Below are 243,793 nucleotides of genomic sequence, written 5' to 3' on the forward strand. Positions count from 1 at the left end.
GGGACGCATGAAAAACCGTTGGGTGGTTAAGTCAATTGCAGACAAATATACCAGGGATCATAAAAAGCGTTTGGCATTAGATAATATTTACACTTGCTAGGCTTGGTCACTATACGCTAATACTAGCCGATTTTGTTTACCATAACTGCATGGTAACATTGAACTTTGAACTTGCGTATGAAAATGTTCTGTGCAACGTAAAAGGACTACTTTTTTTAAAAGAAACACATGGCTTTGTTTACATTTTGACGCAACATTACGTGTATATTGTTGTTTTTCATAGAATTTTGGAAAAATGTAAACGATATATACATGTTTTATATTTATATATGATTCAAACAATTTTTGAATTAACAATTGTATAAAGAAACAGAAAAATATCCCGACCGGGGCGACGTGCTTTCATTTTTGTTAAAAATGATGGTTGTCAAATGTAAACATTACCTCTATGCCTATGTTCGTCCTACGATCGAGTCTTTGGGATGGACGGGCGTGAGACCCTCTGATAGAGGTCAGTTATAAACATATCCTCTTGTCTTTGTTCTTTGAGAATTTAATCATGTGTATTATAAAACATGCACCGCTAATAATCCACGTGTTGACAGTTACGCGTCACCACAAATACATTGTACATATCCATCGAACACAAGTGAATTTGTTTCATCTATCGATGGCGATATGGATCTAAGCGTAGATTATATAATCACATGGCTCCCAAGGATGTAATATCGTCAAGTCAGACGATATCTCAAACACATTGAGCTACTTGAAAATCGGTATTTTGCCAACTTCGGCAAACTCAAGTGTGTAAGCGTGCGTCAGCTACGCCTCGCTGCACAATAACGGCCACCGAGTTCACACATGTGGCCGTGTACAAATTCTTTATGTTATTACGCTATATATTAACTTTTAGCAAAATTGAATATATATTTAAAGTTCTGATCTGATTAAATAAAATTATCTCTGAAATTTACTTTGTTTGTCATGTTTATTTTACACTAAAATATTGAACTTTTTTGTCTCCGCGGATGAATAATTCTACCTTACGTGAAGCGTCATCATTCGCTGTTCAATTGAGTAAGCTCCTCCCACTTTTGACCGACTTTTATTGAATAATTACGTCACTTTCAAATGACGATTTTATTGCATAAAATATAAATATAAAGTCGTGTGAGTGTAAATATAGGGATTGGATTTCGTTTTTATGTTAACCATGCTTGTATGGAGCAATTCCTCTAAGAATATATTCAATATGGGGCGCTAACGCGCCCCATAGAATATATTCTTAGAGGAATTGCTCCATACAAGCATGGTTAACATAAAAACGAAATCCAATCCCTATTTGGATGGCAGTTTTGGAGATCAGCATCAAAGAAAGCCCGTATAAAAGAAATGGAGTTTAGGTATCAGCTGAAAGAAACAAATCATCTACAACTTTACCTGGAAAGCGCACTGTAAATGCAAAAACCCTTGTACAGAAAGTTATTCTTAAGAACACAGCAAAGCTTCACAAAGAATTCATCGAAAAAAAAGGTAAGAAAGTCCAAAACAGTGTTTGACAGTTTTTAAGATTAAGTTCAACTCCTGCTTATGTGAGTACTGTGCCAACACGGAGCTGAAACTCAGTGTTTTAAAGGATGCTGCAAAACAAGAAAATCTGGCAATAACCGTCAATGACAAATATGACTTGTGTAGTGCCAGTATGTGCACAAAAACACACACTTATAACAACTTGCACTGCGTTCGCAGGAACTGTGACCAGTGTGGTGTGCACATGCTGAAGGAAAAGTTTGCTCCTCTGACAAAAATACACAGACAACTTAAATGGAAAATGGCTCAGATATAGAAAGCACTAGTAATGCTGGAAAGACTGTCCTTTCACCCAGTGGTTGTCTATTACTTTTTGTTTGTTTGATTAATTAACGTCCTATTAACAGATATGGTCATGTAAGGACGGCCTCCCGTGTATGCGGTGTTGGGTGTATGTTGTGCAAGGTGCGTGTTTTGGGAGACTGCGGTATATTCATGTTGTGTCTTCTTGTATAGTGGAACTGTTGCCCTTTTTATAGTGCTATATCACTGAAGCATGCCGCCGAAGACACCAAGCAACACACCCCACCCGGTCACATTATACTGACAACGGGCGAACCAGTTGTCCCACTCCCTGTATGCTAGCAGGAACTACTACTTTTATAGACTTTGGTGTGTCTCGACCAGGGGACAGAACCCAGAGCCTTAGTCACACGGGGCGAACACTCAACGCAATGCCAAAAGTGTGGCGGTGCCAAGGGAGGCATTATGAAGATAAAGTCAGTTAGGAAGCAGAGAAGAGATAAGATCCTAAATTTAGTCTCCTTTTACGATCATATCCCACTTGTAAAAAAGTTCTACAGTAGAGGAGTCTGCAGTATTTATTTCTCCTAATATCAAACATGATGCTTATGCTGTCAACCTGTTTAACTATAAGATGAAACTTCATATCCAGGAACGTGGGCTTTCATTCAACCACGAGGTACAGTTCAGTGATGGCTGTGCTTCGCAGTACAAGTCAAAGATCCCTTTTCAACATCTGGCAGAAAGAGGAGAAGATAGTAACATATTTGAAAGAGGATATTTTTGGCTCTATTTAAGGATTTAAGTATCTTTCTGGTGGTTCTATTGAAGGACAAAGTTAAATAGGGTATCGATATTTGGAATGGCCCGCGAAGCAGTCCATGAAACGATACCCGACTCAAATTTATCCTTCGATAGAACCACCAGAAAGAGACTTTAATCCTTATATTTACAGTCTTAACTATTATTTTCATAGCTTAAAATTTACCCTTAGTAGTGTTTATGGCATTTTTAAGGCTAAAATTGAATTATATCGTTTGGTTCCGACAGGCAATTGGAACAGCCACTCGAAGTGGCAGAAATTCCCGCCAATTTATCAATGAACATACAAATAAAATGAGTTCCGTCTGTTGAAGCATATATCTGGGGTTTTTCCCGGTATGAGACTATAAATTGTTTTATTTATCTGTTGTAAAAAACACCATGGTGCAAAGCAGTTTGGTTTTAATCTTTTGCTTCGTATGATTACACACGTTTACACAATTCATAACGTGGCAGAATATTTAACGTAGTTGTGACGCGGCCTCCGATTCAAACCGCCTGTGTCAATGAGGTATGACAAACAGAGAGATTCTTCAATTTGTGATCACTTGAGTTCTACGTAATCAGTTCACGTTTGAAATTACTTGAATACACGGATGTTTAAAAGGTTACATGTCAATATTTCCGGATTTTGGAGATTTTCAAATGTATCGGACGTCGTTTTGAGGAACATGTACAAACACATGTAGGCCCACTACTGTAAACGTTTACCGCTCTTAAAGTTGTATGGTCTATAACTTTCGCTCTTTTTGTCATAGTGAAAACTGTATAAGTGTTATACATATTTTTCTCCGTCTGCCTGAGGTTTAAACTTTCTAATTTTACCACTTTTTATAAAAAGGCAGCACTGGAAGTATCTTTAATTATAAAAGTAAAAAATCTTTTTAACGTGTACACGTGAAAAATAGGCTCGAAAGATGCCGAATCATTCCGAACTCTTCCGAACATCGCCGCGACAATCTCGAAGTAAAACGAGAGTTGTGAAACCAAGAGAAAATATCAACAATTTTTCATAAACAACATATGTGGTCGACCTCATCAGACTCTACCTACAAAGAAAATAATGCTCGCACATTACAATATTTGATACACACAACATTTTACGGTAATGTGTAAATTGGATGTTTCAAATACTCAATCTGTGGACATATACTAGCATGATTTGCTCATATAGGCCAGAAGGAAAACGTAAACAAACACATGTGTGCTTACGCTAGTTACCTGGCTCACCACGTGCAGGTCGTGTCGAACGTCAGTCACGTGATACGATTAAGAATCCGACAAAACCCGAAGTCACTGAACATGGCGGTGATTGAAGGCGCTTTATTCAAAACCAGGAATATATCAATTCCTAGATTTCGGCTCTCTTGTAGGCCGACATATGCTTTTGGGGAGCTAAATCATCAAGTTACATGTCAATGTTTAAATATCAAATGTTTAAGTTACATATCGATACAGTGAAATTAGCAGCAATACAACTTTAAAATGTTAGCTTATATTTATATTGTTGTTTCACACACTTGAGTAAGAGATACCTATTACAAGTATTGTAAAGCTACAATTGTAGGATTCCGTTTCATTGATATTTCGAAACACCCAAACGTACATTCACAGTAGATAGACTTGTCTGTCCCCCGAGGTGAACAAAAATGCATTGTCGTGCTAGGTCGTTTTGGTTAAACTCAAAGACTGATGTTGTCCAGACATATCTTATCCATTTGCCCACAACCAAAGATGTTAAAAATACAAATAGGATGTAGATCTACATGTTGTAGCGAACAACACAGACTCGGCGACATACAACATGTAAACATTGTGACGTCATCGGAATGTGCAAAACAGTAACATTGTACAACATTGTCTATTTATCATACGCACGGAAGCATTGCTCAAAGAGGTACGGTAGTAACACAAACAATATAACTTTTCTACATTTGTATTTACACACGTACATGTTTATGTGTTCAAACCTATTTTGATACATGATCATCGAACATACGTTCGGTACTGAAAACACCAAAAGTTTCTGATTAAGACCATCATAAATTCATCCACGCGGCTCCAAAAATTGCGCGTGACATACTCAATCTATCGAGAAATAAAGTTGAGCAGCCTTTGGTTGACATCAACGGGGTTTATACTATCAATTCACCACTGACTGTAAATACATGGTAAAGGCCCTTGCGATGCTCTTGGGGGAGTAGTAAAGAAAGCTGCAGAGCTTTATGTTAGAAGTCGGCAAGGCACAAGATTTCTACAACTTCTGAAAGGGAAATATGACGATTGACAACATCGAACAGTGTGAACATAAAAAGAGAGTATTTTTCTTTGAAGAAAGGGTCAAAAGAGAAACCACGCCAGATCTGAGGACAATCAAAGGAACACAACAACTCCATTCCGTAAGGTCAGTGAGACCAGGACTCGTTAAAGTGAGAAAACTAAGCTGCTTCTGCAGAGGATGTTTGAACGATGGGGAATGCCAAAACCAGTTTTTTGTCGACCATTGGGAAACACACAATGTTTTAAAACAGCCATCTACAAAGAAAATGCAAGGAAGAGTTTGTTTGTTTGTTTGTTTGATTTATTAACGTCCTATTAACAGCTATGGTTATGTAAGGACGGCCTCCCATGTATGCGGTGTGTTGCGTGTATGTTGTGCGAGGTGCGTGTTTTGGGAGACTGCGGTATGTTAGTGTTGTGTCTTCTTGTATAGTGGAACTGTTGCCCTTTTTATAGTGCTATATCACTGAAGCATGCCGCCGAAGACACCAAGCAACACACCCCACCCGGTCACATTATACTGACAACGGGCGAACCAGTCGTCCCACTCCCTGTATGCTTAACGCTAAGCAGGAGCAGAAACTACCACTTTTATAGACTTTGGTGTGTCTCGGCCAGGGGACAGAACCCAGAGCCTTCCTCACAGGGGCGAACGCTCAACTCAAGGCCAAAAGTGAGGCGGTGCCAAGGGAGGCATTAGGAAAGATAAAGTCAGTTAGGAAGAAGAGAAAAGATAAGATCCTAAATTTAATCGCCTTTTACGATCATGCAATAGGGGCAGCAGGTACAATTCTAACGCCCTACCTGCAGGCAAGGAAGGGAATCAAAACAAAGTTTGAAAAATTCACGAACAGTAAAACAAGAAGAAAATGGAAACCAAGATGACTCTGTTCCCCAAAAAGAAGATCGAATCAAAACCAAAAGAGGAAGGAAAGTGACAAAGGGAAAGAAATATGCGAAAAGACGAAAACAAGAACGGGATGGAAACCCAGATCAATCCCAGATGCCTCATACAGAAGATGGAATCAATACCAGAAATGAAGAACAGGATGGAAACCCAGATGAATATGTTCTTCAAACAGATGATGAATGAAAGCCAGGAGAAATATTTTAGAAAAAAAAACTGCTTGACTTGCAGACTGCTGAGGACTTTGACATATTACAAATGAAGTGTTATCTTTAAATGAAGAGTTAACCCAAACATATCCATCGTTAGGGGTTGATTCCAATGTGAGTGCTGTAAGCACCTACAAATGAAGCTAAACATCAGCTTAATTCATACACAATGTTCTCCGAAATATACACACACCAGGGGGAAAATAACACCACTTGTAGCAAGAAGATTTTTTTAATTGGAGGCTATGAATGTAAGGGCAGGTGGATCTTACATGGGCATTTGGCAAACATCATCAATGTTGAATGGCAATATTCTTTCTCTGTATCCCAAATGTGGTGCGGCTCTTCCCAGATGCGTACTTAATCGCACAATAATTCCCAGGAAGATTGTAAACAGGGAAAATGGCACCAAAACTGCTCTGTTCTTGTGGACGTCAACACGAAGTGATATGGCGATGGAAAACAAATTATTTTGTCCCACTGGTCTGTACCATGTCTCAATCAGAATCAAGAGACAGTCTTTTTGACGAGGAAGACCTCAGTATATCCTTGGAGGACAGCATGGTTGAACATGTACTGCAATCACTTAATTGAGGACATTCCACAATGTTTTCCATTTTTGCTTATTCCAGTTCTGATATCAAACCAAAATATGAAAGAAAAATGTTAAAAAAAAAAAACTTAATTCAAAGGATATCATACTATCATATTATACAACTCCACTTGACCCATCAAAGTCAGGTAAATTTGTATTTTATTTATGTTATATATATATATGGGACAAGGAAGTCATTCCAACCGTGTGGACAAAATAAAATTGTCAAATTTTCGAGGCGGTCTGCCACTTTATCAAGACATACAAAACGAACACGATTACATAATGGGATACGAAAAGTAATGCGGGACAAAGTAGACAAATATTAAACTATACAGCACAACGGAGCGCAATTTATCCTTCGGCAAGTGGCAGCCGAAGGCCGGATCTACAAAAATGTATCCATGCTGTTCGGCAGAACGCTAAAATATGAGCGATGACTGGAAAGCGTGCCACGTGTGACGTCAAATGTGTGGCGAGATTTATTTATACTGTAGTGCTTATTGGTATAGGATGCAAATTTAGTCGCCTACCTTCTCGGTGTGTTGGCAAAGAAGCAAAGTCTCAAATTTAGTCGCCTTTTGCTGGGCAGCATATGTAAAAGCATATGTAAAGGATCAAAAACGCGTAGAAATGAAAGGGAAAATGCTGGAAGTTGGGATAATTAATTGAAAAGCAAGTGATCAATTGATGTCAATTAGTATATTTAGTTATATTGCTATGCAAATAAGATCACATGGAGCTTATTACTATATCTTTCAAAATGACTGCTGAATGGGTAATTCCATTTTGGGTAGAAGAAGATCTGTAAACATTAAAAGTGTTGGTTGGCTAATTACGTATAATGCCCTTTTCACAGAAAATGTCATTTTTAGAACGGTCTACCCTACATGTGTTGCTTTGTGGGATGCACTTGGTTCGGGTGGCTGTGATATGATCAAGAGTGTCTTTTTAATGGTGGAAACATATTAATGCATTCTCACTGAAACTAGTTGCCTAATACACTGGGAGAACATCACAGTCGGTCATATATACTGACATCGGCTACATGTATAGTAGTCGTCTCGCTCTCTTTCTGTTGAATGCTAAACAAGAGCAGAAACAATGTTCATATGTTCTGTAAAAAAACACTTATTGTAGCGTAAGGCGAACATCTGTAAATTATTATTTATCGGCGCGGATATAAAATAGCGCAGTTCGATGGTTCAATACCGCTAAAATAAGTACGTTTACAGTAAAGAGTCGTGTCTCATGGAAGTAACAGTTCCCAGAGCCTTTCTAAACGATCAACTCAAGGCGGCCAAAAGTGAGGTGGTGTCAAGGAAGACGTTAGGAACAAAAGGGTAGAAAAAGATAGAATTTAAACGCTATAGACACCGAAACTAGCTAAATGTAAAATATTGTCTTGATGAAAATCACACAAAATACCAATCTACATGTAATTACTAATAAAACAAAGCAAATTTTATCATACAATAACCGGTTTGAAGATTATGGTAATTAACTTTTTAATTAATAATTAATTACAAGAGGTAACTTTATTTTATTAAAGGGACAATTCAGTCTAAGAGAACATTAAAATTTGTATATATATCAGATAAAACAACTTCTAATGGAAATTACATCAGTCAGTGTTACTGTGATATGCCTGAAACGCCTATGGTGGTGACACGTGTGTGAAATATTCAAACTTGCTCGCTGTCCGCCATTACACACTGTGGTCGAACTTCTTGTATGCCGAACCCTGTCCCTTGCTCGTAAAGTAGTGCTGGAACGGTTAGTAAAAATGCCAACCGGTTAACCGGATCGGATTAACCGAACCGTAACCGGATAACCGTACAATTTTGTAGCTGTTTCAGTCGTACATCGACGCCATGAATTAGTCATACTTCGTCTGGATTCCATAACAAATATTCATATCTTTCAGGAAACACTCATTCAACACAAAGAATAATTACTTTGAATTAGATTTATTTTGTTTGTTTTTAATAAAACCATGATGGTGAATGAAAATCGATGTAAACACTTACAACATCAAAGTAGGCCTACTTCCTGCACATGTTTTTTTTTGCACACGACACTTGCGCACATCACGCTCACTGGAACGTTTGCATAGAAGCCAAGTGACACCTATAAGCGTTTTAGAGACGATCCAGTTTTCGATAAAAACACTGTTGTCGTAACACTTTTAATTTCATACTTTTGGCTGAACTGCACAAATCGCTCTGACAGTGTGTGTTTAACTTATTAGGTGAATTGTATTTCCTAAAAATCATTTTATCACCTTCTCAGTGGTTATGGAGTTCATTTGTTTAACGTGCGTGACTTTGGCTCGGGTATGGGTACAGAGTTAATATTGTACCTGCTTAATCGTATTGATCAACGATTTGATATTTCAACGATATTAATTAAAATACTTAACAATGTTGTGGAATTTGTAAATGTTTTACGTTATATGTTTCATAAGAAATGTAGAACAATGCATTTATGCTATAGTTTGCTTATTGGTTATGTAAAAGAATTTGCCTGAGTGAATTGTCTCTTTAAGAATTCTGTTCAAGGACGGTATGACGAATATGTACACAAAATTTGATCGAAGTGCATAAATAATTGATGATTTTATAGCATGAATATCAAATTAGGATGAAAATATATCAATGTTGCAGTCGTCAACCATCTTGTCCGCCATCTTGAATATTTCAATTTCCCCAATGATGCCACGGTGGCATCATCCAGTTTCTGATGGAGGACATGTTAAAGAACATTTCTGTGCAAAAACATTTTATGCGAACTATTTTTTAAGGTTAGGTGGAAAATCACAATTTGGCACCTGGACTAAATGGTATTTTTTCACTGTCAAAAACAGGATCAGACGTTTTGGTATTTTTCTTCAATTACACTAGTTACTTACTTTACACCATTACCACCATTGGAAAGTTTGAGCTTCTAATTTTACTTCAAGATAAAAATATTAGAAATAATTAATTGCATCCCGAAAAAATTCTTTGGCACTATGTTCTATATAAAATGGAGTTCTGACTGCGCATGCACCAAAAGCAAAATAAATTATTTTACATTATATTTTATGTTAATGAGATACATATATACACGTTTAAACACCAATTGTTGGGACTAGAGCTATAAGACAAATAATACATTTACCAGCTCTACCAAGTATGTTATGGTGGTTGAGTATCGTGGGTAATAAAATGATAGTAAAGGAACGTATGTTTGAAAGATTAGAAAATTTAAGAACTTTATTCACGAACACCCCATTCATGTGTTGCGTAAAGCCAACATTAGTATCGGACAATAACTGCATTAAAACAAAATTTTCGGAATGTTTCTTTCTAAACTGTAAATCTGAAGTTGATGTCATATCCTCATGCTCTGCCTTGATTGGTTCTACTGTTCTCAGAGTTTGTCTTTGGATGATTGGAATCTCTGCTTTTATTTGAAATATAATTGTCATAGTTTATAGATTGTTCCTGGATAGGGAAAACATGAAAAAAATCACTCTTTACTCTGAATTTGGATGAATTCTAAATGTTCATAATAGGTGTAATTTATGTGTATTATAAAGGTGTGTACTCCTGGAATGACCAGAAATGGAGAAACAGTATTTTATGTACCACAGCAGGTGTAATGTCGACTGTATCTTACTGCTGACGATAGACAGGCTTATTGTTGTTATGTTCCCGCTGTCTCGTCTGTCTCGGGAGAACAAATCCTGGAGGTTAGCTGTGATTGCCTCCATGGCATTGTGTATTGTGTCAATAATTCTTGCCGTAATCCCAATTGTGATAACATAGTCATACTTCAATGGTGAATCCTACTCCCAATCAGGCGTGTGTCTGACACTACCAAATACGGAAAGTGAACGACCAGGTACTGAGTACTCCTTTGCCATATCCGTTTGCATCAACAGTTTCTTGTTTGCAGTTGGCTATAATCCTAGGACAAATTTGAATTTGTAAAAGTTTGAGGAAAAGTGGTCGCAACATCACCTTGTCTCAGAATCATCAAAGAGAGAGAAGCGTATCGACAACTCCATTCTTTGTGGTGATGACAGACTTCTGCTGTTGGTTCCCGATTGCGTTTTTTGTCACGATTGATCATTGTTCAATATGTAGCTAAACATAAAAAGATTATAAAAAAAGATAAACATAAATTAAGTCTGTTATTTGCTTAAATAATATACTAATTGTCGGTTTGTGTAACGGTTCATGAAAATACAGGGGTCGACCTCACAATTTAAGTATAATTTTGAATCTCCACACTTCAAGGATGCTACAATTATCCAAAGGCTAATTTTTGTGTGTGTCCCGGTGGCCTAATGGTTAAGATGTCCCGACATATTACCATAAGCGCTCCATCTCTGAGTTCCAAGTTCGAATACCATGTGTGCATTTGCCAGGTACTGATCGCTGACGGTAGTTTTTCTCCCGGTACTCCGGCTTTCCTCCAACAACAAATCTGGCACTTCCTTATATATAAATGACATTGACTGTTAATAGGACGTTAAACTAATAAAACCAAACCAAACTTAGTTTCAGGGAAGAAGGAGTCATGGAAACAGCCAAATTGACACTTTATATCCCGTCCCTCACAAAGGGACCTGGCTCGAAATTTTTTAACCAACAGTATACATATATAGTATCGACCGACGTTCATACCCTTGATACTATAATATATACATGTATATATGTATACTGTTAGTTTAAAAAATCGTGCCAGGTCCATGTGGTCCCTCAGGCTCCCGTAGGGTGGACGGATGGGCGGACAGTGTTTCAATTCAATTCTTTATTTTCCTTAAGTTTACAACTTATTGGAATGGTGCAAAATACGCACATATACATATATATACACTCACATAGTAATTAGTACAATATCACAGACAAGTTACAATTGTACTATACATTGAAATCAAAAATGTGTATTATATAAAGGCTACATAACTTACAGGTTATGTATACAACACTAAAATAACTATACTGAAATTATTGGAGGCGGGATCGTATTTTCATGGCCTCAAATATAGATTTTGCTGATATACGTAGATCACTTATATTTTCGCAACATAATAATTGTATCAAATTGTACATAGATGGTTTACGCCAATAAAAAGGTTTTGCATATTTCTTTCTTAAAGTTGTATTTCTTGTAATTTTCACTGAAACGATATGTCGTTTTAACATTTGATATTGGAACATGGACATGTATCTTGATGATTTAGCTCCCCAAAACCATATGTCAGCCTATAAGAGAGCCGAAATCTAGGGATCATATATTCCTGGTTTTGAATAAAACGCCTTCAATCACCGCCATGTTCAGTACCTTCGGGTTTTGTCGGATTCCGAATCGTATCACATGACTGACTACCACACGTCCTGCACGTGGTGATCCAGGTAACTAGCGTAAGCGCACATATGTTTGTTTACGTTTTCCTTCTGGCTAATATGAGCAAATCGTGCTGTTATACTGTCCACAGAGCGAGCATTTGAAACATCTAATTCACACGTTGCCGTAATTCAATATTGTGTGTATCAAATATTATAATGTGCGAGCATTAATTTCTTTGTAGATCCAGTCTGCTGCAGAGGTCGACCACATGTTTTGTAAACGAACAATTGTTGACATTTCTCTTGGTTTCACAACTCTCGCGTTACTTCGATATTGTCGCGACGATGTTCGGAAGAGTTCGGAATGATTCGGCCCCTTTCGAGCCTATTTTTCACGTGTACACGTTAAAAAGATTTTTTACTTTTAAAATTTAAAAATACTTCCAGTACTGCAACTATATAAAAAGTGGTAAAATTAGAAAGTTTAAAACTCAGACAAACGGAGAAAAATATGTATAACACTTAAACAGTTTTCACTGTGACAAAAAGAGCGAAAGTGATAGACCATACAACTTTAAATTTTAAATTATGATAATTAATACATATTAAAATAAGATGATATTCGTCTTCCACATCTAAATTGCAACCAGGGCACAATCTTTGTTCTCTAGCAGTATCGACAAATCTGCCTGCTTCGATGGCCAAATTATGAGCAATTCGGTATTTAGGAGGTATATATTTGGTCAAATAGTATTGTATAGTAAAATGATTCACAATATGCTTATATAACATGCATTTTGTTGAGGAATCTAATAAGCCTCTCAAATGTTGCTGACTTTGGTCAAATAGTCGTTGCTTTATCAAACATAATATATGTTTATGGTTATACAGATAGTGATGATTCCATACATTACCAAAACCAATAGAAAAAAGACAATGTTTAACATGGTTTATCCAATTGAAACAATTACCAGTGTTGCTATTACTTAAATATAAAAGAGCAGAATTCAAAATACAGTTATTTGAGACCATTAATTTAAGCCAATACTTTATCATTCTGTACTTCCTTAAACATTCTAATGGATACCGGCATAATTCAAAATATATCATGGCGTTACAAGCTGATCTCTTAACTTTTAGGATCTTCTTACAAAATGATAAGTGATTTTTTTCTATATCACACCCTTTCGATGATCCCCACACCTCGCAGGCATAATGCAAGATGCTAGAAACATACCTGTCAAATAAACGTAACAAGGTTTCAAAATTTAAATATAAATTAGAACACTTAGAAAAAATGCAAACATGGCTATACGACCTTGGTCAGAAAAATGTTTCTGAATTTGATTAAATTTATTATTATACTTCAGCTTTACACCAAGATAGCAAAAATCGTTTACTATTTCAACTTAATTGCCATTATATCTCCACGATTCCTTTTCAAGTACACGTCCTCCATTTCTAAATACGACTATTTTCGTTTTATCAGTATTAACAGACAATTTCCACTATAATATTTCAAAGTTTGATGGTGGATTTGAAGTTGGAGTATGGCTTGAAGTTCATGTCGATGTTGTGTTGTAATTGAAGAAAGGGCTGCAATGTTTTGTCGACGTTTTATTCTGCTGTGGTACATTTTACAGTATAATATTCAGTTCAACTAACAATATACGTTAGCAGAGTAATGCTGTGCTTGGCCCCAAAATGGGACCAGACACAGGGTGTGTCCGCTATCGGTACCGGTCCCGCTACTCTGTATGTATCTCCGTCTGTATGTCTATCTCGATCACTGGCCAGCCAAATATATATACTGATCAGATATATTGCCTACGTGTACAAATGACAAGTTACTCATGTTATTACACCGCTGACAAGTAGACATTTGCCCTAGTTTCTATACACCAGACTGTTACGTCGCTGACAAGTAGACATTTGCCCTAGAGACATAACACGAGTATGTCTCAAATACCGTACATTAAGTCTTGAAGATTTTAATAAATAATAATTAAAGATTCCTAAAATAATACTAATTATACCATAATACGTCCCCTTGTTAATGATTATTTAAAATTAGATATAATTTGAAATAATTAAATAATAGACTTCCTAAAATAATACTAATCATACCATATTAACTTCTTTGTGTAGGTAGCTTGAAAATTATGTAAGTAAAACACGGAGAAAAAAATCTATCCGACTTTGATATATTCATGATAATTATGCTGTTATTAGAATAAAAATAAAAATGAAAGCAAATGTAAAGCGCTAGGTCAACGTCATATCGTTTTAAAACACTAGCATGATGCCTTGTCTTTAATTAGACTAAGACTGGTAAACAATTAATGTAATGATACAATTCACAGGAAGTTCTTTGTTGTTGTGTAAAAATGTAGTGAATTTTGTGTGTTATGTTATTAGATGGTCGGAGCAACAACAATTAAATGCGTGTGTTATATCACATCACTACTCCGCCTCTAACATAAAAAATGGAAAGTTTATAAATACATATTTCTCTCCATGCATTAGCACGTGAGAAAAACTTCCCATAAGTATATAAGATATGTAAATATGTATGAGTGTCAACAAATAGAGTAAGATATAAATTGTTAAAAGAACTTTCATATGAAATATTAAGTATATAACAACAGCATAATCATGAACAAGTCAATATAAAAAATAAATGCTACGCGTATTAATTGTTTAGAAATATAACGTTATAAAACTTTAAACAAAAATTGTACTGTTAATATGAACAGTTAAGCTACCATATTTATCAAATATATATTAATAAGATTAGGTATTATTTGACCTTGGGCACAATGTGTCATAGGGAAGCATATATGTCTTCAAGCAGATACCTGACCAACCATTACAACATGTGTTAACTGAAATGAATAATGTAATTGTTCCAAATTGAAATGTCTTGATTTTGTAAAATATAGGATGATAGAGTTCATAAGTATAGAAATTTCATTTAGTTATTAAATCCAAAAAGGATAGAAAAAATGATTAACCTGAACTAGTACTGTTCAAACTTGTGCTATATAAAAATGAAGTTAATGAAAAGAAAAAAAAATGCTTTTTCCGTCGCGGTGAATATTGAAAAAGACGTGTTCAGAATTATGCCAGCATCAATTTTCAATCATCGTACATCTTCCCGTGTTGTCATCGTGCTGAATTGTTGTTATGACGGTATTTTGTATGTGCTTTCGATATTTCACGATTGTAGCGTACAAAGGGCGCTGCAATTCGTCTATTGTAAACTTGCATCAATTTGGGCGCCCACGTTTTTCATACGTTAGATGCTATCGTTGTTTGCGAATTTTAATTCTTCATTACGACAATCATGAATTACTATTCATAATATATTAAATACATAGTGCAAACCTTTAACGATTGAAACGGAGCAACGTATTTTCGCAAGGCTTTGATTGTGAATCAGACCCGAACACATGCTATGGGTGGATTTAATTGGAGGTCGGGAATTCTCCTGATCATTATCCCGTTTTGCAATGTAAAGCTAATTACTCCTGTTTATGACGTGGGGATCTCTCGTTTAAAATGAGGGTTCCTTATTGTCTTGCGATTAAATGGTAAATTATGTTATAATTTATTTAGCTGATCTCATATTCTGATTTAATTCATAGGTTCAAAAATAAATTGTTAATTATAAAATATATAAGTCATGTAACATAATACGTTCAGGGGCAATTGTACATCATCAAATTTCATTACATCATGATATGCTATTAATTATTTCATTTGTGTTTTTTGAGAACCTACATGTAATGCTGTGATGCCTAGTGCAAAAAGAAAGTCAAACAGTCCATACGCCTGTGCAGTGAGGCGGGGATCTCAGGCCAGGAGTTCAAGTCAGCCCCTGTTGAGCCCATCGTGGAGGAGCAAACTGCTACCCCGAACCCCAGTGTCATGGTCACCGATGCTGTACAGCCCCTACAGGGACCTTCCATGATAGATATGACATTTGCAGGTACTACCCCTTCCCCATTATCCAGTGTCAGTGATCGATACTGTAGGGGCCCATGCATGTCTCCCATCTATTTCGAAAAAAAAATCTGGGGATCAAAGTATGTATACCTGGGTAACGTTTTAGTAACTAATCAGGATTTCTTGTTCTCGGATGGTGATCTTCCTTAATGGGAACTTGGTGTTAAGGCCACCCCCCCCCCCAAAAAAAAAAAATTATATAGATGTATTTTTTATTATATGTCTATCATTAGACTGGCCGCAAAATCTTTTAGAGGTTTAGGCTGAAAAATTTATGATGAACAATTTCGCCTTCGCCAGGCACAACAGCCTGATAGGCCATGGGCCGTTGTTGACGGAGAATTGTGGTTAACATGTCTCACAACCTCAGGGTCAAGGGACACATCACAACAAACAGTAAATATTGGTACAATAAGGGGCGGTCGCTATGAATTTAATTTCAAAGGAGTATGTCAAAGGTCAAATTGTGGATACCTCCATAATTGTATGCGATATAATGTAATGGTGCTCACCCCAAATATCTTGTTTTAGAGATCAAGTTCAGGGTGTTCGAGATCAAGGTAACATGAACAATCAGCGCATGGTTTCTCCAAATAATCAGGCTAACCAAACTCAGACAGGGCAACATAATTTTCGTCTCCAGTTCCAGCGTTTTTTCTAGGAGGTTGTATGGGTTGTTAGCTGGAGTTTCAAGATCACATCATTTTATTCGCTTGACTGCATCAGTGAAAGATGACATTGGTGTATGACTCAAATTCTTAGTAATTTAATGGTACTTTTCAAATTTTTTTTACCAAACTTGAATGTCTAGCAAAGATTTAGAGCTTTTCACAGACAGTGCTGGGAACATGAATTTAGGTTGTGGTGCTTTGTTTGGCAAACATTAGTTTGTATTTCAGTTGCCTTCAAGTTGGCATGGCTTATCTATTTTTAGGGTTACATTCTTAGAATTAGTACCTAGAGTTATGGTTATGTCAGTTTCAGAGCAAATTTGAAGATTTGATATCTACCTCCATCTCATAATACAACGGAAGCGTATAGATCTGGTTTCAAGGTTCGAAAAGGTCCTGAAAAACTACTGGAATTTGCTGTCTCCTTGAAAATCAGCAAAATCAAATAATGTCCTTGAAAAGTCCAGGGTTTTTGGGTATACATCCTTGAATTTACACAAATAATCCTAAAAATTAAGATTATGTTTCATACATATATATATAAAAAAAAATAGCCTACAATGGTGATTTTATTTCAATATTTACTTTTAAGATATATAACGTAGATCTACATAAACCATAATGGTGTGATACCTATGGTTCATTTTTATAGCGATTATCTCCCCTGTTATGAAATCGGCCATATATGTGTACACTGTACAGTACTGTTAGGGTCTTGTAATGCTTGTGTCTTATATGTATATGTGGGATAAACCCTCATGGGAGGGAATGAGATGAAAGATATTATGGGATACATGTAAGGACCTTTCTAAATTGGGTAAAAACATGGATGAATCTGCTCTAAGATTCCTGGTCAAGACTCTAAACGTAATTAAAGACATTTTTCGTGACATCATATGTGACAGGATCGATGTGAAGGCATTATAAACTAGATGTGGTGAAGGCCCAGACAAATGTTCTGAGAATGAATTGTCAAAAATACCATAATCGTCTGTATGTTCTGAATGTAACAAGCCTACTGACATTACCACCCCACCAACACAGTTGCTAATGGTCTCAAACAATAAACAGTCAATCAAAAATATAAAAAGCAAACATTATCATTTTTACTTACACAGGGATAAAATTATTCCTGGTAAAATGAAAATATCCTGGAAAACTCTTTTAATTTTGCATGGCCAAGTCTGTATGAACTTTGTGGTTTAAATCGTTTATTGAGGACACTAACCTGTAAACATTTGGCCCCCTCCCCTGAGTCATATATTTAACTTTATCCTGTACATGGCAGATAAAGGTATGTCCCCTGCCGCTGTGGCCACCTACATAGCAGGCTTGAATTTTTATGTGAAAAGTTCTGTAGGGGTCGAGCGAGGAACTTCTGTCTAATTTCTTGTTAAAAAGCTTATTTCCAGTATGAAAACACAGAAGTCTGTACATGATCTTAGGGCACCTATCACCTCTGATATACTTTCAAAGATCTAAGGGCTGTACCTCTTGTTTGTATTTCTACTAGGTTACGAGTCTAAATTGTTCTAATCGGCTTTCCTAATAGCAATTTTTTGGTTTCTTAGGGTAGGTGAATTAGCTGTTACAAAGAAAGACGTGGTAGATAGGGTCTTCGCCCTAAAGGATATTTCTATAGATCATTCACTAGAAATAAATCTTCGTTACTCAAAAATTGATCAAGCAGGATCAGTTGTACAGTGTGCATTCTTCGAATGGCAGGGAAATATTGCCCTTGCCCAGTATACCATGCATATGAGCAGTATCTTGCTGTTAGGCACAGGAACCCATGTCCAGTCTTCTGTCATTTTGATCATTCTTATTTATCAAGATTATCTGTTTGCAGCAAAAAAAATTAAAAAAAAAAATTAGAATTAGGATTAGAGGAAAATAAATACAAAACACATTCATTTAGGATAGGAGTAGCCACAGAGGCAGTGGGCAGGGGTTTATCTGAGAGAGATATTCAGCTCTTAAGGCGTTGGAGGTCAAATACTTTCAAGCGCTATATCAGGTTACCTGAGTCTTGCATGCATCATATTTGTTTATAAATTTTAATTACTTATCCAGTTACTCTAAATACAGAGCATTGGCTCCCCTTGCTCTTAATTTTATCCTTGTTCTCTTATACTCACTAATGGGCTAATTTTAGCCTTAAGATTTCAGGGAATCCAGTACGTAGAGTTTAGATTGTAGGCTCTTCACTTGTGAAGCGTGCATCATTTCACACCACTAGTCGTATGGGTGGCAGACATCTTGGTCTTCAACACAAGATTTGTTCTATATGGTGGAGAGGTCAAAAGCGGTATGAAAGGGATTCTGTTGTCACACAAGTATTGGTCATGGTCATTGTTTTAGGGGAACCATCTATGCTCTTAATCCATTGTGGGGCTAATGACATCATCGAGGTTGGTCCTCTGGTTCTAGGGGAGCAGATCTATAGGGACATAAGTTATCTTATATAAACACTGCCTAATACACTTATAGTATGGTCTCAGATGTTACCTAGAGGCACTTGGCGAGGTTCTGGGAACGGTTCTGCTGCCAATCGTGCATGTATAAGAGTTAACAGAGCCGTGGCAACTTTTGTGTTGGATTTAATTTAGGTGGTGGCTACATAAAATACCGATATAAAAGTCGATAAAGTCGAACTATTCAACAATGATAAGGTTCATTGAAGTAACATCGGCAATAACATTTTTCTTAAATTGATTCAAGGTGGTATAGAAAATTAAAAAAAAAAAAAAAAAAAAAAAAAACGGTATTCGAGGGGGACAGGGTATAAATAAAAACACGGTTATTGATATTTTGTTAGCTTCGTTCCCCACTGCATATATATGGTATTTATTATTTGTGGCGGTGGCACACATAATTTATTAATTATGTGTGCCATTTGGCAGGACTTCGCTAACATTAAGGAAGAATTAAATTATAATTGATACACATTTAAGTGAAATTCACAAAATCTGTTCATCATTGGTTACTCCTTGATCAGCAAACCTATTTGCATAAGTAAAAAACTCTTGTATTCAATTCTCAGTGAACTTGTATTATTTGATTTGATTAATTGCATTTTATGCTTATTTGATTTGATCTATTGTATTCATGCCAATGGGACAGTTAATGACGCCCCATTTTGATTCTTGTTTTGTATGGGCAGTGATTGACGCCCTCTTGATTACATGGGCAGTTATTGACGCCCTCTTGTCTTGTATGGGCAGTTATTGACGCCCTCTTGTTTGCACGGGCCGTTATTGACGCCCTCTTGTTTGCATGGGCCGTTATTGACGCCCTCTGGCATGGTATGGGCAGTTATTGACGCCCCTTTGAAAATAAACACCGTGGCCAATACCTTCATTTTGTGTTTGTTGTTGTATTTAATAATACAAGTTATTCATGAATATAGAATAACTTGATTTAATGAAAAGAAAAGAAAATGCTTGTGCTGACGTCATACCGTCTTAACAATCAAGCCGTGAAATCTTGCACTCCAATCAGGCTAAGATCTTATAATAAATAAAATGAAATGAAAATCATTTTACAAAGAAAGTTCCATATTGTGTGTTTGTGTATGTAAACGCTGAGAGAAACATAAAAAAACTTGTATGTGCTAGGCATTAAACTGCATCGGGTATTTCTCCCAACGCGAAATAATATATATAAACGTAAATATGTCATTAATATCGAGAAAATGGGCCTTAATGAGATAGCTCACCACCCTATTGTTCTCAGACATACTGGAATGTCAATGAACATTTTAAAATGCATGTAGAAATGACTTAAAATTTACAAAAAATTATTATCGTGTAAATGAAAATAAGATCTAAACAAAAATCTGTTTAGCTGTGAATGACAGGAAAAAAATGAACATATAATAAAATGAAATTTACAAACATTATTATCCAAAGATCTCAAAAATCTGTTAGTCAGAAAAAATATAAAAATGAAATTGATAGTGTAATATTAAATTTAAATTAATTTTACCATATTGAATCAAAAAAATGTATTACATTACTTCATAACATTTCGCTTAGAACAATTATCATCCTGTTATATGTTTGTAAAAAAAAATAATCTTAAATTTACTGATACGTTGTACCTTAAAACATATGATATTTAGATGAAAACAACTTTAAAAAATGTATAATTATATCAGTTTAGAAAACAGTAAAACATTATACATTACCAAAAAGTAAATTCCAATATACAAAAATACACTAATAAAGGTCAAAAAAGAAAATCACAATTTTTCAAAAGAGTTCAGTTCATTTTCTTTCTTCTTTCTTCTGTCTTCGTACTGGTAGATGGATGTTAGTTGTGGTCAATAAGGTCTTGTTGGTGGTCTCTGCGTTTTGGTTCCTCTCGTTTTGTTCTTTGTGTGGTTTGTGATGATGGGTTTGGGAGGCTGTGTTCTTGTGGCACTGATGATCGTATAGTGGTTTCTTGAAGTGTTCCATAGTCCAGTCTGTAACATGGTATTTTCCGTGACAATCCAGGTTCAATCACACGTCAACAGCGCCAGTATAATAAAATGAATCTTTTTATGTAACGTTGTATTGTTGATTGTATAGTTCGTAGCTCGTCAGGTACATGTGGTTGTTGAGATGGAATTGACGAAGGAATGATGACTGGACTCCAATTTCTGTCGACATTTTATTTCATTCTGTGATGCATATTTACATTTCAACTTACAATATACTTGAAAGCATAGTTACAGAGTAATGCTGTGGTTGGCCCCAAAATGGGACCAGACACAGGGTGTGTCCGCTATCCGTCCCTACTGTACATGTCCGTATGTATCACTGGCCAGTCCAATATATATACTGATCAAATATCGCATACGTGTACAAATGACAAGTTACTCATGTTACTACAACATAACACTATAACATTGACAGCTAGGAAGAGCTAGGAAGCGACATTAGACTGACCGGTCTGACTGTTACAGACATCAGGCCTTGGGGCATACATACATGTACATAGCAATATTTCTTCCTGTTTAATTACCGGTCTAGTTTTAGACAATGACAATATTATTATGGATCTCTAAAATAAAACTGATTATGTTATACCACTTAGTTGAGTAACTATAAAGATTATCTGAGAGGCACTGAAGCCCTTCAACAGTTTCAGAGACCATTACCAGGTCATCCGCGTACATTAGGAGAAACAGACTCAATTCGCCGAAATCATAGCCAGAATGTCCATAGACGTATAGACGGACAGACAGGCGGACGGTAGGGTGGACGACAGACATCGCGAATTTGCATAAACTCACCAGGTGAATAAAAATGGTGCAAATTGTTAGACAGCAATAAATATAATTGTCAATTAACGTATTAAAGTTTATCGTTATCTGACAGAAATTGTTTCAATCGCACATAGGGGAGTGATACTCGTCTTAGGTTTACGGGTAGGATAGTACTGGAGATGTCCGTTACTCATTTTATAAAAACAATTTGTTAAAATTAAAACCCCTAGCAACTGATTTTATACCCTATCAACAGAAAACCAATCTTCATTTCGACCACAAAAAAAAAGACTTGTTCAAAAATAAATTTCTTGGAAACGCAGCCATAATTGGTATTGAACATGATCAATGTTTTGTCATATCCCAGCGCTAAAAATCGTAAAAATAAAAATCCGCAGTCAGGCATCCATATTTTGTCAAAATACCAATCAAAATATGTTGTTTCATAACTTTTTAAAAAGGATTTTAGCATGTTTTCCTATTTTAAAATTTCTCATATATATAACGCCAAAATATTAAAAACTAGGTGCCAATTTACAAAAATATACATATGGATGATAGCCCCATTACAGGCGATTTATTTAAAAATTTATCAAAGTCAAACCCCCTAGCAACTGATTTTATACCCTATCAACCGAAAACCAATCTTCATTTCGACCACCGACTTTTTTTCAAAAATAAATTTCTTGGAAACGCAGCCATAGTTGGTATTTATCTGCGCTATAAAATCTGCAGTAAGGAATCCATTTTTGTCAAATTACCATTCAGTATTCGTTACGTAACAGGATTAGTAGGCCATATATATATAAACCGTTCATAATTACCTTAGGTACACTGACCCTGGCTAAATTAATCTTACGGTTAGGCTGTTTTAAGTAGTTTTAACTTACGAGTTGCATTGATGTATTTTTTTGTGATTTTGGTGTTTTTTTCTCTCACTTAATTTTGAATCCTTACAACTATAGAATAATAAAACAATTAATTTTCTCTTTCTTGTGGATTTTGTGGGGTTTCAAAATGAAAAACAATTATAGATTTGATCGCGATCAAAACACGGGATTTCCACCTATGTAATGATATAAGTAATGTTAGCGAACAGACGATTGCTTGAACGAACGGACGATCTCACTCAATATTAATCAGAAAGCGTTTCTTACGAAAGTAGTCTGGTCCAACTGAAAAACAGATTCAGGGGAATCCCCCTTTGGGCAGAAGATTTCATAGAGAGGTGAATATATCGAAGCCTGCTGATTGGATATATTCAAGGGACATCAGTTAATGGTTGATGTGAAGTTTTGATGTGAATTTGTCTGGTTCTGTGGTTTCGAAACTGCCGTGTATTTTCCCAAAATAGGACCGGTTGTGTTTGAACATACGGTGTCACAGGTGACAGCTCTGCCACGCACATAAAAGGGTTTTGAACCTGTCAGTTATTGGGTTTGTGTATTACTTTTGTTGTTTGTTTGTTCAAATGTACGTCCTATTAACAGCTAGGGTCACGTAAGGACGGCCTCCCATGTAAGCGGTGTAGCTACACATGTACGTATATTTACGCAAACATGTGTACATTGTTCATATATACGTGTACATGTAGAACTTAAAACATCCCGAAAAGTATTCAAAACTAAATGAAAAAAGACCTTCGAAACGGCCTGTGTGTATGCCCGTGTGCATACAAGATTGAGCCCAGAATAGAATGTTAACCCGGCCGCTGATTGGCTGGCTATTCTTGATTTTCAAAAGTAAAAATGTTTTCTGACAGGTAATTATTCCAAGATAACCAAAATATGAATTTGGAAATTCAGATTGAGAGTTAGGTTCAAAATATCAATTTTGATAATGAATAGGTAAACACATTAGAATTTCAGGTTTTTTTAAAGTGCAAAAAAATCTCCTTTTCTTATGAAGATCTTGGACTAATGCGGAATAACTCGCACAATTAGAGTTTTAGTATTAGAGGATTATCTCCCTTTGGTCACATCTTGTAATCTCAACTACATGCACATCACCCCACGCACAAAAATGAAATCGCTGAAAGGACAATTGATGTCCTATACCTCCGTCATTTTGAATCATGGAAATCTTGGAAATTTCTTAAATTACGATAAAATTTACGTTAAAAAAGTGAACGAAATGCCATATTCGGAGGGCTGTATTTCCGCCATTTTCTAATTCCTGATTTTGAAATTATAATCCTGTACAAACAATATATCAATGTCTACATTTACATAAAATCAACACTCTAAATTAAATGATAAAGGCCCTACGAACTCACAAATTACGGGAAAAAATAAGGAAATGAAACAAATCGCCATATTCAGAGAGCTATATTTCCGCCATTTTTCTATATAACCCCTTTAAAATCCATAACTTTGGAAGACAAAAATTTATACAACATAGGTACGAAAAATCAACATTGTACATACAGGTTTAAAGGCGCTGAAACTAAAATTTCGATTTTTGATGTCCTATATCTCCGCCATTTTGGATCATGTAATTGGTCATTTTATGTTCCTGAGAGCATGATCTGTCATATGCGCCCTTCAAAACTTTTCTGTGACAAATTTCGTTTTTGACCGTTGTTTGACCTCGTAGCAAACTCTTGGCCTTGACATAATCTCTGATAACATGACATGGGAAAAGCACGCGCAATGTCAATATCTGTCTGAATAACTAAACGTTAACGATGCACAGTGTACTGTAATGAAGTTATGCGCGTTTAAACTTCGTTCCAAAAAAGTTGTTTTTTTTACGTCTGTGACCTTGACCTTGAACATTATCGTACAAAATCGAACGTACGTTTCAAGCACTCATATTCATACATAACGTGTCCAAATTTGAGCGTCATACCTTGTTCCGTTCGTGAGAAAAAGTGTTAAGAAAGTTTCGTGGAAATAATAAGAATAATAAGAAAAAAACAGAACAAAAACAATAGGGTTTTCCATCCTGAATGGAAATTCCTAATTAATTTCCATCCTGAATGGAAATACCTAATTAGCATACATACAGGATAAGTGGAGAATGGACAAACAAATCATTACATTAATGACTTTCTCAAAATAGTTGCATTTTAAATATATTTACTAAGTAGATTTAATTCTTTTATATTTGCAGTACTCAAAGGTTTGGTTAATTTAAATACAGATGGTTTTTCCCAATAATGTCTTTTTATAAATTTCTTTCTAATATCTTGGTAAATTGGACAAATAAGAATAAAATGATATTCGTCCTCAATATCACGATGAGGGTCACAAAACTTACAAACACGCTCACTTCTATCTAAATTTTTGAAAAGCTATATCATTAATTCTTTGTTTGATTACTGGTAAAATATTTGAAGGAACAACTTTATGCTGGTTTACCCAAACATCACCAAAACCATGACTGTACAATATATCTTTAACACATTCTACCTTATTAAATACATTGTTCGATTTTGGTAAATTTAATAAAACATTATAGGCAGTTTTTAAAATACAGTTATAAGAATTTATAATTTCCAACCAGTATTTTATCATTCGATACTTTCTGGTGTAAAAAAGAGGAAAACGCCCAAGTTCAAAATAAACCATTACCTTGCATGTGGATTTTTAGGTCATCTGACCCAAAGGGTCAGGATGACCTATTGTCATCATGCACCGTCCGTTGTCGTCCGCCGTGCGTAAACTTTCATTCAAACAACTTCTTCTCAATAACCGTAAGGCCCAAATTAAAGTACTCATATGTGGCCTGTAGCATACTGAGATGAAGAGCTACAAAAGTTGTGAAAATTTATGACCTTGACCTACTTTCAAGGTCACAGGGGTCAAATAGGCTAAAATCTTTGAACGACTTCTTCTAACTAACCAAAAGGTCCAGGGTACTCATATTTGGCCTGTAGCATGCTGGGATGAAGGGCTACAAAAGTTGTGAAAATCAATGACCTTGACGTACTGTCAAGGTCACCGGGGGTCAAATAGGCTAAAATCTTTAAACGACTTCTTCTAACTAACCGAAAGGTCCAGGGTACTCATATTTGGCCTGTAACATGCTGGGATGAAGGGCTATCAAAGTTGTGAAAATAAATGACCTTGACTTACTTTCAAGGTCACAGGGGTCAAATTGGCTAAAATCTTTGAACGACTTCTTCTAACTTACCAAAAGGTCCAGGGTACTCATATTTGGCCTGTAGCATGCGGGGATGAAGGGCTACAAAAGTTGTGAAAATTAATGACCTTGACGTACTTTTAAGGTCACAGGGGTCAAATAGACTAAAATCTTTGAACGACTTCTTCTAACTAAACAAAAGGTCCAGGGTACTCATATTTGGCCTGTTCTACTAGTGTGATTAAGCTGAAACCTGCATGAAATGATCCTGACATGGTCCCGACCAAGTGTTGTTATATTTTATGTCGATCCAAAATCCAAGATGGCTGCCACAGATGATCCAAGATGGCTGCCACAGATGCCATCTTGAAAACACATTTTGAACTTCTTCTCAAGTTCTACCAGTGCAATTTAACTTAAACTTAACACATGAAATGCGGCTGATATGATCTTGTCAAAGTGTTGTTATGTCTCTGGTTGATCCCAGATTGAAGATGGCTACCATGACACCATATCTAATTATTTTCCTATACAGCTATTGCCAAGATAGTCAGATGACCGTTAAGGCCCTCAGGCCTCTTGTTTAACATGTAATACCTTTTTACAGAATTCAAGCTGTATCTTTTCAATATCTGGAGCTTTACAGCCACCCAAGATTTCCGATGCATAACTTAATACACTGTTAACATATGTATCAAATAAATTTAAAAGAGTAACAAAATTCATTTGCATAGATTTACATTTTCAAAACAAAGCAAAAACAGCCTTTCGCCCTTGTTCTGACATTTTTTTTCTGAAATGCATGAAACTTATTATTAAATCTAAAAACAACTCCTAAATACGTAAATTGGTCTACAACTTCCAACTGTTTGTCATCATAAAACCAACAATCTTCTTTACGTAACTTGTCACTTTTTCTCAAAACCATTTTTTTTCTACATTCACAGTTAGATTCCACGTTTCACAATAATTATGTAGGTTATCCAGCATGTTTTGTAAATCTCTGGCAGATTCCACAAACAAAACTAATTATATAAATCATCAGCATACATCATGAGAAAAAGGCTTAACTCTCCAAATTGGTAATTATTTACTCCATGTTCTATAAAATAGTTTTCATTAACATACAACGAAAACATTATCGGTGACATAATTTCTCCTTGAGCGAGGCCCATATTGTTTACAAAAAAATCTGAACATCTCCCATTTAAAGTTACACAATAAGGTACGTATAGGTGCTGTTAGCTGTGATACACCTGACTGAACATATTGAAGGGGGCACATTGAAGGCCCCAGGCCCCAGTCTGACCAATGTTAGGTCATTTAAATCATCATACCCGGTGTACAATCGATACGTATATATGTAGTTGATGGAACAGTACAGTATGAAGTCCGAGTGGCCATACCAACTGCAGTCCTAGACTAGCGGTCTACCTTTCGAGCAGGCATACTTTACAATATACTGTACATTTACAGTATTACGTAAATGATCAAAATATTTCATTGCACGTACTACATGTCCATGTAAAATGTATGGATCCCACATTTTGTTACCACATTATACACATAAATATTATTGGAACATTTAAGACAAATGCAAAATTCACAATTAATATGGCCAAAGTCAGTGCTTATGTTTCTGACCATTGGACTTTTCTAAATTAAACGAATTCCCTTTTAATAATTAAAAATAAATAAAGCCTTAAAGCATTCACGAAACTGGTTTTAAAAGTATATTCTAAAGAGTATATTTTAACTCGTGCGGTTTGTAAAAGAAGGGGCCGCGGTGGCCGAGTGGTTAAGATGTCCCGACATATTACCACAAGCCCTCCACCTCTGGGATGCGGGTTCGAATCCCATGTGGGGCAGTTGCCAGGTACTGACCGCTGGCCGGTGGTTTTTCTCCGGGTACTCCGGCTTTCCTCCACCAACAAACCTGGCACGTCCTTACATGACCCTGGCTGTTAATAGGACGTAAAACTAAACAAACCAAACCACTTGTAAAAGAAGGTCATAATAAGATAGGTCAGATTGTCAAGAGTTTCTAAAATTAAAATAATGGCGATAAATACATAATCTATCTACAGTTTGAATTGGCAGACGTTGGATTGACTTTGAACTATTGACGGAGACTATGAATTTAAATGAAGAGAGCAATGAATAATGAAACTATAATCATACATTCTAGGAGAGTGAACAAAATCTCTTCCGTATTGGCCATAATAGGTCAAATCTGGGTCAAGATGCAATTTTCAAATGCGATTCAGTTGGTCATAATAGATCCAAGGGTTACATCGAAATACTGAGAATCTGTTATCTCGGGCCACAAAAAGGGTCGATATTTAGTATGTAACACTAAGTTTAAAAGTACATTTGATATATACACCGCGCCGATAATTAAGCACCACCTTATTTTTCATGTGTTGGTAAAACTAAAAGTTGAAGGAAACAAAAACGACATGGTTTTCGTGATATTTGTCTTTTAATATGAATGAATAGATACATAATAATTTTAATTTCATTAAATTTAATTAGCATAATGTTAATTTAGCATATTCTTTCGGTATTAGAAAAAAGTGCGACAAAACTGCAAAAAACGAGAACTGGAAAAGTATTGTCGCCACACGCAAACGGGAAGTTCTATACATCCAAAAGTGTGTCAAAAATGTTAAATGACATCATTAGTTTATGTCCATCCAGTGTCCTTTAATATCGGGTGTATCCACCGTTCACGTTCAGCGTTTCCGCGACACGTCTTCTCATGCTGTGTATCAGGCGTCGTATGCGGATCATCGGGATTCTTCGCCACTCCTCGTGCAGTGCTGCCGCTAATTCTTGGAGTGTTTGTACTGGGGGATCCCTAGCCCTAACTTGACGCCCCAACTGATCCCATAAATGCTCTATAGGGTTAAGATCGGGGCTCTTCGCGGGCCATGGAAGAGTGGCAATGGCGTTGTTGTTCAGGAAGTCGATGACAGCGCGTGCGCGATGCGGCCTCGCGTTGTCGTCCATGAATATAGGGCGAGTTGCTAGTGCGTGATTATCGAAATGAGGCACTACGGCGCCATTGAGGACGACATTTTGGTATTGCTGGCCATTTAATGTCCCTTGCACAGTGATGAGGTCCATCTTACAATCGTACGACACGCAACCCCATATCATTACAGAGCCACCACCGAAGGCAACAGTCGGTTGGATGTTTCCTTGAAGATAAGCAGTCCGGCGCTCACGCCACACCGCGCGCGACCGCCCGTTACGTGTAACATGAACCGACTTTCGTCCGACCAATGCACCCGGCGCCAAGTTCGTAAATTCCAATTTTGTCGAGTGAAACACCAATCTCGTCTTGCTCGCATGTGCTGTCGAGATAACAAGGGTCTTTTAATCGGGCGGTACGCACGGATGCCACGCTCATGAAGTCTCCTACGCACTGTGCTAAGCGACACCCTGTATCGTAGTCCCCATTGGCGACGGAGAATTCCACTATGGGAGTGCGGATTTCGACGGGCATGAAAAACCAGGGCCCTATCGTCCCTTGCAGTTGTTTTCCTGGGACGTCCAGATCGCGGTCTGTCCTTGGTGTCGCCTGTTTGGCGAAATTTCGCTACCAGACGGATCACAACAGAATGAGAAACATTCATTGCCACGCCAATCGCCCTAGATGACATTCCTGCAGTTTTCATACCGATAATCTGCCATCTTTCCGCTTCCGTAAGCCTACGTCTTGCCATGCTTATGACAAAAGTTCGAAACACGACACTAGTATCATGTAAAATGGCTTTCCGTGTCCGGCTATACCTTAGAGTCAAACACGACTTTCGTGAATGTGACCCCACCTGTATTTGACGCACGCGCACGGTGTCGCTCACGCGTAGACAGAAACAAAAGTGCACTGGGTACACTCACAAATCATACACCAATCAGGTAAACCTTCATACGATGGCCTTTAAGCGAAGTTGATAAAATATAGCAAATTTAATTTACTGGTGCTTAACTTTCGACGCTGTGTTTAGTACACATGGGAAAGTAAAACAAACAATAGATTGATAGGTATAGATATATGTGATAGTCAGAAGCAGCAGTGTTGCCTTGCGCGGTATCACGTAGTCTGTCATTTTGGGAGATGATATCCAAGATGAGCAGGCCGCGGAACCTGACTTGCAGTTTACCAAAGCGGTCAGCGATACAGCCAACATGATAAAGCTGCAAAGCGTAAGGTTTAAGTTAGATGGGGATTAGATATTTTGGGACGCACGTGCTTTTTTGATATATGCACAAAGGGGCGTTGAGCAGTAGGTGGTAGGTTGATAAATATACTGGAAATCTAAGAAGTTGAGAGGGAGACTCAAGGATGTAGGCCACAAGTAAACATCCCCCGGACGGATGTCCGAGGGGTTAGAAACTCATGTTGGGGAATACAGACTTAGTAAGATAAATAGCCGCTTACAGATACCGTGTTAGTCAATATACTACATGTTACGTGTTAGTGGCAAGGACAATGTTTTGTTTTAGTTTAAACATATTTTATTTGAACAAAGTCAAAAGGAATTAGGCACAAGTTATACAACTTAGAATTGCCCTCTCCCATACAAATGTATATGATGTTACATAATCAAACATACAATAGCAGCATTAATGATTGTATATCAAATTATATGTAAAAGAAAGAAAGAAAAAAGAAACAAACAAACATTAATAATTATTGGTGGTCATATTTGATTTGTTTAGCCATACCAGCACCCACATTTTATAGCTACATGTAAAATTGTTTCAACATTTGACATTGAAGACATGACTAATTCCATACAATTGAACATGAATTTTGTAAACAATCTAAAATGATATATAAATGATTTTACAATTAATATCTTACAAATACATTTTGGCATTAATGTTCTTTTAGAAAAAATATCATGAAACAAGTTTTGACAATGAAATGCCAGCGATCATCATTTAGCAATCAGTGAATGTTGTTCGATCAAACAAAGCGATTGGTATTTCCTATATATTCTTGAATTGTCAGGCGTATGCTTTCATTATCTTTCGGACTAAGTGTATCAGAATATTCGTATTATACAAAGACAATTTTCTCATAAGTATGACACGGTGGTCATTGAATTGGTCACATTGGAAAAAATAATAATTCTATAGGAAATAAACAACGACAAGATGGTGATAAAACTAAATTATCTTTGAATAAGTCAGCATGTAACGCACTGCAACCATACCTTGTATGCATAATACATGTATCAAGTTTTCTGTTTCCAACTGACCGTTGCTACAGTCTTTTTCCGTTTGATTAGGGTTTTAAGTTTTGTAACAGTTTCTGAAGATCTTACTATCAAATCTAATGAATTCCAAAGCTTCACCGTACTGGGAAGAAACGATTTTTCAAATAGCACTAGGCGACACCTAGGGGATACATAATCATGATTATTTCTTAAGTTATAAACGGTACTTTCATTAACGCTATCAGGTAAAATATCATGTAAATAAGACGGAGCTATATTATGATGAATTTTATAAAATAATAATAACTTTTTCTGCTTCCGTCTTTCCGACAATGTGTCCCAACCAGTTTCCATATATAATGAATTTCTACTTGCGAAAGAGGTTAAACCTGTAACTATTCTGGCAGCTTCTAATTTTATTTTTTCTAGTTTTTCTGAATCTAAATTGGTGCATCCATCCCACACCTCACTCGCGTATTCCAATAAAGGTCTAATAAACACGGTATATAATTTAGACAGCGTTTCCCCTTTTAATGTAAATTTCAACTTACGCAAAACCGACAAATGCCGTGAGGCGGAGTTAGCGATATTAGTAATATGCGTTTCCCATTTCATATTTTCATTATATTCAAGTTATACCCAAGTGTTTGTGTAAACCACCGTTAGTCAAAATTGTGTTATCAAATTGCAAATTAATATCTAATTTTTCAAGAGAACCGTTAAAATGTTGATGTGTACCGACTTCGCTGGGGACTGTTAGCCTTTCAGATCATGATGTCATCGAAAGTCATTCCCTATACACTGAATATTTAATTGTTATGGAGTAGGAGGCAATGATGTGGTTTCTAAGATAACAGATTCACGCCCTTTTTCTGGTAGTTTTCTATCAAAAATGTCTGGTTGCTTGTAAACGATATTTGCTAGTTTGTTCACGGAACCAAATGTCTGTGCTTGAGACCCAAGGCACATCTCAAACTGGGTTTTGGTTAGTTCCGTGTCACACATAAAGGGATGGAATATATGAACTAAATCTGGGTCTATCGTCCGAAAAACTGTTAAATTACTGTCACAGAACTTACAGTAGAGATCATTATCCTCCGTTCCCCATCCCCGGATAGAAGTGTTGAACCCTCCAACAGCAGCCAGATCACTTTTATACACACCTACCATACCATAGCCAAAGCTACGCCAGTACCCTTCATCCGAAGGGAAGTCTCTCGAATTTTCTTCACGTTGTAGGTGCGTGTCATTCCATATCAGGGCGGGGTCGAATTGACTAAACAGTATAGGGTAGTACACTTGGACTCCTCTCTTTGTATTTAGACGAATTCTCAACAACATCGCATGACTTAACTGAATATCCACATCTATAATGAATAGTAAAGAATCATTCTCACATTGGGCTGCTCCAATATCCAACGCTTTGGCGCGAGCGAAAGGACCATCTGCTAAGGTAAGATCCACATAGGATCCTCCGTATTTGTTTTGGTACTTTCTGATTAGTTTAATATGGTCACTAATATCACTATTCTCTGTTTCTTGATTAGATAGAACAATATGTAACCGGCAGCTCTCTTTTGTGAAGAGGCAGGCTTTTTCATAATTGTCCAAAAATCTCATGAATATATGTAGACGACCTGATAAAGGCAATAAAAAATGTATTGTTTCTGTTATTTTATCTCTTGAAGACAGACTGCCGGCACATAAGTTTTTGTAGAGAAATGGTGATTCCAGTTCTGATTCATATGAACGTTTGTGTGCTGTGAATGGATCCTCAATCAGTTCTAGACTGCTGAATCTTTGTTGTATATATATATGTCTACGAAACGGCAATAAATTAAGTATATAATCCGCTCCGTATGACGGACTTAGTCGATGGTAACCGTAAAATAGACAGTCGTTTATCGGGCTTTTCCGGCATGCTGTTTGATGCGTTATTGGCATCGTCTGTATAATAATATCCTCTAATTTTGATCTAATTTGAGATTTTAAAACACGCTCAGGATTAGATTCTCTGTGAGAAATAAGCCTCTTGGAGAGAAATTCCCAAGAAAGAATTTCATCAGCAAATTTTGGTGAAAAATGAACAAACGAAGGTATCGTTCGTTGTTTGTTAATCATACTTTCACCGTTACGTAATTTCTGGTCGACATAAGTTATCTCCCTTTGCAGATTGATCTCCTTTTGGCGGAGATCCTCTATATGAAGGAAATGAAGATAGTTTGCGATTCGGTACTGTTGTTTAGGATCCTTTACAGGGTGAAGAGTCAATGCAACGTCTACAGCTGTGTCCTTTAAAGTTGTATCAAAAGATCCATTTGGTTCTTTGTAATTATGATAAAACAACTGATCCTTCTACAAAAAAAAAGCAAAAAAACATTCATATTGAAAACAACCAATTGATGTATCTAATAATTATAAACAAACGTTCGTATTGGAAATAACATTTAACATCAATTACCACCATTAGAACTTCAGTGGAAAACCATCTTCATTGTATTGATGGCACAGCTGAGACCTTGGGAATTAAATCCAAAACTTATTAAAGCTGCTGCTAAAAATTCTGATGAGAATGAACTGTTAGTACAGAGTGGTATATAGAACGAATATACGTTCCTGGCCTACTATACCTTTCGGCAGGGTACGAATTGGTCCCTATGTGTCGTAGTGGAGCACTGCCTCCGAAAATCAATCGGGCATAGTTTTCTATACTTTTTTGTAGGTTTCCGATTGTTTTATGCGTATACATGCATTTACATATCATTCCCTTCAGAAAGACCTTCATATGTATTATGTGAAAAAAAAATAATGCCTCGATGAGAATTTGATATTTTATGTGGTTCAGTTTTATTGCCTAGTAGGTAAGCGATATCAAACAAGTACGATAAAATTGCAAACAAACCTTTTATAATGGTTTGCATAATCATTACTTTGCTCCATTAGCAGTAATAGGCACCAATTGTAGATCTAAAGACGACATCATTTTTTGTCAAAAAGTCTTTTGAGCTACAAAAGTCTATTGCAGCTAAGTGGTATATAACTCAATCGTCCAGACATCCCGACATTGTAAAACTAGTCCTCCGTCTCTGGGTATTTTTACCATATCGAGGAAGTATACTGTAATATAAAGTCACTGTGATATATGATTGGAAATTAGTGATTGGATAAATAAGGGTATATATTTACATATGCCCCTATATAGTCAATGGGAGGGGAGTTGCGTTCAAATTAGCGTAAACGCAATGACGTATGAATACAAACGCAGTGCAGGTTCGGACTACTTCTAGTTCACGCTTCGATAAGATTTTGCGTCATAAGTTGACGGATTTTAAAATAACAATAAAGGGTTTTTATTAGATCCAATTAAATATGTATTTGACATCAAAACAAAACATGTGTTCAAGCATTGTAACGGTAATAAACTACAAAATGAATCGCTGGTCGGGACTACAACCGGGGGGCTTTCCTCAGGAATGTTCGGGGAATCCCATAGTTACGTCAGATGTACGTGTGTGTACGGTCACTCATCTCACCTAAATATACAGAACATCTGATTGTCGGTGAACAATTCTGGAATCGTCTAAGCGAACAATAGCTTAACAGATCATATACAGGTTTCCAGAAAAAAACCCATTACAGGTAGCCTATCCGAAACAGTATCAACAGCTTAAATGGCCCCGTTTTGGCATTCAAAATAGGCCTACACACACAAACACTTGTCTATCCTCGGTACAATAAAATAAAAATCATGACTATGAAGAATTAAGTCTAAATCGCGTTCCTAGACCGATACATACATGACAAACATTCAGCAGCTCAACGGTCATACCATCAATAGGCTATATCACAGTCACTTTCCTCGGTTGAAAATCAAATATGGCGGCTCGCTCCACTTCGGACCGCATCACTACCACGACAACGATACATACCGGTAGTCGTTCCGCCTTGGCTATCTCAATTTTTATTCGAAATGGACATTATTGATATATTATCAAATTTGAAAAAATATATGTTGAAAATAATTGAAAAGTGTCATTGTTGTATTTCAAACCAAACTGCAGCTATAACTTTCAACAATCGGAACTATATCTTCGGTCATCCTGACTACCGTAGTTACCCAACTTAGCAACCATCACCGTTTTAAATTTTACGCAAAAGTAGATTTGTTTATGTAAATATATAGATTGAACAGTGTTTTGATTGCGTTAAAGGTGGTATGAACGCAATGGGATACAGACATATTCTACATGTAGCGCTAACGCGCTACATTGAATATGTCTGTATCCCATTGCGTTCATACCACCTTTAACGCAATCAAAACACTGTTCAATCTCTATATGTAAACTTTTATCTGAGTCACTACGATAAGAGTACATTGCCAGGACAAAATGACCGACCCAATCGTCATTTTGTGATTTCTTCTATTGCCATGATTCAAATACAGTTTATATTTAGTCTACAGGTATATGTATATATATATTCTTTGTAACACTCTGTCTTGACCATATTACAAAATTTCTAATTTTCTATATATATTGACAAAGAGATGCTAAACGGCAATAAGATTGTTCAGAATTAATATATTTGACTATGAAAAGTCACGACATTAAGAATTAACAAATTGAAAGATAATAATAAGCACGTGTAATTTGTGGATATACTTGTGATTCCTTAGACCAGCTTGTTAAGGTTGTCTTGCCTTATAAACCTTGTTTAGAAAATTTGTCTGAATCCACCATGTCAGTACTTGTGTACTTATTTTGTTTTCCTGGCACTGATTGACTCTCTCAAATTAATCGACCAATCAACGCCAAGAAAACAATGTACTATACTCATACTGACATGGCGGCTTCAGATGCAATGTTTTCAACCTCCAATTAGTAACATACCAGTCAATTTGTTGTCCCATAACTTTCATTCTGATGAAGCTGAAATGTTGACATGCAGTGGTTTTAGAGATACCCATTAAAGCCCTGGCATTTTGGAGATTTTCACCGGGGGACATTACCGTGTCTGTCTGTCGATAGAGTGTATACCCATTGTCATATCGTATATCATCCTCGATACCCCGAGGGTTCTTTTCACTGTCGAGCTCTACAGCCTCGGAATATCTCGTGGCAATACTGGAGGCAGCTCAGGGAAACCAATCACAGGCCTACACATTTTTTTTGCAGACTACAGAGAGAGCAACTTCAATGCCATCCAATTTGCCACAGTGTACCTTTATACGGCTCTTTTGATCAACTAACTAAATTACCTGTTCTGTTGCCTCCAGTTTTACTATGAGATAGTCCAGGTGTGGTCGGAATCCATGGAGTATCGAGGATTGTCTTCCAGTTTGTAAATAATCATACATTTTTCTAAAATTGGGTAGTGGAATATGGCCGACCGAGTTTTATACCTTGCCACAGTAATAGAAATGTAATATAGAGGTGTACGTATATCTGTAGAGCCAAAAGCCTGTGAATGGAAAAGTATGCCCCATATGCATATGGTGTGTGTTTGCCTCAACACGATTATTTAACCAGAAAACTCTATTGATAGGGATGGCCACAGATGATCAGGACGTTCAAACGTCAAAATCATCTTCGAAGAATAAGAATAAATGCAGAATGAATACATAGATAACTTGTTTCTACTTAATACACTTAGTTGCTGCAAACATGTTTAATTTCAGCAGTAAAAACGACGAGTAAAACAATATATCGCTGGTAAGATTGCTCTTTATAATGTTTCATACACTTGAAGCAATGATGGTCGGGATTACATGTAGTAAAGTATTGTCTTAAAGAAGATTATCCTTTTTCTATCCGTGTCTTCATGAAGACCACACGGATTTACACAAAAAATAATAATTTTAATAATAGAGAGTATTTGTTAATTCTAAAGCAACTTTTTAGCGATAATATAATTTACCTTAACTTCTCGTGTGCATGGAATTCCAACGTATTTTCTGACGCATCTCCCTAGCTCTACATCTTCATGGGTGGTCATGACGTTATGGAGACAACTGTTGATGTGGGGCGCCATTTGACGTAGGGTTTCATGACTAAACAGTACACCTGGTCCTCCCATGCAATAGTTATCGTGTTCACCTAAATGTAATTTTACAACTTCATCTTTTCTGCCTATGCCGGCCTGTCCTATATACTGTGGCTTTGAGCTGTCAATAGATCTAAGAAATTTTGCAAGTCTGTCCGTCTTGATAAACGCGTCATCATCAGCACGCATGAACCATTCGAAATTGTCGATATAATTGTCATGCATATATTGTAACATTAAAAATGATTTTTTTTGTGGGGGATATACATCATCAACTCCATATAGGCTTACTAATGGGATTGTGTGGCTTGTTGTTGAATCTTCACTGGAAAAAAATATCACCTTACATGTACCAACACAAGTCTGGGCCCACGTTTGGAAAGCAGCCACTGCTCGAGTGTCCAAATATTTCTTCGCTGTCATAACGCCGATTAGAAGGAAGGCGTTTTCTTCTTTAGCGATGTAAGTTGACAAATCTGATCCTTGATTACCAAAATCATTGTTCATGTGACTGTTACCGTTTTCCATGTGCTGTCGAGTGAAATCCTGTTTGCGCCCAACACCCATATTAACAGGATGATTAAAATGTTCCGTGTAATAAGATCTCGTATAATTTTTGATGCATGGTAATGAAATGAACATCCCAAATGCCAAACCAAAGACGGTACTTGCGAATGTTCTGATGCGAATTAACATTTTCCTACAAGCTAAGAGATATTTCTCGTTACCCTGAATGAAGTAAGGTCCTTCACTGTCAGAATCTGTTTGGACTATGCATTATAATATTGCATTCACCTAAGTGTACTTTAGATTGCTTGCGGCATTTTGTCACTTAGTTGAAACACATCAATTTAGCTTCTATTATCTACATGTACATACAGAAGTGATATTACCAATAACAATAAATATAGACACACGTATATGAATTAAAAGGAAGATTTGCATTAAAAGTCGAGCATGTTATCATCTTTCGCTGAAATCACGCGTTTACTAAAGAAATGACAACAAATGTAGTGGAGTCAAACACAAAGACACACTAGATTTATCGCGATCAAAACACGGGATTTCCACCCAGTTAAGATTAAAGTAATGTTATCGAACTAACGATTGCTTGAATACCCTTTCCCTTCCATTTTTTAAGTCGAGCGAATGAATAACGAGCGAAGGAACAAAAAAAAGAGCAATGAATGAACGAAATAAAGAACGATCGGACGAATAAAATGGTGATTATGCATCTCATTCAGCTGCATATTGAAATCAACGTATCCTTTCTTCCCTCTGCTAATCTGTTTGTGCAACGGTACAAAATCTCGCAATCAAATATATAAGTCAATATGCGGGAGTCTAGTGAGAAAAACATGTTCTGTATTTTAATAGGATTTTAATTGAAAAGTCTTGGAAATGTGTATTGATATTGTCATATTGTCATATCTTATATTTCAAGCTAAAAGAAAGTTCTGATACTGATACAAATGTATATGTTGGAAATAAAAAGACCGCACAGTAAAACTAGCTGTAATATTGTAGCTCAACAGACTTTTAGACAGAAAATGGTGTCGTCTTTAGAGCTACAATTGGTGCCTCTTACTGCTAATGGAGCAAAGTAATGATCATGCAAATCATTATTAAAACATTTAGATGCATTTTATAGTACTTGTTATATATCACCAACGTACAAGGCAATAAAACTAAACCATATATAATATCCAATTCACAGCGAGACAGTAGTATTTTTTACACATACAATAAAGGTCTTTCGGAGGGAATTCATACGGCAAGTCTACATATTTTGGATTCGACGTCTTGTGAGTGGTACGGTAGATAGGGTCGTTATGTAATGATAGTTATTACGAAGGGTTGTTTAAGACAAAAGTAATATATAAATGCACGCATACGCATCAAATAATTGGAAACCTACAAAAATGTATAGAAAATTGTGCCCAAGTGATTTTCGGAGTCAGTGCTCCACTTGGACACAAAGGGACCATTTCGTACCCGCCCGAAATGTATAGTAGGTTACAGTTGTGTTATATACATTTGTAAGTAAAGTTGGATTGGGAAACACAAAAACACATCTGATTGAATAATTATGACAAATCTTAGACAAAGATGCATAACTCGTACAATTAGAGTTAAGATTACTTTATTATCTCCCTCTGACCACATGTAATCTTATCACATTAATACATTGGCTTACACAATTTTAACTATGCATGTTTAAGATTAGAAAGAGCTTCGATGCAGAATAGATAAAAAAGGAAAAAGCTAGAGAAAAGTATTTTGTTTTAAATCGAACTTTAGGATGTTGCTGCCTCCCCGCAATACATGTTGCAGTATCCGAACCCTGTGTGTCACGCAGATGTGTGAAATGGGAGTGACAAAAACTGTAATTTTTGCTAAATAACGTTGATTACGGTGATATTATGATCGCATTACCTACTTAAAACAGCGTGCGCCCAACTGTGCGATCTGCGATACAGTTTATCGCACACAGCGCATTTTGGATTTTTGCGTTAAATATTACGAAATCGTGTCGTATCGTAATTAAATCACCATATACTTTCGCAAATATAGAGTCTAATAAATTGTCCAATATTTAGTCTTCTAATATTTCACACAATATGTAGCTTGTATTATATTAGAATGCTTTTAAGCTACGTATACGATGGTGGACGACCTTTATGTATGCACGCATCCTCGATACTGCAGGGGTTACTATAACTGACGTTATATATATATCCGCTGCCCATTTGTATCATCTGTCTATGCACATATCCTTACGGACAGACAGGACAGACACTGCATATGAAACAAACATACTTTCAGCTAGGCTTTCATTAGGTCAGACAGATAAACACAAGGGCACTAAAAAAACCTCTTTGCCCCCCTGTAAACTTGAATGAAGGTCAAGGTCATTCATTTAAACAAACTTTGTTGCCCTTTACCCCAGCATGCCATAGACCAAATATCAGGTCTCCAGAACTTGGTTATTAAGAAGTCGTTTAAATATGTTTCAACCTATTTGACCCCGTGACCTTATATGAAGGTCAAGGTCATTCCTTTCAACCAACTTGGTAGCCCTTCATCCCAGCATGCCACAACCCTAATACATGGCCTCTAGGCCTCTTAGATATAAAGAAGAAGTCGTTTGAATATAATCCAGCTTATTTGACCCCTGTGACCTTGAATGAAGATCAAGGCCATTTATTTGAACAGACTTATTAGCCTTTCATCCCAGCATGCAACAGCCCTAATATATGGTCTCTAGGCCTCTTGGTTATTAAGTAGATGTCGTTTAAATATATTTCACCCTATTTGACCCCTGTGACATTGAATGTAGATCAAGGTCATTCATTTGAATAAACCTATAAGCCCTTCATCCCAGCATGCCACATGCCCAATATCAGGTCTCTACATCTCTTACTTATAAAGAAGAAGTCGTTTAAATATTTAAAGCTTTTTGACCCATGTGACCTTGAATGAATGTCAAGGTCAATAAAAAAGCATAAGTTCTGTAGACATGCGTCTATGCTATGTCTATACAAAAATTCAAGCATGTATGTTAAGTATTAAAGGCGCTGAAACCTTTAACATTTTGGCGGGAAAACGCCAAAATAGCCTTTTTTCAAAGGCATATATCTCCGCCATTTTGGATCACATGACCTTAAAACTTGTCATTACATATTTCTAAGGGCATGCCCTTTCATATCCAACTTTCAAAACTTTTCTGTGGTGAATTTCGTTTTTGACCTTTGTTTGACCCCGTAGCGCACTCTTGACCTTGACATAATCTCTGATAACATGGCATGGGAAAAGCACGCGCAATGTCAAGATCTGTCTGAATAACAAAACGTGAAGGATGTACAGCGTACGGTAATGAAGTTATAAGCGTTTAAACTTCGTTCCAAAAAAGTTGTTTTTTACTTCTGTGACCTTGACCTTGAACCTTATCGTACAAACTCGAACGTACGTTTCAAGCACTTATATTTACACTTGCTAGGCTTGGTCACTATACGCTTATACTAGCCGATTTTGTTTACCAATATCTGCATGGTAACATTGAAATTTGAACTTGCGTATGAAAATGTTCTGTGCAACGTAAAAGGACTACTTTTTTTAAGAAAAGAAACACATGGCTTTGTTTACATTTTGACGCAACATTACGTGTATATTGTTGTTTTTCATAGAATTTTGGAAAAATGAAAACAATATATACATGTTTTATATTTAGATATGATTCAAGCAATTTTTAAATTAACAATTGTAGAAAGAAACGGAAAAATATCCCGACAGGGGGGACGTGCTTTCATTTTTGTTAAAAATGATGGGTGTCAAATGTAAACATTACCTCTGTGCCTATGTTCGTCCTACGATCGGTCAGTTATAAACATATCCTCTTGTCTTTGTTCTTTGAGAATTTAATCATGTGTATTATAAAACATGCACCGCCAATAATCCACGTGTTGACAGTTACGCGTCACCACAAATACATTATCCATCGATCACAAGTGAATTTGTTTCATCTATCGATGGCGATATGGATCTAAGCGTAGATTACATAACCACATGGCTCCCAAGGATGTAATATCGTCAAGTCAGACGACATCTCAAACACATTGAGCTACTTGAAAATCGGTGTTTTGACAACTTCGGCAAACTCAAATGTGTAAGCGTGCGTCAGCTTCCCCTCGCTGCACAATAACGGTCACCGAGTTCACACATGTGGCCGTGTACAAATTCTTTATGTTATTACGCTATATATTTACTTTTAGCAAAATTGAATATATATTTTAAGCTCTGATCTGATTAAATAAAATTATCTCTGAAATTTACTTTGTTTGTCATGTTTATTTTACACTAAAATATTGAACTTTTTTGTCGTCGCGAATGAATAATTCTACCTTACGTGAAGCGTCATCATTCGCTGTTCAATTGAGTAATCTCCTCCCACTTTTGACCGACTTTTATTGAATAATTACGTCACTTTCAAATGACGATTTTATTGCATAAAATATAAATAAAAAGTCGTGTGAGTGTTAATATAGGGATTGGATTTCGTTTTTATGTTAACCATGCTTGTATGGAGCAATTCCTCTAAGAATATATTCTATGGGGCGCTAGCGCCGAGTTCACACATGTGGCCGTGTACAAATTCTTTATGTTAGCGCCCCATAGAATATATTCCTAGAGGAATTGCTCCATACAAGCATGGTTAACATAAAAACGAAATCCAATCCCTACATGTACTTACATAACGTGTCCAAATTTGAGTGTCGTACTGTACCTTGTTCCTTCGTGAGAAAAGGTGTTAAGAAGGTTTCATGGAAATAATAAGAATAATAATAATAAGAAAAAACAGAACAAAAACAATAGGGAATTCCATCCTGAATGGAAATCCCTAATAATCATTGAGATTATTCCAAAGAAAATTTATTGATTTTATATTTATAATTTTAATCCGGAGTATTTTCACGCTTCCGCGTCCGACTTTAGAATTTCCATAATAGCAAAGATGGCGGACGATCTACAGTCGAATTTGGCGACATACAAACTTCAGCTTCAGCAGGTAGGTTTCGTGTGTATAGGTTCGATTTATCATTCTGGTAATGATAAAATGACTGTTAGTAAAGAGTTTTTACAAAGTAAAACAACACTTTTCAAGGTTTAAAAGCGTTCAAACTTAAGTTTGGTTATACGTGTTCTTGCGATAGTATAAATTGTCCGATTGGGGTAAATACCGAAATGGACCGGAATGGACACGTAATTACCGAAATGGGAAGGAATGGGGGGTAAAGTGGTGTTTTTATGAGAGAATGGACCCTAATATTAGTTCTTCGGTGCATATTGGTTAATCAGGTGAGATATCAAAGGTATATTATACCGGTAAATATTTTAAATATTTTTTTCCAAATATCGCGGTTCACGGCCGGCATGCCGTCAGAGGGGTAGTACCGGAATGGACGAAATGGACGTGAAGTTTATATTTTATCGAGAGAATGGACCCATAATACTTTTCTAAGGTATGTACACTAGTCATCTGTAAGATATTATTGATTTATTCTGCCTAGAAATATTTTTAAACCGTAAGCACATTCCCCATTCACAATAGAAATGTTCGACCGCAAAGCACAACCGAAATGGAGTTTATATTAAATCGTTTTATCATGATTTTATATAATGGACCGACTAGGGTACTCAAAGGTATATATATTAATAACATATATAAAAATGATAATTTTTTATCACTAATTATGGGTTCAATACTTGTCTAGAATGGACCCAAAACAATGTCCTCTTAGGCGAGAGTAAAATATGAACCAATTCCGGATTTATATCTCAATGTCTGAAATCCGGAATACATTTTTCTTTCTTATAAACCAATATAGCTTCTTGAATAAATAAATCGGAGTACATATGTTTTATTTTGAACTACAGTCATGGGACATAAGTATTGATCACTGTTGTTTTTCCCTATTTATTCTATGTATTTTAACTTTTTTCTTTGAATTTCCCTGATCTCATCTATTGATTTTATTCAATTTAATTATATAACAGTTCAATAGTTATTGCAGTATATATTTTGAAATTAACTGTTAAAGTTATAACATTTGGAACATCTATTTATCTTTGCATACTCCAATGTGTTTTGAGTAATATAGAAAAATTTTTTTAACGATATGATAAATTTTGGACAAGAAAAATGGAAATTACCATAAAAAAAAAAAGTTCTCCAGCCGAATTGCGTTACACATATATGTATACATGTGTAGAGGAACAGGGAAAATACACAAATGATTTCTGTCAAGTGCTTTACTATGATAACGGATGATTAATTCTTTAAAGATGCAAAATCCCTTGTTATTTCAACATAAAATTGTTACCAAATGTAGATATATAAGCATGCATTGAACTTCTTTCAATTGGCATTTTATAGCCAAGATGAATGCCACAACTGGACAGAGGCAAATCCAACATGAAGCACTACCGTAGCTATGAATGCCAGCTGAAAGACGTTCAATGCTAAGTGTCTGAGCAAAATAACATTATTTGATAAATACAATCTGTTAGAATTTCTTTTTAAGTACATAAACTATAGATATTTCCAGAACAAAACAAATTGGAACTCCATTGTTAAAAAAATTGTCTCAACCTAAGAGAACACAGAGCTTCAACTTCGATTAAGCAGGGATAAAGACTTTGTAAGGTTTAAATACGTACACAACACATACAAAAAGCATTATGTTATGCTAAATACAATCAGAACAGCTGAACACTTGAATTTCGTGAGACATGTTATGAAAATACTGGTGTTTGTATACAGATGTGTAAAAGAGTGTGTGTATCGTGTGGCGAATCTTATCCGGATGCTGTGCTACGTACATCTAGTAATGCAATGTTCAGCCACTCAAATATTCAGAGATACCTACTTTAGTATTACAGGAAACTTATCACGATTGGTTTGGTTTGGTTTGTTTATTTTTACGTCCTATTAACAGCCAGGGTCATGTAAGGACGTGCCAGGTTTGTTGGTGGAGGAAAGCCGGAGTACCCGGAGAAAAACCACCGACCAGCGGTCAGTACCTGGCAACTGCCCCACATGGGATTCGAACCCGCATCCCAGAGGTGGAGGGCTTGTGGTAATATGTCGAGACATCTTAACCACTCGGCCACCGCGGCCCCATCACTTATCACGAACTCTCTACATACCTCTCAAACTTAAATGAGGAACAGATGTTACATATATTACATGTACTAGGTAGGACGCCTCAGATTTATGAACACCTGGGTATTCCTGAGGAACAATTACATGAACTCCAAGTGTTAGGAACGCGCTTTCTATGCCATTGTATCCCATTGAAAACTGACTTTGATGTTTTAGATCACCGCTATATGTCTATTTACTTTCCTTGTATTTAATCTTTGTATCTCAGTTTTGAGGAATAAAAGAAATGATGCTTTGCAGTAACGTTACACTGCAGATTGGGACAGGCATATATACATATATATATATATATGTTTCTGATTGGGGTAATGAGAGACTGCAGTGCAAAATGTAAATATATTATATGTGTTTTTTACAATTGAAATTGTTTTCTGTTAATTTGAAATGGATCTCATCTTCAACACCATTCAAATTATTCATAATCTCATGAATTAAGATACTAATAGTATGTTAAGTACTATATATGTAGATCTCTGATAGTGATAAACTGCATTTCCAATATTTCAGTTAATTGTGCAAGCTAGGACAAAAGGAGTTTTATCATATTTCTTATTAACTTTAAAGATGCTGATACAAATTACCTGTAGAAGAATTAAGCTATAACGCTCTCTCTCTGCATTACTGTTGATTTATATTTTTATCGTTGAAACATATATCATTGGAAACATATATAAAATTCTTTGTTTTATTGATGATCAAACTGCATATCCACCCAAGTATAAATTATGATTGACACATTAATTGGCCTGTGTTAATTGAGATAAGCTGTACCCTCCTGTGACTGAGGTGGTAACTACCTGTTACACCCTAAGGCTATAACTCACCTGGACAGGTAACACCTGTGCCAGCAGGGGACAGCAACTGGCTTCAATTAGGTCTGTGTGACTGTTGTAGGCTTTGGAGATAATTTTTCTTACTATTATTATTATCTTAATTCCTCCAAAATTGAAGATTACATAAAGAATGACATTCTACATGAAAACAAGAAACAAAGCATGTACAATTTCAAGTCTAATAATTTGTAATTAGTTGAGATTATTCAAAGCAATAAGGATCTAGTTGTAATGATAATGCTATACAATTAATATACACAATATTTATTATATATGAAGTTATAATAAGTCACATTTTTCTACTCTATGAACATTGCATGATTAGTTTTGAAATAAAGATGTTGGTTATAAATTATAGAGGGAAACTTTTTAAAGAAGGGAATCATTCATAGGGATTATGATAATTACTTTATTTATAAGCTTAATACCTGATGATAATAATTATAAGACGTTTTAAATCAATATTTGCAAAAGAAAACTTTAAAAATAATGCATTGGAGATTGAGTACATTTTTGTAAGAAAATATTTACATTTATTGAATTATTTTCTTCAAATATTTTCTATAAAGAATGGTCGTACAATGAATGTAACACTGGTAAGTTGAATATATCAAAAGTCAAAGGTTAAAAAATGTCCCAAGTTTATACATATATTATATATACATATATAGGGCAAAAAATTAATTCAAACAGTGTGGACAAAAGATTGTCGACTTTTTGTGGCGATCTGCCCCTTTGTCAAGACACAAGAAAAACAAATAAAATTACATGCTAAGGACGGTCACGGACGTACACAAAAACATAAACAATGAGAACATATATATATAAAGCTGCCCCACCCGGTTTCTCTAACCATCATCTCTCTTTATAAACACATGCATTTAGGTTTACAAAAAACAAACAAGAAAAAAAACAAAAACAAACAAGAAAAAACACCAGTGTGTTGCTAACGTTATTTATATATACATATATCATTTTAAAATGTGCATACACTATTTTGTGTGTCTGACTCTGAGTGAATAGATAAAATCTTGATATCTTGAAATTATACCGGTACATCGATTTTTCCAAACATCCATACTCGTATGCATTTGACCAGTTGCTGCCATATATGATTTGAATTCAATCAAAATTTTCTTTTTTTACTTAAACAATCAAGCTAAGAACATTCAAACTTTAGTTTCATAGTAAAATATATTACCTACATGTTTGTGATTTTCTATATTTATATTTAAATATTTTTAAATGAATATGTTATATAAATATATTTATTTTGAACTAATTTAAATAATAACATTTCTGGATATGGATATAGCAGAAGCTTATATAAAATATGTTTTTATAGAACAGCTTTTTTATTGACAATATAATAATAAGTTAATGAAGTACTTTTAATGAATATTTTTTATTGATCCATCTACAGAAAAGGACATATGTTGATTTGTTTAACATCGAAAACAATAAAAATCAAACTTAAATTAAACAACTGTCACTATAGTTATGAATGACACTTGTGATTTGAACGGCCCACCTTGGTGCCAGACTGACCAATGTCTATGCCTGATCATTATGATTGTGCCAAGGTCAGTTGCTACCTGTATATTGTCATTAATTATACTGATGCTTTGTTTTTATAACAATTGGGAAGTTGGCTTATAAAAAGTTGTTCCTAGTTTTACATGTTACATTACAAATTCAGCTTGTGTGCCGCATGCACCTCTCTCCAAGATGGATATCAAATATCCATGCTGCTTATGTAATGAGGAATGTAGAAACAATGCTATAGAGTGTTCTATATGTGACAGTTGGATTCATTTTAAGTGTGTGCCTATGACCAAGGATATTATCACTAACTGGTCTGACAATGATTGGAACTTTGTATGCAGAAACTGTGTGTTCATCAACAACAGGACACAGAATTCGAAAAGTGAAGACCTTTTTGACTTCAGATATGCTTTAAACAGGTCAGTAAAATAGTTTGTGATTATATCTTTTAATTTGAAAATACTTACTAAAGATGCTCCACGGCTGACAAATGGTTTTTTTTCACTATTAAAAACAGGAGCAGACGATTTAGTATTTTTCTTCGGTTACAAAAGTTACTTAAATTTACACCATTACCGCCATTGAAAAGTTTGAGCTTCTAATTTTACTTCAAGTTGAAAATATAAAAAATAATTAATTTCATCCAGAAAAAATTCCGTTGCACTATATCCTATATGAATTAAGTTTGATTGCTCATGCACCAAAGGCAAAATAAATTATTTTGTATTATTTTTTGTGTTAATTAGACATATATATATACAATTAAACACCAATTATTGTTCAAATCATGAATATAATTTATGCTCTGTCGGCGGTGGAGCATCTTTAAATATCTTTAATCAAGAATAATTCACTTGTTTCATTTTCAGATGTTTTTCATCTTTGCTTGTATTTAATATTTTTTCAAATATATATACATCATCATCATGTCTTATAAATCTTTAAGTATTAAATCATTTAATTTGAAAAATTGTAAGTCTTATACCAGCATCCGTAATATGGTTTTATTATGTACTCTAGTCTTATTACTAATATTAAAAGGGATCTTTAAAAATGAAAAATATACTTAAAACAAACAAAAAAAACCAATAAAAAATGAAATACACTCAACTGATAAGCTTGACCTGAATTAATAATTAGTTCGGAAATAATGAATTAAGTCTTATAAATCAAATAATTTATTAGGAGCTCAAAGTTATGATCAATATTTAAAAAACTATACATTAAATTATTTTGCTCATGCAATATAACTGTAATGTGCATGCATCATGCATCTTCACACACAGATTTAATCCTAATAAGATTAATTTCTTACATGGGTATTGTAAAAAAGTAATTTATCCATTATAATATTATACAATATATACCAATCAAGTGTTAAAAATTACCTGTTGTTAATCATTATTTTACTGTAATTCAGATATATAAATAATGTCTTTAATTAATTTTTTGTTTGTAAGCTGTTTTTAAGTTCATTTATTTATTAACTACTACTGTCACCAACAGGCTAATTACAGTTGTGATTATACATAAATTTAAGTATTGACTGTTATAAGATGTAGTTTCTTTCCTTTCCTAGTTTAATATAAGCAGTTAATGAGTTTAATATTTTGTTGTTATTGATGTTCAATTACTTTTTTCCTTAATTTGTCAATATTCAGCTAGATCCATTTTTAGGTCACCTGAGATGAAGTCTCAAATGACCTTTTCTAATCGCCTTTTGTCCGTCGTTCGTCGTGTGTTCGTAAACAATTTACATTTTCGACTTCTTCTCCAAAACCACTGAAGCAATTTCAATGAAATTTTGCACAAACCTTCTAAGGCATTTCACAGATTAGATGGAACCAAATAATCTTCATAGATTAAAAAGTGAAATTTATGAAATCACTGACATTGACTGACTTATTGTTTGGTTTTGTTGTTTAACATTGGCAAAGCAAATTGGAATTTTAAGCATAAGGTTTGGTAACATAATACACTATCAAAATGAAAAACAAAAAATAAAAATTCTAAAAGGTTCAACTTTAAAGTTTATTCTAATTCGTTAATATTTTTTACAGATTTGAACCAACTTTGCAATGCTTTTCTGTAGCAGCACACAGGTGACCGTCAAGGCCTCTTGGGCCTCTTGTTATAATGATGACACTCAACACTAAATTTCAAAAATCTTATAAAATTCCAGATATGGTAGAATCAAATACTGTTCGTAAATTGAAAGGTCTTAAGGTCCTTTACAAAAATTGTGAATTAATATATGACCCTGGGGAGATAGGGGGTCAAGTTTACTATAGTTTATATAGGGAAGCATTATTTGGTCATTTGTTATAGGAAATAAATCAAATGTGGTTGGAATCATCAGTATAAGGGTGAAGACTGTTGAACCCTATTAACATTTTTTCCTGACTGACCCCTGGGGCCTGAGGGGCAGGGCCAAAAGGGGTCAAATCAGCTATAACGAAATGATAGAATTAGATATTTTTCTATAGTTTGAAAGGTCTTTAAGTGCATGCTTTACAAGATATGTACATTTTGTGACCCTTGGGTCTCGCATTACCCCCTGGGGAGGTGGTTAAGTTTAAATACTATGTTTAATATACTGTATAAGTCATTCTCAGAAAAGTTCCAAATTGCTGTCTTCTCTATATATTGTCTTTTTAGAAATATTTTAAAATGGAAAGGTTATGTTTGAGGTTAAAAACTGACTATATGGACCAAAGAAAGTAAATTTTAATGCAACTTTAATTTTAATTTTTAGGGGAGTTTTTGAATTAAATCTTAATCAAATCAATGACAAGTTTTGCTATCAGTGAACATTTCAGTGTCCTTGTTGTTACTAATTATTTTGAACCATGACATGTATTTTCACACCACAGACAGTCATAGAAGAAGAATTTATTTTCATATGTTACACTCATTTCTATTGGTTAGATCTTTCAGGTTATTTTTCCATAGACCAAAAGAATTGTACGTTAGTATTATGATGTCATACATACAGAACAGTTTTGCGGGGAATTTTAAAAGTGGCACATTCATTGGCCAAACTGAATTATTGGATAAGATATTATTGTCACTCAATTCCATTTGTTTCATATAATTGTAAAAGTAAGTAAAATCAAGAAAAAGACCTCTTTCACGAACAATGGAAATTTGCCCACAAACTGTTTTTATTAATAGTAAGTGTTATATGTAGCAACATTAATGCCAACCCTTGAAATACATTCAAAAAATTATAAAGGTTCCAGGGGCCTGTGCTGTGGCCAAATTAAAGATGCCTAGTAGAGGTGTATGACAGGGTTCCCTTTTTGATCCAAAAATATATCAAATTAATGTTTTATGTCATCAAATTGTAATATTTTCTTTTATTTAGTAATACTTTGAAGAAAAATCAAGTTTTACATAATCAAAATAACAAAACTTTTGGGGGTTTTAAGACCATAATAAACTGTTTTGCATTTAAAGTAGCTTCACTTACATGTCCTGTTCTAATTTATTTTGTAATTATAAAGCATATTTACTGTGAAGAGAGTGATTGAAATAGGATTTTGCAGCTGTGTGGTTTCTTAAAAAATCAAAATTTAATACATGAAATGATAAACCCTAATCCATTTTGATTAGATGGTTAACTTTTATGGAATTCATGAAAATTCAAAAACTCTAAATCAGACTTCAGTTGATTGATCACTAAATGTTCTGAACAATCTAAATCTTAAACTGCTAAGAAATATTAAATACTTTCAAAATTAATACAACTTTGAAAGAGAAAAACATATATATATCAATTTGTCACTTTTTTTAACACAAAAACTTGAAATGGTGTGATTTGATGCCATTGCTAACACTTTAAAGCACTATATTTTGAAAAACAACAACATTATACATATATGTACTAATAAACTGGATGTGTGAAAATTGTTAAAATCTTGATTCCCTTACATAATAATATTCTCCAACCCATTTCTTTTTCAAATATTATTATTATTTTACTTGATATGCCTTCAGCTGTAATAAAAATATTTCTGAAAATGCAGTTGCAATCATCCTCTAGCTTGAAAAGTGAATGATAATGCCCTAAAATTCTGAAAAACTTTATAACTGTGATTCAATATTTTGATTATTCTACAATATGTAGGTTATAAAATCATATCACCGGATATGTTACTTTATATTTAATGTAACTAATGAGTATTAAATAAGATAAAGAATTACTTTCTTTGTTTTCTCAATTTTATGTTTGAAAATGGCCTCCGATCTCTGATACTAATGTAGGAGATGTCACCCTCCTATCTCTGATACTAATGTTAGGGATGTCACCCACCAATCTCTGATACTAATGTTAGAGATGTCATCCTCCGATCTCTGATACTAATGTTAGAGATGTCACCCACCAATCTCTGATACTAATGTTAAAGATGTCACCCTCCCATCTCTGATACTAATGTTAGAGATGTCACCCTCCCATCTCTGGTACTGATGTTAGAGATGTCACCCTCCCATCTCTGATACTAATGTTAGAGATGTCACCATCCCATCTCTGATACTTATGTTAGAGATGTCATCCTCCGATCTCTGATCCTAATGTTAGAGATGTCACCCTTCCATCTCTGATACTAATGTTAGAGACGTCACCCTTCCATCTCTGATACTAATGTAAGAGATGTCACCCACCAATCTCTGATACTAATGTTAGAGATGTCAACCTCCCATCTCTGATACTAATGTAGGAGATGCCACCCTTTCTTCTCTATGCTTATGTAGGAGATGTCACCCTCCCATCTCTGTGCTTATGTAGGAGATGTCACCCTCCCATCTCTGATACTTATGTAGGAGATGTCACCCTCCCATCTCTGATACTAATGTTATAGAGATGTCACCCTACCATCTCTGATACTAATGTTAGAGATGTCACCCACCAATCTCTTATACTGATGTTAGAGATGTCACCCTCCCATCTCTGATACTAATGTTAGAGATGTCACCCACCAATCTCTGATACTAATGTTAGAGATGTCACCCACCAATCTCTGATACTAATATTAGAGATGTCACCCTCCCATCTGTGATACTAATGTTAGAGATGTCATCCTCCCATCTCTGATACTAATGTAAGAGATGTCACCCACCAATCTCTGATACTGATGTTAGAGATGTCACCCACCAATCTCTGATACTAATGTTAGAGATGTCACCCTCCCATCTCTGATACTAATGTTAGAGATGTCACCCTCCCATCTCTGATACTAATGTTAGAGATGTCACCCTCCCATCTCTGATACTAATGTTAGAGATGTCATCCTCCGATCTCTGATACTAATGTTAGAGATGTCACCCTCCCATCTGTGATACTAATGTTAGAGATGTCATCCTCCGATCTCTGATACTAATGTTAGAGATGTCACCCTCCCATCTCTGGTACTGATGTTAGAGATGTCACCCTCCCATCTCTGATACTAATGTTAGAGATGTCATCCTCCCATCTCTGATACTAATGTTAGAGATGTCACCCACCAATCTCTGATACTGATGTTAGAGATGTCACCCTCCCATCTCTGATACTAATGTTAGAGATGTCACCCACCAATCTCTGATACTGATGTTAGAGATGTCACCCACCAATCTCTGATACTAATGTTAGAGATGTCACCCACCAATATCTGATACTAATGTTAGAGATGTCACCCACCAATCTCTGATACTAATGTTAGAGATGTCACCCTCCCATCTCTGGTACTGATGTTAGAGATGTCACCCTCCCATCTCTGATACTAATGTTAGAGATGTCATCCTCCCATCTCTGATACTAATGTTAGAGATGTCACCCTCCCATCTGTGATACTAATGTTAGAGATGTCATCCTCCGATCTCTGATACTAATGTTAGAGATGTCACCCTCCCATCTCTGGTACTGATGTTAGAGATGTCACCCTCCCATCTCTGATACTAATGTTAGAGATGTCATCCTCCCATCTCTGATACTAATGTTAGAGATGTCACCCACCAATCTCTGATACTGATGTTAGAGATGTCACCCTCCCATCTCTGATACTAATGTTAGAGATGTCACCCACCAATCTCTGATACTGATGTTAGAGATGTCACCCACCAATCTCTGATACTAATGTTAGAGATGTCACCCACCAATATCTGATACTAATGTTAGAGATGTCACCCACCAATCTCTGATACTAATGTTAGAGATGTCACCCTCCCATCTCTGGTACTGATGTTAGAGATGTCACCCTCCCATCTCTGATACTAATGTTAGAGATGTCATCCTCCCATCTCTGATACTAATGTTAGAGATGTCACCCACCAATCTCTGATACTGATGTTAGAGATGTCACCCTCCCATCTCTGATACTAATGTTAGAGATGTCACCCACCAATCTCTGATACTGATGTTAGAGATGTCACCCACCAATCTCTGATACTAATGTTAGAGATGTCACCCACCAATATCTGATACTAATGTTAGAGATGTCACCCACCAATCTCTGATACTAATGTTAGAGATGTCACCCACCAATCTCTGATACTAATGTTAGAGATGTCACCCTCCCATCTCTGGTACTGATGTTAGAGATGTCACCCTCCCATCTGTGATACTAATGTTGGAGATGTCACCCACCAATCTCTGATACTAATGTTAGAGATGTCACCCACCAATCTCTGATACTAATGTTAGAGATGTCACCCACCAATCTCTGATACTAATGTTAGAGATGTCACCCTCCCATCTCTGATACTGATGTTAGAGATGTCACCCACCAATCTCTGATACTAATGTTAGAGATGTCACCCTCCCATCTCTGATACTTTTTAGCACCAGTATATATATGTATATATATATATGTACCTTTACTGTACCACCAGTATATAAAGCAACATAAGGAAATATGACTAATATGATATAAATACATATATTAATGATTAAACACACACAGATCAACATAAAGATAGATATAAATATTTTTTTACAGAATTCTTGGGACACCAGGAATCTCTATTGTTGAACACCAAGAAAGAGCAAAGGAAATAGAGCTACTGATGAGAACCTACAACATCCAACAACCTCCTTTATTGAAAACATCTGCTGGATTACCAGATATTGTATCAAAGCGCCTCCTTCAATTATACAACCCCATCACCTTAGAGAAATTCAACCCAATCCAGACTGTCGGAGATGGAAATTGCTTATACCGAGCTGTTTCAAGACTCTTGTATGGTACTGAAAGGCATCATGTTGAACTTCGCCTCCGGACATCGTTAGAAATTTTGCTCCATCAAGATTACTATGACAACGCTTCAGAGAGCTACAGGAACCAAATCCAGGATGTGTTTGTTGTCACAAGTAACTATCAAGATTTAATTAAGACGGCAACAAAGTATGGCAGTTATGCTGAGCTCCTTCATTTATATGCACTCTCTGCTGCAACTGGATTTGTGATGCATTCTTTCTTTCCGCCTACAGACATCTGTAACAACTACGCAAAGGCATTTACTAGGAAAGTGACTGGAAGAGGTGCCAAACCTTTGCCAACTGGAGATCCTGTCGTCATGTGGACACAAACTTTTGTACCGTCAAGAGCATCAAATTTCAAGCCAAACCACTTCGTGCCATTGCAGCCACTCCCTGAGGAACCCAATTCTATCCATATTCTTTCTGATGATGACTGCGATTCAACTGATGACTCACTCCAAGCGATTCTACAAGAATGTCCATTTAGGTATGATGACGAATTCGACAGGAAGAATATAGAATCCACTGCAGAAGACTCTGATGCCATGATGGCAGAAGATGGTGTGAAACCTGATGACAAGGACCTTGATACCAACGAGACACTTACATGCAAGATAAAAGGACCAGCAATGGGTCATCTCCCTAACAACGCATTTCTAACATCAAAAGACATTATCACATATCTGACCCAGTCTGACGCTTCAGTTTCAAGCATTCCCTTTGGACACAAGAATAATGTCTTTTTCATATTTGACAATTCTGCCAATGTGAAACGAAGAGATGAAGGAGAGCGGAGTCAGTTTTGGGATGACTGTGGTGCATGGACTAGTGAGTCAGGTTCCTCTCCAAAGTCGCATTTTATCAAGAGTGGAAACAAGTTCATAAGTATCCATTGTCGGAACGGTGTATTTTGCAAAGAGCAACAGGTAAAAGGAAAGAGAACCTTTCCACCACTTGATCCGCAACCTGATCAGCAAGATGTGATTGTGCTACAAAGGGCTTATGCAACTCTGAAGGGCTGTCCAAAGTACAAGAGAAGGATCTCATGGCTCGTCGCTTTACCATCAGGGATGACAGCAAGCCGACCCAATCTTGGACTAGCAGAGTATATAGGGGAATATCCAGGAAGAAGCGTGCATGGCAATGCAAAGTCCTCGACAATCGCATATGTACGGAGCACACCAGAACTCCTCACACAGATTGAAGACATGGCTGAGCACCAAGGTCCCAGAAACACTTTTGACAGGTTAATTCACATCAACGAGGATCCATCACTCCATCCAAGGTCCATCGATCAGGTGAAGAATGTCAGAAAAAAGATCAGATCAAAGATGAAAGAAACAGAGACCATTTGCCAAGGAAACTTTGCAGACAACATCGTCAACATCTGCAATATAACACCAACCCACCCCTTCTTACAATCTGTGAACATTTCCAAATCAAGAGTTCCTACTATTATATGTTACACCAAAGAGCAAATCGAAGATATCAGGAGATTTTGTGCCAAGCCATGCGGGGAAATTTGGGGTTTTGACAAGACCTTTAACCTTGGAGATGTCTTTGTTACAACAAGCGTGTTCAAAAACACAAGCGTGACATTGAGAACAACTGGTGATCATCCACTCTTTCTAGGACCTGTCTTTTTACATGGGAATTCTGACTTTGACACCTATTTGACTTTTTTTTCAAAACTGTCTTCAAACTTTACAGATGAAGAGATAGCCAACATCATTATTGGAACTGATGATGAAAAAGCCATGAGAAAGGCCGTCAGTAGAACCTTCTTTACCAGCTACAACACGGTTTGCACTCGCCACCTAAAGAATAACATAAAAGACTACCTGACCAGAAAGGTTCCATCATCACCAGCCACAAAACAACGTGTCATCAACTTGATCTTTGGAGACAACGGTATAACCAGTGCTGAAGATCAAGATGTCCTCAACTACAAAGTGAATCCGCTCTCAGGCATTGGAATGATGATTTACCAGCATTTGTACCCTACTTCAAAGACAGGCTGTTACCAATTCTACTGGAAAATGTGTGTTTCCCACAACAGGTTAGGGACGTTACAAATAACTGGACAAACAACAACACAGAATCCATCAACCATGTCCTAAAGGTCAAGACAGAGTGGAAGCAGCTCAAATTGACAGAGCTCGCCTTGAGGATCTATGAGCATGTGGATGCAAAATACAAAGACCTCAAGCGGGCACTGTACAATGAGGGATCCTTCAGTTTAACTGAACCATTCATACATCACCTTGTGCAAACAGATACATGGTTCATGAAAACACAAGAAGGAAGGAAAACAGCCTTTGAACGATTCATGAGGGACAAGGGAAGGTCAACGAAGAAGAACCAGATAACCTCAAAAAGTGGTGCATTAACTGTTTCAATAAACTCTTCAAAGAGCAAAAAACTCAACCAGATCAAAAGGAGCAGAGCAGAAAAGACAGTTTCTAGGAAGAAATTAAAGAAGCAGTAAAATGACAATTTTCGATGTTAAAAGATGAACTTTGCCACGCGCATGAAATACATGTATTTCTTAAAAAACAACATATCAAATCTTAAGAAATGACAAGTTATACATTTTGTAGCTTTGAGATTAAGAGTGTACTTGATGAATTAATTTGTTTGTCTAACGTTTTCTTTTTGTCTGTATTATTAAGTAAAATATATGTGTATGTACCAAACAGGACCTGAGAAATACCTATAAATTCAGATTCTTTAGTTAACGTTCAATATTTTGGGTGTTTCACTTAATGAGTTAACTTCGAGTAACTTATCTTGTGATATCTTGAGCAAAAGTCCATTGGATAGGTCAATTTGGTATATGTAATAAGCAAATGAATCGTAACCTTCAGTAATCTGTATGCAGCTGACATCTGGCCTCATGTAGGGCGCCATATAATTAATATGGTAAGGAGTTTTCTGTATGTAGATTCAATGGTGACATTTGCAATTTTGTATGTTATAATAATATAAATATGTCTAAAAAAAAAAAAAAAAAAAAAGGGGCTTATGAAAGCAGGGTCCACGTTCCCAAGTCCTGGGTACACATTAGTGTAGCTAATGCTTTCCTTTCATTATGTATTCAGAGAATAATGTATAAAACTATTCTCAAAAAGTGAATATACAATGTACATATTTCTATAAATTTATTTTTCATTTAAGTCAAATGAGTGTACTCTTTTAAAATGTTTTGATGTTTGTATTTCATTACAAATGATATACCAGTACATTTCTATAATTGTACACATTATATTCTCTTTTTTTGGGGTCATCATCATCCGAATCTTTTAAAAAATTATTTACTTTAATTTAATCTATGTGTGCTTTTAAAGGATGATTTTATTTATTAATGTAAATTTAATGTATACATGCAATGAACTTAAGTAAATATATATTTTTTCAGAATTTGTTTACTCATAATGTGATATTTTTGTTTAAGCCAAATGAATGGGCCTTTATTGATTGATATCATATTTTCCTTATAAGTACAATTTACAAGTACATATATATACACATTTGTTATTAAAAGATTTTTTTATTCAAAATGAAGTGCTGGTATCAGGGAATAATTTAATGTTTTATAAAATTTATCCACATTTTGTTAAATTTTTGGGGATTTTTGTATATGTATGTGTCTTTTATTTTCAAATATATAACATTTTTCTTTACATTTGTTATTTTAAGAATGTATTCATTACATCGCAATTTTATTTTTAGGAAGTACCATAGTTCTGTACAAGATATTAATGTTACCATGATTATTATGATAACATTTCATGTGGAGTTAAATAAAATTTGAATTGTGATATTTTATTGTCTTTCCTATATAATGATTTTATTTGAATTTTTGCTAAAACATAGCTCCAGAATATTGTTGTTTTAAATCCTCCTGATTGCATAATGAACAGACAAATTCAACTTATTAATGCATAGATATGTTTTATGTTCTATTTCAATTAACTTTGGAAAAAACATCTACATGTATTTTGATAAATAAACTGGAGGATATAAACAACAATATTGAGGAAAAAAATGAAAATTCAAATAGATTGATTTCTTGCTTTTATAATACCATATGCCTACCGTATGGCAAACTCCTTCTTAACAACATCAACTCTACAAAAAATGGGTAACAAAATGTACTGTACTCTGACGACTAAATCATGAGGTTTTAAGTACCATTCTGGCAAAGAATCACGTAAAATCCAGTGAAACCTATATTCCTTGGTAACAAGCACTTTGTGTCAGAATAAATGCTATTTTTGTCAAAATGTATCCAGTATTTACATAGCAAAAGAAGAAAAAAATCTTATTCTGTAACATGACAAATAATGCTCCCTGAATGATTCTTAGGCAAAATGGTACTTACTACGAGTCAACAGCTAAGGTCATATAAGGATGTCAACAGCTAAGGTTATATAAGGATGTCAACAGCTAAGGTCATATTAGGATGCCAACAGCTAAGGTCATAAAAGGATGTCAACAGCTAAGGTCATAACAGGATGTCAACAGCTAAGGTCATATAAGGATGTCAACAGCTAAGGTCATATAAGGATGTCAACAGCTAAGGTCATATAAGGATGTCAACAGCTAAGGTCATATAGGGATGTCAACAGCTAAGGTCATTTAAGGATGTCAACAGCTAAGGTCATATAAGGATGTCAACAGCTAAGGTCATATAAGGATGTCAACAGCTAAGGTCATATAAGGATGTCAACAGCTAAGGTCATATAAGGATGTCAACAGCTAAGGTCATATAAGGATGTCAACAGCTAAGGTCATCTTCTGATCATCCTGACCCGGCGTAATTACATTCAGAACCTTTCAGTTAACTCCTTGTCATTACACCAAACATAGTCGCCTATACAAAGAGGCCAAGAGGCCCTGTATCGCTCACTTTGTTTTTAAATAAGTTATTATGACAAATATTCCAAAGGAATTCAGGCCTATCTTTAAAACAAGTTTGAATCCCAAACCCATAGGGATGCTCCAGCCAAATATAAGCCATATCAGAGAAGAAGTCGTTTATATGAATATAGCCAATTTGACCCCTTTTGGCCCCGCTCCTCAGGCCCCTGAGGGGTCAGCCCTACCATTTGTACAGTCATATCCCATAAGGATGATTCTAGCCAAATTAAAATTCCGACCAGCGGTTCTGGAGAAGAAGTAGATTGTTGACGGACGGATGGACGCTCGACGCCGTGGTATCTCATAAGCTGTCCTTCGGACCAGATGAACTAATAATTATGTGTTAAATTGATCTAGTTATTTACATTGAATCAAAAGCAGGTATTCCACAGGATAATCAAGGTATAATAGCAACAAACACAATCAGCTGAGCAGCATAAGCAATGACTGGTACAAACATAGCTGTATGTGTACTGATTACTGAAAGTTTCTTTCAATAACTAAAAACAAACAATATGTATCTCAAATTCTAAAAATTAAATATATATTATTATCATGTAGTAATAAAGCAGTAATGCAATAACCATTATTTTTGTATGTTCTACAATATTTGACTCATTACAGGTGACCAAATACATCCAGGTAAGACTAACATCAGACATCTGCTCAGTCATGATGATGCATCTACAAAATAAAATTATCAAACCATTGAATGATAGTGGAGATCTGTGGTGACAAAATCAACAGTTGAAAGGACAATTTTATTAAACTTTGATACAGTTATCTTAATTAATTAGAATGCCTGTAACATAATGTAACTTTGATGCAATCTCAAAAACTATGTAAAATGAGTTCAGTTTGAGTTTCATATACTGCAGTTCATGTATGAATTTATATAACGAGTCAACTCAATATTTCAGAGAAAATGAAAAAATAAATTAGGCATAGGCCTATAAGTATTTGTGGTCAAAATAAAAAACAAATAAATAAAATGCAGTCAATATGAAGTACCGTATTTAAAAAACCCGGTCCGGATTTCCGCTGTGGTCCGATCCATTTTTTACTCACGCCTTTCCACTATCGCGAACCAGGTTGGTTTGTTTTAAAGTTATTTTTTGACAATTTGATACGAAACACGTCCCTAATTTTCTATAAATGGGATAGATATATACCTTCGAGTACTCTAGTCGGTCCATTATATAAAATCATGATAAAACGATTTAATATAAACTCCATTTCGGTTGTGCTTTGCGGTCGAACATTTCTATTATGAATGGGGAAATGTGCTTACGGTTTAAAAATATTTCTAGGCAGAATAAATCAATAATATTTTACAGATGACTAGTGTACATACCTTAGAAAAGTATTATGGGTCCATTCTCTCGATAAAATATAAACTTCACGTCCATTTCGTCCATTCCGGTACTACCCCTCTGACGGCATGCCGGCCGTGAACCGCGTTATTTGGAAAAAAATATTTAAAATATTTACCGGTATAATATACCTTTGATATCTCACTTGATTAACCAATATGCACCGAAGAACTAATATTAGGGTCCATTCTCTCATAAAAACGCCAATTTACCCCCCATTCCTTCCCATTTCGGTAATTACGTGTCCATTCCGGTCCATTTCGGTATTTACCCCGACTCCTGGAACAATGCAGCATCTCTCCCGGTTTTCTACAAAATCCAAAAATACAACATTGCAAAGTTTTTATTCGTATTTTCCGAATCAAATATTGTGTCTAGCCTATATAACATTTTCTGTAATTTCTTTCATATCTTCAAAGAAACCAGCGCTCGTCGACCTAATATATCAGATTTACTGTACTTTGTGAAATTCAGAACAGTCATGACATTATTTTTTAGTCAAACTAAAGCCTGCAATTTCGACATAGGCCTAGCCTATCATATTTAAATCATCTAAGATACATTCATTTTGTAAATGTATGCTTTCCTCACCCAAATTTAGTTGCTGAATGCCAATCATGATTTCTAGATAGGGTTTTCGTTGATGCCGTCTAGAAGTGCTCCACACTCTTGGCGCAAAATGCGAGCTTCATTCACAACTCCCGCATTAATTATTTCAACCAATCAGAGTACCGTTAACTATTTACTCCGTCACTATCATAGTTTCCCTTCCGTTGGTGACGTAGTACACATGATTACACAGTTGGCAAGCACTTGCAAGAGAAATGTCGGACAGGTAATAAGTGAATCGCTAACCTACATGTACCTAAAGCACTTGCACATACATAATGTACACACTATTTTCGAATTATTGTTATTGCCATATACTTAAACAGTACCTGGACAAAAGTATTTGGATGCCTCATATTTTTGTACAACATATATTCAGTACATGCGTAGTACTGATACATGTTAGACTATCTTATCGTTTTTTTCTTTGAATTTTCCTGATCTAATTTCCGGTAGTGTTTTGACCAAATTTGGCATACCTGATAGAAAATTATTTACACTTTCAGCTCATAATATTTTCACAATTTTCCTATGTTTCGTTTTCAAAATAGGCCCATCACTATTTCTGAGCACCGCTTCAAATTTTTGATGTTAATTGTCATTTAAATACCCCGTTTCTGGAATACAACATTAGCTGTGCCTTCAATATGCAGATTCGTACCAGTGGTATCCATACGAATTCGAATCTACTGTATTTGCCTTTTACTAAAACACTTCACCTTCCCTCACCTCCTTCACATCCTCCATGGAGCCTCCTTCACCTCCCCCAGCCACCTTTACCTCCCCCAGCCTCCTTTACCTCCCCCAGCCTCCTTCATCTCCCCCATGGAGCCTCCTTCACCTCCCGCAGCCACCTTCACTTCCCCCGGTACGTGGAGCCTCCTTCACCTCCTCCCAGCCTCCTTCACCTCCCCCCAGCCTCCTTCACCTCTCCCCAAGCCTCCTTCACCTCCCCCAAGCCTCCTTCACCTCCCCCCAGCCTCCTTCACCTCCCCCAGCCTCCTTCACCTCCCCAACCTCCTTCACCTTTCCACAGCCTCCTTCACCTTCCTCAGCCTCCTTAACCTTCCCCAGCCTCCTTCACCTCTCCCAGCTTGTTACCTCATCAACCTCCTTCACCTCCCCCAGTCTCCTTCACCTCCCCCCAGCCTCCTTCACCTCCCCAAGCGTCCTTCACCTTCCCCAGCCTCCTTCACCTTCCCCAGCCTCCTTCATTTCCCCCCAGCCTCCTTCACCCCCCTCCCCCCAGCGTCCTTCACCTTCCCCAGCCTCCTTCATTTCCCCCCAGCCTCCTTCACCTCCCCAAGCGTCCTTCACCTCCCCCAGCGTCCTTCACCTCTCCCCAGTGTCCTTCACCTCCCTCAAGCCTCCTTCACCTCCCCCAGTCTCTTCTACCTCCCCCAGCCTCCTTCACCTCCCCCAGTCTCTTCTACCTCCCCCAGCCTCCTTCACCTCCCCCAGTGTCCTTCACCTCCGAAGCCTCCTTCCACTCCCCTGTTTGGGGGTTGCTATGAACGTGTCTGCTGTCTCCAATTGTTCTAATGCTTTATGTAGTGTGACAGTGTGAAATGCTAAATACCTTTCAACCAATCTGAATGCATACAGGATTCTCACTTGAGGTATAATAATCCAAAATATCACTTAATGTTTAATTAGTAAGCCCAAAATCACCAACATATTTTTTTCATTTTTAATGCTCTGGTTCTTACAACATTAGTAACAAGGTGATTTATGTTGTGTAGTGTGTCCATCAATGCAGAGAGTGCTGTTAGTGGGGACACGGGCAGTAACACCGGGTTATCATCAGCCGGTGTCCCCCTGGCCATCGTCCCTGCGTACAAGCATCTACAGCAACAGAGGAAGTTCCAGGGCCCTACCAATGAACTTCCAGAGGTGTGTATGTAGTAGGATAATGTGTATACTATTGTCATTAAAATTCAAGTTCACAAGGTAATAACCCTTAGCAAAAATAACTGTTTACTGTGAATTTTGTGTTTACTGTTAAAATACTTTTTTCCGGCAACCTTGTTTTAACTGCTGAAAAAATATAGATAACTGGAATTTTTTCACTGTATCAAAATTCAAGTTATTTCAGTTTTATTCTGAAGCAGTTCTTGCAAATAACTGTTTCTAATATTTCTGCTTTGTAACCAGTTATCTTTATTTGTCTTTATTTGCTACCAGTCGTAGCAACAGTACTAGTCTACATAGCCATAGCACAACATAAGTCAAGCCCACAGGAAGAATGTGAAAGGAGTGGGGGATATAGAAGAGGGAGGAAATTTGGACCAAATCTTAATATTCTATATTTGCATATTACCGTATTATCAGCCCTTGCGGGTAGGTATTGATTATGACGTCATGTGCTTGCGAGGGTAACGTCATAAGTTTCGGAGAAAACGACGTGAATCCCACTCACAAAATAATGACGTAACAATTGATACCTACCCGCAAGGGAGCTAACTCTGTAAATTTTAAAGATGGAAAACAACTTTCCCACATTTGAATGTTCGTATGCTGTGGCTGCATGTACATGATGTATGGGACAGTTTCATCTGCAACATATTCATCAGGGAATTGAAATTTGTGTTTCAAGATATATAAGCTGTAAATCTCGATATATTGGTTTGAGAATGAAAAGCTACAGATGACGTAGGTTGAATGTAATAAATAAACGCAATATTGGTAAATATGAAGGGCAAATATTTACATATTAATTTTGAATCTAAATCATATGGAAGAATTCATGCATACTTATATGTATATGAGCTTATGTAATGGGGCGGCGTCCGTTGCCCAGCGTTTGGTGTCTGTTGTCTGTCGTTTGTCAACTTTTCACAAAAATCACTACTAGGCATAAACAGTTGAATGGATTTTCACCAAATTTGGTCTGAAGCTTCCTTGGGTGAAGAGGAACCAATCTTGTATGAACAGTGACCCTGGCCCCCCAGGGGCCTGAGGGGCAGGGCCCAATACGGGAAATATAGCAAATTCTTTAAAATTCTTCTTCTTCTGTAGAAATGAAGGGATTTAGTTCTAATTTGGTCTGAAGCTTCTTTGGGTGAAGGGGAACCAATCTTGTATAAACGGTGATCCTGGCCCTCCAGGGGCCTGAGGGGTGGGGCCCAATATGGGAAATAAAGCAAATTCTTAAAAATCCATCATCTTCTGTAGAAATGAAGGGATTTAGTTCTAATTTTGAAGCTTTTGGTCTGAAGCTTCCTTGGGAGAAAAGAAACCAATCTTGTATAAATGGTGACCCTGGCCATCCATCTGTAGAAATAAATAGATTAAGTTCAATTCTAAAGCCTTCAAGTTGGTAGCTTGTGTTCTTAACCGGAAACAGGTGAGCGATACAAGCCCAATAAGCCTCTAGTTAGTATACTGATAATACCATGCACCATTACTTTTTTGTTCTGTCAGTTTGTTCTTGAAATAGGGTCCATACTTTCATAATTTCTTCTAGGTTCAAAGTTAACAAATAAGTACACATTGATCATTGCATCTGGCTAAAAAACTTATCAAATGTGGTTTTTTTAATTTTCAGCTGCCATCTCATAGGTTCCAGTATTCAGTTTGGCATGATCTTCGTTCGGTCAGCTAAATCAGCTTAAAGGGGACACAACTCAAAGCTCCTCGCGTCAGAGAAGGTAAAAGTGTTGTAAATTGATAAATAAAAATAAATCTTAAAGGGGACACCACATAATTAAGCTCTATTATCGACTGTTAGAGAGATTTGAGGTAATGTTAGGACAAAAACAAATATGGATTTATATATGTAATGTATGTTCCTTAGTACTTATGATAGCAGGTCATAGATATGATTTATGATAAAAAAAAAATCTCAAAAGCACATCAGGATTAATGTTACACCGTCCCCATATCATTTTTAAACACAGAAAATAAAAAGATCCCATTTTACTAAGTCATCTGACCCGAAGGTTCAGGATGACCTATAGTCATGCACCGTCAGCCATTGTCCGCTGTGCGTAAACTTTTCATTCAAACGACTTCTTCTCAATAACCATAAAGCCCAAAGTATTTGGCCTGTGGCATGCTGGAATGAAGGGCTACCAAGGTTGTGAAAATAAACGACATTGACCTACTTTCAAGGTCACCAGTGTCAAATAGGCTAAAATCTTTGAACGAGTTCTTCTCAATAACCGTAAGGCCCTGAGAACATGTACTCATATTTGGCCTGTAGCATGCTGGGATGAAGGGCTACCAAAGGTGTGAAAATGAATGACCTTGGCTTACTTTCAAGGTCACAGGGGACAAATATTCTGAAATCTTGAATTACGAGCTTTTTCTCAACTTTGATTTTTTTTTCTCGTAGAAAAGTGGAAAAAAATAGGGTCGGGGGTAAAAAAATTAGGGCTGGTCGGGTAACCCTATTTTTTTCCACTTTTCTACGAGAAAAAAAAATCAAAGTTGCGATTTCGATCTCGGACTTCAGTTCTGGCCATTATTTTAGAGTGAAAGACACTAAAAAAAAAAAATAAAAAAAAAAACATGCTGACCTACCGACCCCTTTTTTTTTGCCAATGTGACCCTTTTATTTTTTTTGGCCTAATATATATTTTCAATGATCAACATGGATATATTATGGAACAATATTTGTTTTAAGAAGAGCTTTCAGCAATACTAGTATTACAAAAAAATCATAAACTTCATATCAGAATATAACTTTATCAGTTTCACTTTCGATTTCATTAAATACTGTTCTTCCTCAAGTTCTACCAGTGCGATTTAGCTGAAACTTGTTGGGTTGGTTGTCAAATATAATATAGGGGTGCACAGTTTAAAAGATGACACAAATTAGCTTCATGGTTATAGTAATAAGTGATTATTATATACTTTGTCTGCATGCTTAGAGAGATAATTTTGCTGTATGATTTTGAATGTTTTTGATTCCTCTTAGGTCCAGCAGAGAAAGAGAAAGCTTTTTACTTGTTAAAAGATGAAGATAATAAGAATATACAACCATTCCCTACAATGGACGCCAGCGAGTACAACATCGAACAACTCTGGAAGACTGGAATGCAGCTACAGTATGTAACTTCCTGATTATCATCATCTGCAATTGTTCATTTTTCGTAGAAAAGTGGAAAAAAAATTAGGGTCAGGGGTAAAAAATTAGGGTCGGTCGGGTAACCCTAAACAGATTTTTTTTTTTGGCCTGACGTATGGGAGTTAATGCTGCCCACCATTCTGTAGCCATTGGCAAAAGATACAATGTTGTACAATGTTATACATTGTTGAAATCGAACATCCCAATGACATCTGGTCACAGTGTTTAAAGAACCTGGTTGTATTTGTACTGGTTCACACAATGTGTGTGTACATATAAGGCCAAACAAAAAAAAATATGTCTGTTTAGGGTTACCCGACCGGCCCTAATTTTTTACCCCCGACCCTATTTTTTTCCACTTCTCTACGAGAAAAAAAAATCAAAGTTGCGATTTCGATCTTGGACTTCAGTTCTGGCCATTATTTTAGAGTGAAAGACACTAAAAAAAAATAATAAAAAAAAACATGCTGACCTACCGACCCCTTTTTTTTGCCAATGTGACCCTTTAATTTTTTTTGGCCTAATATATATTTTCAATGATCAACATGGATACATTATGGAACAATATTTGTTTTAAGAAGAGCTTTCGGCAATACTAGTATTACAAAAAAATCATAAACTTCATATCAGAATATAACTTTCTCAGTTTCACTTTCGATTTCATTAAATAAGCGGTACATTTCACTGTGAGAGCGGGTAAAGTTTTGTGATTTCAACTGATAGGCAAAAAAGAAGTCATTTCTTTTGATTATTTACGGCATGCAACTTAAAAGCTGAAGTTTAGCTGTAAGATTTTGTGTAAAACAAATGCAGAATTATCTTCAATTTGCCGATTAGACACAGCATTTTATCTGATAATTTGGTTCAAAGTCGCAAACGTGATTTGATCTTGAGTCGGACACCAAAAATGTCCAAAACGATTATAAGTCGGACAGTGAATTTTAACATTATACCAGTGAATATATGTGATATATAGACATAAAGAGGTGCTGTAATTACCCTTTTTTCATCATATAAGTTTGAAACTTTCATCCCTTATTTTTTATACATATTTCTTATCTATTTTTTATTTTCTAATCAGTCTTTTAAGTTTCCTTTCAGGTCACCATTGGTATTCTTCTTTAATTTTTAATCAGAATGTATGGCAGCGCACATTTTAGTAGAAAAACGTGTGTAGCCCAATGAATAAATTTTAAATATATATATACAACAAGATTTCTCATATTTTATTGGTGCCATCCTGTTGATTGTACAGTTACATAATGTACTTTGTAAAGCAAAGAAGTGATATCGAGTACGCAATACACGAATATTTTTACTTGTCCATCAAATAGACAATTTTCTCTGACATATCAATGGTATATATATCAAAACTCATTCTCTGAATCATTTATCTAAAATATCGGCAACACAAGCTACAATGTAGACACAGAAACTTTAATTTGGGATGGCCATGACTCATGATTAGCGCGGGAAAAGGATGTTGTCCATCCAGCCATCCTGGAATTTGGACACAGCACTTTTGGTTGTATAGTTTTCAATTCTTTTTAAGTAATTGGAGCAGGTTCTGCATGTGTTTATTAGGAACACCGGAGTTGCTATTGGCAATCGTCAATTCCTGAAAATGTTTGTGCTTTGCAAAGGACAAAGTCTCCTAGCATCAAAAAAATGTACAGTGTATTTCAGAATGGGTTTAGAGCGACAGGCATTTCTCCTTATTCAACTTATGCAACCACGATAAAACACAAACTCAGATTAGGCAAATACATATGTAGTTGTTTAATGATAAGGCCAGTGTGCTCGCCACGTCTGACCACGTAACATCGATACATAGCGCGTTTGAACTGCAGATCCTTTTCGTGGTTTAGTACGTCATGTTCTAAACTTTTACTAACATTGATAATTTTTCCCTGGAATCTTAGTAATAACTGAATATACTTTCAAGGAACACATTATGTTAAAACATATAACAACCCAATTTCAAGCATTGTATGAAACAAAATCAATATACATTCCCTTATTAAAATTGACCGCAGTTTCTTTCGTTTTTCAGTCCATGAAATATCTACAACTATTTCGTCAGGCTCATTTGTTATACAAGCTATATTTATTGATTTCCCAGGGATACACTGTATGTAAGGTGGAAACATTTTAAAGTGAAGTATATAGCCACATCACGTGCCCGCAAACGCACGTGTATCTATTCAATGTCGGAGCAAATGTAATGTTGTAGCATACACAATACAAAATGCATTTTTAGTCATGTGCAGTTTGCTTGACAACTGGCGATATGTCAATTACCGAAAGTAATATGAACAACAAATTTCTTATTTAATGATAAATGACTAATATTTTTGATTCAGAATTGTATAAAATGTTAACTTAATCCGATTGTCCGACGTAATATCAAAGCGATCTGGACTGTCCGACTCATAGTCAAATGCGTCCGACTCTCGATCGAATTGCAGGTTAGGTACTTTATTTGCTCTGTATTGTATTGTAAGGTAAAAAACGAGAGTATCGAAATGGAAATATGATGCAGAAAGTGTGCTCTCTCGGACGGTACCCATTAGATTAATAGTGGTCTTCATATCTCGACGTACTGCTGTTCTGAACCATAAAGGGTGTCCGACTTACGATCACTTTACCCTACCTTTGATATCTCACTTGATTAACCAATATGCACCGAAGAACTAATATTAGGGTCCATTCTCTCATAAAAACGCCAATTTACCCCCCATTCCTTCCCATTTCGGTAATTACGTGTCCATTCCGGTCCATTTCGGTATTTACCCCGACTCTATTGTCAGGTCGAGGAGAAGTCCTGATTTGGCTATAATAGCCAAATACGGCTATAATAGCCAAATATAGCTATATAAACAGTGGCAAAACGCATTAATTCTTCCAGAAGAGGTCTATGTTGCAAAAAGCGAGAGTTTTTGGCGCTATGTACGTTATCCTTGTCCTAAGTTGACACGATAACAAGGTTAAAATGAAAAACTCATCTGTGCATTTTTCTGTAAAATCATCGTTTTTCTAGCAGGAAATTGCAATTGTTGTCTGCATTTGCTTATTAACCAATTTCTAATCCATCTTAAGGTCACTATAACTTGCACATGTTCTCCCATATTTGTGCCAATCGAGCCAGAGTCGCTTCAACCGGAAGGGGATTTATACGACTTTGTTTTCCCTTTTTGACCGGCGGCCGAAAATGTCAATGGGCCGACTTGGGTATGGTCCGAGTTCTCCTTCAGTTAGAGTTACTCCCCTTTGTTCATTCTGTTATTATGGCGATAAAAACCAGGGATTTTACACAAAATTGCACAGGTGAGTTTTTGGTTTCAACATCGTTTTTGTAATAACTAAGAACATAGATCATATTCCAATTTACTGTAAGACTCGCTTTTTGCTTTAAATACATTTTTCGGCAGATTCCATGTGTTTTGCCACTGTTTATATAGCTATATTTGGCTATTATAGCCGTATTTGGCTATTATAGCCAAATCAGGACTTCTCCCCGACCTGATTGTTGTAATGTGAAGTCGATGGTTCCATAAACGTGGTTGGCTGTAACATCTCTACAGCTTTACAGTACCAGTATTCTTGTAGCGCTAAATAAAAAGTAGCAATTTTATATAACTGAGTGATGCACAGGCGTCTGCATCTTGTTTTGGAAAAAAAATATCCTACCCCTACTATATGAACATATAGGGGTAAGTTATTTTATTTTTATAAAACCAGAAGCAGACGCCTGTGAGTGATGCAACGAAATTGATTTTTACCAGATTGGGAAAACCACTTACATAATTCATTAAAGCATGCTGAAAACGAATCAATTTGGATCAGCATAACTATGACAAATACGCACAACATTGTATTAGGAGCATATAACAGACCACCCTCAGACAAAGGTAAATCCCAAGGACAATTTGAAGTCTCACTAAACAGAATAGGACAAAATGATAACACAATCAAATTAGTCACAGGGACCTGTTCCACATATACATTGTGAAAATAACACCATTGAACCAGCTGGTAAAGGCAAAAAAAATATTATAAGTATGTTTCAGGTACCCCTACCTACCCTAGTTTTTACCTCTGACCCTAGCTATTTTATCACATTTTTCAAAACAAAAACGTAGTGTGTAAAGTTTTTAGCTTAATTAGATTTTTACACTTGCTAAAAATATATCCAGATATTTAAATTACAGCAATGAGAAAGACTTCTAGACAGCCTAAAGCCTGAAAAGACAAATTACTTGGTACTGTAGTATTAAATAAAGCCACTGAACAAAAAAAAAAATGAAAAAAAAAATATCCCGACCGACCTTCCCTATTTTTCCAGTCATGTAAGTATATAACCTGACACATGCATATATATATATTTTTTTGGCCCAATTACAAGCAACACCAACACCTTCTAGACATCTTGGCAGACATATCACACTAGCGCAGATGACAATATATAAATACTACCTGCATTAGAGGGTGACAGTGCCTAGTGTCACCCCGAGGATATCACTGTCACCCGAGTATTTATTTTATTATACCAAAAGTCTAGAAACAAAACTAGTTTTCAAGTATTTGCAATCTATTGAAACATTTAACTGGTTTTAGCAAAAGTCGAACAGTCACCGTCGGCAGTAGAATAGCATATCAGCTTCTACTTAGTAGCGCTAACTATCATTGCATTATAAAAAAAGAATACTCACAATAAGCATTTAGTGAAAAATTCTTGTTGTCTTGTCTCCTGCGTTTGTAAAAATCTCAACGTTTTTGTAAATCTCGTAAATCTCAGGGAATTTTGGTTTCTTCCCGTTGTTTGTTTACAACATTAGCAACGTCACGAAGACGCTTGAAATCGCATGTCTTCCGTTCACCTAATCACCGACGAGTTCATAAAATCCAACATATAGCGCTTTGACGATAAGTAGAAAGGCGTGAACGGAAAGCTCCGTCCTTAATATGAAAAAACAATTATTGACAAATAGACTAATTTGGCAAAACTATTACTAAAAAGCTCCAGATAAATTTAAAAACAAAGATGGCGTCGAAAAAAGAAACGAGTGCACATTTTTTTCGGGCGGTTAATATTTTGCACTGTCAAAAATGCACTAGCGCCCGTTGCTAGGGGGTTGCTACGAACGTGTCTATTGTTTCTTATTGTTCTAATATTACATGCCGTGTGATAGTGACAGTGTAAAATGCCAATTATCTCTCGACCAATCAGAATGCGGGATTCTCACTTGAGGTATAAAAAACATATATCAACCAAAGGTAAACGCACATTAGACCTACTTTTCACAAACAGATCATCTATTGGAAACAAACTAGAAACAGCACTACCCATAGGGAAATAAAGCATACCATGACATATTGTATACACAGAAATTGATGTAAGACTCCAAAAAATGCATGAACCACCACAAAATGTATTCTTATACAACAAAGGAAACTGGGATAACATTAGAAATTACCTCAAAACACTCAATAGCAAAACTAGAAAACACAAACAAAGAGTAAAGACAAAACAGCAAATGATCTTTGTGATGCCTTCAAACAAACACTACTTCAGTATCAAAAACATTCCTCAAAAATTCATCACTCACAAACACAACTTTGTGTTTGATTATGATGTGATGAGAATTATATAAATATTTTTGTGTTCTCTTTTTCCAGGTGGAAGCATCATTAACTAATGATGCTGATAACGAGGATCTTCTGAAACTTAAGAAGGATTTACAGGTAAAATGATTCATAACATTAAACTATTTTCTCAAAGGCACATATTTTTCAAGATTTCATACATTGGAAATCAAACTTGCATTGCCTCCATTTGCATGCTTGGGCTAATTAATTATATTTGAAAAATATTCTTTTGTCGTTATATGTCTTATGAGCCAAAGTACATATGTGAAGAGAAGTGAAAAATATCAAAATTTGGCTTCACGTCCACCATCTCAAAACACTAGCTACTCACTACAAGCAAACTTTTGTGAAAGCAAAATAGGAACGAGATATAATTTGTTCATGTATAATTCATGCTGGCTAGCTATAGCATTCAGAAAACTAAAAGTCAAAGCTGGTGTTATTATTGTAGGAAGTAATTGACTTGACGGCAGAGCTTGTGGGCCAACAGCATGCGATCCTAGGGGGCGCTACACTAGTCGAGGCTGGGCCTAGTGCAGAAGAAACCGAGTCTAAAGTTGAGCTAGTTAAACATGACTGGAAATCAGGAGATGGTTGTTTGGCTATGTACTCTGAGGATGGACAGTAAGTTATTGTACAAGGTGGTGAAATTGGGAGATGGCAGTAGGTATATGGCTATCTAATCTTAACTAATCTTAATATCTTTATCTAATTACCTTCGATTATTAGACTAATCGTTTCAGCCCTACTTTTGAATTTTTTTTCTCGGAAAGGTAGAGTGACTTAAAGTCCCAATATCTGTAACTGTCTTATTTTTCCATGATTTAGAAGAATGTTGGAAAAAAAATCCTGTTGTAAATCATGCAGGACTAAATCGAAGTCAAGATGAGAGATGATGATTCAGAAACTTTTGATAAAAATCAAATAAATATTGGAATCGCTAGGTGGGTCCCATTTAGTCAAACAAGCCGAAGTAAGACAACATTGTAACATCATTGCTGAGAACGTCATGTGACTACCATAACTACGTAACATCAGTCTGAACTATTCTGAGGACAGGTCATGAACTTTCCAACTTTCGTTCGGCAATAATCGTTACTTCTATGGCGACCTGCAGTTTAAAATGAAGACATGTTTACAAGTATCGATTTTCAATAACTGCTGTACAAAAGTTAATAAGAAATAATTATAAATATTCTTTGATATTACTTAATTTCAACTACATCTACAAATAATAACAATATCGGGGTCAAATATAACTTGACTTTTTGTTGATAGTTACGTATAGTGTGGCTTTAAGTGTACTGCTGGAATGGCCTGTCAGTAACCTAGGGTTTACCTTTATACATGCGTCTTGGAAGCAAAACTAATGTTGTGAACACCTAAAAAGAAACGATGGGTGTCCCAGTGACTCGTGTGTAAAACCAGATGTCACCAGGGCCAGGTAATTTAGCCAGTATAACCAGGTTTCCAGACCATACAGATTTTTATTACATAATACAAATGTGTAAAATGAGTAGGAAAATACCATGCAATTATATCACTTGAACTATTCCATTTCTAAATATGGTTGGGATAGTTCATTATAGAATTTCATGGTTGAATGACTTTGGAGTACCAGTAGCCTGAAAAAGGGGGAAAAACAAATCAGAATGGATCCATGGCTAAACATGATCTGTGTAAGGGTGGATGCTGGTCATTTTCATTTTTCAGGCTCAAAATAAGGACCCCATGTAGTCCATATTGTTTCTGTCCAAAGTTGAATTTTCATTAGACATTTTAGATTGCCAAAGCAACCCGTATCAGGGTTAAACTTTAAAAATCATTTCATTTCAATGAATTATATACAGGAATGATTGGGGATAATGAATACCATAGCAATTACTATGTAGATGTCTGGAAATTCAAGTTACTGGTAACTGTAAATGGGTCAAAATTAAAAAAAAAAAAAAAAAAAAAAAAAACTAAGAAAAAGTATCACAATTTCAATGAAGATTGATTTACAGACGTGAACTTGGTCACTGTATCTGCAGAACTTATTCTCATGTTTGAAAAACTCATTTACTGCAGGTTTTATGAAGCCTTTGTGGATGAAGTGTTGGAGGACGGCACATGTACAGTCAAGTTCAAAGACTACGGAAATACAGACGTGACAGAGGTAATGGGTGAATACAGACTAAATTTCCTAACCTGAAATCGACCAGAATTTCTGGTCAATATCAGGTGCATTTCAGGTGAAGATTTCTTGACCTGAAATTCAGCTTAGGAAATATTGCCTATGTAGAACAACTTTCAGTGTTTTATACGATATCAAGCGTACCATTGTCTTAATATCTTTAATATCTTTGTTATAGCTGATTCTAGTGATTGAAAAATGTCCGAACATTTCAAAGACAAAGAAAGTATTAAATTATTGTACCGGGTTTAACTTTTCTATCATATACAAATTAAAAGCAAGTGTCTTGTAACATGATCACTATATAAAATTATGTGGAGGTTTGGTACTGTATTATATTTGTTATGGAAAATGATTAGTAGAAAGTTCGTTGAATACATTGGTTTCTTAGTAAACAAACTAAAGTGGGTAAGGTACGATTACAGTCCATTAGTCCCACCTTCCTGTGATTGTGACATCATATTTTGGCAAAGTTTTTGTGATGCCACTATCACTGAAGGTGGATCTACTCAACAGTAAATCATACTTCACACACATCGTTTTGGAATCTCGAAACCCCGGTATTGATTTGTTAAGTTATAACGGGATCTGTGTGAGTAATAAACATGTAGCAAATCTTGAGATTGCTTTTAAGGTGATTGATATGAGTGATATTTGCTTTGGTATCATAAAGAAACCTTTCATTCAAAACTAGAGTTCAGTGATATCACAAATGTTTTACAATATACTAGACTATAAACAAATATCATAAATAAAATAAATGTTTTTAAAATGTTCAAATTGAATGGTTCACAGGTAAAATTCCTGAAACCCATCGATCCAGAGAAACATTATGCCTCCGGAGAAACAGCAGAAACTAAGAAGCCCCAGTCAAAGTAAGATATCACATTGTTTATTACAGTTACCTCCCTTGTGGAATCATTAATTATGAAGGAAATGTTTTTCTCCCACACTTCACAGGGATATCCCGTGGTTGCTAGGGAAAAGATATCTCTATCTTACACAGGGGGGTGTAAGACAGCTTACACACATTAGACAATAACATGACGTCATCAATATATGCACAGTAGCGGTGTCTTGCATTGTCGATGACGTCATCAATTTCGAAGCATTACGAGGTTCCTGTGATAATTGCGCGATGGAAAGCAAAGAAAATTTTATATTTTCCCTGTTAAGTAAGGGAGAAAAATAATCAAACATGGGCTTGTCAAGTGGACAGGGATATCTCAACCCATGTAAAATTCTTTTAGTCCATGAAAAGTATGACGTAAGCTCGCAAACTCATGACGTCACTGTCAATACCTGCCCAAAAGGGTAGATAACTCTGTGATATGCAAATACAGAATATTAGTACTGAAATGTATTAAATTCAAAGTCAGAGGAAAATTGTTGAAATATGGGTTAATGAATTCAATTGATAATACTTGAACATAAAGTTATCAAATAAGTCATCACAAGATGTACTTTGTAGGAATAAATAACAGTCAAACCTTAGGATCATCCAAGGGAAAAAGGAAAAGTGGACCTTAAAGCCAGGTGGTCTTTCTGCATAAGTCAAATTTTATTATAAATAGCCATTTGGGAACTTAAGAAAGTGGTTAAATAAGGAGGTAGTCTTTATACAAAGGTGGTTTTTATAGAGGTGTCTATACAGAGGTAGTCTTTATACAGGAGTGTCTATACAGAGGTGTCTATACAGAAGTAGTCTTTATACAGAGGTGTCTATACTTGCAGGTAGTCTTTATAGAGGTGTCTATACAGTTTTTATAGAGGTGTCTATACAGAGGTAGTCTTTATACAGGAGTGTCTATACAGAGGTGTCTATACAGAAGTAGTCTTTATACAGAGGTGTCTATACTTGCAGGTAGTCTTTATAGAGGTGTCTATACAAAGGTGTCTATACAGAGGTGTCTATACAGAGGTAGTCTTTATAAAGAGGTGTATATACAGAGGTAGTCTTTATACAGAGGTGTATATACAGAGATAGTCTTTATACAGAGGTGTCTATACAGAGGGGTCTATACAGAGGTAGTCTTTAGTGATCGCTAAGACAGTTTCACCCTAAATATAATCATCAGTATAAATAGAAAGCATTGATATTCTAGTTTAATTTTGTGTAAACAAACTGAACTCAAAAACAGATCCTTGAGCCAAAAACCTTCTCATAAGTTCAGTAAAGAGGTAAATTAAGTTTTGATCAAAGATGCTCCACCACCGACAGAACATAAAAGATACTCTTCACTTGAACAATAAATTGGTGTTTAATTATCTTTGTATATATATGTCTAATTAATACAAAAAATAATATAAAATGATTTGTTTTGCTTTTGGTGCATGCGCAATCAGTACTTCATTCCATATAGGATACAGTGCCACAGGACTTTTTCGGGATGCAATTTATTATTTTTAATATTTTTTATCTTGAAGTAAAATTAGAATCTCAAACATTTCAAAGGTGTTAATGCTGTAAAGTAATATCTCAAAGAATTCAGCATTTTTAAATATGAACATTTTCTCATCTTATCAACTCGAACATTTTATCACTTTATCAACATTGTGCATGAGTTTTCTCATGTGTTTTGCCAAAACTATTTTAATCTATGCAACCTTTTTTAGCTCACCTGGTCCGAAGGACCAAGGTGAGCTTATGCCATACCGTGGCGTCCGGCGTCCGTCGTCCGTCCGTCCGTCCGTCCGTCCGTCAACAATCGACTTCTTCTCCATAACCGCTGGTCGGATTTCAACAAAATTTGACTGGTAGCATCCTTATGGGCTACTAACTGAAAATTGTACAAATGATGGGGCTGACCCCCCAGGGGCCTGAGAGGCGGGCCAAAAGGGGTCAATTTGGCTATTTCCATATAAACGACTTCTTCTCTGAAACCAAGCATGGGATAGCACCCATAATGCAATGGTAGCATCCTTATAGGGTGGGGATTCAAAATTGTACAAATGATGGGGCTGACCCCCCGGGGGCCTGAGGGGCGGGGTCAAATGGGGTCAATTTGGCTATTTCCATATAAACGACTTCTTCTCTGAAACCAAGCATGGGATAGCACCCATAATGCAATGGTAGCATCCTTATAGGGTGGGGATTCAAAATTGTACAAATGATGGGGCTGACCCCCCGGGGGCCTGAGGGGCGGGGTCAAATGGGGTCAATTTGGCTATTTCCATATAAACGACTTCTTCTCTGAAACTAAGCATGAGATAGCACTCATAATGCAATGGTAGTATCGTTATAGGGTAGGGATTAAAAATTGTACAAATGATGTGGCTGACCCCCCGGGGGCCTGAGGGGCGGGGTCAAATGGGGTCAATTTGGCTATTTCCATATAAACGACTTCTTCTCTGAAACCAAGCATTGGATAGCACCCATAATGCAATGGTAGCATCCTTATAGGGTGGGGATTCAAAATTGTACAAATGATGGGGCTGACCCCCCGGGGGCCTGAGGGGCGGTGTCAAATGGGGTCAATTTGGCTATTTCCATATAAACGACTTCTTCTCTGAAACTAAGCATGAGATAGCACTCATAATGCAATGGTAGTATCTTTATAGGTTGGGGATTCAAAATTGTACAAATGATGTGGCTGACCCCCGGGGGGCCTGAGGGGCGGGGTCAAAAGGGTTCAATTTGGCTATTTCCATATAAACGACTTCTTCTCTGAAACCAAGCATGGGATAGCACCCATAATGCAATGATAGCATCCTTATAGGATGGGGATTCAAAATTGTACAAATGATGGGGGCTGACCCCCAGGGGGCCTGAGGGGCGGGGTCAAAAGGGGTCAATTTGGCTATTTCCATATAAACGACTTCTTCTCTGAAACTAAGCATGGTATAGCACCCATAATGCAATGGTAGCATCTTTATAGGGTGGGGATTCAAAATTGTGCAAATGATGGGGCTGACCCCCAGGGGGCCTGAGGGGCGGGGTCGAAAGTGGCCAATTTGGCTCTTTCCATATAAACGACTTCTTCTCTGAAACTAAGCACGGTATAGCACCCATAATACAATGGTAGTATCCTTATAGTGTGGGGATTCAAAATTGTGCAAATGATAGGGCTAACCCCCCGGGGGCCTGAGGGGCGGGGTCAAAAGTGGTCAATTTCCATATAAATGACTTTTTCTCTGCAACTTAACATGGGATTACGCTCATAATGCAATGGTTACATCCTTATAGGGTTTGGATTCAAAATTTTGCAAATGATGGGGCTGACCCCCCGGGGGCCTGAAGGGTGGGGTCAAAAGGGGTCAATTTAGCTATTTCCATATAAACGACTTCTTCTCTGCAACTAAGAATGGAAGAGCACTTATAATGCAATGGTAGCATCCTTATAGGGCTGGGATTTGAAATTGTACAAATGATAGGGCTGACCCCCGGGGCCTTAGACGGCAATAGATGCGAGGTCAAAAGGTCAATTAGGCTACTATTTTCATATAAATTACTTTGTCTCTGAACCTATGTATTGGATAGCATATTTGTATGGTATCAATAGCATCATTGTATGGTTGTGATTCAAAATTAAACTTTGGGAGTCAATTTGCTTATTTTTCTAATTGTCAGAGTCTTGTGATAATTACTAACAAAAAACCAGGTGAGCGATACAGGCCCTCTGGGCCTCTTGTTTTTATAAAATCAACATTTACATCTGTGTTTTATTTCTTACTTGCCTTTTTTCCTATCATGATCTTTTAGATGGAATCATTGTTTATATTCTGTCTGGATCACTGATATAAATGAATGACCTGTAGTTTGGCCCTAAAAGACCTTATTTGTTGATGGGCCCTAAAACTCAATCAAACAAACAAACAAATTGTAACTGAAGAAAAATATTAATTCGTCTGCACCAGTTTTTGACAAAGAAAATATACTGTTTGTCAGCGATGGAGCATCTTTAAAGGTCAAGGTTATTTTGAAAATTCTGGGTCAGATTATCACCACTGATTTCTGTTGTTTACTAGAAAGGACCTCATAGCTTCACAGCGAGAATACAAAAGAAAGAAGTCTCAGAAAAAAGCACAGCGTCTCAAACAAATGGAGGAGGAGCGAGAATCAGAGAAAAATAAATGGCTGGATTTCAACTCCAAGGTATAAAGGCTGGAATGATATAATTTCTTCAATTTGCTTAACATTTTCTGATGCCTTAACATTAAGTTCTACAATATCTGAAAAAGGTTGCTAAGATTTGTTTAACAAATGTTGAAAATTGGACAGATTTTGTTCAAGGTACATTAAACATATATCTTGGATCTTAGATGACTCTTCATTTTATGTGAGATTTTATGAAACTTAAAGTTTAAATTTTCACTAACCTACAAATCTAAGATACTTTTTATCACATAACTACAACAATTTACATAATCCAGCGGAGGCCACTATTTTGTCCCACCATCCTCAAAAAATCCTGATGTCACATTGTTTTTCCTGCCCGACACAGCCAACAATAATAGCTTCAGGTCATATTACAGTAGTGACATACGCAAATCATGAATTTTTCACTGGATATCAGGTGGATTATGTGATAAATATGTATATTTTAATTATCCCTCTCTATAAATCATATTTCTATTAGAAATCATGCTTTTCTGTAAATATGGAATCTTTTTATAAGATTGATTTTGTAATTTCTACCTATTATAAATGAATGTTTTGACAACTGTAAATGGTTCAGATCCATCTCCATTTCAATAAAATATAAAAAATATAATATTTTCAACTCTTAATAGGTTTTAAGCATATTACAATAATCTTGCATGACTATTGTGTGAATTATTCTCAGTCACCATTCACGTAGATTAACATTTCACATCTGTGTACATTTCAATGGTTACCATCATACTGTAATTACTCTGAAAGTCTGAATACTATTACAGACATCCTACCCTGTGTACATTACCATGGTAACCATTAAACTATAATTATTATGAATTCTATTACAGACATTTTCCAAGACAAACAAGGGGAAAGTAAAAAAGAGTATATTTGCGACGACAGAACACGTAAATGGCCGTGTGGGTGTTGGTACGTGTGGAGTCAGTGGTCGACCGATGACGTCCTTCACTCAACAGGAGAAGTGGAAAAAATAGTCTTAAATTTTATTTTTATGTAAATCCACAATAACAGTCACTTTATAGCATTTAAGAATGTATCTGGATGCAAAGTTAACTTGGTATTTACAAATGTTGAGGTAATTCCTTTTCAGCAAATGGTTTATATACCAAACCAAGTTGGTAACTTCAGCAGAACTTCTTCTGTCAGTCTATTGGAGATGTTGAGTTGTATAAAGTAATTTACTGACCAGCCATATTTTGGATGCTACAACAGGCAGAGCTGTGCTAATCTCAGCTGCAGTAAAACTATGAGCCATCTTGTGTTAATTGTTAACTGTCCATTTTGTTGTCTATAATCTTCTTTTAATAGGTTAAAACACAAAATTGGACTAGACAGTCGTAAAGATAAAGTTGTAAAGTTAGCTATCACTATTTACCATACCAATAGTTATTTACTGGAGTCAAAATTTCTACGTGACTGAGTTAAAACAAGAAAATAAAATTTTAGTGGTTTTAAATTTTAGCTGTCTGGCTTTTAAGGTATATATGAGTCAACCATTTCTCATTATTTTTGAAGATAAAATTTCTGTAATCATGAAAAAAAATATTGCAAAAATACCATCTCTAAAAAAAAAAAAAGCGGCTCTACAATTTCTGGCAGTGATCTTATATGGCTAGCTGAAGTGAATTCCCCACAGCTGTACTTCTGTATTAGAGTTATCTGCCTTTGTGGGTAGGTATGGATTGTGATGCCTTGTGTTTATAAGTGTAACATCTTACTGTTAGAGGAAATGATGCTAGTTCTGCTCACAAAACAATGACATCGCAATAGATACCTATCCTAATGGGAGGTAACTATATATCTGTAATATTCAAAAATGTAATTACAAAGTTGTGACTGATATTTTGGTGTCAGCGATGTGTAGCTTAGAATATCCCTAGAAGGCCCTAGGGAAGGTTGAGGGATTATTTCTCTCCAAATCAGGTTCAGACTCATTTTTACATTGCAATATTAAGATATTTTGTTCCAAATCATGTGTTGTTTTTAAAACAAACTTTGTGTCAAATATTGATAGCGTCCATGGTGACTCCATTTAATGATTTTCAGTAATTTGACCTTTGAACACTATTTGTTCAAAATATTGTATATTTGTAACACTAAGGTAACGAAAAGATATTTTGATGAAAATAGTGAGTTTTTTTTTTTTAGGTACATTTTGGGCTGAATAAAGGCCCTTCCCATAAAGAAATTTTGCTGTATTTTTTCAATTTTATGTAAATATATTTCTAAATAAAGAAAAACTATCTAAAATGTATATGTTCCAAGAAAGATCAATGTAGCGTTTTTCCAATTGAAAAGGTACAGGCCCCTAAATCTATTCGGTGAGAAAATAACCGCAATATTTATAGGAAATTCAGAAAAACAAAAAAAGTCTAAACAGATATTCTAAAAGAAAAGTTAGAATTTTTTGGAGGGGAGATTTAAAGCGTTCGATATGCTTTGAAAGAGGTTTATCATGAATTTTTGAATTGCCCAATATTTATTGTGCATTAGCTGTGTTTATAAATGTATTGTATGTGATTTAGCAGATTTTTGAAAGTTTTGAGAGATTATTTTGTGTTAGAGAAAGAGTTTAGAGTGATATTTGAGAGAATGAGATATCATTTACAATGTTTTGTACATAAATAAACTACAGTAAGAAGTATACCTACCTGTCAAGTGTTTTCCTTTGCTTAATTTTTGGCGAGGATCACCTCGCCATTGTGATCGTGGTTGCAAAATTCTCTTTCAGTCAATTTCCTCAATATGATTGGCTTAGAACTTGCTCGCAGATACTAGCGCTCCTAACGGCAGTGTATTCAACAACTTTGATTTTACCGGGAATTTTAAATAGCAAATTTTGAATATGAAAGTTACTGAAATAAGCGTATCTGTAATGTTGAAATAGGAGAAGTAGATAACTGCTTTCATATCCTTACCATATACACTATCCAAATGATCTTAGGTTGGAAAATTTTCACTTGAATTGTTTACAATGTATTTAGACTTTCCGTCCCGAAAATGTTGTTAACAATGCATGAAGACGTTTCGTCCCGAAAATGCTTCGCTTCGCCCCACGCGTTTTGTCCCTACTAGTGACAATTATCCCGCAACGGAAAAAATGAAATCAATGTTTCACCTCAAACATCAAAATTTTTACAATAATGATTTTTGTAATTTGAATCATATTAGTTCGGGAGCAAATAAATCTCAGGACGAAATGGAGATTTGTTTATCACGGCTGCGTTATGCCACATGTACGTGTAAATCCACAATGGAAGAAAGACAACTCTAAGAAAATTTAGGATAAACTTTGTAAACTGATCAAATAGCGCGTGAGAGACGATGAACATTTTCTAAATGTCCGAGCTGGCGTAATCTTCCAACTTACGGCAGTTAATAAGGTATGAATATTTACCACATCCATAATTATCGATAATTTTATAAGCACATGTATACATTATCAGATTATATATACATATTAAAGCACGTATAGAGGTTGTCACTAAAAACATTTTAGCCACTTTCATCACATGTAGGCCTACAGGAGCTTGACGTTCTGATAATATATATAACGTATTCAGTAAACTACGTAATTAACGAAGTATTTTTGGTCCGAATGACAAAAATCATACATAAAATGTTCGTATAACTCGAAGTGAGATTTTTTTGGACTACTTCATTTGTAAATCGATGAAAATGCCGATTTCTTTTTCATAATTCTTCCGTAGAACGGCACTTAAAAAGCTGTTTCAATCTACAACAAACGTGGAGAAAACGGTTAAATGTTTAGCAATTATCCTGAGTTATATTTTATCAACAATCATCAGAGATTAGTAATTAAAACTTACATAAACATACTCCCGATTCTCACTTGCATTGTGTGATCACTCGAGCGGAACTAATCTCTACCACCTGGCACAGTCTTACAAAGGGGTGTTCTCTTAACGCCAACATATTTATCAACAACAGGTAGGTGTTGTTTTAGGAAACAATCGGAAGGCAATTATATACTGTTTCATATAAGCTGTCTTTATTTTCACCTGTAAAGTCACTTGAGATTTACCTGTATTTCAATCAGTATCATAGGTAACATTGGTGGGTTTTGGATAAAAATTCCTTCAATATATTCCGTATTATATACAACGTAAATTATTAATCATTGATAATCAGTGCTTTAATATGCTAAGAATTAATATGGAGCTACATGTGGATTATTAAGAACGATGCATTTTGAGTTCCAGGTGAAATATTTTTTTACAAATCATATCTCAATTTTATCAGAAAAACAGGTTTCTTGATCAGTGTATATTCTAATGTAACAGTATTCTGTTTTGACATAGGAGTTCCAGTAGGGCTACATTCTTAGCCAACTTTCATTTCTTGTGACCGTGCATAGTTGCGCATGATTTCTCTTATCGCATAGACGTACACCGTGAAGTATTTGGTTAGAAAATGAGTGGAGAAAAACAATATCACAAAAGTTTAAATTAATATTGTCGGAAATTTTGACCTGTTGATTATAGTTTAAGTTGGTAATCTATTGAAGCCGACACAAACACACATTATGATGTTTTATAAACATTGGTAATAATATATCATTGGGGTTTAATGCTCTATATGTATTTTTGATACAAAATATTTTTAGAAGTCACTTAATAATGTAAAAATACTAAATGAAATGAGATTGAAGACTGTTACTTAGGGTCTTAACCATATTCATTTTAATACACATTATAGATGTTAATGTTGCAACACTGGCAAAATTATTTCAAGTCGAAATGTTGTAGGTCTTGTAATTCTCAAAATGTTGCAAACTTTTAGTGCTCAGAATACCAAATTAACAGTTTTCTATTTTTTTCTGTTTAAAGATTATATTACATATACCAATTTGTATCTAGTAACAATGTTTGACCGAAATTCAACCATAGGAAAGAAATTTATATGTTATTTCTAACATGCACAAAAATATATAATTTTACTGTGCTGTTAACGGACAACAGTTTAATTATTGGGTGCTCTTTTGTTATAATGATATACAAATGTACATGTACATTTCCATTATAATGTAACATCACGCTGATCTAGAAATACCATCTTAGGATAAGAAAGCAGGAAAATTATATAATTATGATAAATGATGCATCCTAATGCAACTTTCAAAATATATTGTATGTTCTGTTAACTTAAAAAGGTCAGTCAAGTACAAGTAAAATTTGGAAATCATATTTGACATAAATTCACTTACTCTTTGGTAGGTTATTAACGCAGATGTTACATGTACATGTACTAGATATGTATATAAGGTCACTTAACAGACATATATGGAAGACCTTGTGGAAATATATCACTTTTCAACAGGCAAAAGGCTTATATTATTTCAAACTTTTAATCAAATTAGTGTTACACTAAGTTGAAACTGGATAATTCCTTTTTGGATTTTTTCTTTGATATTACTGAATGGTAAAGTTACTTCCATGTGAAATAAGTTTCAAAGAATTTTGCTTGATTTTAGTATCAATCTATTGAAAATCTAATGAGATTTATACCAGAGATTTTAGATATATCAAGGAAATCTTTAAAATTCTTGAAATAAAATCATTGTGAATTTAATTTAATTTCATTCATAGATTCTATTGTTATATTTTCATAGATATTAACAGAAACATATATTATGTATATATGTATCTGATATTAAATATGAACACTTATTGAAATGAAAATTAATCAATATACACTTAGATAAGTATCAACACAGGTAACTTTTACAGGTAAATTTACCTGTGGCATTGGGTCTGCCTTTAGGAAAAAGACTATAACCACTGTCACAACAAACTACCCTACAGCTAAATCCAAAATGTTGGCGTTCAGAGATACACCCCTTACAAATGCAATCACACAAAAGCCTACACGATCACTGTTTTTAGTGCGATTACATCTTTGAGTATGAACAATACTAGTTCTTTGAACTTTTTACTCGGCAAAATAAACTTATCACCGTGCCCATGCACACATGCATATGCATATACTTATACTACTGTGTGCACATTATCAGATACATTATATGACAACTGCTGTATTACAATCAATTTATGAAGGACAAAACTCCAAAGAACAGAAAATAAATTTCAATAATATTTACTCTAAACTGGTATTGTTATTTATAAAAAAAATGTTTAATTATATGATATTAGCCTTTTCGGGAATTACTCTGTTAATACATTTATTGTTTTCTTATGTTTTACAGAATGTCTACATGCAAGTATCATTTCAATTGGAACCAGTCCAGGAGAAAAAATGTGTGAACAAAATGAAAGAAATCATTTTCAACTGTGGTAGCTTAATACTGTAATAGTTTTTGATATGAAAATAATTACTATCATCATATTCAAATTCCATATATATAATACATTTAATGTTGTAAACATATTTGATCCAAATAATTACCATCATCATCTTCATTCCATATATACAATACACATTAGTGTTGTGATTTGTGAATTTTACTTTAATATGCATATACTTGGTATTTGTTTATTTTCTATGACATCTACATGCTTGAAATAAAAAGAATAAATAAAACATTAAATTTATAACACAATATGACATTAGTTGTTAATATTTTTAGAAAACATATTAAGATTATTGTTAATAATACACTTATCATCATCTTCGGCATACTTTATTCAAAATAAATTAGATATTAATTTGCATAACACAGGTTGTCTTATGTTTTCCCTCCTTGACTATCAATCTTCTCTGATCACTCTGAAAATGGTGATTTTACCTTTTTCGGTCGCCACATGAACTGCCTTAAATCAATAATATCCAATGCAATGAGACAACTGCATTTATTATAACGCTGTAAGGCAATTCTGCAAGATCAGCTTACATTGTTAATTTACATTGAACATATACATGCACAGTATGGTACCTTATTTATATCTCCTTTCCTATTTTCAATATACCTTGATGACTTGGAATCTTATCTGGCGGAAAAAGAATGTTAATTGTCTGTCAACTACTGACAAATTATTTACAGATAATATTGAAATGTATCCCAAACTCTTATCATTTTATATGGCGATGATACTGTTCTACAACAAATGTTAAACGGATTTGAAATAATATTGCATTACATTATTGCATTATATGGAAATTATAGTCTAATATATCAGAAAGATAAAAGTTGTAATATTCTCAAAACGTAAATTGGCCCAACAACACCAGTTTACGTTATGGGATATAGAATTATTTTGATAAAAAGGGTATACATATCTATGTATATTTTTTAACATTAATGGTAGCGTTTTTAAAGAAAAGGAAAAAACTGCTGAACAAACAATTAAATCAGTGTCTACTATTTTTAAGAAACAAAGGAATGTATCCCTTCCTGTTGATTTTAAACTGAAAATATTTTAGTCACTTGTAATGCCAGTTTTATTATACTCATCAGAAGTATGGGGATTTGAAAATACAAATATTGTAGAAAAAAATCATTTGTAATTTCCTCAAGTTAAAAAAGTGTATAAAACAATTCATGGTTTATGGCGAGCTAACAAGATACCCAATTGATATTGGAATAAAATGTAGAATGATTACTTTTTGGCATAATGTATACTTAACATGAAAATAGACCAGACGTTTTTAGCTCGCCTATTCGAAGAATAGGGGGAGCTAATGTTGTCACCCCGGCGTCGCGCGTCAGCGTTGGCATCCCATTTCACGTTAAAGTTTTTGAGCAAGCTTCTGTTTCGTCAATTGTTTAAGCTTAAGTCATCATAAATGTTTCTGATTTTATTTTCCTAATGTGTATGGATGCTGAACGTGATAATACAACCAATTTTGGGCCCTTTAGGTTTTTTTTTTTTTTGAGTCTGTTAATTTGTCATATTTCACGTTAAAGTTTTTGAGCAAGTTTCTATTTTGTCTATTGTTTAAGCTTAAGTCATCATAAATGTTTATGATTTTATTTTCCTAATGTGTATGGATGCTGAACGTGATAATACAACCAATTTGGGGCCCTTTAGGTTTTTTTTAGTCTGTTAATTTGTCATATTTCCATGTTTAAATAGTAAATACTTGAACAACAACTTTTTCTGAATAGGCGAGATTTGCTGTTCTGCGACAGCTCGTGTTTAAATGGCTGTAAGATGTTTAAGATATTTTATCAGAGCTAGTTTAAATCATGTTTGGATATATCAATCAACTTGCTGTTTTACAAAAGACTAATTACAAAAACTTGTTAAAAGTAGACCAATTGACCAGTTTATTCAGAAATGGTATGACTATATTGATAAGTCTTCTTGAGGACTGACATATTCTATATTTAAGACATTTTGGCATAGAAAAATATGCCTCTTGTCTGTCTCTGCTGCAAAACAATACTTGTTAACTGATACTTTGGTCCCAGGAACTTAATGAGAATAGCAATTGAGAATGGACATTTTAATTGACATCAAATTAACAAGGAAAAGGTTAAAGATGCTATAAAGTCAGTTGGCATATAACACCATAGGAAATATTAGAATGGGCTCCTAAGAGTTTAGTACATGTTTCTTATTTAACACCTTGGTGTCCAAGGAATCCTCAAAAGTCCAAACTGGAAGGAACACTAGCAAACTTTATTTCTTATTGTCCAAAAAAATGTTGACTTTAGAAATATATCCTCCAATCATTGAGACCGAGCCATTTAGTACTTTAAGTACTTTGATTCAATTCCATCTTTACATTTTAAAGGGTTATCTGCGCTTGTTGTTAGTTATGTTTGCGAACACAACACATTTTACAGAGAAAATAGCTGGAGTTTTAAATATATCACTTTTGATACCTTCCCACAAGAATACCCCAACCAATGTGATGTGACAATTCATGGATATGGGCATTGCACTTGCCCGGTTCAGTAACTAGCTTTAGTGACTATGTGTAGTCGAGTGAAATCTCTGTTTGGTAGTTAAAAACAACATCAAGCGTGCCCTCTGCCCATTATGTACAGCCTTCCGTCAAATGATCTTTTACTGAGTATGCTTGCTCGATAGATCTCTGTTTGTGTTTTTGATGAGACATGTAAGTAAACTCATCGTCCCCTCCGCTACCTAGTAGTGAGTACCAGATTGGTTTGACTACATGTATAGAACAAGCTATTCTCAAGACAAAGAACACTGCATGTTGTATACAATACAGTGACTGATCCAGAGGGATTTTCGGGCTTCCCCACCACCCATCCTGGGAAAAAAAAAAATTCATTAAAAACTTTGCAATTTTATACCCCTGCAACATAGCTAGGGGAGTGGGGTATACTGTAATCAGGTTTTCCGTCTGTCTGTAGACACAACTTTGTCCAGTGAACTCCTCCTAAACTACAAGACAGATTTTGATCAAATGGTACACAGAGCCTTGAAATAAAGGGGAGTTGAGTAAAGATAGAGTGCTCTATTATCCCCTATTAATGGAGTTATTACTATTTGTGCAGCGGGGAGTATTAGTTGTCCACTCTGGCGACAGTTCTAGTTTTCACAATTTTCCTCAATTCCTACACTTTTGGAAACCCCCAACATAGCTCTCTGGGTCCGCCACTGACATGTTACAGTAATACTAATGTTGAGCCTTGGAACATAAACTCCTCAGATGTTTGTCGGACTCAAAGGGCCATTCTGATCTTCCAGAGTTACTTCCCTTCAGTATTGACGGACTTAAACGAAGGGAAGTAACACTATATAAGAATGCTGAAGGGCTAGACAGATTATGCCAAAGTGTGGCATCTATCAATATATCATATAAATAACTACTATATATGAATGACAAGAGTGGATTGCTATTGAATTTATGGAGTAAGGAAAGCATGATGATTGTGAAGTCATAAATGATCATCTCAGTTATGCCTATATCGGCCCCCTCCTGAGGGTCAGGGCTCAATAAGTAAATTTGTTCTCTACTAGTAAAGAACAAATTTACTTATTGAGCCCTGAAGTAGTGGAAATCTTACAAATTCTTCAGTCTGTAGTAAGAATAATGAAGGTTTAAGTTTATTTAGTATAATAAAAATTGAGAGGGGAATACTTTTGTATTGATTAACTTGGTCTGTGCCCCAGCGGACAGGAGGACTAATTTCATTAATTGTTGGTATGTACCCTGGCTAACTGTCAGTCTTACTGTTGATATGTAATCTGTGAAGCTGCTTGTAAATTTCAGTAAAATAAGAGAAAAATGTATATTTCTGGAGAAGAAATAGAACTCGTGTGAATTGCATTGATGGAACCAAATAATCATGCCATCGTGTTCAGTTGTGACTATGCCAGGTACTCCAACAGTTTGTTTGGCAAAATCGGACCAGCAAATAGCGCAGGAGCCTATTGTTGTAAATGCAAATGGCTGCTATAAATGGCAGATCACAAATATCGCATATAAGAAGCCATCTCAATTGATATAAATGTTCTTATAGACACCATAAGGTACTCTGAACATGACAAGAAGACTCTTCACGAAAAAAATAGTTCAACCGATATGTTTGGGGCGAAAAATGCAAATTTCCAGAAAGAGCCTCAGAGTCCACATTTCAACTATTTTTTTTTTCGTAAATAGTCTTCTTGTCATGTTCAGAGTACCTTATAGTGTATATAGGAGCACTTGTATCAATTAAAATGTCTTCTTATATGCTATATTTGTGATCCGCCATTTAAAGCAGCCATTTGCATTTACAACAATAGGCTCCTGCGCTATTCGCTGGTCCGATTTTGCCAAACAAACTGTTGGAGTACCTGGCATAGTCACTACTGAACACGATAGCATGCTTATTTGGTGCCATCAATGCAATTCACACGAGTTCTATGTCTTCTCCAGAAATATACATTTTTCTCTTATTTTACTGAAATTTACAAGCAGCTTCACAAAATACATATCCACAGTAAGACTGACAGTTAGCCAGGGTATATACCAACAATTAATGAAGTTAGTTTTGTTCAATTGCAGCACAGTAATGAGTTATAGGCTTGCAAAATATCACTGGTTAAAGCCTTTACATGAACCTTAAAGATACTTTCATGCAGAACTGAATGACTAATAGCAATTGAAAGTAAATCTTAATGGGCAATGGATGATGTACCATGCCATTCTATATAGCCAAGTGCTGAGTTTAAAATGCTGCAGACTAAAAATGCTGTAGTGTACAATAAAATACATGTATCACATACAATATAATATTCATAAAAACTAATCTCATTTTAATGATCTTCTCACTCCTGGTAGCTAGCTTGACATTAAGGATAGAAATACAGACAAAAGACCTACCTTAATGTTTAGTTGTTTATTCATGTAAAGTAAAGACGACTGTCCAACATCTCATTGTACATTCTATACAAATATCAAAGTCCCCGACCTGTTTACTTTCCATAACTTATTAATTATTATTGAACCAGTCAATTTTGTCTTGAAAGACCCCTTCGATCAGTGCTAATGAGTTTTGTAGCAGCAATAACAATGTATGTACTGTCAAATTTTCCACCAATGTTGATGTTGATCGGAGAGAGTTCTTTAGAAATCTCTTTATTGAGTGAACAATCCATACTGTATTGGATTTACTGAAGATGTTGTCAACAATACACAAGTTATTAAAGCTCCAACCCTTCCCAATACACAGGTTATTAAATCTCCGACCCTTCCCAATACACAGGTTATTAAATCTCCAACCCTTCCCAATACACAAGTTATTAAATCTCCGACCCTTCCCAATACACAGGTCATTAAATCTCCAACCCTTCCCAATACACATAACAGTACATAACAAATCTACTTTTTTTTTTTAAATCCAGCAGTCCGTAAATTTTGTAATCCGACAGTTTGGCTGGCGATGTATATGTCCTTATCATGCATGTTTGACAACTGGACAGTGGACTCCTGATAATCTGGAAATTTTGGAGTCTGAACAGAAATGTCAGGGAACTGATAACCATAATGTTACATACCAACACATAGAAACAAATTCGGCAGCCTGGAAAACTTGTAATCCGGACGGATTAGGCTGGGATCAAAGGTGTCCAGATTATCGAAGGTTCACTGAACATGGTCTCTATGAATACACCATCAGTGTTAACCTTCAGAAGATCACTTTAAATCTAATTTTGAAAATAAGACGATAATTAATAATCAACAAATCTTACATCTAGCTGCCTGGTTTGATGGTAAAGATTAGAAATTACGTCAATATTTTAACAGAATAGCCAAAAATGTAGCCATTACGCTACATTGTGACTGATTCTGAAGCTCAAATGTGTTATGGACCATAATGTGGTAAAAATGTACATGTATATAACATAATATGTGACACATACTCTTCTAAAAATGCATGACAGGCTCAATCATTAAACCATCCTCGATACTCAAGGGTTTCATACTACATCCTCAATACTCCAGTGGTTACTATCACTGTTGATATATCCAATCCTCGACTATGTCGGGGTAACGCTGAAGGCATTTCAGTAAAAAAAAGCTGACAATCACAGGCCTACAAAATCTCCCTTTGACTTTTAACAGAGAGCGACACCAGACTTCAAAGCCATGGAGTGGCTATTATTTGGTTCTTTTGGTGTACATCAAAGCACCAAACTACTGGTATCATCTGTTGCCACACACAGCCTTCAGTAGCTCTGGGCTGGATATGACGACAGTTATAGTAATTCTTCAGGATGTCATTCAACATACACCTCTTATTTACAATGTTTGTACACACATTCTCCAAATCTATCAACCTTTTAAAATTTCCTTGTTCATTCTAACACACGACGTCCACCTCACAGACACAAGCTCTTATTCTATCTCCCCCAGATATATCTTCTTGTCACTCGAACAGGATGCAACTGAAACAGAAAAATACACAAAAATAGGTATTTATATTATAGTCATGTGATCACAACAATGTAATTAACATAATTATGTGATTATAAAAAACATGTGATCACAGATCTAGAAGTCATGTGATTAACATTGTAATGTGATTATTGAAATCATGTGATCACAAATCTAGAAGTCATGTGATTACAGAAATCATGTGACCACAGATCTAGAAGTCATGTGCTTAACATTGTAATGTGATTATAGAAATCATGTGATCACATATCTATAGAAGTCATGTGATTAACGTTGTAATGTGATTACAGAAAACATGCAATTACTGCAGTCATGATAAAAGTTAACAAATAAACACTGTTCTCTATGAAGACATACAGGATATTCCTTGTTACTTGATGAATACCAGTTATATTTCATCGAGAGAGGTGGAAACTTTCGCACAAGTGAAAAATATGAAAGATAAGATATAACTAGTATTCATCAAGAAACAAGGGATATTCTTATTATATTTATTTTCTCGCTTTCATTTACAGAAGACCATCACTACTAGTTCCGCCAAAAGTTATTCTGCCATTGTATTTTTCAGAGATATTTGCCCTTGCGATTATAACGTCATATTTTTGTGAGCATAACTTTATATTTCTAATCAAAAATATGTCATCACTTCTGTGAATTACTAAATCAAGCTGGACTTTTAACATTTAAATGTTGTAGTTGCAGAAAGATGATGTAGAATCTGAACACAGAACACATTTGATAAACTGGATACTTATTTTGTGGTAAAATGTGTTATTTTCCTAGTCAGTTTTGCTTTTAAGGTGAAATATCAACCTTGTACTGAACTTACTGATGGGTTCTGTGGGATGAAAGTCCACTTCGTTCACAGATCCTGCATGTCCCGGGAGCTTGTAGAGGATTCGACGGGACGTCGTGTCCCAGACGTAGACGTAGCGGTCACCTGACCCAGCCGAGACTTTGCTGCCGTCTGGGGACCAAGAGCACCTCAGGAGATTCTGTAACAGATACATTGTACTCAGGAGATTATATATCAGATACATTGTACTCAGGAGATTCTGTAACAGATACATTGTGCTCAGGAGATTCTGCAACAGATACATTGTGCTCAGGAGATTCTGTAACAGATACATTGTACTCAGGAGATTCTGTTACAGATACATTGTACTCAAGAGATTCTGTAACAGATACATTGTACTCAGGAGATTCTGTAACAGATACATTGTACTCGGGAGATTCTGTAACAGATACATTGTACTCAGGAGATTCTGTAACAGATACATTGTACTCAGGAGATTCTGTAACAGATACATTGTACTCAGGAGATTCTGTAACAGATACATTGTATTCAGGAGATTCTGTATTAGATACATTGTGATCTTTTACCCGTGTGACGTCATTAACACATGCAGCAGCCAAACTGCAACTACAATTGTCATTGATATTGACATTATCACTTTTGATGTCAAATGTTCAATGTCTATTGTCATTTATATTGACAATTATCACTTTTGATGTCAAACGTTCAACATCTATTGTCATTGATATTGACATTATCACTTTTGATGTCAAACGTTCAATGTCTATTGTCATTGATATTGACATTATCACTTTTGATGTCAAACGTTCAACATCTATTGTCATTGATATTGACATTATCACTTTTGATGTCAACATTCAACATCTATTGTCATTGATATTGACATTATCACTTTTGATGTCAAACGTTTGATGTCTATTGTCATTGAAATTGACATTATCACTTTTGATGCCAAACGTTCAATGTCTATTGACATTGATATTGACATTATCACTTTTGATGTCAAACGTTCAATGTCTATTGTCATTGATATTGACATTATCACTTTTGATGTAAAACGTTCAACATGTATTGTCATTGATATTTACATTATCACTTTTGATGTCAAACGTTTGATGTCTATTGTCATTGAAATTGACATTATCACTTTTGATGCCAAATGTTCAATGTCTACTGACATTGATATTGACATTATCACTTTTGATGTCAACATTCAACATCTATTGTCATTGATATTGACATTATCACTTTTGATGTCAAACGTTCAACATCTATTGTCATTGATATTGACATTATCACTTTTGATGTCAAATGTTCAACATCTATTGTCATTGATATTGACATTATCACTTTTGATGTCAACATTCAATCATCTATTGTCATTGATATTGACATTATCACTTTTGATGTCAACATTCATCATCTATTGTCATTGATATTGACATTATCACTTTTGATGTCAAACGTTCAACATGTATTGTCATTGATATTGACATTATCACTTTTGATGTCAAAGTTCAATCTATTGTCATTGATATTGACATTATCACTTTTGATGTCAAACGTTCAACATCTATTGTCATTGATATTGACATTATCACTTTTGATGTCAAATGTTCAATGTCTATTGTCATTGATATTGACATTATCACTTTTGATATCAAACGTTCAATGTCTATTGTCATTGATATTGACATTATCACTTTTGATGTCAAACGTTCAACATCTATTGTCATTGATATTGACATTATCACTTTTGATGTCAACATTCAACATATACCTATTGTCATTGATATTGACATTATCACTTTTGATGTCAACATTCAACATCTATTGTCATTGATATTGACATTATCACTTTTGATGTCAAACGTTCAATGTCTATTGTCATTGATATTGACATTATCACTTTTGATGTCAAACGTTCAACATGTCTATTGTCATTGATTTGATATTATCACTTTTGATGTCAAATGTTCAATGTCCATTGTCATTGATATTGACATTATCACTTTTGATGTCAAACGTTCAATGTCTATTGTCATTGATATTGACATTATCACTTTTGATGTCAAACATTCATCATCTATTGTCATTGATATTGACATTATCACTTTTGATGTCAACATTCAACATCTATTGTCATTGATATTGACATTATCACTTTTGATGTCAACATTCAACATCTATTGTCATTGATATTGACATTATCACTTTTGATGTCAACATTCAACATCTATTGTCATTGATATTGACATTATCACTTTTGATGTCAACATTCTTCATCTATTGTCATTGATATTGACATTATCACTGTTTGATGTCAACTTTGATGTTCAAATGTCTATTGTCATTGATATTGACATTATCACTTTTGATGTCAAACGTTCAATGTCTATTGTCATTGATATTGACATTATCACTTTTGATGTCAACATTCAACATCTATTGTCATTGATATTGACATTATCACTTTTGATGTCAAATTTAATGCTATTGTCATTGATATTGACATTATCACTTTTGATGTCAACATTCAACATCTATTGTCATTGATATTGACATTATCACTTTTGATGTCAAATTTCATCATCTATTGTCATTGATATTGACATTATCACTTTGATGTTTGATTGTCAACATTCAACATCTATTGTCATTGATATTGACATTATCACTTTTGATGTCAAACATTCAACATCTATTGTCATTGATATTGACATTATCACTTTTGATGTCAAACGTTCAATGTCTATTGTCATTGATATTGACATTATCACTTTTGATGTCAACATTCAACATCTATTGTCATTGATATTGACATTATCACTTTTGATGTCAAACGTTCAACATCTATTGTCATTGATATTGACATTATCACTTTTGATGTCAAACGTTCAATGTCTATTGTCATTGATATTGACATTATCACTTTTGATGTCAACATTCAACATCTATTGTCATTGATATTGACATTATCACTTTTGATGTCAAATGTTCAATGTCTATTGTCATTGATATTGACATTATCACTTTTGATGTCAAACGTTCAATGTCTATTGTCATTGATATTGACATTATCACTTTTGATGTCAACATTCAACATCTATTGTCATTGATATTGACATTATCACTTTTGATGTCAACATTCAACATCTATTGTCATTGATATTGACATTATCACTTTTGATGTCAAACGTTCGATGTCTATTGTCATTCATATTGACATTATCACTTTTGATGCAAAATGTTCAACATTTATTGTCATTGATAATGACATTATCACTTTTGATGCAAAATGTTCAACATCTATTGTCATTGATATTGACATTATCACATTTGATGTCAAACGTTCAACATCTATTGTCATTGATATTGACATTATCACTTTTGATGTCAACATTCATCATCTATTGTCATTGATGTTTACATTATCACTTTTGATGTCAAACGTTCAACATGTATTGTCATTGATATTGACATTATCACTTTTGATGTCAACATTCATCATCTATTGTCATTGATATTGACATTATCACTTTTGATGTCAACATTCATCATCTATTGTCATTGATATTGACATTATCACTTTTGATGTCAAACGTTCAACATGTATTGTTACTGAAATTGACATTATCACTTTTGATGTCAAACGTTCAACATCTATTGTCATTGATATTGACATTATCACTTTTGATGTCAACATTTAACATCTATTGTCATTGATATTGACATTATCTCTTTTGATGTCAAACGTTCAACATGTATTGTCATTGATATTGACATTATCACTTTTGATGTCAAATGTTCAATGTCTATTGTCATTGATATTGACATTATCACTTTTGATGGCAAATGTTCAACGTCTATTAATTGTCGTTGATATTGACATTATTACTTTTGATGTCAAACATTGCTGTGATTAAGGCACAATCAAATTCCCTATTAATACCACTGAAACTCCATCATTGATATGAGTGTGTCAAGTGGACAGAGATATCTCAACCCAAGTGTAAGATTTTAGCTGTAAATACTTGGAAAACCTCTTGTTGACTATCCAATACCTTACACTGGGGATGAGATTAATGTAATATTACATTGGTCTGCCAATTGGACAGTGATATGTCAACCCGAGTGAAAGATTTTGGCTGGTCAACCCGTTGTTTGCCGAGGGTTGGCTGTCAAAATATTTCACTTGGGTCCAGATATCCCTGTCCATTTTGCAGACCCATGTTTGATTATTTTCTTTCATACTTTAAAGATAAATTCAGTTAATTGTTCAGAATGATTTTCTCAACGACAGTCTCCACATGTATTGATGACGGTTATGTCAAGGGTGTGCGAGATGTCTTTTTTCTAACCCTGTAACTAATAAGCAGTTTCTCCTACCCTGGACAGGGATATGCACAATTTCACTGATGTGAGATTTTTCTATCTCACCCTAGGGTAAAGACAAGCTACAGAAGATCTTTGTTCATGCTCATATTGGGTAAGAGAAAAAGAAGTATTCACCCTCTTTGGGGTGAGACAAGTATCTGAACCCTTGGGATAAGATTCATAAGCTGTCAAATGCTTGGCAAAGCCTTGTGTTTGACAACTTAAGAATCTAACCCCTCGGTTTGAGATTTTCCTGTCTCACCCCAAATGGGTGAAATATTCTAGTAATCTTTTCCTAGCAACTGCCCCAAAACCCTGTCAAGTATGGGAGAAATCCCAGTCCACGCCCTGTATGAGTCTATTAATGTGATACTGAACAGACATGACCTCATCACGTACCTTTTCAAATGTATGTTGGTGTCCTTGTAATACTTTGACACATCGTTCTTGTGGAGCGAACGGCCTGATGTCCCAGACTCTCACTGAAAATGACAGAAAAGATACAGTAAACCCCGTCTAAGTGACCTTGTGACTTTGGCATCCATCTTGATTTTTGGACAGAGTGGATCTAAAAATAACAACTTTTTTTGGGCTGTCCGCTTTTCTTTAAATTCATATAAATTTTATGTGGAACTGAAGAAGAACCTGACATAGAAAATGTGTTGTTCATGGCAACACTTGTTTGGGACCATGTCTGGATTAAGTCAAGGTTGAGCTTAACCACTCTGGTACAACAAGAAGTTCAAAATGTGTTTTCAAAATATGGCAGCAAAGGAGGTCGTCTAAAGATTTTGGATTGACCTAAAAAAGAATGACACCTCGTTTGGGACCATGTCTGGATTATTTCAGGTAAGTTTCAGGTACATTATACTTTTAAATAGACATTTAAGTTCAGAATGTGTTTTCAAGATAGTGGCTAAAGTGGCCATCTTGGATTTTCGATCGAACCAAAAAAATAACAATCCATTGGCAAAATAACACTTCGTTGGGATCATGTCGAGATCAATGCAGGTAAGTTTTTGATAAATTGCAGTAGAAGAACTGGAGATGTTTAAAATATTTTTGTCAAGTTGGCGGCTGTGTTGGCCATATAAGAATTGGTCAGGACCATATCAGGATCATTTCAGGCAAGTTTCAGCTCAATGCCATATAGGTGAAATTCAATTGAAAGCTTACATAGAACAGTGCATGGCAACCGACGGGGCATGATAGCTATAGGTCATCCATTCTGATCCTACTAGTTACATCTTATATTACTACTCCCATCCCTTACCTGTGTTATCCATGGAATTAGAGAGTAGATAGGAGCCGTCAGGACTGAGTTCCATCCCTGTTACCGTGTCCGCATGGCCCCGTAGTCGGTACAACATGTCATTCTTTCTTAGATCCCAAACCTGTCAAAGATATGTACTATTCATAAGATTCTATGTTTCAACCATATAATCCATCTTAATTGATAGTGTGATAATATAAATTTATTGTCCTGGTTGTTGGGAGACATGATGGTTTGTGATACAAAGTATGACATAGCAAGATATATTCTCTTAGGTCAAAAATTTGCAACTTTGAAAGAATTCCATGAAATTTAATTTTCACAAATTTAAATTTTTGATCTTGAGATAATGGTATTTAATTCCATGTTTTCGTGCCTAATAATATTTTTACATTGATTGAATATTGCGGTTAACAGTAAAACTAAGGTATAATTGTACAGTGGAACCTCCCGAAACCGAACATTCTCAAAACCGATCACCTCTAGAAACCGAACATGGATGTCATGTACGGAATGAATTCCTCTTTATTAATAGTATATAAAACTTCCCAAAACCGATCCCTCCCAATTCCGAATACCGGACCGATTTTGAGATCGGAATAGTCAAATAACACTAAAATACACTTCTGAAAACCGGCCTTACCTGAGCGACACCGATAGATTGCAATGAGGTCTGACCAACCGACCGTGAAATACACACGTACCTGTTCCATAGTTGTCGCATGCCATGTCCTGGGGCATGTATACAGATGTGAAGGCTACAGGTACACGGTAATTATACCCGAGATAGTGATGAAATTATTTAATCATGTCTATTGTTTAGATATTTAACGAAAGTCTACCACGTGCACGCGGTTTGTTTACTGTATGAAAACAAGCAGAGCTAGTAATAAAGAGATAGTTTCGTATTCAAATCACACGGGTTTTTTTTTATTTACATATGTCGTATATTATCTGATGAAGAAGCCGAAGCCATGTATTGTTTTAGAAAATGACTATGTCATATAATGACCGGCATCGACTGATCATCGTGTAATTAGACCATATAATTTGATTCTTGACGTAACCGGAAGCGATCGGCCGTATGTAGGTTAGTGCAGACGAGAACATCCATAAGAACATTCACGCAACTAACTAACTAAACTACGTTTATAAGCGGTAACAGAATCAAGATTGTTGTAATCCATTCCTTTTAAACGTATGATTCTCTCTTTTGTGATAACATTCACATTAACAATCAATATCGGTCGGTTTTAACGAACACTAGGCATACATGCGGTACACTAGTGTAAAAAACGACTTCCGATCGATTAAATTCGGATCGTAATGAACGGTATTCGGTTCACTTCTCCAAACCGAACTCTCTCTAAACCGGCCGAAATTATGTGCACCGACCATGATCGGTTTCGGGAGGTTCCACTGTAGTTGAGACTTCCACAACAAATTCTTATCGCTTGCGTAATACGTGAAATTAATTCGCACATGAAACAGTACAGGAAGTACCAGGACACAGACCTTGATGTCATTGTCGATTCCTCCGGAGATGATCTGTTCTGCTGTATCATTGAAGGTACAGGCTGTAACCTGGTATGTACTCTGGAACGTCTGTAATACGCCACGCTTTCTAGAGTCCCACAACTGTAAAACAACAAGAGCTATAAGAGAACAGCAAAGCTCTCCTCTGGAAGCCGTTAGAGACCTAAGGGCCTAATCACACATTTTTGAAACATCCAACATTTCTTCCTTTATAAAATTATTGAACATCCCAACACTTACAATCTTTATTCTGTGTTTATATATTACAGAGTTATCTGCCCTTGCAGCTGGGTATTGGTTGTTATGTCATGTTTTGATTGTTGCAATGTCATATTTTTCAGGGAAAATGACATAATTTGTGCTCACAATATAATGACATCACAATCGATAACTTCCCACAAACTCTGCAATATCTAAAGATGTAATATTAATGCAGAAATCAATGCTAGTTGTTGCAGATAACAGTATTTCAACACTTGCACCAAAATAACATAGTTTTCCGATGGCGACGCCAAGGTAATTCCATAAGTCACTTTCTCATCGAGAGGCACAATGTCAAAATTCAACAAAATGGCTGTCTGGATTTTTACAGCACATTTTGAGAAACTCGTTTAAGACACTACTGGTATATATTATTATCTAAAATCTCTGACGCTATATTCACCTTGATTGTACCATCATCACTGCCACTGCAGATGAGTTGAGGTCCTCGCCTAGCAACGTTTACAGAGTTCACAAAACTCTGGTGACCTTTACATTTCTTTATACGCTCACCAACCTCTACATCCCATAATGCTATAGTTTTATCTGTGGCTGCGGTAAACACAGTACTGTAAAATAATGCATATATCACATATAAACGGATATGTATATTTGTAAAAAGGAACATGCATAATCTTACTTTTTATTTCGTCATTTTTCAAAATCATGATTTCAATATACCGTATTCGCCGTAATTAGTGCCCAGGACTTTTAAAAATTGTAACAACCCTGGGTGCTTATTAGTGAACCAAAATTTAAGTTGTGGACAAAAATGATCAGCCATTTTTTCTGTACTCATACCACATTAATTTGTTACAGTAAACATGCATATGCCATTTAGCCTTTGAAATGCATTATTATGTTGTGATTCACATGTAAAGGACTCACAATTCTATGTAATATACTTATATGAGTTACATTTTTCATGTTAGAAGCATCACCTATTGTTATAGACTCTTACTTTCCATCTGTAGAGAACTGGAGCTCCATTACAGCTCCTGTGTGACCTTTGAGGACTGCGATATTTTCACACTCTCCGTACACGAGCCAGAAATCTGGGTCCAGAAGAAACAGATATTATCTTATATTTACATATAACTATAAACTAGCCAAAGAAACAGCTGGTATTAACTAGTAATTGTGGGTTTTTTTAAATTTTTTTTTTTATTTTTGCAAGTACCATTTCAAAAGTAATGAATCAATTCTGTCCTTTAACAAAAGTCAAAGAGAGCCTGTATTGATCACTCTAGTCTGCATAAATGAATGTCATGTAGATATAATGCCTTCTAACAAAGATAGATAACTCTGTACAACCAAAAGACAGGCTAGACTGCTTATCTGGGTATATATTAATTGTATAATTGTAAATTAACAAATAAATAACAACAAAAGAACATTCTGAACCTTTTGAAAATTGAACTTCCTACTTAAATCCTAACTATATCATTTCTGTACTTACAAATCAGTCTGTCAAACCCAGATGAGGCGAGGAGTTGTCCATCCGGTGAAAATTTGGTGGTAAATATGTCTCCCTCGTGTCCTGAGAGCAACATGATGGGAGCCTCTAGGTTAGACAATCTTGGTGGGCCCTGTAAAAATAATACATTGTACAGTAGAACATGTTTATAATGAACACACTAACAACAAATTCATGGTTATAACATAGTCATAAGTGATTTTCGTTCCCCAATCCCCACCAAGGTTAATATAAGATGTATCTAATAAGTGTATAATCAACTTCATAATGAAGTGACTTTGTTGATCCCCAGAGTTTGTTATAACCATGTTTTATTATTATTATGAACAAGTGTATACCATTGATAATTTCCCCAAAATGATGAAAATTTAAGATCTGCAATAAGCCAATAACTAAATCAAAGCACTCCCTGTAGATCCAAACTTGGGATAAAATCCTAAGGCTTGAAACAAGCACATGGATTGGCAATCATGCCAATTTTGCAAAATGTAAGGATTTATGAAAATGAAGCAACAAGAGTGAGCCAGTAGATTTAAACCTTGAACCGTCCAAAAGCTTGTCAACCAATTCAGTATAGCTATATATATATAACTTAAATATAAATACATGAGACCAAAACTAAAATATTGTTTGTTTGCTTAAACCCTATACTACCTACCCATTTGAACCCCCCTACTCAAATTATTTTATTGAAGTTTCAAAACTTCAATTTTATTTTATTGACATATTTTTAAAACTTGTTTTCATTGATGTCAGAATCAGATCTTTATATCTTTTACATTGGTATTTGCTTGTCTTGCTACTTATCCTTGACACTCATTGGATATGTAGTGAATCATAATATGTGATGTATATAAATTTGGCTTTAAAAGAAATAGAGAAAGCAATTAGAATTAACTTTGTAAATAAATAAAATAATTTTCCTACCTACCTACCCGGTCATAAAGTCTTGGGTAGGGTTTAGGCAAACACATAATTTATTAATTCTGGCCTGATTATGTGCAACCAGACTTGAAAGGGGGTATATAAATGTAGCAGGACTTGCATTGACTGCCATGGTTGAGCGCTGACCAGCAGGTACAATGTAATTGAATCAGTAAACAGTATTACTAAGTGCTCCAGATTTTATGATTGGTAATTGTACTTGTACTTTTGAAAGAGAGGAATACAACTTGGTCTTCTATGCGAACCCAAAACTTAACAGAGATATTTCCATAAAAAATTTTATGGTTATACTATAAAGTAATCAATGATAAACAAGCAATTGTGCAAATTTGCACAGTCAAAAAATAACTGGACTTAATTTGATTTTACTAAATTTCCTCCGATTCTATTTCTGGATGTATGCGCTCAAACTAATTGGGTTTATTAATAATAAGTATTGTATGAGTAATTTGTACACAGTCATACAATTTTTAGAGGTAATAGACAGGTTTTCAATGGGTATTTTACATGTGTACGCATCTTAACTGGAGCACTGAGTAAAGCATCCAACCAGTGTTCAGAAGTCCCAAGTTTGAATCTCAGTCTGATGGCATGGCTACAATTCTCTTCTAAGAACTGCCCGAGTGGCGGGATTGGACTGAGTGGATCATCGGTGACCAGGTAGCTCAGCGGTAGAGAATTCGGCTAGTGTTCCAAGATCCCAGGTTCGAATCCTGGTTTGGCCACTACATTTTCTTCTCTTCTGTTACATATTTAAAGGCGTAGATTTTGGAAAAGGAAGGAATTAATGCGAAGGTTGTAGCTGAACTGGACTTGGTCGATCATCGTTGACATGAACATGTGTAACTCAATGGTAGAGCGTTCGGCTAATGATTGCAGATCTCTGATTTCAACATCAATCATGTTGCTACTTTGATCTCTGATTCCAACACCAGCCATGTCTCTACATTGGTCTCTGACTGCAACACCTGTCATGCTTCTACATTGATCTCCGATTTCCAACACCAGTCATGCTGCTACATTAGCCTCTGATTCCAACACCAGCCATGTCTCTACATTGGTCTCTGACTGCAACACCTGTCATGCTTCTACATTGATCTCTGATTTCCAACACCAGTCATGCTGCTACATTAGCCTCTGATTCCAACACCAGCCATGTCTCTACATTGGTCTCTGACTGCAACACCTGTCATGCTTCTACATTGATCTCTGATTTCCAACACCAGTCATGCTGCTACATTAGCCTCTGATTCCAACACCAGCCATGTCTCTACATTTGTCTCCGATTCCAACACCAGTCATGTCTCTACATGTACATTGATTTCTGATTCCAACACCAGTCATGCTGCTACATTAGCCTGTGATTCCAACACCAGTCATGTCTCTACATTTGTCTCCGATTCCAACACCAGTCATGCCGCTACATTGATTTCTGATTCCAACACCAGTCATGCTGCTACATTAGCCTGTGATTCCAACACCAGTCATGTCTCTACATTCGTCTCCTGATTCCAACACCTGTCATGTTTCTACTGCCATTGGTCTCTGATTCCAACACCAGTCATGCCGCTACATTGATCTCTGATTCCAACACCAGTCATGCTGCTCCATTGGTCTCTTTATATGGTCAAGTGCCCTAAATTTGTCAGGGACTTGTTTTCGTCATGTTTACAATTTTGCTTATATCTCATGAACTATCGTGTGATTTCATAAAGAGTGTCGTCTGCCAAAGCAGATTTGATCAAGGAAGATTGGTCTTGCTTAAAAGGGAGTGTGTGTTATAACCAAGTGATTTTATAAAAATGATGTAGCAATATACCCCAAAACGAAGGTATTTTATTAAGTCCATTATAAATGAAACTTTAAAACCCTACCGTCAGCGTTTGACTGTCCATGTGCACTGATCAGTAGTATGTCAACAAAGTATCCACAGTCACATGTCTGTTCATAGTCTAGATTTTGGGTTATTACAAATTATTTCAGCAATTCAACTTACCCGAAATTTTTGGTGCGGTACTGTTGGAAACATAATGTTGTTCTATGTAAACAGAGGTTTTCGCCACTTTCCATTACCAATAGGTTTAAAGATTTAAACACGATGTAAGTACAAGAAATTTTCAGCTTAAACACGATCTCACAAGCGCCTACTGTTCATCATTCATTTGGAATTATCTCAATTTTCGTAATAAGCAAAACAGCCCCCCCCGTAATAAGCGAAACAGCCCCCCCCCCCCCCCGACGAAAATAGGTCCCTATTGTGTTGGCCATCACCCAGTGACCGGCGGTTAGAAATCTTCCGTACCACGATAATTAACGAATTGATAGACAACTTGTTGTACAAGTAAGACAAAATGTTATATATTTGTGTTGATAAAACTGGTACATTTTTATATACTCGAACACCAGCTTCATTTCATTTTCAACTTTCAATTTGTAATTGTTCTGTTACAAATGTAGCCATTTTAGGACTATCTCAAAATACAGTATCATACCCTACTTTTGATTACATGAATACATCATTTAATTATGCGATAGCATTAATGGTTATACATCAATCATTCAAACAATAATGAATATTGAATATAATATATGACGTTTGCCTACTGGCTTAGGAGACTAATAAAACTTTCTTACTGTCTGCAGCAACGCATTATTTTCTTGATTCGTCAAATCAACTATCATGTCATTTCTTGGCTTTTTACTCGGCACCAAGGCACCCTCTGTGAGCTTTCTTTTGTAATCCATTGAAATAAAAACAATAACATTCAGAAAACTTCGAAGCGTGTACGACCGGCGCCGGAAACACAATTATTTTGAAGTCTGGGTCAGTCAGTGTTTCAACAATGCTTTATCCATGTTAAGCATACTGGGGACCCTGATGAAGTTAGAAGTTATCTCCCTTTAAATTCAGCAGACATCACCTTGCTGTTTTGTAGACAAATGTGGTAAGTTGGAAAATAAATAATTTCTGTATAATCTTTGCCACCGTCTCTTTGCATTCATGGAGTCTGGAATTATCACAGGACGATGGAAAATGCGTTTATAATGTGACCATGATTTTGGGACTAAATTATATGAGTTAGGCCTAGGCCGAATACGGGAATTTTCGTACCGGAGAATTTTCGTACCGGGAATTTTCGTACCGGAGAATTTTCGTACCGGGGAAATTTCGTACCGCAAAACTATTGATATACTTACATGATATAATGTTGTGTTATTAATGCTGTGGATGTATTGAGTTACTCTATGAATTACAATGGACGATTTCTTTTGCGTACAGTATTTTAGCTTTTCAGACATCGCGGCAGTCAGTGCTTGGTAGTAACATATATTACATGACGTATCTAACAGTACTTAGTTTGACACAAATTCAAGTCGTAGATTATCTGCTGAACCAAGTAGATTTTCTGGTGAACCATGATTTAAAAATCATACAAAATGCCATTTTATTTTAGAAACATGTCTTAAAGAAAAGGTAGCTGAGTCACCGGTCGGTTGAGGAGACCGCCTTGTCAATCACCTGTAATAATATATTGACTGACACGTGTGGTGAGAGCTCGCCAGCCAATGATATTCAATGGGGGAGGAGTCATACACTTCACGTGCCTGTCAATTATACCTGACTGACTGATTGATCAAAGGAACAGCCACGTGCACGGGAGCACGTCAATATCAAACTGTGTTCTACAATCGTTACACATATATGTATGTTGAATTTATATATTGCTAGGGTCATCCTGTTTTACAGTACCTCGCAAGTTGAAATATGCGCCAGTAAATTATATTTTTTCTAATGTGTAAATTGACGCAATCCGTTTATTCTCAATCTTCATTGTCTCTCTATTGAACTTCTGTTCGAAAGTTACTTTCTAGGGGTTACAGACCTGTTTTACAAAAAGTAGAAAGGCTTTGGCACAAGCAACCGGTTACTACTAAGAAATTAATTTTGTGATACATACATCTTCATTATGTATAGGGTTTTCGGTTATTCAAGGATTTACAAGTCCTTGGTTTATTTAACATCCTCCTTTAATTAAAAATGACGATCTATTCTTTTTACAAGACAGTCCAAAACAAAAAAGGAAAATCAGCTTTTAAAATGATTACACGTGTACACTATATTTATCATACATTTGTATTTGATTACATTGTATATGATTTACTTTTGATAAAACAAAAATTACAGTAAAAATTGGTGCAAGCAATCAGTTACTAATGAAGATCATTTTGTGTGATACCTATGTCTATACATCCTATGTCTGTAAAAACGAAATACTTTTCAAATACATTAAAAGTGTAAGTGCCCTGTAAGATCATAAACAGACTCAAACATGTTTCATAATAAATTTTTACACAAAATTATTAAGCTGTTAAACCCTGTAAAATATATCAAAGGTCAATTTTATTTAGGCATTAGCTAGGCCTGTAAATATACCCTAATACTTGATTAAGAGTTGTGTGAGGTTTTTCAGTAAAACTACTAGATTAGTGAAAAATAAAGAATATGCGTATACATTGTTTCAAGAAGCGTTTGACAGATAATTTTATTCATGCAGGTAAGAATACATATTTTACGCAGTGTCACCAGCCCAGTTCTTCCGAATTTATAGACATGTATAATGTATATTGATATAATGAAAATGGCAAAGTGCTGAACAATAAAAAAAATAACAGTTAAAATTTAAATAGTAAGCAATGATTGAGGTTTATGTTGCCATAACTAAGGACAGGCAAACATTTTCAACAATTTCTAGTGCTGTACTGTAACGATAATGACATGCATAGAAAGAATAGTATTCATTGTAAAGATTAGATAGACTTCTTTAAACATTTTTCTGATTAATGTGTGCTATATTGGTTCAAGTATTTGAAGAAATAACTCAATAACCATTATATTATTCAATGTGAGAAATTGATACATACGTGTACGTTTTGGACATTTGACAGGGACATGTTTTCTTCAAAATCGTTTAATAGATCTAACTTTTATTATTATTTTGCTTAATTTAAAACTAGAAACTATTCTTTATGCTGTCCTAAATAGACTTATTACTTGCCGAAATTTATGTCTCTGTTTCGTGCATTATATTTGATTAAGAGATAAACATCAAGGACGAAAATTGTCTGCTATTGAGATATTGACCCATGTCCATCTTTAGCTAATCATGATAACATTTTCATCAGTTTCATTTTGTTCTATATATGTACTTGTAATTCATTAAACAAGCACCCAATTAAACCCCAAGGGCTCTAGATGACAACGTAATTACTACAACGACGCTGACACGTGCCAGCAAGTTAAACAACACATGTACGTAGAGACTACGTAGTTTCGTAAACTGAATAATATGTACAGGTCTGTAATCGCCTAAAATAATCAAAATAATGTTGTTGACAAGACTAATCATCAATAGAATTAAATGGAACACTAAAAACGAAATAAAAATTTTCGGTACGAAAATACCCGGACGAAAATTCCCCGGTACGAAAATGTCTCCGGTACGAAAATGTTTCGGTACGAAAATTCCCGACACCCCTAGGCCTACAGGTGCTTGTGGACATGATTAGTAATGTTTATGTTTTTTTGTTTTGTTGTTGTTTTCCCACCAAATATATTTGAAATAGATTAGTAAAATAGTTCATCCTCGAATGCAGGGGTTTCTATCGCTGACATTAGAAGAGTTATTTTTTCATGTGTTATCATTTCATCTCAATTATAAAGACATTTATCATTGATGTTTTTTTATGACGACATATGGACCACCGTAATCCCTATTGAGATTCCTCCTCTAGACTCTTTTATATTCGGACGTCTGATAGATGTCTCTCGTCGGAATCCCTACTCAGACGTCCGAATATAAAAGAGTCTAGAGGAGGAATCTCAATAGGGATTAGGACCACCGTAGCCAATATTGACACATTTATATGACCGTCGAATTCTGATGACGTAGTATGCATAAACAGAAGGTAAGCAATCCGCACGTTTACTGATACCAGAGATTTAAATAGTAGGGATAAGAAGATACCTCATAGCCTTACTTAACGACGCCCGCAGCGGAAGCTATCCCAGAGTGCATCGCGTGTCTAAATTACAGTCGAGTACAGTCTAACGACGCCATATTGAAACTACGCTTCGTCCGATGAAGCAATCTAGGCTATAATTCAGGAGATGAACAGAAAAAAAACAAGAACTTAAAGTGTGTTCTTTATTGAAAGAATAATCCATCAAATTTTCATAATTGTAATTGGTGTTAAAGTAATTATATAAATAAACGTAATGTTAACTGTGAATTTCCTGATCCCTGCATGGTTACACTTCCTCGATCGTACAATCGATCGCCCCGTGAAATATTAATATAATAAAACCCACGTACTCTGATTTCAATAATTGACCGATTTCCATGTAGCTTTCAAATATTTGTTGCTTGGTAAATTTTACATGATAAAATATTAAATTGATTGAATTTGAACATATTGAACCTTTTGAATTTTCGGTGGTAAAAATGTACACAAATCATCGAAGCTACCCTAAATTTATAATGGCGATGATACTGTTCCAATAGGGTCGTAAAAGATAGCACAATTAAAATCACATACTCTGATTTCAATAATTGACTGATTTCCATTTAGTTTTCAAATATTAATTTTCTATTGATTGAGTTTGTACATATGGAAACTTTTAAAGCTCCAGTACAAGTGTTGACAAATTATTGAAGGTAATAACCGTATCCAATATATCATGGCGGAGAGGTACAGTGCCGATCGTGCTGTGATAGATAGTATAATTTGATATCTAATTAACGGAAGTGATTTGTAACTGCTATAATCACAGGTGTCATACTGTCAGCAGGTGAACCGTCGACCAGAACACCTGGCCACCGCCCCAGGTCATCGCCTCACTTAACTCAACGGGGGTCCATTTACCTGTGTCTGAGTCTCAAAGGCTATAAAGTAAATTTGTATTTCCCAAACAGCTTTATATATAATGCATAGAATCATATTGAAATAAAAGTCAATTCTAAGTGAAATGTAAATATTCTGCTTTACCAGAGATTTGAATATAATTTATATAAATACCTTGCTTTACCAAGCATTTTTTTTTTCTAAAGCCGAATTGAATTTCCAGGGTTTAACTCATTAAATTTATATGTGTCGTATTCTAACAAATCAAGAAAAGCTTTTATAATATGTCATTAATCACCAAAATTTACCAAAATTTTGATAATTACTTACAGAATTTTCAATGCATAGGTTTTAATTTTACAATTTTTCATAAAAAACAACACAGAAATATATATATACATATGCATGAGATGAGTGTCTCCAATGCAACAGTAAAAAAAGCTATGAGATACTTTTCGATGTGTATTGGTTTGTATATAGTCAAATATGCGGCATACAGCTTTGTTGGCTAACACTATGATAACTCGCCTCCAGCTATTAGTGCACAGACACACAGCTTGGTCTCGCGGTAACCGTTCATCCGTTTACGATAACAATAGGTGGGTACATGATAAATCTCTGCTGATACAATGCTTCGTTTAGTTGAAATTTATGAAAAATAACATGTTTATAAAGCATTTAATAATTAATTATTTGAAATGAATATGTTTGACATTATGTGTAAAAATCGATTTTGGTATTCCACCATCGTAAACCGATAACACCCGGGCACGTAATCTAGCTGCACTCATATATTCATATACAGAACATCCCTGCCCACAAAATAAAATTAGGTTTACACAATTTTACCATGGGTGTAGTAGATTACAATAGAAAATGTATATGTTAAAACTGTGATTGACAGGTTGATAATACTGTATACTGGGGAAACTCACTACAATTTTGTCAGAGAAACGACAAGACATCATGTATGTATACAGTAAATAGTTATAATTATCTCCCTTATGCCATACTATACATAATCTAACTGCACAATGCACCCATATATCCATACACAAAACAGTGCCCACCTTTGGATTATCTAATAGTAAAACTGAATTAAGGCAGTAAGGAGACACAGGTAATTTCATTCTTTGATGTAAATCAAAGGAATTGAGTAACAGTGAACTGCATGCACAATTGACTTGTGTTTTGCTTTGAAATTGGGTGTGTCTCTCTCTATGTTATCTTCAAAGAAAGTCTCTGCAGGCATGGGATTGGTCAGATTTTTTCTTCTGAACTGTCTTCAGTTTTACTATGAGATACAGGGGTGGATATAGTGTAGTGATAGTAACCCCTGGAATATTGAGGATGACAACAGCAGAACAATGTACCATTATGTACATGTGAACAGAAGAATTGTGAAATTGGTAATAAGTCATCATCAGCTTTGAAATCAGTTGTGTTGAATTAATATTGGTGTAACATCTAATTATGCCTCAAATCTCAAGGTGCTAGAATTTCATACCTGGCACATTACTATGCAGGTATACCTATTGATAAACAGTACTGAAACTAGGTAACTGTGACCTACCACAAGCAGTTTGTGTTATACTGAAACTAGGTAACTGTGACCTATATTTTGACCTTTGACTTCCATTGTGGAGTACTTAACTGACCATTTTACATCTGTTGTAGCTTCTCCATAGCATCAGCACTATAAACAATGGTGGATAATAACCGAGTCACAAAGCTCTGAGAGAAATCATGGACTTCCTAAAGAACACACCGACCAGATGTTTCATATTTTGTTTTTTGTTCCTGGTGACAAACTTTGTTAACAAGGTAATAAGTGCTTCATTAAATTTGCTGTTGTTCAGTTGGCATTCATCTTCCCATAAATGCCAACTGATAACAGTTCAACGCTTACATTAAGTGGGAGGGATGGTTGCAATGAAGATCCATAAAAGCTAGACATCATCAGCAATACATAGAGAAGTTGAATGGGTAAAGGAAATATTGATACCAATGCCTACATTTCTTTTAGATATTGTTAATATACAGTGATTTTTCTCCTTATATAACTGGGGTTGGTAAATGACCCCATTCCCAATGCCAAACCCCCCTAATTTTTTTCCCAATTATGATGAAAAATTCCCAAATCAAATCTCTGAAATACAAACAAAACTGAAAAGCTCTCCCCTCGTTTAATCTAAAACAAACTACTCTGAAACTGTAGTTATGGCTGTCACCTTTTGATAAAATGAAACCGTTTACTGTTTTACAATATATATGTAATCACTTATTTTACCATTTTCAGAAATGGATAACTTTTTTCCAAAACTGGTCTTTTTGTGATTAAAAATTCCCAATTTGTTACAAAAACTTTTTTCCCAAAATACCCCGAAAAATCACTGATATATTTACATATGGGAAAAATTGTCAAAACAGGCCCTTGTCTAATCCAGATGCCTGTAGATTTCAAGTCTACTTGTATGGCAGTTTCCTTCTTAATTTATAGACATGTAAAAAGTTATGCAAATACACTGAGTAGAAAAACAAAGATGGAGAAGGAAACAATCGGGACCACATAACTTTATGTAAATAACCAAATTATTCTTATAACTGTTATGTGAGTAGGTGGAATCAACAGTAATCAAAACCTATATAAACTGAAAACCTGGCTATTCCGACCAAATATGGTATTCCCTGTGGCTTCAGGTTTAGATAAGTTACTATGTAGATTAAGAGCATAAAAATGAGATACATTGTATTTCATAAATTGACTTCCATCTTGTTTCAGTATGTCTTGTCTGTTTTGGAATTCAAGTATCCAACTATTTTCCAAGGGTAAGTGCATAGTGTATGTGTGTATTATAATATACCTGGTATATATTCTGGCTAACAAGTTTTATTGACATAGAAATTAATCATAATTTCAAACAAAACATCGTTCTATTAAATCTCCAAATAACTACAATAAAAGTATATTGATGTAATATAGCTAGACATTCTTTGAAAAAGGACGAAAATGACAATAGCCTGTAGGGCTGAAACGATTAGTCGAATAATCGGTGGCGATTAGATTAATGAAGCTAATTGCTGATAATCGATTAAAGATTTTATTAATCGTTAATCGTAACATTCATAGCCAGTGCATTGTAAGCTGACTAAACACGTTGACAGATCATGGATTTCTGAGTAAGCCATTCCGACTGGAGTTTCATCTCTGTATGTACATGTTTTGAACTCAACAAAGCATATATGATGTGAGAAATACTTGTTAAATTATGTCTCTGTGGAAGTTAAAGTCATTAATCAATGAAAAAGTGGATGTCATGAGAAAGCTTGCATCACGCTGTTCGCCAATTTTCATTAGCGATCGACTCCATGTTGTTACGTCACGGAGGCCTAATCGCTGCCGGGACGCTCGGGAGCGGAGGGAGCAGTAATCTTGAACATTTAAATTTTACTATTGCATGTGTTTATCATATAAAAAAGAATGTTTTTGTTCATTTTCTAATTGAATATAAGAGTTGTTGATTTATTTTATTTTTTTGATCAAGGAAATAAAAAAGTTCATTGACGAAAATTTGGTCATGTCGCTCTGTGGCGATCCAGATTTGGTTGATTAGACGTACGTGTGAAGGTCACGTCAAAACAGCGGGTTAGCAGACTTGATTTAAACGATGTTACGGAAGACAATACAGGAACGGAATTCAGAGCTTATTTGGGATAAAATACATTTGTTTTGTCAATAAATCTATTCTTATTTGTTGGTAGGCTTATATTATATAAGGCATGTCCTCTGTCATATTATACGGTAGGTGTTATTATTAGTTGATAACAAAACAAGGCGGACGTTGCCTTCAATTCAAACGATTAATCGATTAGTAATCGATTACATGTGACCGATTAATCGAATACAAAAATTACTAATCGTTTCAGCCCTAATAGCCTGTAAAGAAGATAATGTAGTTGTTTCTGCATCAAGCATAAAAAATGTTACTTTAGGAGTTTCTCTCATCTTGTTTATTTCATGCTTTGAATTTTGTTCAGAACTTCAATGTCTTTTTTATGGGTACAATAAGATATACTAGATCTCATTTAACATGCTATTCATGCAAGGCAACAACTTGAACAGCTAGTGCTTTCGTTTTGAAAATTTAATCCACAGATTTTTGAGAAATTAGGTAATGAAATACAGTGTATGTGTACCCTATTAGAAATCACAAATTTGTCAAATTTTCCAAGACCACTGAAATCTGTGAAAATTTTTACCTGTACATATAGCCGACAATATAGTAATTTTAATGTTTTAAGTTGTTATCAGTGGAGCTTCCACCATTTCCATTCTATATGCAATACAATAAAACCTGTCCAGTGGGGAAAATTCCAGAATGTAGTGAATCAGGATGGGCGTGATATAATTAATATGGTTGATGTTTTAGATGGTAGACATTTGTCAGGTTTCTAGTTATCAGAATGAGTGTGGTATAATCAATATGGTGGATGTTTTAGATAAGATGGCAGACATTTGTAGGGTTCCTAGTTATCAGGATGGGTGGTTACAATTAATATGGTGGATGTTTTAAATGGCAGACATTTGTAGGGTTCCTAGTTATCAGGATGGGTGTGGTATAATTAATATGGTGGATGTTTTAGATGGCAGACATTTGTCGGGTTCCTAGTTATCAGGATGGGTGTGGTATAATTAATATGGTGGATGTTTTAGATGGCAGACATTTGTTGGGTTCCTAGTTATCAGGATGGGTGTGGTATAATTAATATGGTGGATGTTTTAGATAAGATGGCAGACATTTGTTGGGTTCCTAGTTATCAGGATGGGTGTGGTATAATTAATATGGTGGATGTTTTAGATGGCAGACATTTGTCTGGTTCCTAGTTATCAGAATGAGTGTGGTATAATCAATATGGTGGATGTTTTAGATAAGATGGCAGACATTTGTCTGGTTCCTAGTTATCAGGATGGGTGTGGTATAATTAATATGATGGATGTTTAAGATGGCAGACATTTGTTGGGTTCCTAGTTATCAGGATGGGTGGGTATAATTAATATGGTGGATATTTTAGATGGCAGACATTTGTCTGGTTTCTAGTTATCAGAATGAGTGTGGTATAATCAATATGGTGGATGTTTTAGATAAGATGGCAGACATTTGTCTGGTTCCTAGTTATCAGGATGGGTGTGGTATAATTAATATGATGGATGTTTAAGATGGCAGACATTTGTCTGGTTCCTAGTTATCAGGATGGATGTGGTATAATTAATATGGTGGATGTTTTAGATAAGATGGCAGACATTTGTTGGGTTCCTAGTTATCAGGATGGGTGGGTATAATTAATATGGTGGATATTTTAGATGGCAGACATTTGTCGGGTTCCTAGTTATCATGATGGTTGGGTACAATTAATATGGTGGATATTTTAGATGGCAGATGTTTGTCGGGTTCCTAGGTATCAGGATGGGTGGGTATAATTAATATGGTGGATGTTTTAGATGGCAGACATTTGTCAGGTTCCTAGTTATCAGAATGAGTGTGGTATAATCAATATGGTGGATAATTTAGATAAGATGGCAGACATTTGTTGGGTTCCTGGTTATCAGGATGGGCGTGGTATAATTAATATGGTGGATGTTTAAGATGGCAGACATTTGTTGGGTTCCTAGTTATCAGGATGGGCGTGGTATAATTAATATGGTGGATGTTTTAGATAAGATGGCAGACATTTGTTGGGTTCCTAGTTATCAGGATGGGTGGGTACAATTAATATGGTGGATGTTTTAGATGGCAGACATTTGTCGGGTTCCTAGTTATCAGAATGAGTGTGGTATAATTAATATGGTGGATGTTTTAGATAAGATGGCAGACATTTGTTGGGTTCCTAGTTTATCAGGATGGGTGTGGTACAATTAATATGGTGGATATTTTAGATGGCAGACATTTGTCAGGTTCCAAGTTATCAGAATGAGTGTGGTATAATTAATATGATGGATGTTTTAGATAAGATGGCAGACATTTGTTGGGTTCCTAGTTATCAGGATGGGTGGGTACAATTAATATGGTGGATAATTTAGATGGCAGACATTTGTCGGGTTCCTAGTTATCAGGATGGGTGGGTATAATTAATATGGTGGATGTTTTAGATGGCAGACATTTGTCAGGTTCCTAGTTATCAGAATGAGTGTGATATAATCAATGTGGTGGATGTTTTAGATGGCAGACATTTGTAGGGTTCCTGGTTATCAGAATGGGTGGGTATAATTAATATGGTGGATGTTTTAGAAGGCAGACATTTGTCTGGTTTCCTAGTTATCAGGATGGGTGGGTATAATTAATATGTTGGATGTTTTAGATGGCAGACATTTGTTGGGTTCCTAGTTATCAGGATGGGTGTGGTATAATTAATATGGTGGATATTTTAGATGGCAGACATTTGTTGGGTTCCTAGTTATCAGAATGGGTGTGGTATAATTAATATGGTGGATGTTTTAGATGGCAGACATTTGTCGGGTTCCTAGTTATCAGGATGGGCGTGGTCACCAGACATTTACCCTCGATGTTGACAGAGAAGGAGTCGATCAGGTCTGTATCCATTTTATATCTGCATTATGACTTGATGTGTTGTTGTAAACCTGGTGCAAAATTGATTATGATCGTGATTAGTTATATTTTAGCCCAAATTTTTTATGTTGAAATCACTATATAACTGGTTAAGTATGATTATCAGTATAATATGTATATTTAAAGCCTTTTATCTTATCCTTTGCTTTTTGGGGATTTTGATTTACTTTATATGCGGTACATGAATCTTGAAGTCAGCCTAAGCCATGCCCTTTATACAAAGTTACTCCATACCACACAAGAGATATGACAAACTCAATTTATTCCAAAATGTTCAGTTCTTAGAGGTGCCAAGAACTCATTCCTCAAGTGGACTTTGGGCTATAAATTCCTACATAGATGTAACTGTAGTCCAAAACAAAGCATGTTGATGTTTCTAAATAAATTGGCCACTGGTGGCAATATAGATTGGACATTCATTATCTTAAAACAGAATTATACCAGTCTTGAAAGAGATAAGTCTGTCAGTAAAATACATATACCACTTAATTTTTTAACAACAAGTTTCAAATGAAGGGATGTTCCTGTTCTGTCTTTGCACATTACAGAGTTATCTGCCCTTGCAAATAATTGTTTATTGTGACATCATTATTTTGTGAGCTAGAGTCGTGTCAATTTCTCTGAAAAATATGTACTTTTACTCAACATATACACATGTCATCACAATCAATACCTACCTGTAACGACAGATAACTCTTTGATGTAGAAATGATTGACCATTGCCCTTCTGTACAATGATGTTTTTGATGTCCAGGCACCGTGCCGTGATGTGGATTCCTGGTATGATATTGTTTGTGTCTGTGATATACTCAGGGTCCAAAGCTCTAGCCAATCTGGTAAGTTGTAGAAAGTCTGATCATGACAGCATATACTGAAATTGTGTTAATATTAGAACTATGGTATTGTCATTAATAATTGAATCAATTAATTAGGGAGACCTTAAGATCTTTTTGATTTATATAGTTTAAACTTCCTAAGGTGATAATGTTCATTTCTCCCTTCTCAACATGAATGTTTTTCTTCCTTTATCGCAGAAGTTATTTAAAATTGTTAAATTTAGTCATTTGAAAAGTCATTCCAGTAATTTAAAAAGTGTGCATTGCTTCGTTTTTTTCCTTCTTCACGTGAGAAAATCTTTTTCATCATTTTCCATGTGAGAAAATTCTTTTCTTACTTCTGATCATTATCCTTAATTTTTCTTTGTTTCACGACTTGAGAAATAGCTGCAGAACATGTTCAGGCAGCCTCTTTCATGTTTATGTTTAAATATTTCACTTGTACTTAATTATTGTGTTCAAAAGGGGTATGCACCTCTGGCAAATCACAAAAAGAATTTTTTTTTTGACAGACCCTACCTGTGTTCCTGTCTCTACAGAATCTAGTCACAGTTATTAACTGTACAACACAAATGGCCATCTCTCGCAAGGTACCCTGTGATGTTACAATGCATTTGATTGGTCGTTGTATATGTTACAATGTATTTGATTGGTCGTTGTATAGTTTACAGTATATTTTATTTGGTTGTAACATCTAATGTTCAGTGCTCCAGTTAAGATACGTTAACGTACATGAGTAAAATACCCATTGAAAACCTATTGATTACCCCTAAAAATTGTGTGAACATGTACAAATTACCCCAACAATACTTGTTATTACTCAACCCAATTAGTATGAGCACTTACATCCAGAAATAAAATCAGAAGAATTTTAAAATCAGGTTAATTCCAGTTATTTTTAAGAGTTTACATAATCTGTGCCCTTGATTTAGAAAAATATTTGCACAGTTGCTAGCTTATCATCGATTACTTTACATACCAACATAACTTTTATTTTATAACAGAAGTCAAATTTGTACCCATCTCTTTCAAAAGTGCAAGTACAATACGCTGTTTCTGGAATACAATGTTCAGACAGTTTAGTCATGTGACTTTCATCACTACGTGACTTAATTTAAGACACATTTGAAACAAAATGGCGGCATTTGTAACAATTGTACACGGTTAGAAAATTACATCTTATGACAGAACACTTCACATTAATTATTTCAAAACATATTGTATTAAATATAATCTAAATATACATAAAAAATGAATTTAGACAATGACAATTCACACGAAAATGACATGTAAGTTACAGCATCGAATGGAACCGTCGCCTAACTGTTGAAAAGCAATGGTATCTGACATCTCACTCACAAATATTTCATAACTTTCCTGTCTAATTTTTTCCAAAAATCAATAACAAATAAGAAATTCAAAACAAAACAGTTTATCTTAGTTCTGTTATCTCGCAAGTATTACAGACTAGACCTATACTCGGACATTGGCATTCTCTGCCTGTAAGTATTACCGCCATGACAGAAAAATGTGCCCTAAAATTTTTGTGGTCACATGACCAAATCAATGTTTTCTATCTTCTTTCCAGAAGTGTTCCTTGTATCCTTGAATCAGGGTATTACCGGCCCCTCAAAAAATTATCTGGAGCACTGAATGTTACCGGTTATCTTCAGAGGTCAAAATGTTTGCGATTTTAAAATACTAAAAATGAGAAAATCTAACTATATCTGTTTTAAATTTTGTTTTTAGCTCACCTGACCCGAAGGGCCGGTGAGCATATGTCATGGCGCGGCGTCCGTCGTCCATTCGTCGTCCATTCATCAACATTTCCTTTAAATCCCTACTAGTCATAGAGTTCTACATGGATTGTAACCAAATTTGGCCACAAATATCCTTGGGGGAGGGGGAACAGAACTTTAATAAATTTTGTCTCTTACCCCCCGGGTGCAGGAGGGGCAGGGCCCAATAGGGGAAATAGAGGTAGTTCTATAAATTGCTACTTGTCCAAGAGTTCTGCATGGATTTTAACCAAATTTGGTCAAAAACATCCTTGGGGGAAGGTGAATAGAACTTGTATAAATTTTGGCAGGGTGTATCTGACCCCCCAGGGACAAGAGGGGCGGGGCCCAATAGGGGAAATAGAGGTAAATCCTATAAATCACTACTTGTCCTAGAGTTATGCATGGATTGTAACCAAATTTGGCCACAAACATCCTGGGGAGAAGGAGAACAGAACTTGTATAAATTTTGCCTTTGACCTGCTGGGGGCAGGAGGGGCGAGGCCCAATAGGGGAATTAGAGGTAAATATTAAAATTCCTTCAGAAAAGAAACAATGAACCTGTATTCAGAACATTACTTGGCATTACAAACCAGGTGAGCGATACAGGCCCTCTGGGCCTCTTGTTGCAATATGGCTTGCAGGGTGTATAGGATTCAGTCATTACTGAATAATATGTGGATCACAAATTTTCTTGTTCATAGCCATATGCATGTTCTAGAAATTTGCAAAAATTATGAGCTATATATGCATTGAACACTTATTGAAATCGATGTGCATAAGACCTCCAAATTTGAAAAACAAGTTTTTTTATAATAGGAAGATGGGGTAAGTAAGAATTAAAACTTGATATCTATGAGATAATTGTTTATTTCAGTTGATGAGTTTATTTAGCTACCTAATGTTGATGCTGGTCATCACCTCGTCCATAGGAATCGTGAACTCTGACCCACAGGTATGTGTTCTGTGTGAACTCTGACCCACAGGTATGTGTTCTGTGTGAACTCTGACCCACAGGTATGTGTTCTGTGTGAACTCTGACCCACAGGTATGTGTTCTGTGTGAACTCTGACCCACAGGCATGTGTTCTGTGTGAACTCTGACCCACAGGCATGTGTTCTGTGTGAACTCTGACCCACAGGTATGTGTTCTGTGTGAACTCTGACCCACAAGTATGTATTCTGTGTGAACTCTGACCTCATGTATGTATTTTATTTTAACTCTGACCCCTAGATATGTATTCTATTTGTAATCTGACCTTGTGTTTGTATTCGGTGTGAACATCTAGGTGTGTATTGTCTGTGAACTTTGACCCTTAGCTGTATATTTTGTTTGAACTCTGACCTTGTGTTTGTATTAAGTGTGAACTCTGGGGCCGCGAGGGCGGAGTGTTTATGATGTCTCGACATTATACCACAAGCCCTCCACCTCTGGTCACGAGTTCGAATCCCATGTGGGGCAGTTGCCAGGTACTGACTGCTGGTTGGTGGTTTTTCTCTGGGTTCTTTGGATTTCCTCCATCAACAAACCTGGCATGTCCTTACATGACCCTGGCTATTAATAGGACGTTAAACTAATAAAACCTGTGAACTCTGACCTCTAGATGTGTATTGTCTTTGAACTCTGACCCTTAGGTGTGCATTCTATTTCAACTGTGACCTTGTGTACCCTGGTATGTATTTGTGTGAACTCTGATCCCTACCTTTCTTTGTATAGTATGATATTTGTATCATGCATACTTTTTTGGTTAAAACCTACTGAAAATGTGTTATAGCCCTATAATGAGTCTGTTCGAAGTTCTAATCCGATGACATTTTACTCTGAATAAAGTCTTTGATGAGTTTGAATGGAAACCAAGAATAAAGTGGGTCTAGCATAATTTTACTCAAGTTTAAAAAAAAAAAAAAAAATCATTTGATTTTTCAGTTCAGTGCGGAGGGATATTTCTGGATGTGTATTCATATTGTCTGTACAGGTACGTATATAGAGGCCTTTCATAAGTGTTTGTTTGTAAGGGCATATATATAGAGAGAGGATCTTACGCAAGTGGCTATGTAATATGAAATTTGTTCAACATGTTCAATAATTTAATGTATATGCCACAAACCTTTTGGCAAGTGCAATATCAAAATATATAAAGAGTTTGATAATTTTCATATTACGTAGTTACGAGTTAAGATATAAGTATTTATGGAAATATAGAAAAAAAAATCCATTTTTGTCTTATATTAGCGTAACGAAATCTGGCTCAGACTCAGTGTTTCTGTCTACAGAGACAGTCATGTGATGTCATACTTTGATTGTGACGTCATGTGATGTTACAATAGTGTTATTACATGTGTGTCTTACCATTTTTATGACATGGACATGAGTGGTTATTTCATATGAGATTTTATGAAATGAGTCTAAGAAGTTTTTATTTTTGCGAGCCTTAGTGAGCAAAAATTAATACTTCGAGACGAGTTTCATAAAATCTCATGTGAAATGAGCACAAAGTTAAAGTGAACAGTCGGGCAAGGATGGCTAAAGTCGGTAAAAATGGTGTGAATGTATCCAGTATAATTTCTTATGAAATGGAAAAATAAAATCTCTCGTCAAAATCTGTCTGTGTACGAAGAAATTAATTTAAAGTATGGAAATTCTAAAATGTCCTCCCGGCTCACTATGTCCGTGGTTACATTTCCACGCAGCCTCGCTTTCAATGTTTTCTTTGCCCGACTATTCACTTTAAGATACTTTTATCACATATCTACAAATACCAATTACCTAATAACAAAGAATGTCACGTCAAAATGTATTCCGAAATGTAGCAGAGGCTGCCATTTTGTCCCGCTGTCCTCATAATCCTGACGTCACATAATTTTTCTTGACGTCATTTTATTGTTTCTATCTAACGTCATAATGAATGTCTAGCCAATGAAAATCGCTCCAGGTCATAGTACACTAGTGACTTATGCAATAACAGTACACAGGCAAAATCACTGGATATCAGGCGGATAATGTGATAAAATCTCATATGAAATTAACACAAATCTTAGATACTTTTTATCACATATCTACACCACAAAGAATGTCACGTCAAAATGTATTCCGAAAATCCAGCAAAGGCCGCCATTTTGTTTCGCCGTCCTCGTAATCCTGACGTCATTTTATTGTTTCTGTCTGACGTCACAATGAATTTCTAGCCAATGAAGATCAATCCAGGTCATATTACACTAGTGACATATGCAAAAACAGAACACAGGCGAAATCACTGGATATCAGGCGGATTGTGTAATAAAAATAATTATTTAACTGAATTATCTATGTATATTGCATTTGTTTCCCTTTACTTTATTAATTCCAAATTATATGCAAGCCTTAGGCTATGGTAGCCTAGTGGTCAAGGTGTCTGATGTTCCACCAGTAGCTGAAGATAAGAGTGTCATTTCCTCTGTAACAAACCAGCTCTAGGCCAGGTTGATGTGACCGTTAGAATGTCTCCATTACTGTAAAGTTGTTTTTTTCAGATAAGACATTTTGTGACACTTTTAGCTTGTTAAATAAAACTCATTGATTCTCAAAGGATAAAAAATGAATAGATTTATAGGCTGAATGATCTCTAGTTAACAAAGTTGGACTTTAGTAATTTCTTGATTTTCTTTATGCCTGGATGATTGTTTCATCACGTTTTTCAGGTGTCTTTCAGATTTATACAAAACTGACTAAAAGCAGGCTAAAAATCAGGTAGGTACATGCTATATTTACCTATATGCTTACTACAATTACTATACTTGAAACAGTGACAGGATGCCAAATCACAAACACAACAACAAGTGTATACTGTCACAATTAGTTTTAAAATTTACTGAAAAAAGAAAAACTAAAACCTATAACACATATGCTAATTAGGGCCCCGCATCAAGATGCGGGATGCGGGTGCCCTATAGTAATCAGGTTGTCCGTCTGTCTGTCCGTCCGTCCGTCTGTCCGTTTTTTTTCTTTTACACATTAATGATGGAAGGGAGTGGAGTATTTTCCCCATATTTTACATGATGATTCCCCATCCATCCTAGATCTGCTTGGTAATTTTTCAGGCTGAAATTAAATTAAAAAATCGGCCATCTTGGATTTTAACATTTTAAAAAATCACAATGTTGTTGCTCTTAACTGATAAACATTTTGTTATAACATTATGATGCAAAGTTGTTCAGAATTAAACAAGGAGTTGACTGTCCAAAGGTAAGGTCATGGGCCAAGGTTACTAAGTCAAAGGTCAAGGTCAAATTTATTTGAGTTAATTGTATGCTCTTAATGTAATGTTAGCTTGGAATCAGGATTCAAGTTAAATACTTGGAAGACTTTTTCCAAAGAATTATAATAATGTACCATCATCGGTTTCCCAATTAATGTTGACATTAATTATTTATTAGCAACATATAGCTAACACGGAAGAATTCGTTGTCAAAATACTACTTTTCCACTTAAGCACGTCAGACACATAGCGGGGCCCTTTCTGACGTGTCAGTGTTCTAGTTACATGTAATGTAAAGAGAAAAATAATTCAAAGAAAATTATTTTGTTTTAACTTTGATTTCAGTTCACATGAGAAACTTTACTGCAACTATATCTACAGGTAAGAATCTAAGATAGTAAAAGTATGTATGATTACTTGTCATTTATCATAACATATCTAAAAGAACCTACACAAACCTGTGGGCCACACTACTGTAAACCAACTTTCATTCATGTGCGATTTTACTTTCACGGATTTCACAATCCAATTAAATTAGCGAAAGTTTCTCTTCGCAAATTAATATGTACATAATCTATATTGATAGGACTGATCATTCAATTGTTAAATCTGTGATTATTGATCTCCAAGAACTTGTTTTGAAATGGATATTGAGTAAATAGCCGCGAAAGAAAGTTGGGTCACAGTAATGTTTAGGGAATGCTATGATGATGTGGATAGGTGATTTTCTACACTCAATACTCTACGTCTGAATCACAGTGACAAAAATATTAAGTTCTTAACATGAATACCAAAATGACTTAAACTTTAAGATTAAACGGTAATTAAAATGACATTTTTTCCCAGTATGATCCTTCTGGCACCGTGTAGTTACCTGATAGGAGACGCTTTGGCTGCCATTAAATTTCCTTACCTGTACTTCTCCAAGTTCTACATCGGCTGTATATTCAGGTAAGACATTGGTACCAAGTACATGTAGATAGTTCTACCTCTAATGAAGTAGTATATACATGTACAGTATAACTTGTTTAACCAGCATATTTGACATCCTAGTTAGAACTAGTGTCCTAATGTGACTATTTATAATATATCTTGACCCATGTTCCCTTATGTTCACCCGGATAGTTTCCTAATATGAATATTACACTGTTACAGTGGTGTGTTTGGAGTTGTCCTAATATGAATATTACACTGTTACAGTGGTGTGTTTGGAGTTGTCCTAATATAAATATTACACTGTTACAGTGGTGTGTTTGGAGTTGTCCTAATATGAATATTACACTGTTACAGTGGTGTGTTTGGAGTTGTCCTAATATGAATATTACACTGTTACAGTGGTGTGTTTGGAGTTGTCCTAATATGAATATTACACTGTTACAGAGGTGTGTTTGGAGTTGTCCTAATATGAATATTACACAGTAACAGTGGTGTGTTTGGAGTTGTCCTAATATGAATATTACACTGTTACAGAGGTGTGTTTGGAGTTGTCCTAATATGAATATAACACAGTAACAGTGGTGTGTTTGGAGTTGTCCTAATATGAATATTACACTGTTACAGAGGTGTGTTTGGAGTTGTCCTAATATGAATATTACACAGTAACAGTGGTGTTTGGAGTTTGTCCTAATATAAATATTACACTGTTACAGTTTTGTATTTGGAGTTGTACTAATATAAATATTACACTGTTACAGTTGTGTATTTGGAGTTGTCCTAATATAAATATTACACTGTTACAGTGGTGTGTTTGGAGTTGTCCTAATATAAATATTACACTGTTACAGTGGTGTTTGGAGTTGTCCCAATATAAATATTACACTGTTACAGTTGTGTATTTGGAGTTGTCCTAATATAAATATTACACTGTTACAGTGGTGTGTTTGGAGTTGTCCTAATATAAATATTACACTGTTACAGTAGTGTTTAGAGTTTTTCTAATATAAATATTACACTGTTACAGTGGTGTGTTTGGAGTTGTACTAATATAAATATTACACTGTTACAGTAGTGTTTAGGGTTTTTCTAATATAAATATTACACTGTTACAGTGGTGTGTTTGGAGTTGTCCTAATATGAATATTACACTGTTAATGTGGTGTGTTTGGAGTTGTCCTAATATAAATATTACACTGTAACAGTGGTGTTTGGAGTTGTCCTAATATGAATATTACACAGTAACAGTGGAGTGTTTGGAGTTGTCCTAAATTAATATTACGCTGTTACAGTGGTGTGTTTGGTGTTTTACTTAACCTCTACACAATACGACTACAGGAGGCCTACCTGGAGTCTATAGAGTTTGTCAGGATCCAGGGGTTTGCCAAAGTAAGTATATATATATAACCATATTTTCTCCCTGTGACCTTAGGTTAAGGTTAGGTGCTCAAATAAATAAACTTGGTACAGATGTAGTTCTTTATCTCAGCATGCTACAGGTCCAATACCAGGTTTCTAGGACTCTTATTATTGACAAAAAACTTCTAAAGAGTTTACCATATTTGACCCCAGTGACCTCAAGAAAGGATTAAGATCATTCATTTCAATAAAGGCAGTAACCCTTGATCTCAGCATGCTTCTGACCCAAATTCAAATCTCTTGTATGAAGGTCAAGGTCATTCATTTCAACAAACTTAGTAGCCCTTGATGTCAGCATGCTGCAGGTCCAACATCTTACTCCAAGATCATGAAACAGTCCTTAGTTTAGAATAAGCCAATCACAGATGACGTTACAAAAAGTTACGTCAATTTTGATTGGCTAAGCAAAAACTTAAGTCTACTATATAGAGATTTGAAGACATTGTGATTTTCCTCTACAGATGGTCTGTTCCATGTTTTCCCTCCAGTTTTTTGACATGACAGTGACAGCACCCCATGCTGTTTGGTAAGTATCCAGGAAGTTTTTAATGGCTTAAAGGATGAGTATGTTTTGCTGATAAAGATGTATAGCAAGATATTCTTGTAGTAAATTTGAATTCATTACAAAACTATAGAAGCTAGCTTTATAATGTCTTATATCATAAATATAACGAAAGGAACGTACCTTAACCAAAATGGCTTTTATAATGTAATTTTTATAATGGAAATCAAAAATACATTTGATAATTTTGTGAAGTCACAAAAGTTTTCAGCTTACGTTAATAATACATGTAAACTTATCATCACCTTCTGAACAAATTAATTAGAATAAGTTAAATGACAATATTTCTTAATGTGGGTCGTCTTATGTTTACCACTGTCATTCTAATTACCGTGTTTAATTGTTTATCACTACACCAGATGGCAAAAGAACAACATGTATTTTCATTCTTTCCACAAGAAATGTTTCATTTGCTTGGTGTTGTAACCTCATCTTAGGCCATCAATATAGATTTTCTTTGGTATTGTTTGTAAGAAACTTTTAAAGTTTGTTTCTGGAAGGTATTGGGCCTTTATCTGAAAGGCTGACAGAACACTAACAGTAGTCAGTAAGACAAAGCCTTGTAACAGGCAGAGTCATGTAGGTGATAAAGCTGAACTTACAATATCATCAGTATAGAACATTAGAAATAAAGATATGCTGTCTACAACCAACCTTAGCACATCAATCTCATGATATTATTATCTCATGGCTTTGTTTGCCCTGTAGGATATCAGCCAATCAGCTGGCTGGATTTGTCTGTGAGGATCCAATGCTTCCTTCAACAACATCAACTGTCATTGGCTCAGAGTCCTCAACCAATCAGAACTACGACACAGAAGCGACATCGTCCAATCGACAAACATCCTACAGTAGGGAGGATACATCTTCTAGTGGCATGGCATCTTACACCATGGAATATAACTCACCAGCCAATCACCAGTCATCTAAAAATACTCAGTATTCTTCATCAACCAATCATATGCCATCAAACAAAACAGAGTTTTCTTCACTATCCAATCATATGTCGTCTAACAAACGAGATTATCCTTTGCCGACCAATCATATGTCTCCACACAGGGAAGAATTTTCCTCCCCAGCCAATAGTATGGCGTCTTCTTTCCATGAACAGTATTATCAGCCGAGAACAACACCCGGATTAGGGACCAAACACAATGTGTTGTATGATGATTTTTTGAAAGACGACCAGCAATGACATTGTCATCTTGTTTTTGCATTGTTATGATGACCATAATTTTATTTATTAATTTTTAATGAAATTAAAAGGTGCAATATTTACATATTAAAAATTGTTTAAGATTTGTTTTTGTTAACACCAAATCTTATTTAAATACAGTTCCTTATTCTAACTTTGTAACAACATCCCGTCAGAGGTCATATTATGGTGACCTTTTGGATTGGTCAGTCATATCACAGGCTCCAAAATATTGAAAGTATATTTCTGAGGAAGTAATTGTTTGTATCTTGCATGCAGAATCATCCTTTGCCTGTTTGTAGTCATTTGAAAGTGATTTTAACAATATTTTGCAGTGGTTTGGTATAAAAACTTGTGGGTCATGAAACATCAGACTTATTCTGGTATATTTCAGTGATTAATTTTACAAAAAGCCTAGTAGATTTCACCCACATTTAAAAATTATATACACAGTCAAACCTGTCTATAAAAGCCTTGTAGATTTCACTCCATGTTTAGAAATTATATACATTGCACACAGTCAAACCTGTCTATAAAAGCCACCCAATGGACAGATGAAAATGGTCTTTACGAACAAGTGGTCTTTATACACAGGTTGAATTCTGTTAAAATTGGTCATTTGGGACCTTAGATAAGTGGTCATATTAAGCAGGTGGTCTTTATACAGAGGTGGTCGTTAGAGCAGGTTTTACTGTATGTATACAAATATTTATTGGCATGATACAGACCAAAGAAATGTGACAAATGTCACAGTTCGACAGATTTACGTCTAAAATATTCTAACAGATGTTGATGCATTTTAAGGAATCATAAACATAGGATAGAACAATCTATATCTGACTGAATCATTTTACAATGGGTAAATTATTCTGATAAGATGTTATAAAGGAGGAAACCGCTTAAAATATCAGTGTCTTGGTGTAATGGGATGTTGTCAGAGCCTGTATATAGAACGAATAGTGGGATGTTGTTAGAGCATGTATATAGAATGAATAGTGGTATGTTGTCAGAGCCTGTATATAGAACGAATAGTGGTATGTTGTCAAGAGCCTGTATATAGAACGAATAGTGGTATGTTGTAAGAGCCTGTATATAGAACGAATAGTGGTATGTTGTCAGGGCCTGTATATAGAACGAATAGTGAGATGTTGTCAGAGCCTGTATATAGAACGAATAGTGGTATGTTGTCAGAGCCTGTATATAGAACAAATAGTGGGATGTTGTCAGGGCCTGTATATAGAACAAATAGTGAGATGTTGTCAGGGCCTGTATATAGAACGAATAGTGGTATGTTGTCAGGGCCTGTATATAGAACGAATAGTGGTATGTTGTCGGGGCCTGTATATAGAACGAATAGTGAGATGTTGTCAGAGCCTGTATATAGAACGAATAGTGGTATGTTGTCAGAGCCTGTATATAGAACAAATAGTGGGATGTTGTCAGAGCCTGTATATAAAACGAATAGTGGTATGTTGTCAGGGCCTGTATATAGAACGAATAGTGAGATGTTGTCAGAGCCTGTATATAGAACGAATAGTGGTATGTTGTCAGGGCCTGTATATAGAACGAATAGTGGGATGTTGTCAGAGCCTGTATATAGAACGAATAGTGGGATGTTGTCAGGGCCTGTATATAGAACAAATAGTGAGATGTTGTCAGAGCCTGTATATAGAACAAATAGTGAGATGTTGTCAGAGCCTGTATATAGAACGAATAGTGGTATGTTGTCAGGGCCTGTATATAGAACGAATAGTGAGATGTTGTCGGAGCCTGTATATAGAACGAATAGTGGGATGTTGTCAGGGCCTGTATCTAGAACGAATAGTGGGATGTTGTCAGAGCCTGTATATAGAACGAATAGTGGGATGTTGTCAGAGCCTGTATATAGAACGAATAGTGGGATGTTGTCAGGGCCTGTATATAGAACGAATAGTGGGATGTTGTCAGGGCCTGTATATAGAACAAATAGTGAGATGTTGTCAGAGCCTGTATATAGAACAAATAGTGAGATGTTGTCAGAGCCTGTATATAGAACGAATAGTGGGATGTTGTCAGGGCCTGTATCTAGAACGAATAGTGAGATGTTGTCAGAGCCTGTATATAGAACGAATAGTGGGATGTTGTCAGAGCCTGTATATAGAACGAATAGTGGGATGTTGTCAGGGCCTGTATCTAGAACGAATAGTGGGATGTTGTCAGAGCCTGTATCTAGAACGAATAGTGAGATGTTGTCAGAGCCTGTATATAGAACGAATAGTGGGATGTTGTCAGGGCCTGTATCTAGAACGAATAGTGGGATGTTGTCAGAGCCTGTGTATAGAATGAATAGTGGGATGTTGTCAGGGCCTGTATATAGAACGAATAGTGGGATGTTGTCAGAGCCTGTATATAGAACGAATAGTGGGATGTTGTTCAGAGCCTGTATATAGAACGAATAGTGGGATGTTGTCAGAGCCTGTATATAGAACGAATAGTGGTATGTTGTCAGGGCCTGTATATAGAACGAATAGTGGGATGTTGTCAGAGCCTGTATATAGAACGAATAGTGGGATGTTGTCAGGGCCTGTATATAGAACAAATAGTGAGATGTTGTCAGAGCCTGTATATAGAACAAATAGTGAGATGTTGTCAGAGCCTGTATATAGAACGAATAGTGGTATGTTGTCAGGGCCTGTATATAGAACGAATAGTGAGATGTTGTCGGAGCCTGTATATAGAACGAATAGTGGGATGTTGTCAGGGCCTGTGTATATAGAACGAATAGTGGGATGTTGTCAGAGCCTGTATATAGAACGAATAGTGGGATGTTGTCAGAGCCTGTATATAGAACGAATAGTGGGATGTTGTCAGGGCCTGTATATAGAACGAATAGTGGGATGTTGTCAGGGCCTGTATATAGAACAAATAGTGAGATGTTGTCAGAGCCTGTATATAGAACAAATAGTGAGATGTTGTCAGAGCCTGTATATAGAACGAATAGTGGGATGTTGTCAGGGCCTGTATCTAGAACGAATAGTGAGATGTTGTCAGAGCCTGTATATAGAACGAATAGTGGGATGTTGTCAGAGCCTGTATATAGAACGAATAGTGGGATGTTGTCAGGGCCTGTATCTAGAACGAATAGTGGGATGTTGTCAGAGCCTGTATCTAGAACGAATAGTGAGATGTTGTCAGAGCCTGTATATAGAACGAATAGTGGGATGTTGTCAGGGCCTGTATCTAGAACGAATAGTGGGATGTTGTCAGAGCCTGTGTATAGAATGAATAGTGGGATGTTGTCAGAGCCTGTATATAGAACGAATAGTGGGATGTTGTCAGAGCCTGTATATAGAACGAATAGTGGGATGTTGTCAGAGCCTGTATATAGAACGAATAGTGGGATGTTGTCAGAGCCTGTATATAGAACGAATAGTGGGATGTTGTCAGAGCCTGTATATAGAACGAATAGTGGGATGTTGTCAGAGCCTGTATATAGAACGAATAGTGGGATGTTGTCAAGAGCCTGTATATAGAACGAATAGTGGGATGTTGTCAGAGCCTGTATATAGAACGAATAGTGGGATGTTGTCAAGAGCCTGTATATAGAACAAATAGTGAGATGTTGTCAGAGCCTGTATATAGAACAAATAGTGAGATGTTGTCAAGAGCCTGTATATAGAACGAATAGTGGGATGTTGTCAGAGCCTGTATATAGAACGAATAGTGGGATGTTGTCAAGAGCCTGTATATAGAACGAATAGTGGTATGTTGTCAGAGCCTGTATATAGAACAAATAGTGAGATGTTGTCAAGAGCCTGTATATAGAACGAATAGTGGGATGTTGTCAGAGCCTGTATATAGAACGAATAGTGGGATGTTGTCAAGAGCCTGTATATAGAACGAATAGTGGGATGTTGTCAGGGCCTGTATATAGAACGAATAGTGGGATGTTGTCAGAGCCTGTATATAGAACAAATAGTGAGATGTTGTCAGGGCCTGTATATAGAACGAATAGTGGGATGTTGTCAAGAGCCTGTATATAGAACGAATAGTGGTATGTTGTCAGAGCCTGTATATAGAACGAATAGTGGGATGTTGTCAGAGCCTGTATATAGAACGAATAGTGGGATGTTGTCAGAGCCTGTATATAGAACGAATAGTGAGATGTTGTCAGAGCCTGTATATAGAACGAATAGTGGGATGTTGTCAGAGCCTGTATATAGAACAAATAGTGAGATGTTGTCAAGAGCCTGTATATAGAACGAATAGTGGGATGTTGTCAGGGCCTGTATATAGAACGAATAGTGGTATGTTGTCAGAGCCTGTATATAGAACGAATAGTGGGATGTTGTCAGAGCCTGTATATAGAACGAATAGTGGTATGTTGTCAGAGCCTGTATATAGAACGAATAGTGGGATGTTGTCAGAGCCTGTATATAGAACGAATAGTGGGATGTTGTCAGGGCCTGTATATAGAACGAATAGTGGTATGTTGTCAGAGCCTGTATATAGAACAAATAGTGAGATGTTGTCAGGGCCTGTATATAGAATGAATAGTGGGATGTTGTCAGGGCCTGTATATAGAACGAATAGTGGGATGTTGTCAGGGCCTGTATATAGAACGAATAGTGGGATGTTGTCAGGGCCTGTATATAGAACGAATAGTGGGATGTTGTCAGAGCCTTATATAGAACGAATAGTGGGATGTTGTCAGGGCCTGTATATAGAACGAATAGTGGGATGTTGTCAGGGCCTGTATATAGAACGAATAGTGGGATGTTGTCAGAGCCTGTATATAGAATGAATAGTGGCATGTTGTCAGAGCCTGTATATAGAACGAATAGTGGGATGTTGTCAGAGCCTTATATAGAATGTTGTCAGAGCCTGTATATAGAATGTTGTCAGAGCCTGTATATAGAATGTTGTCAGAGCCTGTATATAGAACGTTATCGCACCTCGGACAGAAATGTCACCAAATGATTGGCGGAGAGCCGTCACGTGGTGACCCCCTATCACTTTATAGGGGGTCAGTAAATTTTATTATGGTGCAATATGGCGGCTCTCGCCCTCGCTTCAAAATTTAAACACATTATCTTCAACTAAATATACCACGTCATTATCGTTAAACTATATGTTACTTGTTAATTTTTGTGTAAAAAATAATTTTAATCGTTTTAATACTTCAAATCACATGAAATGTATTTTTTAAATACGAGTTGCTTCCCCTACGCCAGTTTGAAAGTTGATGACGCGGCGAAAGTCAAACGTAACAATTCAAGCGTTTTCTAGACTGTGATTATAAACAAATGGAGGTGTTCGTACCTACAGATCAATCTTCACTCTACAATCAATTTATCGGCATAACTTTTAAGTGATTATCTCAGCGAGAATGCACAGATGATCAAGGAGATTGTGTTTAAAGTGTTAGATGGATGTTTGTGTCACTCTTGTTTGTGATGCTTTCAAGATACAGACGGTCTGGTGTCGTATTGAGGTAGGCCTATTGTGCACATAGGAATGTCGAAATTATTGTTGATTCATGAATTATTCATTATTATTCTGCAGGTTCCTTATACAGTATATTTGAAAATTCTTGAAAGAAATACAAAGATAAATATTTAGCCTAGGCCAATTATTTTAAAAGCGATTGTTTGTTATCATTCGTGCCAGTATGATTTAAGTTTGATTTCAGATTCTTGACCAAACAAATAGGAAACAAAGAATTAATAAAACAAATAAATGGTCCTCGATGCGATAAATTCGTTATATAGTCAGTTACTGACCCCCTATAAAGGCATAGAGGGTCAGTAAGAAGTATAGGAGGCTCAGGCTACGCCCTCGCCCCCTATAAATCTTACTGACCCTCTATGCCTTTATAGGGGGTCAGTAACTGACTATATAACTAATATTGTCAGAGCCTGTATATAGAATGTTGTCAGAGCCTGTATATAGAAGGAAGTGAGAACAAAGATCCCTAGGTTAATCTAATTATATTTTGACATGTTCATCACTTGTTTGAGGCAGTGCTGGAGGTATTTGTGATGAAGAAAGGCAGCAGATTTTATTATTTACTGTTTAGTATTAACTACACATGACCACAGGTTGTTATTGCCAGGTATTATTCCGTCTTTGCATATTACAGAGTTAACTCCCTTGCGGCCAGGTATTCATTGTGACGTCATCATTTTGTGAATGAAATTCACATCGTTTTCTCTGAAAAGTATAACGTTATGCTCGCAAACACATGACGTCACAATAAATACCTAACAACAATAGCAGATAACTCTGTAATATGCAAATACACGTACAGAATAGGAGGACAAGTCAATACCTATAATATCACAAAATTTGTTTTTCTTCATCAACATCATAAAGAAGGACTTTAGCATATCAATATTCACATATTTATTTACAATTATACAAATATTCTTCAATTCATGATTTTCACATAAATTCGCTGATCATAAATAGTACATATATACATTTTATATATCACAGTTATCACAGTCTGTAGCCTCTGGGGACCTGCCAACCTCCAGGAAATAGGTATAACACATGCTTCATTTCTGTGTACAAGTTTTTGCCACTTAGCACAAGTTGTGAAACATGCATCTCATCAACACTAGGTAAAAGTTGATTGGTATTATTACAGATTCCACAGAGCCATAGGTAATAATTTCGACTTATTGAGAGACTTTTTTGTTCATTTTCCATTAGTGCAGATCTTGTTTGAATTTCCAATTTTCTGAGACGGATGATGAAGTCTGAGTTCCAGTCTACCAGCTGTGTGATGGTACGTATCAATGATGATAGGTTGTCTTGGTTACAATATCTATTTTTGCATTGACGGGTTCATCTCTAACTGAAGAACTCGCGTGGGTGGAATTTCTAGTTCAGCATTTACCTGTTGAAATAGGAAAATGAGGTCAGCAAATGTTCAAATTATCCTATTAACACATCAAAAAGTTGACTAAGGGTAACATGTATTTTCTCATTACTTATATATGAACTTTCTGTATTATATTCTAAAAGCTATCTGTTCATAGGAATATTTCAAACAAAAACCTGATAATAAGTTTATTAAACTAATTTTCCTTCAAGGTAAGTTAACAAAGGTTTATCTCCATGAATTGATATCATCCCACAATTTTGCTTTTCAGTTTGACTTTAATCCATAGCCAGTTATTTTCGCAGTGATGATACTGTTGTGATTTCACCTGCAAATTTGATCTGCGAAATATTGAAAAATGGTTGAAAAAAACGTGAAAATTTTGGTCCACAAAAATGACAGGCTATACAGTACTTTGAAATGTAAATCTAAAAATGCGAAAAAAAGTTGGTGTACAGCATTTAACAAATTCGGTAATACTTTGCTCCTTATGATCTGTAATAGGCATCAATTTTTTACCTTAGAGTTTACATATTGGTGGAGTAACATCCTTAGCTCGGCGTTTTGTTGGCGCAGGGCGTCAGTCTCGTTGATGAGGTTAGACCGACTTGTCAACGTGTCGCTGAAAATAAAAAGGGAGATCACTAAGTTGTTTAATAGATAGATTCTGTGAGACTCGACTATTTTCATAATGAAAGAAGAAACATATATGTCAATTTCTTGATACTTAAAAGCAGTAGGTAAAATACAATTCATCATGGATTAATACTCCCATCCGGTGACAACTAGATCATATTTTGACGTGATTTCATGATATCACAATATCACTGGAAGATGTGACTAATTATATGTGGTCAGATATTAAAGAGATACAGGCCCTCTGGGCCCCATGTTGTTTTAGTATCTCAAAACTGATCGTTAGTCACACTAATTATGTATTCCACTCATTAAATTACAAAGTTAAAAAAAATCTCCAGTATGAAAATGAATTCTGCATCCAGAATTTGCTTAAACTGGAAGACAATACTGTGTCTGTGTGAGAAAAAAACTTTTATTGTCTCACAAACTGATGAAATTATGTACTCAATGACAAGAAATGCCAGCAGGGGTGTCAAGAATACTGAACAATTGACATAACTATCAAACCTGTCCACAAGAGCAGATAACTCTGTAATGAGACACCTAGAACACCTGGGTCCTTACCACAAGTGTCCTTACACCTGTGTCTTCCTTACCTGTATTCTTACTACCGTATTTGACCCAATAAGCGCCCAGGGCGTTTGAAAAATTGAAAAATGAAAAGGTGTTAATAAGACGAAATTATTGCAAATCTATACAGTTTTGTGTAGTTTTGGTCTTTGTTTATGCATGGACAATTGAAATCGAGGCCTCAAAAAGGGGGATGGGCGCTTATAGGGACATGGGCGTTTATTGGGTCGAATATGGTACCTGTGTTGTTACCTGTATTCTTACTACCTGTGTTGTTACCTGTATTCTTACTACCTGTGTTCTTACCTGTATTTTTCCAGACCCTCCAGTAAGGCGTCCCAGAGTCGTTCCTTGTTTGATGAGATAAGAGATGGGTACTTGGCCCAGTAGTCCGAGTCGTCGGAGCTGTCACGCTCTTCAAGGGAGACAATCTTAAACTGGGACTGTTTCCCTTTCTCCCTGTAAACCGATGTTTTATCAGTATACATGTACATTGGAACAATTTACTTCAGTTTATCTAGATCTTATTAAATAAAAGTAAACAATGAATAATAACACCAAATCTTTTTAACATAACCATGCAATAACCATGCAAGTTCAATTGATCTTTAGCTACTATCTACCCCCTCCCATCTAACTTCAGTTATCTTACTATCTATCTGCTCCCATCTTTCCATCTAACTTCACATTTCTCCTTTTACAAAGTTACAAAAATATTAGAAATGGTGTGTGCACTACCAGTATACATTAAAACTACGGTAAAGTCATTAGCAGATGACTGAATGATAGAAATTCTATGATATTCATAAGAGGGGTAAGTTTTTTTTTATCTCTTTCCAAATCAGTTTCTTTCATTGCTTGCTTGACTGATTGTTTTAAAAAGAACAGTTTATGTAGATATGAGTAAGTTGTCTTACTTTGCTGGTTGTCTGTTTTCCTCCACGAATGCCCGCAGCGCCTTCAGTACTTCGTTAGGGTGGATCAGCTCCACTGTCTCACTCTTGGTCGATTCTAGGTCACCCTCCTTCCCGGTCAACTTCCGAATCTCTTCATCAATATCGTCCAGCTGAAGACAATGGAAATAGAACAATTTACTCATTTAACCCTAAAGACACATTTAGACTCTTCTTAATAAAGGCTAGATCAGTCCATTATGAAATTACAGAGGGGTTAATGAGTATGTTTTGAAAAAGACTGAATAAGTTTGGAAATATAAAATACCAAACCTACATCTTTTTGTATGAATTTGATGTGAAACACCACAAGTTCATATTTAAAGATTTAATAATTGTGATTTAAATATTATGACATATTTCTGAAATCTCCTCGAGGGTTAATAACTTAAAATATCATACCTATGACATAATTTAAAGTGGAGTTCATATATTAGAGATTTAATAATTGTGATCTAACAAATGATGCCTGATTTCTCCTGTGCCATGCTTACCTCGCCACTCATTTCAGTTTGGGACGGCTCATCTACAACAGTGTCCTTCTGAAAATACAAAGTTTCTCAATCTATATTATGGGAAATAACAAACGTATGAGCATGCTGGAATGACATTCTGTGGTATACTATACTGTAGACTGGGAGAAGACTTTTAATTATATTACAACAGTTTTACAATTTCACCGTTCGCTGTCGTTTGAAATCCAGAGATTGTAAACCAACTAACTTTTGTGTAGGACTATATTTTGTGAAATTAGCGATCAATGTAAATTCACAAAATTTGATCTTTTATATAAAAAAAAAAAAATGTGTCAAAAAAGTTTATCTCTGCAAACTTATTTTGATACAGATATCGCAACATTTAGAAGCCACATAAGAGAGTTCGTTTACAGCAAGTAAAAGTTTGCCAGGTGAATAGTGTTCTATAACTTTTTTTACTGCGTTATAATGGAGAACTGATGTCTAGTAGAAGTATTGAATGTGGTAACCATACTCGCACACAATCAGTTAACTAGGTATTCATTACATTTCTGCTGCTAATGTTTATTACCTCCTCGTCCTGCGGCTGTTTTCTGCCTTTGATGTGCATGAAGTAACTGGCCAAAAGGTGGACATCTTCCTCTGTGTCTATTCCTAGAGCCTGCAAATAAATATATCATAGTGGTCGCTATTATGTCTGAAATTATTCACTACAGCAACATTAGTTGTTCGTATAGAAGGTTATTTTAGGGGGTAAACAATTGTTGATTTTCACCAAAAATAACATTCATGGTCTGATTATCAAAGAGAGCAAACCAGGTATGACCCATTACTAATTACATTCCAGGATCGAATTTTCGCGACCACAACAATGTCTAACATCACGAAAACTTCTTCTTTACACAATAAAACCTTTTCTCTAATATAATTGAATTTTTATCTAACTATACAGGCAATATGCCTTCAGCTCAATTTGACCTGAAAAAATCTAGACCTGAAATTGACTTGAAGACATGATGCCTGTGTAACTCATACTTACACTAAAGATGGCGTCCAATTTCATCAGTGACCTCTCATCTTTTTCCAGGGGAGCTAGCAGTTTGTTTAGCTTGGATTCTACCAAAAATCCCTATTAAACAGAAAAACAAATGAAGCTTAGGAACAACACTTTACATTTATGTCAACATTTGACTTTTGTGATCTAGATCTTCTATGAAGACATATTGAATTGTGACCTTTCACAAAAGGTCTATTGTAGGTATGTGAACAATTAAGTTTTTAACATTGAACTTAGAAAAGAATTGTGCAAGCCTTTGGCCTTAAATATTGTATGTATATACTAGCTGCTGATTGACTTAAAATGTTAAAACATTCTGTATTGTATCAGCTTCAGTTAAACAGACTGTACAAGTATCTTAGCCTACACACACTCCATGAAACAAGACTTTCAATAATAGGTACAGTAATTGACCTTGGACCTAATCAAAATTATCACCTTTGATAATTAGGCTTTAAATGACCTTGACATAAGAAATTTTATCTGATTACAGACCTTGTGGTCTGTATATCAATGACCTTAAATGTTTTTTATGGCATTAAATGTACATGTTCTGTAACTTTTCATGACCTTTGACCTCCAAGACATATATCTGTATAAATGACCTTGAGATGTACATATGTTCCTAATAACTTACAGACTCATCACAAAGAAGTTCGAGGATAAGTTTGATGGTGTTGGCGTTGATTTTCGACAAGAGAGTGCTCTTGACGGGTTGATGATCTGGAGGAAGACTGCCATCAGCGTTTTCATCTGTTTCCTCTTCTTCCTCTTCCTCACCTCCTCCAGTGTTGTGGCTCCCTTTAGTAAAATAACAACAAAATAATTCATCAACAAATCTAGAAATGAACGCCTTTTAAAAGCAGAAATTTTATTTTTAACAAGTCAAAATTTTGTAAATTGGACATAAGAGTATACAGTATAGTTTAAAACTAATATTTGCGGGATATCATCAATGAATTTGATATCTTGTGAAATTGATCAAAATCATGCTTTTACATATTACATTGTATGAATGATGCTTTCAAACGCTATTGATATAATCCCTGCAAATAAATTTCAAATAGTAAATACAACTACATTGTATAAAACGTGTTACAGATAAATGTTTGTGATTGAGCCAAAGTTGAGGAAAATCATGAAATTATCCAAGAAAAATTTAGTTGCTATACAGTATGTACTGTATACATGCTTATTACAGCGCAAATGCAGGAAAAGGTAAATTATGATTAATTAGCCTGGATACAAATTAATAAGGCAATTAATTCACTGGCTCAATACAGGTAATACCGTTTTACAAAACTTAGTGCTGCATGTACATGAATGGCACTTGAAAGACAACAAAAATAAGTAGGTTTACAGTAGATATTTCTTGATTAACTGACACATAATTTTGTCATCAGATTTCAAATCCCTCACCTGTCTGTGACATCACTTCCTGTATGATCTGCTGAGCAGACACACCCTTCCTCTTTGTGGCTTCACTGACAATGGGACCAGCATTCTCCAGAAAATTCCTAAGAGATAAAATTAAAATATATTCAATTACCTGTGGGTTTATTAACTTTCATTTAATTCATTAAAAGTGAAGATTTACAAATTCTACAAAACTCTTATTTTTTAATCATATTCATGGATACAGATCAAATTCCTTTTCTCTTCTTAATGTTGTAGCAAATGAAAATGAGCTATAATGTAACTTAACTTTGTCTTTAGAAGAACTTGAGGGAGGTTTAATTGTTTTGCTAAGAGGCTAAAAAATAATATTGATGTGGTGGTTTCCTTAGTTAATTTCTTAATTACTTTGAATTACGAGTATCAGGTCAAATAATAATTTTATGCAGCTACCTACCAGCTACTACAGGGCAACTAGAATTCAAAATAATGGAATGTTTCTGTAGTGACCAACCAAACATGGAGGAGATACACTAATATAGGCGGGACAGTTACTTAGGTTAGGTAACTGCTCGTGCCCCGAAACGTTATATATAGCGTCACGGTACGTAAAACTCTTCACATCGTTAGGTTTGGGCTTATTTTGTTTTATGTTGGACTTACAGCCTGAGTGACATTTATTCAAGGATGGAGATATAGCCTGAGTACCGGGAGACAAATCACCCCCTTACATTTTCACAAACAGACCTACATGGGTTTCAAACTCAGAACCTAGAGATGTAAGAAAACCATTACAAATTGGTCAATCTGGCCCATTACTTACAGGTCTAGTGTCTCAGGTACACTAAGACCAGCTAGTGTTGGTGAATTATTCTGTGGGGATCGTATTGGAGGAAATATTGATACATAACTTCCTTATAGACTCGACAGATACTTACAAGTCTGGTGTCTGGTACACTAGGCCCAGCTGATGTTGGTGAATTATTCTGTGGGGATCGTATTGGAGGAAATATTGATACATAACTTCCTTATAGACTCGACAGATACTTACAAGTCTGGTGTCTGGTACACCAGGCCCAGCTGGTGTTGGTGAATAATTCTGTCCGCCTCGAGGATCGCGTTCACAAGCTCCTTGCACTCCTCCTCATTCATACACCACACATCGTGAAACTTCTTGTGGTCGGCCGCCATAAAGTGTCTGATGATGAAATAAAGATCATTTGTACACTCTATGTAGGACAAGTTGTATCGTAACTGCTCAAGACTCCTTCCATTCCTTTTTTTAATTTTCTGTTATCCAGGATAGCAAACATTACATTTGCATTTTTCATATGTGGAAGATATTATATATAACATATGTTCTGTCCTTTTTCAAAAATGTATTTTGTACTATGTTTAAAAATTCCTGTTAAAAATTTCTAAACAAAACCTCTTAACATTTCTATGCTTCTCAAACTAATATCAATATTCATCTCTATGCCTAACTATGATTTCATTTAGAGATCTGATCATCTCTAAATTTCTATTTCATTTAGAGGTCTCTAAATTTCTCTTTAAGGCTAAAACAATCTAGACTCAACCGTTTACAGTTTACAAATGATGTCATTTACAATTAGTAAACATTTGTGACCCAAGTTGAGAAAGTAATACCTGAGATTTGTGTAAGAACATCAGGTATGCTCTACCTCAATCAATCAATGTTCTCTGGAGATCTCTAAACATGTTTTAAATTCTGATACTATATATATATGGCTTGTTTATTGTACTTGGACTTCCTCTGAAGATCTCTGAATTCTGATACTATATATATATGGCTTGTTTACCTGGACTTCCTCTGGAGATCTCTGAATTCTGATACTATATATATATGGCTTATTTACCTGGACTTCCTCTGGAGATCTCTGAATTGTTCTGATACTATATACATGTATATATATGGCTTGTTTATTGAACCTGGACTTCCTCTAGAGATCTCTGAATTCTGATACTATATTATTAGTTATATAGTCAGTTACTGACCCCCTATAAAGGCATAGAGGGTCAGTAAGAAGTATAGGAGGCTCGGGCTACGCCCTCGCCCCCTATAAATCTTACTGACCCTCTATGCCTTTATAGGGGGTCAGTAACTGACTATATAACGAATTTATCGCATCGAGGACCATTTATTTGTTTTATTAATTCTTTGTTTCCTATTTTTTGGGTCAAGAATCTGAAATCAAACTTAAATCATACTGGCACGAATGATAACAAACAATCGCCACTTTTAAAATAACTTGCCTAGGCTAAATATTTATCTATGTATTTCTTTCAAGAATTTTCAAATATTCTGTATAAGGAACCTGTAGAATAATGATGAATAATTCATACATCAACAATAATTTCGACATTCCTATGTGCACAGTAGGCCTACCTCAATACGACACCAGACCGTCTGTATATTGAAAGCATCACAAACAAGAGTGACACAAACATCCATCTAACATTTTAAGCACAATCTCCTTGATCATCTGTGCATTCTCGCTGAGATAATCACTTAAACGTTATGCCGATAAATTGATTGTAGAGTGAAAATTGATCTGTAGGTACGAACACCTCCATTTGTTTATAATCACAGTTTGGAAAACGCTTGAATTGTTACGTTTGATTTTCGCCGCGTCATCAACTTTCAAACTGGCGTAGGGGAAGCAACTCGTATTTAAAAAAAGGCATTTCATGTAATTTTAAGTATTAAAACGATTAAAGTTATTTTTACACAAAAATTAACAAGTAATATATAGTTTTACGGTAATGAAGTGGTATATTTAGTTCAAGATAATGTGTTTAAATTTTGAAGCGAGGGCGAGAGCCGCCATATTGCACCATAATAAAATCTACTGACCCCCTATAAAGTGATAGGGGGTCACCACGTGACGGCTCTCCGCCAATCATTTGGGGACATTTCGGTCCGAGGTGTGATAAATATATATATATGGCTTGTTTACCTGGACTTCCTCTGGAGATCTCTGAATTGTTCTGATACTATAAACATGTATATATATGACTTGTTTACCTGGACTTCCTCTGGAGATCTCTGAATTGTTCTGATACTATATACATATATATATATGGCTTGTTAACCTGGACTTCCTCTGGAGATCTCTGAATTGTTCTGACACTATATATATATATATATGGCTTGTTTACCTGGACTTCCTCTGGAGATCTCTGAATTGTTCTGACACTATATATATATATATGGCTTGTTTACCTGGACTTCCTCTGGAGATCTCTGAATTGTTCTGACCTATACTATATATATATATGGCTTGTTTACCTGGACTTCCTCTGGAGATCTTTAAACATGTTTAAATTCTGATACTATATATATATGGCTTGTTTATTGTACCTGGACTTCCTCTGGAGATCTCTGAATTCTGATACTATATATATATGGCTTGTTTACCTGGACTTCCTCTGGAGATCTCTGAATTGTTCTGACACTATATATATATATGGCTTGTTTACCTGGACTTCCTCTGGAGATCTCTGAATTGTTCTGACACTATATATATATATATGGCTTGTTTACCTGGACTTCCTCTGGAGATCTCTGAATTGTTCTGACACTATATATATATATGGCTTGTTTACCTGGTCTTCCTCTGGAGATCTCTGAATTGTTCTGATACTATATACATGTATATATATGGCTTGTTTACCTGGTCTTCCTCTGGAGATCTCTGAATTGTTCTGACACTATATATATATATGGCTTGTTTACCTGGACTTCCTCTGGAGATCTCTGAATTGTTCTGTGATTCTCTTGTAATCCTCTGTGAGTTGTTGGTTCTCATCTCTACAGCAAACAAAATATAAACTGTGTAACATAAAGCTGATACAACTTAGGTTTACTTTCATGGTTTTTCTATAACCATTGAATACAGCTAGTAAAACTGAACATTTCACAAGAAACTGTATTGTATTATTTTAATACCTTACTCACGAGAAGTCCTCACTAAACAAAGCTATCAAGCTATATTTTTATAGAAAATAGATGTTAGAAATATGTAGTTGTTTCATTTCCAGGACAATATTGTATTTCCTTGTCTAACACTATGTAATACACTTATTTATATAATATCAGAAGAAACGTAAGTTTGCCTGTAAAATTTTTATTTATTTGTTAAAATTTCTCTTTTTTTTTATTAATTCTACACTCATTTTATACATTAATTTAACCTCATAAAACTTGACTTAATTGTCTCTATATTTTCTAAACCATTTACATGCGATAGTTTTATCTGTAATTTATTTATTTTGCAGTACATCTATGTTGTATTTATCACTTTGTAAATAACTTGTAAACCTTACTTGAATTGTTTCTCCTGTTTTGCCAGTTTGATGCGGAGGCTGTTCAACACGTCCTGTAATCTGTAAAGATCAGAATTCTGATGATGTCATTCACTCTAACATTCCAAACATTGTTGTTATCAGATCTTTGAATATTAATTTTCCTAAATGATTGAATTATTCATTGGTATCAAAATGATCAGCTATTATAATGCAATGATTGGAATACATGTTTGCTTTATAATGCAAAAATTATCTTGATAAATCTTTGATAAAACTTCAGTACAGAATAAATATAAATATATGAAATATGTATTAAAAAGACTTTGGAGTACCAGATCATTCTACGAAATCTAATTTTGTTTAGAATGCTGACCTTGTAATTTTTCGTTTCTGCTGAGATCTTGTGATTGTATTTTCGTCATCTCTTTTCTTCAGAACCTGAAAGTTGTACTCGAGTTTTTCCTGGTTAAGCTGATATGTGGCCTTCATCTGCTGTAACTGCTGCTCAAGAATCTGAAATGATCAATTTTATCTCACTCTACTTCATATTTTATCAGATCTGCAAAGCCTTAACAGTATATAGCAAGATACCTGGAAGCTACAAGTAGAAATATAAATTAATCAAATGCTGAGTTATCTCCCCTGCATACAATTTCATTGTGTATAATATTTGAAAAAGAAGTGAAAATAATATTTGATGGAGCAAACACACATATAGCTAAAGAAAGGAAATACTAAGGTCATAGAAACTTTATTTTTAATGAAAAAAAAAAATTCTAAAGCATGAATTATATTTTCAAATTCGAAATTTCCAATCATTCTGGCAAAAATATATTATACAGTGTAGTAAATTCATTAAACTATTTTCTAGTTTATGATAATGAATCTAATTGAACTTCTAAAATGTTTGAAATTTATCTTGTGAAAGTAGCCTAGTTTAGTACCACTGACACCATTCTTGTCATTTTATTAACAATTTGAAAACCTATTTTGTCATAACCATAACTGGACTCGGTAAACTTCATTTTCTGTTAGCATTCAGTACTGATAAGACCAGGATTGTATCATCTTTCAGGCAGTTAACCAAAACTACATCGTACCTGTACATCTGTTTCAAGTCGAATTTTGATCATATTGTACTCCTCGGCATCCTGAACTCTTATCGTGTGGATTTGCTGTTCGTAATCCTCTACGCGTTTCTCGCGTGCCTTCATGTAATCAATCTCCTTCTGACGCCGATGCTCCATCCTCTCCTCCCATTTCTTTTTGTGAGAATCCAGTAATTCATTTCTCTCTGAATTGAATGCCATCTAAAACACAAAATAAAAGAATTTAAAAAGACAATTAAAAAACAAAATATGTGATGTTTTTGTGGTAATTCTATTTTAGTTTTCTACACTACAGAATCATTGCTCTAAATAATCATTTACAATGGAAATAACTCATATACTAGGTAGATAATATGTATAATGTGAACCTTGACATGAAACCTTAATCATTTTTAAGTTTTGTGAGTTAAATTACATATTAATGCTAAATACATGCTAAATACATGCTTTTGTAAAGAAAACAACAATTAAACCTCATACTTCCTTGTGCTCTCAAAAAATCCATTTAGAAGCTAAATACCAGGTAAGTATAAATCAAAGAGGCAAACAAAGAGAATTAAAACATTTATATTACCTAATCGTGTTTGATTATTAGTAATAACATTATATACTATGTCATTATCAATAATTACATGTCTTCAGTCAAAAACCAATACTGATTTTACTACAGATTCCAAAACTATGTGTACTATGGACATACAAGTTAGATGAAAAACATTTTAACATTGCACCAACCTCTCAACTTTGTTATTATATATTTTAACAGAACCCCTCACCTCTGTCTCGTTGAGCTGTTTTCTTGCAGCTTTTGTGACTTTCTTCATCTGTTCCTCCATTCTCTCGATCATCAGGTCCACATCCTCCGCTTGTTTTTTCAAGTCCTTCACATATTGATCATCCTTGATCTTCAACTCCTGGTGATTAATAAACATTCAATATATAACAATGTAAACCATGAAAACATCCCATGTAAAGATAAGATTTAAACATACATAAAAACATCCAATATAAACATACAATGTAAAAATATAATGTAAACATTCAATGGAAATATCTCATGTAAACATCCAATGTAAACATACAATGTAAACATCTAATGTAAACATCCCATGTAAAAGTATAATGTAAAAAATATAATGTAAACGTAAACATCTAATGTAAAAGTATAATGTAAACGTACAGTGTAAACATCTAATGTAAAAATATAATGTAAACATACAATGCAAACATACAATATAAACATCTACTGTAAACATCCCATGTAAAAATATCATGTAAACATCTAATGTAAACATCTAATGTAAACATCTAATGTAAACATCCCATGTAAAATTATCATGTAAACATCCAATGTAAACATCCCATGTAAACATCTAATGTAAATATCCAATGTAAACATCTCGTGTAAACATCTAATGTAAAAAAATCCCATGTAAAGCAAGAGTTTTATCATTCCTTCAGATTTGCATAGTTATTGTTAATGTCTGTTTCAAACAAATACCAAATAACATACTGTGTAACACAAATTTTTTGTGGGTACTTTCTTTTTTATATTTTGGAACCTTCAACAAGAAACTAAGTTACATTTCTGTTATTACAAACTCTGTCTTTCAGTGAGTTACCCCCTAGCTACATCAAAGTATCTGTCTCTCTCTGAAAATTGTCTGAAAACAAAGTGAACAAGCCAACACCTGACATGTAGAGATTTCACCTGGAGACAAACACAGACTTACCTGCTGGAAGTCGTTGATCAGCTTGTTTTTATCCCCAACAATGGTGTCACAGTTCTGTTTCTGTTGACGTAGCATCTAAATGATACAAGATACAGGATATTAAACTACATAAAATCTATGACTGTGCTACATTACTTAGGTGTATCAGGTTCAGTTTTAACAATAATATTGCAAATGGTTTGAGAAAAAAAAATTCAAAGATCAGGTACTGGCAACTTAAAGCTTTAATATTTCCATTTCTGCAACCAAGCACATATATACAGTATAGCTTAAAAGAGGATTTTTAAAAAGTCTAACAGATTTAAGACATGGCACATCTGATTGAAAATATACTTTTCAGTTTTTTTCCCAAGAATCAAGTTTACCTGATGTAAAGCCTGTGGAATTTCCTTCTGTAGTGCGGATTCCCATTTCTTTGTGATCTGTATTCAAACCAAGATTTAATTAACTAAAGCACTGACATGTTCTCATTGAGTAACATTCCATCAACAATGTAATGGGAAATGACAATTTGTGAAAACTATAAACAGTCACATCAAATCTATGTCACATTAATCCTAGCTTGATCTATGATATCAGAACTTATTTTTTCTATGCATATAGATGAATCAAAGTTATAACTCTAGACAGAGGATGTTAGATCAATTATTTTAAAAGAGTAGAATGGAATCACAATGTCAGCTTCAGTAGGTTATAAATATACATCTGTATTGTAAAGATGTCTACTAAAATAATTTATGTGTACTAGCTCTTTTACAAAGACCAAACTCACCTCTTCAAACTTCTCAGCTCCTGTTTTAGCCTCTTGTTCAAGTCTCTCCTTTCTTTAAAGCAAGAAAAAATATATACCAAAATATATACAATATTTCACCTTCTTAACACTTAACAAACAATTAAGTCTTCAATCTAAAATCGTGACAATCATCACAAAGTCTGTTTCAAACCTATTTGGTTGAATCAATCACAAGTAATGCCATTGTATATACTTTGGTACATACCAACTATAATTTTCTCACATAATCTACCTGATATCCAGTAATTTTGCCCATGTAATATTTTTGCATATGTCACAATTGAAATTACTCCTACACGTGTATGAGGTCTTATTCCACCTGATTACATTGGGTGGATATGCATCATACGGTGCAATGTTAAAAAGAATCTTGTCGTATTAACCTCTAACATTGTTGGAGTAAAGTGTAATATAACCTGGACCTGAAGCTATTCTCACCAAGGCTCACAAAAACAAAAACTTCTCACACTTGTTTCATAAAACATCATATGAAGAATGTATATTAGATTTGATGAAAACAATTCTAACCTCAGCCTCTTAGCCTCTTCCTCTTCTGTTCTCCTTGCTGCTTCTCTGGCATCCCCAGCCACACGGATGTTGGTCACAAGCTCAAATGCATCTTGGTTTAATTTGGAGAGCAGTAGTCGACTCTGTTCAATCTGTTTCCTGCTTTTACTGAGCTCCTCCTTCACTTCTTTTTTCTCGTTTGGATCTTCACCAAGCTCAGCTCTGGTTGATGAAAAAAAATATTTGAAATAAATCATGACTTTTAAATCAGAAGCTTCTTCTATTTAAAAAGGGCCTGGTTATCTTCCAAAAATCTTGCTATAGTAGTTCTGTACAGACATATACAGTCCCAACCAGATGTTAAGCCTTATGTAACAGAACACTGACTACGTAATTAACGAAACATTGGTTTGTTAAGTTGAGTGTCCTATTAACAGCCAGGGTCATATAAGAAGGTGTCAGGTATGATGGAGGAGGAAAACCAGAGTACCCGGAGAACCAGACATTCGGTCAATACTTAGCAACTGCCTCACATATCAATGTGATTCAATCTCACAACCCAGAGATGGAGGGTTTGTGGTAATAGATTTTAGCCACTTGGTCACTGTGACCTCGTTAGTGAGACAAAGCCTAGTAATGTAGATTTAGCATCAAAATACCCCACTGCCCTACAATGTACCTCAATAGAAATTGAAAGCTTGGAAGAGTTTATAGGGCTGACAGCTATATCACTTTGTTTGTTTGTTTGTTTGATTAAATAACGTCCTATTAACAGCTATGGTCATGTATGGACGGCCTCCCATGTATGCGGTGCGTTGCGTGTATGTTGTGCGGGATGCGTTTTTTGGGAGACTGTGGTATATTCATGTTGTGTCTTCTTGTATAGTGGGAACTTTTGCCCTTTTTATAGTGCTATATCACTGACGCATGCCGCCGAAGACACCAAGCAACACACCCCACCCGGTCACATTATACTGACAACGGGCGAACCAGTCGTCCCGCTCCCTGTATGCTGAGCGCTAAGCAGGAGCAGAAACTACCACTTTTATAGACTTTGGTGTGTCTCGGCCAGGGGACAGAACCCAGAGCCTTCCTCACAGGGGCAAACGCTCAACTTAAGGCCAAAAGTGAGGCGGTGCCAAGGGAGGCATTAGGAAAGATAAAGTCAGTTAGGAAGAAGAGAAAAGATAAGATCCTAAATTTAGTCGCCTTTTACGATCATGCAATAGGGGCAGCAGGTACAATTCTAATGCCCTCCCTGCTATATCACTACCTGTAGAAGAGAAAGTATGATTCACTGATTGACATAAAACTAAGGAGTTCAGATACAGAATCACTGCACTGTAATGTCACTTATAGAACAACTAACGTTAATTATTTATACCCTCTTTACACAATGTTCATGTCATAACTCATAGTTCATTCGATTTCGGATTTTCCATATCAACTATTTTAAAATGCATGTGGATCCACCAGTCTCCAGATACATGTACATGGCACAACATTAAATTATAGGCGTAAAAAATAAATATATCAATATTCTACTTATTGGCAAAATATTAGGCCTAGTTGGGTGACATTGATTAGGCCTATGGTGTGGCAATTCTCAAACATTACCGTTTTGCTGCTTCAACACGCCTTGTAATACGGATTCTTCGAGCTGCAATACGCTCATCTGGATCATTAGAATCTACATTAGGCCCTGTGTCTTCCTCTTCCCCACTTGAACTCATCTTTATTATCCTTTTCGTGAAGATAGGGAGACGACAGATAGACAGGAAGTTGTGTTAGTTGCTATGCGGAGGCCTTCGGGTCACGTGACAATATTTTATTAACTTCCGGTTAACAAAGATAGAGTAAAAATAATAATTTCTTTTCATGCTTAAAACGTCATATATATGTATTGCATCTTTATTCTGCTGGTTTACGATGGTATATATATTAGTTCTGTAAAAGATGATAATTCAAAATTAACAGACTCCAAAGATACCGACTTCCTTTTCCGGTAAAAACCCAACATGGCGGTCAGTGTCATTTTGTTCACATGATGAAAATTGAAACTGAATCGACTATCATCTCATAACCTACATTAAAAATAAAATGTTTAGATGCACATATAAACTCCATAGTTACTGCTCATCACTCAACACCAATTATTTTTGTGTTCGTAGCATTGAATAAAGTAGTAATTCGGTGGTTTTATCGACTGGTTCTACATGTTTACGTCGGATAATATCCATTTTACATTAAAATGTCTTGATGATAAAGCACGTGTTCAATCTAGATTAAATCTAATGCACTTTCTTAACATGTTACATTTCATAATGCGCATTTATGAACCTTGGTTGACGAGGATCTCTTAAAAAATAACGAATTACAATCTAACGGTTCACGGTATCCTCGCATTCGATGGTGGGGGTATTGGGATTTGAAGTAAATGACATGACCATTATCATATTCTACTTGAAAAAGCGAACGTATAGTATAGTTTCAGTTTTATCCGTTTCATTAACTGTTTCATATGTTTTGATAAACCAAGCTAACAGTAACAACACTATATCGTGCTTTCATCTATCATCCTTCTGTATAAACCGGCACGTGTAAACGTGTTGCCTATCTCATGGTCTTTTTACATGCTCATTGCTGTATATTAGCATTTATACTGTTTCTACCTTAGTTTCAAAACAAGTGTCTGTGTAAGCAAACCATTTATTTTCGCAGTTTGATACTCCGAATGGCTATAAAATAAACAAGAGTTTAAAGCTACCATCAATATATATGGATGTTTTTGAGACACCTAAATGGGTAAATAAAGTATGATTTAGTGTCGATTAGTCCCATATTCTGGTAATTTTGATGTCCCAAATATCGCGTCAAAATAAGGCATGGGGTATAAACTGGCAGGTTGGACTAATAAACGGTAACTCATTGTTTACTCACAATTATTTTGGTATCTCAAATGCGATATATTGCTTTACAGTAATAAACTCAACATTCATAACCTTCCAGGACATCAGTAATTTATAATTTAAAAAACGTTATTGTCAACTTAAAATTGTTCGAGAATCAGTTACTACAATCAGTAACTAGATTCTACATGCATAATTTTTCTCTTAATTTTGATTGTTTTTTTACAGGCCGAGTCTGACAAAAGGAAGAACAATGTTATGCGCCAGTTGCGCATTGTCAAACTCTGTTTGAACATCTGTGTTGGTGAATCTGGTGACAGATTGACTAGGGCAGCCAAGGTGTTGGAACAGCTGACTGGTCAGCAGCCTGTTTTCTCTAAGGGTATGTATTTAGAAGAACCATGTATACTTTCTTATATAAGGCAGTGGTCCAGATAGTGAGGGTACAAGCATAATTTACTCTGTAAGAATACCTAGAAACTCTTGGAGAAAAATTAGGCCATACATGAAAATGGCAATATATGTGTCTTAGACCTCAAAATAAAATGTTTAAAGTTTATTTTCTGGAAACACTTATATTCTGTATCATTAATAATACTTAGTTATGCACAGAATCATTGATATCAAGAAATAGTACCTAGCCAGGGTTTCTTTCTATGGGCTTTGTGGGGTAGATAATGGGCCCCTTTCCCTATGGAAAGTATTTCCAAATTTATGCAAAATACACCAAAAAGATAGTTCACACCTGGAGTTTTCCTTCCTAATTTGCAAATTTCTTTCCCATAATTAGGTAAAAAGGCCCATTCCCAATTAAATGGGGGAAAGTCCTGCTAGCATACATTTGTATATGCTTGAGTACGTAGTTGGTTCTTTTTGGTTACAAAAAAAATCCTGCATGGTCTGAATTCACCGAGTTATAATCATAGTTCATTATACATATGTTTCAGGCATCTTATAGGAATATTGACTGGGAATGAAAATTACTATGTTATAACTAAGATTTCGTACGCATGTTCGGGGTTCTTAATAAACATGTTATACTGTAAAGCATCATGAATTATTTGGTCGGTTTCAGCCCGTTACACTGTGCGTTCTTTTGGAATCAGAAGGAATGAAACCATCGCTGTGCACTGTACAGTCCGTGGAGCCAAGGCAGAGGAGATCCTGGAACGTGGACTGAAGGTAAGTTTGTGTAAACAAGATGGAATCAATTGTAGGTTGCTGTTTGGTTAAGAAGATGGTATCAATTGTACATGGTATAAGAGCTGAAACGATTGGTAATTTTTATAATCGATTAATTGGTCATGTTTAATCCATTACTAATCGATAAACCACTTTAATTGAAGGCATTGAAATTAAAAAGTAACCATATTGTCTAACTACACTAAACGTCAACATTTTTTGTCCGTCATCTTTTGGTATCAACTAAAACATTACGACATGACAGAGCACCTCCCTTATCTATAATATAGACTATACTGGTGCCTACCAATAAATAAAATAATTACAGGGCTAAATTTTTAGAGGTTTTGCCAAAGGGAATGGGGCCTAAAATCAGCCCCAATTTTCGGCCCCAAATCATGCTGGGGGGAAAAGCCCTTATTTCCGTCCCTGTATCTTTCATCTTGTGTAACATTGTTTAAATCCAGTCTGCTATTTTGACACGTCTAGAGAGAAGTATCAGTTGAACATTAGACTAGTAATCCAGAGGTCCCGAGTTAGATCCCTGAAAAAGGCATTGATTATGTTAATTATAAAACCTGTATTCCTGCATCCTGTTACACCTCCCTGTGATTTGGACATTGTACATTTTGTTTACAGGTGAGAGAATACGAGTTGAGGAAGAACAACTTCTCAGCCACAGGAAACTTTGGTTTTGGAATCCAGGAACACATTGATTTAGGAATCAAGTATGATCCCTCCATTGGAATCTACGGCATGGACTTCTACGTTGTTCTAGGAAGGCCAGGTATGTAAACATCTTTATTTAGCGTGATGGGAATTAGTGACGCTACTGTGAACATACTTAATTTGACACTGTCTTTGAAGCTAATTCATGAATATACAGTGCTAAATTAAGTAAAACAGTTTGGACACAACCCTGCATATGGGTAACAGTTACCTGTTTGAGTAACAGTTACCTGTTTGAGTTATCAATAAGATACCCAAATGAGGAATTCTGTGAAAGAAAAATGCAGGAAGTTGTTTTAAAACTTTTTTTATCAAAAAAGGGCGTAATAAATTTAACATGGCACCATTACTAACATAACTTGTACATTATTAATCAAAATGGTGAAAAGCACAAACTTAACCATCTCCATTGCTTACTATGGTGCAAAAAATAGAACACAGGTAAAAGTCATTCAACCATGTCGTTACACAGAATTTCCCTAATCACTGTAGTGCAACTAGTACGGCAACGATGTTTTGATCCGTTTCCGGTATCGCTTCGATATACGAGTACCGAGCAGGTAGGTTCCAACTTGAAGAGTTTAAATACATTGCGCATGGTGTTGCAGACCGATATTTAGCTCAAGTGTTAATTAGATATCCTACCTTGTATTAAGATCGTGATTTCACGCAAAGTACTCCTATTTATCATACAATTGTGACACTTACATACAGCTTGATGCGAGTTCCTAGCAAAAACTTCAAGTTTTCATCTGAATCTTGCTTATTATCCAAGATATTCACAAGATTTGACTGAGAAACAAATTATTAGGATCATATGCATCAATCTGATATGCACTTTGCTAAATTTGATGAAGAATAAAGAGTGTTTGACCCATTGTTTACATCGTTGTGTCAGTCTTTGCGCAACGGTTTTGATCGATGATATTGCGAAAAAGTGTACGGTTTGGAGTTTGAGATTGCAACGGTTTGGTATTTATATGATGGCATCTCCATGCGTAATAGAATCCAACCGTAACGTATTAAGCACAGGGATCTGAGAATTAGTTACAGTTTCTATAATTATGGCCCCACCAGAATGCCCATAGACTATTTTTAGATGTTTTAGGGACGTAAATTAAAAAAAACCAGTAAAAATCCTATTCTACATTAAACACACAGAGTACAATGTAGAATAGGATATAGACCCTTTAAACGTCTAAAATGGTCTTTGGGTACTCTTGTGGGTCCACGATTACATCATAATTAATGTGCATAAATCTATAAACTGTAAATAATTATCAGATCCCTAGCTGTGGCATTAATTACATTTGTCCAGTTCACCTTTAAAACAATAGTTTGCAGCTGTCCACTCGGTCACACTGACCAATGCATATATACTATTATACTAATTAGGTACATTTTTATTATACGAATGAGATGTGTGTACCTGCATCTGATATGTACATGATTTCGTATACTGTTTTTATGCCCATAATTACAATGCCTATAGGTCTCTCCAATCCTTTGATGTGGGATTAAAGAGTTTTTACTCTTTAAAACTTTTGAATTTATGAATTTTTTATTGCATACCAACAAAAACTATTTTGGGAGAATTTGCCATAGAGTCGGACATCTTGTACCGCCGTCCTCAATTCCTAGCGTAACCACAAGGATAATTGAATAAGTTACAGTTCATTTCAATATGGACCAACCAAAGAACCCATAGACCATGTTTACACGTTTAAGGGGTCTAGATAAAAATCGGTTAAATCACATTCTACTAAGTATACGTATATATTGCGAAAGGTGGAAAGCTCCCCGACACACACAAAAAAAAAAAAAAAAAAAAAAAAAAAAATCTACCACACCTGCGCTTTAGCGGCCAAAAATCATATTTCTAGGAAGTCTAAAGAAACAGATTACTAACGTTGGAAATAGCGATACCTTTTCCTTTTAAAATCGTATAAAATGGTCCATGGGCAATGTGTTGGGTGTACATTGATACAACTTTATCTAATTATCAGACTCTTGTGGGCGTAACATCTTGGTTTCTTGATGTCCCTTCATCGTTATTGAAATTACGTCAGATTTAATTTCGTGCCCGTTAATAACTGATATTTATATTGTCACTGTACACATGTACAGTACCTATGTCTGGCTAATGGCTATAAAACCCAATGTATGATAATTCTCTATCAACATTGGCAGTTACATGTAGATTTTGGTGTGCTAATAATTTCTTCAGAGTTCAAGAGGTCACAAAAACACTGAGTTTAAGTCAATGTGAGAATTCATTATCTGGTTTATCGGTAGTCAGATACTGTCATTGTTTAATCGGTTGCTCATGACAACACACCAGAAGAAATCGAACCAAGTTTCCCCAAAAATCATCAACTGTTTATCAAATGATATTCTTATTCTATGCAGACGTATACGAACGCGTTTTATAATTTAACTTTAGCTTTTTTTTCTATATAACTGGAACGACTAGTGATTTTGCCCGTGTAATATTTTTGCATGTATCATTAGTGTAATTAAGCATTCGTTGTCATATTTTGACATGCATTGGTGTGTGACATAAACTGGTTGTTTTCGCATATCTATCATGGCGCGGATAAGTTAAAACACAGTCATATGATATATATATTTCTATTATCGCACCAAGTATTTATAAGTATATTTGAGTCATTGTGCGTGCTATTTGATACGGGGTTTTTTAATTACAATAGCCAATGTATGCAAAAATATGACATGAACAAGGTTACTTTATATCAAGCGCATTACGGGATAAACTAGTATACCCATTTCTAGTCTACTACAAAATTAAGAAAACATTACTTACTTTACTTGAAGCTTTCCTAAGTCGTCTAACCGCGTACACGTTAAATATTATGTCTGATGAATTTAATTCTAATAATAGTACACAAATTGGTCTATTTTCATGTCATTATCTGAAAGAAAGAAATCCAAACCGTACACTTACTTTTGTTTTTAACTTGTGTCTCAACCGTACACTATTGAAATTCAAAACCGTTGCGACACTAGTCTGATATCGAACACAAATTGTTGAATTTCATAAGTATATTCAACATTATTGTAAACAAATTATATACCAATGGAAACGGGAAAGTCTAAAGATTTCCAATATTGAATCACAGTAAAACTATACCTCAATATAAGTCGGCAAATCGAAGCTGAACGAAAAATTTTGCTGTGTTTTCTGTCATGTGTGATATTCAAATGCATTTTTTGAAATATAAGAAAACAGATAATAATACATTTTTTTGGTTTGGTTGAAACTTATCATACTCTTCAGCAATCACTACATACCATGAATCATGGTATCATCCGTAACACCAGCAAATTAGTGATACAAAGCACAGTACCGTGGTCTTCATGTCGCCGAAGCGATACCGGAAACGGATCAAAACATCGTTGCCGTACTAGTTGCACTACAGTGCTAATGGCTATACACTGTAGTCAATGGAGAGAATCTAAATTGTCATCTTACAACAAAGTTACACAACAGAATTTGATATTTCACCCACAGAAACATAGTCTTAGATCAATTGTAAGACATTCTGAAAATTATGACGCCATTTTTTGACAATAATTTTTAAAAGAAAGTTGTGTTTTTCTTTCACAGAATTCCTCATTAGGGTAACTTATTGATTACTTAAAACAGATGGGTAACTATTACCCATATGCAGGTAACTTACCCATATGCAGGGTTGTGTCCAACCTGTAAAAAGGTGTTTTTGGTATGGAACCACCAAATTGTGAATGAGCCACACTAATAAATCAACAGTTTTAATGTTAGTAACTCCATGTGGGCACATTGGCACGGACCGAGGTTTTTGCTGTAATGCCTCTGACCGCTATTATCTTTGTGCAAAATTAAGGTCAACATCTTTGCAACACTAACACATATATATTGTGTTGTTGGTTACACGATGGTGATACACAACTTAATAAAGAAATGAATTGATTAATATGCATGAACTTTCACACTGCTGATGATGGTGCTGGTACAAATTGTGGATTTATTAGAATAGCAAGGCAATCAAGATATGATTTTAATCAGATTTAATCCTTAATCGATGAGCATTTCATTAGAATGTATATCGATCGTTGTTTTGTTATTTTGTATATAGTGGTGCCAGTGATTTTTCTCCTTATATAACTGGGGTCGGTAAACGACCCCATTTCCAATGCCAAACCCCCTAATTTTTTCCCAACTAGTTTACTGTTTTACAATATCTAATCACCTATAATACCATGTTTAGTTAAGGATTAACTTTAATAGATTTTTTATGTTATGGAGATATAACACAAAAATCTGAGTGTACTCTAAATAAACCGCGAAGCGGTTTATGATGAGAGTACACTCAGATTTTTGTGTTATATCTCCATAACATAAAAAATCTATTCAAATTAATCCTTATAATTCAATTTACTAAAGATAATCTCTTCAACATTTAAAATTCATTTTGGGACTCTTTTGTCTATGAAATTATTACGCCGTCATCTCAGCCAATCAGAAGCGACGTTACAAACGGCGACGCCATTTTTTCCTCTATGGGCTGATAAAGTAAATTGTTAAGCCAATGAAAATGCTCGTAACAAGCAAAATTGAATTATTAATGGGTAAAGTTTTTCCCAAAACTACTCTTTTTGCGATTAAAAATTCCCAATTTGTTACAAAAACTTTTTTCCAAAATACCCTGAAAAATCACTGGGTCCTCTATTCATAGCAGTCTGCAACTTTAAGCACAGCTCATAGGCAAGGTGTTGGGGATTTTAAGAACAATGAGGCAATTTAAAATAAGGCCGCTAGAAGGGGAATGGGGCCGTTTAGCGGTCTTAAAATGATAGTAGAATCAGCCTTGTAAAATGAATTGTGATAAATCAAACCAAAAGGAATTGTTTCACTAATTATCATAAATGAAATAGGGGAAGGGGCACATGCTTATATATTTAATTTGTCAGGAAATTGTCTACAGGCATCCTTATTGACCAATTCAAATGATCAAATATGTTTGTCTCAGATTTGAAGATGATTTTATCTGTGTTCACAGGTTTCAACATTTCACAGAGAAGGAGGAGGAAGAGCAAGATTGGCTGTCAACACAAGGTCAATAAGGAGGAATCCATGAAGTGGTTCCAACAGAAGGTAGGATACTTGATAAAAATGCTTTGCCTTAAAACAGAGGTATTGTGAAAAAGAATTGTATTTGTTTATATTGAACACTTCTATTGGTTTTTTAGCTCACAAATCGTGTATTTGTAAAGGATGTGTTCTATTTTGTGTGCACATTGGCACGGACCGAGGTTTTTGCTGTAATGCCTCCGACCGCTATTATCTTTGTGCAAAATTAAGGTCAACATCTTTGCAACACTAACACATATATATTGTGTTGTTGGTTACACGATGGTGATACACAAAAATTTTTGGTAGATTGTACATCAGTTTTAGTTTCATCCTAATTTGATTGTGGGTGCTTGCTATATGGTGAATCATTGTCCTATATTGTCAGTACATTCATGTCCCTCTTTTCATTATATCAGGCCATACCTATCAGATCTTGCTTATGACAATACAAGAATTCCACGAAAGTGGATGTGTCGCCTGCACAGCGTCACCATAAAATAGTTATTTACAGTTGAAAATATTGTTAATAATTAGGTGAAGTTATCAAGCTCGTAACTCTTGCAAATATTGGCAGATTTTGACTATTATTGAAATCATCCTAGATCTCATTAATATAAAATAACTATAAATATTTGGTTGAAAATGGGCTATACATTTTTAAGTTATCGAGTGGAAACCATGGATTTATCTGTTTTGACGATTTTAAAGTCCTGTAAGTCTTGCAAATATTGACGGATTTTGACCATTGATATAAAGTAATATACCTAATTTGGTTCAAATCGGACGATAAATACTTAAAATAAATATTACACACATCTCATAGGAATGGGGAGTGAGTAGTATCATGCTATAATTTGTTGTAAGCATATTTTACTGTATACAGATTATAGAATGCACAAAAACAGTCCTTTGAATGTGTAAATTCGTCTTAGAAACAATTTTAGCTTGATGTTTTATACCTTTAAAATCCTGTCTTATAATTTGCCTTGTTTGTATTTTTCAGTATGATGGTATCATTCTTCCTGGGAAGTAAACAGACTGACCTTAAAAAAAAAAGAAAAAAAAGACAATGCTTCTCTGTATCGGCATTAAACTGGCTGTGACGAGAATATCAAGTGTTCTTCATTTGTAGTTTCACCTATGTATAATGGAAAGGTCAAATGGTCCTCGGTGAAAAAGGATGTTTATATCACCTGTCTAAACTATACAATGTGGGCTTATGTTGTATGCGAGATGCCAACTTCCATGTTAAGATCACCTTACTTAGCGGCATCTTCTAGTTTATGTACAGGGTCAAGCGTATCCATAAATTGCCATTGATAAATCTTCTAGTTCATGTTAAGGGTCAAGCGTATTTATAAATTGCCATAATTGATAAATGTATTTTTTTTCAGTAAATATAAACAACATTGATGTTTGACCCTGGTAGGCAAATGATGATTCAATTATATCAATATGGTACTTATATTTTAAAGCGGGGAACAACAAGATATATATTAAGCTGCAATACATACAAATCATTGATCTAGTTCTGTTAAACTGTACTAGACATGTTATTTACATACTAGCAAGCTATCGCTAAACTTACTAAGGAAACTTCACATTAAACACTATGGAGAAGGTACATTACATGCAAGCTCTCACAAAATTCTTGTGAAAGATTTTGTCCCAAGAAATTTTGAAGTGGTAATGTGATTGATCAATTTGAAATGTCATGAGAACATGACCCCTAAAGGATGTTTGATCTTATATGAAATGGAGTGAGAATATAGATCAGGATTTTAATCGGATAATTGTTTTAAATATCAAAATGATTGCTACTCTCTGAATCCTTTACAGTATCTAAATGCACAATGTATAGTACCGACATACGTAGATGATCCCTTGGCCTCTTGACGGCACAATCAGAGCGCCGTTCCAAATCAACAGCATTGGCTGTCTGAAAGTGAAAGTAGAAGTAGTGCTAAAATTAGCGATCTTCAAGACGGAAACGAGCCCTCTGATAGGTCAGAATTTAGATCATCGACCAGAAATGGGACTGTAGTGGAAATATTTGCCACCACATGACAGCAGTAGTAAAGCACCGTAAAAGCCGCGGATTCTGTCAAGGCCAACAAAGACTCTAGGAGTGTAATATATTATCTTGCCTTGACATGTGAAGATGAGAATTACGTGGTACATGATTTAGAGAGACATCATTCGCCTTGAGAGTTAATTAAGAAAACATTATTACAGTGATTGTCAGATTCTGCATGAGGTGTATATTTGGGGATCGGAAGGCTTCTTACAGAATTCGATGGAGCATTCCTAGATGGTGTGTATTCCTTAGTGTCTACAACAGGTGACCAGAAGAAAACTGCTGTTGATGGTAACCCAGGCGATATATACACTAACGTTAATAAGTGTAGCGTAGTGTAGTGCGATCACCCGTGGGTCTCCGACGATGTAACCCAATCAGCACTGTAATTTCAAAGTGGACCGTTCCAGTCATTGAGTAGAAGGGTCCAAACATGTCTCCTGGATTGAATGAGTTACCGTATAAGACTCAATAAGGGCCAAGGGTGTTTAAAGAATTGAAAAAGTGCTAATACGGCAAAATTATTGCAAATATTCATACAGTTTTTGGTCTTTATTTATGCCTAAGCAATTGAAATCAAGGCCACAAAAATGGGGAGGAGCGCTTATTTGGTCAATCTCTATCGCAGGGCATGGTAACGGTTTGTCTTTTTCTCCATTCCAGGGCATGGTACAGTCTGCCCTTACCGCCATCCCAGGGTGTGGTACCTGGCTGTCCTTACCTCTATCAAAGGACATGGTAACGGACTGTCCTTACCTCCATCCCAGGGCATAGAACAGATTGGCTGAAATGACTCGTGCATATTTTGAGATCAGGACATGGTACAGTTCTTGCCTGTCCATACATCAGTTATCGATGAATGGAAAGTCTAAGAAGAGACAAAAATCTTACCAGTGAATGAGATTGTTATCTGTGCATCCCTATACACCTGTGTCGGGTGGGAAGATGTAGTAGGGGTTGAACTTTTGACCTCTAAACACTAGCCAGATACACTACTGATTTAGCTACCCAAACCAATCCTGCTATCTTTGTCCTCTGTACACAATATAAACAATCTTGCACTTAGTAAGCCCTTACACAACGGGCAGCAATTTCGTAGTGAAAAGACAGGACAGTGCTACTGTAATCTATCCAATAAGAGAGGGGGTGCTTCATAGGACCAAATTTGGGCTAAATTTTCACAATTACTGAACAGATTAAAGCCATTCATCAATATACAAAAGAAATCAATAGAGATACCTACTTTTGATTCTGGGTAATGTGTAAGTGAAATGAAATTGAATCCTCAAGTCAAAAAAGGGGGAGGGATGTTTATTGGATGGAATATGGTCATCTTCATCCTCGATACTGCAGGGGTTCCGATCACTTACGATCTCTACACCCCTGGACTATCTCAAAATAAAAATGAAGGCAGCTGAGGGGAAAAATTTCTGAACTAATCACAGGCCAGCCAAAATTCCTTTGAACAAAGTCACACAGTGAACCACAGTGTACCGTTATACGGTTCTTTTAATGTACGTCAAGCGACCAAATTACCTGTCCTGTTCTGTTACCTCCAGTTTTACGATGAGATAGTTCAGGGCATCCTCGATACTCCAGGGGTTCCGATCACTTACAATCTCTACACCCCTGGACTATCTCATAGTGAAATTGACAGCAGCTCAGCGGAAAACATTTGACCAATCACAGGCCAGCAAAGATTTCCTTTAAAGACTACAGAGAGAGCGATGCCTAACATCAAAGCCACACAGTCAACCACAGTGTACCGTTATACGGCTCTTTTGATGTACATCAAATAACTAAATTACCTGTTCTATTCTGTTGCCTCCAGTTTTACTATGAGATAGTCCTGGGGTGTAGAGATCGTAAGTGTTTGGAACCCCTGGAATATCGGGGATGAGTTCAGAGGTGTAGAAATCGTAAGTGATAGGAACCCCTGGAGTATTGAAGATGGGTAATCTTTGACTGGTTGGTAACTTACTAGTGAAACTACATGAAGCTATCTTTAACAACATAATCCTTGCTTGGTCATACTTGTTCAGGGGCGGGTGACCGTTCTTAGGGTGTCTGGAAACTGGAATCCGAGAAATGTTCAAATATTAGATAGTTGTCTTGTTAACATTTTAACCACTGCTGTGGTCGACTTTCGGAAGTAATTCCAGCAACATTGATATTGTTTAATGTCTGTCGAAATCCATGAAACACACATACACCAAACTGCTCGCTATTATATAGTCGATCATTGGGAATGAAGATCATTTCAATCACATTTGGAACTGGTTTTGGGTATGGTTTCGGAAGATGACCAGGCGTGCTGATTGACCCATTTATAGCACTATAACAAGGACAAGAGTCCCACTGTTACAGACAAAGACAACACAAAAATACCGCAGCTTCCCAAAACTTGGGCAATCCACACACGCGACGCATTTCATATAGCGGAGGTCATCTTTAGATGGCATCAGCTAACCAACCAACCAATACAACACTGACTAACAATTCCTTGGGACTGATCCTGTACAACATTATGAAAGATGAAATGATCAAATTATCACAATAGACAGCTAGTACAACCACGGGCGTTTGTCTCTAGTTATAGACATTTTTCTATATATTTATATATATATATGTAATACTGACACAGTATTACATACATAAAGAGAGAAAAATGTCCATAGAGCCAAACGCCTGTGGTACAACTGAATGGTCAAAATGAACGAAACGTGAAGACTAATTCACAACCAGTTATCCCATATTGGAAAATGTATTGCGTCGGTAGCAGACCATTGACCAAGCGAAATGATACCTCGTTTTCTAGTTCACGTACGTCACGTCATCCTCGATACCCCAGGGGTTCCGATCACTTACGATCTCTACACCCCTGGACTATCTCATAGTGAAATTGAAGGCAGCTCAGCTGAAAACATTTGACCAATCACAGGCTAGCAAATATTTCCTTTGAAGATTACAGAGAGAGCGACGCCTAACATTAAAGCCACACAGTCAACCACAATGTACCGTTATACGGCTCTTTTGATGTACATCAAAGGACTAAATTACCTGTTCTATTCTGTTGCCTCCAGTTTCACTATGAGATAGTCCAGGGATGTAGAGATCGTAAGTGATCGAAACCCCTGGAATATCGAGGATGACGTCACGTACATGAAAGCAAAATTGACTTCATCCTATGTTGGAGGGAAAGTTAAATATGTTTGCTATAAACAGTTGTTAGTAAATACCATCTAATCAAATGTATTGATATGTCGTACACATTCCACACTACCATGGCAAACTCCATCCTCGATTTCCAGGGATTACGATGTCTACACCTCTAGAATATGTCATAGCAAAACTGAAGGCTCTGTGTTAGACATTGTATGGGCAGGAAGCTTGGTCATTGGCCAGGCGCGGATCCAAGGGGGGGCGGACCCGGCGTACGCCCCCCCTAAAATAGGAGAGAGAAAAAAAAAGAAAAAGGAAAAAGAAGGGAAAAAGAAAGAGGGGAAGGAAGGAAAAGAAGGAAGAAAGAAAAAAAAAGAGAGAGAAAGGGAAAAAAATAAGGAATTAGATAAAGAGTGAGAATTAGACAGAAAGCTCCATTTCCTACCTTTACCGTTTGATGTTATCATTTTAAAATCTAAATGTATTCGACTTTGTGGTACATACATGCATGAACATACTTGTATCCAGGCATAATGGAATAATTATATATTTTTTTTCGTGTAAGTTAAGGTTTTATCTCCATCGCTTAAAAGGTACAATGTAAATCCCTTCAAGTATTTACTTTTTCCAAAAAAAAAAAAAACCCGATAAAATCCCAATATATTAGATAATTTATTGTCATTAATATTCAATATTGACAGGTTATATCTCGATATCCTTAGCAATAAAAGAAAAGGGGGAGGGGGTGGGTGGAAGGAATTGTAGCTGGCCATGAGTCTTCGCTGGTTGACTATATGTCATGCCCTTCGTTTTCCAGGTTGTAAATGATATATTACACATTTTTGAATCAGCATTAAAGTCCTGTATTAAATCCGACTATCAATTCACAAATGTGTGCGTACTTTCAAAACGCCAGTTACAAGATCAATACTGACGCCGAATGCTTCTATAAGCCTTTTATTTGTCCTAAGAAAATGTGTGTAAAGAAAAAAGTGGAATGCGACAGAAAATGAGAGCTTTTAGGGTCTGGGTGCACCCCATGGCCAGATGCCTTCCTTTTTTGTTTCAATAAAAACATATCTTAACGATAATGTTATAAGATAGGCAAACGATGTTGAAAAATTAATGCACATGACAAAAGTCTCCCTATTAGAAAAAAGGGTGATAGCAATGGTTCCTGGCACCGTATGGCCATAGACAAGACCAATAGCATTCTTTTCTTTCGTTGTCCAATACACGAATTATGAAGATTGTGTAAGTTAGGGAAATGAATTATCTAATCTGACAGATAATGTATAAAAGTAAAAGCTTATATCGTTAAAAAAGTTCACATACACTTTCATTAGTCCTATAAAAACCTTCAATAGGCGATTAGACTGAAAATGGTGTCTTCTTTAGATCTACAATTGTTCTCTATTACTTCAAAACCTCCAAAAAAGTATGAAAAACTGTACCCGAGTGATTTTCGGAGGCAGTGCTCCACTACGATACATAGGGACCAATTCGTACCCGGCCTAAAGGCATAGTAGGCCGGGTACGTATATTCGTTCTAGGCGGCCCCCAGACCCCCATCCTTTTCTTTGCTTCGTGCCTCTATGAATAGATATTCAGACTTTAGGCAGTGCAATTCTGTAACTTTATATTCAAAATATGACATTAGACGTCAAAAATAATAAACGAACATTTTTACACGGCTTCAATTATTTTTTGGAAAAAGTGTACATTTATTCGAGGGCTTCTGGGGGCCTAGGCGGCCCCCACCCAGACCCCCGCTCTTCTTTGCTTTATGTCCATATATAAATATTAAGATTTTGATATTGCAATTCTGTAAGTAAAAAAAAAATAAATCAAAACTTCAAATAAAAAAATATGACACTTGACACGAAAACCATAAAAACATCCTTAAATGGCTTCAATTATTTTCTGGAAAATGTGTTCATGAAATCCTCAGAATGCAGGATTTTGCATCATTTATTCGAGAGCTTCTGGGGGCCTAGGCGGCCCCCAGACCCCTCGCCTGATTTGCTTTGTCCCACGCCCCCTCTAACCTCAAAACCTAAATCCGCCCCTGTTGGCGTACTTTAAAAAACCGTACATAACAGTACGGCATAAGGGGTCATGTTCGGATGACCTTTTACCATGCTACGTCAATTGATGACGCAATTTCGTCCCAGTATACATATACATTTAGCTGCAGCGTACATGAAAGTAATTCGTAGACATGTTGGCCCCCCCCGTCCTGGGGAACGGGGGGGGGGGCAGTTGCCCCCCACCCCCCGCTTCCTACGCCCCTGGTTAGCCATGAGGAAATACCTATAAACCCGAGGTCCCTCTAACTATATGTAGTTAGTCTTGGGGAAATACCCATCAACCCGAGGTCCCTCTATCTATATGTAGTTAGCCAAGGGGAAATACCTATAAACCCGAGGTCCCTCTATCTATATGTAGTTAGTCATGGGGAAATACCCATAAACCCGAGGTCCCTCTATCTATATGTAGTTAGCCAAGGGGAAATACCTATAAACCCGAGGTCCATCTATCTATATGTAGTTAGTCTTGGGGAAATACCTATAAACCCGAGGTCCCTCTATCTATATGTAGTTAGTCATGGGGAAATACCTATAAACCCGAGGCCCCTCTATTTATATGTAGTTAGTCATGGGGAAATACCTATAAACCCGAGGTCCTTGTATCTATATGTAGTTAGCCATGGAGAAATACCTATAAACCCGAGGTCCCTCTATCTATATGTAGTTAGCCATGGGGAAATACCTATAAACCCGAGGTCCCTCTATCTATATGTAGTTAGCCATGGGGAAATACCTATAAACCCGAGGTCCCTCTATCTATATGTAGTTAGCCATGGGGAAATACCTATAAACCCGAGGTCCCTCTATCTGTATGTAGTTAGCCATGGGGAAATACCTATAAACCCGAGGTCCCTCTATCTAGGCCTATATGTAGTTAGTCATGGTGAAATACCAATAAACCCGAGGTCTCTCTATCTATATGTAGTTAGCCATGGGGAAATACCTATAAACCCGAGGTCCCTCAATCTATGTGTAGTTAGCCATGGGGAAATACCTATAAACCCGAGGTCCCTCTATCTTTATGTAGTAAGCCATGGAGAAATACCTATAAACCCGAGGTCCCTCTATCTATATGTAGTTAGCCATGGAGAAATACCTATAAACACGAGGTCCCTCTATCTATATGTAGTTAGCCATGGAGAAATGCCTATAAACCCGAGGTCCCTCTATCTGTATGTAGTTAGCGATGGGGGAATACCTATAAACCCGAAATCCCTCTATCTATATGTAGTTAGTCATGGGGAAATACCTATAAACCCGAGGTCCCTCTATCTATATGTAGTTAGTCATGGGGAAATACCTATAAACCCGAGGTCCCTCTATCTATATGTAGTTAGCCATGGAGAAATACCTATAAACACGAGGTCCCTCTATCTATATGTAGTTAGCCATGGGGAAATACCTATCAACCCGAGGTCCCTCTATCTATATGTAGTTAGTCATGGGGAAATACCTATACACACGAGGTCCCTCTATCTATATGTAGTTAGTCATGGGGAAATACCTATAAACCCGAGGTCCCTCTATATATATGTAGTTAACCATGGGGAAATACCTATAAACACGAGGTCCCTCTATCTATATGTAGTTAACCATGGGGAAATACCTATAAACACGAGGTCCCTCTATCTATATGTAGTTAGCCATGGAGAAATACCTATAAACCCGAGGTCCCTCTATCTGAATGTAGTTAGCCATGGGGGAATACCTATAAACCCGAGGTCCCTCTATCTATATGTAGTTAGTCATGGGGAAATACCTATAAACACGAGGTCCCTCTATCTATATGTAGTTAGTCATGGGGAAATACCTATACACACGAGGTCCCTCTATCTATATGTAGTTAGTCATGGGTAAATACCTATACACACGAGGTCCCTCTATCTATATGTAGTTAGTCATGGGGAAATACCTATAAACCCGAGGTCCCTCTATATATATGTAGTTAGCCAAGGGGAAATACCTATAAACCCGAGGTCCCTATTTCTATATGTAGTTAGCCATGGGGAAATACCTATAAACCCGAGGTCCCTCTATCTATATGTAGTTAGCCATGGGGAAATACCTATAAACCCGAGGTCCCTCTATCTATATGTAGTTAGCCACGGAGAAGTACCTATAAACCCGAGGTCCCTCTATCTTTATGTAGTTAGTCATGTGGAAATACCTATAAACCCGAGGTCCCTCTATCTATATGTAGTTAGCCATGGGGAAATACCTATAAACACGATGTCCCTCTATCTATATGTAGTCATGGGGAAATACCTATAAACCCGAGGTCCCTCTATCTATATGTAGTTAGCCATGGAGAAGTACCTATAAACCCGAGGTCCCTCAATCTATATGTAGTTAGCCATGGAGAAGTACCTATAAACCCGAGGTCCCTCTATCTATATGTAGTTAGTCATGGGGAAATACCTATAAACCCGAGGTCCCTCTATCTATATGTAGTTAGCCACGGAGAAGTACCTATAAACCCGAGGTCCCTCTATCTTTATGTAGTTAGTCATGTGGAAATACCTATAAACCCGAGGTCCCTCTATCTATATGTAGTTAGCCATGGGGAAATACCTATAAACACGAGGTCCCTCTATCTATATGTAGTTAGCCATGGGGAAATACCTATAAACCCGAGGTCCCTCTATCTATATGTAGTTAGCCATGGAGAAGTACCTATAAACCCGAGGTCCCTCTATCTATATGTAGTTAGTCATGGGGAAATACCTATAAACCCGAGGTCCCTCTATCTATATGTAGTTAGTCATGGAGAAATACCTATAAACACGAGGTCCCTCTATCTATATGTAGATAGTCATGGGGAAATACCTATAAACCCGAGGTCCCTCTATCTATATGTAGTTAGCCATGGGGAAATACCTATAAACCCGAGGTCCTTGTATCTATATGTAGTTAGCCATGGAGAAATACCTATAAACCCGAGGTCCCTCTATCTATATGTAGTTAGCCATGGAGAAATACCTATAAACACGAGGTCCCTCTATCTATATGTAGATAGTCATGGGGAAATACCTATAAACCCGAGGTCCCTCTATCTATATGTAGTTAGCCATGGGGAAATACCTATAAACCCGAGGTCCTTGTATCTATATGTAGTTAGCCATGGAGAAATACCTGTAAACCCGAGGTCCCTCTATCTATATGTAGTTAGCCATGGGGAAATACCTATAAACACGAGGTCCCTCTATCTATATGTAGTTAGCCATGGGGAAATACCTATAAACCCGAGGTCCCTCTATCTATATGTAGTTAGCCATGGAGAAATACCTATAAACCCGAGGTCCCTCTATCTATATGTAGTTAGACATGGAGAAATACCTATAAACACGAGGTCCCTCTATCTATATGTAGATAGTCATGGAGAAATACCTATAAACCCGAGGTCCCTCTATCTATATGTAGTTAGCCATGGGGAAATACCTATAAACCCGAGGTCCTTGTATCTATATGTAGTTAGCCATGGAGAAATACCTATAAACCCGAGGTCCCTCTATCTATATGTAGTTAGCCATGGAGAAAATACCTATAAACACGAGGTCCCTCTATCTATATGTAGATAGTCATGGGGAAATACCTATAAACCCGAGGTCCCTCTATCTATATGTAGTTAGCCATGGGGAAATACCTATAAACCCGAGGTCCTTGTATCTATATGTAGTTAGCCATGGAGAAATACCTGTAAACCCGAGGTCCCTCTATCTATATGTAGTTAGCCATGGGGAAATACCTATAAACACGAGGTCCCTCTATCTATATGTAGTTAGCCATGGAGAAATACCTGTAAACCCGAGGTCCCTCTATCTATATGTAGTTAGCCATGGAGAAATACCTATAAACCCGAGGTCCCTCTATTTATATGTAGTTAGCCATGGGGAAATACCTATAAACCCGCTGTCCCTCTATCTATATGTAGTTAGCCATGGAGAAATACCTGTAAACCCGAGGTCCCTCTATCTATATGTAGTTAGCCATGGAGAAATACCTATAAACCCGAGGTCCCTCTATCTATATGTAGTTAGTCATGGGGAAATACCTATAAACCCGAGGTCCCTCTATCTATATGTAGTTAGTCATGGGGAAATACCTATAAACCCGAGGTCCCTCTATCTATATGTAGTTAGTCATGGGGAAATACCTATAAACCCGAGGTCCCTCTATCTATATGTAGTTAGTCATGGGGAAATACCTATAAACCCGAGGTCCCTCTATCTATATGTAGTTAGCCATGGGGAAATACCTATAAACCCGAGGTCCCTCTATCTATATGTAGTTAGCCATGGGGAAATACCTATAAACCCGAGGTCCCTCTATCTATATGTAGTTAGCCATGGGGAAATACCTATAAACCCGAGGTCCTCTATCTATATGTAGTTAGCCATGGGGAAATACCTATAAACCCGAGGCCCCTCTATTTATATGTAGTTAGCCATGGGGAAATACCTATAAACACGAGGTCCCTATATCTATATGTAGTTAGCCATGGGGGAAATACCTATAAACACGAGGTCCCTCTATCTATATGTAGTTAGTCATGGGGGAATATCTATAAACCAAGGTTCCTGTATTTATATGTAGTTAGCAATTTGGGAATACCTATAAACTCGCGGTCCCTCTATCTATATGTAGTTAGTCATGGGGGAATATCTATAAACCAAGGTTCCTGTATTTATATGTAGTTAGCAATTTGGGAATACCTATAAACACGAGGTCCCTCTATCTATATGTAGTTAGTCATGGGGGAATATCTATAAACCAAGGTTCCTGTATTTATATGTAGTTAGCAATTTGGGAATACCTATAAACTCGCGGTCCCTCTTTCGTCAGTAACGACAAAGATTAATGAAGAGCGAGTCGATGTGGTATCCTTCTTTTGGATGTCGCTCAGTCGGTAGAGCTGTAATTTTTCACACCGGAGAGCTGGATTCGATTCCTAATAGGAGTCATCCTCGGTTCTCCAGGGGTTCCGATCATCTGCGATTCCTACACCCCTGGACTGTCTCATAGTAAAACATGTTATGTACACCTAAAGAGTCGTATAACGGTACACCGTAGTTGATTATGTGGCTTTTAAGTTAAGCGTACTGTTTGTAGTGCTCAATGAAAATATTTACAAGCCTGTGATTGGTTCAGATTGTTCCTCTGAACTATCTTAATTCAGGTTTATTATGAGATAGTCCAGGGTTGTAGAGATCGTAGGTGATCGGAACCCCTGGAGTATCGGGGTTGGGACGGAGCACTCCACACCGATCCGCTACTTCATCCACTACACATGCTACAATGAGAATGTACAATGCTATCCGTCTCTTTGTACAGTGATTTAGCGCCATTTTTGTTGGGTTTATTTTAGTGAATTAATAGACACGATGGAGTCAGGCCGAGGGCGAAACACATGTGTAGCAGATCATGCGTGACGTATTTGTCACACCGTGGTGAACAATGGTGATCACCTGTTGATAGATCCGCCAGTTTTTACGTATGTCAACGCCACGGGGGCGGAAATGACTACTATATATAGATATATAGGGGGACTTTTATTTGGAGCATTTTGAACAGAATAAGTTATCAAATCTTTTCCATGGATTTTGTTCATCAGAAATACAATGTTGTTATACTAAAAACATAAAAGTATCGTGTTTAAGTTTGTACAAGAACAAACATATAATATGTTTCTGGCATAAGAACATTGTATAACAAACAATATGTTTCTGGTATAAGACCATTATGTTTCTGGTATAAGACCATTATATAGCAAACATAATATGTTTCTGGTATAAAAAAAAACGTTGTATAAAAACAATATGTTTCTGGTATAAGAGCATATACCATATAATAATTGTGGTGCTTTATAAACAAAATGTAGCAGGAAATTTGGAGAGAGAAACTACAACGGGCTTTTATGTCTAAACGAGAGCATTAACAGATATATCAAAAGTGCGCTAAACATATGACAGAGATGATATAGATATTTCTACACTTTGTAATTTGTATAAAATGAACGTAAGCTGACAAATCTGTTGGTGGGCATGCAAGCCAGCGTCCGGCTAATGAAATACATTGTCGTACACTGTATACACGTGTATTTAAAATGGTTTGTTAGCTTGATTTTTCTAATTAGCTACTGAAAAGAATAGCGGCCTTATGGATTGATGATTGAGTCAATATTTGGTGTCAGTAACTATTATTTCGCAGCCAATATTGGACACTATACACAAGGTATGTACATTTATATGTATACTAATATGTTAATTTATATACTAATTTACCAAGCAACATTATATTAATTTTATTCCTGAACTACCCGACTTCCCTATTCCATACACTTGCTTTCCTATTAGTGGATTTTGTTATAATTTTAATAGTTTTTGTAAAATATTAAATCCAGTGTGAACTTTATAATATCCATGTAGACTATCGCTGAAGTAGTTTACATTAAAATCGCGCCGTGAAGTCTTCCCTTCTCAGTGTATATGTCCGTACCGCCGGAGTTGTCTGTATACACCATCCATCGATCACTCAGCCTCAGCAACCGCTATCGTAGAACCTCTCCGCGGATTTTCTCGGAGCCTCGTTCCCGAACACTTTCCCTCATTTCCGCATATGACAGATTCGGCAAATGGTCGTGATGTATCATAGTGTCGGAGAAGATACGATGGTTTCGTCAGCTGTGCTTGCTACCGTCTGTCCATCTCCTCGCAGTGTTTGTTGTGAATATGTCGGTTTTCGTTCGAGTGTAATGGCAGAGGTGAAGTAGAGCGAGCACGCGACAGGAAAACTTCATCCCCACTGACAGATCAGCCTCCATGGAGAACTCGAGCCTAGCGGATAACAACATGTTACATTGTGGTGTAGACCCGGACGAACATGGCCATGGACATTTCTTTATCAAGAAAACATTTCACAAGCCAACATACTGTCATCATTGCACGGACATGCTGTGGGGACTGATCGGCCAAGGCTTTGTATGTGAAGGTAAGATGGTTCACAGTCTCGCCCTATATTCGCCAGTCGCTAATTTATGGTGAAAATGAAATGTGTGCTTAGGTGTATGTGTCTGTGTTTTGCTCGGCCTTCACGCGTTCGCCCGGGGGTCGGGACAGGGGAAAGTGTTATGGGTGGAAGGGGTAGGGTGCATTGTAGGGTTGGTCTAATTAATGCAGGCGTACACAGCCAGGGATGACGAAAGGCGTTCTCCACATCGATCACAGATACACGGCCATGTTAGCTGCGGCACTGAATGGCTGCGAGTATCGATCGACTCAATACCGGGAACTAGTCTCCTCTCCATCTACACAGGCACAATGTCATACTGCTCCTAAACATTTACTGTCATACCTACATATCTACTGTCATACCTACATATCTACTGTGATAACTACATATCTACTGTCATACCTACATATCTACTGTCATATCTACATATCTACTGTGATAACTACATATCTACTGTCATACCTAGATATTTTCTGTCATATTTACATATCTACTGTCATACCTACATATCTACTGTCATACCTACATATCTACTGTCATATCTACATATCTACTGTCATATCTACATATCTACTGTCATACCTACATATCTACTGTCATACCTACATATATACTGTCATATCTACATATCTACTGTCATATCATATCTACATATCTACTGTCACACCTACATATCTACTGTCATATCGTCATATCTACTGTCATATCTACTGTCATATCTACTGTCATATCTACTATCATACTGTCATATCTACTGTCATACCTACATATCTACTGTCATACCTACATATATACTGTCATATCTACATATCTACTGTCATATCATATCTACATATCTACATATCTACTACATATCTATGTCACATACCTACATATTATCTACTGTCATATCGTCATATCTACTGTCATATATCTACTATACTGTCATACTACATATCTACTGTCATACCTACATATCTACTGTCATACCTACATATCTACTGTCATATCTAGATCTACATATCTACTGTCATATCTACATATCTACTGTCATATAATATCTACATATCTACTGTCACACCTACATATCTACTGTCATATCTACATATCTACTGTCATATCTACATATCTACTGTCATACCTACATATCTACTGTCATACCTACATATCTACTGTGATAACTACATATCTACTGTCATACCTACATATCTACTGTCATATCTACTACATATCTACTGTGATAACTACATATCTACTGTCATACCTAGATATTTTCTGTCATATTTACATATCTACTGTCATACCTACATATCTACTGTCATACCTACATATCTACTGTCATATCTACATATCTACTGTCATATCTACATATCTACTGTCATACCTACATATCTACTGTCATACCTACATATATCTACTGTCATATCTACATATCTACTTACATATCTACTGTCATCTACATATCTACTGCTGTCACCTACATATCTACTGTCATATCGTAACATATCTACTGTCATATCTACTACTGTCATTCTACATATCTACATATCTACTGTCATACCTACATATCTACTGTCATACCTACATATATACTGTCATATCTACATATCTACTGTCATATCATATCTACATATCTACTGTCACACCTACATATCTACTGTCATATCGTCATATCTACTGTCATATCTACTGTCATACCTACATATCTACTGTCATACCTACATATCTACTGTCATATCTAGATCTACATATCTACTGTCATATCTACATATCTACTGTCATATAATATCTACATATCTACTGTCACACCTACATATCTACTGTCATATCTACATATCTACTGTATATCTACATATCTACTGTCATACTACATATCTACTGTCATACCTACATATCTACTGTCATATCTACATATCTACTGTCATATCTAAATATCTACTGTCATATCTACATATCTACTGTCATACCTACATATCTACTGTCATATCTACATATCTACTGTCATATCTACATATCTACTGTCATAACCTACATATCTACTGTCATATCTACATATTTACTGTCATACCTAGATATTTTCTGTCATATTTACATATCTACTGTCATACCTACATATCTACTGTGATAACTACATATCTACTGTCATATCTACATATCTACTGTCATACCTACATATCTACTGTCATACTACATATCTACTGTCATACCTACATTATCTAATGTCATATCTACATATCTACTGTCATATCTACATATCTACTGTCATACCTACATATCTACTGTCATATCCTACATATCTACTGTCATATCTACTGTCATATCTACATATCTACTGTCATATCTACATATCTACTGTCATACCTACATATCTACTGTCATATCTAACATATCTACTGTCATATACATATCTACATATCTACATATCTACTGTCATACCTACATATACTGTACTCATACTATCATATGTACATATCTACTGTCATATCATATCTACTGTCATACTACATATCTACTGTCATACCTACATATTTACTGTCATATCTACATCTACATATCTACTGTCTACCATATCTAATCTAATTCATATCTACTGTCATATCTACATATCTACTGTCATATACATATACTGTCTACATATCTACTGTCATACCTACATATCTACTGTCATATCTACATATCTACTGTCATATCTACATATCTACTGTCATACCTACATATCTACTGTCATATCTACATATCTACTGTCATATCTACATATCTACTGTCAACCTGATATCTATTGTCATATCTACATATTTACTGTCATACCTAGATATTTTCTGTCATATTACATATCTACATATCTACTGTCATACCTACATATCTACTGTCATATCTACATATCTACTGTCATACCTACATATCTATTGTCATACCTACATATCTCTGTCATATCTACATATCTACTGTCATACCTACAAATCTACTGTGATAACTACATATCTACTGTCATACCTACATATCAACTGTCATATCTACATATATCTACTGTCATATTATATATTCTACTGTCATACCTACATATCTTACTGTCATATCTACATATCTACTGTCATATCTACATATCTACTGTCATACCTACATATCTACTGTCATATCTACATATCTACTGTCATATACCTACATAATCTACTGTCATACCTAACATATCTACTACCTACATATTACTGTCCTGTCATACCTACATATCTACTGTCATATCTACATATCTACTGTCATATATCCTGTCATACACATATATCATTCATATTACTGTATAACTTATCTACTGTCATACTACACATCTTACATATCTACTGTCATACTACATATCTACTGTCATACTACATTATCTACTGTCATATATTACATATCTCATATTACTGTTCAACTTTGGCTGATATGACGTCATCTGATTGTTCGGCAATTGTACTGTCACAGCTATATAAGATACTTTTATCTTACATAGCTGTCTTTCATGGGACATACTCTCTCTTCATGGCTAGCTATGTGAGAAAACTACATATCTACTGTCATACCTAGATATTTTCTGTCATATTTACATATCTACTGTCATACCTACATATCTATGTCATACCTACATATCTACTGTCATATCTACATAGCTACTGTCATACCTACATATCTACTGTCATATCTACATATCTACTGTCATACCTACATATCTACTGTCATATCTACATATCTATTGTCATACCTACATATCTACTTTCATATCTACATATCTACTGTCATACCTACATATCTACTGTCTACCTACTACCTACATCTATGTCATATTACATATCTACTGTCATATCTACATATCTACTGTCATAATACCTACATATCTACTGTCATATCTACATATCTACTGTCATATCTACATATCTACTGTCATACTACATATCTACTGTCATACCTACATATCTACTGTCATATCTACATATCTACTGTCATACCTACATATCTACTGTCATATCTACATATCTACTGTCATACCTACATATCTACTGTCATATCTACATATCTACTGTCATACCTACATATCTACTGTCATACCTACATATCTACTGTCATATCTACATATCTACTGTCATACCTACATATCTACTGTCATATCTACATATCTACTGTCATACCTACATATCTACTGTCATATCTACATATCTACTGTCATACCTACATATCTACTGTCATACCTACATATCTACTGTCATACCTACATATCTACTGTCATACCTACATATCTACTGTCATACCTACATATCTACTGTCATATCTACATATCTACTGTCATATCATATCTACATATCTACTGTCATACCTACATATCTACTGTCATATCTACATATCTACTGTCACACCTACATATCTACTGTCATATCGTCATATCTACTGTCATATCTACTGTCATATCTACATATCTACTGTCATACCTACATATCTACTGTCATACCTACATATCTACTGTCATATCTACATATCTACTGTCATACCTACATATCTACTGTCATATCTACATATCTACTGTCATATCTACATATCTACTGTCATATCTGCTGTCATACCTACATATCTACTGTCATATCTACATATCTACTGTCATATCTACATATCTACTGTCATATCTACTGTCATATCATACCTACATATCTACTGTCATATCTACATATCTACTGTCATACCTACATATCTACTGTCATACCTACATATAAACTGTCATATCTACATATCTACTGTCATACCTACATATCAACTGTCATACCTACATATCTACTGTCATATCTACATATCTACTGTCATACCTACATATCTACTGTCATACATACATATCTACTGTCATATCTACATATCTGCTGTCATATCCTACATATCTACTGTCATATCTACATATCTACTGTCATACTACATATCTACTGTCATACCTACATATCTACTGTCATATCTACATATCTACTGTCATACCTACATATCTACTGTCATATCTACATATCTACTGTCATACCTACATATCTACTGTCATACCTACATATCTACTGTCATATCTACATATCTATTGTCATACCTACATATCTACTGTCATATCTACATATCTACTGTCATACTACATATCTACTGTCATACCTACATATCTACTGTCATACCTACATATCTACGTCATACATATCTACTGTCATACCTACAAACATACTGCTGTCATACCTACATATCTACTGTCATACTACATATCTACTGTCATACCTACATATCTACTGTCATACACCTACATATCTACTGTCATACCTACATATCTACTGTCATATTTACATATCTACTGTCATATACACTATCTACTGTCATATCTCTATCTACTGTCATACTACATATCTATTGATATCTACATATCTACTGTCATACCTACATATCTACTGTCATACCATATATTTCCTTCTGTCATACTACTACTGTCATATACTACATATCTACTGTCATACCTACATATCTACTGTCATACCTACATATCTACATGTCATATCTACTGTCATATACCTACATATCTACTGTCATACCTACATATCTACTGTCATACCTACATATCTACTGTCATATCTACATATCTACTGTCATATCTACATATCTACTGTCATACCTACATATCTACTGTCATATCTACATATCTACTGTCATACCTACATATCTACTGTCATACCTACATATCTACTGTCATATCTACATATCTACTGTCATATCATATCTACATATCTACTGTCATACCTACATATCTACTGTCATATCTACATATCTACTGTCATATCTACATATCTACTGTCATATCTACATATCTACTGTCATACCTACATATCTACTGTCATACCTACATATCTACTGTCATACCTACATATCTACTGTCATACCTACATATCTACTGTCATATCTACATATCTACTGTCATACCTACATATCTACTGTCATACCTACATATCTACTGTCATATCTACATATCTACTGTCATACCTACATATCTACTGTCATATCTACATATCTACTGTCATATCTACATATCTACTGTCATACCTACATATCTACTGTCATATCTACATATCTACTGTCATACCTACATATCTACTGTCATATCTACATATCTACTGTCATACCTACATATCTACTGTCATATCTACATATCTACTGTCATATCTACATATCTACTGTCATACCTACATATCTACTGTCATACCTACATATCTACTGTCATACCTACATATCTACTGTCATACCTACATATCTACTGTCATACCTATATATCTATTGTAATACCTACATATCTACTGTCATACCTACATATCTACTGTCATACCTACATATCTACTGTCATATCTACTGTCATATCTACATATCTACTGTCATACCTACATATCTACTGTCATACCTACATATCTACTGTCATACCTACATATCTACTGTCATATCTACATATTTACTGTCATATCTACATATCTACTGTCATATCTACATATCTACTGTCATATCTACATATCTACTATCATACCTACATATCTACTGTCATACCTACATATCTATTTTTATACCTACATATCTACTGTCATATATACATAACTACTGTCATATCTGCTGTCATACCTACATATCTACTGTCATACCTACATTTCTTACTGTCATATTTACTGTCATATCTACATATCTACTGTCATATATACATATCTACTGTGATATCTGCTGTCATACCTACATATCTACTGTCATATCTACATATCTACTGTCATATATACCATATCTACTGTCATATATACATATCTACTGTCATATCTGCTGTCATACCTACATATCTACTGTCATATCTACATATCTATTGTCATATCTACATATCTACTGTCATACCTACATATCTACTGTCATACCTACATATCTACTGTCATTTCTACATATTTACTGTCATATCTACATACCTACTGTCATATCTACATATCTACTGTCATACCTACATATCTACTGTCATTTCTACATATTTACTGTCATATCTACATACCTACTGTCATATCTACATATCTACTGTCATACCTAGATATCTACTGTCATACCTACATATCTACTGTCATACCTACATATCTACTGTCATACCTACATATCTACTGTCATACCTACATTTCTATATAGATTTTCCGGGTAGTGTAGGTCAGTTCTATCTAAATATTCCGCACGCATGAGCCCTTAAGCTTGGTACGTCAGTTTTTAGCCCACCATCATCAGATGGTTGGCTATTCATATCGCCCTGCGTCCGTGGTCCGTCGTCTGTCTTCCGTCGTCCATCTTCCGTCGTCGGTCTTCCGTCCGTACACAATGCTTGTTATCACTATTTCTTAAAAACTACAGCAGGGATTTTGTTCAAACTTCGCATGGAGCGTCCCCTTGGTCCATAGTTGTGCCATACATATTTTTTGGCTGATCGGAAAACAAGATGGCCACCAGGCAGCCATCTTTGATTTTGGCAGTTGAAGTTTGTTATCAATATTTCTTGAGATCTACTTAAGGGATTTTGTTCAAACTTCACATGGAGGGTACCCTTGGTCCCTAGTTGTGCTATACTGATTTTGAGGCTGATCGGAAAGACAAGATGGCTGCCTAGCAGCCATCTTGAATTTTGGGGATTTTGTTCAAATTTCTCATGGAGGATCCCATTGGTCTCTAGTTGTGCCATACAAATTTTGAGGCTGATCGGAAAAACAAGATTTAGCAGTTGAAGTTTGTTATCCATATTTCTTGAGATCTACTTAAGGGATTTTGTTCAAACTTCACATGGAGGGTACCCTTGGTCCCTAGTTGTGCCATACAGATTTTGAGGCTGATCAGAAACATCTTGAATTTTGGCTGTTGAAATTTGTTATCAATATTTCTTGAGAATTACCAAAGGGATTTTGTTCAAATTTCACCTGGAGGATCCCATTGGTCTCTAGTTGTGCCAAACAAATTTTGAGGCTGATCGGAAAAACAAGATGGCAGCCATGCAGCCATGAAGTCTGTTATCAATATATACCTTAAGAACTACTGAAGGGATTTTGTTAAAACTTCACATGAAGGGTTCTCTTGGTCCATTTGTGCCATACAGATTTTGAGGCTGATCGGAAAAACAAGATGGCTGCCAGTCAGCCTTCTTTGAATTTGGCAGTTGAAGTTTGTTATCGCTATTTCTTTAGAACTACTGAAGGGTTTTTCTTCAAACTTCCCATGGATGGGTTCCTTTGGTCCTGCGTGTGCCATACAGATTTTGTGGCTGATTCGAAAAACAAGATGGCCACAAGGCAGCCATCTTGGATTTTGGCTGTTGAAGATTGTTATCGATATTTCTTGAGAATTACGGAAGGGATCTTGTTCAAATTTCACATGGAGGATCCCATTTGTCCCTAGTTGTGCCATACAAATTTTGAGGCCGATCGGAAAAACAAGATGGCCACCAGGCAGCCATCTTGGATTTTGGCTGTTGAAGTTTGTTATTCAGAACTACTAAAGAGATTTTGTTCAAACTTCACATGGATGGTTCCCTTGGTCCCTTGTTGTGCCATATAGATTTTGACTCTGAAACTTATATCGTTACAATAATGAATTGTGAATCCTGAAGTTTTATATTGCAATTTTCAAGATTAACGTATCAAGTTTTATTTTGCACTTTCTTGACAAATGCTTCAAATATAATCCACACACATCAAATGAACGGTAACGACTTTGTCCATATTTATATCTGATTGTTTGAATGATAATGCAACTAGAATGAAGAGAGAAAGAAGAGAAAAGAACAAAAAAATCTATCATTCATTTGACTAACATAGAACATACAATGGTGGGCGTCAAGATCCCTCTGGGATCTCTTGTATATAGATGTTTAGCCTGCCTGAGCCCAGTGAAAGTCAGTTCTATATATGGATGTTCTGCGCGCATGAGCGGAGTGAAAGTCAGTTCTATTTAGATGCTACGCATGCTTGAGCCCTGAGTAGGTCAGTTCTATACAGATGTTCCACCCGTGTGAGCTATGGGTAAGTCAGTTTTATTCAGATGCTCCGTGTGCGTGAGCCCAGTGTAGGTCAGTTCTATATATAGATGTTTTGCTTTCGTGAGCCCTGGGTTGGTCAGTTCTATTTAGATGCTACGCACATATGAGCCTTTGGAAGGTCAGTTCTATATTATATAGATGTTCTGCTTGCGTGAGCCCTGGGTAGGTCAGTTCTATATAGACACTATGCACATGTGAGCCTTGGAAAAGTCAGTTCTATATAGCTATATAGATGTTCTGTGTGTGTTAGCCCTGGATAGGTCAGTTCTATATAGACGCTATGCACACGTGAGCCTTAGGTAGGTCAGTTCTATATAGATGTTCTGTGTGTGTTAGCCCTGGGTAGGTCAGTTCTATATAGATGTTCTGTGTGTGTGAGCCCTGGGTAGGTCAGTTCTATATAGACGCTATGCACACGTGAGCCTTAGGTAGGTCAGTTCTATATAGATGTTCTGTGTGTGTTAGCCCTGGGTAGGTCAGTTCTATATAGATGTTCTGTGTGTGTGAGCCCTGGGTAAGTCAGTTCTATATAGACACTATGCATATGTGAGCCTTGAGAAAGTCAGTTCTATATAGATGTTCTGTGTGTGTTAGCCCTGGGTAGGTCAGTTCTATATAGATGTTCTGTGTGTGTGAGCCCTGAGTAGGTCAGTTCTATATAGACACTATGCATATGTGAGCCTTGGGAAAGTCAGTTCTATATAGATGTTCTGTGTGTGTTAGCCCTGGGTAGGTCAGTTCTATATAGATGTTCTGTGTGTGTGAGCCCTGGGTAGGTCAATTCTATATAGACACTATGCACATGTGAGCCTTGGAAAAGTCAGTTCTATATAGCTATATAGATGTTCTGTGTGTGTTAGCCCTGGACAGGTCAGTTCTATATAGACGCTATGCACACGTGAGCCTTGGGAAGGTCAGTTCTATATATATAGATGTTCTGCGGGCGTGAGATCTGGGTAGGTCAGTTCTATATAGATGTTCTGCGGGCGTGAGATCTGGGTAGGTCAGTTCTATATATATAGATGTTCTGCGGGCGTGAGATCTGGGTAGGTCAGTTCTATATAGATGTTCTGCTTGCGTGAGCCCTGGGTAGGTCAGTTCTATATAGACACTATGCACATGTGAGCCTTGGAAAAGTCAGTTCTATATATATAGATGTTCTGCGGGCGTGAGATCTGGGTAGGTCAGTTCTATATAGATGTTCTGCGGGCGTGAGATCTGGGTAGGTCAGTTCTATATATATAGATGTTCTGCGGGCGTGAGATCTGGGTAGGTCAGTTCTATATAGATGTTCTGCTTGCGTGAGCCCTGGGTAGGTCAGTTCTATATAGACACTATGCACATGTGAGCCTTGGAAAAGTCAGTTCTATATAGCTATATAGATGTTCTGTGTGTGTTAGCCCTGGATAGGTCAGTTCTATATAGACGCTATGCACATGTGAGCCTTGGGAAGGTCAGTTCTAAATATATAGATGTTCTGCAGGCGTGAGATCTGGGTAGGTCAGTTCTATATAGATGTTCTGCAGGCGTGAGATCTGGGTAGGTCAGTTCTATATAGATGTTCCGCGGGCGTGAGATCTTGGTATGTCAGTTCTATATAGATGTTCCACGGGCGTGAGATCTGGGTAGGTCAGTTCTATATAGATGTTCTGTGTGTGTGAGCCCTGGGTAGGTCAATTCTATATAGACACTATGCACATGTGAGCCTTGGAAAAGTCAGTTCTATATATATAGATGTTCTGCGGGCGTGAGATCTGGGTAGGTCAGTTCTATATAGATGTTCTGCGGGCGTGAGATCTGGGTAGGTCAGTTCTATATATATAGATGTTCTGCGGGCGTGAGATCTGGGTAGGTCAGTTCTATATAGATGTTCTGCTTGCGTGAGCCCTGGGTAGGTCAGTTCTATATAGACACTATGCACATGTGAGCCTTGGAAAAGTCAGTTCTATATATATAGATGTTCTGCGGGCGTGAGATCTGGGTAGGTCAGTTCTATATAGATGTTCTGCGGGCGTGAGATCTGGGTAGGTCAGTTCTATATATATAGATGTTCTGCGGGCGTGAGATCTGGGTAGGTCAGTTCTATATAGATGTTCTGCTTGCGTGAGCCCTGGGTAGGTCAGTTCTATATAGACACTATGCACATGTGAGCCTTGGAAAAGTCAGTTCTATATAGCTATATAGATGTTCTGTGTGTGTTAGCCCTGGATAGGTCAGTTCTATATAGACGCTATGCACATGTGAGCCTTGGGAAGGTCAGTTCTAAATATATAGATGTTCCACGGGCGTGAGATCTGGGTAGGTCAGTTCTATATAGATGTTCCGCGGACGTGAGATCTGGGTAGGTCAGTTCTATATAGATGTTCCGCAGGCGTGAGATCTGGGTAGGTCAGTTCTATATAGATGTTCCGCGGGCGTGAGATCTGGGTAGGTCAGTTCTATATAGATGTTCCGCGGGCGTGAGATCTGGGTAGGTCAGTTCTATATAGATGTTCTGCGGGTGTGAGATCTGGGTAGGTCAGTTCTATATAGATGTTCTGCGGGCGTGAGATCTGGGTAGGTCAGTTCTATATAGATGTTCCGCGGGCGTGAGATCTGGGTAGGTCAGTTCTATATAGATGTTCTGCGGCGTGAGATCTGGGTAGGTCAGTTCTATATAGATGTTCTGCGGGCGTGAGATCTGGGTAGGTCAGTTCTATATAGATGTTCTGCGGGCGTGAGATCTGGGTAGGTCAGTTCTATATATATAGATGTTCTGCGGGCGTGAGATCTGGGTAGGTCATGATCAGTTCTATATAGACGCTATGCACACGTGAGCTTTGGAGAAGTCAGTTCTATATAGCTATATAGATGTTCTGTGTGTGTTAGCCCTGGATAGGTCAGTTCTATATAGACGCTATGCACACGTGAGCCTTGGGAAGGTCAGTTCTATATATATAGATGTTCTGCGGGCGTGAGATCTGGTTAGGTCAGTTCTATATAGATGTTCCGCGGGCGTGAGATCTGGGTAGGTCAGTTCTATATAGATGTTCTGCGGGCGTGAGATCTGGTTAGGTCAGTTCTATATAGATGTTCTGCGGGCGTGAGATCTGGGTAGGTCATGATCAGTTCTATTAAGATGCTACACACATGTGAGCCTTGGAGAAGTCAGTTCTATATAGATGTTCCGCGGGCGTGAGATCTGGGTAGGTCATGATCAGTTCTATTAAGATGCTACACACATGTGAGCCTTGGAGAAGTCAGTTCTATATAGATGTTCCGCACGCATGTTCTTCATCCACAGCAATGCACTTGTTTGTATGTAATCGGAACACCTTGCCTACTTCTGCGAACGTAGTTTTGAAGAAAAAAGACGAGGTGATCAGATTGGCTCATATGCTTGTCCACGAATGTCACCAAACCCTCGAAATCTTTTCGTAGCTCAAGATTTATGGTTTCTGCTTTACTTTTGGTTTAACATCCTGTCAACAGCAAGCTAGGGTAATTTTTAAACATCAGGCCAGGTTTAGGGGGTACAAGCTTAAGAAAGCCAGAGTACCTGGAGAAAGAACCACTGATCTATGGTCAGAACCTGCAAAATACTGTTTTATCAGGGTTTTGAACTCCTAATATGGAGATAAAGAGCTGGTGGCCATGGTGATATGTTGGAACTCCATAACCATTTATAAGTGTACATGTACTAAATGAACGGAGATATATATAGCATTGATTTTAAAGTATCAACAGTTTATTACCCATGGGACCCTGGAGAGGTGATAATTAGCTATCAATATTCAAAAAAGAAAAAGGCGACATTGGAAACACCACAACTGTTTTCTATTTTTAGCTTGAGATGATTGTCAAGTGTCATGTTTCTGTATCAATTTTAAATGAAGAATCCAATATCAATTATTTATATATTGGTTACGATGTCGCAAGGGAATGTTATACATGTATATGCTTTGGAATGGATACCATATTCGACCCAATAAGCGCTAAAAATTTTAAGACATGAAAAGGTCCTTAATAGGACTAACATTTCACAATATCATCACACTGAGTAGGTCATTATATATATAAATCAATTTGCAAAAGTAATGATATAGAGACGGCTACACATAATATCAATCTGTATTTGGTTCAAGATAGTGAGGAAGAGTAAATGGTGCTTATGCAAACTATTTATATACAACAAACACTCAAGAGAACAGTTTACCTGTTTATTACACTACAGTTAAAAACTACAATTTGGCGTATCAGGGGCTACTCACTCATATCCATATAATTAACTTACAATCTAAATATTTAAACGATGAATTACGAGGCTCTGAGGTGTCAGAGCCGGGACTTGAGCAAGACTCCAAGGATACAGAGAAGCCACTAGACCCTGAACGGCTCCAGAGAAGTAGCTAGACTCTGTAGCGACCTGGAGATGCTAAAAAAAAAAGGAAATAGAATATATACAAGACTAGCTAGACCCCCAACGATGTGAGAGAAGCTGTATATGCTAGCTAGACCCCCAACGATATGAGAGAAGCTGGAACATACTGTCATAAATATATATTCTATTGAATTATATTGGGGGAAAATTCCCCAAGAATTTAATGCCAACCGAATTAAATCTTAATATTAATAAAAGTACTAAAGACAGAGTGAGTAACCCAATTAACAGAAGAGGAAGAATATATGAATAAATCTGAAATCATGACAAGAAAAAGAAATGCAAATAAAACAAGCAATTGATGATGTAAGCAAAGACAATCCGATAGTAATAAAAGAAAATGCCATGGTGCTGAAGGGGATGATGGGTGGGTTAGCCTACACATTCGCCATTTTGCAACGAAAACTATGCTATGGGGTTCCAACAACCCCAACAAGGGATCCCCCAAATGAACGCTGATTGGTCAATCAGCGCATCCCTAATTTACATGTAACATATGTGAAACATTTGATCTACATATACATATGCCCGTAAGCAATGATACATAAGCCACCTAAACAAACTAAAAAACAATTATAAATAAACAAACAAAACAATTGCACAAAATGTTAATAAAATAATTGAAGCAGAAGTTCATGTTGTATATAAACTATAATTTAATATAAATATAAAATTATCATGTAAACTGCATCACCAGGCTTCCATGAGGAAAGTATACAATGTTCAATACAAACATTGTTGCAACATCTGTCAAGTGTATGCACCATCTCAATGGCACTTTTTGAAGTTTTCAGTCTGGATTGATAATACGTTTTTAAAGTTGGATTTATTTACTTTCATGATTATTTTTGAGAAATGTTTTGGTAATAAAGTTGATTCAAAATGAATCAAACTACACAGTGATGCTATCATTTTCAAATATTATTCGATATGAGGACTTCAAAAATTATTAAAAACATCTACAGGTCAGAAAATGGTTGATTTTCTCTGTCGGAAATACTCAAAAAATTGCCGATTTTTTATAAATTTTAGAAAAAAATATTGCACAAATTACTTGAAATATCGTAAACAAACTAATATATATCTGAATCATGGCTCAGTCAATATATTTGCTCTGAAAAACACTGTTATTTCTGCTTTGTGCGTACCGGTTCACGACCCGTTCACCGCTACTTTCACTTTCTATCGTTCCGAGTAGCGTGTTTGTTGTGGGATGTTTGTACATTATTTGCTGTTGAAAAATGCACGAAAATAGTCTATCAACTTTAAATGAAGTATACTAAAGGTTTATTGAAGTTTTGACAACAAGTTTCTAACAAAATTATCAACACTCACGTCTGTAAACTCGCCAGTCCATTCCAACACAGCGTCAGGTAATGCGATAGTATGGGACCTCGCCGTTCTTCATGACTGTCAGATTTTCGATCGGTCAAATTGAATAAAACATCGTTTAAATCATTGTCAGATTATATGCTTTTAGGCCTGTGATATTTAAATATCATGACATTGTACTTATAATTCCAAATATCTGCCGTAATATCAACAACAGAAGCCATGATAGCGCCGGTAACATGAATGAAGCAGTTAACACATGTGTGATTTTCTCGGTTAATTTATTCAGAGTTTTATATAGTAACACTGTGCCGATTTTTGATTGGTTAGAAATTTGGTCACGTCTATAATTAGATTGTAAAGTCTGAACACAGGTGGCACTTTTATCACGTGATACGAAGCTAGCAAAACATTGATAGTCAAAATGGCGTCCAGAGTCGCTTGCATTGAGATGGTGCGGGGGCGTCCAAAGTCGCTTACAGGTGGTAAAGGGTTATTGGGTGATATACAATAATAGTCTTTTGATCTGATTAAAACATGGTCCAATATCATTTTACAAAGATATGATGTACAATTATAATCTTTTGATCTGATTAAAATATGGTCCAATATCATTTTACGAAGATATGATATACAAAATCTTTTGATCTGATTAAAATATGGTCCAATATCATTTTACGAAGATATGATATACAATAATATTCTTTGGATCCGATTAAAATATGGTCCAATATCATTTTACGAAGATATGATATACAATAATATTCTTTGGATCCGATTAAAATATGGTCCAATATCATTTTACGAAAATATGATATACAATAATGATCCTTGGATCCGATTAAAATATGGTCCAATATCATTTTACGAAGATATGATATACAATAATATTCTTTGGATCCGATTAAAGTATGGTCCAATATCATTTTACGAAGACATGATATACAATAACAATCTTGTGATCCGATTAAAATATGGTCCAATATCATTTTACGAAGATATGATATACAATAACAATCTTATGATCCGATTAAAATATGGTCCTATATCATTTTACGATGATAAGATATATAATGATAATCTTTTGATCTGATTAAAATATGGTCCAATATCATTTTACGAAGATATGATATACAATAACAATCTTATGATCCGATTAAAATATGGTCCAATATCATTTTACGAAGATTTGATATATAATGATAATCTTTTGATCTGATTAAAATATGGTCCAATATCATTTTACGAAAATATGATATACAATAATGATCCGATTAAAATATGGTCCAATATCATTTTACGATGATAAGATATATAATGATAATCTTTTGATCTGATTAAAATATGGTCCAATATCATTTTACGAAGATATGATATACAATAATATTCTTTGGATCCGATTAAAATATGGTCCAATATCATTTTACGAAGATATGATATACAATAATAATCTTTGGATCCGATTAAAATATGGTCCAATATCATTTTACGAAGACATGATATACAATAACAATCTTATGATCCGATTAAAATATGGTCCAATATCATTTTACGAAGATATGATATACAATAACAATCTTGTGATCCGATTAAAATATGGTCCAATATCATTTTACGATGATAAGATATATAATGATAATCTTTTGATCTGATTAAAATATGGTCCAATATCATTTTACGAAGATATGATATACAATAATATTCTTTGGATCCGATTAAAATACGGTCCAATATCATTTTACGAAGATATGATATACAATAATATTCTTTGGATCCGATTAAAATATGGTCCAATATCATTTTACGATGATAAGATATATAATGATAATCTTTTGATCTGATTAAAATATGGTCCAATATCATTTTACGAAGATATGATATACAATAATAATCTTTGGATCCGATTAAAATATGGTCCAATATCATTTTACGAAGATATGATATACAATAACAATCTTATGATCCGATTAAAATATGGTCCAATATCATTTTACGAAGATATGATATACAATAATATTCTTTGGATCCGATTAAAATATGGTCCAATATCATTTTACGAAGATATGATATACAATAATGATCCGATTAAAATATGGTCCTATATCATTTTACGAAGATATGATATACAAAATCTTTTGATCTGATTAAAACATGGTCCAATATCATTTTACGAAGATATGATATACAATAATAATCTTTTGATCTGATTAAAATATGGTCCAATATCATTTTACGAAGATATGATATACAATAATATTCTTTGGATCCGATTAAAATATGGTCCAATATCATTTTACGAAGATATGATATACAATAATGATCCGATTAAAATATGGTCCTATATCATTTTACGAAGATATGATATACAAAATCTTTTGATCTGATTAAAACATGGTCCAATATCATTTTACGAAGATAAGATATATAATGATAATCTTTTGATCTGATTAAAACATGGTCCAATATCATTTTACGAAGATATGATATACAATAATAATCTTTTGATCTGATTAAAACATGGTCCAATATCATTTTACGAAGATATGATATACAATAATAATCTTTTGATCTGATTAAAATATGGTCCAATATCATTTTATGAAGATAAGATATTTAATGATAATCTTTTGATCTGATTAAAATATGGTCCAATATCATTTTACGAAGATATGATATACAATAATAATCTTTGGAGCCGATTAAAATATGGTCCAATATCATTTTACGAAGATATGATATACAAAATCTTTTGATCTGATTAAAACATGGTCCAATATCATTTTACGAAGATATGATATACAATAATAATCTTTTGATCTGATTAAAACATGGTCCAATATCATTTTACGAAGATATGATATACAATAATAATCTTTTGATCTGATTAAAATATGGTCCAATATCATTTTATGAAGATAAGATATATAATGATAATCTTTTGATCTGATTAAAATATGGTCCAATATCATTTTACGAAGATATGATATACAATAATAATATTTTGATCTGATTAAAATATGGTCCAATATCATTTTACCAAGATATGATATACAAAATCTTTTGATCTGATTAAAATATGGTCCAATATCATTTATGAAGATAAGATATATAATGATAATCTTTTGATCTGATTAAATATGGTCCAATATCAGTTTACGAAGATATGATATACAATAATGAATTAAATATAATCTTTTGATCTGACTACAATATGGTCCAATATCATTTTACGAAAATATGATATACAATAATAAATTAAATTATCTTTTGATCTGATTAAAATATGGTCCAATATCATTTTACAAAGATATGATATACAATAATAATCTTTGGATCCGATTAAAATATGGTCCAATATCATTTTACGAAGATATGATATACAATAACAATCTTATGATCCGATTAAAATATGGTCCAATATCATTTTACGAAGATATGATATACAATAACAATCTTATGATCCGATTAAAATATGGTCCAATATCATTTTACGAAGATATGATATACAATAATATTCTTTGGATCCGATTAAAATATGGTCCAATATCATTTTACGAAGATATGATATACAATAATGATCCGATTAAAATATGGTCCTATATCATTTTACGAAGATATGATATACAAAATCTTTTGATCTGATTAAAACATGGTCCAATATCATTTTACGAAGATATGATATACAATATTAATCTTTTGATCTGATTAAAATATGGTCCAATATCATTTTACGAAGATATGATATACAATAATATTCTTTGGATCCGATTAAAATATGGTCCAATATCATTTTACGAAGATATGATATACAATAATGATCCGATTAAAATATGGTCCTATATCATTTTACGAAGATATGATATACAAAATCTTTTGATCTGATTAAAACATGGTCCAATATCATTTTACGAAGATATGATATACAATAATAATCTTTTGATCTGATTAAAATATGGTCCAATATCATTTTACGAAGATATGATATACAATAATTATCTTTTGATCTGATTAAAATATGGTCCAATATCATTTTATGAAGATAAGATATTTAATGATAATCTTTTGATCTGATTAAAATATGGTCCAATATCATTTTACGAAGATATGATATACAATAATAATCTTTGGAGCCGATTAAAATATGGTCCAATATCATTTTACGAAGATATGATATACAAAATCTTTTGATCTGATTAAAACATGGTCCAATATCATTTTACGAAGATATGATATACAATAATAATCTTTTGATCTGATTAAAACATGGTCCAATATCATTTTACGAAGATATGATATACAATAATAATCTTTTGATCTGATTAAAATATGGTCCAATATCATTTTATGAAGATAAGATATATAATGATAATCTTTTGATCTGATTAAAATATGGTCCAATATCATTTTACGAAGATATGATATACAATAATAATATTTTGATCTGATTAAAATATGGTCCAATATCATTTTACCAAGATATGATATACAAAATCTTTTGATCTGATTAAAATATGGTCCAATATCATTTTATGAAGATAAGATATATAATGATAATCTTTTGATCTGATTAAATATGGTCCAATATCAGTTTACGAAGATATGATATACAATAATGAATTAAATAATCTTTTGATCTGACTACAATATGGTCCAATATCATTTTACGAAAATATGATATACAATAATAAATTAAATTATCTTTTGATCTGATTAAAATATGGTCCAATATCATTTTACAAAGATATGATATACAATAATAATCTTTTGATCTGATTAAAATATGGTCCAATATCATTTTACGAAGATATGATATACAATAATAATCTTTTGATCTGATTAAAATATGGTCCAATATCATTTTACGAAGATATGATATACAATAATATTCTTTTGATCTGATTAAAATATGGTCCAATATCATTTTACAAAGATATGATATACAATTATAATCTTTTGATCTGACTAAAATATGGTCTAATATCATTTTACGAAGATATGATATACAAAATCTTTTGATCTGATTAAAATATGGTCCAATATCATTTTACAAAGATATACAATAATAATCTTTTGATCTGATTAAAATATGGTCCAATAAAATATGGACGAAAAAAAGTCAGCTGTATTTACGTAGGTCACCTGAGACAAAGTTTCAACTGACCTATTCCTATCGCCTTTTGTCCGTCCAAATGCGTCGTCCGTCGTGTGTGCGTAAACAATTTACATTGTCGACTTCTCAAAAATCACTGAAGAAATTTCAATGAAATTTTGCACAAACCTAAGACATAAGGCCAATCAAAATTGTGAATTATATGATCCCCCAGGGGGCTGTGGTAGGGGCAAAAAGGGGTACAATTGACTAGAATTTCAAAAATCTTCTTCTCTACTCACAGATGTGGTAGAGTAAAATACTCTTCATAGATAGAAAGGTCTCAAGGCCCTCTACAAAAATTGTGAATTATATGACCCTGGGGTCTCAAGTTTCACCCTAGATTTTGTAGCATTCTTTGGTCATTTATAGTAGAAAATTAGTCAAATGTTGTCAGAATTATCCCTATGAAATGGCCATTGAGTCCTATTAACAAATTTTTCCATAACTGACTCCCAGGGGCCTTAGGGGCGGGGCCAAAAGGGGTCAAATTGGCTAAAACTTCAAAAATCTTCTTCTGAATCCTGGAACTGGTAGAAATATTCTTCATAGATGGAAAGGTCTTAAGGGCCTTTACAAAAATTGTTGGCAAAGCAAATTGGAATTTTAAGCAAAGGTTTGGTAACATAATACAATAACTATCAAAATGAAAAACAAAAAATAAAAATTCTAATACGAAGGTTCCACTTTAAAATTTATTCAAATTTGTAAATACTTTTGACAGAGTTCAACCGACTTTGCAATGCTCTTTCTGTAGCAGCACTCAGGTGACCGTCAAGGCCTCTTGGGCCTCTTGTTAATCTTTCTGTACTCATGGTACATTGACTGTTACAGTTAACATGCATTTGGCCTATTATGTTGTGATTCACATAAAAAAAGACTCGCAATTTCATGTAATATGGGATACAATGCTGATGTTGGAGACATAACATCTTCTAAAACATTGTTAAATACATGGCACTTATAGGGGGAGGGGCGCTAATTATGGTTATGGTGAATATGGTAGTTGAAGCATGAAAAACAGAGAAATTGTCCCAACATTGATCACTCTTTGGTGGATGCCAAGATCCCTCTGGGATCTGTTGTTATGGGATACAATGATGATGTAATAAATATCCATGAGATGGGGGCCGGGGAGTGAGTATATATAACTTCAACTCCTTCCCATAAGAGAGGAGGGGTGCTTATTAGGGGGATGATTGATGATTATAAATACAGGAAATCAATTAATATAAATTATTGTATTAACAGTTTAGGGGTTATGTTCTGAAACATATCTATTTATAGCTAGTTTTATTGTAACTACTATAATTTGTTATGGACCATATTCTGATTGATTGTAGCAGTGTACTGTACGCATCCAGTGTATCTTCTAAATACAAGATGTGTTGTCTTCTTTGTAAAATGTAATTCTATTTAATTATAGTCGATAAAATGGTTTAGAGTTACTTCCCTTAACCTGTTAGCATCAGTTGAAATTCATACACACTGACAATTGTGATTAAGAACAGAGTCTGTTTTTGTTTTTGATTGAATAGCTATGATGAAAAAGTGACATTTTATCATAACTTTTATCTGTTATGTCAATCCTCTTAGAATACCTTGTTTTAGACACAGAAAAAAATCTGACTATTGAAACTATCGATTGCTTGTCATACTATCGACGATTGTTAATTGATCATGACTTGTTAAATTTACCATCACTTGATCAAATTGAAAGGTATGCATTCGTCAGTAGTCAGATGTATTGTTACACCCCTAGTATATGGCCAATGTTTGGAGGTCAGTGTACATTTTTCCTCCCCAACTGCACATTTAAATGCTCTGTTACAGGTAGTAAGATTTCCCTGAAAGGATAAACTTCCTGCTGTAATGATTTTTAGCTCACCTGGCCCGAAGGGCCGGTGAGCTTATGTCATGGCGCGGCGTCCGTCGTCCGTCGTCTCGTCCGTCGTCCGTCCGTCCGTCCGTCAACATTTCCTTTAAATCGCTACTAGTCATAGAGTTCTGCATGGATTGTAACCAAATTTGGCCACAATCATCCTTGGGGGAGGGCGAACAGAACTTGTATAAATTTTGGCTCTGACCCCCCTGGGGCAGGAGGGGCGGGGCCCAATAGGGGAAATAGAGGTAAATCCTATAAATCGCTACTTGTCCTAGAGTTCTGCATGGATTGTAACCAAATTTGGCCACAAACATCCTTGGGGGAGGGGAACAGAACTTGTATAAATTTTGGCTCTGATCCCCCTGGGGCAGGAGGGGCGGGGCCCAATAGGGGAAATAGAGGTAAATCCTTTAAATCGCTACTAGTCATAGAGTTCTACATGGATTGTAACCAAAATTAGCCACAAACATCCTTGGGGGAAGGGGAACAGAACTTGTATAAATTTTGGCGCTGATCCCCCGGGGGCAGGAGGGGCGGGGCCCAATAGGGGAAATAGACTCTGAGGTAAATCCTTTAAATCGCTACTAGTCATAGAGTTCTACATGGATTGTAACCAAAATTGGCCACAAACATCCTTGGGGGAAGGGGAACAGAACTTGTATAAATTTTGGCTCTGGCCCCCCGGGGGCTGGAGGGGTGGGGCCCAATAGGGAAATAGAGATAAATTCTATAAATCGCTACTTGTCCTAGAGTTTTGCATGGATTGTAACCAAATTTTGGCCACAAACATCCTTAGGGGAAGAGAACATAATAAATTTTGGCTCTGATCCCCCGGAGGCAGGAGGGGCGGGGCCCAATAGGGGAAATAGAGGTAAATCCTATAAATCACTACTTGTCCTAGAGTTTTACTTGGATTGTGACCAAATTTGGCCATAAACATCCTTGGGGGAAGGCGAACAGAACTTGTATAAATTTTGGCTCTGACCCCCTGGGGGCAGGAGGGGTGGGGCCCAATAGGGGATTTAGAGGTTAATATTAAAATTCCTTCAGAAAAGAAACAATGAACCTGTATTCAGAACATTACTTGGCATTACAAACCAGGTGAGCGATACAGGCCCTCTGGGCCTCTTGTTTTTTATCTGATTTGTCATGTGATCTTTGTCTGAACTTTATTGTTCTTTATTTCAGTCTGTAACTTTGTGGTACATGAACGCTGTCTGAAGACGGTTGTCTCCCCTTGTTCCAGCATTGCCACCAACTTAATCAAGGTATGTAAGAATTTGTGTAATATAAACTCATTCACCCCTGAATATACATGTAGGCTCTTTTAAATATCAAAGATCAGACCAGTCCATTATGAAATTTCAGGGGTGAATAAGTTAAAAGAATTAAGGTAATGTGCATGAAGGGGCTACGAGGTGGATATGAGGTTCTTGCACTCATCAGCTGGATAACAAACAGTTGGCAGGGGACTGGGTAATAATGACAATCAAGTTAAGCTATATATCTGCATCTGTCAATCACATCAGCCTCAGAGTTGAAGTTTTTAACATATATTCAGTTACTGCTGACTAGTTTCACACTTTCTTGCTTCATAGGAAAACAAATGCAATTTTTTCTGTCGTTTTAGTGCTAGAAATCTTGCGCACTTATATATATGTATATAACACATCTCTGTTTCAGTCTTCTCTCTCTCATATATTCTCATGAATGATAGTACTGTACTAGAAATATGATAAACAGAATATTTTACTCCTATCTACAAGGGATGAAAGCTATTGAATTCATTATGAAGTTTGATTTGTAATTTACTTTAGATAGATGGACTCGCTCAAATTAGTTTTACATCAAATTGCTGTCCTGAAATGTCATCTACTTGGGATACAATCTAACTTGAATGACTCCACTTTTAATTTACAAGTTTTAGGCCTACATTTACTAACAAGCCAGTTACCACAGCATTTAACTTCTACTTTCCAGAACCCTGTAGCCCACTGCTGGACGGAGCCGAGTCACTTCAAACGCAAGTTTTGTAATGTGTGTCGCAAACGCCTAGAAGACAGTCTTGCCATTCGGTGTGAATGTGAGTACCATCTTCTTGAGTTCATTGTCATGGTGTTTCTCAATCTACAATGGATTAGTACATTGAGGATGTCTCTCCTTCAGCCTTTCTTTTATGGAATAATGTCTTTAGGTTATACCAGCTTTCCATGATGCTGCAAAGAAAAGATTCTGGAGTTTGTACTACATTCATTATTGCATATAATGTGAAACTTTCTTAACATAGTTTTAAACAAAGATATTTTGTTTGTTCCTAATTTCATGACTGGACCATACAACAACAGTGTAACTTAATACAGGGGTTTTGAGATCCTAAAACAATGTGGTTAAAGTACACTTTACCATTGATTAGTCCCACCATCTGGTGATTATGACATCATCATTTGACGTGAGTTTTGTGACTTCATAATCACCGTAAGGTGGGACTTATCGACTGTACAGTAAAACCCACATAATTCTTTTGATTGGCTGTGTTTGTATTCATGTTAACAACACAAAAATAAGGCAAATTGTAAGCAATTATTTTAATTTCAATTGTTATTCCATTTCCTTATTCAAGAGTGGGTCCTAGAGTACTCACAGTACTTTGATCATGATTGTCATTGCCTTCACAAATGCTTCTTTGAGTACTTTCAGTACTTTGATCATAATTGTTGTTGCCTTTACAGTGTGTGAGTATTATGCCCATTTGGACTGCCAAGACTTCGTGGTCAGTGACTGTAAGGAATGTGCTACCTATGTTCCACACAAGGAGCTGGTGAGTAAGGTCAAGGTCGTATTTGTGTCTCAAGGTTAAAGTGATGATTACTGATAGATTATCAAGGTCATCTTTTATTTCATGTGCAAGTCCCAAATATATGTCTTTATTGATGTTTATGAGATGAATTTTGTTTCAAGGTTGAATCTCAAATAATGTAAGAACGTAAAGATTCTGCAACTAACCTCAACTTAGACTCAAATTACATGATATTAGTGAATATTTAGTGTCAGTGGTTTAGCAAAGTTGTATTTATATTTATGCATGTGGAACAGCAATGAGGTTATTTTCTGTCCATACCGTCTTGCCTGACCTCGATAGCAATGCTCCAAGTTTGATTTGATTGATTGCCCAGTAACACCAGAGTATTTTACAGGTTAACGTTGTCCAGTACCATCAGTGGAGGGAGGGAAACCTACCAGCCAACTCCAAATGTGTGGCATGCAAGAAAACCTGCTGGTCAGCTGAATGTTTGGCAGGCATGCGCTGTGAATGGTGTGGGGTCACGGTAAGTGTAAGGGGGCAAGGTTCATTTGAGGTCAAAATAAGTGGGAAGGGTCAAGGTTAATTATATGTCACAAGAGGGAATGCTCAAGGTTAAAGGTTCACAATGAGTGAAAAGCGTTAAGGTTAATTTAATGTTGCAATAAGTAGAAAGGGTCAAGGTTAATTTGAGGTCACAGTAAATGGGAAGGGTCAAGACCAATTTGTGGTCACAATAAGTGGGAAGGGTCAAGACCAATTTGAGGTCACAATAAGTAGAAAGGGTCAAGGTTAATTTGAGGTCACAGTAAATGGGAAGGGTCAAGACCAATTTGAGGTCACAATAAGTGGGAAGGGTAAAGGTTAATTTGAGGTCACAGTAAATGGGAAGGGTCAGGACCAATTTGAGGTCACAGTAAATGTGAAGGGTCAAGGTTAGTTTGAGGTGTGTAGTTGTTGGGGTGTTATCTATACTGGATACAGTTTAGTTATGAATTTAAAACTTTTAACAGAAACTGTAGACTTCGGTTTCATATTAAAAGAGTTTAATGTTAGTAGAAAATGATGCTTTCCAACAACCTCAAAAAATATTTGAAAAAAGCTTATTGCACAAATCAATAAATCATAATTAATAAATCTTATATTTTCAAAGGCACGTTACTTTACAATTGTACACATGATATAAACAAAACATTTACAGGTTTCTGTAGCGTTATTTTGGGATGTTATCGGTTGTAAGTGTCCTATATACCCTGATACATTACAGGCCCACGGTGGATGCTACAAGAGCCTACCTGTGGAGTGTAACTTTGGGAGCCTGAGGAAGATCATGCTTCCTCCCAGCTGTCTGACAATCCCTAGGATGGACATCAGTATGGAGACTATACTCGGTTTCAACAAGAAGGGCGATTGTGAGTAGAATCTGTTATTGTTACTCAGGATTTGTTGTATTCATGTTATAGAGCCTACCTTTGTTTTTGTACAATTAGGGGAGGAATAGTTGCTTGTGTGACCAAATAAGGGGAGATAATTCATAATATGTCTTATGATTAGATCAGATACTCCTAAGATTTAGAGATAATCAGAAGCATAGTGTAATATAGGATGTACCCTTAATTTGATTAATTACCCAGTTAATTGTTATGTTTCTGTGTTTGTGTAAGGGGAGATAATCTAAAGTATACATAGTATGATATAGGATATACCTTTAACTTGATTAATTACCCAGTAATTGTTATGTTTCTGTGTTTGTGTAAGGGGAGATAATCTAAAGTATACATAGTATGATATAGGATATACCTTTAACTTGATTAATTACCCAGTAATTGTTATGTTTCTGTGTTTGTGTAAGGGGAGATAATCTAAAGTATACATAGTATGATATAGGATATACCTTTAACTTGATTGATTACTAAGTAATTGTTATGTTTCTGTGTTTGTGTAGGGGAGATAATCTAAAGTATACATAGTATGATATAGGATATACCTTTAACTTGATTGAATTACTAAGTAATTGTTATGTTTCTGTGTTTGTGTAAGGGGAGATAATCTAAAGTATACATAGTATGATATAGGATATACCTTTAACTTGATTAATTACCCGGTAATTGTTTGTTTCTGTGTTTGTGTAAGGGGAGATAATCTAAAGTATACATAGTATGATATAGGATATACCTTTAACTTGATTAATTACCCAGTAATTGTTATGTTTCTGTGTTTGTGTAAGGGGAGATAATCTAAAGTATACATAGTATGATATAGGATATACCTTTAACTTGATTAATTACCCAGTTAATTGTTATGTTTCTGTGTTTGTGTAAGGGGAGATAATCTATAGTATACATAGTATGATATAGGATATACCTTTAACTTGATTGATTACTAAGTAATTGTTATGTTTCTGTGTTTGTGTAAGGGGAGATAATCTAAAGTATACATAGTATGATATAGGATATACCTTTAACTTGATTGATTACCCAGTAATTGTTATGTTTCTGTGTTTGTGTAAGGGGAGATAATCTAAAGTATACATAGTATGATATAGGATATACCTTTAACTTGATTAATTACCCAGTTAATTGTTATGTTTCTGTGTTTGTTTAAGGGGAGATAATCTATAGTATACATAGTATGATATAGGATATACCTTTAACTTGATTGATTACCCAGTAATTGTTATGTTTCTGTGTTTGTGTAAGGGGAGATAATCTATAGTATACATAGTATGATATAGGATATACCTTTAACTTGATTAATTACCCAGTAATTGTTATGTTTCTGTGTTTGTGTAAGGGGAGATAATCTATAGTATACATAGTATGATATAGGATATACCTTTAACTTGATTAATTACCCAGTAATTGTTATGTTTCTGTGTTTGTGTAAGGGGAGATAATCTATAGTATACATAGTATGATATAGGATATACCTTTAACTTGATTAATTACCCAGTTAATTGTTATGTTTCTGTGTTTGTTTAAGGGGAGATAATCTATAGTATACATAGTATGATATAGGATATACCTTTAACTTGATTAATTACCCAGTAATTGTTATGTTTCTGTGTTTGTGTAAGGGGAGATAATCTATAGTATACATAGTATGATATAGGATATACCTTTAACTTGATTAATTACCCAGTTAATTGTTATGTTTCTGTGTTTGTTTAAGGGGAGATAATCTATAGTATACATAGTATGATATAGGATATACCTTTAACTTGATTGATTACCCAGTAATTGTTATGTTTCTGTGTTTGTGTAAGGGGAGATAATCTATAGTATACATAGTATGATATAGGATATACCTTTAACTTGATTAATTACCCAGTAATTGTTATGTTTCTGTGTTTGTGTAAGGGGAGATAATCTATAGTATACATAGTATGATATAGGATATACCTTTAACTTGATTAATTACCCAGTAATTGTTATGTTTCTGTGTTTGTGTAAGGGGAGATAATCTATAGTATACATAGTATGATATAGGATATACCTTTAACTTGATTGATTACTAAGTAATTGTTATGTTTCTGTGTTTGTGTAAGGGGAGATAATCTAAAGTATACATAGTATGATATAGGATATAACTTTACTTGATTAATTACCCAGTAATTGTTATGTTTCTGTGTTTGTGTAAGGGGAGATAATCTATAGTATACATAGTATGATATAGGATATACCTTTAACTTGATTAATTACCCAGTAATTGTTATGTTTCTGTGTTTGTGTAAGGGGAGATAATCTATAGTATACATAGTATGATATAGGATATACCTTTAACTTGATTGATTACTAAGTAATTGTTATGTTTCTGTGTTTGTGTAAGGGGAGATAATCTAAAGTATACATAGTATGATATAGGATATACCTTTAACTTGATTAATTACCCAGTAATTGTTATGTTTCTGTGTTTGTGTAAGGGGAGATAATCTAAAGTATACATAGTATGATATAGGATATACCTTTAACTTGATTAATTACCCAGTAATTGTTATGTTTCTGTGTTTGTGTAAGGGGAGATAATCTAAAGTATACATAGTATGATATAGGATATACCTTTAACTTGATTAATTACCCGGTAATTGTTATGTTTCTGTGTTTGTGTAAGGGGAGATAATCTATAGTATACATAGTATGATATAGGATATACCTTTAACTTGATTGATTACCCAGTAATTGTTATGTTTCTGTGTTTGTGTAAGGGGAGATAATCTAAAGTATACATAGTATGATATAGGATATACCTTTAACTTGATTAATTACCCAGTAATTGTTATGTTTCTGTATTTGTGTAAGGGGAGATAATCTAAAGTATACATAGTATGATATAGGATATACCTTTAACTTGATTGATTACCCAGTAATTGTTATGTTTCTGTGTTTGTGTAAGGGGAGATAATCTAAAGTATTTAACTTCATTAATTACCCAGTAATTGTTATGTTTCTGTCTGTGTGTACCTGGGTCAAGGGAGATAAGCAGAAGCATGTACTATAATATAGTATATACCCTTATAATTACCCAGTAATTGTTATGTTTCTGTCTGTGTGTGCCTGGGTCAAGGGAGATAAGCAGAAGCATATAATATAATATAGTATATACCCTTATAATTACCCAGTAATTGTTATGTTTCTGTCTGTGTGTACCTGGATCAAGGGAGATAAGCAGAAGCATATAATATAATATAGTATATACCCTTATAATTACCCAGTAATTGTTATGTTTCTGTCTGTGTACCTGGGTCAAGGGAGATAAGCAGAAACATATAATATGATATAGTAGATAACCTTATCTTGATGAATTACCCAGTAATTGTTATGCTTCTGTGTTTGTGCTGCCCATGGACCAGCTGTACCAGGTAAGTGGGATGTATTGCTATCTTATTGTATTTTTCTTTCTTTGGCTGATTTTGTCTTTGCTGCAAACATGACTTCTGAAAGTTGCACAAACAATTGGATAATGGTTTTTGTTCATCCTTTTACAAATAAATATTTTGCTTGATACTTGACACCAGAAATAAAACAATGAAAATTCTACAATATCTAGATATTAGCTGCTTCTTTCTTATTGAAAAATAAATATTGGATACAATTTATTATATTTTACATACTGTTTTAAAGTTGCTCCATAGCTGACAAATTGATATTTTTTCACTTTTTAAAACAGGAGCAGACAATTTAGTATTTTTCTTCAGTTACAAAAGTTACTTACTTTACACCATTACGACCTTTGAAAGTTTGAGCTACTAATTTTAATTCAAGTTAAAAGTATGAAAAATAATTAATTGCATCCCGAAAAAATGCCGTGGCGCTATATCCTATATGGAATGAAGTAATGATTACGCATGCACCAAAGGTAAAATAAATTATTTTATGTTATTTTTCGATATTAATAACACATCCATATACATGATTAAATACCAATTATTGTTCAAATGGTGTATATCATTTATGCCCTGTCAGCGGTGGAGCATCTTTAATCATACTTATTTTAAGGCAGTGAAATTTTAGTGCAAATGCACAAAAATTGTAAAGTATGATTTAGTAGTGTGGATGTAAACTACACAATTAGCTGGTTCAATAATGGAAAATCCTTTTTACAAAATTTAGTGCTGTACACGAATCACTGTTTCAAAGACAGCATGAACTGCGCTAAAATAAGTACGTGTACAGTAGTTTGACAAGCTGATCTTGTTTTCAGTGAGAACTGTATCTGAGGAATGGCCGTCTAGTGGAGAGTCCAAAAATGACGATGAGGACAAGGAACGCCGCTCACCGAGGGAGAAGGAAAGTCGTGACAAGGAGAGGGACCCAGAATGTAAGTTCTTATAGATTTACTATAGGAGATTTCAATAAATTTCAGTGATATCGCACTATAATATCAGTATAATGTGTCTAGGTAAGTGATGTTTGGTGTCGTCAGTACATTTCAGTGATATAACACTATATTATCAGTACAATGTGTCTAGGTGAGTGATGTTTGGTGTCGTCAGTACATTTCAGTGATATAGCCCTATAATATCAGTATAATGTGTCTAGGTGAGTGATGTTTGGTGTCGTCAGTACATTTCAGTGATATAGCACTATGATATCAGTATAATGTGTCTAGGTGAGTGATGTTTGGTGTCGTCAGTACATTTCAGTGATATAGCACTATAATATCAGTATAATGTGTCTAGGTGAGTGATGTTTGGTGTCGTCAGTACATTTCAGTGATATAGCACTATAATATCAGTATAATGTGTCTAGGTGAGTGATGTTTGGTGTCGTCAGTACATTTCAGTGATATAGCACTATAATATCAGTATAATGTGTCTAGGTGAGTGATGTTTGATGTCCTCAGTACATTTCAGTGATATAGCACTATGATATCAGTATAATGTGTCTAGGTGAGTGATGTTTGGTGTGTCAGTACATTTCAGTGATATAGCACTATAATATCAGTATAATATGTCTAGGTGAGTGATGTTTGGTGTCCTCAGTACATTTCAGTGATATAGCACTATAATATCAGTATAATATGTCTAGATGAGTGATGTTTGGTGTCGTCAGTACATTTCAGTGATATAGCACTATATTATCAGTACAATGTGTCTAGGTGAGTGATGTTTGGTGTCGTCAGTAAATTTCAGTGATATCGCACTATAATATCAGTATAATGTGTCTAGGTAAGTGATGTTTGGTGTCGTCAGTACATTTCAGTGATATAACACTATATTATCAGTACAATGTGTCTAGGTGAGTGATGTTTGGTGTCGTCAGTACATTTCAGTGATATAGCACTATGATATCAGTATCATGTGTCTAGGTGAGTGATGTTTGGTGTCGTCAGTACATTTCAGTGATATAGCACTATATTATCAGTATAATGTGTCTAGGTGAGTGATGTTTGGTGTCGTCAGTACATTTCAGTGATATAGCACTATAATATCAGTATAATGTATCTAGGTGAGTGATGTTTGGTGTCGTCAGTACATTTCAGTGATATAGCACTATAATATCAGTACAATGTGTCTAGGTGAGTGATGTTTGGTGTCGTCAGTACATTTCAGTGATATAGCACTATAATATCAGTATAATATGTCTAGGTGAGTGATGTTTGGTGTCGTCAGTACATTTCAGTGATATAACACTATAATATCAGTATAATGTGTCTAGGTGAGTGATGTTTGGTGTCGTCAGTACATTTCAGTGATATAGCACTATGATATCAGTATAATGTGTCTAGGTGAGTGATGTTTGGTGTCGTCAGTACATTTCAGTGATATAGCACTATGATATCAGTATAATGTGTCTAGGTGAGTGATGTTTGGTGTCAGTACATTTCAGTGATATAGCACTATAGTATCAGTATAATGTGTCTAGGTGAGTGATGTTTGGTGTCGTCAGTACATTTCAGTGATATAGCACTATATTATCAGTATAATGTGTCTAGGTGAGTGATGTTTGGTGTCGTCAGTACATTTCAGTGATATAGCACTATAATATCAGTATAATGTGTCTAGGTGAGTGATGTTTGGTGTCGTCAGTACATTTCAGTGATATAGCACTATAATATCAGTATAATGTGTCTAGGTGAGTGATGTTTGGTGTCGTCAGTACATTTCAGTGATATAGCACTATAATATCAGTATAATATGTCTAGGTGAGTGATGTTTGGTGCCGTCAGTACATTTCAGTGATATAGCACTATAATATCAGTATAATATGTCTAGGTGAGTGATGTTTGGTGTCGTCAGTACATTTCAGTGATATAGCACTATAATATCAGTATAATGTGTCAAGGTGAGTGATGTTTGGTGTCGTCAGTACATTTCAGTGATATAGCACTATAATATCAGTATAATGTGTCTAGGTGAGTGATGTTTGGTGTCGTCAGTACATTTCAGTGATATAGCACTATAATATCAGTATAATATCTAGGTGAGTGATGTTTGTCGTCAGTACATTTCAGTGATATGCACTATGATATCAGTATAATGTGTCTAGGTGAGTGATGTTGTGTTCAGTACATTTCAGTGATATAGCACTATAATATCAGATATAATATGTCTAGGTGAGTGATGTTTGGTGTCGTCAGTACATTTCAGTGATATAACACTATATTATCAGTACAATGTGTCTAGGTGAGTGATGTTTGGTGCCGTCAGTACATTTCAGTGATATAGCACTATATTATCAGTATAATATGTCTAGGTGAGTGATGTTTGGTGTCGTCAGTACATTTCAGTGTTATAGCTCTATAATATCAGTATCATGTGTCTAGGTGAGTGATGTTTGGTGTTGTCAGTACATTTCAGTGATATAGCTCTATGATATCAGTATAATGTGTCTAGGTGAGTGATGTTTGGTGTCGTCAGTACATTTCAGTGATATAGCACTATGATATCAGTATAATGTGTCTAGGTGAGTGATGTTTGGTGTCGTCAGTACATTTCAGAGATATAGCACTATAATATCAGTATAATATGTCTAGGTGAGTGATGTTTGGTGTCGTCAGTACGTTTCAGTGATATTATACAATTATCAACCTATTTTCAGGTGGATACGGTGAGTTATCAACCCGAGTAAGATATATATCCTGAGGCCGGAGGCTGAGGGTTATATCATTTTCGAGGGTTGATAACTCACCGTATCCACCTGAAAATAGGTCGATAACTGTTTTATTATATGACACTTACATGATATTAAGCCGGCTCTTCAAAAAGACTTTTAAATCTACAAAAAAAAAGATGATATTTGCAAACTTTCTGTTTACAAAAGCAATTACATGTAGTATATGGTAAATATCCATATGCTTCTTGCTAACGGTTTTAGACTGGTAGAACTGGAATATTGTATCAACTGCAGCCCGTCTGGCATTTTTTGAACGTTTTCCATAAATTGAAGTTTGCAGTTGTCACCGTTGATCATAGTAAACTTGCTGCCTTCCGCCATATATGTTGCCGACTATAATATTGACGTCACAATAGATTATCCCAACGTCATTGAATGAGGGAAACTCCTGTTACGCTATATTTGGGTACGACTTGACGTCAAAAGTGATTATGACGTCACATTTCAAGGGAGTTTTCCTCGATCTATTTTTGACACAGGTTACTGGACTCGCGAGAGGTATCTGGACTGAGTCCAGTAACCTCGCATGCTTTTTGCCGCCGATTTCGGGGTTGATATCACAGTTGATGAATACTTCTGAGAAACTTATTGGCCAATCAAAATACAGCATAAGCACCAGTCATATAATAAAGCACTATAATATCAGTATAATGTGTCTAGGTGAGTGATATTTGGTGTCCTCGGTACATTTCAGTGATATAGCACTTTAATATCAGTATAATGTGTCTAGGTGAGTGATATTTGGTGTCTTCATTGAGATAATGTTGTTAGTACACTGGACGAGTTTGATGTCAAGCTTATCTCTAGGGAGTCTGACCTTATTGTGTCTTACATCTAGGGAAAGTGATTTGAGGAAGTCGAAAACTTCAGTTTATACCTAGCTAGCTGTGCTTGTATCTGAACATATGAACCTATACATGTGTGATTGTAGACTATGATTGTCATTAATGGCACTCTACATACAGAACACTTTATATATATATATATGACAGTATGATGTATGCTTTTTAGCCAAGAATATCTGAGTATTTGACGTGTGACAGTATGATATTTGGTTTTTTTAGCGGAGATTATCCGAGTACTTGACGAATGAGAGTATGAAACATTTGTTTTGTAGCTGAGATTATCTGAGTATCTGATGGATGACAGTATGATGATTGTTTTGTAGCTGAGATTATCCGAGTATTTGACATGTGACAGTATGATGTTTGTTTTGTAGCTGAGATTATCCGAGTATTTGACATGTGACAGTATGATGTTTGTTTTGTAGCTGAGATTATCCGAGTATTTGACGACTAACAGTATGATGTTTGTTTCTTAGCTGAGATTATCCGAGTATTTGACGAGTGACAGTATGAAGGTTGTTTTGTAGCTGAGATTATCCGAGTATTTAACATGTGACAGTATGATGTTTGTTTTGTATCTGAGATTATTCGAGTATTTACAGTACCTGAACCGTTTAACGTTCCCAAATTTGCGTTTCGTTTGCGTTTGCGTTATTTCCGTTAGCAATCGTTAGCGTTAGCAATCGTTTATCGTTAATCGTTATCGTTTGCGTTAGCAATCGTTAATCGTTAGTTGCGTTTATAATCGTTTGCGTTAGAAATCGTTTGCGTTAATCGTTAGCAGGATCCACTTCCGCTAACGTTAACCACTAAAAATAGAACCAAATGCCGGTGAGACGCTTTGACGATCCGGATTTAATGTTCATTACTTTTCTCCTAAGATATTACGTTTACCGCTTCGTGTAGAAGCGATCATTATAACATCTATGAAATAACAAATAAAGTGTATTGTATTGAATTTTATATCTCTTTTGGTTGTATATATATTTGTTAGAGGTGGTTGAAATAAAAATATGTACAGTAACAAGATCGTATACATGGCGCTCCGATCTGTTAAAACGTTCTGAAATACTTCGTATTTAAATCATTCATCAGTCAATTTACAGAAATAATAAATGTATTAATTATCAAAACTTAATGTGATTTTCCCTTTTTATATTATTATTATCAGAAACATATATCATATATGTTTCTAGCTGTTATTATTATTTCTGCGAAAGCAATTCAAATATTAATGAACATGTCTTACAGAACATTAATGTCAAAAGCATTATTTTAGAAAAAATCCACGACAACTGAAAGATTATGCAAGAAAATAGCTAAAACAGATAATAAAAATATAAAAACGTTATTACAGACACGCTGCATAATATTGTTCTTGTTATATTAAATATTATCAATGTACGAAGAACGCAAAAAAAGAAAAAAGACTCGGGAGATTTGTAAATAAATTCGTGAAGTTTAAAATTCATTAACGTGACGAGTTTGAACACGGGAAGAGGTGAGATTTGGCATCTACATGTACATATTATTTAAACGCAATTAATAAGTACTCGTATTTATATGAAAATGGAAAAGGGAATAAAAAGATGTACACGTTCGCATTTCTTTACATACAATAATGTTCGTAATGTACGAGTATACCTACTCGAACTGTGCAGGTACGTTACATTGTAAGCCTTCACATGTATTATGACCCTGGCTAATTAACCCTTTAAGCGCTTGTCACCGCAAATGTCGTTCCGCTAGTATCGGTCTCGTAATGTTGGTCACCGCAAATGTCGTTCTGTTGACAAAATTTTTCACACGGCTCGTAGGTATTTCCCATCCACATGTTTATAAATAAAAACGACTCTGATTGGTTGTTTAGGCCCCAAACTAGCATAACAGCGTGTGTGTACTGATAAACTCGGCAGGAGTACTACGATATGCTCTGTTGAACAGGCCCCGATATCGAACGTAAACAAATAGTAAATTCAATCATGGCGGCCGCTTTTGACTCGGACTGGGACAGTGACGAAGACGATAATATTGAAAATATCTTCAATGAAAATAGTGACAGTGAACCTGATTTTGAAGGTTTTGGACCTGAGGACATTGTAAGGAATGGAGCGGTAATTGCTCACATTGATATGGATGATTTCTCGCCCGAGAATGACGACGAAGACAACTCGGACAAAGCGGAGGGTTGGACGAAATCATCGGGGCCACCTTTATGTGCACCGTTTACAGGGGAATCAAAACTTAATGTCAATATGGAAAATCAAGAGCCTATAGATTTTTTTCAATTATTTCTAAATGACGATTTTTTAAATATTGTTGTCCAACAAACAAATTTATATGCTGACCGCAAAAAAAATCAAGGTCGTCAGGGAAATCACTCGCGTATCTCAAAGTGGAAACCAGTGTCACTCGAGGAGATCAAAGTATTTTTTGGTCTGGTAATAGCGATGGGATTGGTCCATAAGTCCGATATAGATACTTACTGGGCAACTGAGGACGTTATTTTTACTCCATTTTTCGGAGACAAGATGTCTAAAGATCGCTTCCAAAATATTCTCTCAAACTTACACCTGTGTGATAACGATACCTTCATACCACCTGGGCAACCTGGCTACGATCCTTTGCATAAAATAAGACCCATGATTCAACAAACATTAAATGCATTTATAGATGTGTATTCTCCTGCAGAAAATTTATCTTTTGATGAGGCAACATGTCCCTGGAAAGGGAGACTTAGGTTTAAAGTTTACAACCCTGCTAAACCCTGTAAATTTGGGATAAAACTTTACCAGGTATGTGAGGCTGACAGTGGTTATTGTGTCGGATATGATGTGTATGTAGGTAAAAACAACAGAGCAACAAGTGTTTATTGTGAGGAACTTGGGCTTGATGAAGAATTATCTGAAACCACTAAAACGGTGATAGGTTTATTGGCCAGGTGTGGTTGTTTAGACAAAGGTCACAGGGTTTACCTGGACAACTACTATAATTCGCCAGAATTATTTGATGAACTAGAACACATGAACACATACGCATGTGGGACACTTCGCACAAATAGGAAAGGCGTACCCGTTGCTATAAAACGTAAAAACAGAAAACTCTTACAAGGACAGTGTATCTTTCGTCAAAAAGACAATCTTCTTGTCATAAAATTTCATGATAAACGAGACGTACACATGTTATCAAATTTTCATGAGCCGCAGGTAGCAGTCTTGAATAAAACTGATCCGAAAACCAATACACCTATTACAAAACCAACATGTGTTGTAGACTACATAAAACATATGGGAGGTGTAGATCTCAGTGACCAGCTCAACAATTATAACTCAATTCTTCGTAAAACAAAAAAATGGTGGAGAAAGTTGTTTTTTCACCTGGTAAACGTTTGCATTGTAAATGCCTATCAATTGTATAAAAAATTTTCACCTGATGTAAAAAAGAAATCACACTTTGACTTCCGACTGTCTACTGTACGTTCCCTTGTGGAAGCAGGTGGAGTAGCTGCCAGGCCAGCCAAGAGAGGAAGGAAAGTTCTTGGGGAGCTACCAGCTCGTCTTGTTGGACAACACCTACCTGAGTACGTACCTGCAACTCCAGGTGCTAAACGTGCACGCCCTCTACGGGAATGTAAGGCATGCAATGTAAAGAAAAAGGACAGAGAAAGAACTAAAAGAAAACAAACTTCTTTCCAGTGTAACACCTGCCAGGTGGCATTGTGCGTTCCAGATTGCTTCAAAGCTTTCCATACCTATGTAAATTATCGCCAGGTATTATTACCTGCTGCTAACGAGGACTCTGATTAAATATCTACCTCCTGTATCAGTCCTTCAGAACAGGTAAACTCACAAGAAATGTGTGAAATAATAATCACAAAGTCAGAATTTACAACATAATTAGTTTTATTTCATAATTCAATGACAATGTTTACCTGTCAATTAGAGCTATGATTTACCTGTTCACACCTGAAATTTGAATCAATTAATCACCAAAACTAATGAATTGTATTCCTTGGTATAGAACAGGAATAAAGAATGATAGTAAGGTGATTTACATTGTAAATATTCCTACTTTATGGAATTTTGAAGGAAATATATTTATTTACCTGTAATTTTTACCTGTAAATCCTTACCTGAAAAATTTTTAGAGACAATTTTACCATCTATGTAAACCTAAACATCTACTGAACAAAATTTGTATATATGTCTATTATTGAAAATGGCAAGGAAAAAATGTTATTAAACATTAAATAAAGGTATTCATAATTTCTGTATTTCCTCAAATTAATTCAACAGTAAGGCCCCTTATATAGTAAGAGTATATAGCGCTTAAAGGGTTAAGGTATACAAATAATATATCAATAAAAATTGGACAGTCACCTTCTCACATGTGCTCGTTGTTATTTGTACCTGGAATCTCTTCAATTCCCAGCGTGACGAGCACGGATATTTTACCTGTACATGTATTTAGGTCACGACAGGTGTTACCTTGTGTCGACCCCCTGTCGCTGGCCACGGGCGGAGTTCACCTGTAATTAACACCTTCTTGGGAGGGAGATTAACTTAATACCCAACTTACCTGTGCCCCGTACAATGTGACAGTACATTTCACGTACTGTCTTATTTCAAAGTTTTGATGTTTACAATATGCTTTTCTATAGATTACGTTGGAATGAATTAGCTTATTACACTTATACATTGTACGAATAAATAATTTGTGAAATTTGTAACGGTTAATTGCAGAGTTGCTTCATGTGAAATGTGATCAAATAACATTATTTCTTACACCGGTTACAAATACAATTTTTCTACGTAAACGTAATCTTCGGTATACGTGTATATATAAATGTACATATATGCATATGCATCACTATCTTCACCGTCGTTGTCATCAATGATATGCATAATTGACTTAATTTGAATATAGATAACTGGAAGTGAAATATTTTCATTCTTTATATCTTTATTATATGCATGAACTATAAAATGAGAGAACTGCAAATGACGAAACACGAATTCAAATGTTCAATCTTGTACGTACATTTGTAAATGTACATGTGCGACCCTAAAATCGATACCTAGTCAATTGTAAGCAATAAGCTTTTATGTACATATATACTGTATATATATGATCATGAATGCACACCCTAGTAATATAATCCCGTCATGAAAAAATATTCCGAGAATACATTTTCCATGGTAACCGGAAGAGCCTTTCGACAATCTGAAAAATAAAACAAATTTAAACTTGTGATTGATGCGGGAAACACTATAAAATGTTACTTATTACAATCGTTGAGTAATGAAATATCGATAATAGAAATCAAGCATATAAATGGAAATTTGATGTAATGAGTTTTAAATGTGTTTATGTTAAAATCTTTTTATTCGTCATTTCAATGCCATGATACTATTTAAAGTACCGGTATACGCCTGATCGCTTCACTAAAATTATGACATTGTGACGGTAATATTGTCAATAAAGTGTTGTTACAATTTGTTTGTAATTTCTTAAAAATATCGGATAAATATGACACTTACAATAATACAATTCTCTCTTAATACATACTATTGTACACGTAATTTGAAAACTTACTTGTAAAGTGGAAACTTTGTATCGAATACAGTCGTGTTTGACTTCATTGTGTTATTATCAGTAAAGAGATGTTGTAATAATTTGTTATTTCTTAAAATACCGGGTAAATGAGACACTTTAGAATAATACTGTTCTTTCTTACATACAGTTGCACATGTAATTCATTTTGTAAACGTACATTTTGTAACTGTAAAGTGGAAACTTCGTATTGAGAACTGTCGTCTTTGACCTCATCGTGTCCATATGGTATACAGAAACTTCTTATACTTTCGTTTGTATTTCAGAACGTCAAGATCCGTAATTTATTTACCGTCAAGCCGTTTCCGTGATTATAACAATGGTATTTCCGGTGTATGCTAGCCGTTTCGTTTTGCGTTAACCGTTAATCGGTAGCCGGTATTGCGTTAATCGTTAATCGTTAATCGTTAGTGTTAGCAATCGTTAGCGTTAGCTAACGGACAGATTTTTTGCGTTGCGTTTGCGTTAGCCGGGAACGTTAAACAGTTCAGGTACTGTAACATGTGACAGTATGATGTTTGTTTTGTAGCTGAGATTATCCGAGTATTTGACGAGTGACAGTATGATGTTTGTTTTGTATCTGAGATTATCCGAGTATTTAACATGTGACAGTATGATATTTGTTTTGTAGCTGAGATTATCCGAGTATTTAACCAGTGACAGTATGATGTTTGTTTTGTATCTGAGATTATCCGAGTATTTGACGAGTGACAGTATGATGTTTGTTTTGTAGCTGAGATTATCCGAGTATTTAACATGTGACAGTATGATGTTTGTTTTGTAGCTGAGATTATCCGAGTATTTGACGAGTGACAGTATGATGTTTGTTTTGTAGCTGAGATTATCCGAGTATTTGACGAGTGACAGTATGATGTTTGTTTTGTAGCTGAGATTATCCGAGTATTTAACATGTGACAGTATGATGTTTGTTTTGTAGCTGAGATTATCCGAGTATTTGACGAGTGACAGTATGATGTTTGTTTTGTAGCTGAGATTATCCGAGTATTTAACATGTGACAGTATGATGTTTGTTTTGTAGCTGAGATTATCCGAGTATTTGACGAGTGACAGTATGATGTTTGTTTTGTAGCTGAGATTATCCGAGTATTTGACGAGTGACAGTATGATGTTTGTTTTGTAGCTGAGATTATCCGAGTATTTGACGAGTGACAGTATGATGTTTGTTTTGTAGCTGAGATTATCCGAGTATTTGACGAGTGACAGTATGATGTTTGTTTTGTAGCTGAGATTATCCGAGTATTTGACGAGTGACAGTATGATGTTTGTTTTGTACTGAGATTATCCGAGTATTTGAGAGTGATGATGTTTTTTTTACTGAGATTATCCGAGTGTTTTGACAAGTGATAGTATGATGTTTGTTTTGTAGCTGAGATTATCCGAGTATTTGACGAATGACAGTATGATGTTTGTTTTGTAGCTGAGATTATCCGAGTATTTGATGGGAACTCGTCCATGAGGAAGAGAATGTACCGTACAATATCTGTAGCGAAGAATGCCCCAGCTCAGGCCATCCTGGAAGCTGCCCTCAAAACATTCCATATATCTGATGATCCCAAGAATTACTACGTGTCGGAGGCTTCCGAGTTTGGTAAGTCTATATGTGATGTTAAATCTATATGTGATGATATGAAGTGAAATTTTATGAAATGAATACAGTAGTGATAAAAATATGTTACATAGTTTCTTGTTTCTGGATGAATCACACTTATATTTCATCGGCGAGGGTTGAAACTTTTTTCATCAGAGCAAAGCAGGAGTGAAAAATATTAAAGTTTCCACCTCACAAGATGAAACATAATTGTTTTTCATCAAGAAACAAGGAATATTCTATGTATTTCATGTTTATGTCTGTGCTCTAGGTCTACACTAGGCCAACTGATACCAATATATTTATTTCAATTACCTAGCCAAGAATTCCCCGCTCACTAATTTTATAGTTCCACTTAAGGAACACAAATTTTGAAGAAACTACAATAGATAAACTAATGTAGGTTATTTATGATCCAGCAACTACACCGAAACTAAAAAAATTAATAGCAAAGATTCACATAATATTATATTTTTGGTTTGAAATTTCAAAAAAATATTTTCACACCAAAACCATATCTTCACAGTAAATGCTGTGTTCTGATTGGTCAATTTTGTGTGACACTCATGTGAAAAATATTACACAATTTTTTTTACCATAGAACTGTATATTTAAAACTAAAAAATGTAATGAAAAAGAGTAATTATTACACAATTTACAGTCATTAAGCTTGGTGGTTCAATACTGGAAATACCCTTTTACAAGATCTTGTGCTGTATATGTATTAGCACTTCAAAGACAGCGCATAAAAGGCTAAATAAACTACCGTTAAAATAACTACATTTACAGTATCGAGAATATAAAGTTTGTTTACATTACAACTTTGCGAAATCTATGATAAGATTCAAATGGTGAGTAGCCCTGAATGTTTCAGGTGAGCGGGAACTCGAGGAAAACAGTCCCATCCGACAACAACTCAAAACACCGGACGGCAAACGCCCCTCCATCTTCCTCCGGTACAAGGATCGCGACCCAGAGAAGGGCCACCTCAAGATCTACCCCGGGGGATTACGGTGAGTGTGGGAAACTAAAGAGTTTCAATCTGATTTCAGGTCTTGTAGCTTGTGGAATATCTAAAGTACTATCCTCATATCTACATATGACCGTCTTATCATGTGGTATGAGAGTCCTATCCTCATATCTACATATGTATGACTTACCATATAGTATGAGAGTCTTATCCTCACATATCTACATATGAATGTCTTACCATATGGTATGAGTGTCTTATCCTCACATATCTACATATAAATGTCTTCTGCATGAGAAAAATATTGTACCGACTAATCTGTTTCAGGGTGTCTGCTCCGTATAAGGTTATTGAAGTTACAAAAGATACCACATCTGAGGAAGTTATCAAAATTGCTCTCAGAAAATTTGGGTTACATGTAAGTAAAATATAGTTTTGGTTTTTAGGTCATCTGACCCAAAGGGTCAGGATGACCTGTTGTTATCATGCACCGTCCGTCGTCATGCGCCGTCCGCCATCCGTAAACGTTTCATTCAGTACTGATATTTGGCCTGTAGCATGCTGGGATGAAGGGCTACCAAGTTTGTTCAAATGAATGACCTTGATCATCATTTAAGATCACAGGGGTTAAAAAGGCTAAAATCTTAAAACTACTTCTTATCAAGAACCAGAAGGCCCAGGATACTGATATTGGGCATGTAGCATGCTGGGATGAAGGGCTACCAAGTTTGCTCAAATGAATGACCTTGACCATCATGCAAGTTCAAAGGGGTCAAATCGGCTAAAATCTTTTAACAACTGCTTGAGAATAACTAGGAGACCTAGAGACCTGGTATTAGGCCTTTGACATGCTGGGAGGAATGGCTACATAATTTGTTCAAATGAATGACCTTGACCTTCATTCAAGTTCACAGGGGTCAAATTGGCTAAAATCTTTAAACAAATTCTTGTGAATAACTAAGAGGCCTTGAGTACTAATCTTGGGCATGTAGCATAAATAAGGGGTCTGCTGTATTGCCTTAATTGTTAGCCACCATTGTATACTGTGACTATATTTGTTTTGTGCCAATAGTCAGATGTCTGTTAAGGTCCATGGGCCTCTTGTTGTTATACCTCCTGCAACAAAGTTAAGGGAAGGGGGGAGGAATACTGGAATTGGATTGTCAATCTGTCCGTCTGCCTGTCCGTCCGTCTGTCTAACACAAATTTGTCCAGCGTACTCCTCCTTATAAACTTAAGGTTTTTGTTGTTGATAGAGGTGAAGTTTATGTATAATATCCCATCATATAAACTTTTAGTCAAATAGATAATATTATTTTATATTGAATGCTTTGTCATTTACTGTAATCTATAATCCATAAATGATTTCAAATGCATAAGAAAAATATTTTGTATCAAAAACCGTTTCAAATATGAATTTTGTTGCAGAATCAGTAAATCAGAATCAGGAATTCATTTCTGTATTTGTTTTGATTTATTAGGATGTGTATCCTGAAAACTTTAGTCTGATTGAGGTTCTCTTGGACAAAGGTGTCTCTGAGAAACACCTGGAAAAGTCAGAAAAACCATGGCAACTCATACAACAGAGTAGGAAGGTAAGTCCGATGTATATCCCCTGGAAATGTTTGAAAATCATGGCAACTTATAAAGTAGGAAGTCAGAGGTATGTCCCCTAGAAATGTCTGAAAATCATGGCAACTTATAAAGTAGGAAGTCAGAGTTATGTCCCCTGGAAATGTCTGAAAATCATGGCAACTTATAAAGTAGGAAGTCAGAGTTATGTCCCCTGGAAATGTCTGAAAATCATGGCAACTCATAGAGTAGGAAGTCAGTGTTATGTCCCCTGGAAATGTCTGAAAATCATGGCAACTCATAGAGTAGGAAGTCAGTGTTATGTCCCCTGGAAATGTCTGAAAATCATGGCAACTCATAGAGTAGGAAGTCAGTGTTATGTCCCCTGGAAATGTCTAAAAATCATGGCAACTTATAAAGTAGGAAGTCAGAGTTATGTCCCCTGGAAATGTCTGAAAATCATGGCAACTCATAAAGTAGGAAGTCAGAATTATGTCCCCTGGAAATGTCTGAAAATCATGGCAACTCATAGAGTAGGAAGTCAGTGTTATGTCCCCTGGAAATGTCTGAAAATCATGGCAACTCATAGAGTAGGAAGTCAGAGTTATGTCCCCTGGAAATGTCTGAAAAATCATGGCAACTCATAGAGTAGGAAGTCAGAGTTATGTCCCCTGGAAATGTCTAAAAATCATGGCAACTCATTGAGTAGGAAGTCAGAGTTATGTCCCCTGGAAATGTCTGAAAACAATGTGGCAACTCATAGAGTAGGAAGTCAGAGTTATGTCCCCTGGAAATGTCTGGAAAATCATGGCAACTCATAGAGTATGTCCCCTGGAAGGTAGGAAGTCAGTCAGTGTTATGTCCCACTGGAAATGTCTAGGAGTAGGAAAAATCTAAAATCATGGCAACTCATAGAGTAGGAAAGTCAGTGTTATGTCCCTGGAAATGTCTGGAAAAATTCATCATGGCAACTCATATGTCTAAAAATCAGTAGTAGGTAAGTCTAAAGATCATGAACTAAGCTCCATAGAGTAGGAAGTCAGAGATATGTACCCTGGAAATGTCTAAAAAATCATGGCAACTCATAGAGTAGGAAGTCAGAGGTTTATGTCCCCTGGGAAATGTCTAAAAATCATGGCAACTCATAGAGTAGGAAGTCAGTGTTATGTCCCCTGGAAATGTCTAAAAATCATGGGCAACTCATAGAGTAAGATGTCAGTGGTTATGTACCCCTGGAATATGTCTACAAAATCATGCCAACTATAGAGTAGATCGAAGTCAGTGTATATTGTCCCCTGGAAATGCAACTCTAAAAAATCATGTTATGATCCCCCAACTCATGGCAAACTAGAGTAGGAAGTCAGTGTTATGTCCCATGGAAATGGATGTCTGAAAATCATGGCAACTCATAGAGTAAAGTGAATGTCAGTGTTATGTCCCCTGGAAATGTCTAACAGAGCAAATCATGAAAGCATTTCTCAACTCATAGAGTAGGAAGTCAGAGGTTATATGTCTACCCTGGAAATGTCTAAAAATCATGGCAACTCATAGTGTTAGAGTAGGAAGTCAGAGTTATGTCCCCTGAAAATGCTAAAAATCTGTGGCAACCCTGGAAAGAGTAGGAAGTGTCATGAGTTATTGTCCCCCCGGAAATTCTGAAAATCATGGCAAACCTCATAGAGTAGGAAGTCAGAGTTATGTCCCCCTGGAAATGTCTGAAAATCATGAGCCAACTCATAGAGTAGGAAGTCAGTAGTTATCTCCCCCGGAAATGTCTGAAAATCATAGGCAACTCATAGAGTAGGGGAAGTCAGAGTTATGTCCCCCTGGAAATGTCTAAAAATCATGGCAACTCATAGAGTAGGAAGTCAGTGTTATGTCCCCTGGAAATGTCTATAAAATCATGGCAACTCATAGAGTAGGAAGTCAGTGTTATTTGTCCCCTGGGAAATGTCTGAAAATCTGGGCAACTCAATAGAGTAGGAAGTCAGTGTTATGTCCCCTGGAAATGTCTAAAAAATCATGGCAACTCATAGAGTGAGAAGGAAGTCAGATGTTATGTCCCACTGGAAATGTCTAAAAATCATGGCAAAACTCAAAGAGTAGGAGAGTCAGTGTTAATGTCCACCTGGAAATGTTCTAAAAAATCAATTGGGCAACGATCATAGAGTAGTGAAGTCAGTGTTATGTCCCCTGGAAATGTCTAAAAATCATGGCAACTCAGCTAGAGTAGGAAGTCAGTGTTATGTCCCCGGAAATGTCCTGAAAATCATGGCAACTCATAGAGTAGGAATGTCAGTGTTTATGTCATCCCCTGGAAATCCGTCTATAAAATCATGGCACTCATAGAGTAGGAAGTCAGTGTTATGTCCACCTGGAAATGTCCTAAAAATACATGGCAACTCATAGAGTAGGAAGTCAGTGTTATGTCCCCGGAAATGTCTGTATGAAATCATGGCAAACTCATACAGTAGGAAGGTAGTCAGTGTTATGTCCCCTGGGAAATGTATAAAAATCATGGCAAATTTCATAAAGTAGGAAGTCAGGTGTTATGTCCCCTGGAAATGTCTGAAAATCATGGCAAACTTCTAAAGTAGGAAGTCAGAGTTATGTCCCCTGGGAAATGTCTGAAAAATCATGGCAACTCAATTAGAGTAGGAAGTCAGTGTTATGTCCCCTGGAAATGTCTGAAAATCATGGCAAGCTCATTAGAGTATGGAAGTCAGTGTAATGTCCCCTGGAAAATGTCAAAAATCATGGCAACTCATAGATTATGAATGTCCTGGAAAAGTCAGAAAAACCATGGCAACTCATACAACAGAGTAGGAAGGTAAGTCCGAGGTATATCCCCTGGAAATGTCTGAAAATCATGGCAACTTATAAAAGTAGGAAGTCAGAGTTATGTCCCCTGGAAATGTCTGAAAATCATGGCAACTCATAGAGTAGGAAGTCAGTGTTATGTCCCCTGGAAATGTCTGAAAATCATGGCAACTCATAGAGTAGGAAGTCAGTGTTATGTCCCCTGGAAATGTCTAAAAATCATGGCAACTCATAGAGTAGGAAGTCAGTGTTATGTCCCCTGGAAATGTCTGAAAATCATGGCAACTCATAAAGTAGGAAGTCAGAGTTATGTCCCCTGGAAATGTCTGAAAATCATGGCAACTTATAAAGTAGGAAGTCAGTGTTATGTCCCCTGGAAATGTCTGAAAATCATGGCAACTCATAGAGTAGGAAGTCAGTGTTATGTCCCCTGGAAATGTCTAAAAATCATGGCAACTCATAGAGTAGGAAGTCAGTGTTATGTCCCCTGGAAATGTCTAAAAATCATGGCAACTCATAGAGTAGGAAGTCAGTGTTATGTCCCCTGGAAATGTCTAAAAATCATGGCAACTCATAGAGTAGGAAGTCAGTGTTATGTCCCCTGGAAATGTCTAAAAATCATGGCAACTCATAGAGTAGGAAGTCAGTGTTATGTCCCCTGGAAATGTCTAAAAATCATGGCAACTCATAGAGTAGGAAGTCAGTGTTATGTCCCCTGGAAATGTCTGAAAATCATGGCAACTCATAGAGTAGGAAGTCAGTGTTATGTCCACTGGAAATGTCTGAAAATCATGGCAATTCATAGAGTAGGAAGGTAAGTCAGAGTTATACCCCCTTGTAGCTTGGTGTACCTGTATCTTAAATATTAAAAAATCACCTTTTTAATGTCTTTCATGAAAGTTCCAAACACAAGGGTATCAATAATCCAATAATTCACCGTTGAATGTTTTGATGATGTGAATGATGAATTTTTTAGGCAGATAAAACAGAATGAATGACAAATACAATAAATATGGTCTCATTCAAAAAACATTAACAAAATGAAACCAGTGTTTTACTACCAAATTGACAGTTGTTTCCCTTTATGGAGTTAATGTTGTTTTGATTTCAGGATTCGCTGCGACAGAACCGTATGACGCGGTTTTACCTCCAACAAAGAGAGGACCCCCATGGGCCTGCTATCTCCATGTTTGTGGGTAACCTCCCCACGGGACTGTCTCAACGACAGTATGAAAAAATCCTTCTCGACATCGTGGGCAAGGGTGAGTTTACTCTTCACTATCTTAACTCATTCATCCCTGAACACACATTTTAGGCCCTTCTACATCAAAGACTAGGCCAGTCCATTATGATATTTCAGGGATGAATTAGTTAATGCTTGTCATAAGGTGAAACCTGTCTACAAAGCCCAACCATTGGACAAATAAAGGTCTATAATGGACAAATGACTTTTGCAGGTATGTCTGTATTTTAGTACCCAGAAAATTTAGAGCTCGCTGTTGAAACCTTGATCTGGTTGAACCCTCAAGTTTCTGCATTTTTCCTAATTAGCAAGGTAATGAGGATTGATTAAAAGATGTCCTTATGAATTCATTTGTTTTTGATTTTGATGCCCATGCTTTCTAGTTTTCCAAGATTTCTGGGGGAACACAGATATTACATCTGTAATCAGATTTAATCACATTCTTCAAGATTTCACGACAGGAATACAAGATATTAAGGAGACTAAAATATAAATTATTGACTTTTGTTCAGGAAATAAATGGAACCAGTTTGATGTAATCTACTACGAATACGGAGCCCTGGTTCTAGTCTACACAAACTCGGAAAAGGCTTCCCGTGTGTTCAATATCTTACAGGACTCGGTGTTCGATGAAAAACCACTACTTGTTCTATTACTTCCTAACATTCAGGTAACAATTGTCCTAAAATCTTGTTGGTTCTATTAAATCCTTACATTTACGGTAATATTTTAGGTAGATTTATGAAATCTTTACATTTACGGTAATATTTTGGGTAGATCTATGAAATCCTATTTTTGGTAACTTTTCTTTTGGTAACTTTTCTAATTGTATATATTATTTTCGGTTTAGTCATATGATCCTAGAAAGTTTTCTAATTGTATATATTATTTTCGGTTTCAGTCACATATGATCCCAGAAAGTTTTCTAATTGTATATATTATTTTCGGTTTCAGTCACATATGGTCCCAGAAAGTTTTCTAATTGTATTTATTATTTTCGGTTTTTATTCATATGATCCCGGAGAAGTTTTCTAATTGTAGATATTATTTTCAGTTTCAGTCACATATGATCCCAGAGAAGTTTTCTAATTGTATATATTATTTTCGGTTTCGGTCACATATGATCCCAGAAAGTTTTCTAATTGTATATATTATTTTCGGTTTCAGTCACATATGATCCCAGAAAGTTTTCTAATTGTATATATTATTTTCGGTTTCAGTCACATATGATCCCAGAAAGTTTTCTAATTGTATATATTATTTTCGGTTTCAGTCACATATGATCCCAGAGAACTTTAACCCACTACTCGTCTTTGTCAATGTAAAGAGTGGCGGTTGTCAGGGCCTAGAACTCATAACTTCCTTTCGCAAACTTCTAAATCCTCACCAAGTGTTTAATCTAGAGACTGGCGGCCCCCTGCCAGGGTAAGTAGAGCAGGACTAATAGAATCTTACAAGGGTCTGTAAAGTGGACAGGGAAATCTCAACCCGAGTGAAAGATTTTGGCTGGTCAACCCGAGGCTTGCCGAGGGTTGACGGCCAATATCTTTCACGAGGTTGAGACATCCCTGTCCACTTGATAGACCCATGTTTGATTCTTTTTCTCCCATACTTTGTAGAAAAAACACGAAATTCCTGTTTGTTTCCAGCTGTTTCATTGCGCCATTATGCAGAAACAATGTTATGGGTCAAAATTGATGACGTCATCTACAATGCACGCCGCGGTTATGCCGCATTTATTGATGATGTAACATAATTGTCTAGTGCGTGTGAGCTTACTTATACCCCTCTGTGTAAGATAGAGTTACCTAGCAACCACGGGATATCCCTGTGAAGTATGGGAGAAATGGAATATCTATTGAATGATGCAGTGTTCATGATAACCTCCACAGCAAAGTTAAGGGAAATAAACTGGAATCCAGTAGTCTGTTCCTCCGTCTTTCTGTCTGTCTGTAGACAACTTTGTCTGGCAAACTCCTCCTAAACTACTTGACAGATTTTGATAAACTTTCATACACAGAACTCTTGACATAAAGGGTTGTTCAGTAAACTATAAAGGGTTCTGCAGTGCCCCCTGTTGATAGAGTTTTAACTAAATTTGTACAGCAGGATGTATTAGTTGTCCACTCTGGCGACAGTTCTAGTTTGTATATCTCCTAATAAAATGTACAACCAAAATAAAAACTTTACTTGAATTATGTTATAAAGTGTGCAAAAATTCTATGAACGTGTTCAATTTGTGTTTGCAAATTCCTGTAGGTTCCAAAATGCATCTACAAATTCTGGCCAATAAATAAGTATTGTTAGTGTTTTTTCAGGCTGTATTTGTTCCGTAATATAACTACAAACCTAGCCTAAGAACAGTTACTATTTGTGTTTTTTCAGGCTGTATTTGTTCCGAAATATAACTACAAACCTAGCCTAAGAACAGTTACTATTTGTGTTTTTTCAGGCTGTATGTGTTCTGTAATATAACTACAAACCTAGCCTAAGAACAGTTACTATTTGTGTTTTTTCAGGCTGTATGTTTTCCATAATATAACTACAAACCTAGCCTAAGAACAGTTACTATTTGTGTTTTTCAGGCTGTATGTGTTCCGTAATATACCTTACTACAAAATCCTGGCCTGTGGGGGTGACGGTACGGTGGGCTGGGCCCTGTCGTGTCTGGATAATGTCGGACAGGATGCTGTGTGTCAGTCACCACCCCTAGCCATTGTACCCCTGGGTACAGGTAATGACCTAGCGCGTGTGCTACGGTGGGGGCCCGGCTACACCGGCGGCGAGGACCCACTCAATCTCCTTAGGGATGTTATAGATGCAGAGGAGATCAAGTTAGATCGGTGAGTACTCTCTACACAGAATTTACCCCTGATAATTCATAATGAACTGTTCCAGTCTTTGAATCAGAAGGATTCAAATGTGTCTGCAGGGTTGGAATGAATAAATGCAGGGACATTTCTTATAACTTTTCATTCAATAATAAGTTAAGACTCGCTGAATTTGTGAACATCCAAGCAAATTATTCTGTCTTCGCATATTACAGAGTTGTCTGTCTTTACGGGTAGGTATATATAAATAATCATCTTTTGAGCAAAAAGTATGTCTTTGACAATTGTGACGTTACACTAACATCAAGTGTATGGATACTTAGCTTCAAGGGCAGATAACTCTGTAGAAATCTAGGAAATGTAGACTAGATGACTTTCTACCTATAAAATATCCAGCATATCACAGATGGTATAACATCTAATGTGATTTCTTTTGCGTGCAAATTTGTTTATGTCATGAAATCACAAAATGTTAATCTTGGGCCTTAGTCAGCACAACCAGGTCATAAGGTCATAGGTCATGACATATATGTTGTGATGTAGCACTTCTTGTGTGCTACATCACTCAGTTCTTGTCTGGTGCGTTGTCCACCCCGACATATCTACATCTTTTACATTGATAGGAATTCTATTCAATGTTTGAATCCACAAATATTTTTCTTATATTATTATAGACATGTAATGAGTCTCAAAAAAGAATGACTGCTCCTCTAGCCAGGATGCTATAGTTGCAATATTGTAGCTCAAAAGACTTTTAGACAGAAAATGTTGTCGTCTTTAGAGCTACAATTGGTGCCTATTACTGCTAATGGAGCAAAGAAATGATTATGCAAACCATTATTAAAGGTTTGTTTGCATTTTATCGTACTTGTTTGATATCGCTTACCTACTAGGCAATAAAACTGAAACACATTAAATATAAAATTCTCATCAAAGCATTATATTTTTACATAATACATATGAAGGTCTTTATGAAGGGAATTTATACGACAAGTCCACAAATTGTGAATTTGACGTTGTGTGAGCGGTACGGTAGATATTAAGAATGGTAGTTATGTTTGTTTTGGACAAAAATGATATGTAAATGCATGTATACGCATAAAATAGTTGGAAACCTACAAAAAAGTATAGAAAACTGTGCCCGAGTGATTTTCGGAGGCAGTGCTCCACTACGACACATAGGGACCAATTTGTACCCGGCCGAAAGGTATAGTAGGCTGGGTACGTATATTCATTCTAAGGATGCTATTTTTAGCTTGTGTACTTATTAATGCCCCTGTTTTCACACAGATGGACAGTTATTTTCCACCCCAATGAGAAGGAACAGAACGACACGAGAGTAGCCATCGCCAATGACACCAACTCTGCCAATACTAATGAAGACACAACCACTATCTTTGTGATGAACAATTACTTCGGTATTGGTATCGACGCCGACCTCTGTCTCGACTTCCATATCGCACGCGAGGAAAAACCAGACAAATTCAATAGCAGGTACTGCTAGTTTATAGCAAGTTATAGTCAAACCTGCCTATAAAGACCACCAAATAGGTAGAAAAATGTTAGTAAAAACCTGTCTATATAGACCACCAAATAGGACGAAAAATGTTATAGTCAAACCTGCCTATAAAGACCACCCAATAGGACGAAAAATGTTAGTAAAAACCTGTCTATAAAGACCACCCAATAGGACGAAAAATGTTATAGTCAAACCTGCCTATAAAGACCACCCAATAGGACGAAAAATGTTATAGTCAAACCTGTCTATAAAGACCACCCAATAGGACGAAAAATGTTAGTAAAAACCTGTCTATAAAGACCACCCAATAGGTCAAAAAATGTTATAGTCAAACCTGTCTATAAAGACCACCAAATAGGTCAAAAAATGTTAGTAAAAACCTGTCTATAAAGACCACCCAATTGGACGAATAATGTTTTAGTCAAATCTCCCTATAAAGACGACCAAATAGGTCGTAAAATGTTAGTAAAAACCTGTCTATAAATACCACCCAATAGGACGAATAATGTTATAGTCAAATCTCCCTATAAAGACCACCAAATAGGTCGTAAAATGTTAGTAAAAAACCTGTCTATAAAGACCACCCAATAGGTCAAAAAATGTTAGTAAAAACCTGTCTATAAAGACCACCCAATAGAATGAAAATTGTTAGTAAAAACCTGTCTATAAAGACCACCCAATAGGTCAAAAAATGTTATAGTCAAACCTGCCTATAAAGACCACCCAATAGGACGAAATTTTTTAGTAAAAACCTGTCTATAAATACCACCCAATAGGTCGAAAAATGTTAGTAAAAACCTGTCTATAAAGACCACCCAATAGGACGAATAATGTTATAGTCAAACCTGTCTATAAAGACCACCAAATAGGTAGAAAAATGTTAGTAAAAACCTGTCTATATAGACCACCAAATAGGACGAAAAATGTTATAGTCAAACCTGCCTATAAAGACCACCCAATAGGACGAAAAATGTTAGTAAAAACCTGTCTATAAAGACCACCCAATAGGTCAAAAAATGTTAGTAAAAACCTGTCTATAAAGACCACCCAAAATGACTAAGAAGAGGTCTTTAAACATAGCATATTGTGTTGAAATTTGTCATTTGGACCTTACAAAGCTGTCTTATTAAGCAGGTAGTCTTCGTACAGAGTTGGTCGCTAAGACAGGTTGTACTGTTGTTTCACTTTCATTTCTATTTAAGAACTCATTGGTGTCCATCTGATGATGGTGAGCTATTCAAATCATCTTTCGTCCTTGGTCTGTCTACTTTCTGTCCATTAACAATTCTTGTTACCACTATCTTTCTCAAATTTCATATTAAGGTTCCCAATGGCAGCCATCTTGTATTTTATTAGTTGAAGTTTGTTATGGCTATTTCTCAGAAAGTACTGAAGGGATCTTTCTAAAATTTTCATATGTAGGTTAAGACCCTAGTTGTTCATATGGCATTTTGGAACTGTTCCATCAACCAGATGGCTGAAAGTCAGCCATTTTTATTTTATTTTTTTTGGACATTTTAAAGTAGAGTAGGATTTTTTAAATGTATAAGTAAGCACAGCACAGAGTTCATGATAAGGGAATATCTTTGGTATTTTCAGATTACATAATAAGTGAATATCGTTGATGATTTTCAGATTACATAATAAGGGAATGTATTTGAAAATTGGTTTACGGAAGATGGTAAACAGAAAAGCATGTAAAGATTTACATCGTCATATGAGACTGGAGGTGGATGGGAAACCAGTGGAACTTCCTCCAGTCGAGGGAATTATTATACTCAATATACTCAGGTAAGTCTCACCTGTCGTTATACTTATATACTCACGTAAGTCTCACCAGTTGTTATACTTATATACTCAGGTAAGTCTCACCAATCGTTATACTTATATACTCAGGTAAGTCTCACCAATCGTTATACTTATATACTCAGGTAAGTCTGTATCACCTGTCGTTATACTTATATACTCAGGTAAGTCTGTATCTCACCTGTCGTTATAATGTCATTATACTCACGTAAGTCTCACCATTTGTTATACTTATATACTCAGGTAAGTCTCACCAATCGTTATACTTATATACTCAGGTAAGTCTGTATCTCACCTGTCGTTATACTGTCATTATACTTATACTATATCTCACCTGTAAAACTTATTATCATTAGGATAAATATACTTTTGGTAGGATTAATTTCACATACTTTTAACAGCCAGGGTCATATAAGGATGTGCTACCTTTGTTGGTGGAGGACGGCTGGAGTACCAGAAGAAAAACCACTGACCTGCGGTCAGTAGGTTGCAACTGCCCCACATTGGATTTAAACAATTGACCAGAGGTGGAAAATCGAAATCATGAAATTTAGTTGCCACAAAAGAAAAAAGTTTTGCAGTAACTTCTTGAGGACCCAAGCTGTATAAAAATAAATGTTTAGATTGTTATCTTTGTAAACTTAATACCAAAGATGTTGTATTTACATGACCTTCTTTGTTTTACACAGTTGGGGGTCTGGATCCAATCCATGGGGCCCAGAGAGAGAGGATCATTTTTCTAAGCCAAACCATTATGATGGTAATCTTGAAGTGGTGGGAGTGACAGGTGTGGTGCACATGGGACAGATACAGGGAGGCCTACGCTCGGGGATACGAATAGCACAGGGGGGACATGTAAGTATGAGATACCGGGAGGCCTACACTTGGGGAAATTAATAGCACAGGGGGACATGTAAGTATGAGATACAGGGAGGCCTACACTTGGGGATACAAATAGTACAGGGGGGACATGTAAGTATGAGATACAGGGAGGCCTACACTTGGGGATACCAATAACACAGGGGGGACATGTAAGTATGAGATACAGGGAGGCCTACACTTGGGGATACCAATAGTACAGGGGGGACATGTAAGTATGAGATACAGGGAGGCCTACGCTCGGGGATACGAATAGCACAGGGGGGACATGTAAGTATGAGATACAGGGAGGCCTATATGAAATAATAACACAGGGGGGTCATGTAAGGATACAGGAGGCAACGCTTGGGGATACAATAACAGGGGGACATAAGATGAATACAGGGAGGCCTACACTTGGGAATTAATAACACAGGGGGGTCATGTAAGTATGAGATACAGGGAGGCCTACGCTTGGGGATACCAATAACACAGGGGGGACATGTAAGTATGAGATACAGGGAGGCCTACACTTGGGGATACCAATAACACAGGGGGGACATGTAAGTATGAGATACAGGGAGGCCTACACTTGGGGATACCAATAGTACAGGGGGGACATGTAAGTATGAGATACAGGGAGGCCTACACTTGGAGATACCAATAGTACAGGGGGGACATGTAAGTATGAGATACAGGGAGGCCTACGCTTGGGGATACCAATAACACAGGGGGGACATGTAAGTATGAGATACAGGGAGGCCTACACTTGGAGATACCAATAGTACAGGGGGGACATGTAAGTATGAGATACAGGGAGGCCTACACTTGGGGATACCAATAACACAGGGGGGACATGTAAGTATGAGATACAGGGAGGCCTACACTTGGTGATAGGAATAGTACAGGGGGGACATGTAAGTATGAGATACAGGGAGGCCTACACTTGGTGATAGGAATAGTACAGGGGGGACATGTAAGTATGAGATACAGGGAGGCCTACACTTGGGGATACCAATAGTACAGGGGGGACATGTAAGTATGAGATACAGGGAGGCCTACACTTGGGGATAGGAATAGTACAGGGGGGACATGTAAGTATGAGATACAGGGAGGCCTACACTTGGGGATACAAATAGTACAGGGGGGACATGTAAGTATGAGATACAGGGAGGCCTACACTTGGGGATACAAATAGTACAGGGGGGACATGTAAGTATGAGATACAGGGAGGCCTACACTTGGGGATACAAATAGTACAGGGGGGACATGTAAGTATGAGATACAGGGAGGCCTACACTTGGGGATACAATATACAGGGGGGACATGTAAGTATGAGATACAGGGAGGCCTACACTTGGGGATAGGAATAGTACAGGGGGGACATGTAAGTATGAGATACAGGGAGGCCTACACTTGGGGATACCAATAGTACAGGGGGGACATGTAAGTATGAGATACAGGGAGGCCTACACTTGGGGGGAATAGTACAGGGGGACATGTAAGTATGAGATACAGGGAGGCCTACACTTGGGGATACCAATAGTACAGGGGGGACATGTAAGTATGAGATACAGGGAGGCCTACACTTGGGGATAGGAATAGTACAGGGGGACATGTAAGTATGAGATACAGGGAGGCCTACACTACGCTCGGCCTACCTTGGGATACCAATAGTACAGAGGGAACATGTAAGGATGAGATACAGGGATATGCTTGGGGATAAAAAAAATGTCCATGAAACTTTTAAGTTTCGTCAAGATTTACAGATTTCTTTGAAGCTAATTATAGCTGGTGTATTTACTGATGATAATTGATGATATTCTGATCTATTGTCGGCTCTATTTCTCAATAATTGATCACAGATGAATGGAAGCTTTTAATAGCTACAGATCTAATTGTGATGATGGTTTGTTTACGATTACATTGCTGACATGACATTTTGTTTTAATTATGGATATCTTATGATTGACAATATTTTGTTTTAGTTACGGATAACGTTGCTAGCAGACATACCTGTCCAGGTAGACGGTGAGCCTTGGGTACAGCCAGCGGGACAAGTGGTAGTACTTCGATCAGCATTAAAGGTAGGACAAGTGGTAGTACTTAAATCAGCATTAAAGGTAGGACAAGTGGTAGTACTTCGATCAGCATTAAAGGTAGAACTTCGATCAGATTTAAAGGTAGGACAAGTGGTAGAACTTTAATCAGCATTTAAGGTAGGACAAGTGGTAGAACTTCGATCAGCATTTAAGGTAGGACAAGTGGTAGAACTTCGATTAGCATTAAAGGTAGGACAAGTGGTAGAACTTTAATCAGCATTTAACGTAGTTTAAGTTGTAGAACTTTGATCAGCATTAAAGGTGCAGTTTAGTGAGCAATGAATCTTTTAAAGACAAAATAAAAAATGGGTGAATAACCAATTTTGTCAGCGTACCTTTTAGTGCTGGATTTCTGTATAAAGCTGAATGGAGTAGATCATTTTACAACAGAGTCTAATACAGTATGGAAACGATAAAACAATGTGGCACTTCATTATAAGCATATCGGGTAGTATTACAGACATCTTAAAGGAATCTTGACATAGAACGCCAATTCATGTTATAACCATGTATTGTAAGCATGTTTGCTATAAACAAGTTTTACTGTGCTATAATATGAATTTTGTTTCAATTTCAGGCAACAATGTTGAAAAAAAGCAAAAATAAGATAAAGCGTCGAAACACAGAACCAAGTATATTTTTCCCTGATAATGAGCAACTTCGGTTACAATCCCCGACAGAGGAGAATGAACCACTCTAATTCAAGTAGGTATCAACATGTACCTACACATTTTCATGGTAACTAGGTCCCTATATACAGGTTTCTATAAAATGGTGATAGAACTTGTTTGTTTTGAAATTCATTTTGTTTCTATACTTTTTTACTTGCTGTAAGAGATGGTTATCTGTGAATTGACACATCCTTAGTTAATGCTTAAATAATGGTTACCATTGAAATAAAATGGAGGAACATTTGGTTGCAATGGTCTCAGATAAAAGGTTATTTTTTGTTGTTTTTTACGGGTGTTGTTTAACCCTGTATAGACACAAGACTAGTGATAGACAGTAGATTTGTACTGACACTGTGTTGTTTATTACAGGTGTTGTTTAACCCTATATAGACAACAGGCTAGTGATAGACAGTAGATTTGTACTGACGCTGTGTTGTTTATTACAGGTGTTGTTTAACCCTATATAGACAACAGGCTAGTGATAGACAGTAGATTTGTACTGACACTGTGTTGTTTATTACAGGTGTTGTTTAACCCTATATAGACAACAGGCTAGTGATAGACAGTAGATTAGTACTGACACTGTGTTGTTTATTACAGGTGTTGTTTAACCCTATATAGACAACAGGCTAGTGATAGACAGTAGATTTGTACTGACACTGTGTTGTTTATTACAGGTGTTGTTTAACCCTGTATAGACACAAGACTAGTGATAGACAGTAGATTTGTACTGACGCTGTGTTGTTTTATTACAGGTGTTGTTTAACCCTATATAGACATGAGGCTAGTGATAGACAGTAGATTTGTACTGACACTGTGTTGTTTATTACAGGTGTTGTTTAACCCTATATAGACAACAGGCTAGTGATAGACAGTAGATTAGTACTGACACTGTGTTGTTTATTACAGGTGTTGTTTAACCCTATATAGACAACAGGCTAGTGATAGACAGTAGATTTGTACTGACACTGTGTTGTTTATTACAGGTGTTGTTTAACCCTATATAGACAACAGGCTAGTGATAGACAGTAGATTTGTACTGACACTGTGTTGTTTATTACAGGTGTTGTTTAACCCTATATAGACAACAGGCTAGTGATAGACAGTAGATTTGTACTGACACTGTGTTGTTTATTACAGGTGTTGTTTAACCCTATATAGACAACAGGCTAGTGATAGACAGTAGATTAGTACTGACACTGTGTTGTTTATTACAGGTGTTGTTTAACCCTATATAGACATGAGGCTAGTGAGTAGAGACAGTAGATTTGTACTGACGCTAGTGATGATTTGTCTGACTGTGTTGTTATTACAGGTGTTGTTTAACCCTATATAGACAACAGGCTAGTGATAGACAGTAGATTTGTACTGACACTGTGTTGTTTATTACAGGTGTTGTTTAACCCTATATAGACAACGAGGCTAGTGATAGACAGTAGATTTGTACTGACACTGTGTTGTTTATTACAGGTGTTGTTTAACCCTATATAGACAACAGGCTAGTGATAGACAGTAGATTTGTACTGACGCTGTGTTGTTTATTACAGGTGTTGTGTTTAACCCTATATAGACACGAGGCTAGTGATAGACAGTAGATTTGTACTGACGCTGTGTTGTTTATTACAGGTGTTGTTTAACCCTATATAGACACGAGGCTAGTGATAGACAGTAGATTTAGTACTGACACTGTGTTGTTTATTACAGGTGTTGTTTAACCCTATATAGACCTGAGGCTAGTGATAGACAGTAGATTTGTACTGACACTGTGTTGTTTATTACAGGTGTTGTTTAACCCTATATAGACACGACAGGCTAGTGATAGACAGTAGACAGATTTGTACTGACACTGTGTTGTTTATTACAGGTGTTGTTTAACCCTATATAGACACGAGGCTAGTGATAGACAGTAGATTTGTACCGACACTGTGTTGTTTATTACAGGTGTTGTTTAACCCTATATAGACAACAGGCTAGTGATAGACAGTAGATTTGTACTGACACTGTGTTGTTTATTACAGGTGTTGTTTAACCCTATATAGACACGAGGCTAGTGATAGACAGTAGATTTGTACTGACACTGTGTTGTTTATTACAGGTGTTGTTTAACCCTATATAGACAACAGGCTAGTGATAGACAGTAGATTTGTACTGACACTGTGTTGTTTATTACAGGTGTTGTTTAACCCTATATAGACACGAGGCTAGTGATAGACAGTAGATTTGTACTGACGCTGTGTTGTTTATTACAGGTGTTGTTTAACCCTATATAGACACGAGGCTAGTGATAGACAGTAGATTTGTACTGACACTGTGTTGTTTATTACAGGTGTTGTTTAACCCTATATAGACACGAGGCTAGTGATAGACAGTAGATTTGTACTGACACTGTGTTGTTTATTACAGGTGTTGTTTAACCCTATATAGACACGAGGCTAGTGATAGACAGTAGATTTGTACTGACACTGTGTTGTTTATTACAGGTGTTGTTTAACCCTATATAGACACGAGGCTAGTGATAGACAGTAGATTTGTACTGACACTGTGTTGTTTATTACAGGTGTTGTTTAACCCTATATAGACACGAGGCTAGTGATAGACAGTAGATTTGTACTGACACTGTGTTGTTTATTACAGGTGTTGTTTAACCCTATATAGACACGAGGCTAGTGATAGACAGGGGGAATTGAGGACCAACACTGTGTTGTTTATTACAGGTGTTGTTTAACCCTATATAGACACGAGGCTAGTGATAGACAGTAGATTTGTACTGACACTGTGTTGTTTATTACAGGTGTTGTTTAACCCTATATAGACACGAGGCTAGTGATAGACAGTAGATTTGTACCGACACTGTGTTGTTTATTACAGGTGTTGTTTAACCCTATATAGACAACAGGCTAGTGATAGACAGTAGATTTGTACTGACACTGTGTTGTTTATTACAGGTGTTGTTTAACCCTATATAGACACGAGGCTAGTGATAGACAGTAGATTTGTACTGACACTGTGTTGTTTATTACAGGTGTTGTTTAACCCTATATAGACACGAGGCTAGTGATAGACAGTAGATTTGTACTGACACTGTGTTGTTTATTACAGGTGTTGTTTAACCCTATATAGACACGAGGCTAGTGATAGACAGTAGATTTGTACTGACTGTGTTGTTTATTACAGGTGTTGTTTAACCCTATTAACACGAGGCTAGTGATAGACAGTAGATTTGTACTGGGTGTTGTTTATTACAGTGTGTTTTATTACACCATACTAATAGACACGAGGCTAGTGATAGACAGGGGGAATTGAGGACCAACTCTGGGGAGTGTTCATGTCTTGATGTTACACACTGCTGTCGGTCATTACTGTTGGTGGTCCCCTGGATACAGACATTGTGCCGTCGCCAAGGACATGGATATAGCTATTATGGTCCCCATGGATACAGAAATCTTTGTTATTGATGGCCAGGGATACAGATTTTTGCTGTTACCACGATTACAGATATTACCGTGATGGTGACCACATTACAGATTTGTTATTACCGTGATGATTTTTGCTGTGACCACGATTACAGATATTACCGTGATGGTGAACCATGATTACAGGTGATGGTATCAGGTGATAGGGGTAATCACTGTTATTGGTTTCCAGGGAATAGACTATATATGGTTGTTATGGATATGAAAATCTTTATCACTGGTTGCTATGGATACCAATACCAGTGATATTTGTCACCAGAAATGTGTACCTTTTGTGTCCCTAGATACAGAAGTTCATTTATTTCAAGAAATACCAGACCTAACGTGGTTGTTATAGATACAGATAATACTGTTGCTCATAACCAGTGAAACATAATTTATCTGGTCGTTATGGTTACAAATACTACTGTTGCTGGTAACCAGGGAAACAGAATTTATGTGGTTGTTATGGATACAGAAACTACTGTTGCTGGTCACAAATATAAGAAATTTAATTATAGTACAGTGATAGAAAGACTTGGTCAGTGATGTCCTAGTGTCTAGTCAATGATGTTCAAGTGTCTGGTTAGTGATGTCCTAGTGTCTGGATCAGTGATGTTCTTGTGTCTGGGTCAGGGTTGTCCTAGTGTCTGGGTCAGTGATGTCCTAGTGTCTGGGTCAGAGTTGTCCTAGTGTCTGGGTCAGTGATGTCCTAGTATCTGGGTCAGGGTTGTCCTAGTGTCTGGGTCAGTGATGTCCTAGTGTCTGGGTCAGGGTTGTCCTAGTGTCTGGGTCAGTGATGTCCTAGTGTCTGGGTCAGAGTTGTCCTAGTGTCTGGGTCAGTGATGTCCTAGTATCTGGGTCAGGGTTGTCCTAGTGTCTGGGTCAGTGATGTCCTAGTGTCTGGGTCAGGGTTGTCCTAGTGTCTGGGTCAGGGTTGTCCTAGTGTCTGGGTCAGTGATGTCCTAGTGTCTGGGTCAGTGATGTCCTAGTGTCTGGGTCAGTGATGTCCTAGTGTCTGGGTCAGTGATGTCCTAGTGTCTGGGTCAGTGATGTCCTAGTGTCTGGGTCAGTGATGTCCTAGTGTCTGGGTCAGTGATGTTCTAGTGTCTGGGTCAGTGATGTCCTAGTGTCTGGGTCAGTGATGTCCTAGTGTCTGGGTCAGTGATGTCCTAGTGTCTGGGTCAGTGATGTCCTAGTGTCTGGGTCAGTGATGTCCTAGTGTCTGGGTCAGTGATGTCCTAGTGTCTGGGTCAGTGATGTCCTAGTGTCTGGGTCAGGGTTGTCCTAGTGTCTGGGTCAGTGATGTCCTAGTGTCTGGGTCAGTGATGTCCTAGTGTCTGGGTCAGTGATGTCCTAGTGTCTGGGTCAGGGTTGTCCTAGTGTCTGGGTCAGTGATGTCCTAGTGTCTGGGTCAGTGTTGTCCTAGTGTCTGGGTCAGTGATGTCCTAGTGTCTGGGTCAGTGATGTCCTAGTGTCTGGGTCAGTGATGTCCTAGTGTCTGGGTCAGTGATGTCCTAGTGTCTGGGTCAGTGATGTCCTAGTGTCTGGGTCAGTGATGTCCTAGTGTCTGGGTCAGTGATGTCCTAGTGTCTGGGTCAGTGATGTCCTAGTGTCTGGGTCAGTGATGTCCTAGTGTCTGGGTCAGTGATGTCCTAGTGTCTGGGTCAGTGATGTCCTAGTGTCTGGGTCAGTGATGTCCTAGTGTCTGGGTCAGTGATGTCCTAGTGTCTGGGTCAGTGATGTCCTAGTGTCTGGGTCAGTGATGTCCTAGTGTCTGGGTCAGTGATGTCCTAGTGTCTGGGTCAGTGATGTCCTAGTGTCTGGGTCAGTGATGTCCTAGTGTCTGGGTCAGTGATGTCCTAGTGTCTGGGTCAGTGATGTCCTAGTGTCTGGGTCAGTGATGTCCTAGTGTCTGGGTCAGTGATGTCCTAGTGTCTGGGTCAGTGATGTCCTAGTGTCTGGGTCAGTGATGTCCTAGTGTCTGGGTCAGTGATGTCCCTGGGTCAGTGATGTCCTAGTGTCTGGGTCAGTGATGTCCTAGTTCTGTGTCAGATGTCCTAGTGTCTGTCAGTGATGTCCTAGTGTCCTGGTCAGTGATGTCCTAGTGTCTGGGTCAGTGATGTCCTAGTATCTGGGTCAGTGATGTCCTAGTGTCTGGGTCAGTGATGTCCTAGTGTCTGCTGCAGTGATGTCCTAGTGTCTGCTGCAGTGATGTCCTATTGAACCTTTTAATGATGTTCTACTGTCATTTGCTTTAGCACTTAATCTGTTTCCCTGTTTACCACAGTACACATTGCCAGTTGTTTACCACAATCACATTGTTGCCCATAGTAACCTTTACCACACAGCTGTCTGTGGTTACCACAACCACAGTGTTGCCCATAGTAACCTTTACCACACAGTTGTCTACGGTTTCCACAACCACAGTGTTGCCCATAGTAACCTTTACCACACAGTTGTCTGTGGTTACCACAACCACAGTGTTGCCCATAGTAACCTTTACCACACAGTTGTCTATGGTTACCACAACCACAGTGTTGCCCATAGTAACCTTTACCACACAGTTGTCTGTGGTTACCACAACCACAGTGTTGCCCATAGTAACCTTTACCACACAGTTGTCTATGGTTACCACAACCACAGTGTTGCCCATAGTAACCTTTACCACACAGTTGTCTATAGTTACCACAACCAAGTGTTGCCCCATAGTAAACCTTTACCACACAGTTGTCTGTGGTTACCACAAGCACAGTGTTTGCCCATAGTAACTTCTGCACAACCCAATAACTATCATCACAGGGTATCTGATGAGTTAATGTTGATGGCAACAATAGATTGAAGATTAGCAAGGACTGGTTGTAGATAGCAAAGAGTAATGACATCACTAGGTTTTGGGTAAGTGAGGACTGATGACATCACTAGGTTTTTAGTAGGTGAGGACTGATGACATCACTAGGTTTTGGGTAAGTAAGGACTGATGACATCTCTAGGTTTTGGGTAATCGAGGACTGATGACATCACTAGGTTTTGGGTAAGTGAGGACCGATGACATCACTAGGTTTTTGGTAAGTGAGGACTGATGACATCACTAGGTTTTGGGTAAGTAAGGACTGATGACATCTCTAGGTTTTGGGTAAGCGAGGACTGATGACATCACTAGGTTTTGGGTAAGTGAGGACTGATGACATCAGGCTGTGATAAATCACGGTTACACCCTGATAACAGGGTGATACTGTGATACAATGGTAGGTTATAGGTCCCTAGCACAACCCTGACAGATTGTGTTCCAATCGTGGCAGGTAGTGACTGCTGTGGTCCCCATGGTGGCTGATTGTGACCGCCGTGGTCCTCGATGAGGTAGGTTGTGACTGCTGTGGTCCCCATTGTGGCAGGTTGTGAATTCTGTTGTCCATAATGTGGCAAGTTGTGACCGCTGTGGTCCCCGCGGGTAGGTTGTGACTGCTGTGGTCCCCAATGTGGCAGGTTGTGACTGCTGTGGTCCCTAATGTGGCAGGTTGTGACTGCTGTGGTCCCCGATGAGGTAGGTTGTGACTGCTGTGGACCCCATGGTGGCAGGTTGTGACCACTGTGGTCCCCAATGTGGCAGGTTGTGACTGCTGTGGTCCCCAATGTGGCAGGTTGTGACTGCTGTGGTCCCCGATGAGGTAGGTTGTGACTGCTGTGGTCCCCATTGTGGTAGGTTGTGACCGCTGTGGTCCCCAATATGGCAGGGTTGTGCTGTAGAGCACCACCTGGTGGCTGTTTATGTTATACCAGATAGAAAGTAGTATTCTGTAACACTGTACACGTGGAAGTGATTGGCCTCCCCATCTCAAGGCATGACAGAACCCTGGGTAGTTGATATTTTGTATATTTTGATGGCGGGGATATTCGCCTGTGACTAGGATTAGTGTGTGCGTTGAGTGCATGTGTGTATGGTTGTACGTAGGTGAGTGCGCATGCAAGTAGATGTTTGTGTATATACAGGATTGAGAGAGTCCGAGAGTTGATTTGTAGTGATGTATATTATATACATAATTATATATGTTTCAAACATTTCCTCTTTTCAGTCTTTAAAATAAGTTTTAAGACTGGCTGCTATCAAAATACTGTATATTTTCTTTTCAAAAAAGGAAGCAGAAAGGCATGTGAAACTGTTTGCAATTTTTATTTTTTGTTTTTGTTTTGGTTTTGTTTATTATTACAAAGAAACATACACTGATAATGATATGACCATGTATGTTTTAATGCTGAGCTGGTCACAGTGCTAGGTCAGCTTATAAGTACGAATCCACAGTGGAACTTAATCTAATTTAATATATCACACCAAATATAGGAGTCATAACCAAAATAGGAAACATTGAAACCTCTCTTATTAAGACCTGAACTTCATAATGTAGACATTACCAGAAAATGCTGGAAACATTGATACCTCTCGCATTAGTTGCAGAGTTGTATACTGAAGTCATTACCAAAAATGTCTGGAAAAACCATTGAAAGCTCTCACATTTAAGCTATAAACTTCCTGGTTCAATTTTAATTTGGATTAAAGTTAATTTATGACTCAAAACTGTATTAATACACACTCGTGCTTTAGCCTTGCTTTCTGTAGAAAATGGTAATCACCGATAGGAGTCACTGGGAATTCATAAACAATTGATAAACATTGTGGAAAATTAACAATAGAATAAAAATGATATACAGAAAAAGAAAGCATACAAGGAACAAAAATACCAGTAAATTATATGATATTACAAAGAATATGATGTTAACAGAACTATGATATTAAAAGAAAAAATCTTATTAACAGAAATGTGATTTTAAACGGGAGAATGATATTAAAAAGGAGTTCAATGACCTATTAATTGTACCTTTTCCTAACAAGTATTGCAGGTCATTGTGTACTGAGTTTGTAAAGGTCACGATACAATCAAGGTCAAATAAGGTCAAAGTTCACATTGAATCTTCATGTGTTAATTTCATTACACTTCCTTGAACACATTGACTGGCTGCACATTTTGACTGCCTATGCTAATTGAGCTTATATATATTACATGACAAGGTCCCACAGTAACATATCTCTTTATATAGCCAATCTTGTGATATTAATATCTTATAACTTTACATCAGCAGGGTCCCCCTAGATATAATTTTACATCAGGGTTCCCCTAGATATAACTTTACATCAGGGTTCCCCTAGATATAACTTTACATCCGGGTCCCCTAGATATAATTTTACATCAGGGTCCCTCTAGTTATAATTTTACATCAGGGTTCCCCCTAGATATAACTTTACATCAGGGTCCCCCTAGATATAATTTTACATCAGGGTTCCCTCTAGTTATAACTTTACATCAGGGTCCCCCTAGCTATAACTTTACATCAGGGTTCCTCCTAGATATAATTTTACATCAGGATTCCCTCTAGTTATAATTTTACATCAGGGTCCCCTAGCTATAACTTTACATCAGGGTTCCCCCTAGCTATAACTTTACATCAGGGTTCCTCCTAGATATAATTTTACATCAGGATTCCCTCTAGTTATAACTTTACATCAGGGTTCCCCCTTGATATAACTTTACATCAGGGTTTCCCCTAGATAAAACTTTACATCAGAGTCCCCCTAGATATAACTTTACATCAGGGTCCCCCTAGATATAACTTTACATCAGGGTCCCCCTAGATATAACTTTACATCAGGGTCCCCCTAGATATAACTTTACATAAGGGTCCCCCTAGATATATCTTTACATCAGGGTCCACCTGAGTTATAACTTTAAATCAGGGTTCCCCTAGTTATAACTTTACGTCAGGGTTCCCCTAGTTAAACTTTACATCGGGGTTCTCTCTGAGTTATAACTTTACATCACGGTGCACCTGAGTTATAACTTTACATCAGGGTCCACCTGAGTTATAACTTTACATTAGGGTTCCTCTTAGATATAACTTTACATCAGGGTCACCTCTACTTAGATTAATATTATCTATCTAGTTTTCTATGATTTCAGGCTGAATAATAAGCATATTTAGTTGTTATTAGACTTGAAGGGTTGTGCAATTACTTTTTACTCTTTAATGTTTTTTTCTCAGTTGACTTTACACAGACTGAAAATTTAGTCATTTTATTATTTATAAGATATCTATATATTATATATATATTACTGGTTGTTTTTTGTTTTGGTTTTTTTCTTTTTTTTTTTGTGCTCTTAACATTTTAATGAATCTCAACAATTTACATGAACCTGCTATAGTTACCCACTAAAAGCTGTTACCGCGGTGTATTATAGATATCAAAACATTTTCACTCAATCAAAACAGACGAGAAATCGTTGAATTCTGTGAAGTTTATGTTTGAAAGTATGGCATTTTTTTCATTTACATTGGCATGATTTCATAATTTTATTTTTCTTATCTGTAACTAATTTTACATTGGTATGAAAAACAGAAAAGCTACTTTTAAAAGATTTAAAAATGGTGGACCATATTTGCTGTCAATATATTTTAGTAGGACATTTGTTTGAAAACTCTGTTGTTTACAATAGACAGGTGTAAACATCTCTCATAAGAATCTCATTTTGTTTTTATTTTTAAGATATATTTTACTTTTTATATAGATTTTGCTTGAATTAGCGGGAATATCTCATCACAGTGCCCACAGGGTGCCCCTCATATTATACAGCTCTGTGTACTGAGACACAGTCTATATTACAGATAATATGGTGTTACCTCTTCGGCCATGAAGTTAGTTGTGATATATTTTTATCATGGTAATGTTTACCACTGCGTTGTCATAGTAACGCTTATCCAGTGTTACTGTGGTGACATTTACCATTGCATCGCCATGGTGATGTTTACAACTTGTTGTCATGGTAACATCTTACCACTGCGTTGTCATGGTAACCACTACATTGTCGTGGTTAATGCCAGTTGTTGGTTTCCTTACGTGGTGTCAGATTTCATGGCTTATATGATAAATAGATTATTGTTAAGGAATCAGAAGAATAAAGATAAAAGTTTTCAATTGTATTCTAGTTGCTTATTTCTTTGATAGAGTAGACACATTGTTGTTCACAGGCTTTCATTTTAGTCCAAGATGTGTTGTTTTATCATAATTTGAGATATGAAGACATTTTAACTTATTGCCTACCATAGTTTTCCCTACTCTCTGTTAGGCTAAATCTTATATACATAAATACATCAACTGTCTGGATATTGTAACTGAAGTTGGGAAGTCTGTGGTTACCCATACAATTAAAAAGAGAGAACGTCAACATCACAAAGAGAGAATGTCAACATCACAAAGAGAGAATGTCAACATCAAAAACAGAAAGGGTCAGCTTCACATAGAGAGAGCATCAACATCACAAAGAGAGAACGTCAACATCACAAAGAGAGAATATCAACATCAAAAAGAGAGAACGTCACATAGAGAGAACGTCAACATCACAAAGAGAGAATGTCAACATCAAAAAGAGAAAGGGTCAGCTTCACATAGAGAGAGTGTCAACATCACAAAGAGAGAACATCAACATCACAAAGAGAGAATATTAGCATCACAAAGAGAGAACGTCAACATCACCAAGAGAGAACGTCAACATCACAAAGAGAGAACGTCAACATCAAAAAGAGAAAGGGTCAGCTTCACATAGAGAGAGTGTCAGCTTCACATAGAGAGAGTGTCAACATCACAAAGAGAGAACATCAACATCACAAAGAGAGAATATTAGCATCACAAAGAGAGAACGTCAACATCACCAAGAGAGAACGTCAACATCACAAAGAGAGAACGTCAACATCAAAAAGAGAAAGGGTCAGCTTCACATAGAGAGAGTGTCAACATCACAAAGAGAGAACATCAACATCACAAAGAGAGAATATTAACATCACAAAGAGAGAACGTCAACATCACAAAGAGAGTACCTCAACATCACAAAGGGAGAACGTCAACATCACAAGAAGATAATGTCAACGTCACAAAGAGGGAATGTCAATGCCACAAAGAAAGAATGTCAACAGTACAAAGAGAGAGCATCAGCATCAAAAAGAGAGAATATCAACGTCACAAAGAGGGAATGTCAATGCCACAAAGAGAGAATAAAAACATTACAAAGAGAGAGCATCAGCAAAAAAAGAGAACATAAACATCACAAAGAGAGAATGTCAATTCACAAAGAGAAAATGTCAACATCACAAAGAGAGAATGTCAACATTACAAAGAGAGAGCGTCAGCATCAAAAAGAGAGAATGTCGACATCAAAAGAGAGAATGTCATGCCACAAAGAGAGAATGTCAATGCCACAAAAAAAAAAGAACATAAACATCACAAAGAGAGAATGTCAATTCACAAAGAGAAAATGTCACTATCACAAAGAGAATTTCAATATTACTAAGAGAGAATGTCAACGCATCAAAAAGACATAACATCAACATCATAGGGAGAGAACTTCAACATCACAAAGAGAACCATCAACATCAAAAAGACAGAACGTCGACATCATAAAGAGAAAACATTCACATAGAGAGAGCGTCAACATCCCCAAGAAAGAATGTCAATGTCATAAAGACAACATCAACATCACAAAAAGAAAAGGTTAGCTTCACATAAAGAGAGCGTCAACATCACAAAGAGAGAGAGGGTCAACAAAACAAAGAGAGAACATCAACATCACAAAGAGAACTGACAAAATCACAACGAGAGAGAGCGTCAACATCAAAAAGACAGAACGTCAACATAACAGAGAATATCAGCTACACGTAGAGAGAGCGTCAACATCACAAAGAGAAAGCGTCAACTTCACATAGAGAGAGCATCAACATCACAAAGAGAGAAATGATTTCACAAAGACAGAAACTCAACATAACAAAGAGAGAATGTCATTGTCACAGAGAGAGCAGTCAACATCACAAAGAGAGAGAAAGAGAGAATGTCAACGTCACAAAGAGAGAATTTCAACATCACAAAGAGAGAATGTCATCGCCACAAATAGAGAATGCCAACATCACAAAGGGCGAGCGTCAACATCACCGAGAGAGTGTCAGCTTCACATAGAGAGAATGTCAACATCAAAAAGAGAAAATGTCAACGTCACAAAGAGAGAATGTCAGCATCACAAAGAGAAAGGGTCTGCTTCACATAGAGAGAGCGTCAACATTGCAAAGACAGACCGTCAACAGCACAAAGAGAGAATGTCAACGTCGCAAAAAGAGAACGTTAATGCCACAAAGAGAAAACTTCAATGTCACAAAGAGATAATGTCAACATCATAATTAGAGATTGTCAATATTACTAAGAGAGAATGTCAACGCTACAAAGAGAGAACATCAACATCACAAATAGAGAGCGTCAACATCATAAAGAGAGAGCGTCAACATCACAAAAATAGAGTGTCAGCATCACAAAGAGAGAACCGTCAACATTACACAGAGACAATGTCACCTTCACATAGACAGAGCGGCAACATCAGAAAGAGAGCACAGCAACGTCACAAAGAGAGAACGTCAACATAACAAAGAGAAAATGTCAACATTACAAAGAGAGAGCATCAACATCACATAGGGAGAACGCAAACATAACAAAAAGAGAGCGTCAGCTTCACATAGAGAGAGAATCAACATCACAAAGAGAGAATGTCAATGTCAAAAAGACAAAACGTCAACATCACAACGAGAGAATGTAAACATCACAAAGAGAGAGCGTCAACATCACAAAGAGAGAGGGTCATCTTCACATAGAGAGAGCATCAACATCACATAGAGGGAACGTAAACATAACAAAAAGAGAGCGTCAGCTTCACATAGAGAGAGAATCAACATCACAAAGAGAGAATGTCAATGTCAAAAAGACAAAACGTCAACATCACAACGAGAGAATGTAAACATCACAAAGAGAGAACGTCAACATCACAAAGACAGAATATAAACATCACAAAAATAAAACGTCAGCTTCACATAGAGTGAGCATCAACATCATAAAGAGAGAGCGTCAGCTTCACATAGAGAGCACCAACATCACAATGACAGAACGTCAACATCAAAAAGAGAGAATGTCAACGTCACAAAGAGAGAGCGTCAACGTCACAAAGACAGAATGTCAACGTCACAAAGAGAGAATATTAACATCATAAAGAGAGAACGTCAACATCACAAAGAGAGAGCGTCAACATCACAAAGAGAGAGGGTCATCTTCACATAACATAGAGAGAATGTCAACATTACAAAGAGAGAATGTCAATGTCACAAAAAAGAATGTCAAGATTACTTAGAGTGAATGTCAACATCACAAAGAGAGAATTTCAACGTCTCAAAAAGAGAACGTCAACATCACAAAAAGAGAACGTCAACGTCACAAAGACAAAGTAAACATCA

General features: G+C 35.9%; 9 protein-coding genes, 1 long non-coding RNA gene and 2 pseudogenes across 14 annotated transcripts; 9 read left to right on the forward strand and 3 right to left on the reverse strand.

The window, feature by feature from the left end:
• Nucleotides 1–9,924: 9,924 nt before the first annotated feature.
• Nucleotides 9,925–10,783, forward strand: LOC138308722 (G-protein coupled receptor GRL101-like; annotated as a pseudogene).
• Nucleotides 10,784–30,351: 19,568 nt separating this feature from the next.
• Nucleotides 30,352–37,847, reverse strand: LOC138308728 (chondroitin sulfate synthase 1-like). Its single transcript, XM_069249754.1, has 2 exons — nucleotides 37,155–37,847; nucleotides 30,352–33,593 (listed from the first exon to the last, which is right to left on the reverse strand). Exons 1-2 carry the CDS (start codon nucleotides 37,845–37,847, stop codon nucleotides 32,055–32,057), a joined length of 2,232 nt encoding a protein of 743 aa, XP_069105855.1. The 3' UTR covers nucleotides 30,352–32,054.
• Nucleotides 37,848–42,749: 4,902 nt separating this feature from the next.
• LOC138309365 (survival of motor neuron-related-splicing factor 30-like) lies at nucleotides 42,750–82,184 on the forward strand. The gene is made up of 7 exons (XM_069250544.1): nucleotides 42,750–42,846; nucleotides 72,274–72,339; nucleotides 72,695–72,867; nucleotides 74,314–74,401; nucleotides 75,215–75,294; nucleotides 79,388–79,514; nucleotides 80,366–82,184. Exons 1-7 carry the CDS (start codon nucleotides 42,793–42,795, stop codon nucleotides 80,510–80,512), a joined length of 735 nt encoding a protein of 244 aa, XP_069106645.1. The 5' UTR covers nucleotides 42,750–42,792; the 3' UTR covers nucleotides 80,513–82,184.
• On the forward strand, nucleotides 63,255–67,719 carry LOC138309565 (uncharacterized; annotated as a pseudogene).
• An 8,620-nt stretch (nucleotides 82,185–90,804) lies between the features above and the next one.
• On the reverse strand, nucleotides 90,805–105,870 carry LOC138309362 (U5 small nuclear ribonucleoprotein 40 kDa protein-like). Its single transcript, XM_069250542.1, has 9 exons — nucleotides 105,699–105,870; nucleotides 102,102–102,231; nucleotides 101,604–101,697; nucleotides 101,046–101,211; nucleotides 100,361–100,483; nucleotides 98,846–98,966; nucleotides 97,972–98,054; nucleotides 93,208–93,373; nucleotides 90,805–92,368 (listed from the first exon to the last, which is right to left on the reverse strand). Exons 1-9 carry the CDS (start codon nucleotides 105,807–105,809, stop codon nucleotides 92,319–92,321), a joined length of 1,044 nt encoding a protein of 347 aa, XP_069106643.1. The 5' UTR covers nucleotides 105,810–105,870; the 3' UTR covers nucleotides 90,805–92,318.
• A 13-nt stretch (nucleotides 105,871–105,883) lies between these two features.
• LOC138309361 (UDP-N-acetylglucosamine transporter TMEM241 homolog) lies at nucleotides 105,884–127,644 on the forward strand. Its single transcript, XM_069250541.1, has 14 exons — nucleotides 105,884–106,009; nucleotides 111,645–111,791; nucleotides 112,750–112,796; nucleotides 116,465–116,554; nucleotides 117,348–117,429; nucleotides 117,942–118,019; nucleotides 120,085–120,162; nucleotides 121,134–121,182; nucleotides 122,885–122,933; nucleotides 123,787–123,822; nucleotides 124,288–124,392; nucleotides 125,667–125,763; nucleotides 126,255–126,319; nucleotides 127,064–127,644. Exons 2-14 carry the CDS (start codon nucleotides 111,714–111,716, stop codon nucleotides 127,548–127,550), a joined length of 1,341 nt encoding a protein of 446 aa, XP_069106642.1. The 5' UTR covers nucleotides 105,884–106,009; nucleotides 111,645–111,713; the 3' UTR covers nucleotides 127,551–127,644.
• Nucleotides 127,645–133,919: 6,275 nt separating this feature from the next.
• LOC138309360 (dynein regulatory complex protein 1-like) lies at nucleotides 133,920–149,789 on the reverse strand. Its single transcript, XM_069250540.1, has 20 exons — nucleotides 149,600–149,789; nucleotides 148,004–148,204; nucleotides 147,455–147,506; nucleotides 147,048–147,104; nucleotides 146,683–146,757; nucleotides 145,726–145,863; nucleotides 144,941–145,150; nucleotides 144,214–144,353; nucleotides 143,859–143,918; nucleotides 143,269–143,343; nucleotides 140,560–140,706; nucleotides 139,533–139,630; nucleotides 138,751–138,914; nucleotides 138,096–138,185; nucleotides 137,628–137,717; nucleotides 137,075–137,122; nucleotides 136,545–136,693; nucleotides 135,934–136,086; nucleotides 134,938–135,040; nucleotides 133,920–134,433 (listed from the first exon to the last, which is right to left on the reverse strand). Exons 1-20 carry the CDS (start codon nucleotides 149,713–149,715, stop codon nucleotides 134,362–134,364), a joined length of 2,238 nt encoding a protein of 745 aa, XP_069106641.1. The 5' UTR covers nucleotides 149,716–149,789; the 3' UTR covers nucleotides 133,920–134,361.
• Nucleotides 149,790–149,873: 84 nt separating this feature from the next.
• On the forward strand, nucleotides 149,874–159,045 carry LOC138309366 (large ribosomal subunit protein uL5-like). The gene is made up of 6 exons (XM_069250545.1): nucleotides 149,874–150,006; nucleotides 151,120–151,273; nucleotides 151,967–152,073; nucleotides 152,713–152,860; nucleotides 157,863–157,957; nucleotides 158,940–159,045. The coding sequence occupies exons 1-6, from the start codon at nucleotides 150,001–150,003 to the stop codon at nucleotides 158,967–158,969; spliced, it is 540 nt and encodes a 179-aa protein (XP_069106646.1). The 5' UTR covers nucleotides 149,874–150,000; the 3' UTR covers nucleotides 158,970–159,045.
• Nucleotides 159,046–171,856: 12,811 nt separating this feature from the next.
• On the forward strand, nucleotides 171,857–233,296 carry LOC138308559 (diacylglycerol kinase theta-like). 5 transcript variants are annotated; one of them, XM_069249604.1, is made up of 22 exons: nucleotides 171,857–172,252; nucleotides 195,288–195,367; nucleotides 196,080–196,182; nucleotides 196,829–196,917; nucleotides 197,294–197,425; nucleotides 198,167–198,311; nucleotides 202,600–202,716; nucleotides 213,411–213,581; nucleotides 214,441–214,594; nucleotides 214,879–214,969; nucleotides 216,033–216,146; nucleotides 220,055–220,205; nucleotides 220,699–220,856; nucleotides 221,460–221,611; nucleotides 222,772–223,029; nucleotides 224,308–224,511; nucleotides 226,172–226,327; nucleotides 227,032–227,197; nucleotides 229,189–229,287; nucleotides 229,880–230,007; nucleotides 232,223–232,250; nucleotides 233,252–233,296. In XM_069249604.1, exons 1-20 carry the CDS (start codon nucleotides 172,084–172,086, stop codon nucleotides 230,000–230,002), a joined length of 2,832 nt encoding a protein of 943 aa, XP_069105705.1. In that variant the 5' UTR covers nucleotides 171,857–172,083; the 3' UTR covers nucleotides 230,003–230,007; nucleotides 232,223–232,250; nucleotides 233,252–233,296. The 5 variants fall into 5 exon arrangements, with proteins under 5 accessions (XP_069105705.1, XP_069105704.1, XP_069105708.1 ...); XM_069249603.1 differs by lacking the exons at nucleotides 232,223–232,250; nucleotides 233,252–233,296 and adding an exon at nucleotides 232,608–232,672; XM_069249607.1 differs by lacking the exons at nucleotides 232,223–232,250; nucleotides 233,252–233,296 and adding an exon at nucleotides 232,608–232,672 and having other exon boundaries at nucleotides 214,456–214,594.
• LOC138308561 (piggyBac transposable element-derived protein 4-like) lies at nucleotides 208,072–210,693 on the forward strand. The gene has a single exon (XM_069249608.1). It carries the CDS (start codon nucleotides 208,342–208,344, stop codon nucleotides 210,163–210,165), a length of 1,824 nt encoding a protein of 607 aa, XP_069105709.1. The 5' UTR covers nucleotides 208,072–208,341; the 3' UTR covers nucleotides 210,166–210,693.
• A 2,849-nt stretch (nucleotides 233,297–236,145) lies between the features above and the next one.
• LOC138308458 (uncharacterized) lies at nucleotides 236,146–240,454 on the forward strand. Its single transcript, XR_011206136.1, has 2 exons — nucleotides 236,146–236,911; nucleotides 236,943–240,454. It is a non-coding gene; the product is annotated as an uncharacterized lncRNA (long non-coding RNA).
• A 260-nt stretch (nucleotides 240,455–240,714) lies between these two features.
• Nucleotides 240,715–242,695, forward strand: LOC138308729 (octapeptide-repeat protein T2-like). The gene is made up of 2 exons (XM_069249755.1): nucleotides 240,715–241,062; nucleotides 242,315–242,695. Exons 1-2 carry the CDS (start codon nucleotides 240,715–240,717, stop codon nucleotides 242,693–242,695), a joined length of 729 nt encoding a protein of 242 aa, XP_069105856.1.
• The last annotated feature ends 1,098 nt before the right edge of the window (nucleotides 242,696–243,793 follow it).

This window comes from Argopecten irradians, chromosome 15, assembly GCF_041381155.1.
Source record: "Argopecten irradians isolate NY chromosome 15, Ai_NY, whole genome shotgun sequence".
NCBI classification, from domain to species: Eukaryota; Metazoa; Mollusca; class Bivalvia; order Pectinida; family Pectinidae; genus Argopecten; species Argopecten irradians.

Coding starts and splice junctions, on each gene's coding strand:
- LOC138308561 (XM_069249608.1), top strand. CDS start 208,342: ATGGCGGCCGCTTTTGACTCGGACTGGGACAGTGACGAAGACGATAAT.
- LOC138308559 (XM_069249604.1), top strand. CDS start 172,084: ATGGAGAACTCGAGCCTAGCGGATAACAACATGTTACATTGTGGTGTA. Junction 172,253..195,287: donor CCAAGGCTTTGTATGTGAAG/GTAAGATGGTTC, acceptor TCTTTATTTCAG/TCTGTAACTTTGTGGTACAT. Junction 223,030..224,307: donor GAGGAGATCAAGTTAGATCG/GTGAGTACTCTC, acceptor GTTTTCACACAG/ATGGACAGTTATTTTCCACC.
- LOC138309366 (XM_069250545.1), top strand. Junction 152,861..157,862: donor CGTTGTTCTAGGAAGGCCAG/GTATGTAAACAT, acceptor CTGTGTTCACAG/GTTTCAACATTTCACAGAGA. Junction 157,958..158,939: donor TGAAGTGGTTCCAACAGAAG/GTAGGATACTTG, acceptor TGTATTTTTCAG/TATGATGGTATCATTCTTCC.
- LOC138309360 (XM_069250540.1), bottom strand. CDS start 149,715: ATGAGTTCAAGTGGGGAAGAGGAAGACACAGGGCCTAATGTAGATTCT. Junction 148,205..149,599: donor CGTGTTGAAGCAGCAAAACG/GTAATGTTTGAG, acceptor TTCATCAACCAG/AGCTGAGCTTGGTGAAGATC. Junction 146,758..147,047: donor TTCCACAGGCTTTACATCAG/GTAAACTTGATT, acceptor TGTATCATTTAG/ATGCTACGTCAACAGAAACA.
- LOC138308728 (XM_069249754.1), bottom strand. CDS start 37,847: ATGGGTGTTGGGCGCAAACAGGATTTCACTCGACAGCACATGGAAAAC. Junction 33,594..37,154: donor CATGCACACGAGAAGTTAAG/GTAAATTATATT, acceptor TTTTTTTTGTAG/AAGGATCAGTTGTTTTATCA.
- LOC138309361 (XM_069250541.1), top strand. CDS start 111,714: ATGGACTTCCTAAAGAACACACCGACCAGATGTTTCATATTTTGTTTT. Junction 121,183..122,884: donor TATTCATATTGTCTGTACAG/GTACGTATATAG, acceptor CACGTTTTTCAG/GTGTCTTTCAGATTTATACA. Junction 123,823..124,287: donor TACTGCAACTATATCTACAG/GTAAGAATCTAA, acceptor ATTTTTTCCCAG/TATGATCCTTCTGGCACCGT.
- LOC138309365 (XM_069250544.1), top strand. CDS start 42,793: ATGGCGGACGATCTACAGTCGAATTTGGCGACATACAAACTTCAGCTT. Junction 74,402..75,214: donor GAAATACAGACGTGACAGAG/GTAATGGGTGAA, acceptor AATGGTTCACAG/GTAAAATTCCTGAAACCCAT. Junction 79,515..80,365: donor GGCTGGATTTCAACTCCAAG/GTATAAAGGCTG, acceptor ATTCTATTACAG/ACATTTTCCAAGACAAACAA.
- LOC138308729 (XM_069249755.1), top strand. CDS start 240,715: ATGTCAACATCACAAAGAGAGAATGTCAACATCAAAAACAGAAAGGGT. Junction 241,063..242,314: donor CAACATCAAAAAGAGAAAGG/GTCAGCTTCACA, acceptor TCATTGTCACAG/AGAGAGCAGTCAACATCACA.
- LOC138309362 (XM_069250542.1), bottom strand. CDS start 105,809: ATGGATTACAAAAGAAAGCTCACAGAGGGTGCCTTGGTGCCGAGTAAA. Junction 98,967..100,360: donor GAATCGACAATGACATCAAG/GTCTGTGTCCTG, acceptor TATCTTTGACAG/GTTTGGGATCTAAGAAAGAA. Junction 92,369..93,207: donor TCATCCCACAGAACCCATCA/GTAAGTTCAGTA, acceptor TTTCTGTTTCAG/TTGCATCCTGTTCGAGTGAC.